This window comes from Octopus sinensis, linkage group LG13 (genome assembly GCF_006345805.1).
Source record: "Octopus sinensis linkage group LG13, ASM634580v1, whole genome shotgun sequence".
Lineage (NCBI taxonomy): Eukaryota > Metazoa > Mollusca > Cephalopoda > Octopoda > Octopodidae > Octopus > Octopus sinensis.
Window position 1 is genome coordinate 16,758,161 of NC_043009.1, and position 271,077 is coordinate 17,029,237.

Consider the following 271,077-nt stretch of genomic DNA (forward strand, 5'->3'; position numbering starts at 1 on the left):
ACCAGACTGTATTGTAACTTACGATGAAAAGTGGATTCTGTACAATAAAAAAAAAGTTCTTTGCAGTGGTTGGACCAAAATGAAGCACTGAAAATCTTCCCTAAGAAACCTCAGCTCTATAAAGAAAGTTCTGGTGACTGTTAGGTGGCGTATGCTGGACTCATCCACTATAACTTCTTAAAACCCGGACAAACCATTATTGCAGAAACATATTGCCATAAAATTACCAAAATGAATGAAAAACTGCTACCCCTTTGTCCCAGACTAGTCAACAGAAGAGGGCCAATCATTCTTCATAACAATACTCGACCACATGTTTCACTACGAAGTTCTTTCCCACCCGCTTATTCCTCAGACCTTTCTCCTACCACTTTTTCAAGCACCTTAATGGTTTCCTGTGAGAGAAGGATTTCAAAAATCAAACTGATGCTGAAAGTGCGTTGAAAGAGTTCATCAGCTCCAGATTTTTATGTTACTGGAATAAACAAACTTGTAACTCGTTGGCAAAAATGTGTTGATTGTAGTGGTACTTACTTTGATGAATAAAATTCCTGCCAGTGTTGAGTTAATGCACCCATGCCAGTGGCACATAAAAAAACACCTAGCACACTCTGTTAAGTGGTTGGCATTAGGAAGGGCATCCAACTGTAGAAGCCATACCACAACAGACAGATGGGGTCTGGACAGCTCCCTGCTAGCCAACTCCATTTCAAACCATCCAACACATTCCAGCATGGAAAGCAGACATTAAATGATGATAACCTAATCAACTGTGAAAGTAATGTTAGAATAACACAGTTGCCAGAGTAAAAATAGGGTGAAAAAAGTTTCAGGAGCTATCAGCTTAATTGATAACAAAGGCCTTCCCTCTCCAAGTAATAGGCAAGCTATATAATACTAGCATATGATGGGCAATATTTCACCTCATATAGTCCAGCCATGACTAAAAGTACTGAATGTGGAGGATGTGCAAAGACTAATGTCAGCATGCATGAATGAAAGGTCATAAACGTGCTGAGACAGAAATTGGGCACTAGAGGTAACACAGTATGTCCAGAAATAACCACCATGATCTGAAGCATTTTACTTAACTACATCATCCATCTAAGATTGCCGTTGTTGTTGAGCTGACTATTCTGTCACATTAGAGTTATCAAAGATTACGTGTCCTTCCTTCCTTATTTAAGATGGTAGGGGTGTGATTTGAAGGAAACTGGCTGCTACTTCCAGCAAATAAGAGGCCACTTGGAAGTTTCCTGCAAGGGTTTTGATGATACGTATTGGATTTAACATATTTAACTTTGGACACCGTGTAAATTAGCGAAAGAAAATTGGGCTTATGTTTCGATATGACTCTGTCTCAGGAATTTAAAAACCTTATTATTCAAAAGTACAATGAAAATAATGGCTATAAAAAGATGGCAAAAACTTTAGAATTGCCCCTAAGCACTGTTAAAACTGTAGTTAAGAAGTGGTTGCTGCACAAAACCACTGCTACCCTATCAAGATCTGGGAGACCGAGCAAACTTACCAGAAGAGCAAAGTCAAAACTGGTCCAGGAGGCAACCTCCAACCCTAGTGCAACACTGGAAGACTTGAAAGCTTCAGTTTCCAGTACTGAGACAGATGTCCATGCATCTACAATTTCCAGAGTATTGCACCGGTATGGCCTGCAATGGAGGGTAGCTAGAAAAAAGCCCCTTCTGAAGCCTATGCACAAGCAAGCTAGGCTAAACTTTGCAAAAATTCACATTAATGATTCCATGACTATGTGGCGAAAGACTTTGTGGTCAGATGAGACCAAAGGCAAGTTATTTTGGAAAAATACAAAACGCTACGTTTGGTGGAAAAAGGCACTGCTCACCAACCTCGTTACACCATCCCCACTGTAAAGCACGGCGGTGGCTCGATCATGCTTTGGGGCTGTTTTTCGGCTGCAGGGCCTGGAGAGTTGGTAACCATCCAAGGTATCATGGACAGTGTCAAGTACCAAGAAATATTGGAGGCAAATCTGCTAAAGTCTGCAAGAGCTCTGCGCTTGGGTCGCAATTTCAAGTTTCAACAAGATAACGACCCACAAGCATGTGTCAAAAAGCACTAAAGCTTGGTTTGCTAGCAAGAAAATCACAGTTTTTGAGTGACCCAGCCAGTCTCCAGACCTTAATCCTATAGAAAATCTATGGCGAGATCTAAAGCTGGCAATGCACCAACGTTCCCCATCCACTCTGACACAGCTCGAGAAGTTCTGCCATGAAGAATGGCGAAAACTGTCAGATGACCACTGCAGCAAGCTCCTGGAACCCGAGGCGTCTGCAGGCTGTAATTGACGCAGCAGGATCATCTACAAAGTAATAACTGAAGATATTCCAAAGGGGGTGTAGACTTGAAAAGACATTTTTCAAAATTATCTTTGTTTAAGAACCAGTTTAAAAGTTTTCAAATGTATTTTATGTATTAAATAAAAGTGTGATAGATCTGCTTATTAAAACAAATCATTGGAGTTTAAAATATTAATTGTTCCTATCAAAACAAACAAAACACATTCAGTTTCCGAGCGGGGCGTAGACTTTTGCAAGGCACTGTAACAGCTGAGCAGCACGCACAGGCCTTCGAGTCAAAACGAAGAATAGCCCAAAATTATTTACTTAATTTCTTCGTATTTAATTCGGTAAATGCCCACCAGAATATTAAGACATAAAAATTGACACACTGAAATATGTTTGTATTACGTGAACACGCCAATGCTTGTGTTTGTCTACACATGAACAGAAATCTTCACCACGAGTAATACACTGCAGGTGAACACCGGAAAACACACCAATCTTCACACAGTCCTTCGTTATGATACAATACTAAATACACGTGTAAGCAGTACCAAAACACGGTACCTGTCACGAGACACTAAAATAAACTATTCACACTAGAACATTCCGTAATTGCACCCAGTTACAAACAAGAGAAGTGTTCTCGGCGAAGGTAAAGACTACGTACACCCGGTGGCTAGGTTAGGGTTTACGATTACGGTTTTTGTTACGCTGAAAAGAGGAGGTGTGCGTATTCTTTACCTCCGCCGTTTTCTCTTTAAAGAACATGAGAATGTTTCAATACAAGAAGTCTTTATGGTGAGTTTTTCTCAAAGTGCACACGACGCGTAATGAAACAACAAAACTAAAAGGCGTCATTATGGTATTAAAAAAAAGATTAGTTACCGTTTTGAGCAGAGGTAATTTCGCCTTTACAACTAGATTCCATACGGCAGGATCGCGATGTTGTGGTACGTCAGCCATTTTGACAACAACGAATCACGTGACAGTAATTAGAGTACCAAGTGGGAGGGGGGGGGGCTTAATTGCTTTATTTTCTTCACTCGGTAATCGAGTTTGACTTACCATTTCATGTGTCCGCGACCAGTTAGAACTATCCTATATATATATATATATATATATATATATATATATATATATATATATATAACCAGCACTTCCCACTTTATTTATCTATTTGTCCTGTGTTGTCCCATTCTGTATAAGATCGTCCTGATCATAATAAAGATTCCACTTTATCTATTTATTTATTTATTTATTTTATCAATGCCGGTATTACTGTCACAGTCAATTATTATTTGCGAAGGATTGTGCTGTTATTTCTAGCTAGCTGTACGAGCATATAGAGCAGATATTTCCAACCACTGTCTTACGTATGATTTACAGGTGCCACGAATCGGAAAATTCTAAGATATTGAGAAAACTCAAATGTTTTTAAAACACCACACTTTCGAAGCATGCGTATTTATTTTCGGCAAATTGCAATGCATACGCCCATCTATTTGGGAACGATTTTATATTCATTTCTATAATAAAAATTTTTTTAAAAAAGGTTTAAAAGAGCTAATGATGCGATATAACACGTAGCACCTTATTCAGTGTGTCGTGGATGAAAAGTTAAAATTGCTGATACGAAAGTTGGTTTGTAGTTGTGAGTGTATGAGCATGTGTACAGGTAGTGTAGATGGTTTCTTTGTCTGGCTATGTGACAGAGAATATGCATGTACTGGGGGCGTTTCTTTGTATATGTTTGAGCCTTGTTGCTGTTTTTTTTTCTGCCAGTATAATGCATATAGAAACAACGCACTCATAGCTATTAGTTTATGTATGAACTTAAAGCACCCTTAAGCCAAGAATACTTACTCGTGAACATTTAGATATGTATTAAAGCATAGTTACAAACACCGTACACTCAATTATGATATAATATAAACACACATATATAATGTACATATATGCTCATATGGGACGATAAACGACCGGAAAGCCTTTAATTATGTTTACTCCATCAGGGTTAACCAGGGATGGCAGAAACGTTAGCACGCCGGGCAAAATGCTTAGTGATATTTCGTCAGTCTTTACGTTCTGAGTTCAAATTCCGCCGCGGTCGACTTTGCCTTTCATCCTTTCGGGGTCGATAAATTAAGTACCAATTGCTTACTGGAGTCGATCTGATCGACTGGCCCCTACCTCAAAAATTTCGGGCCTTGTAGGCCCCTAGCAAATCACTACACCGGTCCCAATAGTACTTACTGGGCACAATAGCACTAACTGGGACTAACAGCGGACTACAACGTACATAGGTCAGAATTGGGCCCCTGGGCAACTACCGAGTATGCCCATGCCTTAAGACGGCTTTACGTGTAGTTTTTAGTTGTGGCCACTCACATTCGAAGTTCAAATCTCGCTGAGATAAAAAAAAAAAAAACCAACAAAACTGCATACCAGTCAATAACTGAACATATTTCTATAATCAATATATCAACGACTTGAATGAAATTATAGTAGAAGACTACACTTGAGTCTTCCGAACATCTCTCCTTCTTTCGTTCTCTCCAATATACACTTTAGATGATTGGCTAAACTCTATACCAATGAAATCACTTTACTATAGTTTTTCTTTTCCTGTCTTTCACACCGTTCCACGTTTGTTATTGTTTTTTTTTCTTTTATATTCTCACTCAATTTCCTCTTTTTCTGTCCTGCCGTCGCCGTTTCTATCTCTATTTTCTCACTCATTCATTGCTCTCATTATTCCGCTTTTTGTTCCATTCTCTTCTTTCTGCCACTTATAGTTATCCTCCCCACCTTCCTCTCTCACAACTTTACTGCTTCACTCCCCCCCTACTTTAGCTGAGACACGTCATGACATGTAGAACAACAACAACAACTACTTGGCAGCGGTACTTCCTACTGCTGTGTGTGAGGAGATCGATCGTAGCTACTAACGCTGCAAAGGCACTGTTGTGATTTCTGGGACTCTGGGATAAACAAAAGGAAAACTAGCCAAGTATTGAACTATAATCGGCACATGTTCCAGCAGTTCGTTGTTGGAAAACAGGGAAGTCGAATTGTCACGAGAAACTTTCTCCTTCGTCCTTCTTATACATATATATATATATAAAAGAGTGAAGAGTATGTGTTCCAGTTATTGAAGTACGGCCGTGCTGGAGCTCTACACTAATTTATCTGTTCTTCGTTAACGAGCGTTTTGATATAAATGCTGAAAAGAAAATTACAACATAAATGAAAATGATGAATTTTTTTTAAACAATAAGAAATTTGTTTTCATCTTGGTGAACAGTCAATATAAATAGCAACAACATCATCGAAAAAAGTCCATTAAAAACTATTTGAGCTGGCTAAGAAGAGGAAACTAAAGCAGAAGTAGGAAGCCAGGAAGTGGAATGTTTCACTTCGCACAACTTTTTGTTGTTCAATGATGAAAATATGCTGAAGTGTGCAGTTAGAGATTATGAATCTAATGAGCTGTGTGACATCTATTCTTTACACGAGCTAACTGCAGAAATGGATTGGAAGTGACCACAGCGGACAATGTATGCTGTCTGTCGATCCGTTCGAAATGAAGAACTGTAGAACCGCTAATTTCAAAGGAAGGATTTCCAAATGTTCGGAGTATCAGAGATGACAAGATGGTCAGGTTGGAAATTACCTAAATACTAAAGAGTAAAAAGAATACGCACGCTTTAAGTGCGAAAATCTTACACGAACTCGAAAACCTGTTTGTCTTTCATTGTTACCCACTTAACGCCATCCACTGCTACTTAGGTAATAAGTTTCGTGTTATTCGGATACTTGCTAAAAACATCTGCCAGTAGTGAAAGCTTAAGCCATCCAAGTGTATTTGTATTAATATTATCTTTGGAATCCTAAGAAATCTGTTGCCGAATAGTTAATTCCAGCACAAATACTAAATTTATCACTGTAAATGCAATTAACTTGTTGATCTGATCCAATCTTCGATTATAGCAGGTGCTTTATATATATATATGGTTTTACACTCCACAATTATTTTTACATACCTTTCTCTTATTAATTATCAATAGTCATATCATTGTGTAACATATTATAACTATTACTACTATAAATTAAAGAAAACGTTAAGGCTAATCCCATGTGTATTCCTTCTTTACTTGCGGATTAGTTTGTCAAGGTATTTATTACTTGTTAGAAGCAGCACGTTGACAGCCCTTTAAATACTTTATAATTATTATGGGTTTAATGTAATTACTTTTCGAATATGATTATGCTTCACGTTTAATGTATATTTAACGTATCAACAATGCTTGAGAATTTATTTAGTTGATTGTATATATATAACTGTGCTCGTCATATATATATATATTACCAATATGTGTTTAATGGACTTTTTCTCGCGTCTTCTTCAAAGCTCATCTCCTCGACGCACCAGTCGCCGTATTGTCCCCAATCACACTATAAACAAACGACTTTCCGATAAAGACCACCCAAATCATGCTTATAAAACCAACAGAATAAAAACTACCAAATATAGCATTTTAACGTTTATACCTAAAAATCTTTTTGAACAGTTCCACCGTTTAGCTAACATTTTTTTCATACTTGTGGTGATTCTAAATTGGATTCCACAGGTACAGGCTTTCGGTAAAGAAATAGCCATGGTACCTGTGATATTTGTTCTTGGAGTAACTGCTGTTAAAGATATATTTGAAGATTTCCGGAGAGGATTATCAGACAGACAGATCAACCAGAAAACGTGTCGAGTTTTGCGGTATGTAATTAATTTGCTCTTTAATTTATTATATTTTTTAAAGTGTTTACAAGTGTCGTTGCATTATTACTGAAATTTTCTTTACTGTATCTCACCAAAGATTTTACCACATGCTAAAATAACAAATATTGGGTAAATTTCTTTCTCTATTGTCGACGCCGTGCCTTCACCGACACCTTGGTCACCTGTGATAATTGGTTACCACTGGCTACCAGTGACTGTTTATCAGTGACAATTAGCTCGCTGCACAAGTCGGAATTCTGTAAATCCAGTGAGAAGTGTGTATGTGGTGGGACTTTCAGCCAACTTGAAAACTTAGAGGAGTACGAGAAATTGTATGAATGCCAAAAAGGAAAATAAATAAATAAATAAGGATTTTAAAATTAAAACAAATGAAGAAAATAATCAATAGCATTGCCTTATCACAGAACTATTTAGTTTCTTTTGTTCCACATTCTTGGCAATGAATTACCTACCTATGATAGGCAATGAATTATCTATGATACTTATGAATTTTCTTCTAAAGGGTAAAAACAATTTTTATGCTATATAATATTAAGAAACTGCAAATGTCACACTTTTTAACCGACCGATCTCTTTTGTATACTTTAATATATGCCTTATAAATGAAATATTTCATTCTGGGATAAGGTATTCCAGGCGTGTTATATTTATATAACATTTTACCGGCAAATAGCTGATTCATCATCGTTTAATTAGGACAGCAGATTATTTATTTCACGTTAACTTTTCTGCCTTATTTCTCAGCTGAGTCAATATGACAAGCGATCAAGTATCAAGTAGGCTCAAGCGTTCAACGTATCAAGTAGGCTCAAGCATGGCTGTGGTAAAATGTTCGCTTCATAACCTCGTGGTTCTAGGTTCGATGTGTCATCTATTATAGTTTATTGTTGGAATTTGGTAGACGCCTTTGTGTGTATATGAGTGTTTTTGCATCGTGCCCCTATATTCCTTAACCTAGCAACTGGACAATTAACGATCAATAAAATAAATGCCTGACTGAAATAAGTAGCTGGATCTCGATGTGATCGATCATTGATTGGAGACGGATTCGCAGTAGCCTTGAATCATTGGACGATAGTTCAATGAATGAAACCAGCAAAAACCAGAAATGAAATTTGTGATATCATGTACCGAGTTTTCTTAGTACAAACTCTGGATCTTTTCGGTTTGAACGGCAGTTTTTAACATAATTTCTAGGTAACTAAAAAACTTTAAACTTCGTATACTGGTAGAATGTGTTTATAAAACATCTTTTTCTCTTGGCTTTATTGAGAAAATTCTATGGTTTGTAAGATATTTGTTGTTTTTTTTCTGCAATTTCAACCAATCACTGACGTCTATTGAGGTAAAAAACATTTTGTGCCGTATGAATATGTCCCTCGTTTAAGAAACAGATTGGGTTTATTTACATTTGTGAAGAAAAAAAAGATACCCGTCACCCCACCCTAACCCTAAAACAGATTGAAATTCAATAGATCGATACTAGGGTCATAATTATGGGTGACAATTTCATATGACACCACTAGAAAAAACTGCCGTTCAAACCGAAAAGATCCCAAACTCTTATTCTGAACCTAGTCTATATACTTCTCTGCTTGTCAATTTAAAAGACTCTGAATTGTTATATTATTCAATCCCTACATTTATTACTCTTGAATAAACTCATTTAAAATGTCAAACACTGTTGTACGGAATATACACTGTACATGTCTAAATTTCATTAACCAGAAAATATCTTATGAAACTCTAAGAGCCATTTTCTTTCCTTGGAGTCAACCCCGATTCCTTGATTTGTAGCTTCGTTATATATATAGATATTGGTTTCAAATTTTGGCATAAGGCCAGCAATTTTGAGGGACGAAGTCGATTGCAACAACCCCAGTACTCAACTGATACTTATTTTTATTGACCCCGAAAGAATGAAAAGTAACGCTGACCTTCATAGTATTTGAACTCATAACGCAAAGACAGGTGAAATGGTGCAAAATATTTTACCCAGCGTGCTAACAATTCTGCCAGTTTGCCACAATGTGTGCATATGTGTGTATATATATATGTGTGTGTGTGTGTATACACACACACATTCCTGACGTATAGTTCGAAGGTCGTGCTTCACCACCTAAAGTACGAAGGTGGTTAAGCATGACCTTCAAACTTTAGGTCTCACCGAGGAAATGACTAGAGACCGAGACCTTTGGAAGTATTCTGTGCGTGAGAAGACCCGGCAAGACAAGTGAGACCATAACCCGTGGCCTCTACCTGGGATGTAGCCAGTCCACTTATGCATACCTTTCCTTCTTGGAACACAAAACTCTACTTGTGAAGACCTGTTGCGGCAAGTAAAAATCAAAATCAAAATATATACATGATATACTCTTTTACTCTTTTACTTGTTTCAGTCATTTGACTGTGGCCATGCTGGAGCACCACCTTTAGTCGAGCAAATTGACCCCGGGACTTATTCTTTGTAAGCCCAGTACTTATTCTATCGGTCTCTTTTGCTGAACCACTAAGTGATGGAGACGTAAACACACCAGCATCGGTTGTCATGCAATGCTAGGGGTACAAACACAGACACACAAACACACACACATATATATATATATATATACATATATATGACAGGCTTCTTTCAGTTTCCGTCTACCAAATCCACTCACAAGGCATTGGTCGGCCTGGGGCTATAGCAGAAGACACTTGCCCAAGATGCCACGCAGTGGGACTGAACCCAGAACCATGTGGTTGGTTAGCAAGCTACTTACCACACAGCCACTCCTGCGCCTATATGTATATATATATGACATATGTATATATATATGATATATGTATATATAATATATATATATATATATATATATTATATATATATGATATTTATAATACAAAGTAAGATAGGGGTTATGGGTGTAACCCACTATGGGATAGTATTTATCCAATATACTGCTGGTGAAGTACCCAGATGGAAGTTATGCTGTGCGTGAGAAGATCCGGCAGGACAAGTGGCCTCTACCTGGGATGTAGCCAGTCCACTTATTCATATCTTTCCTTCTTGGGACACAAAACTCTACTTGTGAAGACCTGTTGAAGCAAGTGAAAATCAAAATCAAAATATATACATGATATATGTATATATATATGATATATGTATATATATATGATATATATATATGACATATGTATATATATATGATATATATATATATGATATGGGTGTAACCCACTATGGGATATCAATATCCAATATACTGTTGGTAAGTACCCAGATTCTTAATACATAAATGTTTTTAATTGCAATGCAATTAACTCACTTATTGTATTAAATGGGTGAAGGTAAAGAAATACTTTTACTGTAAATTTATAATACAAATAAGAAAATGGAGAAACAAGTTTAGTTTGTTCATCAACTTTCGGATATTAGAATGTTGGATTATTTATTCATTCAATAAAATGAGAACCTCAATATTATACATATATATCATATAATTCAATACATATAAGATAATAATACAAGTTATAAAAATCAATATAAATTATTGAAATCATTAAAATCACTTCTTACAGCTGTTTCAGCCTATGGCTAAAAGTAGTTATTTTTATTGCCTATATTTGTCAACATAATGATGTTGCAGGCATTTAATATGGTACTTATATAACCATAGGCCCCATACATATATATATTATATATATATATATATGATATTTATAATACAAAGTAAGATAGGGGTTATGGGTGTAACCCACTATGGGATAGTATTTATCCAATATACTGCTGGTGAAGTACCCAGATGGAAGTTATGCTGTGCGTGAGAAGATCCGGCAGGACAAGTGGCCTCTACCTGGGATGTAGCCAGTCCACTTATTCATATCTTTCCTTCTTGGGACACAAAACTCTACTTGTGAAGACCTGTTGAAGCAAGTGAAAATCAAAATCAAAATATATACATGATATATGTATATATATATATGATATATGTATATATATATGATATATATATATATGACATATGTATATATATATATATATATATATATATGATATGGGTGTAACCCACTATGGGATATCAATTATCCAATATACTGTTGGTAAAGTACCCAGATTCTTAATACATAAATGTTTTTAATTGCAATGCAATTAACTCACTTATTGTATTAAATGGGTGAAGGTAAAGAAATACTTTTACTGTAAATTTATAATACAAATAAGAAAATGGAGAAACAAGTTTAGTTTGTTCATCAACTTTCGGATATTAGAATGTTGGATTATTTATTCATTCAATAAAATGAGAACCTCAATATTATACATATATATCATATAATTCAATACATATAAGATAATAATACAAGTTATAAAAATCAATATAAATTATTGAAATCATTAAAATCACTTCTTACAGCTGTTTCAGCCTATGGCTAAAAGTAGTTATTTTTATTGCCTATATTTGTCAACATAATGATGTTGCAGGCATTTAATATGGTACTTATATAACCATAGGCCCCATACATATATATATATAATATATATATATATATATATATACGTATATTGGAGCATATAAACACATCTATGCTTATGACCAGATAAATAATAGTCAATTATTAATAATAATAATATTAATATTATTATTATTATTATTATTATTATTATTATTATTATTATTAATTATTATTGTTATTATTACTATTATGTATATCAATAATAACAATATTATAACATGTCTATGCTTATGACCAGATGAATAACAATCAACTATTAATAATAATGCTGTTATTATCAATATATATGTATGTGTGTGTGTGTGTGTATATATATGTATATTATATAGATGATATGTGTATGACATATATACGTGTATATATATATATATATGTATATATGTACATGACATGTATGTGTGTGTACACTGACATTACACATCTAGCGTATTATGCTAGCTTCATTTCTTTCAAGCCTACGCATGTCTTCAGCAGTAATGGCCCATGTTTCACTGCCATGTAGCATGGCAGTTCGCACACATAATTCATTCAGATTGCCAGAAGGGATGCTATGAAACAAGTACATCTAGCCAAGGGAGAAGCAGAAAAGAAGTTTGCCTATTTTCAGCGATGTGAGGACCAAAGAACTGAAGTGTTTTGGATTGCAAGACAGTGTGCGAGAGAGAATCGTGATGTCATAGGAGAGAAATGTGTCTGTATGGATGATAGTGTACTTGCATGTAGTGATTCTGCAAAGAAAGAGGCTTGGAAATGACATTATGAAAGACCACTGAATGTTATGAACGAATGGGAGAAAGAGAGGCTGCCAAATGTAGACCCAACTGAGAGACCAGCTATCCAAATCGACAGTAGCCTGGTAGATAAAGCAATTAAAGATATGAAGACAGGAATCACTGTTGAGATGCTTAAAATATCTGGCAGTGTGGGTTATGGTCTAGTCACCCATATTGTAAATCAGGTGGTTCACAAAGGAGTTATACCCAATGACTGGTGTAGCAGCACTATAGTCAAAAGGTAAAAAGAGGTGCCTTAGGCTGAAATAATTACAGAGATATCAAATTGCTGGATCAGGTGATGACAGTTATGGAGAGAGTCAAAGCCCAACTAATTAGGGAGAGAGTTAGCTTAGATGTGATGGAGTTTGATTTTGCTTCAGGTAGAAGGACCACTAATGCTATATTTCTTGGAAGGCAGCCGCAGGAGAAATGCATAGCCGAAAATAACCTCTGTACTTGACCTTTGTTGACTTGGAAAAAGCCTTTTTCAGGGTCTCCAATTCCCTTATCTGGTGGTCAATGTGGAAACTAGGGAAAGATGAGTGGTTGGTGAGAGCTGTACAAGCTATGTATGGGGATGCTGCCAGTAAAGTGAGGGTTGGCATTGAGTACAGCAAAGAATTCAGGGTACAAGTAGGAGTTCACCAAGGATCAGTCCTCAGCCACCTCTTGTTCATTATAGTCCTCCAGGCAATAGCTGAGAAATTCAAAACAGGCTGCCCCTGGGAGCTCCTCTATGCTAATGACCTTACTCTTATAGCTGAATCACTATCTGAAAAAGAGAAGTTCCAGGTATGGAAGCAAGGTCAAGAATAAAAGGACCTTAGAGTTAACCTAGTAAAAACCAAATACTTAGTGAGTAGAAAGGCAGACAAATCACAAATCCCTTCAGCTAGATGGCCCTGCTCAATCTGTAGTAAAAGTGTAGGTAGAAACTCCATAAGATGCACCTGGTGTAAGCTTTGGACAAAATAAAAGGTGCAGCAATATCAGAGGAAGGTTAACAAAGAAAGTAGCTTTTGTATGTGGAAGACGCACTGGTACAATAAATGCTGAAAATGTGCAGAAAATAGACTCCATCAGCTGCCAATGGGGTAAGGTAGAGGTGGTAGACAGCTTCCATTATCTAGGTGACCAAGTTAGTAGTGGAGGTGGTTGCTCCAAGAGCATTGCTGCGAGAACAAGATTAGGCTGGGCAAAGTTCAGAGAGCTCCTACCACTGTGAAAGGCAGATTGTTTGATGTTTGTGTGCAAACAGCTATGCTGTATGGTAGTGAAACGTGGGCTATGACAGCTAAAGACATGCATTGGCTTGAAAGAAATGAAGCCAGTATGCTTTGCTGGACGTACAATGTCAGTGTGCATGTTCAACAGAGTGTAAGCATCTTGAGAGAAAAGTTAGGCATAAGAAATATCAGATGTGGTGTGCAAGAGAGATAACTTTGCTGGTATAGTCATGTGATGCATATGGATGAGGCCAGCTGTGTAAAGAAGTGCTGATCTCTAACTGTGGAGGGAAACTGTGGTAGAGGTAGACCCAGGAAGATGTGGGATGAGGTGGTGAAGCATGATCCTTGAACTTTGAATCTCACAGAGGCAATGACTAGTGATCAAGATCTTTGGTGATGTGCTGTGCTTGAGAGGACCCATCAAGCCAAGGGAAATCATAGCTGTGGTAACTGGCACCGTGCTGGTGGCACATAAAGAACACCTTTTGAGCGTTGGGCCTCACGGAGGCAAAGTGGCTGAGTTCCTTTCGACTGTTGGGATTATGTTGTGCTTGAGAAGAAGACGCATCAAGCCAAGCAAAATTGCAGTCATGGCTGATACTGGTGTCATGCGAATTGCATCTGTGCCAGTAGAATGTAAAAGCACCCTGGTGTCATGCAAATAGCACCCCTGTTAGTGGCATGAAAAAGCACCCATTGCACTCTCAAGAGTGGTTGGTGGTAGGAAGGGCATCCAGCCATAGAAAACCATGCCAAATCAGACTGGAGTTTGGTGTAGCCTTCCAGCTTGCCAGCCCAGTCAGACCGTCCAACCCATGCCAGCATAGACAATGGACGTTAAATGATGATGATGAAAGTGCAATAGACAGGGGAAAGCAACTGATTAGAAAGCTAATTAATTTGCAATAATTATGTGAATACTGTAGTATTTTGGAGCAAAATGCTGTCATAGTATATTGTAAAAGATTGGGAGTAAAATATTCTTTTGTTTGTTTCTCTGAACCATTTTCTGAACTGCTAAGTTGTAGTAATTCCAGGTGTATCAGTTTTCTCAGACTGGTTTGTCAGCATCTTTGTTAAGTGGTTAGTGTTATGAAGGTCATGCAGCCATAGAAATCACTACGTCAAAAAGGGAATGAATAAGCAAGACGTGGTCCTCCATTTCCTGTAGAAGGCAATGACTTGGACTATCAACTGACTCAGAGCTTTTACTCAGACACTAACTCCAAATATGACTTGACTCAGCAGGGCAAGTGGACATAAAATCTTAGTAATGAACGAGGCTCTTCTACTCTGAGAGCTTTTCTTTTTTTTTTTACTTCCTCCTGAGATGTTTATTAGTATTCATAGGTTTAAACTTCTGCTTTTGATTATTCTCTCTCAGTCATTTGTCTTGGGTCTTTTTGTGAATGTGGACAAACATGCTCCAGTTTATGATAGCCATGACTGTATTTCATGAAAAAAAAAGGGGGGGGGGTGAACCAGTAACTTTCATATTTCATGTCACAGCTTAGTTATTATGGTTGAATGTTTCTTTCTGTTAATTGCTTGTTATTTTGTGATTGTATTTTGTTAAATTTCTTTTGGATTGGTATTGTTATTTGTACAGTTAACATAAAACCTAACGTTTTGCTTTTGCTCTACCAGGTTTTTTTATTGCTTACTTCCTTGCTGTTGAGTTTTGCAGGATATTGATCATAGCCTGTGTTATCTCTCTACCTTTACTAGATTTTTTGGTTTATCTTTTTACGACATTTTCTATTGTTATGCTTTTTTATCTAAACCATTTTTCTCCAATGCAATTAGCTCCTAGTGTATACTTCATTGCATATAAAGGTTGTTTTCCGTGTGTCTTTTCAGTTTATCCTTCCTTGTTTCTGAATATTTTTCTAGAAATTGTTTAATTGTAACATACTCTATATTTTGGCAGAACTTTTTCCTTCTTGTGCACACAATGTTATACTATATCAACTACAGTTTGGGATACAAACAAGTAAATCATTAACTTTCCTTTCTCAGCTGTTACAATCCATTTTTCTTCCTATATATTATATTGAATCTATAATTTATAAATGGGATGACCAGTGTATTTGTGCTGATTATTTGTTTTTTAAAATTAAACTGAAATTTTTAGTGTTTTATTCTGACTTTGCAGTTGTACTTTTTATAATTGTTCCCTTCATTGATTTTATCTCCTCCTCCATATGGACAATTCTGATCTAATTCTATGACTTTACTGTCTAGATCTAACTCAAGAGTAGTTTCGGCATAGTTGTCAAAATTCCTGTTACTGTTGAATTTATTCAGTTTCTAGCAGGTTCTAAATTCTCACTGTATTTTATAGTTTGACCCTTAGGATTGATGGGGCAGACTTATGATCCAGTCGTAATCATCATATATTTTATTCAGACAGTGCTTATCCTTTCAGGTTGGGAGCGTGTGGTTTGTGAGAGATTTAGCTGCTATTTTTAGCAAATTCCACTGCCAAAATTGGAGCACTTTTGTTAAATTACCCTTGTTATAGTAGCCATTAGTAGTTTGATTGCATAGATTTGTTAATGGAATCAAAGTTAGACAGAAAATGAGGATAAAGAAAATTCTTACAGGGATATGGCTGGTTTTTATTCTTTCCTTATCATGCAGTGTTAACTTTTTCATTTTGGGATGATGTGCTTATAATATTGGGGGCTGCTTAGTTTGTGTATAGTTTTGTTTAACCACAAGTATGTTGTGATGTAGGGGGCTTTTATCCTCAGTCCACACCATATCTAGATTTTTTTTTTTTTTTTTTTTTTTCTCATTTTGTTCCCTTAAAATTCTAGCTTTATTTACAAATAGCTGTTTCATAGATTCATAAAAACATCTCCAAAACCATTTCTGTTTCTATAGTAAGATATCAATTTCCAGATAATCTACCAACTTTGTCGGAGATTATAAATGACAGGGTTTTGTATTGTTGGTAAAAAGGTTATTAGGCTTTCGGTTTCAAGTTCTTGATGTTTTTATTTTGAGGAGAATAGTATTAACTCTTTAGCATTTAAACTGGCCATATCTGGCCCAAATATTTTATGTTTATCATTCAAACTGATTAGATCTGACTTCTCACACCAACCCTACCATGTCATTCTAAAAATAAACAATCACTTCATTGAAATGTTGAAGCTACAAGATAACGCATGATAAATTCAAAACAGTGTGAATAATTAAGTATTACATTTGATAGACTAATTTGAATGCTAAACGGTTGATATTGGTTCATGTACACAGGTTAAATGTCTAACTGGAATTGATGACTTTATCAATTCTGAAAGGTTATGATTCTTGAGGTTGGTAAATTACCTTCTAGTTTTATTATGTTTGTGGTTACTTTAGTTCTCTGCCATTCTTTTCTAATTCCTTATGCATCCCTATTATGAAGTACTTTATTTTATTCCTTTTCCCAGTGTGTTTGTATTTATGTTGTCATTAGTGTACACTGCAGTGTAATGTAGTTTTATTAACGAGTCTTTTAATGTGTCTTTTGTTACTAATCCTAATTTTATCCTTGGTTCTTTTATGGTTGGTAAAATGAGTACCAGTCAAGAACTGAGGTCAGCTTGACCCTTTTGTTACCATATTTCTGTTGAAAATACTCTACCTTTGTTTCAATTAATTTAGAATATAATGAAGAATTTAGCAAAGTAACTTTGTTATTATTAATTTGGTGTTTACAACATAAATTAACCAGAAATTTTGGTTGATGGTCCTAATTTAGATCTTTTTAAAACATGAGTTTTCTATCATACAACTGGGGGCAGTCTCAGGCAGGTTGGTGTAAGAAGGGTTAATAGACTATGTCCTGCAAAATGTGTGGCCCTATGCCTGTTTTGAAATCATTATAAGTACTAATACAGAGCCTATTGTTTTACAAATGGAATTAATAATATTCTGCTTCATTGGAATATAATTTTTTTTTTTTTAATGACAATAAAATGCATATCTTATTTTTTTACTTTTGAAAGCTTAGTTAATAGAATAAGAACAGGTTGGGAAAACTTCAGAGAGCCTTTGTTGGTAAGAAAGGGTTTTTCCCTCAGAGTGAAAGGCTGATTGTATGATGCCTGTGTATGCTGCATGGTTATGAAACTTGGGCTCTGACTGCAGAGGATATGTGAAGGCTTGAAAGAAATGAAGTCAGCATGGGTGTGCAATGTCGGTGTGCATATACAACAGAGTGTTAATGTTTCAAGTAAGAAATTGGATATAAAAGGCATCAGATGTAGTGTTCATGAGAAAAGACTGCATTCATATGCTCATGTGATGCATATAAGTAAGGACAGTTGCATAAGGAATTGCCAATCTCTAATTGTGGAGGGAATCTGTGGAAGAGGTAGACCTATGATGTGAGACGAAGTGGTGAGAAATGATCCTCAGATGTTGTGTCTCACAGAGGAGATGACAAGAGACTGAGACTTCTGGTGATTTGCAGTGCTTGAGGAGTCATGTCAAGCTAAGTAAAGTCGTAGCCATCCATACATACAGATATGTCCTTTACAGCCATCTCCACCTCCACACACACATAATCTGCCCTCTCTCAAAACTCACCTACAACCCTATCTTCACAACCACCTCCATTCCACTACTCGGGATCACCAACTACTGCAGGCTCCTCCACTCTTACACATCCAGCCACTCCAATTTCTCTGACCACCACTTGCTACAGTCACCTCTTTCCCCGTCTCTGAACATTTCCTGTCACACTCTCATCTCATGAAATATCCCCTTCTATCCCCCTTATACTCCCCCCCACACTGTTCCCTGTGGGTAGGTCCTGATGCACCTCCAACACCATCTCTTTCTCTCTCCCCCCCTCTCTCTCTCTGACTGCCTTTCTATCTTTTTCTTTGTTTCTCCTTCCTCTGGTAGCCGAGTATTTGCTCTTCAGTAAGATACCTATCTCTCGAGACCCCCTTTGGTCACGGCACTGACCATGGGATTGCACCTAGAAAGTTACCCTCCTAGTCACAAGTCTGGGCAAGGTGGTTTATGGAAGACCAGCAGTCGCCCATGCATACCGGCCTCCCCTCTCCATGCCACCAGTGTTATCCAAGGGAAAGGCAGCAGCCGATACAGCTTGGCACCTGTGACATCGCAACTCATTTCTACAGCTGAGTGAACTGGAGCAACGTGAAATAAAGTGTCTTGCTCAAGAACACAACACACAGCCCGGTCCGGGATTCGAGCTCACAACCTCACGATCATAAGCTTGACACTCTAACCGCTGAGCCATGCGCCTTCACTATCTCTATCCTTCTATTATACTCTCACCTCTCACCTGGCACAAAGCCACTACCCTCAGTTCCCCTCCATCTCCAAATTGAGATGTCTTCATCTTGCAAGTCACTTGGTGACCCCACTGGTGTTGGTGCCATGTAAAAAAGCACCCAGTACACTCTGTTAAGGGGTTGGAATTAGAAAGGGCATCCAGCCATTAAAACAATGCCAAAGCAGACATTGGGGCCTGATGCAGCTCTTTGGCTTACCAACTCCTATCAAACTATCCAATCCATATCAGCATGGAAAATGGATGTTACATGATGATAATGATGAGGATGGTTTTTATATATATGCCTCTAAGTCCAGGTGCAGAAGGGAAAAAGTGGGCCCTACCCCTATTGATACATAACACCTACCTTAATGTAATACTGATCCCATGTATTGTATCTTGGGCATCTAAATGTGGCAGAGTTCGTTACTTTCCAAGTATCATAGCTGATTTCTTCTAGTGAGAGAAAGTAAAGGAGAAGTAACAGCTAGTATTTATCGACCCAAAAGGAATGCAGAGTACACACACGCACACGCACACATGCACGCACACACACACACACACGCACACACTCACACACATACATATAGAGAGTGAGATTTGTATAGTTGTGTTAAGAAATAGAATGGTCAGTGAAATACGACATCAAATATTTTATAGAAACATTTGTGTGCTTGGGGTATACCTGTGTCTGCGTACGTGACAGGCTAACACACCTGTAATCATTATTATAATAGACTGACAAGGTAGTGAGCTGACAGAACTTTTAGCACACTGGCCAAAATGCTTTGTAGCTTTTAATTGATCTTTACGTTGTGAGTTCAAATTGTTGCTAAGGTTGACTTTGCCTTTAATCTTTTCAGGATTGATAAAATAAGTACCAGTTGCACACTGGGGGGTCAATGTAATCGACTATCCCCTTCCCCCAAATTTCAGGCCTTGTGCCTACAGCAGAAAGGATTGTTATAGTAGATTGACACCATTACTGATCTTTATATTTTGTCTTGTTGGAACTATTGTTATTATTATTCGGTGAGACCTATTAAGCTGTTAGTTTAGTTATAGCATTTAGAACATCTGATACAAAATGTGAATCTGATTGATTGCTGATGACATTGTAACACAATTTCTTGCCTCTATCTCCTTCGTACAATGTTTTCTTTTATAGCGCAGAACACGTGTATGTTTAATGAATCAGAATTTTTTCTAAACCCTGCCAGCTCTATTGTGGTCTTGGATATTGATGTAGATATCAAGCAACAATTATTTGTGCGTCCATGAGTGTGGGTGTGTATGAGAGAGATAGAGAGAGTGTCAGCAAAGTAGAGAGCGCATATCTATATATACATATACACACACACACATACTTATACACATATACATACATACACATGCAACATTCAAGTGGTACTTGTTTGGCAAGTGACTTGATCTGAGAACTTATGTTGAAAGTGAAACAATTATAAAGAAGTATTATTTCAGTTATTTCTGAAGACACAAAAGACATGTTTATTTACCATTTGTTAACAGTAAAGTCTGATAAAAAGCATTAAAAATGTCCATTGCACTGTTGTGACCTGGTCTCTGAAACAATTCAGATGTCATGTTACCATATGAGTGACCAGATCAGAAAAGTACAATGAAGTGTTATCGATCCTTTCAAACAGACTGCACTACAACTCTGCACTACAACTCACAGTGTGATTCAACCCTTTGGCATTCAGATTCTTCTGTAAACTTTAATATTTATTTATTCACAGTGTTTTCAATTAATTATGCATTATCTCATAGCTGTGAGACTTTGATGATGTGATTGCTTATTTTTATTATGCCACTGTAGGGTAGGTGTGAGTGGTTTGATCAGGCTGGTTAGAACATAAAACAAATCAAATATTCAGGCCGGGTATGGCTTGTTTAAATGCTAAAGGGTTAAGTATTGAATAGAATAAATCTATAACATATGATGAGATCAATGTTGCTTTTCATCGTTTTGAGATTGATGAAAATATATCAGTGTTGGGTGGTGGATTAGCGGAATTGAAAGAGTGATGGTTGAGATTGCCTTGTGGTTTAGCAAAGTATTGCAGGTTCAAATTCAACTTACTTTCATGAAAAAAAAAAAAAAAAGTTGCCCCATTGAGGAATGGCAAAAGTGGTTGTATGCTGAGGAAGTCTTCAAGCAAGTGTCTAAACATTTTTGGTTTTCACTCTCAATACCAGTACTCCAGCTTGCACAAAGGAATGCACGTGGCCTTTCGAGCTTTGTGCAATTGACTGAAAATAGAGGAATAAATGAGAGGCACACACAGAGATGTATTGTTAAAAATTTTAATTTGTGACCACATGGTTTCAGGTTCAGTCCTACCATGTGGAATCTTGAGCAGGTGCATTCTACATTAACCAGCCTTGTAAGTGAAGTTTAAGAGATGAAGACTGTACTACTGCATAATGTTTGTGTGTATATACTGATATATGTTGTATATTGTTTACATTATTTACATTCAATGGATATTTGTCCTCATCTTGTTTGTTGTTAACATATTCCGGCTGATATACCTTCCAGCTTTCTTCAGGTGTCTTGGGGAAATTTCAAACCTGGGTTCTCATCCCTAAGGTATTTGTCGATGTTATTATTATTATTATTATTATTATTGTTCAGGTCACTGCTCAGAATCTTGGGGTTAGTAGCCTGCACTCTTAACCACTATGCCATATGCCCATGGGTAATTATGGAGTGAATTTTAGGGCTTATAAATCTAATATTTTTCTATCTTTCCTTAATATTGGTTCCCATATGCTGCTCATATCTGCACTCGGTCTGCTTAGGAGGGTGTTGTGTCCTAGCATATGTACTGCTTCTTTTAGTTTTCGTATTTTCCAGTGGTGTTTTCTGTCTATTATGCATCGGTAATAGCCAATATATACATGAAATACTTTGCCTATTATTCACCGGTAATAGCCAATATATTACATGGAATACTTTGAGAATTTGTCTTAAGGATCATCACCACTAAAACCAACACTATGGCTACGATATGTTGATGACACCTTTATTCTCTGGCCCCACCAGGAAGATGTCCAAGTGCTGTTAGATCATGTGAACTCAATACAGCCATCTATACAGTTCACAATGGAAAAAGAAAAAGACAATCAGCTGGCATTCCTGGACGTATTAATAACACGTACCAAGTATGGATTCAGGACATCCATATACTGCAAGCCAACCTTCACTGGAGGATACCTCAGCTTCAATTCCCACCATCCATAGAGTGTAAAGAGAGGGATTGCTCAGTGCCTAAAACATCATGCAAAGAATATATGTAACGATCGTGATACACCCCACGAAGAAATGATCAAGCTCAATAACAATCTGTTAAGCAACAACTATCCCAAAAGTATACTATCCACTCCAATTATGAAAAGGAGAGAAGATGAGGCCAAAAAACTGTCCACAGTCTGTCTACTCTATGTGAAAGGCCTCTCCAAAAAGATACAAAAGATATGCAGCCCATATGACATCAGGACAGTATTCAAGAGTAATACAACACTTCGCAAACGTTACAACTAATGAAGTTGATAACCAGACTCCATTTCACCTGACCATGTAGCAAATTCCATGAGCGAATTCAAATATGATCCTGAAGAAGGAGTAACCTTCGAGGCTTACTTTCAAAGATTTGAACAAATTTTTTAAAAAGAATGTCAAGATTGCACAGATGGAATGAAAACACATCTAGTTTTTTAAAAACTAGTGACAGCAGAGCATGAGAAGTATAGTAGCTTCATATTGCCCAAAAAAGCGTCCGGCATAAATTTCACCTACGCACTTGGCATTCTGTGCAAAATGTTTAGTGAAAAGAGCTCACTGTTTTATACTAGATAGGGATGTTTAAACATAGAAAAGAGCAAAGATGAAGACTTCACTACTTACACAGACAGAGTCAACAAAGAATCTGAGTGATTTAGGCTGGATATGCTTACTCCAGATTCTTTCAAGTGTTTGGTTTTTGAACAAGGATTGACAAATGAAAGGGATGCAGAAATCCAAATGAAGATTCTAGCAAAACTGGAAATGAACCAGGATTTGACATTACAGAAACTGTTGGAAGAATGTGACATGATATGGAAATTAATGCATGACGGGGAAGAAATTCAACGGAAAGAGTGTTTTCACATAAGACCAGTGCAGAAAAGTTGTAAGCCAAATAAAGTGTTACAGGAAAACTCGAAAAGATATTGGGATGTAGACCCATGTACAGCATGTGGTAGGATGCACCTGAAAAAGATTGTCCGTATAAATAAGCAAAGTGTTTTTGCTGCAGGTTTACAGGACATAAATTCATACTGCAAGACTAGAATGATAGGAAAATGGAACAAACAAAAAAAAATAATAATTTGTTAGCAGGAAACGTTGTGACTGCAACAAACAGAATATACGTGAATGTGAGAATTGAAACCACAAGTTTCAGAATTCAATTAGACATGGGAAGTGACATCACAATCATAAATGAGAAAACATGGGAACGGGCAAAATAGCGTATGGTGTTATAGTAAGAAAATTATATTTCATGAGGGAGCAAGTTTGTAATGTTTAAAGGTCGAACCAAAAACGTGAATGTTTATATGTTGAAAAAATTCATGAATTTATTTGGCACTGAATGTATGGAGAAATGTGATTTATGGGATACACCCATAAGCGCTTTGTGCAATAATGGAAATGGAGTAGTCAGACAATTGAATGAGGTTGATAAACTGAGACAAAAATGAAAAAATTTCCTAAAAGATTTTTCAGAAGGTTTAGGCTGTTGCACAAAAACAAAAGCAAGGATTGCTATCAAAGAAAATTCAAAACCTATTTGCAGGCCCTAATGGAACATGCTGTTTGTGTCGGTAGACCAGGTCAGTAAAGAGCTAGAAAAGTTAGAATACCTGAATATGATTGAAAAGATTGACCATGCAGAATGGGCAGTACTGGTGGTCTATGTAAAAAATAATGATAATAAGCTAAGAGTGTGCGCAGACTTCTCAACTAGGTTAAACAACTGTTTGCTTGCACACAGTTACCCACTACAAAACCCAGGAGAAGTACTTGCTAAACTAAACAGAGGGAAAATTTTCTCAAAGTTGGGCCTCCCAGAGGCATAGCTTCAAATTCAGTTAGAGGAAGATTGAACACATCTTACTAACAATCAAGATGCACCATGGATTGTACAAACTCAAACAACTGCCATTCGGAGTAAAAGTGGCACCCATCATATTCCAACAAATAATAGAGTGATGTTAAGTGACTGCAACTTTGCCATCACATACATCGATGACATTTTGATAAAAAGTGAGTTTTGGGTGTAACACATAAAAGAAAGTATTCAAAGAACTAAGTGAATATGGACTGAAACTGACTGAAGGAAAATGTGAATTTTTGTTGGAACAATTAAAATACCTAGGTCAGGTAACTGACGAAAGTGGATGCAGACCAGACCCATCAAGGGTAACAGCAATACAAAATATGCCACCTTTGACAGATGTGACAATGCTACAAGCATTTCTAGGCTTGGTAAATTATTACCAAATGTACATCCCAAATATACATAAGGTAAGGGCACCACTAAATGAATTATTTAAAAAAACAAATACCAAATGGGTTCTGATAGAGAAATGCCAGAAAGCATTTGAGTTAAAAATTGTGTTAACTTCAGACTTGTATCTTACACATTTCAACCCAAAGTTAGAAATAATACTAGCTACAGATGCTAGTGAGTATGGGATAAGAGCCGTACTCCTACATAAAGACAACAATGGCAAGTGAAATGCTGTACCTCACACATCAAGGACATTATTGCAGGCAGAAAAGAGCTATAGTCAGACTGAAAAGCAGCATTGGTTATTATATTTGGCATAAAAAAGTTCAACAGGTTCATTCATGGCAGAGGTTTTTGGTTGCAAACTGATCATAGACTTCTTATTCCCAACACATACGGCAAACAGACAGTAGTGGTAGGGTACCATTCTGTTAAACTACAATTATAGAATGGAATATCTGCCTTCAAAAAAGTTGGGACATGCCGATGGTCTGTTTTGGTTAATTCGGAAAAATGATGAACCACTGGAGAACACTGCAATAGCAGCTCTAAGAGTGGAAGCGGAAACAAAAGAAGTGATGTGGAACATTGTATGTGAACTATGAGTAACTTTGGAAGAAATAAAAAGAAATGCAACAAATGGCAAATTTACTAATGAGACAAAAAGAAAACTGTGGTCGACAAAAGTAAATAAAGAAAGGTCTGATGCAGAGATACGCCAAGATGTGAGCTTGTACTGTATATGTAATGGCGTACTAATGTACGCTTAGAGGGTGGTCATACCACAGACATAACAGAAGAGAATACTAAAAGAGTTCCATGTGGGACATCCAGGCATCTCTAGAAGGAAAGTGCTGATGCGAAGTTTCATATACTGGCTAAGCATGGACAAGGAAGTTGAAAACCTGGTAAAAGGCTGCAGAGGATGTGTGCAGGCAGTGAAACTACCTACTACAAAATGTGAACTTTAGCCAGAAGTGAAAATACCATGGTCCCAATTGCATATCAATTCTGCAAGCCTGGTAAATGGATATTGTTACTTAATAGTATTGGATCACTACACAAAATGACCTCAGGTTGCAAGGTGTAAACGACCAACCTCATATATGGTAATAAACTTCTTACATGAGCTGTTCACAAGATTTGGTGTACCAGATATAATTGTCTCTAATAATGGAACACAGTTTGTATCCTGTGAGTTTAAAAGATTCTTCGAAATGTTTGTTAGAACATAAAATTATATCACCTTAAATCGAATGGAAGGTCTGAACAGGTCATGGACACTTTTAAGAGAGCTTTAAAGATAGCTAATAAGGAAGCCATGGACAAGGTCATGATCCAACAATTCTTAAGGGTATACAGGATAACTCCGAACCCAAATGCACCAGAAGGAAATTCACCCACAGAATTAATGTTTGCCAGAAAGGTGAAGTCACTTACTATTGAAGAAACAAATATGTTCTAGTAAAGACATGTTGAAATTCTTTAGAATTGGTGATAAGGTATTTGTAAGAATGTACAAAAGTGGCAACTAATACTGGGAAGAAGGGGAAATCGTAACATACATAGGAAGAATGATGTATGGTGTAAGAAGCAGAAATGGAGTGGAATGGATACATAAAAATCAGCTTAAGGAAAGAGTCATAGAAAAGGAACCAACAAGAGTAGAAATACCTATGGATTGGCTCTATGACACTTTTCAGGTCCCAACACCATTACAAGAAGTCAAAACCCCATGTACAAGGAAAAGAAAGAACATTGAATTCTTGAAAGTAGACCCTAAGAAGCTAAGATATTGTATAGATAAAAAAAAAGTCGGAGGTGGGGGTGAATAAAAGAAATTGATTGTTAAATAGAATAATTAAAATGGGAGATGTATTGTGAAACTGCATACCCCTCCTGGTAAAAAGTGGTAGAAGTCAGCTATTATAAATAGATCAATGGTTGGTCGTCAAGAGTAGGTCAAGAGTCAACAGCTCTAGTCGGTGGGTTGTGGAGCTATCAGCGTTAGTAAGACAGAAGACTTTAGTGTATTAATATTCTAGTACAAAGAGATACAATGGTATCCGATGACTAGTAACTATTGTGACTAATAGCATAAAACAGTAACTACGGTACAACGGCAGTCACACATCACACCAGTGGGAGGAACCCACTTTACAACAATATATATGTATAAACACACTTCTCCATAGCCACCTGCTGGCAACTTTTTTCCATCTTCTAAGGGTAAAAACCCAATCATTCTCAGCTGTTTTCATAGCTATACAGTGTTCGAAATTTACTTTTTTGTCTGTAAAATACCAACATATTCAAAGCTTCCAAAGTTTGTTTATATATAAGCACAAAGTGTGTAGTATGAAGTTTACTTCCCAACTAAATGGTTTTGTATTCAATCCCACTGCACGGCAACAGTTTTCTGTTATAGCCCCTGTCAACTTACACATTATCAGTGGATTTGTTTGAAGGTAACTGAAAGAAGAGCCTGTTTTGTGTGTGTGTGTGTGTCTGTCTGTCTGTTCGTCCTTGTCTTGACTTCACGTGATCGTTGTAAGTGAGTGTCACCATCATGCAAGTAGTGTCCTTCATTTTCAGTCTTCCACGGAATAATTTTTTGGTGATGGGGAAATATTACATTATTTGGAAACAGATGAGGATTGGCAACATGAAGGGCATGTGGCCATAGAAAATCCACCTCGACAAATTCTGAGTGACCCAATTGACCATGGAAAAGTGGACAATAAAATAATGTTGATGATGATGATAACAAATGTCTTACAAACAGGATAACAAATATTTACTTGCTTCAGTTATTAGACTGTGACCATGCTGGGGCATTGAAGAATTTTTAATCAAATGATTCGATCTTAGGACTTATTGCTGTTTTCTTTAAGTCTAGTACTTGTTCTATCAGTTCTCTTTTACAGGGATGTCAACACAACAACACCACCTGTTAAGCAGCAGTGGGAGACATCCTCATGCACACACACACACACAACAGGCTTCTTTCAGTTTTCCTCTTCCAAACCCACTCACAAGGCTTTGGTCAGCCTGAAGATATAGACACTTGCCCAAGGTGCTATGCAATGGGACTGAACCCAGAACCATGTGCTTGGGAAGCAAACTTCTTACCACAGAGCTACACGTGGGGCCTGTATCTCTAAACCTATGTATAATTTAGTACATGTCTACCTTCCTATAGAAATAGATCCTATGGTTAATCTGCCTGCTCCTCTGTTTAGTGTGTTTGTGTGTGGGTTCAAACCCATTGCATGGCACCTTGGGCAAGCGTTTATATCTTCTAAAATTTTACTCCATCCATGAATGAACTCAGTGGTCTTGATAATGAGTTACCAAGCAATATGGCCATTAGCTCCTGGGTGGATTACTTGAATAATTGGTTAGCATTTAGTATACTTGGTGTTATTGATATGCTACAGGATGTTACAGATGTTTTGCTGTCATCATTCCTTCATTTAAATATAAGCACAAACAACTGACTCAACACCAGCCAACTTCATTGTTAGCATGTATAAATATGTGTATATTTGAGAACTGTGTGTGTGAGATAGATAGATAGATAGAGAGAGAGAGGGAGAGAGAGAGATAGAGAGAGAGAGAGAGATAGAGATAGGTATCATATGTACTACTATGAGTAATGAAAAGGGTGAAAGTGTCTTGCTTGACTAAATGTTCTTCTACCTTGAATGAAGTTTGTTCCTTCTTCTTTCTCTCTTGCCCCTCCTGTCCTGCTGCTGTTACTGGGGTGAACTATTTATATTTCTTTTATCTTTTACTTTTTTTCAGTCCTTTGACTGCACCAAGAACATTTTTCTTTTAGACTAGTGCTTATTCTATCTGTGTCTTTTGCCAAACTACTAAGTCATGGAGATGTAAAAACATCAACACCAGTTATCAAGTGGTGGTGAGGGACAGACACAGACACAAAGAAACACACACACACACACACACACACACACACACATACACACACGCACACACACACATACATAAAAGTGAATTTGGAGGAATATATTACTCAGATGTATTAGCTTCAGTTAAGTCCCAGTCAACTGCTAACCACTTCAATCAGTATTTAATGTCTGGGACTAGAATTTGTTGCTAGTCAAAAGTTTAAAATAAAACACTACATACTTGTTAATATATCACCACTACAAGCTATAATACTAAATTACCAGTAACTAATATAAACATTAAATTTCATTAAATAAAAACTAATAAAAGTACTTATAATTAACTATTATTATAAACCTTGCTAAGTTTAAAGACAATTAAAACTATTTAAAAGGTAAAACTACAAGTGTACGCTGTGTACGCTTCACTGGATGGAAAAAATTGTCTGGAGTATATATTATTATTAATAGTAAAGAGTATGGAGAGTTGTACATCCACAAAATTTATTTTATAATCTTATACAGCATCTCATAATGGCCTACACTGAGTTCACTTCGAGGATGACCAAATGGATGGACCCTGATGAAACTACACTGGCAGTAATGCAAGGTTGCATTTTCCACAGTGAGTAGTAGCTTCAGCAGAAACACATGTGTAGGTCATTATAATGTGTGGCATAAGATTATTGAATAAATTTTGTGCATGTACAAGTTTCCATACTCTTTAATAATAATAATTATAATAATATATATATATTCTTTTATTCTTTTGTTTCAGTCATTTGACTGTGGCTATGCTGGAGCACCACCTTTAGTTGAACAAATTGACCCCAGGACTTATTCTTTGTAAGCGTAGTGCTTATTTTATCAGTCTCTTTTGCTGAACTGTTAAGTTACGGAGATGTAAACATACCAACATCGCTTGTCAAGCGATGGCGGGGGAACAGACACACAAACATTATATATATACACACACACACATACGACAGGCTTCTTCAAATTTCTGTCTACCAAAGCTATTGTAGAAGACACTTATCCAAGGTGCCATGCAATGGGACTGAACCCAGGACTGTGTGGTTGGTAAGGAAGCTACTTACCACACAGCAACTCCTTATATATATATATATATATATATATATATATATATATAAACTGAGTATAGGTGCAAAGTAGTGTTTAGGTATGAGCAGAATTTAGTACCAGTAAAGAGATTTTTTCTCTGTGACAACTGCAGTGTATTTGCCTTTAGCAGCTGAAATATATGACAAACATATTTCAACTATCCTAAAGTCTGCATATATATATATATATATATATATATATATATATATTGGTAGACTTTTATCTTTCTTCATGTGAGTTCCTTAAAGACCTATGTGCTAGGAAAAAGATGGGTTTGCTTAAACAACTTGATGGATGCTGCAGATATATAGATGATATATTTATACCTAATCATGGTTTCTTTGAATTTTTACTCAGAAAAATATACCCGAGTGAGCTTATAGCCACCAGAAATGGTAACAATATCAGAAATATTAATTATTTAGATGTCAATCTAGTAATTAAGGATAATAATGAAATATGTCCTGACATTTATAATCAAAACAGAAGATTTTGGTTTCTAAGTAGCTTCAATGTTCGGTAGTAAAATCCCTTCTTTTGTTGGTTATGATGTTTTTGAAGGGCAAATTGTTAGATATAGTACTATTATTAATAATTTTTTGAAAAGAATAAATAAGCTGTTAAGACATTTAGTAAAACAAGGGTATAAATATGGTAAATTGGTTCAAACTTTTAATTGCTGTTTATAATAATAATAATAATAATAATGAAATTATTGTATACAGTGCTCAGGTGCACCACAACTTGTCAGAAAGTGTGTATAAAGTATATACAGTAATGTACAAATGTCTGGAAAGTGAACAATGTATGAGTCAGATACATGCTTGTGTGTGTATGGAGGGGAGAAAATCAGGTGTAGTGTTGGCAAATCTCAAAAAGCATGGAAGTCTTGAAGGATGCAGTGCTCCGACGACTAACAACTGATGCCGGCAGTTTGTTCCATGCTTCAGCAACTCTCAGCGTGAAAAAATGTTTCCTGAAGTCATGGGAGCTGTGCTGTTTTCTGACTTTGTAAATATGTCCACGGGTGTTAGACGGGTGGAGTTTGAAAAGGTGCTCAGAGTTATTGTTTGTAAGATGGTTAATAATTTTATGGGTGTCTGCCAAGTCAGCTGCCAGACGTTGGAGTTTAGGTGGGAAACTTGAAATTCTAAATAAATATGGAGTAATATCTAGTCTTCAGCTTAGCAAATATTTATTAGGATTTGGAAGGTTTATGATTCGAGTTATTTGCTTACTTTGTCACCAATATTGAAACAATTGAGCAAGTAGTAATTACACACTACGTCGTTAATATTTTGTTGGCCCTTTAAATTCTTGGTGATGGAACCATATGTCTGATTAAACATGTTAAGTGTTTATACTTGTAGTTTTATCTTTTAACCCTTTAGTGTTCACATTATTCTGCCAAAATTAATGCTTCTTCATCCACATTGTTTTGAACTAATCATTCATTAATCTTGTAGCTATGAGATTTTGATGAGGTAGCTGTTAATTTTTAAGACAATATTGTAGGGTTGGTGTGAGAGACCAGATCTGGCAAGTTTGAACATAAAACAGGCAGAAAACTTTTGGCCGAATATGGCCGGTTTAAATGCTAAAGGGTTAAACAGTTTTAATTATCTTTAAACATAGCAAGGTTCATAATAATAGTTAATTATAAGTATTTTTATTAGTTTTTATTTAATGAAATTTAATGTTTATATTAGTTACTGGTAATTTAGTATTATAGCTTGTAGTGGTGATATATTAACGAGTATGTAGTCTTTTAATTTTAACTTTTGAATGACAAAATGATGCATTTCACTCCTAAAAATATTAGCTTTCATTATAGTAGTATCTATGGAAGACTGGTGGGATTATTATTTGTATGGACAATTTAGCATATAATTTAGTTATTGCTGTTCACTATTAATACCGATACATTGTACGTTGGTTTATATGTTTCTTTGTTGTAGTTTTATCAAAGTTACTGTTTAATCCTGCCTATATATTGATTGACTGAAATAATGTGGTTGTTAAGACTTTCTTTTACATTATACTACAGAAGAATGAAGGGATTATAATTTTTATATGACTTAATAGATTTGTCACTTTAGTGATGTATTCAGGAGTGTTTGTAATTTACTTATTAAATTTATTTCTTGATAAGGTTGTACATAGGGTAAATGTGTGTGAAAGTTGCAGTTATTTTAGTGCTGTTGCACTTATTTTAGTGCTGTTGACACTGCCAGATTGAATGGTACTGACCAGGTGTTGAAACCATAATGATATCTGTGGGGCAGCTGATGATGGAGGGATGTTGGATTGTTGGTATGGCTGTTTTTGTATCTGTGGAATAATATTATAACACATCCTTTTGATATATATATATATGTGTATATTTATGTTTATGATGGGTTTCTTTCAGTTTCCATCAACCAAATCCACTCACAAGGCTTTGGTCAGCCTGAGGGTATAGTAGAAGACACTTGCCCAAGGTGTCACACAATGTGGTTGAGAAGCAAGCTTCTTACCACACAACCATGCCTATACCTATAATGGTACCAGCTATATATTACTTATATATTTGTTTCTTTCTTTGAAGCGGAGATACATTGTTCCTAAGTATTTAAGGTTATACTAGAATGGAGGTATGGTTAGTTTAGTTAGTTTTTTGAGTCTGAGGGTAAAATATTCCTTTTGGTCCATTCCCGTTGAAGACCTAAAGGTGCACAAGACACACAAAACAGTGAAGGAGATGAAATATATCTCCTCTGCTATTCTGTAGTTTACACCATAAAGTACTGCAAGTTATAAAATTGAACAATGTGGTCCTAATTTTCAATTCGTATTTATTTACTTTTTTAGTGCACCTTGCTTCATCTCACAGTGCATCAATGTGAAAACCACATATGTCCTCATTATTCATATATTACAACAGATGTCATAATATCACAGTCCTGTGTTATAATCTTTTCCATCATCACTGCCTTATATTAGTCTATATCAACATCATCAACCTTTATTTCTGGGGAGACATTGTTTATATGTGTTTTGTTTTCATGTTAGTCATGAATGTGTGGGTCTTAAGATAACAGTTATGTATAATATATGAATTATTTAAGACCTGGGATGCCATTCTTAATAACCAGAACAATTTATTTATAAACTGCAACCAGATCCTTTTTCATATTCTCTGTTGTGTTCAAGTTCTCTTACAACCTTGGAGTAAGCAAGGAAAATCCATTTCAATGTTATCCTCCTAGGGTTAACAGGATAGTCAAGGGTTTGCTCTTTAATTAATTATATAAAGGAATTGAGAAGGACAAAAGCAATTAGGAAAATATGCATTAGCATAGCCTCCAAATGATGCTTTGATCAAATCTAGAAAGTCTTTGGTCATAGATCTGCTTGGTCTGAGTTAACCTGGGGCTAAACAATAATAACAACAAATCAGAGAGACTATTGAGTGAGAAATCAATGGCCAAGCTGACTGGAAGGAGACTTCGGAGAAGACCAAAAAGAAAATAGTTAGAAAATATCTATAGGCTCAGTTGTTTATGTTAAGGAATCCAGCAGGAAAGTGTGATGACAATTACTTTTGATAGGACCCTATGGAGGAGGTACCTGGGGACTCTACACTCATAACCTTACCAAGAATAGGTGGCAGAAAAACAGATGGATGGGTAGGTGGATGGAATCCCTGAATATAACTGGTCTGGATTATAAGCATTATAAGTTACTGTAAATCTACAAACTTGTTTAAAACCAAAAATCTGCTTAAATATCCTTCGTTAGTTGAAGTTTGATTATTTTAGTGCTGTTGTTGGTATGCATATATTTTCACTGCACTGAAAAATATTCTGCACATTTAGTCATACAGAAAGTTTTTCCATGCAATTCATATGATACAACTTTTCATAGAAAATATAAAAGGAATTTAAAAAATAAATTAATCAAAAGAATTTATTTCCTTCTTGGCAATTATATTATATAAATATGGCTGATGTGCATTGTTTTTGTTATCCATGAAAATACTAAATGTAGCTTATACAACAGCTGTGTTGAAAGGGTAATAAGCAATGCAATAGTTTTGTGCTACTCACAAGTTATTACATAACAGCTGTGCTTCTATTGCACCCTTATAAACTATCTTATTAGCAGAAGCAGTATAGAAATATTCTGTACACCTTCTGATCCTTTTACTTTCTGAATTCATATTTTACCAATATTTTGCTTTACAATCTTGTGACCCATGTTTACTGTACATCAGTTGTGTTATTAATTTGTTAATTAATAACAGTTTTCTTCTGTATCATTAGTCAGGGGAAGAGAAGTATTAGTCTGAAAAATAGAAGAGAGCTGTTACCAATAGTTTTTCTTAGATCTTCTACACTAAGATTTTAGAGTGGCAGTGAGTAGTTCATGAGGTGGTAAAAGAATAAAAGTTAAAGAATATCTATTCTTTTATTCTTTTACTTGTTTCAGTTCTTTGACTGTAACCATGCTGGAACATCACATTAAGGGTTTTTTTTAGTCAAAGAAATCAACCCCAGGACTTATTCTTTGTAAGTCTAGTACTTATTTTATCAGTTTCTTTTGCCAAACTGCTAAGTTACGGAGATGTAAACACACTGACATTGGTTGTCAAGCAATGGTAGTGGGACAAACACAGATACATTGATATATATGTGTGTGTGTGTGCAATGGGCTTCTTTCAGTTTCCATTTACCAAATCCACTCAAAGCTTTGTTCAGTCCGAGGCTATGGTAGAAGATACTTGCCCAAGGTGCCACGTGGGGGGACTGAACCCGGAACCATATGGTTGGGAAGCAGGTTTCTTACCACACAGCCATGCCTGTACCTATCACAGCCACACCTGCGCCTATCTGATAAAATTTATACTAATATTTGTGGTGTTACTATATAGTTAAGGTAGCCAGCTGGAAAAAACATTAGCATGCCAGGCAAAATGCTTTGCCCCATTTCCACCAAGGTTGACTTTGCCTTTCATCCTCCCAGGGTCAATAAAAGAAGTACCAACTGAGCATTGAGGTTAATGTAACTGACTTACTCCCTCCTCCGAAATTGTTGCCCAGGTTCCAAAATTTGAAACCAATATTTGTGTTGCTGAGGTGACAAGCTGACAGACTCGTTAGCCTGTTAGGCAAAATGCTTGGTGGCATTTTGGCTGTCTTTATGTTCTGAGTTCAAATTCTACCAAGGTCAACTTAGTTTTACGTTCTTTAGGGTCAATAAAATAATTACCAGTTGAGCACTAGGATTGATTTTATCAACTTAGCTCCTACTCCAAAATTGTTGGCCTTGCACCAAAATTCGAAACCAATATCTAGTTAGATATGTGCCTATGTGGATAAAATTTATTCTAATATTACATTTGTGTTGAAAATCTAATCTGTAAAGTCAATAAAACGAGTATAATGAATTTGCAACGGAGTGTGGAATACCCAACATATCAGAAAGAGTCCTTCTTCCAGGAAAGGCTGACAGGAGAAAAATTAATGAGACATTGAAGCTTTACATCCTGTAACTTCGATGTACTCTTTTTATTGGTTTTAATAAATAATACAAATATTGCCAATGCAGACCAATACCAGTCTCTTAGGAATCTGTTTAATCAATTCTTCGTTTTATTTATTTCAGTCATTAGACGGTGGCTATGCTGGAGCACCACTCTAAAGACATTTTAATCAAATGAATTAACCTCAGTACTTAATTTTTTTTTTTTCCTTTAAGCCTGGTACTTATTTTATTGGGCTTTTTGCCTGACTTCTAAGTTACAGAGATGTAAACGTACCAACACTGCTTGTCAAGTGGTGGTGGGGGGGGGGACAAACACTGGCACACACACACACACACACCACACACACACATCATCTACCAAATCCTCTCACAAGGCTTTGATCAGCCTGGGACCATGCAGTTGGAAAGCAAGCTTCTTATCACACAGCCATGCCTATAGTTAGATATGTAATGTCTTTGTTGAATAAATTTATTCCTCTGCTTTATTATCTATGATACTAATAACTGTTAGGCAATATTTCTTATTGTTAACATATTATGATAAATTGGTTTTATCTTATGTCACCAATTGTTAGTGTATAGTATTTCATTGATGTGCGATTTTTCTCTTAAGTGTTTCCAATGCCTGTTGCTACTTAATCTCTTGATATTGTTGATGTTTAGCCTTACACCAATGGTTCTCAACCAATTTTTGCCTATAGACCCCTTTGATTCCTATTTTATTTGGGTTGACCCTCGTAGCTATCCAATGTTTAAAAAATCCTAGGCACAGGCATGGCTCTATGGTCCAAAGTTTGCTACCCAACCACATTTCCAGGTTCAATCCCATAGTGTGGCACCTTGGGCTAATGCCTTCTGCTATACATTTCTTTACTACCCACAAGGGGCTAAACACAGAGAGGACAAACAAGGATAGACAAACGGATCAAGTCGATTACATCAACCCCAGTGCGTAACTGGTACTTATTTAATCAACCCTGAAAGGATGAAAGGCAAAGTCGACCTCGGCGGAATTTGAACTCAGAACGTAGCGGCAGACGAAATACGGCTAAGCATTTCGCCCAGCGTGCTAACGTTTCTGCCAGCTCGCCGCCCTAATGCCTTCTGCTATAGCCTCAGGTTGACCAAAGCCTTGTGAGTGGATTTGCTTGATGGAAATTAAAAGAAGCCTTGTTCGAAAATAAAAGGACACAGATCGGGTCATATAGCCAGATGATGTCTCCTGGGGCTAAATTACAGCAACATTCGTCCTAAACTAGGACTGCCATGTTATGTTGGCAAACAATCTTTACTCCAAAGTACTGTTGCTGAATATCTCTCATTGTGAGATTTAAAAATAGTAATTTTCTAATTTATAGATCAGTAACTTTGAAAACAATTATTCTGTGCTGATGAAGAGAAATAACCCAGAAATCGCGATACACAGATATTGTTTTGAGCTGAGTGGGGGTACTAGATTCCCTTGTTCGAAAATATAAGGACACAGATCGTGTCGTATAGCCAGCTGGAGACGATGTCTCCTGGGGCTAAATTACAGCAACATTCGTCCTAAACCAGGACTGCCATGTTATGTTGGCAAAAAATCTTAGGACTTACTTTAAAGGGTTTACTTGATCAAATCAACTCTGTAGTTATTCTGTCTCATTTTGCCAAACTGCTAAGTTACAGAGATGTAAAGAAATAACCAATGCATGACAAACAAATACACACACATGCACACACATGCACACACATTTACACATACATGTGCACATACACATAAATAACAGGTTTGGTTTTACAGATGGGAGAAAAATCCCTATACATGCATACTTACAAGTATATGTATAGATGTGTGTATTAATTATTAGTTATGAAATTAGCGCAATTAGCTGGTAGAACTGTTAGCATGCTGGGCAAAATACTTAGCAGCATTTCATTTGTCTTTATGTTCTGAGTTCAAATTCTGTTAAGGTCAACTTTGCCTTTCATCCTTTCAGATCAATAAAATAAATACTTGCTGAGTACAGTGAGTTGATGCAATTGACTTACCTCTCTTCCGGAATTTGCTGGCCTTGTGCCAAAATTTGAATCTATTATTAGCTATGAAGCTTTATATGTAACTTTAGGTTTTTGAATCACTTTATGTAGCTTCACACCTAATGATTAATATTTGGGGCAGTGTTAGTCAATTACATCAACCCCAAATGCTCAGCTGGTACTTATTTTATTGACTCCAAAAGGACAAGAGGCAAAATCAACTCAGTTGATTTGAACTCAAAGCATGAAGACAGACAAAATGCTGCTAAGTTTTTCACCCAGCATTCTATGGATTCTGCCAGTTTGCCACCTTCATCATGATAATAATATTCCTTTGTACCATGGGAACAAGGCCTAAAGTTTTGAAGGAGGGGAGCTAGTTGATTCTATTGACCCCAGTACTCAACTGGTACCTATTTTATCAACCCCCAAAAGGATAAAAGGCAACGTCAACCTCAGCAGGATTTGAACTCAGAATGTAAAGCTAGATGAAATGCCACTATGCTTTTTGCTCAGTATGCTAATGATTCTGCCAGCTTGCCATCTTCATGATGATGATAATATTAACAACAGTGACGATAATAATAATTTCTCATATAAACACAAAGCCGGAAATTTAGTGGAAGGGAAACAATCAATTATATTAATTCCATGACTTGACTGGTAATTTATTTTATCAACCCCAGAATGACGAGGTTAAATTTGACTAGATTTTGAACTTGTTTTTTTTTTTTGTTATAGGGAACTCGTGTCCATATTACCGTCTATCTCCTTTTCTATGAGTGTAGAGTGTGATATGAGGGAAATTTAGCTGTTATTTCTAGCTAGGTAAATGACCACGTAAAGGGTCCATCTGTGTGTGTGTATGTAAGAGGGAAAGAATGAAACTGCATATATAAGAAAGAGAGAGAGAGAAGTATAGCAAAAAATGTAGTGTGTGAGTTGGTGCAGAATAATTAAGTTTGTTCAAAGTTGTTTAAATTGTTTAATGAATCTCTTTTCTTGTCAGTGTCACTGATTAGGTTTCACTCCAGTTCTTGTGTGAGTAGTGTTGGTGGTGGTGGTGGTGGCGGTTGTGGTTTAGTTTTGCTTGGGCTGACTGGTCATCAAAAGCATTTAACCCGTGACAACTTCAATTAGTTTTGGGGAATAGTGTATCTAGTGCTACATTATTCAACATGTTCTTCCATTTTTTTAAAGCTAGCAGAGTGTGATTTGAGAGAAGTTTGTTTGCTATTTCTATCAAGTCAAATCTTGAAGCTTCCTCGTTGACTCTTGCATGTGGCATTTCTAATTTTGGGATGTGGTGGATCCTCCAGCCTTTGTACCTGGTTACCTTTCACCTGATTCTCTGACATCTGCTTGTTATATTAAGTCTCCCATATACTGATTAATCACAACATCCCATCCTCTCTTATGCTTATCTTCTCATCTACCTCCTATTTTAATTTCTTCTCTTTACTCTATATAGGTCACTTTCTTCTCTCACCTTTCTACATCTTTTCCTCTATTTTACTGCTCTGTGTTGTTGTTATTGTTGTTGGATGCAACAACTACATCCAAGAACAATGCCACATCTGAAGGAAGAGCACTGGAAGACTACTACACTGACTTTTCTGCTGGTGGCAACCCATGCACTAGATTCCAGTGCAGTACTCCAAAGAAGACTTGGGTAAAACACATTGAGGAAGACCTGAAGTTACAGAGTCTCAACCTCAAGCATGCTAAGGCCAGCACCATGGACTGAAAGCATGGAATAACATCATCACTAGAGTCCATCATCCAGAAGCACTCACAGCAGTGTATTGGTTGAGAGTCAGCCTCCCCGTACAGTTGTCAGTTAGAGATTAAAGCAGACGACTACACCCAATCCTTCCTTGTAATCCTTATTCTTCATCACTTCACCCTCACAGGTTTAAATAGAAATGGTTTTGTGGCAAACCATATTATCCCATTTCCTTTTTCTGATATCCATAAATAATTGTGAATTTATAAAAAGAAATTTAAATAATAAAACTTATATATTGTGTAGTTAGTGATACTCAGGTAGAGCACATGACAAAATTCACTAATGCCTATTTAGTTACTTTGTGGTTGAAATACTACAGGTGTGGTGTTTTCTGTCAACCTTATAAGATCACTTCGACATTAGGTTCTATTCAAGTGAATTTTTCATCTCACTGAACTTCATTGCTTTGCACCAAAGGTAGAAATTGTAAATGTTATATGAACATTTTTACTTTAGTGCTGATAATGAAGTGTTATGTCTAGAGACCACACCTTATTCTTTTCCTGAAAGTAACCATATATTACCACACATTCTCTTCTCATTGGCTCATACCTATTCTTGCAGAATATTAGTGTACTGGAATCATGTCTTAACATCCTCTACTAAACAGTGATACACAAATATTAAAGTACTGGTGACTTGCTAATGAGGATTGTTTTCTAATCAATCATTAATAATGACACTAATTATAGCACACAATATTCTTTTGATTTTTCTTTAATTGGCTATTAGCAGGGTTTGAGTTTCTGTGTTAGAAGAGTGACAATCCCTTGGTTTTAAGAGTATGTTCCTGCGAAGAAGATAAATCATATTCTGTTTCAATCTATTCTCCATGAAATTAGCTGCTGAGGGCAACAACTGAATGAAAATATTTATTAGAATATATTTGAAATGATACAAGATGAGAGTTTGTGTGATTACAGTGATTTTGGGATAATGAGACATGTTTCCAATGTAACCTTCCTGTCGTCCACCACAACTAGTTAGCACTACTGAGGATACATTGGTACTGAGCCAAAACTGGTCTAAGCAGCCTAATGGTAACAAGTTTAATGCTCAGCGAAGTATAGTCTTCTTGTTGTCCACCACTGCTGAGTAGTATGGTAGTGGTACATTAATACTTGGCCACATTATGCTGGTGGCCTGATATTGATGAATATGTATATTCAACCATGAATCTTTCTAAAAAGTAAACCAGTTTTAATAAGAATTACTGAGGCACAAGATGTCTTATTTATTTATATATATAACATCCTCCTCATCATCATTTAACATTTGGCTTCTATGCTGGCATGGTTTGGATAGTTTGACCAGAGCTGGTAAGGCCAGGAGCCACACTAGGCTCTGTTGTCAGTTCTGGCATGGTTTCTATGACTGGATGCCCTTCCTAGTGCCAACCACTGCACAGAGTGTGGTGGGTGTTTTTTCATGTGGCACCAACACCAGTATCAATTCTGCTATGGCAGACAGGTTTTCTTGAGTACAGCCAGGTATCAGATATCTCAGTCCCCTGCCATCTCCTTTGTAAGGCTCAGTGTCTTGAGATAGGTCTTCAGTACATCATCCCATGTCTTCCTGGGTCTCCCTCTTCTGCAAGGTTCATCCCCTTTAGTGATCAGCACTTTTGTATGCAACTGTGTGCATGCGCGTGCACACACACCTGACATTACTAATCAAATGATAACTGAAGGAAAGATAGCAAATGATGTACACTAGGTGATGGGGAAACTAAAATGTTCTATTTAAGAATGAAGATTTACATTTAATTTTATGGAGGTGTATCTGCCATACAAGTTAAATTTTAATATAGCCTTAATTGTATGATCTTGGAGGATTCAATGATAAATCTTTATCTTTGATGTCTTCTAATTATGAAACAAATAAACGTGACAAGTTGAGTGAAAGTGATTTGAAAATGTGACAAGTTATCAAGAGCATTGACAATCACATTGAAAAGAAAGTGTTATTTAATTCCAGGTGACTATACCTGATAAACCTATGATCAAAAACATTTCTTTCATCCTTAACCTTCTCATTTTTGTTTCAAGCAAAATATATCTCTGTGACTGAGCTATCTAATATATTCTGATATACAGAAATCTGGCTGCTATTTGTAGTACATTGAGAAGCATCATACATGCTTGCTTGTCAACTCAGACATTACTGTTTCTGTTGGTATTGTTGATGATGATAATGGATAGCCTTGATCACTTCTGTGCAGGCCAACAGTCATAGCAATAACCAGTCAAATTGGTTTATAGCTATTTTTATTATATTACCTGCAGTCAGTCATTGCAACTATGATGGCTGTTCATGGCTGTGGCATGACTGGATAAGCTTTCTCCATACCAGTCAGTCTTTCTGCATGGGTTTGCCATTTATGTTCAGTTCCTTTCCACTTTGTGTTCCTTTTTGCAATATCTTTGAATCTTGGTCTAGGTCTTCCATGGTTTCTTTTCCCCTTGCATAGTTGAGAGTGAAGTATTTGTCGGGGGAGTCTGTTGTTGTCTATCATGTGTAAGTGACTCAACCAATGTAAAATTCTATCAATGAGGATTTTCATCATAAGAAGAAGCAGACCAGCACACTGGAGAATCTGTTTGCTTCTGATCTTGTCAAAGAGAGTAATCTATATAAATAATTTGTCATAGCTGTCTCATCATATCACTATGCTTAGAACCATTCTCATAAAGACAGGTTGGCAGGGTAGACAAGATTATAACTTGGAATCCAGCAGTTGGATATACTGAATTCTTCTACAATCTATCCTTGTTGTGAAGGTGTGTGGCTTAGTTGTTAGGGGTATTCGGCTCATGATTGTAGTTGTGAGTTTGATTCTCAACAACATGTTGCATCCTTGAACAAGACACTTTATTTCATGTTTCTCCAATCCACTCACCTGGCAAAAATGAGTTGTACCTGTATTTCAAAGGGCCAGCCTTGTCACATTCTGTGTCACGCTGAATCTCCCTGAGAACTACATTAAGGGTACACGTGTTTGCAGAGTGCTCAGCCACTTGCACATTAATTTCATGAGCTGGCTGTTCTGTTGATTGGATCAACTGGAACCTTTGTCATCATAACCAACAGAGTTCCCAGTTTTTTACAATCTTCCCTGTGTGGATAACATAGTGATTCATCATTCATGGTTTATAAGTTCAGATTCTGTGTCGCTGGAAGTCTTATGAGGTATTTACAGTACATTTTACCATTTAATGTTGGGCATGTTGATGTAACATGCAGCACTTTGGTGATTAGATTAGAACTCGTGTTTTCAGCATGATATGATTGTAAACCTTGTATCCCTCATTTTCTTAACATAGTTTGCCTCAGTCTATAGGCTAAATCATCATCATCATCATTTAACATCCATTTTCCATTGGTTGGATGGTTATACTAAGTCTGATGAGTCACATCTGTCTCAGGCCCCAGTTTTAGATCTGTCATGGTTTTTACAGCTAGATGCCCTTCCTAACACCAGCCACTTTGCAGTGTGTACCAGGTGCTTTTTTACATGACACCAGCATAAGTCAAGTCACTGAATAAATTGCAAAACAAAGAAGAAAGGAAAATGCTGAGTGGGAGTATATTTAAGAGAGGTGGAGGTAGCTTTATACCAAGTGTTGAAGGCTAAAGCAGGATAGTGGAACAATCACAGGTGTGTTGCTATAGAAGTGAGTCATGCTCCCTCCCTGCCCCACAGTATATAAAGGTGGTGGTGGTGGGAGCTGGAAGATAGATAAAGAGAGTGGTTATGGGGTGCGAATATATTCACAAAGTACAAAAAGGCAAGTATAAGGGAAAATATAGATTTTGAATCAGGAGGGAAGGAAGGTATGAGAGGAGAGTGACAGATAGATTGATATTGGGTGAGAGTTGGCTGTAGTGAGTGATGGATAAAAGGTAGGAGGTGTGGCTGATGGTAAATATCAGGCTGCAGGATGAGGGGAGAGAGGAAGAGACAGAGGTGGCTCAGGAACAAGGAATTGACTTGCACCAGAACAAGAGGTGTAGGAAGTGGCAGTGTCGTATATCTGTGGATGAGAGCAGGGAGATGTGCTGGGTGCGAGGGGCGGGGGGAGGGAGAGAATAATGAACTGTGATGGAGAAGGCCAAGATCACGTGATCTGGGGTTCTCAGCGCTGGAGATGGTGGGGATTTATCTCCTTGCTAGTGATATAAAGAAGAGCACATTTTGCACCAAAAGCCAGTATGAAAGTTTCTCTCGTGATATCTACCACAGTATAGTTTGTTCTAACAGAACATCCATGTTTGAGTGGGGGTAAATATTACCTCATGGTATTAATACAGCCTCTGTCACTAAATATATATTTCATGTGATGGAGATGGTGGTCAAAGGTACATGAACATGGTAATAAGGAACAGGGCAACAAAGGTGGAGGAGGTGTTGATAGCAAATAAGTGAGGAGGAGGTTGAGAGGATGATAATAGACTGATGTGTAGCAAACTATGATGTAGCTTTGAGAAAATAGTGATATTACTGAAATGCACAAAAAGTGGGTGATCAGTAGAAAGCAGTCTTGGCTGGGGTGATTATGGAATGGAATGGAAGCACTCCGTCAGTTACGACGACGAGGGTTCCGGTTGATCCGAATCAACGGAACAGCCTGCTCGTGAAATTAACGTGTAAGTGGCTGAGCACTCCACAGACACGTGTACCCTTAACGTAGTTCTCGGGGATATTCAGCATGACACAGAGAGCGACAAGGCCGGCCCTTTGAAATACAGGTACAACAGAAACAGGAAGTAAGAGTGAGAGAAAGTTGTGGTGAAAGAGTACAGCAGGGATCACCACCATCCCCTGCCAGAGCCTCGTGGAGCTTTAGGTGTTTTCGCTCAATAAACACTCACAATGCCCGGTCTGGGAATCGAAACCGCGATCCTATGACTGCGAGTCTGCTGCCCTAACCACTGGGCCATTGCGCCTCCACATTATAAGAGTGAGATAAATGGTAGTGCCAATGGGTGGAAAAGTAATTGCAGACTCCTGCTCTCAAATGATTGCGGCTGGTGAATTGTACCATTGTTAGAAGAATAATGCGGGATGGGTAGTTGGAAAATAAGATGTGGTGTCAAGTATGCTTGACATGGACAAACTATTTGTAGAATCTATCATGGACAAGAATAAGCATGATACTTTTAGGACCTCACTTTCGCTGTGACAGACAGGTCTTCTGTGCATGGAAAGTTACCAGTCATTTCAGTCTTTTGTCATCTTCTCCATGATGTTCAATATTTTGAGATCAGTTCTCACTACCTCATCCCATGTCTCCCTGGGTCACCCTCGGCCATAAGTCTCATCCACTCTAAGTGATTGGCACTTCTTTAAGTAGCTGTCTTCATTCATATGCATCACACGACCAAATCAATGTCGTCAACTCTTTTGTGAGCTACGTCTGATGCCTCTTGTACCTAATTTTTCTCTCAACACTGAGTGAGTTGGTTAAATAACTTGACAAAACCTCCTTTATTTACTTCAAGACAAAAGCAAAAAACAACTGGTTCATTGATATTATGTGAATGGGTGACATGTACAGAAATAGCCCTCTCTCTCTCTCTCTCCGCACACACACACACTAATTAATGTATTTAATTGTAATCATTCAACTACTTATCATTTTTATTTTTTATATAATTTTCAGGAAAAGCGAGGCATATGTGAAGACACCTTGGCATGCAGTCTGTGTTGGAGACTTAGTACATTTGTCATGCAATGAAGTCATTCCTGCTGACATTTTGTTGTTAAGGTCCAGTGATTCATCTGGCCTTTGTCACATAGAAACAAGCAACGTTGATGGAGAAAACAACCTTAAACAAAGATTCTGTGTACAAGTCAATAAAGAACAGGTTAGTATTGAATGATACTTTACAACCTCATGGCTTCTCAATTTCCAGTCTAACCTTGCAGTTGTCTGTCCTGCAATTGAGATTACATGAATTAGGTAATCCAACACCTCAAACATGCATGAGTAACTTAAACTTATTGCTGATCAAGTGTTTGATATTGTTTTCTCTTGTATAAACTAATGCATTTTATATTGTTTTATGCTTACAAACTACTATGGTGAAATATATTTTTTATCAAGTAACACCTTTGATAATCAAATAAAATATCTACTTACTTGCTATATGTTTACTTTACTCTTATCTAACTTTATTTATTAATTTTTTTAATTTTTAATATTTGCCTTTACTTAATCTGAAAATAGATTACAACAATTGTAACTGGGAGAATATACCTCAGGTGAACATATGGCATACTAAGTATAAATATGTTACTATCTCAGGTACATAATATAGTGAGTTGAAAAGCTCCAGTTAACTGCAAAATTAAAAATCTAAAACATTGCCAGGAGTATTGGGAATTTAAAAACGACAAAAAGATAACACCAAGAAAATAATTTCCTTGCAATTTGGGAAACAATAGATGATGGACTGCAGGAATGGAACAGTCTTTAAAGCAACAGGCATGTTTTAGTCATGTTTCAGACCCAAGGAATTATATATCATCATATTATCATCATCGTTTAACATCCGCTTTCCATGCAAGCATGGGTTGGACGATTTTGACTGAGGGCTGGAGAACCAGACGGCTGCACCAGGCTCCAATCTTGATCAGGCAGAGTTTCTACAGCTGGATGCCCTTCCTAATGCCAACCACTCCGAGAGTGTAGTAGCTGCTTTTTACGTGCCACTAGCACGGGGCCAGTCTGGCAGTACTGGCAATGACCTCACTCAAAACTTTTTACACATGCCACCGGCACAGGTGCCAGTAAGGCGATGTTGGTAACGATCACGCTCGAATGGTGCCCTTTTACATGCCACTGGTATGGAGCCAGTTGGCTGCTCTGGCAACGATCACACTCAGATGGTGCTCTTGGCACCCTACTAGCACGGGCACAAGTGCCAGTAAGGCGGCTCTGGTAACGATCACACTCGAATGGTGCCCTTTTATGTGCCACTGGCATGGAAGCCGGTTAGCCGCTCTATCAACAATCACCCTCGTATGGTGCTCTTTGCACCCCGCTATCACGGATGCCAGTCGTCGAATTTGATTTTGATTTTGATATATATATATATCAGAAATACTAAATTTCTAAATCTCTCGTAGAGACATGTACAGTGGTGGGGCGATAGAATGGTTGTATACTGTCAATCTAACATGAACGTGACAGTAGGGGAGTACACCATGCTGTTTAGCCCTAGGAAGCATCGACGCCTCCTGATGGCTTTGACACATTTTTCCTGTGTCCTTATATACATTTACGAAGGGGAGACAAATACCCTTCCTAGGGCTAAACAGCGGTGGTGTACCCCCCTACTGTCATGTTCATGTTAGATTGACAGTATACAACTATTCTATATATATATATATATATATATATATAATTAGTATAGACAGTCATGTGCAATGTGTTACCAAAAAAGAAAACTATAGTGTCACTAAATATGACGAGGGTGTTACAACACCTACGTTGCTGTGAATAAGAGCTAAAAATCTTCATTCCTGTAGTTAAAGCACATTATCATATACATATGTATTGACAGGGGCTGTAATCACCCGAAAACACCAGTTCAGAAATTCCTGATACTGATGAGTTGGTTTGGGCTAAATCCATAGCCTCATCAGTATTTATACATATTAATCATCATCATCATTGTTTCATGTCCATTTTTCATACTGGCATGGGGTGGACAGTTTGATTGGGGACTGGCAAGCCAGGAGGCTGCATCCGGCTCTAATCTGATCTGGCAAAGTTTCTACAAGTGGATGCACTTCCTAACACCAACCACTCCGAGAGTGTAGTGGGTGCTTTTTACATGCCAATGGCACAGTAGCCAGTCAGGCAGTACTGGCATTGGCCATGTTCAGATGGTGCTTTGTACGTGCCACCGGCACAGAGAGACAATCGCATGGCACACACACATATATACATGCACACACATATTTCTATATATATATATATATATATATATATATAGGGTGAGAGAGTTGGTATGTAAACACACATGGTTGGTTGTATAAAAGACAAATTAGAATGGTTAAAGAATATATTTCAATCGTCGTGTTAAAAAATGTTATAAAATTTCATGTTAGTGACATTGCTTTTGGAGAAATAACCAGTTTGGTATTTCTTTTCAAATTTCTCAAATTTCTTTACCGATATTCTGTCATCTCTTTGCTATGGTGGGGAGATGTCCAAACAGGGAGAGGTAAGCAGGGTTTTTTTTTTTTTTTGGTATATGACAGATAATCAAAAATGTACAGAAGGATTAGGTTCTAATGATTTAGCATGATTTGAATTTGATAGAATAGAATGGTAGGAGTGGTTAAGTTTTGCTTTATATTTTTCAATGAGGTAAGTTTCCTTACTTATATGTGTGTGTATATATATATATATATATATACACACACAAACATATATACATACATATATATATATACATACATATATATATACATATATATGTATATATATATATATAAAATTAGAAAAAACCCACCTTTTATCAATTCAAAATGAAAAATTAAATTATACCATCTAGAAAATTACATATAATAGAAAAATTAAAATTAAAATAACAATAAAATGTCAGAGATAAAGTAAATTGCAAAAAATAATAATAAAAATGTATATAATAGGTAGAAAAATGACACGTGTTTCGTGGTTATTATTTAAGAAATGATTATAGTAGTAGAGAAATCACTTCGATATAAATATAGTCGCTCATCAGGTATATATATACACATATATACACTATATATATATATATATATATAATATATATATATATACATACATGTATACACTATATATACATACATGCATACGTATATATATATATATACACACACACATATATATACACATATATATACACACAAATATATATATACATATATATATATCTATACACACAAATATATATATATATATATACACACTTGTACTTGTGGCAACATTCACCCTGGGTGGGTTGAGTTGGCTTCTTCTAGCACCCTCGAGGCATCTTGGACCATGGCAGCTCATACACAACGGTCCTGCACCAGTTCACTGGAATTAGTGAGCCAGTCACGGTTCCATCGGCACAGGCCAACCACCTGCAGTCCCGTGAGCATGGAGAGGTCCTCCTTGATTGTCATAACCCAGGTCTTCAGCTGCCCACCCACGTGTTTCCGCCAGTTGGGAAGTGGAGTTGGGAGAAGGACATCACGGTTCAGTTCACCCACTGGATGCCTACATGCATGGCCAAACCACCACAAACACCATTGCAGAAGGACAGATGATCAACCTCAGCTGCACCCCAAGGTCCATCCCCTCCTCACTGTGGTGGGGACACTGGCAACAGGTAGTGTCAGAGCTATGCCGTCGGGAACTTCGGTTCCTGGTAGGGCCACCCAAGGCGGATTGGTCTGACACCGAGTAGTATTAGGGCCACAACCCGACAGACGGGGCTCTGGTAAAAATCCTCGGAGTGTCTGTTTTGGCAACCGGTGGCTCCTCGGTCATTCTGTCCCTGTGTCTGCAGGCAATCTGCGGCAAACAGGATGTCTCTACATGCAGGATTGTTGGGGACCACTTGTGAAATCCACATATTTCCACGAAACTTCTTCCATGAATTCTCCATGGTGAATACAATGTTGAATTCTCGCTCGACTACTACTACTACTGCTACTGCCACTTCAAGTACTACACAAATCTACCCAAGCCCTGCTATTGCTCTACCACTATTTCGCGTAGAAAGGACCTGAGGGTAGCATGCTGGAACGTCAGAACACATCGTGACGACAGTGTCCAGGCATTTACGATGAAGGCTCTGCACAGGTACCACATGGCCGTTGCTTGTCTTTCAGAAGTGTGGCTTGCGGACGTCGGCCATCTTCCGATTAAAGTCCCCACCGAAGAATTCATCTACCAGCTATATCACAGTGGTGTGACTGATAACAGTGGCCTCCATGGGGTGGCTATAGTGCTCAGCCCTGACGCACAAGCGGCTTTCCTAGCGTGGCAGCCAATCTCGCATCGACTCACACTAGTTCAATTGAAGGGTCAAATCTCCAATGTCCACACATACGCACACACGCCCATATATGTACATACCCGCACATGTTTATATGCGCATACACAAAAAAAGATTATACATACGCCCCCCCCCCAAAAAAAAACGGAAAAAATTGATTACTTATATGAACTAAAGGCGTGTTTTGCCAATGTTTACATCGGTATGCACGCTCTGTAACTGTGTTTACTAGGGGATTTTTAGAAAAAATAATGAAAAATAGTTCAGAATTAGATAGAAGACAGAATTCCTTGCCTTTGTCATAAGGTATTGAGATTGAGAGAATCAACGATTCTAAATTAAATTGTTCATTGTGGTCTTTTAGATCCCAAATTAATTTACTGAGCCCTGTACTGTTACGTTTATTCCTATCCCTAAATGCTGAGTAATGGATAGAAGTTCTTTGAGATAACTGTAACGACATACTTCCAATGTAAAATCATACTTTATTACGAGTACTGATTATACACTGGTATATAGAATTTTTGATTTTAGAATTACTTAACATAAACTTAATTCTGTTGGAATTCACTTCAGATACAATAACCTTGTTATCAATATTTCTAGAGGGATGGAGGTATTTAGCTAAATTAATGATAGTATTAGTAAATGTATTAATATTTAACAGTTTGTTATTATGTGAAGAGATAATTTGTAAGATTTTTTGTGTTTGAAAAACCAATCCTAACCGTATGTCAATTGATAATAGAGTAATACCTAGAATATTACTCATGTATGTATATATATACACATGTGTATATGTGTGTATATATATATATATATATGTGTGTGTGTGTGTGTATATGTATATATATATATGTGTGTATATGTATATATATATATGTGTGTATATGTATATATATATAATATATGTGTGTATATGTATATATATGTGTGTATATGTATATATATATATGTGTGTATATGTATATATATATGTGTGTGTGTGTATATGTATATATATATATACACGTATATATGTGTATATGTATATATACACGTGTATGTGTATATATATATATATGTATATACACGTGTATATGTATATATACACATATATACACATATATACATATACACGTGTATATATATATATATATATATATGTATATACACATATATGTATATGTATATATATATATATATGTATATATATATACACGTATATATTGTATATTTATATGTATACACATATATGTATGTATATATAAACACATACAGTTATATATATATTTATACACAGAGACATGTGCACATGAATGGTAGTAGTGTGTGATGAAGTGATGCCAGTTATGACTAGAAATAATATAACCAAAGGAATATATCTCAGAAAAGCACTCAGATAATCCAAGTTAATTGAGATTTTCATCTTAGTAGATTGCAGACGTGGGAGCCTACCATATTAGTATTACAGTAATTAACTTGTATTTGAGTGTATAGTTCCTTTGTTTAAAAGGTTTCAGACTCTGGAATTGTAGTCATTCTATAGCTCTGAAGGTGTGCTCACGAGAAAGACAATACCTGGAAAAAAGAGAATTTTTTTTATTGTATACATTATAGATTAATTTTTATGAGAATGTGCTCTATAGGCAGATGTTAGCTTTTTTTTTTCTAACACAAAAGATTCAACAGTGAAGGGTGGTAGCAAGAATTATGTTTTTTCACTTGGCTATGATCCACTTCTTAGCAAAAATATGTGCCAATCAAAACAAAAGGTTTCCATAAAACTCTTTTCATTTTGCTCCTAGGGGAAAGAAATATTTTCATGCAGCTTGTTGAATAGAAATGAGCAAACTGAATTAGGAAGCCTGATGAATCATGCATGGTTGGGGCACATTAAAAAAACGTGTCAGTTTACTGAGCACCTGTCCCCAAAATATCAATGACTGTTCTTAAAATATTACTATTGACTGGAGCATGTATTCTCTGTCCTAGAGTTTTTTTAAAATACTAAATGAATTTAATTTCTTTTACCTCAATTGTTTCAGAATGTGTTGTAGGATTTGTTAGAAATAAGTCTGTGTTAGCTTTATGTTGTTAATTTATCTTTGGAATTTTTGGTGTGTATATATATATATATATATATATATATAATATATATATATATATGTATGTATGTATGTATGTATGACAGGCTTCTTTCAGTTTCTGCCTACCAAAGCCACTCACAAGGCTTTGGTTGGCCCATAGCTATATTGGAAGACACTTGCCCAAGGTGACATGCAGTGGGACCGAACCTGGAACTGTGTGGTTGGTAAGTAAACTTATTACCACACACCCACTCCTGCATCTATCTATCTATCTATCTATATATATATATATATATATGTATATTATTCCTGGTTATGACATTAAACTGCATCCGATGGTAAGGCTCCATTTCAGGAGTTGTGAGGAGCATGGTGTCGCCCCTTATTTACTATTACACTCGGCTCCATTCTGATCTGAAAGGGTAGTACCTATCAGGATCCCATCTATAAGTTAAATAAATTTCTCTGGGTTAGAGAAGGCCCCTGTTATTTTTGACGAAACCCAAGGAGGCAGCTTTTCTAAGAGAATGATATTCTGACATAAAACTTGCAGTCAAAATAGTACCAGTTATATTGGGATGTTTGTGACTGGAACCTACTCTGTTGATCAAGAGAGCGACAACAGTGGTGTCCAAGCTTTTGTTGCTTAAATCCAATGATGTACAGATGTCTCACTATCATTTCATTCCTTGATCCATCTGGTATTTTATAAAGTCTTATGGCAATGGATGTATAACAGTAAGTTATATCCATGCACATGCAGGGATGAAAGTAAATGAGGACATTGACATTCAGTGTGGCATGGCTTTCATCTGACAAGATGAGACAGTCATCATATATATATATGTGTGTATGTATGTATGTATATATATATATATATATATATATATATATACAGTGTATATATAATCTTTGTGTGTGTATAAATATACACAGGCTTGCACCTAAATATGCTAACCTAGTTATAGGATACTTCAAAGAAATACTTTATGGGGAGGTAGAGAGAGGTTTTAATTGTGATTGTAGGAAATACATCATTAAAAAGTGGAAACTCCTCCTCAGTTACTGCTTCATTTTTTGGGACAGATCAGATAAGGACCTACAAATATTTAATAATATGCTCAATACACTTCACTTATCCATCAAATTCATAATAGAAACCACTTGCATTCTTAGATATCCACATAAAAATATACAACTCCAGTCACAACAGACATATTTTACTAAAAAATGGACACACACTTATATTAGTACTATAGTGATTGACCCAAACAGATGTCAAATCCAACTCAATGAGCTCAAAAGCTTCCTAACAAAATAGAATTAGTAGATGATGGAATTAAAAAGGCGATGAAACTGAACATCACACAACTAAGGACACTAAAGGAAAAAAATTAATGAACACACGATTCCATTTATCACACTCCTGGGGTAGCCAACATCTTTCACGCCATAAAATCAAACCTACCTATACTTCTACAATGCCCCATTTACCCTTGATTACATGTATATAGAGAATATATTGAATTATAAACAGTACGAAATTCAAATTATTTTCTTATATTTCGACTTTATTTTCCTAATTTATGATTGTTGTACTAATATTTAATGTTTGTTCATGCAAAACATGGAATTACACAGAATGTGGGATTTGACTATACAAGTGTAAAGGAATATAGATTTTCATAGGACTTTGACCACACCCTCCCTTCTTTCCTTATCTTTCCTATCCTACTTCCTAAAATTGACATCTTGAAATGTCACCTGCCCTTGTGAAGAAATGTGTTTATCTACTACATATGTGGAAAATTCTGTCTGTGAGTGTGTTTGTTTGTGGGTTTGTTATCTAACTCCTCCTACATCGTTTTATCGATTTTTATGAAACTTGACACATGAGTAGAACTCATGTCTAGAAACCTCGTGACATACTTAGATTGTTGAAAAAAAATTCATGATAGGTCCCCTGGAAGGGATCCTTATATCTACTGTATATAACAAGTATATTTTATTTAAACATCCAAGGGAAATAACCCATTCACTTCTAGAAGGGATCCTTAATATAGCCAAGGAAAATAACCCATACATCTTCGTAAGTTATTTGGTATAAATCAAGAGTATGCTTATTTCTTAGTACTCGAAGTATTAAAGTTATTTTCGCAATTTGTCCAGTACAATGCTTAAAGAAGTAAATAGTAGTAGATCCATTTATTTCAGTTAGTGACTTATTCACAAATATACCAACACTAGTGCCGCTGAGGGTATTATTCTCTGGGAACGCACAAAAGCCCTTTTCAGAGTTATTTACTTTGAATTGTTATTATCTCATTTCTGATTAGCCTGTTATTATGAAACGTACCTCATGATTTTAGTATACATACCTTATTAGTATTTCCTCCTAAGTTCTATATACTCTGGGAATGCATTATTTGAATTCTTACTACCAGGTAACTAATTTCATGTTATTACATAACTGACTTCACAATTTCAGTATTCATAACTTATTAGGAATTCCTAAAAACAAGATCCTGTGTAAGACAGTTTTGTATTCTATGTAAATGCACAAAAACCATTTTAAGGGCTACATACTTTGTATTGTTGTTACTGGATTAGTGAAATAATTCTGAGAACGGAACTAAGGGATAAACCCCACTTTCCCAGGAATTACTGGGTGTGTCAGCTAGTTTACAAACTTGTTGATAGGTATACAAGAAAGGAAAGAGGAGGATAAGAAAAAAGAAGAAAAAAGAAAAATGCTTTGTATAGAATTTCAGTGGGTTGACCACATCAAATTGAAAAGAAACTTCTCTCTTGCTCTCTCTCTCTCTCTCTCTCTCTCTCTCTCTCTCTCTATCTATCTATATATCTGTTTGTCTGTCTATCTTTCTATCTATCTTTTCCCCATCCTTTATTATTTTTTTCCCTCTTTCTTGATTGTCCTGAAACCTCGCTTTCTGTCTATTTTTTCTCCTCCTCTTTGTTTTTTTTCTTTCTTTCCTCCTTTTTCCAAAACAACAAAAATATTTTTCTCTTCTTCTAAACAAAATAAGAAAGAAACCATCTGATTCATAATAAATGAACAATGGAACCTTCTGTTCCATTTTGGTTTTGTCTTGATAAGTTTGATAAACAAACAAAAGTGCTAATAAAGAATTATCCAAAATTCTAACTGCCTCCTTTTTCTCAATATATGTCTATATATATATATATCTATATAAATATAATATATATAACAAAGCAGGAAAATGGAAGTTTTTGTATTATTCATTCTCCATTACATGTGTTTCATTTGCTAATAAAAAGAACGAAACTCTGTAATGGAGAACAAATGATACCAAAGTATTTCTGTTTTCCTGTTTTGTTGTTCAGCAACTGTGCAAATAATATTTCCATGATTCTCAATTTTAATGTGTTTCAACTCACATACTACAGTAACTATGGGTACCTATTGGTTATGGTAATGGAATAAGCAGGTGTGCATTAAGAAGAAACAGCTGGGATTTACACTAGCTACATATATATGTGTGTGTGTATAGATATACTAGCATTATGACCTGGTGTTGCTGGGTCATAGTGCTAGTGCATGTATATATGTGTATATATATGTGTACATCTATATATATACATTTACACATAAAATACAAAATATAAAGTTATATCTTGATATCGCTAGTGATAACAATACTCAAAATATATAACAGACTGGAATTGTCGGCCCGTCTCCTGCAATTTCGATCAATTGTATCTTGTCCTCTCTCTTGTATAGAAGTGTGGCTACAATCCAGCCTACCTCTACTTCTGGGGGGACATTTTAAATTTTTATCTGGGACTTAGGACGTCCCAGATATAAAGGTAAAAATAAAATATTTCCACTTTGCAAGGTTCGAGTCAAGTACTCCCTTGCACACTCCGTTGACTCGAACCTTGCTTCTATTGTGGCAAATTTACCGCCTCTGGTTAGATATCTTTCATAGTCACACCAAGACACTTTTCGATGGTGCTTTCCTCCAGGTGTTCAAATCTTTTTTTTTCTCTACATTGTATACTTTATGGATAATAGTCTTTTCTTTAATGTAATTTTTTATTTCGTTTGGTGGTATTATCCTAGATTCACCGTCTTTGTCGGTGATCAATCCGAAATAGGTTTATATTTCTTCCATTTTAATTTTAATGAGTTCGCGCCCACCAACGGCTGCAGGGAAATTCATTTTTGGACTTTCTTCTATTGAAGGCATTTTAACAAAAGTGCTTCCGTATAAACGGTGAAAATATTGTCAATTTCCCCCAACAAGGACACAATTCAATTTTTAAACAGTAACCAAAGCTCCTCCCAAAGGGGGAGGGTTACGGTTTACAATTATTTAACAAATGCAACACAACAACGCTTCCCTTACGAGGAACCAACAAACGTGATAACAATAGTTAAACAGTGATAATAATAACAACAAACTTTACGGTGAATCAAATAGCAGTATGCAGTAGAAGCTTATAGTCCTTTATGTATAAGAAATAAACCAACAGCAGTACTCTGTAGAAGCGGCTGTTCGAGAAAACAGACATTACATACAGCCAAACTTCATATAGATACTTAATGCTAGCTAATTAGCAGATAATCTAATGTAAAAGCTGTGGTAAAAGGTATGTGCACAGCTCCATCTGGACTATTCCATTTCTGCACACTAATTCTATTTTTAATTTATTCCCATTCCTGTGAAACCACTTATTCAAGTTCATGTCATTGATGCAATTTTATACCAATTGCTATTTTTACTTTTAATTATGTTACGATTTAATTATTATATTATACTTTAGTTTGATTTTAATTATTACTTACTACATATAATTCAATTGTTATTATTATCTTTAATTTTTATTGTTAAAGTGAAAGTATCTGACATAAAATAGAGAAATGTTTTTGTTTCACTTTTAACACGTAATACTGAAATAGTGGAGAAGATATGATATTGCTGTGGGCTCGCCCTAGGCAAAAAGTAAAAAAGTTTTTTTGCTAATGACACTCCCCGGACCCTAAGTAAGGCATGTGTAAAATTTGAATGAAATTGGTTGTGTAGTTCTCAGGTTTTAGGGAAACGCACAGACAGACAGACAGACACACATTCTCAGTTTTATATATATAGAGATGTAGGTATATATATATATATATATATATATTATATATATATATATAATGTTTGTATATATGTTTTATGTGATGTGCTGCATAAGATAGGAAACTGCATTCAGTGGTGAGGCTCCTACTCAAGAGTTTAGGAGCTTTAAGGAGTATAGAATTATCTCTGAGTCCCCACTACTGCCAAGTTTGCTATCATCTGGGGTGGTAGTAGCTTCAAAACCGCAGTTGTGGGTCAATAACAGAAGATAGTCCTGTGGCTAATAGCATACAGAATCCAAAGGAGGAACCAACCCCTGCACAGCAGACTAGCACATTAAACTGGTAGAAAGTAACAAGACTCTTAATGCCATATCATTCTTAGAAAAGTCTTGAATCTTCAGACTTTTGTATGGAGGTTAATGATTGTTGATGCTCTGCAGGCATGGCATGAAGAGAGTGGTGAGTGTGTGGGTTGTTAGGCTGATAAAATAGCTATAAGAAAATTGGATAACAAGTAAATAAAATAAATAGAAATCCTCCCTAATACTGCTCTGGCTTAAAATAAGTTAAAGGTCATCACATAAACTTCCTTGTAACGAGTACACATGCATCGGAGGTTGAGGGAACTTTCCTGAAAAGTTGATCTCATTTCCCAGTCGATTTTATTTAACTTCTATTGCCAATTTACAAAGGGAAAATATTTATGTTAAATCATTTTCTTTTATTGTTATTTTTGGGGATGGTCATATTTTGCCAATTAGACACATGGTTGATATGTTTGGTCTTTGGTACAGTTTTATTTTTATTATTATTGTTATTGTTATTATTATTATCATTATTATTATTATTATTATTATTATACTTGGGGATGGTCATATTTTGCCAATTAGACACATGGTCGATATGTTTGGTCTTTGGTACAGTTTTATTTTTATTAATTTTGTTTCTTTGCCAAAACCCTTTCATCACACATCTTGTAACGCCTTCGGAAACTCTTTATCGTACATGTTTCCTCCTGTTTTGCTTTGTCCATTTTCCTTACATGTGTTTAACTGGCAAAAAAAAAAGACCATCGCTAAGTATAAGAATATCTGTTTCAACACATGATTCCACATCAAGAATGTTGCAAAACAAATACATAAACGTAACTTTTTTCTATAATCCTAACACCTGTCATTCTTGCGACCTAGTTTCATTTCTCATTTATGCCAATTTCACTTCAACAACATGACTATTCTTCAGCAAAAAAAAAAAAAGAGAATTCATGACTGTTTCATTTTATATTTAAAATAATTTCACTTGATTTATCAAGTTAAAAGATAAGGAAAAAGGATGAATGCTTTGCCGTTTCATTGTGTGTACAAATGAGTGATCCACAACCTATTTAAGAATTTCATAATCACTGAAATTATTTTGCTTGAAATAAATGTCACCTACTTTCAATGTCATTTCATTGCAGAGGAAATATAACCCAACAGAGTTTAAAGGAACAGTGATATGTGATTCACCAAATGTAGATATTTACAGATTTAATGGATTCATGTATGTATTGAAGTTTTCATTTTTGTTTATTATACAAATGACATCAATGATAACACTGGGCAACAAAAGAAATTTTTTGTCATGTTATTTAAACTTTTTCAGCTGATTTAGGGTAATTTTAGGGTGCTGAATCCGAATCTGACATCAGTTTTCAGACAGGACATGTAGTTTTTTAGTTATTCACAGCATCAGATTTTCCAACCAATTGAAAATATTTACTTGGCTACTTGCTTTTGATTTTCATTCATACACGCATCACTGAAACAAAAAATAAGTGCTGATAGAGGGAAATGTAGGCTACCTGTTAAATTGCCACATGAGATGAGAATTTATTTTACTTTATCGCTATAATTATAGTAAAGTTCTCCTCACTGTACACTATTGATATTAGGTTATAGTAAGCCACTCAGACTCCATTTTCTTGATTACTGCTAGTGCTGTTAAAACAAAGTACATAAAATAAGAGGGCCAAGTTATATGAAAAGTAGTTTAGTAATAAGTTTAGTTATTTATTAAAGTGATCACTGTTTGAAATTTAAGATGGAAAAAATTGTTTCGTGATAGCCATAGCTTCAGTACATTCTATGTTAATTTCAATGATTTTTTTGGAGAAATATATTTTGATGTTTTACAGTAACATTTACAACTGATTAATTTTATATTTTGGTTAACTGACAGGCTTCCTTGAGTGTTGATTTAGGTTATTATTGTATGTATTTATGATGAGCAGAAAAGTTTGTGTCAGTCACCCGAATAGCATTTGTTACATGTATGGAAAATTTACACCAAAAGATCAAAGAAATAAGCTTACAAAGAAATTTTTAAATGCTTATAAGCTCTGCTTTTGGATGCAAAGTTGGGGACCAAGATAAACTGGGGGCACCTCATGTTTATTGCAAAAACTGCTACATAGCACTAACCCAATGGCTGAATGGTATGCCATTTGCAGTACCAACAAACCACTATACTGATTATTATTTCTGCTTAACTAACATTACAAGCTTCTCTAAGAAGAACAAATCCAAGATTGTTTATCCAGATTGCCCTTCAGCTTTAAAACCAGTTGTTCATAATGCTGAAAATATTCCAGTTCCAGAACCTCCTTCATCTTTTGACAAAGGTAGTTTAAGAGAAGAAAGTACTACATCTACTTCAGTTGAAAGCATGCTGAGTGATACAGAAGATCACTGTGATGAACCAGGATCTTCAAAAAAGTTTCTCATTTATTATTCAACTTGAGTTAAATGATTTAGTTAGAGACTTGGATTTAACAAAAGAAAAGTCAGAACTACTGGGCTCCAGGTTGAAACACTGGAATCTTTTACACAATGGTGTAAAATGCTCGTATTCTCAAAAACAGCATACAGAATTGCATGAATTTTTTACGGAGAAAGACGGTATTTGTTTTTGTTATAATGTTGAAGGACTCCTGCACGAGATGGGGTATGGCCATAATCCTGAAGAATGGAGACTCTTCATAGATTCCAGCAAATCAAGCCCCAAAGCTGTTTTGCTGCATAATGGCAATCAAAAACCTTCAATACTACCAGCACATGCTGTAGGATTAAGGGAAATTTATGAACCAATGGATAAAATTTTGCACTTGATTGGATAACAAGTAAATAAAATAAATAGAAATCCTCCCTGATACTGCTCTGGCATGAAGAGATTGGTGAGTGTGGGTTGTTAGGCTTCTTGGGTTGCAAATGGAGTATACAACGCATCAGTGCTTTTTGTGCCTTTGGAACAGCAGAGATAACAAGCATCAATATGATCAAAAAGAGTGACCAAAGGGAAGTGATTTCACTCCAGGGAGATACAACGTTAAATACATCCCATTAGTTGACCTTCAGAAAATTTACCTTCCTCCCTTACACATTAAACTTGGGGTGTTTAAGAATTTTGTTAAGGCCATGAATGAAGACAGTGAAGGATCCAAATATCTCAGTGAAAATTTTGTTTCTAGCAAGAGTGAAGCTAAGATCAAAGCTGGTGTTTTTAATGGACCAGAAATTCGCACACTAATTTGTGATGATATTTTTCAAGAAAAATGAAGCCCTGTAGAGAAAAACTGTTGGGGAAAAGTTTGTTTCTCTTGTGAAAAATGTTTTGGGAAATGAGAAATCATCTATGTTGCAATTGTGAATGATTTTTTTGAAAGCTTATAAGTAACTTGGGGCAAGAATGTCTCTAAAAATTCATTTTCTCCACTCATCGTTTTTTTTTCCAACCCAATATGGGTGATGTAAGCAATGAGCATGGTGAATGATTTCATCAAAAAAATCAAAGCACTACAGTGGCAGACTTACACCAAACATGCTGACAGACTACTGCTGGTTTTTAAAACAAAAAACAGACATGCAACAAAAGAAGATGCTGAAACTATTTTTGAAAAACATAAAATTAATAATATTCACTTTACACTTTTGTTTTGTGTTTTGTTGGTTTTAGAGCTACTTGTACATGTAGTTGCTATTCTTCATATACCAAACTAGCAGTATCGCCCAGCGTTGCTCAGGTTTGTAAGGGAAATAACTATATAAGCATTTTTAGAGATGTAAAGTATAATAGCCATCTCAATATGTCTAACCACAAGGGGGGGTGGTGGTGTTACTGTAGCTTTTTATGTTCTGAGATTTAATAATACATTTTGAGAGAGTTACTTCTCAAAAATGAGTTACTGCCAAAAATGCATTAAAAATGGGAAAAATTGATGGTAATTTTTATTTTAAATCGTAGACTCATCATAAACATGCGCTAATACCCAGAAGGGCTCGATATGAATCACGACTATAAGATACCCGGTTTTGGTTAAACTGCACCGCAAAATGTGGGAGTAGTTAGGAATCTAAATCGTAGGAGACAGACAGCACACAACCTCTCTTTTATATATAAAGATAACATTAATTTATGCTTAACATAACATTCATTTTATTTGTCATGAATTTTCACATTATTGTAATTTTGATAGCACAAAAACGTGATGTGCTAGAGCAAAAATGATTGCAGATTTGGATTCAGCACTCCCAAATTACCTATGAGCACCATTTTGTCTAATTGTAGCAAAAATTTTGTTGTTGCCTGGTGTAATCATTTCTAAATGGTTTCATCATTATTGTTAATGTTATTTCCAGCATCCTTCCTCTCTTAATCATGTACTCTTGTTAACGGAAGAGATTTAACAGAAATTTGTTCAGTACATCTCAGCATTTTAAGTCCAGATCCTGCTAGAAGTGATTTTACTCTTTATAAGTTCCTGTTATATGCTTGGATTGATTCAATTTCCCTAATATATATATATATATAATATATATATATATTCCCTAATATATATATACTTTTACTCGTTTTCAGTCCTGTGACTGTGACCATGCTGGAGCACCACCTTGTTTTAGTCACACAAACCAACTCCAGGACTTATTTTTTTAAGCCTGGTACTTTATCAATCTCTTTTGCTGAACTGCTAAGTTATATGGACATAAACACACCAACACTGGTTGTCAAGCAGTGATGAGTGGAGAAATAAAGACACATACACACACACACTCACACACACACACATATATATATATATATATATATACACATATATACACATGATGGGCTTCTTTTAGTTTCCATCTACCAAATCTACTCACAAGGCTTTGGTTGCCCCAAGGCTATAGTAGAAGACATCTGCCCAAGGTGCTACACAGTGGGACTGAACCTGGAACCATGTGGTTGGGAAGCAAGCTTCTTACCACACAGCCATGCCTGTAAATATCTATCTATCTGTCTGTCTATCTATTCATATACATACTCTCAATACGGCTAGCATAGATGAAAAATTTGGGCTTAGTTTTGGCTTCTGCTTTTGAAATATGGCAAGGTTTCAATTTTGACCCACATATCTGTGTTGATCTTTCTCTGGTAATCCTCCACCAATTCTAAAGCAATCTTTGCCCTTCATAACTTTCTGGTTGCATTTCTTTCCCACTTCATCAATGCTTCTATTACACCATTTCCTCTGCATCATACTCCCTCAGTACTATGGTCCTCTCTTTTTCACTTTCTCCAGATATTACTTGTAGCACTTTAATATGCAGGCCAACACCATTATGCAACTGGTTCGCCCTCCTTTATATTATTTGCATGACATAACTCTCAGTTGTTTATATTACACACCTTGAACTTGCCTTTCCTACTCTCTTCATCTTTTACTTATTGTTTGTCAACGATGTTCTATATACCCACTAGATACAGCAGTTTCCATTCTTTTATATACTCCACAATTTAGTGATAAGGTCCATCTCCAAATTAAGGCAAAGATACTTGCTATAATATCTAATATAAATGTCAGAGCTTGTATCACCACCCAACAGGGTGTGCAGCTGTGAGATGAAAGGGGTGTGTGTTAAAAAGAGAAAATAGGGAAAAATATTAGATTATGTTACATTAACTTAAAGTTTAAATAAAATGGACTCTTCTTTCCACATGTGTGTGTGTGTGTGTGTGTGTTGTTTGTTCATTTATTTCTTTTCTCTTTTGTCTTAATTTAACCTTGACATCTAAAATTGTATTTCTTGTTTTCCATCATGATTAATCTAAATGTTGGAAAGGGAAATATTAAACTCATAGCAAAGTTAACATTTTCCAGTCTGTGTTTTTGTACTTATTTCATCATTACTACATAGCGACAAACACAGAAAAGAGATTTTGTTCCTATAATTCTTGAGTTTTTTTGGGGGTTTTTTTATAACTGTTTTATAATTTTTCTCCTAACTGTTGTGTTGTGCAGAGTTAAGTCAAATGCAATTGTAGTTGCATGTTATTGTTTACATTCAGAAGCTTTACTCAACAGACAAACCAAGCTGTTACCTTGAAATGGTAACCCAGACCCAAACCTCTGCAAACTTGCAATACTATTAAATAAAACAACAGTGTATCACTTAAAAACAAATTGATTTTTTTTGTTTAGTCTTGATATTTGTGTCGTTGTTTATTTGATCTGCATGTGCTGATGTACTCTGTTCACCCTTAACTCTTTTGATACCAACCTGCCCAAGACTATCCTGGTTCTATGATACAAACCCCCTGTTTTAAAATTATCCAAATTAAAAACTTGAATCAAAATTTCATATTAACCCTTTTAAAATGGTTGACGTAAATTTACACACACAATGTACATACTTTAAATCGGTCAACATAATTATAGGCTGTTCTATATTTAAGAGATGAGGAATTATGTACATTATTTACATTCAATGGATATTTGTCCTCATCTTGTTTGTTAACACGTTTCAGCTGATATACCCTCCAGCCTTCTTCACTGGTCTTGGGGAAATTTCGAACCTGGGTTCTCATTCCTAAGGTATTTTTCGATGTTATTATTATTATTATTGTTCAGGTCACTGCTTGGAATCGAACTTGGAATCTTGGTGTTAGTAGCCCGCACTCTTAACCCCAAGATTCAGAGTTTGATTCCAAGCAGTGACCTGAACAATAGCAATAACAATAATAATAATAATAACAACAACAACCAGTTGTTTCTTCCAGATAACTCGGAGAGTGAGTATTTTCCTTGTTCACAATCCAATGATTCTGATAGCACTGATGATAGTCTAATGAATCGAAGGTACAGGTGGGTTGCAGTGAATGGCCGTAGACAACAGAATGTCATGTGGCAAGCTAAACACAATTTTGTCCAATGGCGTGAGTTTACTAGTATGCTTGGCATAAAGGCAAACCTTGAACATGGAAGTTTGCCATTGGAAATCTTCCACGAGTTTTTGACGGACGAAATGTTTCAGTATATAGCAGACAAAACAAATGACTATACTGAAAACCATCCCCAGCATGTCAGACCTCAGTATGGTGGGAGTTGGTTTCCAACCACAGGGGACAAAATCAAAGTTCTGCTTCCCCTGCTGATACTGATAGGCATTGTGACGAACTGAGCCTAATGTCATATTAGAATTGGGATCCTGCCACGTCGACACCTTTCTTTTTGTAAATGATGCCATGCGATCAATATTTTGGTGTTTCTTTGAAATCTACATTTCAACTCAGATGAGAACCAAGACAACAGGCTGCACAAAATACAGCTGAAATTTTCAAAACGGTGTATGTCTTCACACAGGACATTTGTGCAGACAAGAGTTTGTGGAAATTCAAGGGAAGGCTCTGATTCAAACATTACAACCTGACCCAAAGTGCCTGCCTTGGAGTCAAGGTTTATAAAGTATGCCAGTCAACTATCAGAGCCTGTGGCTACACGAGGAATTACAAAATCTACACTGGTTAGGATAGATTGGATCTTCCAGCATCTACTCATACATCAACTGATGTCATGTTGTCACTGAATGAAATCTTCTTTGACAAAGGCTACAGTATTTATTTGGACAACTGGTTTTCTAATCCAGACCTCTTCCTGCAGCTGTAGGCGATGAGGACTAATGCCTATGGGACAGTGAGGATGCACAGGAAAAATATGCTGCCTGATCTTTACAAGATAAAACTTCAAAAGAGGGAAACACTGTACTGATGCACCAATAGTGACAGTTTCACTCTAGTGTGGCGTGGCAAGAAAAACAACTGCATGTTATCCACAATGCATTCTGCAAGCATGAAGGACACTAGGGAACAAGATGCAGATGGTAATGCCATAATGAAATTGAATGTAGTTGTTTCATACAATGAAGGGATGGGCAGGGTTGATTGCTCAGCTCAGCTGGCGATGATACACAAGTCAGTGAGAAATTTTGTGAAATGGTGCAAAAAGATTTTCTTGCATATAGTTGACATGTGTTTTGAGAACTCGCATTTGATTTGGCAGATACTTGGCAGTGTGGGGGACGGATTGACATTCAGGAATCTATTGTTCTGTGAAACATCAGACCTATCAAAGTACAGAATGCATGGACGTCTCCAGGCTGGACTCTCTCTTCACCACATGGTGAAGGGACGTGGACATTTTCCATGACTGTTTCTACCCACTGCCAAGTAGACAAATACTTCAAAGAGTATGTAAAGCAAAAGGGAAACGTAAGGAAACTAGATACCATTGTTCACAATATGGTATGCCACTGTGTATGATACCTTGTTTTGAACTTTACCACACTAAAGTCAGTTTTTGAATTCATGTGATTGTAGCTACATGAAGTTGATCTGACTTGTGCTGTCGAGTGAACTTATTCAGGAATAATACTGCATGAGCGACTTGCACAGGGATATAGTTTAGGTAAATAAACAGTACTTGCACTAAAGCGATTGATGTAAATATACGCCGAACGTTATCTCGCACTGAGTGCTGATCTCAATCGACGCGATTACCGGTGCCGCGCACAGGCAACCGAATGAATCACCACCGTAAACTGGTTAAAGCGGTTGATGTAAATATACACCACACCATTGTCATGCACTAATTGCTGATCTAAGCCAAGATGATTAGCATCAATGCAACCTAGTTGCTTGATTAAAAAAAACAAAAACGTTGCATGGGGTTAATTTCTGTACCAAACACCAGCGATGACAAATGACTGAGATCTTCAGCAGTATGCACCCATTACACCCTCAGAGTGGCTGGCATTAGGAAGGGCATCCAGCCATAGAAACTATGCAAAATCAGACTGGAGTCTGGTGCAGCCCCTCAGTTTGCCAGCCCTGGTCAAACCAACCAACCCTTGCCAGCCAGCATAGACAATGGACATTAGATGATGATGATGCAGACAGAAAAATGGCAACAAAGGGATTTTAAGGATCATGGGTGTGTTATTATCTACTTAAGTTTCTACAGTTCTATATTTAAGAGACGAGGAATTATGTACATTATTTACATTTGACAGATATTTGTCCTAATCTTTGTTAACACAATGTTTCAGCTGATACCCCCCCCCCCCCCAGCCTTCTTCACGTGTCTTGGGGAAATTTCGGACCTGGGTTCTCATTCCTAAGGTATTTTTTATGTTATCATTATTGTCTCTTTTGCCGAACTGCTAAGTTACGGGGACGAAAATATACCAGCATCAATTGTCAAGCGATGTCGGGGAGACAAACACAGACACACAACATACACACACACACACACACACACACATATATGCATATACATATATACAACAGGCTTCTTTCAGTTTCCGTCTTCCAAATCCACTCAAGGCTTTGGTCGGCCCAAAGCTATAGTAGAAGACATTTGCCCAAGGTGCCACGCAATGTTTTTGTCATGTTGTAATGAATTTATCGAAACAGAATTGTAATTACATGTAATCCATTATACAGAGACATTTCATTTAATCTTAGGGCCAGGCTACTGCATCAAAATCCTAACCATTCCAAATAGACCCAATCACATGCAATCATATCAACATGACATTAGCATCGCAATAAGAAGCAATTATTATTTTTCTTTATTTTATTTTTTGTTTTTATTGATTTTTAAATTAAGAAACAGAGATTCAGTAGATTTCGTTTTAATTCAGAATAACTATTTAATGTCCTGACATTCACTCAACGTCCCATTAACCTTAGTCATACCATCTTCACACTATATTTTATGGGTAACTGGGTTAAATGTAGTTTGACAACACTAATTTAATATGTCTGAATTTAGATTCTGGCATCGTTGAATAGGTTATTACATTATTTAAAAAAACAATTTTTTTTGTGGACTGGCATTGTATGAAGGGAGAGATGCTTCTTCATCTGCTTAATGTTCCAGATAAAATGAAAGCAGTAGCTTTGTAAGTCACTCTGGCTTGTTCTGACATTTTGTTTTAATTTACTTTTACTCAAAGAAGTAGGAGGAATATGATGAAAGACAGTTCTTATGACCTTTGAAACAGTCCCATTCTAGTAACATTGATATAGATGGTGTTCACTTTCAACCTCTATAAGTTGACATCTACAGAGAAAATATCATTCAAGATGACTCTGTAGGTGATGTTCCTTAATTGGAAGTCCAGTGCAGAAAGCTCCTTTCCAAAGCGTGAGATGTCAAGAAGCTATGCTTCCTAATCAGTGGAGCATTTATCAATATTGTGTTGGGTTCTTTGGAGATTTAAAACAATAAAGCTTCAACTATAATGAATGTTAAATGTATCTTACACAAGATAATAGACATAAAAATTGTTATATTATAGAATTATTCATGTCTATTCAATTTAATTATTTCATTGAATAATATTTACAGTTAAAAGATAGTATTTAAATGAATCAAAAAAAAAGAAAGAAAGAAAGGGAAAGAAGATTAAGGAAAAAGAGAATTAAGCAATGAAGGAAAGGGAGATGGGGCATAAGTTTTATTTAATTTCTGATATTTCTAATTGTTGTAACTCTCTAACTGATAGTTCTAACATTTCTGTTTGATTTTCTGATTGTTTGTAGCCCTCTAGATGATGGTAACAAGATTCCTCTCAGCTACAGCAACATCCTTCTTCGAGGTTGTGTTTTACAGAATACAGATTTTGTGGAAGGATTAGTAATATATGCAGGTCAGTGGATCTTTTTTTCGTTCTTAAGTTGTATTTAATTACAGGCAAAATCTTGGCTTCAAATTCTGGCACAAAACCAGCAATACCAGAGGAGGGGCAAAGTCAATTAAATCGACCCCAGTGCTCAATTGTTACTTATTTTATCACCCCTAAAATAATGAAAGGTAAAGTGAACTCTGGTGGCATTTGAACCCGAAACCTAAAGACATACATTGCTGCCAAATCTTCCTTAAATCCTATTGACCCATTTTAAATATAGACAGATTCTAAGACTGCTATCAAGAGATTGCCATTATATCTGTATGCTCCCACCTAGGCACGGTTTAATTTTATGGAAGACCGGCAGTTGCCTATACAGGCAGGTCTCTTCTCAACACTATCAATGTTGTCCAAGGAAAAGCAAATCCAGCCAAAACAGCTTGGCATCAGTGGTGCTGCAAGTGTTGCTGCTAAAATGCAAAGTTCTGGACAGTTCTGCTCATTTACGGCCCTTGGTGGTCACTTAAATAGAAGAATAAATGAGACAATATAATCCCTGATTTTTAAATAGATGGAATGGCCATGGCTGAAATGCTTAAGCAGTATCATTTCCCATTGTGTCATCAGTTAAGAAGTTTGCATCTTAGCCATTCTAAAAATAAAGAGTCACATCTTTGAAATCTCAGTATCACAGAATAATGCATAATTAATCCAAAACAGTGTGAATAAATAAGGATTACATTTGACAGAGTAATATAACTGCTAAAGAGTTAAAGGGGCCTGAGTCAGGCAAAGTTGACCTCAATATGATTTGAACAGAGTGTGCAAAGTTTTCCCAATCAAAAAGTGAAGTGTTTTCTTTGAAAATTAAGCAAACAAGGAAGCAAAGTAAATAGCTGAGTGTCAAATGCCAGCCAGTTACTATAAAATGTCTAGTGTGATTTTATCATTATTGAAGTTGGATTCAATAAATATCTTAATTAAATTCTGTTTTTGCAGCAAAGCATGGCTGTTATCTACACTGATGTATTGAATGTTAATAGATGAGAGTTAGAATGACTAACAGTACAGGGTGTTTGGGCTAAATTTGACAGTTTGCTTAAAAAGAAAAGAATATCCCATCTATAAATAAAAGTATTTTTAAAAAATCATAAAATATCAAATAGATTTTGGTTGGGTGATAACAATTTACTCAAGGAAGCTGCACCCAGCTTCTACCACAGCCTCAAGACAGCTCCAGAGCCTGGTGTGTATGTTCCTCACTATGTCCCTAGGAAGATCTTCAAACAGCTCTTTTATCTTGGCCTCCAGCTCAGTCTTGGTGTCACAGCCAGGGTTTTACCACAGTCTGTGGGAACTTCACATAGCCATCTGAATTGAGCCTATGGCCCTGTTCAAAGATGTGACGTAGCATGATGTCACCCTCCTGCTGACCATGGCTTTGTAGTCTCCCTTGCTGCTGTCCATAACATGTTTTACAGTCTTTCCAGTGTTCATAGAGCATTGAACAGCAGTCATGATGCCAGCATTTTCATACATAGAAGAAATCATCATGATACAAGAAGGAGGAATTTATTCACAGTTTAAAGAATTTGGTCTTAGTTGGATGTGTAGTGTCAATGTACATATGCAACAGAGCACTAGTAGCTCACTTTTTCAGGTGACAATGGCCATGAATTCATCTCCATCATTGCTTGAAAGCAAAGAACACTTTCAATATATTTATATACCTGTTGATGATGCCACATAAAAAACACCTGTCTTGTGCCATGTTAAAGGCACTGGTGATGGTGCCATGCAAGAAGCACCCAGCACACTTAGTAGAGTGGTTGGCATTAGGAAGGACATCCAGCCATCGAAACCATGCCAGAACAGATAATGGAACTGCTTTGTGCTGACTCCAGTCTTACCAGCTCCAGTCAAACTGTCCAACCCATACCAGCGTGGAAAATGGACATTAAATGATGATGATGACGAAGATGATAATGATGATGATCTATGAATCTTGAAATACACACACGAATCTGTGTGTATGTATCTATGCATATATCAGCATATTGATATCCACTTTTTTTAAGCCTGCATGGGTTGTATGGAGTTCATGACATGTGTGTGTTTGTGTGTGTGTCTCTTTGTCTTGACATTGTGTGATGGTTGTAAACAAGTTTCACCTCCATACAGGTGGTGTGCTTTTTTTCCAGTCTTCATTACAAACGTGGCTAGAGACAGGGAAATATTACTTTGGTTGAAAACGAATGAATTTTGACAACGGAAAAGACATCAGACCATAGAAAATCTGTCAACAAATTCAACCTGATACATGCAAGCATGGAAATTTGATCATTTATATGATGATAAATGCATACATACATACATACATACACACACACAAACACACACACACACACACACACACATACACACACACACATACACACACACACACACACACACACACACGTGTATGTGTATTTCAGGAATTTAAAAATTTCAACAGTTATCTGTATGTATATTGAATATGTATATTTTGGGTATAGTGTTTTTCTTTTTTTTTGTTATTGGATCAAACTGTTCTGTATTGTAGGTCATGAAACAAAAGCGATGCTAAATAACAGAGGACCCAGATACAAGAGAAGCAAACTGGAATGTAAAATAAACCGGGATATTATTTGGTGTGCCCTGTTGTTGATTTTTCTCTGTGTCTTTTGTGCAGCTGGTAAGTGTTGCATTATGCAGTTCTACAAAGTCATTCTTTAAACCAGCACTGAACAACTCCTGTTTAAAAGTCATTCCAACCATGACTGTTCTATTTTTTTTTATTTTGTTAGGCTTAGTTTATTCCAAACTAGATTATCCTTTGTGTCCTTGATTAAGATGTAGAGTGTGGTTCAAGTCTCATTTGACCTGCTATTTCTAGTTGGTTAACCAACGGCATACACGTATTTTTTGTTGTCTCGGATCAGTGTTTTTTACGAATTATGATTATTAAAAATTTTGGCTATTATTAAAAATTTGTAATAATGACCCTAAAATCTTTTTTAGGGTCAGTGGGTGTAGTCAGTTTAATTGTCCCCAGTATTTAACAGGTACTTATTTAAGCTAAGGATTGGATGATAAATCAAATTCCCACGCTATTTGACCTCAAAATGTAGAAGTTGTAACATAGTTTCTCTGTCTCATTACTGATTCTGTCTTCCACAATAAGGAAATGGTTAAAGATTTTTATCAAATAATATTAATAATAATAACTGGCAGATCTCATGGAAATTCCACTTTTTCTTTCTTGAAGCATTAACTTATAGATCTCCATTGCATTATTTATTCTGTTAAAGATTTTCATTATGTCTGCTTTTGTTCCATAGCTAATTAAGCTTCTTAAAAATATAACACTTGAATTTATGTTAAGCTGAATAATAATAATATAAAATAAACACAATATTTTTTGTTATTCAGGCTTAAAGTCTAGGGCATTTGTGGGGAGAGAATATAGGAACTGATGAATGTAATCGTTTTTGGAACTGATTTTACGAGAACTGAACATGGCACCATTGAAGTTTCACTAGAAGAAATTAAACAAAAACATAGTCAATGAAAGAAAATAGAATATGAAATAAGAAGTTAATAACATTAATTTAATTAAAAAATTAATACAATACAAAATGAAACTAAACATTTATCAATTGAAACTTCAGTAGATTTTTATTGATTAAGGAATATGGTCATGTGGTTAAGAAGTTCACTTCTCAGTCATGTGATTGCAGTTCAATCCCACTGCACAGCCCTTTGAGTGTCTTCTGCTGTAGCCCTGAACTGACAAATACCTTTTTGGTGGACAGGAACTGCAGGAAATCCATTGTGTGTGAATGCTGATATTCCTCACTTGTCATTGCTTGAGTGAAACAATGATGCTGTTGACTTTGTTGATGTTATGAGTGATTTTCCTCTACTTTCAAAGATATCTGGAATAAAAAAATATGTTCTTGAAATACTTTACTTGGTGACAGGAAAAGCATCTAGCTGTCAAATCCTTCTTCAAATAATTGCCTAACTTTATAAATGTGTTTGTTAAACAAATGAAAGATTTATTATCTTTACATAATTATATTAGTTTAATAGGAAGTTGTTTTCACAATGTCTCTTTAATTAATTAAAAAAATGTAAAAAGAGAATGAAATATTGATAAAATAATTGTAAGTTGAAGTACAATAATCATTCTCATATTGCAGTATACTAACAACACTGTAGGGTAGGTTTACAAGTTAATTGAATTGTCATCTAGAATATGATTAGTATTCTGTCAACTTGGAATGGGGCAAAGCTGACTTCTACTGGATTTGAACTCAGAATGCAAAAGGGCACTGCAAGTAATGTAACTTGGTACACTGTAGTTTCTGGCTATGTACTATCACAATTTGAACTATAATAATGGGCTAGCCCACACATAGCAGGGGAGAAAGGATATAGTCAGTCACATGTAACAAGATGTAAGACAAAATCAAACTTCCTCAGAATATGAACACAAGAAAGAGACAGGTTAATCTAAATATAATTCTTGTTTAACTCCCTGTCACAGCTGACTGAATAGACCTATGACCAAATTCGTTCCATCTATGACCATCCTTTCTTTTTAGAATATATCTACGACTACATTTGCAATATATACTTTCATTTCTTGAGAGAAAGAGATAATGGCTGTTATTTATAGCAGATTTAGTGATGATATAAAGGCTTTTTCAGCTTGACCTAAATATAGTAAAGTATTGAGGTGTATTTTTTGCAGCTTTGAATGACCTCATTATGAGTTTAAATTTATGTGTGAGTTTTGTGATAGAAATGTCTTAAATAGATATTTCTTATTTTGTGTAGAGTTGTTGCATTTCATGACAATATACGTTTTTCTGTCATCTCATTGCAGCTTTGATCATCCCAATTTTTCTTTCATATCACGAACTGTAATATGATAAGTACCCTTCTTTTAAGATAGCAGGATGTAGTTTGAAAGAGATTTGGTTGTTCAGTCAACTAGAAGTTTAACTGAAACTATTCATTGGCTCATATTTGAAGGTTATTGCAATAATAATTTATTACATGTTGGAGTAAGGTGCAAGCATTAGAGTATAGCTAGTTGAATTTCTCCACAATATCCCCAAGAAGAAAAGCAAAGTGATCTGGACTCAGAACTCTATCAAAAGAGACAATTAAGACTAAATATTGTGAGTGAATTAGTCATCCTTTACTTTAGGGTTCATTAATCTGTGTCATTAAGAAATCAATTGTAAGGTGCATGGGTTTTGTCACTGGACTAATTGAAATTACCTAACTGAATACTTGTATTGTCACTTTATCTTATCATTCAGTGTTCATTTTCTCTCTCTCTCTCTCCCAAACTCACTTATGTACCTTTTTAAAGCTTCTTCTTTTCACTCTCTGTGTGAGAGCATGTATGTAACAGGGAAAAGAGGTAAATTTTGCAAGATTTGTGTGTCAGATTTTGATAGAAGTAGGTTTGAAACTGAAGACATGACTGGTTAAGGGCTCACGCTCAGCCAAGTAATAGTCCAGTCAACACTTAAGTGAAGCAAATAGTTTAATAAGTTTTTCCCTAAATAGCTAGTACTACCTCTTTAGTATCTTTGAACTTTGGTGGTACAGGTACAACATCAATTTTCTGAGACCTTTAGTTCCAAAACCTTTCTAGATTCCTGATTTTCCAAACCAGTGTCAATCATTTCTAAATTAAGCAAATATTAAATTTACTTCAATAATTACATGAAGTATATTAGTATGAATGATAGTTTATTTATACTGTGCTGTGCAAAGTACCAGTAAACTTGTCTGGTGACCATGAGAGTTTAAAGTTCCTGTTTGTAAATTAGTAGCGATTATAAGTGGTGCCAGGCCATCAGTATTTGAAAAGTTGGTATTGTATATGTAAACATAATCCACTGCCTAACAGCACCACCTGGCTTGGCCAAGTGCCTGATCTGAGGACAACTTCCTCCCGTCAATCATGGAGGCCCTGGAAAATGTCATCAGTGTTATTCTTCCTCTTTTGACCAAGTCATAAAAACAAAATAAAAAAAAATTAATTTCCTGTGCATTTCATTCACCAATACAACCAATTTCTGTTTACATAGCAGAAATTTCTTGTTCGGCACAAATCCAAATATTTAATGGGTGAAGTTTAGTTGACCCAATCAACCCAAGTATACCACTAGTATTATTTTATTGACTCTAGAAGTAATAAATGAAGTTACCTTGAACAGAACTTGAAAGTAGGTTGTACAAGTATAAAACTAAATAATCAAATACATTTAGTTTGATCTTATGTGATTTCTGCCAATTTAACAAACATTGTCTTAATTCAATAATAATGAGGTTTATTAAAAAAGTCCAAGCTTTGTAAGGAGTTATATAACTGCTTAAATCTACCTATGTCAATAGTCTTGCCAAAAAGAACCACCGAAGAAAGTATTAAAGTTTGATCTACTAGCAAGAATTTATTGGCATTTGAATGTAATTGTGCAAGTTTACAAACTCCCTGTTCGTTAATGATCTGGATTTACTAAGTGTATGATCCAGCAAGTGTTTAGGATCTTGGTTATGGACATTACATAGTGACAGTGGTAGAAAACTATCAGTTGATGCTCCTGGTATTTAATGTGTCAACTATGTAGGAGTGTAATAAAATGTTGGACTTCATAAAATTTAAAGCCAGAGGGATAGGGAACTAGCTATAGTAAAGCTCCGAGTCTGATGTTACAAATTACATTAGCAATATCAGAAAAGGGAAATGATTAAAACCAAGCTTTAAAAGTTAGGAGTATTGGCTATTATTAGCGATGACACACTGTTAAATATTGGGTTTCAAGATTCATTTGTATCATATAATGAAGCCAGTGTCTGCTGACTACCTTCAAATAGTCTTGTAATGGCAATTAGGTCTTATTAGGAAAATAAAAATGCTTGTTTCTTCAAAATATTAAATAAACATTATTAATAAGTGACATCCAAATTAGCTAACACTAAACAATGAGAACAAATCCCATAATAACCCTCATTACTTGCAAAATGTTGCCCTTAAAATTATTCTTTTGCATGGGTTTTTGTTCCAGCTTCTGTGATTTGGTTGAATAAATATGACAACCCTGAACTTATACCATTTGTACCATATGGAGACAGCGCGCAATATAACTTGGGCCTCAGAGCTTTAATTGAGTTTTCCAAATACATTATTATTTTCCAGGTAATGTCTTTTAATTATTGTTCCAAATTTAACAATTTTCTGCATATCTTTTTCAGTAATCAAACACTTTGTGTAACCAAACACCCTTTGTGTGTGTGTGTGTGTGTGTGTGTGTGTGAGCGAGAGAGAGAGAGAGAGATGAGCGGACATAAATACCCTTTCACCATCCCCACTTCGGCCCTGCAGCACATCCAGTATGTGACAGCTGGAGGGAGAAAGAGCTGCACCATCATCTGGCCAACAGAAAGCTGAGTTAACTCAAGCAATGTGATATGAAAGGCCTTGCTCAAGGACACAACATGTTAAACAGTCTAAGAATTGAGCCCACAACCTCATAAGCCAAACATTTTCACATCTTGAGACAGTTAATTTATCTAAATATATATATATATATATACAGTTTAAAGACATGAGAGAAATGATTATGTATGAAGCTTAATTAACTCCAACCAGCTACACTCACTCCCCAGCCAGACTACTGACAAATTTATCAATTAAATCAATCATGATGTAAGTTGCGTTACTCATGTCTTTTATAAACATTACCCGAGCCTGGAGACACCCTCAATTGAGCTAGCCCTTTTAAGTGACATATAATGAAAAAGGGAAGAAATTTTCATTGGAGAGGAAAATACTGGTCCTTTCAACTGCCACCATAAACGCTTATTTAATTATTGTAGCCAAAAAGCAAACTGAAATACTCACACTCCCTGCAAAAAAAGAAGTCATGGGACTATAATCTGTATTGTAACAGATGGCTAAAACAACCAACCCATACTACATATTATTGATGAGAAGTGATAATATAAGACAAGCCAGTGAAACTATTCAGTTAGAAGTGGAGTGAAGTAAATAAAACTGTTTTTAAACTTGGCATTTCTTTGTAGCCATCACAGTTGATAATGAAATACAGTTTAAAGGTCTACACCATAAAAACAACAACAGAGAGCAACAACAAGCTCACTGTGTTCATAGTTCAGCTTCTATATGATCTGATGTATATATTAAAAAAAAAAGCTACTATCTGCAGATTAGCAGGTTATATGTCAACCTTTTTCAAATCTCTTCACACACCCCAAGTGTTTTTATAATTCTTGCTATTACTCATCTTTAGCTAATAAACTAGGCCACCAAACCACCACCACCACCACCACCAATATTACCATGACTATTTTGCTGCTACTTCTAGCAAGTCAAAAGATCCTATAGATATAACCTCATTGGTGATTTCTCCTCATGATTTCATTTATAAAACAATGAACAAATTCTGGGGCCCCATGAAATACTTTCAAACAACACACACACATTGACTCTTCACTAGTTTATTCTTCGCTCAGAATACACACATACAAATGAATCCTCACAAACACAAACACATATACATATACATCGCATGCACCATTAAAACAACATACACAGATGCTTGGCAACACTCCTAGCAACTTTCGACACAGAAAATTCAAACCAGTTTCAATAAAACTCATTGCAAACACAGCAGAAGTGCAACGAACTTGTTTTGAGAAATGAAATTTTTAAAAAAACCAAGAAATCAGTAAATGTATTATTTTTGACTGTACTTTAATATACCACAGAATTTCTTCCTTATTTTAACTGTTTCAATAAACAAAATTAGAGAAACCTATACAAATAAATAAGGTGGAATTTCACGTTAGCGAAAAACAACAGGACGCTACAAAAGTAAATTTGATTTATTCTATCACATGTGGACAAGAGATGACTAATAGCTGAGTGAAGTTGGTGTACGTGTGAGTCAGAAAGATTTATTACTAGCTTTTGCATTAAAACCATTTGGGCATATAACTAACCAGGTGATATATGAAGGGGTCATACCCAATGACTGGTGTAACAGCACCATAGTCAACTGCTACAAAAGTAAAGGTGAAGCCACAGATAGACAGGGGTATCACATTGTTGGATCAGGTGATGAAAGTCACTGAGAGTGTCATAGACCAACTAATTAGGGAGAGAATTTAGATGAGATGCAGTTTGTATTTGTGCCAAGGAGAAGCACCACTGATGCTGTATTTCTTGTAAGACAGCTGCAGGAGAAATACCTAGCCAAAGATAAACCTCTGTACTTGGCTTTTGTTGATTTGGAAGAAAACCTTTGACAGGGTACCCCGATCTCTTATTTGGTGGTCATTGCGGAAACTAAGGATAGATGAGTGGTTGGTGAGAGATGTGCAAGCCATGCACATGGATGCTACCAGTAAGGTGAAGGTTGGCAATTAGTACAGTGAAGAATTCAGGGTACAAGTAGGGGTTCACCAAGGATCAGTTTCAGATGTGGAACCAAGGTCTAGAATCGAAGAGCCTTAGAGTTAACCTAGCAAAAACCAAAGTCTTAGTAAGTAGGAAGGTGGACAAATCACAAATCTCTTCAGGTAGATAGCCCTGCTCAATCTGTAGAAAAGGCATAGGTAGAAACTCCATAAGATGTACCCAGAGAAGATAGTTTTTGTGTGTGGAAGGTGCACAGGTATAATAAACACCAAAAATGTACAGAAAATAGATTCCATCACATACCAGGGAATAAAATCTGGAAGTAGTCTATAACTTCCATTATTTAGGTGACCAAGTCAGTAGAGGGGGTGGATGCTCTGAGAGCATAGCTGCTAGAATAAGAATAGCCTGGGCAAAGTTCAGAGAGCTCCTACCTCTACTGGTAACAAAGGGCCTTTCGCTCTGAGTGAAAGGCAGTGTATGATGCCTGTGTGCGAACAGCCATGCCACATGGCAGTGAAACATGAGCTGTGACTGCCGAGGACATACGTAGGCTTGTAAGAAATGAGACTAGTATACTCCACTGGATATGTAATGTCAGTGTGCATGCACAATAGAGTATAAGCATCATGAGAGAAAAGTTGGACATAAGAAGCATCAGATGTGGTGTGGAAGAGAGACGACTGTGCTGCTATGGTAACATGATGCATATGGATGAGGACAGCTGTGTGAAGGAGGGCACCTGTGGAAGAGGTAGACCCCCAGGAAGACATGAGATGAGGTGGTGAAGCATGATCTTCAAATGTTGGGCCTCCCAGAGGCAATGACAAACAACCAAGACCTTTGGAGATATGCTGTGCTTAGAAGACCCATCAAGCCAAGTGAGGTCGTAGTCTTGGCTGATGCCAGTGTCACATGACTGGCCCATTAAAAGCACCCTTCAATCATTGGGCAATATACTGTGCTTGTAAAGACCTGTCGAGTGAAATTGCAGTTGAGGCAGATGCTGGTGTTGTATGACTGGCATCTATGCTGGTGGTATGTAAAAAGCACCATTTGAGCATTAGGCTTCAAGGAGGCACTAATGGCAAGCCAAATGAGATCATAGTTGTGGTTGATGCTAGTGTCACATAACTGGACTGTTGAAAGCAACCTTCAATCATTGGGCAATATGCTGTGCTTTTGAAGACCTGTCGACCCGAAGAAAAATTGTAGTCGTGGCCAACGCCAGTGCCATCTTACTGGCACCCATGCCAGTGGCATGTAACAAGCATAGTTTGAGCATTGGGCCTCATGGAGGCAGTGACAGGTGACCAAAACCTTTGGTAATATACTGTGCATGTGTAGACCTGTTAAGCCAAGTGAGACCCTAGTCATAGTTGATGCTGCCGTCAGGTCATTTTTTATGGGCCCACTACACTCACAGAGTGGTTGGCATTAGGAAGGGCATCTAACTGTAGAAATCTTGCCAGATCAGATCAGAACCTGATGCAGATCCTTGGCTTACCAGTTTTCAGTCAAACCTTCCAATCCACACCAGCATGGAAAGCGGACATCAAGTGATGATGTTGATATAAGTTACACAAAGGCCTTTCGTGCTGATTTTTGTGAAAGAGGATAATGGTTAGCTCTTCTCGCTTGAGATTGCTGTTGGCCACATGTCGTGTTTGTTGGAAGAAATAAACATTGACATTTCTCAATTTAGCTGCAGGTGGTGAGATATGTTAACAGGTTGCCAGTTGGTCACTAACTCTCTAAAGACAAAACTTTGTTCTCGGTTAAACTGAGAACTGGTTTATTGACATTGCTGCACCTTAACTCTGATTGACTGGCAGCTGTAGCACTATGCTACTACACCGTATTGCACTAGCTTATCTGACTCACTACACACCATCCAAAACATTCCTCTTCAGTTCTGCAGCCCACTAAAATTTCCTCCCAATACACATTTTCCTTATGGACCTGGATATATTATAATTCCAACTGAACACCAGGTAAATCAATCTCAACAGTCTGCAAAAGCACCTAAAGACCATGAGCACTTCTCTTCCCTGCATAAATATTAAGTTCTGCTATGTAACTCTCAGTGTATGTATCTTTGTTGACTATCACATAAAGGTGTATCTATATATTTATATATATATATATATATATATATATATATATACACATACATGCTGAGTGCAATGGGTAAATTGTTGCCATTTTATATTTTTCATTTCATGCATGCGCATTGTTTGTTTTTGATTTTGTTGACTACACAGTATGGTAGGGTCAGTTGGGCACCATCTGTGAGAAAAACAGCACCAAGATGCAATTCACTCTGCCAGAAATTTGGAAACGACATGCTGTCCTGCTTGGCATTTGCACTGGTAACTCCAATACGAACATTTCAGAGTTTTTGGGTGTCAATCTGAGGACAGTGCAGAGGATTCAGAAAGAGTTGGATGAGTCTAATGATGATTACGAAGTATGGCAGCTTGGAAAACTTACTCTGATCATTCTGATTAGAAAAGAACTCCTGAATTTGTTGGTGAGATCCAGGCCAGGATTGATAACAATCCCTCCAAGTCAATCGGGTCCATTGCCAGGAACATAGAAGTGTCTGAGTTTCTTATCAGGCATGTAGTGCATGAAGACATGAGGTATTCCTCATACAAGAAAAGAATGGCAAATTTATATCCTAAGCCATCAAGGACAAGAGGAAAGACTGTGCTACGAAGCTTTTGAACAAACTCAAGCATCCCTTCCAACTGAACATGCTTTGGTTTTTCTCAGACGAGAAAAATTTCTGCCAGTTGGCTTGCTGTGTCCCTAAAATATGTACCAAGAGTGATAAAAATCAAACATCCAGCCAACAGCATGATGTTTGGAGCAATCACTTAGTGATGATAACGTGCCTCCATTCGTCTTCCCACACAGCCTCACACTCAACACGGAGGCCTATGTCAAGTGCCTGGAGGAGGTAGTGTTGCCCTGGGTCAAGAGGGTGGCTGCTGAAAGACCCTATGTCTGGCAACAGGACTCGGCACCATGCCAAGCAGGGGACCCCAGTCATGGCTATCAGACAATTTCTGCAACCACATTACCTGGCCACCTAACTCCCCAGACTGTAACTCCCTTGATTATTATGTGTGGGGCACAGTTGAGCGAGAGACCAACAAAACTCCTTGTAACACCAAAAATGAACAGAAGGCAAGGATTATGACAGCATTCACCAACTTAAACAAGGAGACTGTCCAGAAGAGTTGCAGGAGATTCTGAAGTCATCTGGAGGCCATAATTGAAGCCAATGGCGATTTTATTGAATAAATTTACTGTTTAGTATTTCAAGATATTTTGATGCAATTTTGGTAAATATATCTTTTAAAATGAGATGTCAGGTACAGGTTTTAATTAAAGCACTCCTTGAATTTACCTGAGATTTTAACTAAAATCCTGTACCTTCATAGAAGTACCAATCAACATCCATATCCTCCAGATAAAAGATGAGTCGTAAACATTATTCTCCTGCCTGTATTCTTCCAACTACTTTTACTCTTTATTATTGTATTTTACTCCCTAGAAACTGTAAATTTTCCCTGTCTAAAATAGTCATACCTTGTTTCTGATGATGGAATACCCAGTGCATGGATATGCTAACCTGCTACTTGGGTTATCCCATAAATGGCTGTAAGACTTCAAATTTACCTTACCCTAATTAAATTATTTAAAATGACTTGGGACACTCATTCTGCCTTGGTTTTGATTTTTCCTCTAAAGTAAGATATATATATATATATATATATATATATATATATATATATATATATTTCTGTGCACTCTAGTATAATATGCTACTGTGTATATAATTCCTTTCTAGTCTTTTACACAACTATCATTGTATGTTCTGTATCTTTTTAAGCTTTTATGCAGCTACTCTTTGTATGTACAATATATTCCTTTGCAGTCTGTTATACAGCTGCCAGTGATTATATATCTTTCTTGGTAGTCTGTCACACCACTGTCAACTACTCACTGTGCATTCCTTTGTAACTAGCGCTATCAATGTCTTTGTATGTCTCTTCTTTTCCAGGCTGTTATACCACTTCCACTTTATGTGTCAATAGAGATTGTGAAGCTGGGTCATGTGTTCTTCATCAATCAGGACTTGAATTTGTACCATGAAGGAACAGGAAAACCATTTGAATGCCGAGCACTGAATATTGCTGAGGATTTGGGACAAGTAGACTACATATTTTCTGATAAGACTGGAACTCTGACCGAGAATAAAATGGTATTTATGTGCTGCTCAATCAGAGGAACTGATTTCCCCCACAAACCCAGTAAGTAAACTATTTTGCATGAAGGTTTTGTGATAAGGTTGCTTTACAATTTAAGGGTGAATTCCTGTTATAAGTGGCTCCTTAAATGAGATTGGTACTAAATAAAATATTTTTGTTTTCACTTTCTCAGTTGAAGAAAACCTGGATATTGTAGAGAATGCTAGACAATCTTTTTCAAATATGAGTCGCACCAGCTCAGTAAGTATTTATCGATTCATATATATTGCAAACTGAAAAATAGCATCATTGGTCCAGGTTTCCTATGGACCAATATTATACTGAAGTGTAATATAGTTGAATAAATCTCTACCTTTCAACAATTGCCTTTGCTGAATTTGAAAAATCATTATATTATATAGTTTTTAACTTTTTGTTGCTTTTTGGATTATTATTACCTCTGTCTTAGCGAAGGCAGGGGTACTGTTTTCAGTTGTGTTTGTTTGTTTGTCCATGGACAAAATATCTCAAGAGCCGCTGGATGGATTCAGATGAAACTTTCAGGGTTGTTTGGCCTCATGACTGGCACAAACTGATTAGATTTTGGGATCAATTCTGGACAAGGATTCTGGGTTATTTGTTATATTTACTTTACATGAAGTATTACAATCTTATGTTCACTTTCAAGTCTTTCTCTGATTATCTCCCTTGAAAGCACACTCTTGATTTCCACATAAGCTATAGTAGCATTGCTGTTAACTCGCGTCTCTATCTCAGTAGAAACTGATGGATAAAGAAATCAAACTGCAAAAACAAACGGCAGTGAAACTGTCCAGAAATTAAATAACACTAACATATTCAGTAATAATAATAAATTTAATTTATCCTCAACAATTTTTAGCTTTACCAATTTTGAATATATCGCTCCTGTTTAAAACCTCTTACCTCCTTGACAATTGCATTTCTAGCTCTGCCTTGAAGGAAGCTTTACCTCTTGGACTCACATTTTTGTGTGCAATGATGTTGTTAAACCTCTCTTAACAGCACTGTATGCAGGTCCTTTCTATTTTCTTTCATGCACAGAAACATTTTTCACTATAGACCTTAATGGTCGTAAAGACACTATATCAGTGGATAGATGAGAAAAGGCCTTCATAGAGAAAACTGCCCCTGTTCCCACTGCAGATGACACACACACACACACAGCATTACAAACATGGCCTGCACACCCACCTTTACATTCCATGACTACTATTGGGATCGATCAAGTACCGGCCAAGGATTCTGGACTATTTTTCCAGTTTTTTCACTTAATTTTTCAGAGTGGTCAGGTTCATTTTAGTATTCTCACTTGTGAGAGCAGTCGAGTTTATTTCAGATATTCTCATTTTAAAAATCATCTCTGGCTAATCGTTGAGAGGACGTTGGTGTTGCCTTGGTGGAGGTTTGCGCTCTCTGAGTGCTCTTGTTATTTTCTTTTTTTTATATAGTTTTTGATTTTATTGAATAAATCCGATCTCTTCCATTTTAATTTGTCTGATTTATTTTGAATTCTTGGCAGGTCCTCACAGAAAGTGGTCTTGAACACCAACTGCTATATATGCTGGCTTCTCAACATAGCAGCAGCTTTGGTACCCAGCGAGACATCCCTGCAGACATACAATGTGTACATGAGTTCTTCTTACTGCTAGCCATCTGCAATACTGTTGTTGTCTCAAACCACCCTCATGAAGATAAGGTAAATTTCTGCTATGTTACAGCAGTGCTGAGTATTTATCAAAACCGAATCCAGTTTTGTATAATGAATGGTAATGCTGTAGTTTGATGGTAGAACACAGATGATATTATAATAGTAATACGGTGTTATAATAATAGTATTATATAGCATGATAGTTTTTTTTGTCCACTATAACTTAGACTTGCATCAGATATGATGGTGGGTGTTCCACATAGTCTATACCAATCTCAGTTTCTTGAACTGATCAGCATAACTATTCTTCACGAGTTTTTGAGGATACCCTCAGGTCACCCTCCTGGGGCTCAGGTCTTAGATGATGACATAGTTGCAGAGCAACTCTCAGTTTTACAGTGCTCAACAAATTGCAATCATTTTCTGGCAATCTGATACATCAAAGTCATAGATTAGTAGACTTTTTAGTGTATCAGGCAGGATGCCTTGCAGTATTTGTCATAGCTCTTTGCTTTCTGATGCCTGTGATAATACTGGTGCCAAGCAGTATCAGCCCATACTTGGACAATATCAGTAACATAGAGAAGAGAGGCTTTATTTGTGGCCAACTGTTATTCTTTCATTAAAAATAAAAACAAACAAACTTATCTTGACCTACATTTTGAAGAGAATCTTTCCACATGCAGCTTTGTAGCTTTACATGAGAAACAATTATCTTGGGGGAAGTCGCTGTAAAGTTGCTCATGAGTCACTTTCTGAAGTTAGATGACCATCTGGAGAATCCAGGTCTAGTGGTCATTGAAGAATTTGGCCTTGGACTTAGTGATCATGAACACATCTTCCCAGAAATCCTAACAATACAATCATCATCATCATCATCATTTACTGTTTGTTTTCCATGCTGGCATGGGTTGGATGGTTTGGCAGGAGCTGGCAAGGCTGGGAGCTGTACCAGATTCCATTGTCTGTTTTGGCATGGTTCCTACAGCTGGATGCCCTTCCTAATGCCAACCACTTTACAGAGTGTACTGGGTGCTTTTTACGTGACACCAGCACTGGTGATTTTTTCATAGCATAAATAACAGTGCTTTTTATATGGCAACATAAAAAACAGGGTCACCAAGTACCTTGCAAGACAAAAAAAGATGAAAAAGGTAAACACCTCTCAAATGAGAAGGAGGGAGTAGTATTGAGGTGGGGTGGATTTGTGCCAGTTGAAAGTTTAAAAGTATAGAGGGACAGAAATAGGGATCTTGTTGTACCTACATTGATACCCCAGTTGGAAAGTAAGGGAGAATAAGTAAGAAAGCAATATAAGACAAGATGATGGTGAAGATGAGTCAAGAATGCTCTCAAGGTTCGTTGGGGGTGGTAAGAATAAGTGAGGTGATACAAAGGTTTGGAGTGGGTGAGTGGGCAGGATAGCCGTGACTCACAAATGACAGAGAAATTGAGGAGAGGTTTTGGGGCAGGGTTGCAATAGATATGTGAGGGCATTGAGGATAATAGCAGATAAGCAAGATGTTAACGATGAAGAACACAGTATAACAGGGAGAAGGCACAGAAAGGAAGTGAGACAGTAGGTGAGGGAAGATTTTGGGAAATGGAAGTGGGTTCGGGGTGGGAAGAAAGGCAACTGAGAGAGTTGGGGGATGTAGTATGTACCTATTCTGCTCTCAGGTGATAGAGCAGTGATGAATGTTAGGGCATGAAATGTTAAGGAAAAGGCTGACAGGTCAGAGAGGGTCCCTTGAGAGCATTCCTGACTCATCTTCACCATCATCTCTTCTTATATTGCTTTCTAACTTATTCTCCCTTACTATCCAACTGGGGTATCAATGTAGGTACAACAAGATGAGAATTTCCAAGGTGCTTTTAGGATATCAATTCTGCTGTGGGTGGTACCAGTTATCTCAGATTTTATCATGACCTTTTGTAAGACCCAGTGAGATCAGCTTTTAGCACTTTGTCCCTTATCTTTCTGGGTCTCCCTCTTGCAAAATTCCCTCCACTTTCTGGGTCTCCCTCTTGCAAAATTCCCTCCACTTTAACTAATCAGTACTTCTTTATACAACTGTTTTCAACCATCACAGATCCAAATCAGTGCAGCCTCGTCTTTTGCACACTGCACTGATTTCTTCTCAATTTAACTCTTCTCTCAATACACCAGCACTCAGTGGTACATGTACACTGACATTGCACATCTAGTGGAGCGTACTAGCTTCATTCCTCTCTAGTCTTTGCATGTCCTCTACATTCAGGGTACAACATAAATAAAAAGATGTCCGTAATGAAGAATCAAACTGAAGTTCCTCTCTCCATGGTCTTACTTCATGTTCCCTCATTCTTTTATTTTTAAAGTTGAATGATGCAGGTTTCATGCCTGCTTCTTACTATGATGCCTCATTGAATGGCAGTCAACCAAATTCTCCAACATTCAAGAAATCCGAAAGCCAAAAGACAATGTCCAGCATCATTGACCTTCAGAGCTCCTCAAGATCACGAGAAGCAAGTGTGGCTGGCTCTGAGTATTCTTTTGATAGAATAATGCGTTATGAAGCAGAGAGTCCTGATGAACTAGCTCTTGTGAGAGCTGCCAAGAGCTATGGGTGTCAACTTCGAAAGAGATCCAAGGATTTTGTTAAGGTTTTTCTACCAGGTAAGATTGAAGTTTTTCTGAGTACATGTAGTTAGAATTAAGTCTTATTTATTAGTATTAATGCTAATTAGTCATAATTTATTATAGGAATTTACCACGTACTTAAGTTCACATCAATACGAGATAATCTCATATTAACAATGCAAGCTAATGAAACCTCTCATTAGTTATATAGTATCTCTACTATTTAAAAGGTTGAACTTTACAGTTGGGTAGACTTTTATACTGGCTTACTGAGACTCAAGCATCTTTAAGGGAGACTCAGAACAACACAAGTGATGTTTCAATCTGTTGAACTTGAAGGGTTAGATTGATTTGCAAATTCAATCATTTGTCCTCAACCAGGAAAACAAATGCTGCTTTTTTTCATATCTATGCGAAATTACTACCACTGCCACCTCGACCACTACAATGACACTGCAAGCACACTAGATCACTCCCATACTATATGTACACTAAATTAGCTCCAGCAGCACACTACCTATTGTACATTCCCTTCACCAACTACATTTTTTGGTCTTTTATCTGCAGCACAACTACATCAAATCTACATTACCATGTCTACCATCAAAACACACCCACACTGTGACCACCACGGCAGTATACTTCAGCATTACTTCAAATACCACTCACTTGTCACTCCTCACCATGCTAATCTCTACCAACAGCCACAACATTTCCTAAGAACCACTACCACAATCCATTAATGCCTACCACCACAGCCCACTAATAGATGTTTGCTTTCAATTAAATCTCCCTCCTTCCTCATCTCACCAATGATAACAAGTCTCTGGACACTTGTAAACCTGACAGTATTACATGTTTTGTCTCATGTTAGGCTGGTGATGTAGTGGTGCGGTGTGGTGTGGTGTGGTGGTGGTACAATGATGCAAAACATTGCTTAGTGAAGTCAGTGGTTAAGATAAGACTTTTATTCTATTTTATTTTCAAAAGCTGTGGAGGATTGACGATTACATGTCTATAGATTGGATAGAGATTCAAAATGGAATACTGAAAGTTGTATATTGTCAGGTGCTTTGTAGCTGAAAAGACTTTTCATTCAAGCGATATTGTTAACATGGAATATAAATGGTTTCAGCCTTTGGCATTTAGATTGCTCTGTCAAATGCAATTTCTTATATTATTTACATTGTTTTGAATTAATCATGCATTATCTTGTAACCTCAATATTTAAATGATATGGCTGTATATCTTTTGAATGACATTGTAGGGAAGGTATGAGAGGCCTGATCCGGCTGGTTTGAACATAAAACAGGTAGAATATTTCAGCCAGATTATTGCCAGCTTAAATGCTAAGGGGCTAAAGTTTGATTTGTATTACACATGTCACAGGTTCTATTCTATCTGTTGCTTGATATCATCTGAAGTTTTCAACCTTCTTCATCTTTATCTGTGGCAATTATGTTTTTGTTAGCCTTACAACTACTGCCACCAAAGTTACTCTCCTCACTATCACCACAATTACCATCATCATCATTATATATAGCTTAACATGACTATGGATGATCAGGATGCTACAGTATAACTACAGTATTATCAGAACACTGTAATTTAAACATGACGTTAACCATTCTGTTTTATTTAGTAACCATATTTCCAGATCTTCTTTGAAATTCATTTGCTTCCAATTGCCTATCTATACCTATCTCTTAGTTGTTCTGTACCACATGTTCTCACTAAGTATTTTCTTTGAGCTATTGACTTGTAACTGTTCAAAAGGAACATTACTGATATTGATTTCATCTTCTATGGAAGGGCTGCAAAGGCCATGGACACAATTTCCTTTTGCCAGAGGAATTTCTTTTAAAAAAAACTGTTAGATTTAGGGAATCAAAGCTCTAGATTAGGGTGTTGATATTTATGGATATGTTATTATGTGTTTTGTGTGTGTGTGTATACAAAGGAGAAAAAGAGATTAAAAATCCAGGCAAATACTTTCTTAGCACACCTTTGAGATCAAACTCGGTCAACTAAATTGTTGAGTGAAAGCCATTGTAATCCATGAGTTACTTTCCATTTGTCTATCTAGTTTGTAAATTTGAGATTCAGACACCAAATAAATTTTGTAATATGGTCACATGGTATTGTAGAAAAATTACAAAAGAACAGAGAATTATACATTCTTTAATCAGCTTATGCACATTTTGAATAGATTGTTATATTCCAAATTCTGCAACTCAGAAATCACACATATTGATTAATCCCATATTTGGTCAACTATGATTCTGGAGAAGGACATCATGCTCGGAATGGTCAGTGGCAAGAGAGGAAGAGGCTGACCAAGAACCCGCTGGCTTGACACCATCAAGAGTGATACCGGAATGGACATAGCCAATCTGAAAGAAGCGGCCCAGGATAGAACTGACTGGAGGACACTGATCCAACGAGTGACCGAGAGTCAACTTCGACTGAGTGGATAGAGAGATTGGGAGATGATTCTACAGAGATAGAGAAATTTAACACCATCCATTTCTTAGCAAAGCTATACCACACTGCTAAGAATGGAGAACATTTTAAAGGCGATAGATAATTACTAAAAGTAGCAATATTTGGCCAGTATTAAGGGTAGGTAACTTTTCAGCAGACCTACTTGGGGATTGTATTTATCAGATCAAGATAAAATTCTAATATGATATTTAGTTTCTTTATTCCCACTCAGCAACTTGAAGAATATTTAGGGTAAAATTCCTACCCCATTTAAAATATTACTGACCAGTTCAAATACTAAAATAATTTACAATTATTTTAATTTTCAAAATATGACTAAGGTAAATCAAGATGATGAAATAAAATGGAAAAAATAAGTTAAAAAATAAATTATATGTATATAGAGAATAGTTTTTCTTTTAACCCTTTAGTATTTAAACCGGCCATATCTGGCCAAAATAGTTAATCTGTTTTATGTTCAAACTGACCAGATCCAGGCTCTCGCACCTACCCTACAATGTTATTCTACATTAAGTAATTACACCATCAAGATCTTGAAGATATGAGATAATGCATGATTAATTCAAATCAATGGGAATCAATAGGCATTATGTTTGATTGAATAATCTGAACACTAAAGGGTTAAAGATGTTCTATTCAGGACATGGTTGTGTTCAAGGTTAATCTTCTTTATTAACAATTCATTGAGTGTCTTTATTAATCCTTTTTATTTATTCATTTTTTATACATTTGAAATAAAAACATTCCTAAACCCATTAGCATTTCAGAACATTCTTGCTACATATTCTGCATGTCATCTTCTTTATTTGATGTTCCCTTTTCCATGCTGGCATGGAAAAGGACTAAATGACCCAAGAGAGAAGGCGTGGTAGTTAGAAGGATAGAAGAAAGAAAGAGAGAGAGAGAGAAAGAAACTACACTTTGTTTCAATATACCAACCTTACAATGGTCTCTAAACTTAGAAGTTTAGAGACATCTAACATAAGTTTCTAGACATACAATATTTGGTTTAAGGCTATGCAACTATGTGAGTGTGGATATGGAAAAGTTACTTGTCTCTTAGGCAAATAACTTTTCCATATCCACACTCACATAGGTATTCAAGTATTCTTCCCATTCACTATAAACTATTCTCAAACATTAGCCATTCTCATTTATTTTCTCCTCCCCCCTCACTCTGTATTCCTTCCACCACTCCCACAACAATTTTCGATTCTTTAAACTTCTTGACTGTGTGCTGCTTATCTGTTTAAATAACTCAATAGTTCAAACTGAACAATAAACATATTTACCTCCCCCTCTCTATGTCACATGTTATCACAACCTGAGAAGGCTGTAGAAACTTCCTCCACTTCATAGTCTAACTCATAGCAAAAATGTACATAAATGACCATAGGTACAACTGTATGGTTAACTAGTTCTCTTAGTAAAATACATGGTTTGAGTTTCTTTCTCAGTGTGTGGCACTTTTGGCAAGTCTTTTCTCTCATAGTCTGGGCATAGCAATTTGGTACATAGGAACTATACAAGGGGTTCTGAAAAGTTCCTGGTTTAAAGTGTACCCTGAAAGCCTGGTTGGAAGCCCAACCTTCTTGAGTTCTTTTACAGGGCTTAGAAAAACTGAAGAATTGCTGCAATAAGTGTGTGAATCTGAGAGGGGAATATGTTGAATAAAATCACAATTAACTGATCCTCCTGTATTTTCTTTTAGCTAAAGTCAGGAACTTTTCAACACCCCCTGTATGGAATTTTACCAGAGGGACTTTTTCTGTTGTTTAGACTTAAATATCATTCAGTTTAGCACCATCATCTCTGATCCTTAGGCATTTTTAGCATTGTACAGACTCATGCAAGCACATATTGGCAACTCAACAAATCTTTAAAATTAATAACAATCTTTTATCAAATTAAAATCCTCACAACACCTAAAGCCTTTGCTAAATTCCGAAAAACTGCAATTCTTGTGTTCTGGTTAGGTCAGGGTGATGTCACATTGAAGATCCTACATGTTTTACCATTTGATTCCTGCCGCAAGAGAATGTCTGTGATAGTGGAACATCCAATCAGTGGTGAGATTATCTTATACAGTAAGGGAGCTGATTGTTCAATCCTGGAGCGTTTAAATTCTACCTATTATGGTTAGTTCATTTTACTTTACTTCGTTATTATTTTGTTGTCTTCTGTGTTGGTGTTGTTGTTGTATCTGCGTGTGCATATTATGAACACAAGTCTCTATATTTAATTGCGACCATATGTTTATGCTAGTGCTGTCATTTATATGTTATTCCAAATACTTATAAATATTCACGTTGCTAAATATTTATATCTAGAACATCTTCAGTTCTAATCTGCTTATTGGTAATATCTGTTGGAAATTACATGGGTCCTATGCACAACAGGAATATCTGCAATCTTAAATGTACACAATGGCAATATTTATGGTACAGTTGAATGTTGGTACCCTTAAATATGTATTCAGAATATTTGTTTCTTTAAACATGTTCATTCACAGTGTTGTTCTAAATATATGTAAAACCCTTTGTGTCTTCATCACATGATTTAAGCAATACACTGTAAGTTCCTAATGATTAACAAATATCATCATCTCAGCTACAGAGGAGTCTGAAGCCGTGAAGATTCTACGGAACACTTCCGACCACATCATCCAGTATGCTCTTCAGGGTCTGAGGACATTGTGTATGGCAAAACGGGTAAGTTCTATCTTTTTCTTCAACATATTTTTCAGTCTTTTCTAATCCATCCTGCACTGCTTGTATTTGGGAAATAAGTGAGCTAGCCATGCCTGGAATGTCTTTGATGAGAAGTCTGCTGAAGTGGTTAAAATACTTCTATCCTTCCTTGTACTATAATTGTTCTCATCAGATCAGTACTTTATACTGAGCTATACTGGTTAAAATATTCCTATCCCAGTACTGTATCATAACAGAATTGATGAAAATGGCTCCTTCAAAGGACCGCATGATCATTCATACATTATTAAACTGTCAATTGTCTAGTTTTTTAAGTGTTCCTTGCAACTGGTAAATTATATATTGCTCCACATTTTCCTCTTAAATGAAGAAGGGCAGTGTCCAAGACTCTTTACAAGAACTCTGAGATTGATGGGTGGAAGTTATCCTCAGGCAGAAGACCTGGTCAAATGCTGTCAACTGGGTGAACTCTGCTAAGGGCATTCAAGAGCAAGGTGTTGGTGTTTGATTGGGCTGTGAGATAAGTCTATCACCCAAGAATATGAACATCTACCAAATTTCTCTCCAAAGCTTTTGTTGATCATTATCTATGCTAGAAGATACTTATCTGGAATGCTGCATATTGAGATAGAGCCCAAACGATGTGATTGCAGAGCAAACTTCTTAACAACACAGTACACCCATTTCTTTTACAATGTTTAAACTTCATGATTTCCTGCTAAACAGTTGACTTTATCATTATCTTGAAAACTGAACATTAATCCAACTAACTTCACCCAGATGTTTCTGTCCACTTTTTCTAGAACTTCCTTTGAAAGCAGTGGACACTGCCCCACTTCCTCCTCAGACAGCAATATCAATATTATTTCCATATGTATCCTTATTTTCCTCATGACTTATTCAGTGTCTGTCTTTATACAATGTTCCAGGTTATTGGTAGAGCAGAGTATGAAACATGGCAACAGTCACATAATGTTGCACAGGCAGCTCTTGAAAACAAGGATGAGCTTTTGAAGAACTCAGCAGATGATATTGAAAAAGATTTTGAGCTTCTAGGTATGTAGCAATTTATTCAGGTTTGAAAAAGAAGTTGAACCTGGCCTAACTTAAAACATGCAACACAAACATTTAAAGCAAAGAACTGTTGCTCAGAAGATGACATCACACAAGTATCCAGGACATTTTTCAAAAAGAGACAACCTCTCGCCCAAATACTTTATATCCCTTCTCTTTATTACTATTACTTTTTAGTTCTGGTTGACCTCATGCCACTTTCACTCAAACACTTCCGATTCATTGTCTCTCTTCTAATTCCATGTATTACATTCAACATCTCTTATTTTCAGTCATTTTCATCAGAATGCAAACTCTCTGGATTCCCTTCACTGCACATGTGTTTTTCTTTCTTCTTTTTTCTTTGTGAGTGTCACCTTGCAACTGTTTAAAACAAACATTAACTACATCAATCTTACTTGTTCCTTTCTCCAGACCAAACCAATAACAATTTTTCAAAATTTATTATAATTTTTGTTTTGGCTTATAGAACACAAGTTCAGACTAATTCTAAGTCTTTTAATGTGTCTCTTTATTCCATGAGTTTCAGTTTACCTCACTATCAAAATTAGGTACCAGTACTTAAGTAAACATTTATTTTTTATTAACTTACAATCTAGCCAAAAAATTCTGATGTCTCTGCTTAGGACTCCACAGAAACTAAAAAGATGCAGTTGTTTAGTGGCTCATGAGGCTCTTGAAAGATTTAGTTTCCCTTTCATGGTCAAATAGCAGAAGAATAATTTGCAAAAACTGAATAATAATGATAAATTCAGTTTGGAATAAGATATTTTAATAGTAATTTGAGTCTTAGTAATGAAAACATGAGCTCTTGAAGTTCAATGATCGAATCACTGACCATACATATCCTTGATGATTTCATAGTTTGAGAAGACACTCTATCAGATTCCTTGTGGGAAAAGAGGTACCAGTTTGATTGAAAGATATTAGCTCACACTTGTAATCAGTCATCTGTAATGAAACATTTTTTTCAACATTGCAGGTGCAACTGGCATTGAAGATACACTGCAAGATGGAGTTCCTGACACAGTTGCCACTCTTCGAAAAGCAGGGATCAAAATTTGGGTGCTCACTGGTGATAAACAGGTTTGTTTTGTTTCTACTTAAATTCCCAGTCATGGAACTGAATAAAATCAAATTAGTACTTTTAGAGATTGTATTTGTTGTTGCATAACCTCAAATTAGCCTTAACATGGTCAATGTTGTTCGATGCTGGACGATGTAAACCTTTGCAGTGATTGAGAGTTATGCCTAATTCAGATACCTTAATGTGCTGCATACATAGTCTAAGACTATAATGAAAAGGAAAGGAGCTAAGCTGACCCCTTGGAGAGCTCCTGTGTTGACTGCAAATGTGTTAGTGTCTTTCCATCAGGGATGAATACAAAACTTTTGTTGCCTGCATAGAGAGAGTAAATAGTATTTACAATTTCATTTGGTATGTCATAGGCAGAGATAGTCTAAAACATTCGCTCACAATGAACAAAGTCGAATGTTTTGGTGAAATCCACAAATATGGCACACAAAGACGTATCTTTCTTTGCTAAGATGGTTTCAATGAGTTGGTGATATGTTCAAATAGGTTTATGGTGGAGCAGCCTTTGTGAAAGCCATTGTAGTTTGCTTCAAGTTGTGTTTTGATAGGGTCTAAGATACTATTGAACTTGATATGGTTGAAGAGTTTTGGTTGAGCATAACATCAGGCTAATTGTATGATACAAGCCATGTGCTGACAGATCTCTCTTTTCCATGTTATTTGGCATCATACCTCACTGACCTTGACTTTGCAGATGACATTGCACTCATCTCAAGCACAATCACAAATGTTCAAACTCTCCTCACAAACTTGGTGTTGGTTGCCATTGAAGTTGGTCTCTCAATAAATCACTTGAAGACAAAGACCATAATCATTATGTGGGTGATTTTTCATTGGGTCCCCTTAAATCAGTTGCCAGTTTCTGTTACTTGGGCTCTCATATTCACTCTGCAAGCAGAGATATTAAAATTTGTTAAGTGATGACATGGTCAGCTTTTAGCAAGCTCTGGAAAATTTGGATAACACCACAACAGTCATGTGACCTAAATCTACGAGGTTAACTATGAAGGAGTGATGCTAGAGCTGTGAAATCTTGCATACATTAATTTCAACCCTTCTTATTATGTAAACTGACATCTGACTATTCAAAGAAGACAAAGACTTCAAAAGTAACTAGTTGCAACTTCTCTTGAAAATCAACAAGATTTGGCATCATGGTGTCATCAAGTATCTCTAGAAAGATGGTCTAGCCTCCAAAGACATTTGTGCTCATGTGGTTGCTACATTAGGGGATGATACTCCAGCTTTATCAAGGGCATTTGAATTTAGGAGGGGAAGGGAAAGTGTTGAAGATAACCCAAAGTTTGGATATCTTGCAATTGTTACCTCTGAGGAAAACGTTGATTGTGCTCACCACATGATGATAGATCACAGGCGATTGACTATAAATCAAAGAGCCAATGCTATTAGCATATTCCATGAGAGAGTTGAGAATATTATGCACAATGAATGTGGCACGATGAAGGTTTCTGCTCAGTAAATACAATGTCTTCTGACACTTGATCAAAAGTGCACCAGGCTGATCAGATCACGGGGAAATCAGCTGGGGTTTTTTAATGTTACCTAATCATAGAGGAGTGTTGTCTTTATCATTTTGAACCAGAGACAATCCATTGCAGTGGAAACACCACTCTTTACTTACTCCAAAAATGGTCAAGGCCATTTCATTTATAGAGTAAGTGATGGCCTCAGTCTTTTGGGATGCAAAAGACATTGTGTTTATTGACTATTTTCAAAGGGGCCACACCATCACTGGAGAGAATTATGCCAACTTGCTGGGGCAGGTATGAAAAGCTATCAAAATCAAATGCCCAGGAAAACTGATGAAAGGGGTTCTGTTTCATCAGAACTCCAGCACAATGGTTGCTGTGCAGGACTGGCTTTGAACTGGTTGATAGCTGTCCCTATTCTTCTGATTTGGGCTCCCATCTGACTATCATCTGTTCCCCAACATGTAAAAGCACTTGGCTGGGAACCAGTATCACAGTGATGATGTCATCGTATCTGCTGTTGATGACTATTTTTGACCAACAGATGAAAGCTTCTTCACCAATGGAATCCGAGAACTGCAATACCATTGGAAGAAGGGTGTGGACTGCAGCTCACTTCTTCCATTGGTATTGAAAAATAAACCTCATGAGAATAGTTTGGTCAGTCTATGAAGTTTTCAGCCAACCTTCATACACCTGTGTCATGTATCAGTAGAATCTATTCTGCTCTACAGCCCTGAATGCTCATCTCTTACAGTAGCCCAACAGTGATCACTAGATGGCACATACACTCAGTCACTATGCAAGGCCTTTCACATCTCTTTTGCCAACCATATATCAAACAAGTCACTACATGAATCTTTACTCTCTGTCAGCCAGACAACCAAACAATGACAGCTAAAATTTGCTGGCTACTCTTTACATTAACCCTTTCGTTACCAACCCAGATGAAACTGGCTCTGACTCTGTAATACAAATGTCTTGTTTTCATAGGTTTTGAATTAGAATCTTCCACCAAACCTTAGTCACAATATATGTTCCTAACACTAGCTTAATGATAACTAAGTTAGTTTACTAAATTCTTTGTTATATTTATAATAACTGAAGGAAATACAGAGCATCTCAAAATAAATATGGTAATGAAAGGGTTAAATAGATCAACTTTATCACTACACTTTTTTCTATAATTCCAAGGGGATGTTCAAGCTTGGTGATCAGGTGTGATCTCCTGCCGGACAAAGCACTGTGCACTGTCTCACAGCTGGCATGTGCAATGTCGCTTATACAGCCTGGAAGGAAATTTGCTCATGAGTCGGAGTCGACATCCACAAATGATGTGGTTTAGATCTAAAGAAATCAGCCTTTATTGAGCAGGCTTGTGATCAAAGGTAATCTAACTGTGATTACCCTATCTTATTTTAAAGGTGTACAAGATTGCATTGTATAATGTGTTCTTTCCTTATCTAAGACAAAAGGGTATGATTTGAGGAGTTTTGACTACTATTTCTAACAAATCAAGTGACTATAGAAGCTCTCGCTGTGGCATGGAGTTCAGACAGAGTTCTAAAGCAGTGAAGAACACATGACATTAAGTGTACATCTACCAATTATTCTCCCTATTACCATTATGTTCACCCTCCTCCTTACACTTATATGTGACAGTTCTGTAATTTGTTAAGTAGGCCTGCACAACCCTCTCCGCAATAGCATTAGGATCTGCTAATGAAACTACTATCAGAGATGGTACCATCCTAATCTATACAGTTGATCTACTCCTCTAAAGTAGGGACTGGGTACAGAAAAAAAGTCATCAAGTTCTTTCTGTATAGGCAGCTGATCTCTATAGTAGAGGTTATTTCTATACAGGTTACTGATAAACCTTTGATAATCATAATTTTGTTATTTATATTCAACCCAACTTCTTATTCTTTTGCTTCAGGAAACAGCAGTGCAGGTTGCTTATTCTACAAAACTGTTCTCAACCAATCAGGAGGTTCTCTATTTGACTTGTTCTGACACGGTATGTTGACTAGTCTTTATGTTGTTATCTTTTATTTGTTTCACTCATTACTCTGTGGCCATGCTGGGGCACCGCCTTCAAAAACTTTTGGTCGAATGAATTGACCCTAGCACTTACTTTTTGATAACCCTGGTCGTTATTCTATCAGTCTCTTTTGGCTGAAAAACTACATTACAGGAACGTGAACACACGTTGACAAGTGGTGATAGAGAACAAACACTGACACACACACACACATACACACATTTATATATATATATATATATATCATTGTTTAACATCCTCCTTCCATGCTGGCATGGGTTAGATGGTTTAACAGGTGCTGGTCCATATATATATATATATATATACACACACACACATATCTGTGTGTGTGTATGTCTTTGTGTCTTAAACTAACCTCATAGACCAGCCATAATTATCGTTATCTAATTACTCTACTCATTCTATAACTTAGAGTGTGCTTCACTTTCGGATTTATGATTTACTGATGATATATATATGACAGGCTTCTTTCAGTTTCCTTCTCCCAAATCCACCAACAAAGCTTTGACCCGAGGCTATAGTTGAAGACACTTGCCCAAAGTGCCACACAGTGGGACTGAACTTGGAACCATGCAGTTGGAAAGCAAGCATCTTACCACACTGCCACACCTCTACCCGTTATTAGATATGTTATTTATGTTGTTGCTTTTCCATTATTCTATGAAGATAGTTCCCTAGACTGTATAATGTTTGGCTTTATGTCTTCTGTTAGACTCTTTATAGACACATGGGGTAACACGGAAGACACTACTGTGGGTGTTAGTAATCTCATTTTGTTATAAACACACAAATTACTGAGAAAGGTGACATTGTTTACTTAGGATATTCTGACAGATGGACAAATATATTTTTACAAATGTTAACATTTAAATAAAAAGTAAATGACAAAATTAATTATCAAATTAAATCTGATTAACATTTTTTAAGAATATATGTATAAAAGTACGTACACACACATACACATGTATCTATGTATGTATGTGTACACATGCACATGTGTATGAGTGTATGTATATATGCATGTATGTGTATGTATATATGTATGTATTTACTTATGTATAAATGTATATGTATATATAAATGTGTGTGTGTGTGTGTGTGTGTATATATATAAACAGGCATGGCTGCATGGGAAGAAGCTTGCTTCCCAACCACATGGTTCCAGGTTCAGTTCATCTGCATGGCACCTTGGGCAAGTGTTTTCTACTATATCCTCAGGCTGACCAAAGTCTTGTGAGTGGATTTGGTAGACAGAAACTGAAAGAAGCCCGTTATATATGTGTGTGTGTCTGAAGCATATTTGAAGCATTTCTCATGCAGGAAGTTGTTGAGATGCTTGAAAAAATGGTAAGTGGTCGGCACTCCTTTATGCAGCTGTCCTCATTCATATGCGTCACGTGTCCAAACCAACGCAGTCTTGTCTCTTGCCTGCTACATTAGGTTCCCCTTATGCCCAACTTTTCTCTCAATACATTTTCACTTTGCCGTACATGTGCACTGATGTTGCTCATCCAATGAGGTATACTGCCTTTGTTTCTCTCCAGTCTACACATGTCCTCTGCATTCAGAGCCCGTGTATCACTACCATGGAGTATAGCTGGTCATACAGAAGCATCTTATAGTCTACCTTTCACTCTGAGAGAGAGTCCTTTTGTTGCCAACTGAGGTTATAGCTCTCTGAACTTCCTCTTATAGTAGAAACAATACTTTCAGAGCATCCTCCACCATTGCTAATTTGGTCACCTAGGTAACAGAATCTATCTACAACCTTAAGAGAGCTTCCTGGGCATTTGAGAGAATCTAAGTCCCATGTGGCCTTAGTTACATTGTTTCTGCACATCTGCCACATACAAAGACTACTTTTTCTATTATATATATATATGCGTGTGTATATAGATACACACTCACACACATATATGTATGTATAAGTAGAGAGTAATGTAAAAACAATACAAAGGATATATTATAAATTAAGATTATTTATGAATATATCAATGGCCAAACATATTATCATAAAGTAAAAAGAAGAAAAACGTTTATAATTATGAACAAGTCACAATTATAACTAAGAAGGTTAAAAAAACCCTTACATGTTAAAAATAGCAACCAGAACTGCTATAAAGCCATTATATCACTCATATCATTTCTCTTCATGATAAAAACTGTCTTCGGGCATAGAATCCAGAACTCGAAAATGACAGGTTAATCCCCTATTGCAGTTTGCAGATGTATGTATATACATGTGTGTGTGTGTCTATATATATGTGTGTGTGTGTGTATATGTATGTATATATATGTGTGTGTGTGTGTGTTTGTATGTATATATGTGTGTGTGTATATATATATATGTATATGTGTGTGTGTGTGTATATATATATGTATATGTGTGTGTATATATATGTATGTTTATGTGTGTATATATATATGTATATGTGTGTGTATATATGTATGTGTATGTGTGTGTATATATATATATGTATGTGTATGTGTGTATGTATATATATATATATGTGTGTGTGTGTGTGTGTATTTATGTATATATGTATCTATAAATAAGATAGAATGGAATATTGATTTTTGTGTGTTTGAAATGACATGAAATAAAAAGTAAATGTTGCCTCAAATCTATTGGTTTATAATATTCACCTGTCTTGATCCAGTTCAATTGTCTTTTTTAAATGAATATGTTTAAAAGGAGTTATTTATACTTTACTATTATCCATATTAAACAGGAAACTATCTATAAGTGTCTCAAATTCAGAAAGTCTATTCAAATTTCATACTATAAGATTAAGTAATCAGCTAAATATTTTTGCACAAGTTTTTCATATACTTTTATCACAAAGTATTAATAAATTTTTATATATTGGCTCTATCTTGGTTACCATTGCTGTTCCAAATTTTTGTCTGTATACTGTTTGGTCAAAATTTAAAATGTTTTACTAAATAGATTGAAATTTTGCAATTATAAATTCTTTCCCTATTTTGTCTGATAAATCACGAGGAAATTAATTATACCAAAAACATATTGCTTCAGTTCCATACTCATGTAGTGTATATGTATTCAAGTTAACCACATCAAATGAAACCATTGAGGCTTCTTCATTTGCTATTGGAATGTAATTCAACATCATCTGCCTGGAATAATCATAAGCATAGACAGACATATGGCTATTCAGTCTTGGACTGTGAACATGTTGGAGGAATTGCTTTCAGCTGATTGCATTGACCTCAGTATTTTCATAATCTACTGTTTTGTTTATTGTTCTCTATTTTGCTTAACTGCCAAGTAATGGGACATAAAAGGATACAACATAAAGAACACTGGATTTTAAACTTGAGTAAACATGAATACACACACACACATACACACACACTCACATGTACACAATGAGTCTGTAAACAGTTTCCATCCACCAAATCTCATTCATAAATGATTGGTCAACAAGAGGGTATAGTAAAAGACAGTTTCTCCAGGTGCCATTTGGTTGCAAAGCAAACATCTTAACTACACAGCCATTTCTGTTAAAACTGAATTTTTTTTTGTTTTTCTTAATTTCTTTTTGTATGATTTTTTTTTATCTCATTATGTTTGTTTTTTCTTCAAAGAAAAGCACCCTAGAACATATTACCGAATACCTAAAGCAAATACATTGTGACCAGTCCAAGGAAGTTGGTTTAATAATTGATGGCAGCACTTTGTCTTTTGCGCTGGAGAAATCATGCCAAGAATGTTTCCTCAAGCTTGTGGTTTGCTGTAACTCTGTAGTTTGTTGTAGAGTGACGCCACTTCAAAAGGTAAATCATCTTTTAATTATGCCTTCTGTATTTGTGTGTGTTAGTAATGTTTTCATTTGTCGTATGAATGAGTGTGTGTGTGTAAAAGTTTATGCCTTTGATTGTGGATCTGTCCAATCAAGGTTGGTTGAACATAATAATGTCCTGAAAAACTGTAGAATTAAAAATTTAATATATACTGAGATCTGTTGTGCAAATTCTAGAATTAACACCGGATACTATGATATAAATGAATGCAGCCTTCATTTGCTATAGTTTTATAATGGTGATATTGTATATTACTTTATGACTAGCAGTATAGCCTGGCTTTGCTTGGGATTAAGTTAGGATTATTAAGCTAATCAAGCTCTTTATTTCAAAGCAAACTAAGTAACGTCGACGTCAAATTTGTGTGAAATCCATTGAAATTGGTAAACTTTTGGCTGAAATTTTGCAGACAATTTGATTGGGAAATCCCATAAGGAATCGGTTTATTGATGAACAGTTTCCAAACATTGTTTATAAAATAATAGCTGATCATTTGTGAAGGAGCATGTCTACAATCAACACGTAGGTCTTTTGCTCTGGTAACCTCTGCTCTCTCTCTCATGTTCACGCATAACCAGCTATATATCGCTATGAGTAGAACAACGGATTCAGCTAATTTGGAAATTAGCTGTGGAGAAACAGAGAATATTGTTTATATTGTGTGTGTATATATATATATATATATATATATATATACGGGCAACACACACACATACACATTGCGGCACTGTCATGCCTTTGGTTGTCAGAATTGAAAGTAATCAACTTCGTGTACTTCCGTCAGGTTTATACCTTCGTTAATTTACGCCGTTTATTTATGTACCACCACGCTGTTAGGTTTATAAAACAATTGAAGTTCAGTTTAAAGTTTATAAATAAATACATTTCATGTGTAATGTATACACATGTGTATATATATATATATATGTATACACACACACATATATATATATATATTATATATATATATATATATATATACGGGCAACACACACACATACACATTGCGGCACTGTCATGCCTTTGGTTGTCAGAATTGAAAGTAATCAACTTCGTGTACTTCCGTCAGGTTTATACCTTCGTTAATTTACGCCGTTTATTTATGTACCACCACGCTGTTAGGTTTATAAAACAATTGAAGTTCAGTTTAAAGTTTATAAATAAATACATTTCATGTGTAATGTATACACATGTGTATATATATATATGTATACACATGTGTATATATATATGTATACACATGTATATATATATATATGTATACACACACACATATATATATATATATATATATATATATATATATATACATGTGTATATATACATGTGTATACATATATATATACACATGTGTATACATTACACATGAAATGTATTTATTTATAAAGTTTAAATTGAACTTCAATTGTTTTATAAACCTAACAGCGTGGTGGTACATAAATAAACGGCGTAAATTAACGAAGGTATAAACCTGACGGAAATACACGAAGTTGACTACTTTCACTTCTGACAACCAAAGGCATGACAGTGCCAACGCATACATGCTCGTGTGTGTGTGTGTGTGTGACTGAAGCCATTCACACATACATGCATACATACATAACAACACCTGTCTGTTTGTTTTTGCCTGTCAATCACTCTCTAAAAAGATGAAATTTTAAAAATCTTTTATCTCTCTCTCTTTCTCTCTCCCTCTCCCTCCCTCTCTTTACACCGTCGCTAGAAAGTAAACAATGGTGGATTTCTCTGCCGTGAAAATTGTTAAGTTATGGTCAAAAATTTATTTTTACCGCTATTTGCTGGTGCCTCAGAGGAAAATAATTTAACGAAAATACAGCTAAGGTCATGATGAATGTCCTCCTAAAATTGAAGTGACATGCATGCTAATTTGTGGACATGCATAAATTACATTCACGTATACACACACATACTCACGCACTCACACACACACACACACACACACACAACACACACACACATCCTGCCTTTTATATATATATATACAGATAATACTTGACTATTATTAAATATTATATTTCAACAACAATGGATATTATTACATTGTGGCATTTTGAATATTACACTACAATGTCATTGGATACTACATTATGATATCGCATCACATAACACTGGACTATCATTTCCTCACAGCATTTCATTATATGACATCACATGATTGGGTAATACTGTGTCACCTCATTAGGTATCTATCTGTGATAGCAATGTTTACCACTCCTCTAGTTGTAACTGGATACATCATGAAATGTTTAATCCTCTTATGACCAAATTTCTAATGGCATCATACAGAGCCGATTCTTACTTTGGTCTCACTGCTTTCATGGATTCCCATGACTCTCTGTCGCCATCCAATTCTCTTATGAATTTGAATTGGGACCTTGAGCCATAGTGAATCTTTCATTAGCTGATCATGCAACCATGGATGCCACCCTTATGAATGCATTGCAATTACTCTCTTGATGGAGCTTGGTGATTCTCCTCACATCGATGTTGGCTCAGTTGAGCTTTTCTGCTACTAATTCACAATCCACCATGCTGCTATCCCCTGGCTTCCCCATATCCCTTGCAGAGTGGCTTAATAGGTGTATGCTCAGAAGGCAGCAAGCTGGCAGAAACGTTAGCACGCCAGGCGAAATGCTTAGCGGGATTTCATCTGCCATTACGTTGTGAGTTCAAATTCCGCCGAGGTCGACTTTGCCTGTCATCCTTTCGGGGTCGATAAATTAAGTACCAGTTACGCACTGGGGTCGATGTAATCGTCTTAATCCGTTTGTCTGTCCTTGTTTGTCCACTCTATGTTTAGCCCCTTGTGGGTAGTAAAGAAATAGGTATTATGTCTTGCCAAAGAGCATCCCATAACTATGCAGGGCATGGTTGTCACCCTGTGAAGTATTTTCAAAATGCCCATATACCCTGCACAGTACCTACACATCTTTTTTCATCCTTGACTTGTTTCAGTCATTTTACTGCAGCTATGCTGGGGCACCACCTTCACGGACTTAGTCGAATGAATTGACCCTAGTGCTTATATTTTAAAGCCTAGTACTTATTCTATCAGTCTCTTTTGCTGAACCACTAAGTTATGGGGACATAAACACATCAACACTAGTTGTCAAGTGATGGTGGGGGAACAAACACAGACACAAAGACACACACACACACACACACACACATATATATATATATACATACACAGTAGGTTTCTTTCAGTTTCTGTCTACCAAATCCACTGACACGGCTTTGGTCAGCTTGAGGCTATAGTAGAAGACACTTACCCACAGTATCACCCAGTGGGACTGAACCCTGATTGAGAAGCATTCTTCTTACCACATAACCTCACCTGTGTCTATATATACCACATAACCACACCTGTGTCTATATATCCCTACTAATTTTGAAAATAATCACCTGTTTGGAGAATATAAATAAAATAATCCACTTTTTCCCTAGTTAGCTAATGTTTCAAATGTAATTTAAGAAAAGGTTCTTACATAAAATTATGATGAGAAGTTTTCAATTAAATGTGAACTTTTTTAAAATGGAAGGTTTTTGTGTGATAGAATTAGATGCAGTTTCAAGAGGGTTAATGTCAAAGCATTAAAGAATGTATTTCATTTTTTCTTTCTTAATTGAATGTTCTGATAATGTATCTAATATGTCTAGGGTGCAGTTGTGCGTGTTGTCAGAGACAACCTCAAGAAATTGACTCTTGCTGTTGGTAAGTAGTGTTTTTCTCTGATTCCAATTTTCACCTCTCTCTATCTTTCTAGCTGTCTCTCTGTTTGTCTACCTCTCTCTCTCTCTCTCTCTCTCTCTCTCTCTCTCTCTCTAACACATCTCCATCCACCCACTTTCACTCATCCAGCCACAAACCTACACCCTCCCTAATAACAACCAAAACAAGCCAACATAGGAAACAATACTATACACAGTTGCTCACCCTGCTAAAAATAACAGCTAAATTTCCCTCAAATCACCCTACCACTTAAAAAAAAATGAGAAACACATTTACTAATGTAATTCTAGAATACTCATCCTGAATACAAGACAAAGTGGTTACTGTTGAAAAACCTTTGATCATAATTCTAGTCAATCAGGACTGACCTGGAGTTAAACACCAACGACATAACCATGCTAACCAATATTCTATGTACTCTTCCTTCTGCACAGGTGATGGTGCCAATGATGTGAATATGATTCAAACTGCTGACATTGGTATTGGTATTTCTGGTCAAGAAGGCATGCAAGCAGTAATGTCATCAGACTTTTCTATTGCAAGGTTCCGATTTCTGAAACGTCTCCTCCTTGTCCATGGACATTGGTGCTATCATCGCTTTGCTCATTTCCTTTCTTTTATGTTCTATAAAAATCTGGTAAATAAATTTTTTTTTTGTTTTACTCTTAAAATTGTTTTCTTTTGCAAAAGATTAGACAACTTGTCCTTTGGTAAGATTTGTTACCTTTTGGATGATTGACAAAATTGAGATATTTATTTAAATAAAAATCTGTCATTCAGCATAATACAGTAGAAATTGTGATAAAATAAATACCTTTTTGCCACTCTGTAAAAATCATGTGACTTTCAAAGTGAAAATATTCTTTCATTATAAAAAATCTATTACATTGAATATGGAGATTAATACATCTGCATGTTTTATATTTTTGCAGTCAATTATACAACATATTTGATTTAAATGTGTCCAACGCATGTTTCTGTCGCATAGATATATCACAATTGCATTTGAACCCAGTGTCTTTTGACTGTTATTTGTCTATGCAACTTTATTCAAGGTCTGTGCACTGATGTGGTCTTAATTGAACTAAATGTCTGTAGATTTAGCTAGCATTATATTTGGCCTGTGACTATAGTTTTTGAGTGCAAAGAGTATGAGAGGAAGATTTGGAAACCTGATATGACTATAAAAACTGCTATATGGTTGATCCTCTAACGACCCTAGGTTTTTTATTTTTTCAAATAAACAATACTAAACCTTAAATTAGGTCAGAGAATATTTTTTTAAACCACTGGCCTTAGTTGGATTACGAATTCTTTGTGGTTCAAAAAATATTCTTTTCTCACTGTAAACTTTCGCCTGCGGTATGTATATTTGCCACACTCTCTCTGACTCTCTGTATATGTATATCACTCATGCTGCATGTATGTGTGTGTGTCAGTGTCTGGGCGCGTGTGTGTAAGGAATTTTATTACGGTAAAAGAGTCCCCATCAGCAAGCTAAGAAAAATTTTTATACTTATGCACCAAATAGTAAAACAAAAACTTAGTTTATTGGTTCATTATAAATTGCCCCAAACAATGCAGAAATCTATCCTGATCAAGAGACCTATTTGTTAAAGTAGACATGGTCTCACATGGAACAAAAATCATTGAAATAAAAGCATTCAGCTATGAAAATTGCCCCCAGCAACAACATGATACTTAGCTACTATATATGTTCCACGTCCTCTCGTTGTTGTGTTTTCTCTTTGTGTTTTCATGTTTGGATTAACTATATATATATATATATATTTATATATATATACCCATGCTAGCATGGAAAGCGGACGTTAAACGATGATGATGATGATGATGATGATATATATATATTTATATATATATTTAAATAATGAGGGAGATAAATTAATATTAATTTTAATATCAATTTAAAACCAGTAGTCTAGCATACAAAAAATCTGAGAAATCAGAGAAAATTCTAATATATGTGTATATTGGCAGGGCAATATATATACATACATACACACATACATACATATATATACATACATACATGTATATATATATATGTATGTATGTATGTTCTGGTTTTGGTGTTGGCACTGGCCTCTCATTACATCATAACCATTGTCTTTTTTGTTTTCTGTTGTGATGCAAAATCCATTTTTCATTACCTGTAACAATGCACTGTAGAAATGACAGATTGTTATTCCTGTTAATAGAAGACTGCTGCAGATGGTGGAACATTGTGTTCAATTCTCAAGAATAAGCTCATTGGAACCCAAATTCCCTCTTTGCATGCTTTCCCATTTTGCTCTTGAGATGTTCGTAGATAGTTGAATGTGACACAGAAAATCTCTGGTATTTTGATGTGGATCCAATACAATATTACGGAGATGTACCTGCATAGCAAGTGATTTGATCTGAGATCGTGTGCTGGAACGAAAACAATTGCAGCGTGGAAGGTGTTTGTAAGCCATTTAAGAAACACACAAAAGCCGTTTGATTCACTTCAACATTTAAGTTTAATTTGTCAAAATATTTTCGTCCCTATAAGGCCGCGACCTGTTCACTGCAGCACGGATTTTTGTCACTGAACAGGTCGCGGCCTTATAGCGACGAAAATATTTTGACAAATTAAACTTAAATGTTGAAGTGAATCGAACGGCTTTTGTGTGTTTCTTAATTGGCTTACAAACATCTTCCAATACAATAGTTTCATTCAAAGGTTGCCATAGAGAGTGGCTTGTCTTCCAGAGCGAGGCTTGTTAGACATGTCACAATCGCCATCTTTAAACCTTTTAAACCACAGCTAATATATACGAGCTTTCGCTGTCTCCAGATACACTTCACAGTAAGTATTGGTAACTATGCTGTTTCATAAAGTTCATATCCTCCATGGGCTTAATTACTGAAATACCTATGAATGGCACACTGCTGGATAGAAGAGATGATATACCTTTTGTAGACAGTTCCCACCCATTCAACCTTGGCTCTGATGTGATTGGTTGATTCATATTTCATAGTGGTGAAAAAACACAATTACTTTCTGAACACCCAAGTATATATATGTACGTATATATATATATATATATATATATATATTATATATATATATATATATATATATATATGTATGTATATACAGGTAATATGTGTGTGTGTGTGTGTGTGAATACATATACATGTGTAGATATGAGTGTGTGTGTATACATTTATGTATATATATTCTTTTATCCTTTTGTTTCAATCATTTGACTGTAGCCATGCTGGAGCACTCCCTTGAAGGGTTTTAGTCAAAGAAAGCAGCCCCAGAACTTTTTTTTTAAGACTTGTACTTATTCCATAGATCTCTTTTGCCAAACCACTAAGTTACAGGAACTGGTCTCAAGCAATGATGAGAGACAACTACAGATACAAAGACACTCACACATAAATATATTCATATGGTTATGATTAATCAAATAATTTAATTTGCTATGAGAAATTAGTCAACTTTTGAATCCACAAATCCACCACTCTTGTCTATCTCCATCAGACTCGGTCTCTTTTATGCCTTTCCTCTCTCTATATACATTTACCACACTCTTTATCACTCTCTGTTTGTGTATGTATATCTCTTGTGCATGCTGCTCCCCACTTTCTCTCTTGATATGACGTACTTGCATTCATTTTGTTATTGTAATGTTTGCTTTCATTTTATGATGGACAGCTCTCTTGTAAAACATTCTAGCTTCCAAATCCTGTTTTTTCGGTTGGGTAAAAATGATCAAACTTTAAACCTTTGTATTGTTTATGAATTTGTTTTGCAAGATTCCTGAGGTGAAATTGTGTTGTGAAATAGACGTTGCTATATTTTGGGACGGTCATTTTTTTTTTCCTACCAAATAAACACCTGCACTATATATTCACACTTCACTCATTTATTATTGTTAATTTATCTTATGTCCATTGTCTGGAAATCTTTATGTCTAGAAAGACAGAATGGATTAAACAGAACGGGAGGACACACATAGGATGGAAGAGTCACTGAAGAGGTCACAGGTGTGTGATAAAAGATTTCTAGACAATGCACGTAAGATAAAATAAGAACAATAATAAATGAATGAAGAACAAATATATAGTGTATTTGTTTATTTAGCAAGAAAAATAATCGACCATTCCCGAAATATAACAAAACTTGTTTTTCCTAAGATTTTTCTGAAATACATCACTGAATTGGATTTAGCATATATATATGTGTATACCTATATATATATAGGCACATGCACACACACACACACACACACACACACACACACACACACACATGCAGAGAGACAGACAGACGCATCACTTATCATTATCTCTTCAGATTTTCTGTAGCAATTAAAGCCTGCACTAATTTTGTTTATGATGTTTCAAATCTGAGACACTTAATGGACACAACAACGAGATTGAAGAGGAAATATGGGAAATGGGCATATATGACATATTTCAGGATCTTTTGCTCCTTCGTGAGTGCCACATTTAACCCATTAATCATCCATGAACTCATTGCTTAAACAGCAACTAAATATAGAGGTGTAACATCATTGGAAACTGTTGCTCTGTGGTGGGGGTTCAAACTTCTTACCACACAACCATCCCTTTGTATGTATGTGTGTATGTATTTTTTTTAGTCATTCAAGGAATGCCATAAATATATATTTCTACACTATCTCCACTAGTTTTACTGAATTTTTGGAATTCTATGTTAGAGGTATTACAAGATTATGACAATAAATCAAGAAAACATTCATATTTCAAGTGTTTACATTTTGATGTTTTTCTTTTTCTTTCTTTCACAGATTTCCACATTTGTTCTCTTCTGGTTCCAAATTTTCAGTGGTTATTCTGGCTCCATGCAACTTGGTGATATATTTCTAATGCTAGAACATGTCTTGTTTACATCACTTCCACCACTTCTTAATGGAATTCTTGACAAGGATCTGTCTGCTGAAACTCTGTCTGAAAATCCTGATCTTTACAAACAGGGGCCAAGTGGGGAAGTAAGCAAGAACAAGTTTGCTTTCTATATTTCCGGTGCTGAAGATGTAACAAATCTGAAAGTGTCTGTTGTTGTTGTGTATGAACTGACAATGTCTGTTGTGACAGTGTGTCTTTCGCAACAGAATCTGTGGGACAGTGTCTGGTGTAACAGCATCTGTTGTGAGAGTGTTTTTTTTATGACAGTGTCTGTTGTGTCATTTGTGACAGTATTCATGAGACAGTATTTGTTGTGACTGTGTGTGCTACGATAGCATCTGTCATGTCATTTGTAACAGTGTTTGTGTGACAGTGCTTGTTGTGTCAGTATCTCTGAGATGGTATCTGTTGTGACAGTGCCTGTGTGATAGAATCTGTGTGGCAGCATTTGTTGTGACAATATCTGTTTTGATAGTATATGTTACAACAGTGTCTGTTACAGTATCTGTGTGACAGTATGTAGTCTGCAAAGTGTCTGTTTTGTCAGTATCATTATAACAATTGTCTACTAATACAGCATCACTAGTACAACCAATATTACTTTGATTAAAGTAATTGTGTTACATACTATTTGATTTTCTCCTGACTACCATTAAAAGTGATGTATACAAAAATATGTTAATATATATATATATATATAGGTTGAAATGTTTGACAGGATCTGATGGGTTTAAGGATTGTCTAATTTGGTGTAGGTTCTATGGCTGGATATCCTTCCTAATACCAACCGCTTTATTGTGTGTACTGGGTGCTTTTTCTGTGCCACCAGCACAAGTGAGGTCACCATACAAGACTATGAACCTCAAGAGAGGTGTCTTTATGTTGTGAGATAAGGCATTGGAGTATGAGAAAAGGGTCACAGCAGAAGAATTTTGTTGCTGTCGAAGATCTACATGGTTACTCATGTTTTAGAAACGAAGGTTGGTATGATTGAGGTGGAGCTGGGAAGAGCTAGAAATAGTGGTGATGAGGTGTCTGGGTGAGTAGAGTTGAGTGGGGACAGAAGAATCAGGAGGGTGGGTGTGTATTGGAGAGTGAGAGATGAGCAATGGGTGATGGAGTAAATATAATTGATGAACGAGTGTTGAGGGGTGAAAATAGTGAATGGTAGATAAGAAACAGGGGTGACCAATGATACACAGGGGTGAAGAACAGCAGAGTAGTAATGAAGTTATAGTAGACAGGGAAGGGTGAAATACTGATTTAAGCGCCCCCTGTAATCTCCAATAACATTTTTAGGTTTTTTGAAATTTCAGAAAATTTTTGTGAATTTGTGTTCTGCATATGAGAATTCATACAATTATGCAAAAAAACTTTATTGAGTGTGTAATTTAAGGGCGATTTTTTAGCTATTGTTTTTAGCACATCTCATGACCACCTGATACCTTCCTCGGTTCTTTGTCACTCTGACATGTATTGATGTTTTCCAGTATTTTTCTCTCCATAGACACACTTTATGGATTGATGATGCACTGAAGGGTGGTCTAAACCATTTGAATTGTCCATATTTTAAACTCTGATTTTAAAAAGAAATTTGAAAACGAGTGGAACTTTAGGATTTGGTGGGGGCGGAGTGTTAAAAATTTTTATAAAAATTAATTTTTTCATTATCATATAAATTCCAAATGTGTAGAACACAAATTAGCAAAATTTTTCTGGAAATTCCAAACAATAGAAAAGTTTTGAAGGGTTTTATGGGTGCTTAAACCAGAATTCCACTCAGGGAAGGATGACAGAGAGAGAAAGAGAGAGAGAGAGAGAGAGATGATGTGAGGATGGGTCGGTTACCATAGTGTGGGTGGAAGAGAGACAGGTATAGTGCATGTGGAAGGTGGGAAATGTATGGAGGTAGAGGAAGGGAAATAATTTGGTGGCTCAGGCAAGACGATTAGCGTAAAATATGGATGGAGAGGACAGTGTAACGATGAAGGATGAATATGTAGTGAAATGGTTCTGGGCAGTTAATGGTATCAAGGAAAACCGCAGTTGATAGGTGTTTGCGGTGAGGGTGAAGGGCCCATTTTTGGATATCATTCTATACCTCTGTGTTTAGACATGTCAGTCGTACTGTTTAAATAAGTATACATACATCATCATTAGTTAATCAAATTATAATTTGTAAAAACTTTTGATGTAAGCAATCACATCAAAATGAGAATCATGCTGTACATCATGATGTACTTTTAAGTATCTCAGATTTTGTTCCATTTCTGTGACCTGCTCGCTGACACAATTCCACTAAGTCTATTGAAAACCAGTTAGTGAGCAGATTTTGAAACCTCACAAATTTTCTGTTTTTTCTTTTATTATTTTGATTCAAAAGCTTCAGTCAGAGTCACTATTACCTGTTGCCTATCAAAAATAACAGCTTCAAAACAACTTTACTTTAAATAAGAAAATCAAATATCATATCAGCTCTACACATTTTATGACAGGTTACTGAATAGTCTGTATATAACATTGCAAACCTAATCTTAATGATTAGTCCAAACAGACATGCATTGACTGAGTTTTAAAGAGTCAGGTAGACTGCCTTGCAGTATTTGTTCTGATGCTCTGCATTATAAGTTCAATTCCCACCAAGGTCACTTTTGCCATTCAACCTTTAAGGATCAATAAAAATGTTCCAACCCAGGAAAGTGGACTGGCAGAACTGTGAAAATGTGTGACAGATGCCTTGTGGTATTTGTTCCAGCTTTTTGTCTTCCATGTTTAATTTCTGCCATGTTGCTATACACTTAAATTTTACCCCAAATCCTGATAAGGACCTGACTGCTGTTAGAACTTCCAACTGCAACTTGTACATAGACATAACACATGTACAAAACGCCCAGACACAAATATATGCACACACACAGATATCAAAAGCAAAATCCCAATTTGAATGACAATCGGTAATTAAAGTCACTCTTTTTCAGCTCTACACAAAATGGTCATTTTTTGGCATCCTGCTTGACGCCCTTTTCCAGAGTATTGCATTATATTTCATTCCACATTTGGTAAGTTAGATCACCATTTTATTCCTCTCTACAATGCTTAAGAGATTAGGATCATAAATTAGTAAAAAGGGAGTACGTTTAACTAAAATACCTCACAGAAATTAATCATGACCCCCTGAATTCTGTCCTCAAATTTAATCAATGATGGCCTCTCATCTCTACAGTATCAGTAAATTGAGTTATAGTTGTGTGCTTGAGCCAATATCCTTGACAATACTCATCACTTTAATGCTTATCATCATCATCATCCTAATCCTCATCATCACCATCATTTAGCATCTGTTTTCCATGCTGGCTTGGCTCAAGATTTCTCAGGAGCTGGCCAGCTGGAGAGCTGTTTAGGCTTCAATTGTCTCTTTTGACAAGGTTTCTATGGCTGGATGCCCTTCCTAATACCAACCACTTTATGTGCTGGGTGCCTTTCACATGCTAGTGGCACAAGTGCATTTCGTGTGGCATTGGCATGAGTGCATTAGTCAACATTAGTCAACATTAATAAATCTATTCTGAATAAAGTAACTAATGCAATGTAAAAACGAGCTTGCTCGTTTCTTCACTAATTTATGTCTGAAGTCCTAAAGTAGATGCTTGCATACTTTCACACTGCCACACACCACATTAATTTAGATAGAGGTGGGTAGTAATGCTATTTGTACCAAGTAGCTCATTATTTCAAGAATAGTAGACAGATAGCTTATCCCCAGTAGAGCCTAACTCTAACTATTAAATATATTTCCTCTCGTTATTGTACACCAACACATCTCAATGAACTCTGCTAATTCTTTGTTATACCAACAACTCCTAGTTTTTTTTTTATTTTGTAGTTCTGCACATTGAGTTCCACTATCATTTGTATGCAGTTGAGTAAAAATAATATCTACCTTCAGATAGAGTGACTGAAATTATCAGAATATTGTGCCTAAGGGCAGGACACAATGTCTGTTAAGAGTATTTCACAAATACTTTTATTGCTCCAGCTATTCTCCTCAGGGCAAATTTTACCTCAATTAGCCATGCGCTAAACTGTTGGAGTGGTAGAGAGCAACATCCTGATATAAAACCTCATACCTTTAGGTAGAGAGGATATATCTCACACTCTACTTTCATTTTCACCCCAGCCTGGGATTGACTACAAAAACATGCATGCACACACACACACAGACAGAGAGAGAGGGGGGGGGACAAGGTAAACAATTTTGAGGGAAATAGCTCAGTTGATTATATGAACTGCAGTATTTTGCTGGTTCTTTATTTTACTGACCCCTTAAAAATGACTGCAAAGTTGATTTCTGCAGGATTTGAACTCAGAATATAAAGAGCCAGAACAAACACCATAAAGCACTTTGTCTATTGCTTTAGTGATTCAACCAATTCCCATTCTCTAACGTGGACTAATAATCTACAATAATACAGAATATTTCAAGGAAGACTATATTAATTCAAACGCTTCTTCAGGTAAACTTTTACTTATAATTCTCTCTAAATTAACTCCTGTTTAAGAACTACTGGCCAATAGCCAAGCTTATGGCTGTACTTCTTAGGGTAAGCTCCAAACAATCTAACATAGTTATGGTTCTCTGTTAAATCCTGTGTCACTTTATTTATATTACAGATACCACTTAGGAAACTACAGGTGTTAGAACTTGCTGTATTTAGGATCTCAAACTTTGAGTTCTACTGTCTATATTTTAAAGTCATTACAAACACCATATCTTATTCTTGTTTATTTGTTTTGTTTTTAAGGCTTACCTTGACAGCAATACAGGAATTTGGGAGTTTGGTACAACGATGATGGTCATCCTCATTTTAATCATCTATCTACATCTTGGCATTGAGACATATTCATGGGTAAGTTTCATTGATTTTACTCTTCACCATAGAATATATTCAATATTTGTTTACCTTATAAACCATTGTCGATAAGCTTCACAAGATCTGATTTCTTTATCATAGTTGACTGCATATCTATGACTTTTCTAAAACAACATCCTAAAGTCTTAGCGTCTTAAGGGCAAGAAAATATTTCACTTCCAAAACACTATATCTCTATATACTTCTTCTTTATAGACGTCAGCATCTAAAACTTCAAACAGGATCCTAACCAGATCGATGTAAATAGTGCAGGGGAACAGCCCTCCACACTTTCCTAGATTATTTTACTCTTTTATTATATTAAAAGAAATCACTAAAGAATTATAATTAATTTATTTGGGGGACAAACACACACACACACACATATACATGCAGTAGGAGTCTACACAGTGGGACTGGACCTGTAGCTATGTAGCTGCAAAGTGGAGCACACTATCATATCTGTATCAATAATGATGATGGTCGCTTCCATCTGTTTCAACATATGAGTGTTTGAAGGAGAGGATTTAAGGTTAAAAAAAAAAGGTGGGAAAAAGTAAAAAATATCTTTTGAAAAGAATAGAAACAAAGAGGTTGCATCTATTTGTGATGGATGCGTGAATGTAATTTGTGTCCAGGGATGGATTTTGCTATGAAGTCACAATGGAGACACTGATGATTTTGATTTTGCCTAGGATTGGGCAGATGTGTCTATTGATTGCAGGATATTATTCTGTTATTGTTCTTTTCTTCAATTCAAATTGTTTTGATGCATCATCACACATTCTGCACCATGCAGATTGATCTAGGCAATGACCTTCCCAAGAGGTCATGTGAAGCTGTAGAGGTTTTAGTGATTGCTTCAAATTACACGTAAGGACAGGTCTTCTGTTATCATGACATCCCTCCATTGGCCTTACAAAAGAATTTTTAGAATGTGGTCATTTTGCATTCAAATAACAGCAATATTACCTATAATTATAATAAAACAGGGAAAATATTGATAGTATACAAAGCATTCCATCCCAAGAGTGACACTGATAGATTGTACTACTTGTCCAGAAGAAAGGGTGGGAAAGGTTTGATCAGTTGCTGAGATTGTGTAGAAGCAGTGGAAAACAGAATAGGGTGTTTATGTAAAAGATGCCGTGGAATCATTGTTGAAATATGTGAAGAAGTCCAGCAATATCAAAATTGATAATTGTGTAAAGAAAGACAAACTTAAAGAGGAAAATAACATGTAAAAAGAAATAGCATGGAAAGAAAAAAATATGTACAGTCAGTTTGCAAGAGGTACGGATACCAAGACAGATGCAGGAGACCAGTGGTTATGGATGCAGAGGAGTGATTTGAAAATGGAAACAGAAGCACTTATATGCACACCACAAGAACAGGCATTAAGGACTAACTATGTGAACAGCAGAATTGACGACACCACTGAGAGTGACAAATGCAGAATGTGTAGTGAGAGGGGTGAAATGGTATGGCACATTGTTAGTGAATGCCCAAAATTGGTACAACACAAATACAAAAGAGAACATGACGTGGCAAAAATAATCCAAGGCCTTCAAAGACATGGCATGACCAAAACCCAGGAAGTACTGAGAATAAAGACTGCAAAATCCTGATGCAATGATTCTGTGTGACCATCAGATCAGAAATTTAAAGTATTGCTTTGTTACAATGGTAGAACATCTGTCATGTGTACAAGATATGTGGCTTCATGTCTCATGAGCAGCATTTGACCCTTTTTTTTTCTATCTAAAAGGGTTTTTTCAATCCAATATTTGCAAGATATCATTTCATATTCTCTTGAAAGTTTATAAATTCTTCTGGCATCAGCAAAATTAATAAAAAAGCTCCAAGTGCTAGATATCTATAATCAACCATTTTCAGAAACCTCTGAAACCAGAGTACCACACAATTACAAAGACATTATTGATAAATTCATCAGCATGATTGGCAAACCCAGGAGATTAATCCCCTTCTCTGTTTATCTGATTTCGAACATCTTGTATATTTGATTGCAATCATTGCTTTATAACTAATTGATCCTAGCATCTTGATTAATATCTATTGGGAATCACTGAGTGATTTTTTTTTTTGTTTTCTTTTTTTCCAGACATGGATCCAATGGTTTCTAATGGTGATAAACTTTCTCTTCTTTTGGTGCTGTATGATTGTGGTGCATGCTTTCTGTTTAGATTGCGAACACCCTGGTAATCCTTATTGGGTCATGGAAAACACGTTGGCCAAACCAACTCATGTCTTAATTGTTGTGATTACCTCAGTTATTGCTTTAATTCCCAGGTAAGCAGTAATGATTCTGCATCACTCTCCTAATTTTGTTGATTTTCCAAAGTTTTTATTTCCCATTCCTCCTCAGATGGAGGGGATACCAGTAATCTTTTCTATTATTTATATAAACTTAATTTGTTTACTCTGAGACTTGTTTTTCCAGGATTACATGGGATAGATGAATATTAACCCTTTAGTGTTCAGATTACTCTGTTAAATGTAAAACTTTTTTCACTCAAATTATTTTAAATTAATCACGCATTATCTTACAGCTTTGAGGTTTCAATGATGCAATTGTTTACTTTTAGAATGACATTGTAGGTTAGGTGTGAGAGGCTAGATATGGCTAGTTCAAATATAAAACAAGTAGACTATCTGGGCCAGATGTGGCCGGTTTAAACACTAAAGGGTTAATGTGATTTAGTTTTCACCTATTTGCTTTCCCTGTCACTAACCTTTAACTGTTTTTCAAATAAGTGATCTCTAATTCCACACACCTTCAAAGGTGCAAAGCCAACAGATCATCTGTTGATAACAGTTCAAATGACAATGTCGTTGCATGTAGTTTAATGATTTTCACAAAAGCACAAATATAAGTATACCCACGTGCATGTAAACAGATATTTATTTACGACGGGCTTCTCTCATTTTCTGTTTACGGTATCACAAGGCTTCATTCAGTTTGGGTCCATATAGGAAACACTTGCTCGAGGTACCTTGCTATGGGACTGAATCTAAAGTCATTTGCTTGTGAAGTAAACTTTTGATCCATACAGTCATGTCTGCACCTAGCCTTGTGTGTGCGTGTGTGTGTGATGCTAAAAATAATCCAGATCACATGATATGAAGCATCACAGAGATATGCCATATATTTCCTGTGAGTGTTGTAAGTCTTTTGAAGCCACTTGGATTTGTGAATCTCTTGTGTTTGGATAACCCACTGTTTAACTGACAAAATTTTAACGGCCCACATTTCCATTTGCAATTTTTTGCTCAAACATGGAAAAATCACCATATTTTTGAAAAGAATGATTAAAGAACAGCAGTTATGTAACCACTATCATTAGGTTATGGCTGGTTCAGCTATAAGAAGCTGTGCTCTCTGAGCTGAGTGCTTGTGCAACATCTTGTACCTCGTGAAGAAGCTGCGTGTGTATACTTATCTGTGAAATATGTATGCATGTATAGATAGAGAAATGTATGTAAGTCTTCAGTAAGACTGATGGTTTTCACTTTTCAATGAGACATCCATCCACTCAGAGCAACAGTGCTCTGTGATAACAAAACTAGGATAAATGGGTAAACAAAGTATGTTTGTAGAAACAGAATGATTGTGGGGGAAAGAAAGTAAAACACACGGGCAGTGGTGAGAGAAAGTGATGTATGCCAGTAAAGAGCTTTTTTTATTTTATTACATATATAACACGTATGTATATGACACATGTATAACATAAAACCACATTAAAATACAAACCCCCAAACCAAAGAAAATGCAAGCATGAGTGAAGAAAGAAAATAATGGAAAACAAAAAGAGGAAGAAAGAAAGTAAAAACATCAATTCAGCACCAAAATTGGTCTCACACCACAAGGCTCAATGGAACCTACTGAAGCAAGCCAGCACACTTGCAGTATTACCACAGGTGATGACAAGGCTAAGGTGTTGGAATAGCCAAGCACCTTCATAGGCATCACCTGACACCTTGGTAAGGCAAGCCGCCAACAATGACAAGAACTTTGCTGTTAGCGGCCCAGCCACTCCAAATGTCTAAAACACTATCTGATACGTAAGGATTTTGTTCCGTTTGGCTATGGAGGCAGTGACTCTCGTTATCTGAGGGGAGAAGTGGTGATGACTGGCAATACAGATCTGATACGATCCTTTACACACAAGCCCCATGATGAGCAAGAGAGGTTGCATGGCAAAAGTAGGAAGGATATAGATAAGGCATAAAACTAGTGTGATTCCTTGTTGCATAGGAGACATTTTATAGTGAACAGGAAATGGTAAATGATATATCAGCATTGTTCTAACATCCACTTTTCAATGCTCGTATACTTTGAATGGGATTTGTTGAGGCAGATTATCTCCGGCTGGAAACCCTCCCAGTCACCAACACTCACCTGTTTCTGAGTAAGGTAATATTTCCTCGTGATCAAACTTGTTTCCACAAAAGATTAGAAGTGAAGCACACCATTTGCATGATGGTGTCATTCATTTACAACTGTCACACAGTGCCAAGGCAAGAAGACAGTAACACACACACACTCTCACACGATAGGCTTCTTTCAGTTTCTGTCTATCAAATCCACTTACCAAAGTTTGGCAAATCTGGAGCTATAGTAGAAGACACTGGTCCATACTGTGGGACTGAACCTGGAACCACATGGCTGAAAAGCAAACTTCTTACCACACAGCCATGCCTCTGTGCGTGTGTGTGTGTGTGTGTAAACATATAAAGGAGAGAAAGAAAAGAAACAGGAAAATTATTTAGTATTTGCAGTTATTTGTATATCTTAATGAAATATTTTACTCAGTGAAGAGGAAGTTGAAGAAGTTTAAAGATGAGGAAAATGGAATGAAAGTATTTTTAAGTCGAATATGTAGATTAGAAAGGATTTAAACATTAAAATATGGCGTAGGAGTGGCTGTGTGGTAAGTAGCTTGTTTACCAACCACATGGTTCTGGGTTCAGTCCCACTGCGTGGCACCTTGGGCAAGTGTCTTCTACTATAGCCTCGGGCCGACCAAAGCCTTGTGAGTGGATTTGGTAGACGGAAACTGAAAGAAGCCACCCGTATATATGTATACATATATATATATATATATATATATATGTGCGTGTGTGTATTTGTGTGTCTGTGTTTGTCCCCCTAGCATTGCTTGACAACTGATGCTGGTGTGTTTATGTCCCCGTTACTTAGCGGTTCGGCAAAAGGGACCGATAGAATAAGTACTGGGCTTACAAAAGAATAAGTCCCAGGGTCGAGTTGCTCGACTAAAGGTGGTGCTCCAGCATGGCCGCAGTCAAATGACTGAAACAAGTAAAAGAGTAAAAGAGTAAAGAGTAAAAGAGATATTCTACATAAGGGTTAAAATCCTTCAGTTTATTGACATTGACATTTGAAGAAATTTCTAAATTGGAATGGTTGTGGCAACTAACAAACTAACAACACTCTGCAATGACTATAGGTTGGCTGGAATCTTGGCAAACCTAAATATTTGTGTAATTCAATCTGATTGGTTAGCTCTTTTAATAAACTTATACCTGAAACATTTTAAAGTGTGTCAGTCTACATGTGTTCCAGTTATGTAAAGATTATGCTCTTTTAATAATTATTTAATATTTTAGGTATTACAAAACAAATATAACTTTCTTGAAGGGAATGTGATCTATATTGACCGTAAAAACAAATTCCTGTTAGCTGATATTTTTGTTTGTGTGGTGTATGAGTGTTTTGTTTTTCTTAAATGGTTGATTTTCCTCCTTTTTCTCATTTTAGGTTCTTATACCGAGTCTTTCAGTGGACGTTTTGGCCTAATGATGTGATGAGTATGACGAAAAAGATAAAACTTCGAAACCAAGAAATGACATCAGAAGATAGTTTAGATATGACAGAAACCACTCCACAGACCGGTTTCAAGCGGAATATCCGGATTTGGACAACAAATACTACGGAACCACACCAAGTATATCGGCGTCAGACAAGCAGTGACCACATATCACAAACATCGATTTTTAGCTGACATCTTCATGTTTATGTTTTCTGTAGAGTTGTTCATTTTTTTTTTTTATACGTTCATACTCAATGGTTAGGCCGGACGTAAAGAGAAGAGGAGTGAGATTGATTGTGTGTGTGTATATGAATGCTGACCTCTTCTTTTGTAGAGGCATTCAAATTCTTTTACAACCTTTCATTTCATGAAACTTTTACCTTCAGTATAATTTTTATAAGTCCAATGTCCTGAAGAATCACAGAGAAGTGAAAGACGATGTAAAAGGTTTTGAAATATACACACAAACACACATAATGGTATAATTATTGCAACAGAAAATGCATGAACAATTTTAAGGGTCAAAATATTGACCCCACCCTCAGTAAAATATTTTTACATATCATGACTTGGTTACTGCAATTAATGTCATCTACATCAACAATGCTGTGACAAGAAAAGACAATTTCCTTTTTCTGTGTTGTTATTACTCAGAGAGTCAATGACAACGCCACTGTCCAAATGTTTACAATGTTCTGTGTACAATTTTATGAACTTTAAATAAGCTGAGTCTTTCCTTTAAATGTCATGTCTGCTTTGAAAATTGTCTGGAACCAAGTGACATCATGAGGAAATTGTCTTTTTCTTCTTTTTTTTTTTTTCTGAATGTGAATGGGTGAGTGGGTGATTATTAGATATACTAAGTGACTGTAAATGTTTTTTGATGTGTTTTATTTTTTTATTTCCAATGTGAATCTTTAAATAAAACAATTATTTTTGTAACTCATTACATTTTTAAAAGACAAAAAATATTAAAGCATAAAAAAAACAAAAAAAAAACTAACAACGTCCAAAATTTTTCTCTTCTTGAAATTAGCATCAAACTCATAAGTATATATTAAGCGTAAGATTATAAATCAGGCCTGATTGGGGTACAACTGGAAACCAAGGAAATTTAAACATTTAAATTCAAATATATATTCACATGAGTGTATATATATATATACACACATGTGACAGATCTTCATCTGTGTGATTCTACTCACAAAGCGCTGGCTGGAAACTTTGCCCAAGTGTGTTACAGTAGATTTAATGAATATGGGAGGCAGACCCTACACACCAAAGTTTCATCCCACCATAATCTTGATATGGTACTGTGCCTATACTTGTAACCCCTGAAGGAAGTACATAGAGTTTGTAAATCTCCACTTTGACATAGGTAATTATATTTTGTGGATATCATCCATGTATCCTGTCACACTTTTTAGGTGGTGGGATTGCTCTGATATTTGCCTGTAAACTGTTGAAGCAAATATTCTTTTGTTGGATGGATGCCCTAATCCTAATTACTCAATTCACTGCCATTGATAGGGTTTCAACTACTTGAGTGGTCAGTCACTGAACTAACTTTTTTTTCATTTTCTTTTTGACCAAGTTAGAAGCAGATGTCATACAGTAAAGAAATCAGTGCATGTTGAAGCCAATGTACCACATACACATACATGTGTATATATATATATATATATGGAGGTGCAATGGCCCAGTGGTTAGGGCAGCGAACTCGCGGTTGTAGAATCGCGGTTTCGATTCCCAGACCGGGCGTTGTGAGTGTTTATTGAGCGAAAACACCTAAAGCTCCATGAGGCTCCGGCAGGGGATGGTGGCGATCTCTGCTGTACTCTTTCACCACAACTTTCTCTCACTCGGCCTGCTTGCTTAGCCAGCAGGGTGGCATCATTTGAAGGCTAAAACAATGTGAAGCGCATTGTGACCAGCGATGTGTAGCAACATCTGATAGCCTGGTCGGTCACGGTGATATATATATATATAAGCATTACTTATGAGGAGGCAGTGCTAAGCAGTGATGTGTATAAATACAAGCTTATTACCAGTAAAAATATGTTTGGGGCATATTCAAACCTGTAAGAAAGCCAGTCTAAGTAAGTGGTGCTGTGAGCTGATTTTGGTATATTTAAACCATTTGTCTACGGCAAGAATTTTCTCCATGACAAAATACATTGAATGGCTTTCTTATGGGTTTGAATATCTCCCAAGCATTTTTGAACTGGAAATAACCTTGTATAAGCATTAATATGTGTTAATTTGTATATGTTTTGATATGATATACGTGAGCATGCTAGTGCCCCCTCCTCAAATCATCTGACACCTTCCTTGGATTTAAGTCTAACATGTATCATATTATATGAAGGGACCACTACACACAGTCAAATAAACTCATTATAGACGTTTTGCTCCTGTTTTATCAAACATATATACACCATCTTTTACGTATCCACCAACTACATAGATTCTAAGTTTATAATGGAAACAACTGATGAGGAAAAAGAATGTTTATTGTAAAACTGCAGCCAAATTTGGTCATGGGGATAATATTCCATTCACACTGAACTATTGAAAATCATCCATCAGGAGTGTGTATGTGCACACATACACACACAATATTAGCCACAAAAGCAGTAAAAATAGTGAATGACAATTTTTATATCCTACTTAATGTGAATGTATTGGTAGAACACCCTAATGCTGCAGTATTTGCCCTGATAAACCTTCTCGTATAGACATTTAAAGCTTCTTAGCACTAGACATCAGTATGAGATTTCTCAAGATTATGGCATTCTAACTGTACATCCATGTGAAGTAGGGTCCATACATACACACACAAAAGACAAATGGATGCTTCCAGGTATCTGTTTACCTTATTTACACCCTCGCTTTCTCATGGAAAATACTATTTTCTTTTAACCAATGAAACTCTAATATAACTTTGTAAATCTCCACTCCCCCTCCCCTCAGCATTTTTTTTCTTCTTCAAAATTTTAGAGTTTGTCAGTTCTTCATTTCTAACAAGTGACAGAAAATAGATAAATAAATAAAAGAGCATTGGTATGAATTGAACTCAAACCACCTAATTTCTACCACCAATAACAACCACCCGCACGTCCTATATGACATTAAATCAAAGAGCTTGGGGTAGATTATGGGAGCAGTTTGCTAGAGATAAAAAAAAAAATAGTAATACCGGAAACAGAATAGCAGTGGTGTGCACGCAGTAATGGAACAATTCACTTCTGATTAAAATAAGATAATTGGACCATCCTTTCATTACTGATAGCAACCATGCAGGGTTTTTAGTTGATTATATTGACCCTAGTAATTTGTTTAGTACTTGTTTTATTGTTCTCGTTAGAAACAAGAGCCAAGTCATTCTTTTCATCAAGGGACTTGTTCACCACATACACTAATATAAACATATATATGCGTGTATATATATTTACTCACACATGATGAGTTTCCATGTACACAGTGATGGTTGAAAACTTTCCCTGAATGCCATTGTGGATGTGTGCTGGAGCATTGTCCTCATGAAACAAGATCCCTTTCATCAGTTTTCCTGGGTGTTTGGGTGGTTATATCTACACACAATTTTTTTTAAAGAGTACACTATGTTCATGAATAGTGTCAAAATAAACATACATGCCCATAGGCATAGAAACAAAATTATTTAAACATTTTTAAATACTTATAGATTTGTGCTCTAGCTAAGAAATTATTTTTTTATTCTTTTACCAAAGTTATACACATTGTGGTTTACAAAATGGACAAGTCTATCTGAGACTTAGCTTTTGTTTGTTCTTCTTACAACCTAGCCATGTTACTGTTTAACACTAGGTCAGCCCTGCTGGAAACAGTAATTCCAGCTATGATCACTTTATCTTTTACTTGTTTCACTCATTTTACTGTGGCCATGCTGGGGCACCATCTTGAAGGATTTTTAGTCAAACAAATCGACCCTAGAACTTATTCTATTAGTCCTTTTGTCAAAATGCTAGATTACAAGGACTTTAGCACACATATAAGCGGTGGTGGAGGACAAACAGATGCAAGGACATGGACACACACACACATATATACCCTCATCCATACCAGGCCTCTTTCAGTTTCTGTCTACCCAATACTCTCACAAGGCTTTGGTCAGTCGGTCTGGAATCATCTCATTGGGAACCAAGTTTCTTATCCCACAGTCACCCCTGTACTCACATCTTTTTCCTAGATACAGTGTGTCAAAGAACACATCCAGTTAGTCACTCTTTTGAGATGTTTACTTTTGTTTCTAGCTGCTCAGCCGACCATAAAGAGGCTTCTTCATTGGCTTATTTAACCTAGCGATGTTGAGTGGAGAATTTTTTTGCTCATAACTGACCTACTCAAGTACTCGGGAAAAATGGATATTTTAAAATGTTTTAACCCATCGATTAGCTACATTTCTCATACAGAAACTGTTAAAAACATCAATTTCATTGGTCAATGCTATTTCAGTTTTATGATAATATTTGGTTTAAGGCAGCAAGCTGACAGAATTGTTACCATGATGGGCAAAATGCTTAGCAGCATTTCGTCTGTCTTTACATTCTGAGTTCAAATGCTGCCAAGGTCAACTTTGCCTTTCGTCCTTTTGGTGTCGATAAAATAAGCACCAGTTGAGCTCTGGGGCTGATGTAATTGACTTAGCCCCACTTTTGAACTTGTTGGCCTTGTGCCAAAATTTGAAATCAATTCACTTAATTTCTTGAGCAAAATAAAAAAAAAATATACAACCCTTTGCATTGTAGATCTAAAAGATATTCTAAGAAATTAACATCAAGCTCACTATGCAACTTCGTTTTAGAAAAGAAAACACATTCGTATGGAATTGATTTGTTATTGTCTAACATTGTTATACTCAACTGCCATAACTGTATCTTCTGTGTCGATATCATTGTCAGATGATGTGAATAATTTCAATTCTCATCTTTTTCAACATTTTTTTTTTTCATAAAAATGTTTATTTTTTTTATTTCACAATTTAAAACATTGTATACATATTTTTATTGTAAATGAAGTAATTTATATAAAGTGAAATTATTAAAAATTGCTATTTAAAGATAAAACATCTGAAAGTTGTTTTTGTTTTTCTTCTTCATTAAACTTTTCCGAAATAATCGTTGACTTCTCTTCTTTGCAAAGTTTTCTTCATACATGAGTCACTAATGCAAAGCATGAACATCATAAACTCTCATAAAACTATTGGGTTGGCAACTAAGTTCCCGCCGTTTTTTTAATTTTTGGAATCTATTTTTTTTTTTTGAGAATTCTAATTTTGAATCATTTTGGAACCTATTTTGTTTTTTTTCTAGTTAATTTTAGTTAAATTTGTTTATTTTCAGAACATTAAAATGGAATGTCAAGATCAGAAAAATGAGCATTTTTGATGCCTTCTTTTTGCTCGCGACATTTGTGCAGTGTATGGAGAGGGTGCCGTAGCTGAAAGAACCACTCGTGATTGGTATGCCATCAGACATCTCAGTCCATTAGTCTGTGAGGCTCAGCATCCTGAGATCGGTCCTCATTAATTTATCTTGTGTCTTCCTCTGCCACAGGTGCCACCTTCTTCAATATGTATTTCTTTACTGCCCACAAGGGGCTAAACATAGAGGGGACAAACAAGGACAGACGAAGGGATTGAGTTGGTTATATCGCCCCCAGTGCGAAACTGGTACTTTATTTATCGACCCCGAAAAGATGAAAGGCAAAGTTGACCTCGGCGGAATTTGAACTCAGAACGTAACGACAGACGAAATACCACTAAGCATTTCACCCGGCGCGCTAACGTGTCTGCCAGGACTTCATTCATACACATTGCATGTCCAAACCAATGCAGTCTTCTCTCTTTGCATGCTGCACAATTTTTCTCTTAGCACATTTGCATTTTGTCATACATGTACATCGATGCAGTATATCTGCTGGAGCATACTAGCTTCATTCCTCTCTAGTCTATGCATGCCTTCTGCAGTCAGAGCGCACATCTTTCTACCATGGAGTATAGCCATTCCTACACAAGTCCTTTTGTTGCTAACAGAGGTAACAGCTCTTTGAACTGCCGCCATCCTGTTCTTATTCCAGCAACAATACTTTCAGAACATCCTCCTCCATTGCTAATTTGGTCACCTAGGTAACAAAAACAATCTACAAACTCAAGAGAGCCTCCTGGGTATTTAAGAGTCTAATTCCCATGTGTCCTTAGTGCATATTGTTCCTGCACATCTGCCATATATGAGGACAACTTTTTTTGTTAATCTACCTGTGATTCCACTGCACCTCTGATATGTCCATAGCTTAAATTGGTTGCAGCAAATGGAAATACTTCCAACTCCTTTCCTATGTACTGTGCAGAAAGAGAGTCTTATCTACTTTCTTGCTAACAGCAACTTTGGTCTTCGCCAAGTTAACTTAAGGCCCTTTGATTCCAGATTTTGCTTCTATACCTGGAATTTCTTCTCCAGTTCTGCAACATCTGTGAGGTCATCAGCACAGTCTGGAGGACTGTGACGAATGAGTGAACTGAGAACTGAGCCTGGTGAACTCATTACTTGTATGCTAAATTTATCACTGACAGCACCACTGTACATGGCTTATACAGCTCTAACAAGCTACTCATCTACTCTTAAGTTCCTTAGAGACCACCAAACAACAGAGCAAGGGACTCTATCAAAAGCTTTCTCCAGATTGACTAAATCCATGTACAATGGCTTGCTTTTGGCCAAATGCTTCTGCTGCTGTCTCACTTGGAAGATGGCATTGGCAGTACGCTTCCTGCATCTCATCTAATTCAATTCTATTCCTAATCAACTGAGCCATAATTCTTTCTGTATATATACGTTGGAGGTTTCTATGGGACAACCTGCTGAGAGCCACTGACCAGATCTGTGGATGATGCAAAGTCCCCTCTCAACCCAAGTGGTGGCACAATGTTGTTGACAGGGCTATTAGACAAAAGAAACAGGCTTGGAACGTCTGGAAGAACGGTGGTGGCAGGGAAGTGTATCAGACTGCCAGAAGGGAAGCTAGGAGACAGGTCTATCTAGCCAGAGGGGAGGCAGATAAGGAAAAATTTGCCAATGTTCTGCACTGTGAGGACCAAAGACTTGAGGTATTTCATGTTGCAAGACAGTGTGTGAGAGAATCGTGATGTTGTAGGAGAGAAATGTGTCCACATGGATGATGGGTCGCTTGAACTAAATGAGGCTGCAAAGAGAGAAGTTTGGAGACGCCACTATGAAAGGCTACTCAATAAAGAATGAATGGGAGAAAGAGAGTCTGCCGAATGTCAACCCAACAGAGGGACCAGCTATCCGAATTGACAGTACCTTGGTAGATAAAGCAATTAAGAATATGAAGACAGGGAAAGCCCATCAGGAATCATTGCAGAGATGCTCAAAATATCCAGTGGTATTGGCTATAGCATTGTCACCTGTATAGTTAATCAAGTGATACATGAAGGAGTCATACCCAATGACTGGTGTAGCAGCACCATAGTCAACTGCTACAAAGGTAAAGGTGACGCCCTAAATACAAATAATTGCAGAGGTATCAAGTTGCTGGATCAAGTAATGAAGGTCATGGAGAGGGTCATAGCCTAACTAATTAGGGACAGTCAGTCTAGCTGAGATGCAGTTTGGGTTTGTGTCAGGGAAAAGCACCTCTGATGCTACATTTCTGGTAAGACAGCTGCAGGAGAAATACTTTGCCAAGGATAAACCTCTGTACCTGGCTTTATTTGACATGGAGAAAGCCTTTGACAGGGTCCCCCGATCCCTTATCTGGTGGTCAATGAGGAGACTAGGGATAGATGAATGGTTAGTGAGAGATGTGCAAGCCATGTACAGGGACGCTGTCACTAAGGTGAGGGTTGGCAACGGGTACAGTGAAGAATTCCGAGTAAAGGTAGGGCTCCACCAAGGTTCAGTCCTCAGCCCCTTCCTATTTATCATAGTCCTCCAGGCAATAAGAGGAATTCAAGACAGGATGCCCCTGGGAGCTCCTCTATGCTGATGACCTTGCTCTAATTCCTGAGTCACTCTCAGAGAAGTTTCAGATGTGGAAGCAAGGATTAGAATCGAAGGGCCTTAGAGTCAACCTAGCTAAAACCAAAGTCCTAAGTAGGAAGGCAGACAAACCACAAATCCCATCTGTTAAGATGGCCCTGCTCGATCTGTAGAAAATGCATAGGTAGAAAATCCATAAGATGTACCCAGTGTAAGCTATATCAAAGGAAGGCTAACTAGGAAGATAGTTTTTGTATGTGGCAAATGCTCTGGAGCAATAAACACTGAAAATGTGCAGAGAACAACTTCTGCCACATTCCAGGGAGAAAAACTAGTAGTTGATAGCTTCCATTACCTAGATGACCAAGTGAGTTGCGGGGGTGGGTGCTCTGAAAGTTTAGCTGCTAGAATAAGAATAGCCTGCTGGTGACAAAGGGCCTCTCGCTCAGAGTTAAAGGTAGACATTATGACGCATGTGTACGAACAACCATGCTACATGGCAGTTAAACCTGGGCTGTGACTGCTGAGGATATGTATAAGCTTGCAAGGAATGAAGCCAGTATGTTCCGATGGATGGGTAATGTCAGTGTGCATACTTGACAGAGTGTAAGTGCTTTGAGAGAAGAGTTGGACCTAAGAAGCATCAGATGTGGTGTGCAAGAGAGACGACTGGGCTAGTATGGTCATGTGTTGAGAATGGATGAGGATAGCTGTGTGAAAGTGTCCCACCCTAGTGGTTGAGGGAACCTGTGGAAGAGGTAAACCCAGAAAGACCTGGGATGAAGTGGTGAAGCATGACCATTGAACATTAGGCCTCACTGAGGCTAGTGACCGAGACCTTTGTAAATAAGCTGTGCTTGAGAAGACCCGGCAAGCCAAGTGAAACCATAATCTTTGGCCTATGCCAGTGTCCCTTCTTATCATATCATCATCATTGTTTAACGTCCGCTTTCCATGCTGGCATGGGTTGGACGATCTGACTGAGGATTGGCGAGCCAGATGGCTGCACAAGACTCCAATCTTGATCTGGCAGAGTTTCTACAGCTGGATGACCTTCCTAACGCCAACCACTCTGAGAGTATAGAGGGTGCTTTTATGTGCCACAGGCACAAGAGCCAATCAGGCAGTACTGGCAACGACAACGCTCAATGCTAAACAGTAAAAAAGGAGCATAATAAACAGTAAAACCAGCCCACTTGTGCATATCTTTCCTTCATTGGACACTGTCGAGGCAAGTGAAATTGAAATCAAATTCGATGACAGCACTGCATGATTGGTATCTATGCTAGTGGAGCGCTAAGAGCACCATCCAAGCATGCTCATTGCCAGGGTTGCTGACTGGCTCCCATGCCAGTGGCACGTAAAAAGCACCATTCGAGTGTGATCGTTACCAGTGTTGCCTTACTGGCACGTGAAAAACAATATTCGAGCGAGGTTGTTGCCAGTGTCGCTGGACTGGCTGCTGTGCAGGTGGCATGTAAAAAGCATCTTTTGAGCGTTGTCGTTGCCAGTGGCACATAAAAGCACCCTCTATACTCTCAGAGTGGTCGGCGTTAGGAAGGACATCCAGCTGTAGAAACTCTGCCAGATCAAGATTGGAGTCTTGTGCAGCCATCTGGCTCGCCAATCCTCAGTCAGATCGTCCAACCCATGCCAGCATGGAAAGCGGACGTTAAACAATGATGATGATATGTGATGGATGAGCAAAAACAAGAAAAAATACAAGAGGGACAAGTTTTCACAAAAGTGTTATTAGTCTCATACTTGAAAAGAAAAAGGAAATGAGAAAAACAGAAATGGTTAGCATAAAGATGGGATGAAGGCAGAAAGGATGTGTGTGTCTCCTTATCTTGGCATATCATGTGATAGTTGCAAATGAGTGTCACCATAAAACAAGCAGATGAAGTATTGTTTATGTTTGAAAACAGTTGACTACTGGCAATAGGAAGGGCATCCAATTGTAGAAAGTTTGCCTGTAACAAGTGTACATTAAAACGATGATGAAGACGACCATGATAGCTATTAAAAGAATGTTCCATATTTTGGGAACCAGTTATATAGCATTGCATGTTAATTTGGTAATATGTAGTAATAGTAACGTAGGTGTGTTTACGTCCCCGTAACTTAGCGGTTCGGCAAAAGACACTGATAGAATAAGTACTAGGCTTACAAAGAATAATTCCTGGGGTCGATTTGCTCGACTAAAGGCGGTGCTCCAGCATGGCCGCAGTCAAATGACTGAAACAAGTAAAGAGAGTAGGTGTTGCAAAGCAATGGTTGATATAAGGGAGGTAATAAATAATTGTTACCATATTACAAGTTGTACTTATTTTATTTGGTCTCTGTACTTATTTTGAACGTATACTCACAATTTGTGCATAGAAGGATCTTTTGGGGTCTATAAAATAAGTACCCATTGAGTACCGAGGTCAATACAATTGACTTACCCACTCCCCTGAAGTTGCTGGCCTTGTGCCGAAATTTGAACCCATTATTATTCATTTTGTTCATCATGTATAAGTACGTGTTCATTATCTTATTCAATTTTAGAAAAAATTGAAGCATGTCTTAAACAACTAAGGGGGGGGGGGTATTGAGCTTATTTTATGTGACTTTTGGCCACACCCTGTATATAAACAGGTTTTGTTTCATTTTCACGTAAAAAGCACCCACTACACTCACGGAGTGGTTGGCGTTAGGAAGGGCATCCAGCTGTAGAAACATTGCCAGATTAGACTGGAGCCTGGTGCAGCCTTCTGGCTTCCCAGAACCCCGGTCGAACCGTCCAACCCATGCTAGCATGGAGAACGGACGTTAAACGACGATGATGATGATGATGTTACACATTTTAGGCTGATCATCATCATTTTTTTTCTTTCTTCAAGAGTATTTATGAATTTATGATAAAACATTTTTGCTACTACTATAGTATGACATCTACCAACTGTTGGTGGTATGAAATATGTCAAAAATCATAAAACATTCATTCAAAAGGAGCATAATAAACAGTAAAATTTACTAAAAATCATAAACACCTGCTATTGATCTTCCCATTTAAATTGGTAGTGGAAAAACTGATTTCCTTCCCGAACTGAGTAATATGCATGGCACCATTTTTTTCGGACATCTCAATATTGGCTAGATTTCTCCCATTCTATTCCTCTTTCTTTTTTTCTTGTATTTATGACAAGGAGGTAAATTTCCTACCTGGTCAATAAGATTGTGCTCTCCCAAAAGGGACACCGCTTCATCTTCACTTGAGATTATTTTGTAAAAGTCTCTCGCCAGCATGGTGCTAGTGTGAACAACTAAATGGGCTAGAATTAATTGAAGGCCATAAGTGGGTTGTTTGGTAGAGTGCATTGTCATTTACGGTAGGTTGCAAATAGCATGGTCAATATCATACGATAGTAGCACCACATTTTCTAACCTTCAGTGTTAGTAAAGCTGAGTTTTTACACACATCCCTGATAAACATTCAGCGATAAGCGTATCTTTGATATATAATAAAATAAAAACAGAAATTAATAAATGATCACCAAATATTGGAATATATAAATTTCTTATATTGGTGCAAACTTGCAATTTTGTAAGGGAAGACTGCAAGCAACATAATTGCATCACATACCCCACTCCACCAACAAAAAAAAAAAAAAAAAAAAAAAAACTGTGATTTTAAGCAATGATAGTCATTCTGGATCACATCAGTACTTTGTGATAAACGTCAGCATAGAATACTTAAAGTAAATTGATGGGACAAATGAATAATGAGATCCCCCAACCCATCTAGGAAGACAATTACTCCTAACAAGAACTGATGCAAACCATGACAATCCGTCCAGTCTATGCAAGAATGAAATGGGATATAAAATAATAATGAAATGAAACCTGATGCTGATTGGTTGGTTCAGAAAAGATTTAACCAATAACCAGTTTAAAGGGATGCTGAGAGATTACAGAGGATATGTATTTTATTTCATAACACTAGTTATATTAACATGACAGGTAAAATCTTGTAAACGCGTACAGTAATTCAAAATGATTTCAACGCACAATTCAGACGAGCATTATTTTACAATTTATTTCATTTATAGACAGACTTGTTTTAGTACATTTGAACATTTTCATTGTTGGAACGATAGCTTCTTTTCAGCCTTTGTAAAGGATTCTTCTTTCTGCAATTGACCACTCAACCATAACTGAGTGCACATCCATAACACTATTATAGCTATAGCAACCTTTGATCATCAAAGCTAATATTCAATGCAATTCCTTAAGACATTTCAAACCAAAAAGTGACTGATCAGAATTTTGCATCCATTTCAATTATCAAATGTAGACACATATAACATCAAAGTACACCTAGTATAAAACTAGAATCCACCAAATAAATAATAATTAGTTGCTGGAATAGTAGCTTTGAGGTCACATTGTTATATATTATGTTGTAACCCTAGATAGGGCACAAAGCGTTTTTTGACTCATTCAGCTTGGCTGAGGACAAGTACAAAAACATACTTGAATGATTAGTAATAAGAAAGGACACAACTATCCTTGTCTGGTTATTAAACACCTTTTTCATGTGATGTCCTGCTAAGGAAGAAACTAAGAAATGAAGAATAAGACATCACATGAAAAAGGAGTCTAATATTCAGACAATAATAGTTGAGTCCTTTCTTATTGCTAATCATTCAAGTATGGTCTTGTACCTGTTTTCAGCCATATATATATATATGTATGTATGTAAGAATATGTATATATATATATATACACACATTTGTATGTATAAAACAGGATAAGTGACATGGTAGAGTGATAAGAACATTGAAACACTGCATTAGAAAAAAAAAAAAATTTGAGTTGAGCCTAGAAATGACTGTCTGAAGAGTGTTGTTGGATGAATAAACTCAAACTCAGTGCAGGACAAAGATACACAAAATGAAGTTCATAGAACATAAACTTTAAATTACTTCATCAATAAGCCATAAAAGAAAATTGTAACATTCAGCTGTAAAAGTATTTGCTTTAATAATATACAATTTCATAAAACGTATCTCACCCCTGCTATCTTGAAATAATAGATACAACCCATTAAAAAAATATGTCTATCAGTACCAATTAGTTGACTTTTTTTAAGTAATCAGGTCATTTGAAGACCTGATGAAACTCATAAGAATACTGATAACTTGATGCTATAATGGAATAAAATAGAAATAGAGGTAAATTTGTGAAAGAAAAAAATAAAGAAACCACCTGCAATGTTTCATGTCCAATTAATGTTAAACCCAGCTGAGAGAACAGTCAAATGAATGAGGACAAGATGGAAAGGGATTCTTGTTCCAGACACACCAAGGAATTACTTCTCTTTCATCAGTTAATTAAAAAATGTTTTAATAACGGTATTTAGTAGAATAATCCTTTGGTGAGACAACAAGACCACGTCCCTTTCTTGCCCCTCGATACACAGTCTCAACAATATCAATGAATTCCTGACAATCTTCTAAGGCCCAGTTTATCTTATTGTTGTTACCAGTCCCTAAATCAATCATGATATGCTTATTACGATAGAAAAACATGACCGTGCAGGGGTCGTATAACTCATACATCTTGTTGAAGTCAGGAACTTCAGTAATGTCTACAAGATAGATTACAACAAAGTTTTTGATTTTTTCAGCACATTTATAAAGTACTTCATCCATAACCATGCAGGTGGGATCCCAGTCATGACCAAACCGGATGACAACAACACGATCTTCCTCTGAGAGAATGGCCTGGTCCACTTGCCAGCCATTGTGGAGATGAGGTAACATATACGACATTCTGGCTGGATTATTTTGTTTTACTTCTTGAAAGCTGACATAGAACACTGCAAAAAAAGAGAAAAAAAAGGTAATAATAATAATAAATACAGAATCAAAGAACTATATTGAATTTCTAAATGTCTCAGAGAGACATGAGTGGTGGTGGAGCGATAGAGTGGTTGTATACTGTCAACTTAACATGACAGTCCCGTAAAGGGAATTACACCTCTGCCATTTAGCCCTAGGAAGCACAGGAAATTGTCAAAGCTGACAAGAAGCGTCAATGCTTCCTAGGGGTAAATAGCAGTGGTGTAATTCCCTTTACGGGACTGTCACATTATGTTGACAGTATACAATCAAAGAACTATAGTTGTTATTTTAATGTCCATATGCAGCCATGGTTATGGGTTGTAAGGAAAATTGTTGGACCAAAATGAATGTTACAATGCTTGAAGTTCATAAAACCAGGAGATGGGTTTTTTGTATGTTAAAATAGGTTGGATATGTTCCTCTTTCTTATAAATTACTGGTTTTAAACACAATCCCATGCCGACAATGCCAGACAATAATAAAACATAACATCAACTTACATTTGCAGGGTTAAAAATCAAAGCATTTCTTTGCGATTGTTACAGTGGAACAAGATTTTTGTTCTTGGATAGCAACTGTCGTTTCCTGTTTGCTTACCTTCAGAAAGTATGAAAAATAGCAAAGAGTTTCTTCAAACTTTGCTTTTGCTACATATTTTGGCTATATTTTAACTTCATCTGCAAAGTATAGTCCAGAGTATCCTTGCCAAAGTAAAGCAAAAAATATCTGAAAGTGGAATATCATACATTGATTTTTTTTTCTTCTGCTGGTTGTGAGAAACTGGCAGATAGAACTGAGACTGCATCAAAGCAGATAATGGTTTAAAATTTTGGCACCGGGTCAGTAGTTTTTTGAGGGGAAGTCGATTTACTGGTACTTATTCTATCAACCCTGAAAGAAAAATCGCAGAATTGTAGGTCACAGCGAAAAGACGGATGAAATACCCCAAAGCATTTCGTCCGTCAAGCTAACGGTTCTGTCAGCCCATTCGAGGCAAATAAAGATTTCTAACTTCAGTATTTATCTTATTATACACTGCACAAAGGATGTAACTAAGCACTAAAAAGCATGTTTACCAACACATTTATGGATCCCACCAACAAGGGAACTTCTAAAATTTAGAGTCTAAATCAGTGATTCTTAACTGGGGTCCAGATAAGATGGGGGGGGGATCAACAGTCATATTTTAGCAGCCTGTGAAAAAATTTTACTTTAGAGGTATTTATTGCAAGAAACAACTAGATTTAGGTTTCTTTCTATAATGCCTTACATACTCCAACATGTTTCCGACCTCTAAAACATGTTCTCTTTGAGGGTGCTATTGCAAATCTACACAAGCGAACGTGAGAAAAAACAAAACAGGAATGGTGAAAGAAGTCTATAAATAGCTTTTAAACGTGGAATGGTTATGGGAGTCCACCAGAATAAAATAGTAATCAAAGGGGTCCATAGGTACTACCCCCACCTCATTTTCCCCTTTTTCCAAAAATTTTTATTTATTTATTTGCGAAATACGTAGAAAAATATGAAGATTACGATTCTGAAAAAATTAAATTTAAATTTGTTTATTTTTTTCCATATTCTTAATCTCTGTATTTTCCCACGTAGATTGATGAAAAAAATCGAAAAAAAGTTTTAAAACAACTACAAAAATAAACCCTTTAATTTCACATGAATTATTTTGTCATATTACAACGGGAAATTACTCTGAAAGAAATCTTTGCAGAACGGTTAGTAGACTGATTACATTATGTTATCGCAGTTTTGTGAGATTTAGCTGTTATTTCTAGCATGTGGATAACCTGCTTGAAGGCCTGAGGGTATATATTCTTTTGTTTTTTTCTTTTTTTTGTTGAAAAATTGAAATTTTACAAACAAATTTTTTTCAGAATCGTAATCTTCGTATTTCGCAAAAAAACCCAAATAAACAATATATATATATATCCATTTTACCGGAAGTTATGACGGAAAAATCGGATCTTGTGAATTTTCCGAAAGTCCTCTCCCCACCCCCAGGGTCATCAGCGCGCATTTTTTTTTTGTTCCCGGGTGAAGATCTTTATATTGATCAATTTTTATACTTTCACCCCACGATTTTCACTAAGGAAAAAAAAAACAAACCTCGGACTGTTTGCGTGGAATCAAGTACCATGGCTTCCTATCGAACGGGTGAAAGCATCAAAATTTACCGGTAAAAGATGGTTGACAACCACAAGTCTAAAGAGCTATCCGGTTTGCTAGAAACAGCAGTCAAATCTCCCTCAAACCTGAGTCGGATAATGTGCTACGACTAGACATACTCAAATGATAATAATAATAAGGTACTACTAGCGAACAGTTAGTCGTAAGTAGTCGATCCTACAATGACTTGCGCGTATGTTTGCATTTCAAGGCTGAATACACATCAAAGAAAATTAAATAATATTTTTCGAACAAAGTAAATAAAACGCAAAGTAAATAATTTTTTTAAACTAAGTAAATAAATTATTTTTGTAAACAAAGGTTAGGGCTAAAAAGTCGTAGGATCGACTACTTACGACTAGCTAGCGCGGATACGCGAGTGCGCGCACCGGGACCACTGTTCGCGAGTAGTAACTAATAATAATGAAATTATTGTATACAGTGCTCAGGTGCAGCACAACTTGTCAAAAGTGCTTATAAAGTATATGCAGTAATGTACAAATGTCTGGGAAGTGAACAGTGTGTGAGTCAGGTACCTGTTTGTGTGTGTATGGAGGGGAAGGAAGACTGGAAGTTTTGAAAGGATCCTTGGAGCAACAAACAAGTGGATTTTAAGTGGGGAAGAGATGAGAAATAGTGGCAACCATGCCTTTTTCAGGAGCACTTGTAAGACTAAACAAGATGAAATCAAACTGACAATCAAAATCAGAATCGAGAGGAAACTGAGCCCCACGAATACTTCGCTGCCAGAATAGTTTCAACATATACTGTACATAATCCCTAATACCTTGTATATTATTTTAACTGTTATACTATTATTTTGCTTCGAGGCAACCCTGAACCTACAAGGCTCCTGAGGAAAAATATACTTCAGCCGTGACCATCACGTTTACATTATCCAATGGGTCTTGTTATTTCTAGCAGGTCCAGCGGTGGCCTTTGGTTTGAAAATTGCCCCAATGGTTATTTAGTTATACGTATATATGTTTATGTAAAGAGAAACATTGGTTGAAAAGGTTTATGGCAACAAAACGTAAACATTATTGAGGAAGCGCAAACAAAGCGAAATTCCTTACCTTTTCAATCAAGAACATGACACTACAACCGGAAGTCGCTATAATCGTTACTAATACCGACGCAAATATATTCACAGTGTTAAAAGATTATATTTTATTGTACATATATATGTATTACTTTTCACTCAACACTATAAAATATAGCAAAATCAATTTGAGTGTTTATTTTTTTCTACTTTTAATTTAAATATTTTTCGGTTTCCTTTTAATATATATTTCTTTCCATTTCTGCATTCACTTCTGACTCGACAACATGGCAGCCATCTCGAGGGCAACTGTTGTCCAGCTCGGACAAATCGGTCAGTAATTTTGTTCTGTAGACATATATATTTATTTTAATGTGTTCTGAATGTTTATAGAATATCTAGTATTCTCTCTTGCTATATCCCATTTAACTACGATCAATGACAAGGGCAATCTACACCGTCTCCATCGCAGCTCGTCCTCCAATAACTTTGTTATTACTCTTGTCCTTTTCACTCGCCGATTATCATTCAACTATTTTCGGCAACTTACTTCTTTTATCTTCCAATTGTAAATACCTCTCGGGCTCTAAAATGATTATTTCTAAACAGAAACCTCATTATTAGCGAATATATTTAATTCTAATTTATTTTTGCTCTATTTCAACCGAGAATCTTCCCAAATTTGAAGGTCATTCCAGGTGTACAGAGAGCAGGGTTTACACATATTCCATATTTATTCTTTTATATTCCTCAGTCCTCAGCTCATATTTCTTTTCAGTCCGTATGTCACAAACCTATCTTTTCGTATTGAATTTTTGATCATACTTAACACAATTGACAGCTAATATCTTCTAACTAATCGGTCGAGACAATCAGTTTTTCCACCACTCTATTTATCTCTGACGTGATTCATTCATTGGACTGCGATTATACTGAAGGGTTTAGTCGACCAAATCAACCCAAGTACTTGCTTTTAAGCTTGGTCCTCATTCTATTGATCTAGTTACGGGGACGTAGACAAACACCAGTTGTTCGGCGTTGGTGGGTCACAAACACACACCAGTGTGTATATGTATGCAAGTGTCTTTTACTATAGCCTCGAGCCGACCAAAGCCTCATGAGTGGATTTGGTAGAAGGAAACTGAAGGAAGCGTGTCATATATATATATATATACATACATACATATATGTGTGTGTAGTTGTGTGTCTGCGATGCCAGTACCATCTGACTGGCACCCATGCTGGTGGCACGTAAAAAGCACCATTTGAGTGTGACTGATGCCAGTGCCCCTTGACTGGCTCCTGTGCCGGTGGCGCATAAAAAGCACCATTCAAGCATGGTTGACGCCAGTGCTGCCTGACTGACTCCCATGCCAGCGGCATGTAAAAAGTATCCACTACTCTCAGAGTGTTTGACATTAGGAAGGGCATCCAGTGGTAGAAATCTTACTAAATCAGATTGGAGCCTGGTGCAGCCTTCCGGCTTGCCAGTTCTCAGTCAAACTGTGTCTAACCCATGCCAGCATGGAAAGTGGGCGTTAAACGATGATGATCATGATATATTATGACTAGCTTCCATGTTTCTCTCTTCCAAATTGGAACTGAATCTGAAACCAAGTCAATTAAAAAAAAAAATATGTATTATAAATAATAAAAAGCAAAAAATAAACATTTATGTTCCAGCTGAAAATATTTCCACACCAATCTACTACACATTATTGGAGAATCAGTTATTGCAAACCAATATCACAATCTATTAAATTGTCCCAAAATATTTCATTATCAATTTTTAAAATTGTTTTCCTTCTTTTTTCAATTCCAGGGCAACACATTCCGCCAGTATTTGGCTGTGTGTATGTTAATAAGAGAAATGCTGGCAGTGGTACAATGGCTGCAATGAAAAGAGGGCGTGGTGGACGTTCCTCATTTAGTGGAATTGTCGCAACAGTGTTTGGAGCGACTGGCTCTTTAGGGACACATGTTGTGAATAAACTTGGTAAGTGTTGATCTCCATTTAAAAGGCAACTTTCTAATCTGTGTTTGTCTTGGAACTAGCTTCTCTATACTTTCTTACATTTTATTTTACCTCACCACTTTTTATTTATCTAATCAGAATCTAATTAAATTTCATTTATGAAATTAAATATTTGGTTAAAATAATCAGAGCTGAGTATGACTTGATAAATAAAACCAACGAAGACTTAAGAGACATTGTTAATAGAACAGCTTCTACTCTGAAATAAGAAACATTTTATATAGTAATTCCATTATTTTAGTAAAAACCATAAAGTGTAGAAACTTAACTGGCATTGTGTGTATAAGTATTTACTGTATTTGCTTTGCTTTAGATGCAAAGTATATGGTTACATCCATCAGAAAAACATTTACACTTATGTAGTTATAATGATGAGATTAACTATTCTGTTAGAAAAATACCTCCTTCACAGCACCTAACCCTTTTGGTCTCATCAATAGAATCTCTACTAACTCTGAGGAAGTGTCCTTTCCTCCATTTCTTAGCAATGATGATTTTGTGAACAGTGCTATCACAGAGAAAGCCTTAATTTTTGCTACTTGCATCCAACTCTTCACAGCATATACTTAATAAATCTGTTGTAAAACTATCTCATTCCACTCTACCAAGCTCACCACTGTGTACACATATGCACCAAAAGTGACAGTACCTCAAGTTACTTCAAATCAACATCACCAGCCCAAATAATGTCCTTTCCACTATTCTCTAACAATATACCCCAGAGCTAGTCCCCATATTTGCCAATGTCTTTAATTTTTGTCTATAAGGATATATCCATGTTTGGAAACAAGTGTCCCATTCTTATGAAGGTCAACTTCACCTTCTCTGTCAACTACTTACTGCACTCACTTTCAGAATCTCTGACATGGTGACAGTTATGTTATTACCCTCAACATCAGCAAAATTTTCAACTGTGCCTGGCACACAAATCCCCTGTCAAAACTGCACACCTATGGACTCCAGAGTTCTGTGATGCAAATGACCTTACCATTTGCAATATTAACTTCAGGAAAACTGATCAATCTTGTTATCACACATCACTCATGTCAGGTGATCATGCTGGCCAGATAGATTTCAAATTCACTAGCAATGGACTAGACAGATTGTTGTGTCTTTCGCTGGTGTAAAATGTACACGGCAAGCAATTGATGACATCAAAGTAAGAGCTAGATGGAGCTTGAGGCAATCTGGAGAAGGAAGATATGGCAGCTAAAAGATCCTTCAAGATCAAAACTTCCAGGTTAATTATAAGAGGAGATAGAGACTTACCACACAGATGACAACTTTGAGAGTCTGAGACACAGACTAGATCTGTGGATGGAGCTCGATTCTAGTTAAGTAGGAGGTGACACAGGAATGAAATAGGATGGTAGGTTGAGCCAGTAAAGCTAAGTGATAAGCTTAGAAAGAAAAAGAGGGGTTAGAAATATCTGGAAGCAAGGAGTGCAGCAGAACATAAGAAACTGATCAATGTTCTGTGATGTGAGGATGAGGATCAGATGTGTGAGATGTTCTGGACATCGTCATCAAAGTGTGTGCTTGTAATGGTAGTGGTCTACTTAGCCTACATTGTCGCTGAGAAGAACGGGACAGTAATATTACTATCGCTGAATGAGAAGGAAAACAGAAAAAGATAACTGAATAAATCCAACAGTGGGACCAGCTGTTGACAGTGACAGCTCTGTGACTGAAAAAGCTGTAAAAAGGATCTGAAAAATAAGGGAAGTAACTGGGTCATGGAGAATAATCACAGAGACGAGACTTGTACTCGTCATGTACTACAAAAAGAAGTGATTCTCAGAGGAGATGACTGGTGCACCAAGTGGCTCTTGCTTTGCTAGAGAAGACTTGACCAATTAATATCAAGTATGAAAAATGAATGATGATAAAAAGAAGAATAACATTGTCTTTAGTCAATGGATCAGAAAATTGTTATGAATAAAACTGAGTGTTAATGTGTAGTTTGAAAAATTCAGAGATCAGGAAATTGTTGGAACACAATGATGAGAAAACATACTGGAAAATTAAAGTAAAGTCATAGATGTGTGGTAAAAAGCTTGCTTCCCAATCACATGGTTCTGGGTTCAGTTACACTGCTAGGCACCCTGGGCAAAATGTTCTGGTTAATGATAGTGCAGCTTATGATTGTATTGTTTCTGATTATGGAAGATGGAAATTTTCTGTACTGCTAACAGTGGATATAATATTTTGTAGGTAAGATTGGCTCTCAAGTCATTGTGCCATACAGGGGCGAGGCATCTGAAGTGTTACGACTCAAACTATGTGGTGACCTTGGACAGATTCTCTTCTTTGTATGTATCTTTTATGTCTTTATAAAATTCTATTGTTTCATAATTGTCAGATCTGAATATTTATATTTAAATAGTTTGAGTTAGATTTTGTTTTTTCTTTAATATTTCTTTGTGTTTTTATTCAGTTTTATTTTATTTTTACCGTAACATCTTAATTCAAAAATAAAATTCTTAACTACATTTTTTACTGAAGTGTGACAAAATTCTCTTGGAGTTTTACCACATCACTACTGTTTCAATCACATGTAACCTAGTCAAAAATATATTTTATTATTGTTGTATAAGTTTTATGATAGATATACAATAGTTCTAACTTCTTTCTGAATCTAGTATAACTCTTGTGATTTCTCTCATGCTTGGTAGCCATACAACTTGAGGGATGATGAGTCTATCCAAAAAGTCATGAAGTATTCTAATGTTGTCATCAATATGGTCGGTCGTGACTGGGAAACAAGGTATGTATCTAAACTAATGTTTCTAATATAATTTGTGTTCTGTAAGGGTATAAGCTTCTACACTTCAGCTGTTTTAGTGTTGTCTGTCATCTTTCTCAATATCTCTTTCTATCATTTCTACTTTCAACTTCCCTGCTTTCTTTTCATCGTCATGTTAAAAAATAGCCATTGTCTACAGTATAATGGCTGAGTGGTTAAAACATCAGGTTTACCATCATGAGGTTGTGAGTCTGAATCCCGGACCTGGAAGTATGTTGTGTTCTTGAGCAAGACACTTTATTTTATGTTCCAGTTCAACATTACTGGTGCCAAGTTGTATCACCTTTGCCTTTTCCTTGGACAATATCAGTGGATGACCAAAGGGGGTCTTTTTACTATACAATGCTGTGTTTTAGTCATCTTGAAACAGGGGGTAAAGATAGTAGGGTGAGGATAATATGATTAATGTTTACTTTATACCATTGCTAATTAGTTGGACAGAAATGTAGGAATTTTGTAAATGAGATTGTTCGAAAATCATTGATACCTCTCTTGTAGGCACTTGTGATATTATCTTTTACATGTTTCAGTTATTAGAGTGCTGCCATGCTGGGGCATGAGGTTTTCAGGGAAATAAATCAACCCCAGGACTCATTTCTTGTTAAGCCTGGTACCTATTCTATTGGCTCTTTTTGCTGAACCACTAAGTTACAGCGACATAAACACACCAACGCCAATTCTCAAGCCGTACTGGGGGACAAACACAGACACACACACACTTCATACACAACAAGCTTCTTTCAGTTTCCGTCTACCAAATACTCTCACAAGGCTATGGTCAGCCTGAGGCTGTAGTTGAAGACTCTTGCCCAAGGTGCCTTGCAGTGTAACTGAACCCAGAACCATGTGATTGGGAAGCAAGCTTTTTACCACACAGCCACATCTATGACTTTACTATAATTTTCCAGTATGTTTCTCATCATTGTTGCCTGTATCAATTCCAGGTGGATATATTTTCTTACATTTGATAAAATAAGAAAGAGGAGAGGTTTTCTTGACTGAAGAGTTATAAGAAGATGACAAGCCAAGTACAAATCTGTATTGCCATTATGCTGGGTCTTATAATGGTTCGATCTTTGAACCATTTTAGAATTCAGCATATGCTATGATTCTGTTACCAATGCAAAATATTGAAATGCTTACAACTGGCTGGTACCCACTATAAGTGATATTAAGTTAAGAGAAATATTTGTTGGGATGTGAGGAGACCAAAATAAAACAATTGACAACACAAAGCCAACTTTAAACAGAGATATTGTGTAATGTCATGTGTGTAGGAAGCTATGTTGTTGCTTCTAGTAATAACCATGAGGTACTTGTTAGATTACCAAGGCCTGTAGTAAACATCAGTGAAACAAAGTAGTGGTAACCTTGACCATGAAATATACTGTAATGGTAATCAGAGTGGTGAAAAACATGTAGGCAAAAACAGAGATAATAGTAGTAACCATGCCAATGAACATCTCCGTTCATAATAGTACCCACGACCATAATAGTGTTAATCATGATTGTTACCGCAGCAGTGAATGTTATAACAGTTGTAGCCATTGCAATCAAAAATATAAGATATAACGATGCCATTGTCTCACTGGCTGTTATTCACCTTTGTGCTTTCAGGAACTTTAAATTCAATGATGTCCATGTTGATGGTGCTCGCAGAATTGCTCGTCTTGCCAGGGAGTGTGGTGTAGAAAGACTCATCCATTTCTCCTCTCTTAATGCTAGCCCAGATCCTCAAAAAATTTTTATGAAGACAGGATCCGAGTTCTTAAAATCCAAGGTTAGTATTTCTGACTGCTGTATACTGTTTATGACAATTGCTTTATCCATTTTCCATTATTTGCTTCAGTCAAGGAATTCAGCAAAATCAGATAATTCCATGAACTCTTGTGTAAGAAAAGAGTTCGATATTGACATGGTCCACCACTAACCTACTCATCACTGGTCACTTTGGACTCTGCTCTATTGTGATAGTGTTTTTGCTTACTGATGAAGGAGACAAGCATCATATTGATCTCAATGGAAGATGTCCTTGGAATCTTTGTTCAAGGAGTCGATACAGATTTGGCTTCATGATGTCTAGGTTGTATGTAGATAACACTCTAGTGAGACAGGTTAGCCAAATATGGGAGGTGCTACCATCTGTACCGAAGTGTACCTTTGTTGGAGGTAACAGCATGTGGATCATTGAGGAAGAGTGTGAGGGACAAAGCCCAACCCAGGAGCACACCAGAGTTAACATTGTGTAGGCCAGAGAGTGCTCCATGAGTACACATTGTCATAACAGGGACTGAACACGTGTCTTTATTTACTTAATCCTTCGGTTACCTCTTCAGGGTTACTGCAAGTTTTTATTTGGTCTCTTTTTACCTAATGGTTTAGAACAGTGGTTCCCAACCTTTTCAATACCAAGGACCCCTTTTAATGGGCTTATCCTTTTGTGTGTGTGTTTGTGTATATATATGTATAAAATTTTGACTTTAGTTCATGGACCACCAGTACTACTTTTGTGGACCACAGGTGGGGAACCACTGGTTTAGAAGATGTTTATTACCCAAGTAAGATACTGAATTCTAGGTGTTTGGATGTTATCACCTTTATCCTGCAAAACAATTATAATTTGCTTCAAATACCACTCTTGTAGCAATTCTTCACAGTCTTCATGATTGATTCTTATTTTTCATTCAGCATGAAGGGGAGTTAGCAGTACGTGAAGAATTTCCTGATGCAACCATCTTCCGTCCTTCGGATATATATGGCTCTGAAGATCGATTCTTACGTTATTACGCTAGTGGGTGTAAGTAAGATGTTTTATTTTGATTCAGAAATAATGTTTCTTTATACCTGATGACACTGTTTTTACACCTTCTGTATGTCTTCTCCTTTGTTCCTTAATATTATTTACTAAATCTCAAGTACTTTGCTCCCCTCCTCACACCTATTGTTACTTTGTCGTCTTCTAATTTTATGATTACTATCAATGAAGTAATGCTATGTTTTTTGTTTGTTCATGTAGGGCGTCGTGGTAGGGGGCATCTCCCGTTATGGAAGAAAGGCACTGAAACAATCAAAGCACCTGTGTTTGTAAGTTTTGCATTCACTTTGATGATGTTGGAAATATTTTACACAATATCTGTATTTAATAATATTTTGAAGAGTTTTGGAATCTTTTTTTGTGTGTGCAGCATATCTATACTACAATATTTGTTGTTACACAACAGAATAGGTCTACACAGTATCTCCCATGAATTTTTACTGTTATTTGCTTTGTGCAGAAAACCTAAAACCTCTTAATTCAAAATTAAAATTCTTAAATTCATTGCCCTTGTTCAATGTAAGATATGGGTATTTGATTCTGCGCAAAGACCACAAATACATTTTGCTTCTGTCATACATTCAGGTGTAATGCTGCCACTTAAATTTTAATTATATATACATACACACACACACACACACACACATAGATTGTACTGTGATATCTTGTAGAAACCTTTTATATAGATTTACTTCTGCACGATATTAATCTTTTGAGACCTGATGTGGTTTTCCAAATATTGCATGCAATATAAATAATATAATGCTGTTACATTTCACATCTACATACAAAATGATCTTGTATATAAGTATATGAATTTATTACTAAATACACTTGCATACATGTCTTGTTTTACATAGCAACCAGTTTCATATCTGTTATAAACAGTCTGTCTAATAGTGATATATCTATTGCATGGCATCTGATAGAAACCATTGTCCATACAGTACACATGTTTATTCTCATGAAATATGATTTTTTTAGTTTTTGTAAAGAATAGCTTATCTGGAGTTACGAACACATTTGATAACTGTAAATGGTAAGCGGATGAAGATGCAGAGAATTTGGATATAGGGTCCACAATAAACAAAGAAAGATTCAAGACCAAAAGATATTTCATTGAGTATAAAAAGTCTGGCTATAAAGTGTAACTGGAAGGCAAATGCATATTTTGTTTCAGAAATATACATTTACCGTCCAGTATATCTGAGCATTCTGCATGGTTGGGAAATATGATGACAGTAACAGATGAAAGATTGCTAATTCCATCCAGAACTAGAATGTCAGGAATGTCTTGAGGATAAGTTGTATCAAAAGTAGTAGATGATGCCCCTTATATCAATGGAATAAGGACACAAACCCAAAAGGTTAAGTCTTATGGTTTTGTGTTGACAAGAAGTCTGAAGACAGCCTAGTGACATAGTTGAGGAGGAAGGACCAGTTTCTGATGGAACCAAGTAATTCAGAACAGAGCCAGATATGAAATTCTTATGGCTCTCTTTGTGACTTGTTGTTCAGAGTGAATTAAGTCTAAACTAGGAGACAGGTATATCTAGCCAAAGGAGAAGCAGAAAAAAAGTTTTCCCATGTTCAGTGACTTGAGGACTAAAGATTTGAAGTGTTTCGGATTGCAAGAAACTGTGTGAGAGAAAATTGTAATGTCATAGGAGAGAAATGTGTCCACATGGATGATGGTGCACTTGCATTTAATGATTCTGCAAAGAAAGAGGCTTGGAGAAGCCATTATGAAAGACTGTTGAATGTGGAGAATGAATGGGAGAGAAGAGTCTACTAAATGGTAACCCAACTGAGGGACCAGCTATCCAAATTAACAGTAACTTGGTAGATAAAGCAATTAAGGATAAGAAGACAAGGAAAATCCCCAGCCCATCAGGAATCACCACTGAAATGCTTAAAATATCTGGCAGTGTGTGTTATGGTCTAGTCATCTGTTTTGTAAATCAGATGGTTCACGAAGGAGTCATACCCATAGTCAACTGCTACAAAGATAAAGGTGATACCTTAGAAATAATTACAGAGGTATCAAATTGTTGGATCAGGTGATGAAAGTTATGGAGAGGGTCATAGCCCAACTAATCAAGGAGAGAGTTAGCCTAGATGAGATGCAGTTTGGTTTTGTGCCAGGGAGAAGCACCACTGATGCTATATTTCTGGTAATTCAGCTGCATGAGAAATACATAGCCAAAGATAAACCTCTGTACTTGGCTTTTATTGACTTGGAGAAAGCCCTTGACAGAGTTACCTGATCCCTTATTTAGTAGTCAATGTAGAAACTACTAATAGACAAGTGGTTGGTGAGAGCTGTACAAGCCATTGTACAGGGATGCTACCAGTAAGGTGAGGGCTGGCAACAAGTATAGCAAAGAATTCAGGGTACAAGTAGGGCTTCATCAAGGATTGATCCTCAGCCCCGACTTGTTCATCATAGTCCTTCAGGCAATAACAGAGAAATTTAAGACAGGTTGCCCCTGGGAGCTCCTCTGTACTGATAACATTGTTCTTATAGCAGGATCATTACCAAAACTAAAGAAGTTCCAGGTATGGAAGCAAGGTCTAGAATCGAAGGGCCTTAGTTGACAAGAAAAAACCAAAGTCTTTGTAAGTAGGAAGGCAGACAAATTACAAATCCTTTCAGGCAGATGGCCCTGCTCGATCTGTAGAAAAGGCGTAGTTAGAAACTCCATAAGATGTACCTGCTGTAAGCTTTGGACACATAAGAGGTGCAGCAATATCAGAGGAAGGTTAACAGGGAAAATAGCTTTTGAGTTTGGCAGATACACAGGTACAATAAACACAGAAAATGTACAGAAAATAGACTCCATCAACTGCCAGGGGTTTAAGCTAGCAGTAGTAGATTGCTTCTGTTATCTAGGTGACCAAATTAGTAGTGGAGGTGAATGCTCAGAGAGCATAGCTGTAAGAATAAGAATAGGCTGGGCAAAGTTCAGAGAGCTCCTAGCTCTGCTGGCAGCAAAAGGCCTCTCGCTCAAAGTGAAAAATTGTATGATGTCTGTGTGCTAACAGCTATGCTACACAGCAGTGAAACATAGTCTATGACAGCTGAGGATGTGTGTAGGCTTGAAAGAAACGAAGCCAGTATGCTTTGCTGGATGTACAGTATCAGTGTGTCTGTTCAATAGAGTGTAAGCATCTTGAGAGAGAAAAGTTGGGCATAAGAGGCATCAGGTGTGGTGTGCAAGAAAGATGACTGCTGCTATGGTCATGTGATGCATATGGACAAGGATAGCTGTGTAAAGATCTCTAACTGTGGGGGGAACTTGTGTCTGATGCTGGTGTCATATAACTGGCACCCGTGCTAGTGGCACACAAAGAGCACTTTTCAAGCATTGGGCCTCATGGAGTCAAAATGGCTAATGCCGGTGGCATGTGAAAAGTTCCTTTCGAGTGTTGGGCCCTACGGAGGCAATGACAAATGACCAAGACCTTTGGCATTATGTCCTGCTTGAGAAGACCCATCAAGCCAAGTCGAATTGCAGTCGAGGCAGATACTGATTTCATGCAAATGAAATTTGCTAGTGGCATGTGCTAGTGGCATGTAAAAACACCCATTACTCTTTTGGAGTGGTTAGCATTAGGAAGGGCATCCAGCTGTAGAAGCCATGCCAAATCAGACACTTGGGTCTGCTACAGCTTTCCAGCTTGCTAGCACTGGTCAAACCGTCCAACTCATGCTAAGATGTGCAATGGACATTAAATGATGATGATGATTCATTGCCTAAATATACATTTGATTCATATTTGTTGGTTTGTTAAAGCAGAAACTGATGGATAAAGAGTATATTCCAAGATGATGAAGCAAAATTTTTAAAATGACTGTAGAATGAATGAATTTTAAAGATAGGAATAAGAATAATTTATTACGTTGGGCTGGATAGTTCTAAAATTTCAGACATTCCATTTACCTTTTACTTTTTTTAGTCATTTGATTGTGGCCATGCTGGGGTCACTGCCTTGAAGGGTTTTAGTTGAATGATCAACCCCAGAACTTCCTTTTTTTTTAAGCCTAGTACTTATTCTATTGGCCTCTTTTGCTGAACTGCTAAGTTATGGGGACATAAACACAAACACATACACACACACACACACACAAATACATATATATGAGCTTCTTTCAGTTTCCATCTACCATATCCACTCACAAGGCTTTGGTCAGCCTGAGGCTTTAGTAGAAGACACTTGCCCAAGGTGCCAAGTAGTGGAATTGAACCTGAACCATGTGTTTGAGAAGCAAGCTTCTTACCACAGCCACACCTGCACCTTTGCATAAATTCTTGATTCAGATCTTTGTATATAACTAAATGTGCCTTTCCTATTTGTATAAATATTGTCCTAATTATTTTCCTACATGTTTTGTCTCTCTCTTTACAGGTATCTGATGTAGCTGAAGGTATCATGAATGCCATAAAAGATCCAGCTTCAATTGGACAGACCTATGAAGCCATTGGGTGTGTTGCTCACACTTTACGTTATTATTCAAATTATTTGCCTCCTTTCTCTGCTCAGATTCTTTGTATTATATTTTGTAAATTTACCTGTAACCAGTTAGACAAATATTTTACCTTTCTGCTAAGCACTTGACTGAAATGCAGACTAAAGCAAGCCAACAATGTCTTAACTAGGAACACACCTCAATGGTTATGGCTGAATTTTTGATCCCTTGTCCAGTATTTTAACTGTCTCCCCACTTCATCATGTTTGAAATTTCTGTCTTTGACAGAAGAAAGAAATATTCATAATTTTTTATCACAATTCCAGTATATGAACTCCGTAACATTTTCTGCACTATTGTATCACATTTCCCTTCACTCCATCACATTCTCCTCATCTTGTACATCATATCTTCTCCACTGCTATACTTCTTCCCACCACTCCTACTACATCACATCTTCCTACCACCAATTCTGTCCTGCATCACTGAGGTGTTGTGTTCTGTTTATGTAGTTTATACTTCTAGATAAGCAAATTCTATAATATATTATAAGGACATGCAAAAGGCACCTGTACCAGTGACACAAAAAAGGGCTCCCATGCCAGTGTCATGTAAAAGACACCCAGTGCACTTTGTAAGGTGGCTGGCATTAGAAAAGGCATCCAGCCACAGAAACCAAGGGAAAACAGATGACTGGAGCTTGGTGCAGCTCTCTAGCTTACCAGCCTTGGTTAAGCTGGATAACCCATGCCTGTATGGAAAACAGGCATTAAATGATAATGATGTTGATAAAAGCTTTCTCGCAATAACCTTCAAGTCCTAAACAGATTATAAATTGAATTTCATCTTTCTTCAGGAATCATAAACCATTGCTAGATTTTGTTAAAAGATATCTTTTGGCATTCTCACTCATCAGATACTGTATCTATTTATTAATAAATTCTATTTTCACATTTTTTTCTTTTCAGTCCCAATCGTTATTATCTTTCTGATTTAATGGATTATTTTTATAATATTCTACGATGGAGAGGATACAAGAGAATTCCAATATCTCCAGTCTTCTTGTAAGTTGTATTCCTCTTTCTCTGTCTAGTATGAGTGCACAGTTTTTACAGCCTTAATGTTCTGCCGTCCAATATAAGCCATTCCACACCCGCAAATTCTTGAGACCACAGATAGTTGCAAGCTGTCACATTGTTGCTAAGCCTACAGTGGATTGCAAGTGTAAGTTAGGGCACTCTCAGTAAGTGGGAAAAAGAGTTGATGATAATGTAGATGACAATAACAGCCAAGATGCTGGTGAAAATGATGATGTCACATTTTATTTTAGAAAAGTTGACCAAACTGGAATGTTAGCATTTTTGTTTCTGGTTTAAAAGCCAACTTTGTTTAATTAGAAAGTTCATCTGTTGTCTGTCAACTATCTGAGAGTCTTTGAATATCGTAGCTACTGTTTTTTTATATGAATAAGGGATTTGAATTGCCCACCTCTTTAACTGAGCAGCTTTGGGTTATATGTAAGTCAATTACGAGCCCCTGGCGACTGAGGCTTATTCACTGTAACTTTCATACAGGTGTAGCTAAGTTCACTTCTTAACCATGTGATGGTACCTTGGGCAAATGTCTTCTACTATAGCCCAAAGATGACCATAGCCTTGTGAATGGATTCAGTTGATGAAAACTGAAGGAGCTCGCGTGTATGTGTGAATTTGTGTAAGTGAGCTTGTATTTCCCTCATGTTCACTGGTATGTAAATAATGTCATTGTCATGCAGACTACTGCAAAAGGATGTAAACAAAAGGCTCCTTAAACAATGTTATTTCCAGTTTCCTACGTAAATATGCTTGGGATTTTGTTAGACTGTGAGATTATTACCTCTCTGGGAAATCGGTGGGCTTTTAGCAACAGGATGAGTATCTGGGCACAGAAAACCACTGCCTCAATGTTCTCTTGATCCATGCAAGCATGGAAAAGTGTACATTAAAGCAATGATGATGATGCTGAAAATTTTCTAAATCAAAGGCTTAGTCTTGTCTGTAATGATTGAGCAGAAAATACCTTAAAAAGTATTTGTTTATTCAGTTGCTTATAGTGCTTTATTTGTGGTCAGATTTTTGTGAAAATTAGTGATAGTGTGGGAGAAAAACTTTTGATGTAAGCTATCATTTGTGTTAAAAATAACATGCATGTGTGATTGTTCATTAATCTCATAATAATTAAAAATATGCACTAAAAAGGATGATGGTGATTAACGCATTTAGTAATAGACATGGAAATACAAACAGCACAAACAAAATTTGTTTTTTCCTGAGGTTTAGTAGATTATTCATTATTGCACCTAAAGGTAAGCTGTAACTCTTATTGAAAACAACATACCCAGGTATGCATAAATTTTATCATTTGTAGGAACAAAGTTGTTGGCTTCTGTTTATTCCACATATATAAATCACTTTGTTGGGTGATAGTACTGTTGAAAACTCAATGGAAAGTCTAGAAAAAATATTCAACGAGCTGTTTTATTTCTAGATCACCAGCACCTGTAAGGTGTTCAGGTAATATTTCATTGAAGTGCACTTGATATAAAAAAACAAAAAAATCAAACAAGTCAGACATGATCATGCATGGGGAAAAAATAAATATATTGCTCTTGTCGTTGTCTCCAAAGCCTTGTCTGTCATTGATTCATTGATTAAACCATTGTCTAAGTTGTCTCTCGAAAATGATTAGAAGCTATTTTTGAAAGCAAATTTTGATAAAATGAAAAAGACCCCCCCCCCCCCAAAAAAAAATATGGTAAAATTTCAGTAATACTTAGTTGATGTTCATTGTTTACATTATTTACATTTGACAGATATTTGTCCTCATCTTGTTTGTTGTTAACATAATGTTTTGGCTGATACACCCTCCAGCCTTCATCAGGTGTCTTGGGGAAATTTCGAACCTAAGGTATTTTTCAATGTTATTATTATTACAGGTCACTGCATGGAATTGAACTTGGAATCTTGGGGTTAGTAGCCCGTACTCTTAACCACTATGCCATATGCCCCTGGAAAATTATGGAGTGAATTTTAGGGCTTATAAATCTAACATTTTCCTGTCCTTCCTTAATACTAATTCCCATTTGCTACTAGTGTTCTCTATTATTTTAACTTCATCCCACAGGGGGAGTTGATCTCCATTTTCCTATACATGATCAGCTATACCCGATTTATTAATATCTCCTTGAGTCTACCCTTATTTTGAGGGGGCCGCATGTTTCGCCTTTGTATAACCTACCACAACTGCATGGGATGGAGTATGCGCAGTGTTTGATCATGTTCTCTTCTATTGGTGGTTTTACTCGAAGGAGATATTCGCGAAGTGTTGTATTACTCTTGAATACTGTCCTGATGTCATATGGGCTGCATATCTTTTGTATCTTTTTGGAGAGGCCTTTCACATAGAGTAGACAGACTGTGGACAGTTTTTTGGCCTCATCTTCTCTCCTTTTCATAATTAGAGTGGATATTATACTTTTGGGGTAGTTGTTGCTTAACAGATTGTTATTGAGCTTGATCATTTCCTCGTGGTGTGTATCACGATCACTACTTACATTCTTTGCACAATGTTTTAGGCACTGAGCAATCCCTCTCTTTACACTCTATGGATGGTGGGAATTGAAGCTGAGGTATCGTCCAGTAAAGGTCAGCTTGCAGTATATGGATGTCCTGAATCCATACTTGGTGCATGTTATTAATACATCCAGGAATGCCAGCTGATTGTCTTTTTCCTTTTCCATTGTGAACTGTATGGATGGTTGTATTGAGTTCACATGATTTATCAGCACTTGGACATCTTCCTGGTGGGGTATCACAGCCATAGGGTTGGTTTTAGTGGTGTTGATCCTAAAGCCAAATTCTCAAAGTATTCCATATAAATCCTTACTACTTTCCATGGTACTCCTGTTTCATTATATCTTCTTTTGCCTTATTGTATCCAATCTCCATTCACTCATATCTAGGAGTGTTATAAAACACATCCTGCATTGGCTCCTTGTATGCATCAGTGGGAATGCAATAAGTGAAGGGAATGAAAAATGAGAATGTGTGGCTGTGAAGGAACTTTTAGTATTTATATTACTCTATTAAATGTAATGATTATTCATTCAGTTTTGAATTGATCTTACATTGTCTTGTAAGTTCAAGATTTTGGTGATGTGATTATTTAGTCTTAGAATGGCATTGTAAGGTAGGTGTGAGAGGCCAGATTCCGTCAGTTTGGATATAAAACAGGATATTTGTGCCAGATATGGTTGGTGTAAATGCTAAAGGGTTAAGGAAACTCACTAATAATGTCGTTCCCTTTAATAATCCAATTCTTAACTCACTTTCATTATACCTATACTAGAGTTATCCCCCTTACTCCGTATTTATCACACCAACACACGTTTTCTGTTATTCAATCAGATAATTTTTCTGTCCATCTTATTTGTTGTTTGCCCCCAGTTAAAATGGTTAGTAGTTAACTAAATGTTAACTAATTTTGGTTCTGGCTAACCAAATTGAATATGCTCTGTATCCAATACTGAGTGCTTTTTGTTTGTTCATGAGCATTAAAAGCCAACATCATTATTTAACGTCCGCTTTCAATGCTAAGCATGGGTTGAACAGTTTGACTGAGGACTGGCAAGCCAGAAGGCTGCACCAGGCGCCAGTCCGATTTGGCGAAGTTTCTACAGCTGGATGCCCTTTCTAAAGCCAACCACTCCGAGAGTGTAGAGGGTGCTTTTTACATGCCACAAGCATGAGGGCTAGTCAGGCGGTACTGGCATTGACCACACTTGAATAATGCTTTTTACGTGCCACTGGCATGGGAGCCAGTCAGGCGGCACTGACAATGATCACACTCAAATGGTGCTTTTTATGTGCCACAAGCATGGGGCCAGTCAGACAGCATTGGCATCGACCACACTCAAATGGTGCTTTTTACATGCCTTCAGCACGGGTGCCACTCAGGCAGTACTGTCATCGGCCATGATTTCACTTGCCTCAACAGGTCTTCGCAAGTGCAGTTTATTGCCCAATAATTGAAGGGTACTCTTAAATGGGCTAGTTATGCTGCACTGGCATTGGCCATGGTTACAGTCTCACTTGGCTTGCCAGGTCTTCTCAAGCACAGCATATCTCCAAAGGTCTCAGTCACTTGTCATTGCCTCAGTGAGGCCCACCATTTGAAGGTCATGCTTCATCACCTCATCCCAGGTCTTCCTGGGTCTACCTCTTCCACAGGTTCTCTCTACTGCTAGGGTGTGACACTTTTTCACACAGCTGTCCTCATCCATACGCAACACATGACCATACCAGCGCAGTCATCTCTCTTGCACACCACATCTAATGCTTCTTATGTCCAAGTTTTCTCTCAGGGTGCTTACACTCTATTGTGTATGCACACTGACATTACACATCCAGTGGAGCATACTAGCTTCATTCCTTGCAAGCTTACGCATGGCTGTTTGCTCACATGCATCAAACAGTCTACTTTTTACTCTGAGCAAGAGGCCATTTGTCATTAGCAGGGGTAGGGGCTCTCTGAACTTTGCCCAGGTTATTCTTATTCTTTGCAGCTACACTCTCAGAGTATCCATCCCTGCTACTGACTTGGTCATCTAGGTAATGGAAGCTATCAACTACTTCTAGTTTTTCCCCCTCGAATGTGACGGAAGTTGTTTTCTGCACATTTTCAGTATTTATTGCCCCTGAGCATTTGCTACACACAAAAACTATCTTCCCAGGTAGCCTTCCTTTGATATTGTTGTACATCTTATGTGACCATAGCTTACACCAGGTTCATCTTATGGAGTTTCTACCTACGCCTTTTCTACAGATTGAGCAGGGCTATCTACCTGAAGGGATTTGTGGTTTGTCTGCCTTCCTTCTTATTAAGACTTTGGCTTTTGCTAAATTGACTCTAAGGCCCTTTGATTGTAATCCTTGCTTACACACCTGAAACGTCTCTAGTTCTGATAGTGATTCAGCTACTAGAGCAAGGTCATCAGCATAGAGAAGCTCCTAGGGGCATCCTGTCTTGAATTCCTCTGTTATTACCTGGAGGATTATGATGAATGAGAGGGGGCTGAGGATTGATCCTTGGTGGACCCCTACCCAGAATTCTTCACTGTACTCGTCAACCCTCACCTTACTAACAGTATCCCTGTACATGGCTTGTACAACTCTTACTAACCACTCATCTATCCCTAGTTTCTGCATTGACCACCAGATAAGGGATTGGGGGACCCTGTCAAAGGCTTTCTCCAAGTCAAAGGTATATATTTAAATATTTATATTATTATGTAACACTGTTTACATGTTCTTTTATACCATATTTCAGTATAAGAACTCTTGTTTATTTATTCAACACTCTTCTGAATTTTATTACAGAGCCAAAGTTTGGGCTTTTTCTTACATGCCCAGTTACCCTCTTTTGAACTTTGAGAAGCTTGAGCGGGTAAGTTTGATATTTTCTTATTCAATTCCATCATTCTGGTGTTAGGCCTTTGTAGTCATCAAAACAGTTTCAAAGTAACTTCACTCGAATGAATACAGTTTAAATACAGTCCTAAAATAATTACATCATACAATCTACTTTTCATTCTTTACTAACAGATGTAGTAGTTCTCTGAACTTTGCCCAGCCTATTTTTATTCTAGTGATGTGAACTTATAATTCTTATGATAAGATGTTAATATTGTTTCATTAACTGTTGTTATGACTAGATGTCTTTCATAAAAGAATGTTATATATTATATTGTTATGACAGTAGTTTTTGACTAAAAGCAAAATACTGAAAATATTGGTGTATTTTTTAGGAGCACATCACAGATGTCATTACAGGCTGCCCCACATTAGAAGACCTTGGGGTGAAACTGACTCATATTGAAGAACGTGCCGTGTTTGAACTGAAGCCTTTCCGAATGTATTCTTACTACTATGACCAGATTGGTGAATTTAGTGAACCTCAGCCACCACCAATTGTAGCATAAGGCTGCACAGTGCTAGCTTATATTCAGTTTGTGGAAAATTAGATAATTGGAAATTTCTTTATCTGTAAATAAAAAGGAAAATAACATTCTTTCGTAAGTTATTTCATTTTACAAATCTATTCTGTGCTGTTGTTGTTGTTATTTAGCTCAGGTCAGCTTTGATCAAAGATTTATTCAGTCAATACTGCACAGCTCTGTCTTGCAAAAACAAAAAAAAAGGATATTACTAGAAGTCTCTTGTTGGCTCTCTACACAGTTGGCAACCATTGAGTGATTAGATGCACTTAATGAGCTGGATATTAAAGAATACTTAATTAATACAGGAGAACAATTCTGAACATAATTTCTGTTGAGTTTGCTTTTACACTAAAATTGACTGATTTGCTGATTTCAAAACTTCAGTCCGTTTTCTTCTATCAGGTCAAGTTTTTTGTTTCTGCAGCTTACTCGCTGAATAAGCACAATTGTATTGGTTGTCCATAGGTAATAGGGCTGGTACCACCAGCATGTAAAAAGCAGCCGGCACACTCTGTAAAGTGTTGGCATTAAGAAGAGCCTCCAGCTGTCGAAATCCTGCCACAGCAGACAATTAGAGTCTGGACAGCTCCTGTCAATCTGTCCAACCCATGCCAGCATGGAAAACAGACATTAAATGATGACGAACACTGGGGAACGTTTTGAAAACATTTTTAGTTGGGTTGCCTTTTTAAGATTAGTTCTACCTTATCAGGTGGTGCTGGTTTCAGAAATACCATCAGAAATAATTTTCTATCACATCAAAGTTTTTTGATAAACAAGAATTCATTTTTTACCAAAAAAATGTCAATTTTGCCACTAAATGCAAAACTGAAATTAAACTAACAGAAACCAAATAGTTCTTTTTATTCTTTAACAAATATATTACACAAAATGTTTAATAACAGACTTTTGGAAATACAAAACCAATGCCAATGTCTTCTGCTATATTTGTGCAGCAAAACAAAGTTACAAATTTTATGAAGAAAACTTATCTTTCTTGCTTTGGCATAAAATTGGTTGACCAAGACAAAGCCTAGACACTCCGTATGTTGTGTAAAATGTGTTGAAACACTGGAATGGTGAGTGTCTGCAATGCTTAAGCAGAAAATTTCTAGCTTTGCCTGGTGAGGAAAAAGTGATGAGCAAAGAGAAAGATTTCACTAAGACATTGAAACCCTTGAGATTAAGCATCAAGTTGGGTGGAATACAAACATGATGGCTGACTACTGGTGGACATTGGGGTTGTTTTTGTATTTTCTTCTCTTGCAACTGGACATATTTTTGAAATACAAGACATACCACGGGAAAAGTATTTTCAGAATTGTCAACAGTATTAAAGTAAGCAAATGTAGATTTGTGATGGCAAAGAGCATACATGCCATGAAGTTCTTTGACAATGCTTGACAAAAAGTAACCTTGACCTATGTGACCTCACATTAAGAGTGTATTCAAAATACTGATTCTCATACGAAATAGTTATGGTTCAACAAAACATGTCTCACCCAGTAGTCACACTACATCAAGCACAGTGTGGGCATATCTGCAGACAGATGTCACAAATATGAGACATGATGCCAAGGACTACAGAAATGTATTGTTTATTAACATCTAATCATATAAAGAACATTTCTGTAATGGTCATGGCATTTAAAACTGGTCAGATTGAAAATAGTGAAAGTTGCTTGAGTTTTATTTGCCTTTTATTTACTGAAGATACTTAAATCGTGACTTTTGTAGTTGCATTTGCTTTAAGTGATACTGAAAAGGTATGTTTTCAAAGTTATATTAAGATCCATACATGGGTCAGCATCTAATGAAACCAAATCTCTCCTTAGAAATGGTGACAATACTAGAAATGTTGGAAAATGGACTTTTGAGTTTGTAAAAAATCTTCATGTGATAGAGCAAATTGGATTTCATTTTTGAAATCAGCACCTCAAAATTACTAGGAAACATGTCTCCAACACCGGACAACAGAAACCTCGTTCCCCAGTGTAATTAGCCATTAAACAAGAAACGGTCATCTTTTCAAACCACAACTGAAAGAGAAAGGAAGCATCACACCATTCCATTTTCACAAAATTAAATCTGTATATTATTTTTTGGGGTTTTATTGCATCTATAATATTGATCTGTTTAACATTTCAAATCATTAGCTGGTCAATGTTATGAATATGTTAACACTCTTGCTGCAGTAAGCATATGTTCCACACAGTCCCTAAACTCTGGTGATGTTTTCTTCAAGCGTTCAACAGCTTCCTCTGATCCACTTCCCTTGACCATGTGGTAAAAATTGGAGAAATACTAAGAATAGAGAAAATTATTTAGAAATTTAGACTTTTCCCAACATTGAATAAAAGGAAACAATAAAATTAGTGAACGTTAATTGGGGTGAGAAAAATTTATAAGAAGAATACAAAAAATACTTGTCACGACCGGTCATTCTCAATTATTAACCAACCTTAATTTGAAATAAAATTATCTTTCCACAGATCCAAGTTTTCTACATTTGGCTATTTTGATCATGAAAAGTCTTTTTTTTTTTCTTTGTAAACTGGTTCATTTCAACTTCTGAGGTTAGCAGAAATACAATTATCTTTTGTTTTTTACTTGTTTCAGTCTTTGGACTCCAACCATGTTGGGGCAACTTCTCAGAGGGTTTTAGTCAAATGAATCAAAGTTACAGAAACATAAACAAACCAACACTGGTTGTCAACCCTCACACACAACAGGCGTCTTTCAGTTTCTGTCCACTAAATCCACTCACTAAGCTTTGGTCACCTCAGGACTTTGCAGGAGAAACTTGCTCAAGGTACCATGCAGTGGGACTGAAACTGGAACCATGTGGTTGGGAAGCAGACTTTTTACCAATATCAATATTTTCATGCAGTTTTACGGAGTGTGTACTAATTATCATTCAGCATTTTTGTTTTTTTTTAGAAAAACAAAGAATAGAAAACTCTTGTTAGCTTTTTGATGCTCCATGCATGAAATATTTTAACTTTAACTTTATGTAGAGTAGTTATACTTAACAATGAAGTACAAACTATTAACAAACCATAAGATAAAGCTATTACACCAATAGGACAGGATTTAAAATTTATTTCTACTCAGCCCTATCTTTCTGGTGATTATATCAAAAGTTGCTTTCATTGCCACTGTTTTATATATTCACCCAAACATACTTTTTACATGTTACTTATTTCTTTTTAATGGATCTGATGATTTTCATATTCAGCTGAAATTGCTAATTGGTTTCGATCATTGGTCAGAGCTATTTTGCTTCTGTATCTAACTCCATAAAGAAAGCATACAAATTGCAGTTTTGCAGTTAATAATAATAATAATAATCATCATCATCATCGTTTAAGGTCTGCTTTCCATGCTAGCATGGATTGGACGATTTTGACTGAGGGCTGGCGAACCAGATGGCTGCACCAGGCTTCAATCTTGATCTGGCAGTGTTTCTACAGCTGGATGCCCTTCCTAATGCCAACCACTCTGAGAGTGTAGTGGGTGCTTTTATGTGCCACCAGCACGGGGCCGGTCAGGCGGTACTGGCAACGACCTTGCTCGAATCTTTTACACATGCCACCGGCACAGGTGCCAGGAAGGCAATGCTGGTAAAGATCACACTCGAATGGTGCCTTTTATGTGCCACTAGCCGCTCTGTCAACGATCACACTCGTATGGTGCTCTTTGTACCCCGCTAGCACGAATGCCAGTCATCGAATTTGATTTTGATTTCACTTGCCTCAACAGGTCTTCGCAAGCAGAGTTTTAGTGTTCCAAGAAGGTAAAGGTACGTATAAGTGGGCTGGTTACGCCCCTGGCATAGGCCACAAAGTTATGGTCTCATTTGGCTTGCCGGGTCTTCTCAAGCACAGCATATTTCCAAAAGTCTCGGTCACTAGTCATTTCCTTGGTGAAGCCTAAAGTTCAAAGGTCGTGCTTCACCACTTCATCCCAGGTCTTCCTGGGTCTACCTCTTCCACAGGTTCCCTCAATTGCTAGGGTGTGGCACTTTTTCACACAGCTATCCTCATCCATACGCAACACGACCATACCAGCGCAGTCATCTCTCTTGCACACCACATCTGATGCTTCTTAGGTCCAACTTTTCTCTCAAGGCACTTACACTCTGTCGAGTATGCACACTGACATTATACATCCATTGGATCATGCTGGCTTCATTCCTTGTGAGCTTACGCATGTCCTCAGCAGTCACAGCCCATGTTTCACTGCAATGTAGCATGACTGTTCACACACATGCATCATACAGTCTACCTTTTACTCTGAGTGAGAGGCTATTTGTCACCAGCAGAGGTAAGAGGTCTCTGAACTTTGCCCAGGCTATTCTTATTCTAGCAGCTACACTTTCAGCACACCCACCCCAACTACTGACTTGGTCACCTAGGTAATGGAAGCTATCAACTACTTCTAGTTTTTCTCCCTGGAATGTGGGGGAAGTTGTTCTCTGCTCATTTTCAGTGTTTATTGCACCCGAGCATCCGCCACATACAAAAACTATCTTCCCAGTTAGCCTTCCTTTGATATTGCTGTACCTCCTATGTGTCCATAGCTTACACTGGGTACATCTTATAAGAGTTTCTACCAACGCCTTTTCTACAGATCAAACAGGGCCAACTACCTGAAGGGATTTGTGGTTTGCCTGCCTTACTACTTATTAGGACTTTGGTTTTGGTTAGGTTGACTCTATGGCCCTTCGATTCTAATCCTTGTTTCCACACTTGAAACTTCTCCTCTAGTTCTGATCGATACATTTTAATAGTTGTCCAAAATTAGACTTGTCAGGATCAATTTAAGCTGTGTGTTCTGACATGACTGGATCTATTTAAAGAGACCTTTTGCTTTTTTTTACCTTGTTTCAGTCATTAGACTGCTGCCATGCTGGAGCACCACCTCAAAGAATTTTTAGTCAAATGAATCAACCTCAGTACATTCTTGTTTTAAACCTGGTATTAATTCTATCAGTCTTTTGCCAAACAGCTGTTACAGGGATGTAAACATACCAACACTGGTTGTCAAGTGGTGGAAGACGGATAAATGCTGGCACAAGGACACACACACACACACACACACACCATGTTTCCTTTTGTTATGCAGGTCAATCATTCCTCAATAAAATCAATATCTCTCATCTGATTTTCTTAAAATTTTTAGAGGATTTGTAGGTTTATGTGTCCCATGTCTCATCTAAATCAGTGAACACTTAAAGCAGAAATGAAGGAAAATACGTTTACATGGTGTTTCCTTTTATTCTGCAAGTTACGATACTGCTTTCCCCCCATGTGATGTGTGATTTTGAAATGGTTTTTCTTAATTTCAAATACAGGAAATATAGAAATGGGCCAAAGTAAAGATTTAACATCAAAGGAGAAGAAAGAAATTGTGAAACTACTGGGAGAAGGGGATACAACAGCTGTGATTTCTAAAACGCTAAACAGGGATTGAAAAAACAGGTACGAAACACTGAGAGAGTAAGAATAAGGAAGAAAATGGGATTCAAGAACATCACAAATAGAGATAAGAGGAAACTCAAAATAATTATGTGCAAGAAAAGTGGGTTAATCAGCAAAGAAATCTTTGAAGAAGCAAGAACCTCTAACAAAGGGAAAAAACATTGCAGAATATTAAAAGAAATAGGCAAAGTCTTAAATTTTGCCAAATTGCCTCGTTTAAAGAAAAGTACACAAAGAAAAAAAGAGTGATGTGGGAAAAAAGATACCTGAAGACAGACTTTTACTGACAAGTGCAGAGCAACATTAGATGGAGCTTGATGGATGGACAAGAGGCTGGGTGTTACATGGGAAAAGTCAACCAACACGATTAAGAAGAGAGCAAGGTGGTGGAGGAATCATGTTTTGGGCTGGTATAGTTGGAGGAGACATTATAGGTCCATGTAAGGTTGCTGATGGAATCAAAATAAATGCTGGAAATTATCGCAAGTTTCTAGATGACAATGTCTTCCATTGGTACAAGTCAACATCATGAGGTTTCAAGTTAAAGAGCATATTTATGCATGATAATGCCCCTTCATACTCTGCCAAACTCACTATTAACCATTTAACTAAGAAAGGCTTCAAAGAACATAAGATAATGGAATCCCCCACACTCACAATCTCCAGATCTATACCTAATAGAGAATTTGTGGTCAATTATTAAAAAAGATGTATATTCAATGGTAAACAATATCCAAACAAGGATTTACTATGGGAAGCAATAAAAACAGCTGCAAGTAATATTAAAAGTGAGATTGTTGAGAAATTGATAAAATCAGTTGATGAGAGAATATTTAAAGTTACAGATGGTAAAGGAGGCGTATATAAAGGTGTAAAATATATACATAATTGTTTATAAATATAATTATATGGTGGAAGATTTACATATATATGAATGGTCTGGTTATGTATTGTTCTAGATGTGAATCACATTACATGTAGTTTATATAATATTTGTTAACTTGCATAATAAAAAGAAACATCCTATAAACGTGGTTTTCTTCAGTTCTGCTTTAAATGTACGCGAGACATGGAATACATAATCCTAAACATCCTGTAAAAATTTCAAGAAAATCAGACAAGGGGTTTTGATTTTATTGAGGAAAGGAAACATAGTGTATATATAGTATATGTCCATGGATACAATGGACATCCATGGATTATTATTATTACTATTACATGCAATGGGACTTCTTGCCACACAGCCATGTCGGCATCTTGTTCAATATGAAGTACTAGGTAGCAAAACTTTGAGGAACATCGTTCAACATGCCTCTTGACATGAAATTCAATTGTTTATCTTAACATTCCAAAATTATGCAGGAGTATAAATTAAAATGACAAGAATTCAAAGCTGGCTGACATAGGTTTATGATGCACAGATAGTGTAGAATAAAAGCTATCATATCATTACAAATCTGTACTCTTTGAGGCATAGAACAGATTTTGGTTTGGGCATAACACAGTGACATTTTTGCTACTTGTCAACTGCAAGAAAAAGTTATTGGTTTATTTGTTTTTTTTTTTCTTTTTTCCAGTTTGACCATAAAATACTTCAGATCCTTGGCATTCTAGCAAAATTATTTGCCATGATCTGATCCTCTCATGACAACATGGAGTGTTTAGTGTTATCATACAGATCAACATCACCATCAAAGTCAAAACTGGTTGAAGCAACAATTCTCTTCTTACTCAACCTCTGTATTGTTCATCCATTAAGCTATAGTTGAAAATAAGACTTCTTCACAAACAGAACTAGAATCCAGGTAGTATATTGGTGAACTCTTCAAAGTCTGATTCTCGTTAAAAACATATGAAAAATGCTATTTGTGAATGATAAAGCTGCATCTAATCATAATGTATCCCACAGTCAACAAATGAGTAACTCTTGGATCTCAGCTTATGAAGATGACAACCAGACAGTTAACATCAGCAAGATTCACAACCTGTACCAATCTCCTCCAAGGTCCAACCAAGAAAACATTGGAACAACTATCAACAACAAACTGATAGAATAGATCTTCTACTTCCTATATTTTGGCTCTATCTTCAAATGTAACCATAAATAATGTGATCAACTATGGATATATGCAGTCCATACGGTCTGCGGAAAGCTTTATCAAAGAGTCTCCAAGAACTTCAGACTCATAACTGCGACTGACCAGTCCATGTACTGAGCAGTGGTTATCAATACAGTTCGTTATGCTTATGGGACATGGACTCATTATCGATGTCACATCAAACAGCATGGATGGTTTCATTACTCATAGCTTCACTCACCTCTAGGTATTAACTGGAGCAATAGAAGGCTAATACCAATCTTCTAGAATCAGCAGAAAGGACTAGCACCAAGGTCTTGATCATCAAATATCAACCTGGGTTGGCTTTGATCAAAAAGTGAACCAATGACTCCCACAATCAACAACTGAGGGTCAGGAACATCTTGAAGTGAAACTTCACATTTTGTAATATCCAACAAAAGGAGTTCAAAATTGTGCCAAGGAACAGAAAACAAGAAATCTCTTTCTCAGCTGCAAATCCTTTGAGCAAGACAAATGATAAGGAGTACCAAATATATCAAATGAGAAAGAGATGACAAATCGCCATCAGTGAAAAACTCTAATGGTACTGTGGTGAAAATGTTAGTTATTTTCATTAAATCTAGTCACAGAGAGGCCATGTTAGAAGCTGAAATGAAAGCAATTAAAGTAAGCAGGATAACTTCTTGGATCAAGAAAGTTTATGATGACAATAATCATTCCAAAATATCTTAAATGCAACAATATTCAAGAATGAACTAAGACTACAAGTATCCAGTTCTTTTAAATAATCTTACCACGTAGTCTTCCTCTTGTTCCGCTGAAAATACGTCATCAAATTCATCAAGCTTCAGTTTCATTACATGTGTTTTGGACACTAAATACAACTCCCAATCCTGCATAAGACAAAAATGATAAAACTGAGTTTATGTTTTCAGATCAGAGACGTTTAAAACAACATCTTCACTCAAAAGAGAGATGAACAATTATAGAATTCAAATTATTTGTTTAAAAATGATTCTAGAGAGCAGCAATATAATAATAGGTGCCTTTTTGCAAACTCAGATGCTACAACATTAAGAAACGCATGACATGAGGTCTCCCCTCAAAAGAAATTGGACATTTAAAAGTGAGCCAACAAGCTAGCATATTCTTTTCTACTCTAAGCACAAGCCCCAAAAATGTTGGGGAAGGAGCCAATTGATTAGATCAACCCCAGTATGCAACTAGTACTTGATTTATAGACCCCGAAAGAATGAAAGGCAAAGTCGATCTTGGTGAAATTTGAACTCAGAATGTAAAGACAGACGAAATACTGCTAAGCATTTCACCTGGTGTGCTAACGTTTCTGCCAGCTCACCGCCTCAAGCTAGCATATTGCGCTCACAATTATAGTGCTATAAATCAATGACCTTGTTCTTCATTCTATGTAACAACCTCTCATTAATTGATCTACACATGCTAAAGTGAATGTATAATGACAAAACAATATACTACCATGTGTACTGAACAGATTTGGTATTTTTCAGCAGCCAGTCATGGAATTTCATTGCAAGCTAACTGGAAAAATGGGAATATATTCTATGACTATCTACTTCCACATCTCAGAGAGTTCACCCTATAACAATTATTAGATTTATCAAACCAATTCAGGTACTTGCTTCAAAAACTGGATACATGCCCTCCCTGCTACTATAATGTTTTGCACAGAAATTTAATTTGTAATATTAATAATGGTGATGGCGTCATTGATTACTAAAACCATTGAGAAGAAACTGAAAACATTTCATATTGGTTTATAAAGCTACTTACATCACATACTTCTTCATCTTCAAGTAATTCAATACCTTGTAAAACTAACTGGTCTCTCTCAGCAGAATAATTCCAACGTGACCATGTAAAAGCCATGCATGATGCTACCAGTGCCATCTGGTGGTAACAACGTTCTTCATTAACAAAACTCTGTAATTCAAGCATTATAAATATATATACATGTGTGTGTGTGTGCACGTGCATGTGTGTGTATGTACACACACACACAATACTCTATATCTAAATAGGATTTTTTTAGTGAACAAAATTGTTAGATGACATAAGACAGAGTTAAAAATGAGGTATGGGTGTCATTAAGTAGAGGCAAGGAGACCTAACTGGCAGCACATGAAGTGGATGAAATATGTAGTTCTGCTCTCATTTAATTACTGCCGTGGAACAATATATTAACTAGAAGAGTGATGGAGGGATGATAAGGAGATGAGATGGTAGAGAAAGCTTGATGGAGACACTTTGGATGCAAGGCTTTTCTTTACCAAAGTGTGTTGCCGGTCATCTGTCTTATTTGTTCTGAGAGGATCAGTATCTTAGGATCAGCCTTCACTACTTTGTTCCACATCTTCCTGAGTTTCCCTCTTCCACAGGTTCCATCCACATTAAGCAATCAGTAGTCCTTTATACAGCTCCCCTCATCCATACACATCACATACCCCCATACCACCACAGTTTTCTCGTTTGCACACACTACATCTAATTTCTCTTATTCCCACTTTTTGTCTCAATATCCTGTACAGTCAGGATAAAAAAATCATTATGAAAAGAATGTGTGGCCAAAACGATCTCTGACTTCTGCACAGAAGAATGTCATCAAACCTCCCCTTGCTGCTTCTGAGAAAATTTACCCGCCTTCCTTGCATATTAATCTAGGGTTGATGAAGAGTTTCATCAAAGGTATGGATAGAACTGGCAATGGATTGATGTATTTGGAAAAAAAAAAATCTCCAAGAGTAAGTGACACAAAAATCAAGGACGGTATTTTTGTTGGGCTGCAGATTAGGGAGCTGAAAAGAGACCAAGAGTGTGGTGAAGAGCTCAATGATATTGTAAAAGTTTCATGGCTGTCAGTTAAGAAAGTTTGCAGTGAGTTTTGGGGGAACCACAGAGGAGAGAACTATTCTGACATTGTGAAAGAGCTACTGACATCATACAAGATCTTGGGATGCAACATGAGCCTAAAAATCCACTTTTTGAACTCTCACTTGGACTTTTTCACTGCAAATTTTGGGGCTGTCAGTGACAAGCATGGCGAGAGGTTTCACCAGGACATTCTGAACATGGAAACCCAGTATTAAGGAAAGTGGAAGTCTTCTATATTGGCTGATTATTGTTGATCACTAAAAAGGGACACTCCAGACGCTAAATACATTTGAAAATCATACACCTCTACATTTTAAAGGTAATTTTCCTAGTAATATCATACTGAATTTTGAATTCATGAAATACAGTTTTTCAACAATTTACATATGCTATCACAGAAACATGATGACTTATAGAAAATATTCTAAAAACACACTTGAATTCTGCAGATAAAATGTTATTAAGTTCACCTACTTTTGTTTGTGGGACAGAATTTTTCATTAATTCTGTTGATCAATTATAATTGTCAGCCTTATTTCTGTATTAATATAGTACATTTATTGTATAATTTAATTATTCTGTCACATAAAAACCATGCCTGATAGAAAAATCCTAAAAATAGATTCGAAATCTGCATTAAAAGTACTATAAAGTTCACTTTCTTTAGTTCATGGGACAGCAAAAAGTTTGAATTTTGTTGACCATTGTAATACTTGAATGGAACGTATAAACATCTGAATGCATTGCTATGTGTGTTTCCACAGATCACACGTTTCTTAAGATCATAATCCGTATTCCTGGGATGATTACAGTGCACTCCATAGCATTCATGATCATGCTGTAGCCAGCATAATAGGATAAGAGCTTTTATATGCATATTCAAAAGGTTTCCTGTAAACGAACTTAAAGGATGTTGAACAACGATGATGATGATATATAATAAACAAAAATACAGGTAGAGAAAATCACATCTTTAATTCACCATACAAAGCTAACAATTGTTTCTATTGCATTGATATATTTAGATATAGAAAATATAATTTAAATTAATATTGTTAACACAACATTTTCAAGGTAATCCAGAATTACTTAAAGAGGAGGGAAGGACAGTAACCATGACAACCATGACTTTTTTCCGAGGTGACAGAGGAAGAGGCAGAAATAAACAACTCAGTGGTTGTTATTGTAGTATATTAGAATGTTGAATTATTCTCAGAATGGAAACTTAGTTCATATATTTGCAGTTGTGAGCTATTCCAAAGGTACCTAATAGTTTAGTGGTGCTAAACTTAAGAAAAGGTTTCCATGCGATTTCCATTTCGAATTTCACTCGCTGCAGAGACATGCCCAAACTACTGCTCAGTAGGATTGAACCTGGAGCCTCTTTAATGCAAAGTGAACATGATCACATGTTTATGCTTTGCCATTTGTACTTATTTTATCAACTCAAGAGGGATGAAAGGCAAAAGTGGCTCAAATAGAACTTTGAAACTTGGAAAAGTGAAGGCAGGTTATTAAATAACTTGTATTTAATACAGAAATTTATGATATATCCAACTATTTTTTTTTTTTTCATTAAGAACACAGATTTTTTTTCCATTAGAATGTGTAGAATCATTTGAAATGATTCTAGTTTCTTTAATTTTGAAAAGAGGAATGGCAACATGGATTTTGGTGGATTTTGGATGAGATGGAACAACACTATATGTAAGTGATCTGCAATTTAATTTCTTCCAAAACACTTCCAAGCTAACAAGGAAGATTCTACACTTGACCTAGTCAAATTACCCCTTACAAATGGAAGGATTTTCTGGATAGTATAGTTCAAAGTTCATCAGCCTGATAAAAATAGACTAGATGATCATGTCTGAAATATTTTAGATTGTAGATATGTTTGATAATCACAGATGACCTGGAGCTAAACAACAACTCATTGTCTTTCTTCATAATTATTAAAGAATGTAAGAAATGCAGAGAGCTGGAAGAATCATTTGCAAGACGAGAAAAATGCTGAGCAGTATTTCGTCTGTCTTTAAGCTTTGAGTTGAAATTTTGCTGAGGTTGATTTTGCATTTCATCCTTCTGAGATTGATAAAATAAGTACCAGTTAAGCACTGGGGGTTGATGTAATTGACTGATCCCCTCCCACAAAATTTCAGGCCTTGTGACCATAGTAGAAAGGAATATCAAAGAATGTTTTAAAATCGTTAGAAAAGAAGTAAAACTCTTTTTTGAATTACCTTTTCCTGTATACTAACGTAGTTTGTTGAATCTTCAGCAGGGAATATGGTTACTCCACACACTGTAAGTCTCTGGAAAAGAAAAATTCTACATTAAAATCTTAAACAGTAGGTTATTAGTTGAGCAATTTTAGAGCTGTACAAATCATATATTTCTGTTACATTTGACCTGTCCTCCACAGCAGAAGTATTAATGCAGCTCTCCTCAATGAAGAGGATTGGCTTGCAAAATTCCTGTGCCAGTAGCACATAAAAAGCACTTTTAATGGCTGTGGATGCATATTCTAAGTTGGGTCACTAATTTGTAAGGGCTGTGCAATGTGAGGTGACAGGAATGGCACTTTTGTACAACATCACACAGCCGTTACAATAATGAGAGATTAAATAGTACAAATATATGCCAGGTGGAAAGAGACACAACTGCATAAGAATGATTAAGAGATCTATTGATGTGATAACATGTGTCTGTGTATGCGTCATATATACAGAATAATTGACAGGCCGTCATGAGAACAAAATGTATGTGCGTGTATAGGCATAGATGTGTGCATGTGTTAAATACATTTAAGGATGCCAATGAAGAAGGAAACAGTGAAAGACAAGTACTTAGATAAAGAAGTGGAAATATATGTATTGAGACAGCAGTATTCTATCATTGTTTTAGGGATAGATAGTCTTCTTTAAAGATATGTATATAATATTACATAAGTATTGGATAGCAAGCTGGTGGAACTGTTAGCATGCTGGGCAAAATGCCTAGCAGCATTTCATCTGTCTCTATGTTCTGAGTTCAAATTCTGCTGAGGGCGACTTTGCTTTTCATCCTTTTGGGGTCAATAAAATAAGTAACAGCTGAACACTGGGATCAATGTAATCAACTTACTCCCTCCTCCAGAATTGCTGGCCTTGTGCCAAAATTTGAAACCAATATTACTTAATCCTTTTTGACAAGAAAGAATATTACTCATCAACGTGTTTGAAAGGAGCAATGTAAAGGAAGCACTATGAAGTATGGGCAAACAAAACTTGAATGTGGCACCTTGGCAATGTTCCTCTTCATGTGCCATTCTTCATCCAAGATTTTTATAGCAAAATACATGACAGCTCTCATTCTCTAGCCACCCTACTTTTCTAATATAGCTCGCACAGATATTTTTTCATGCTCCTGAAGTTGAAATTCACCATGAGAGGCTGCTAATTTCAGATAATAGAAATGATTGAAGAAAATATTCTATGACAGCTGTGTGCTGCCACTGAAAACACATTCCAGAACACATTTCAAAACTGGAGAAAACATTAGGAATAGTGTATGAACAGTATAAGGGAAATCGTTTGAAGAAAAGAAGCAAAGAGATTCTCTGCTTTTACGATGTTCAGTTTTTATGTTAATTTTAACAGACACACCTCATAGTGGTGTAGAATATACAATGGTAGTATTGTTTTGATACCCAACCTTATTTAATGTGACTGAATATTTTTATAGAGGCTGTGGTAAAGACAAGACAGAGAATAGTTTTGTTCAATTCATGTTGTGACAGTCTGAATTCATTAGGATTTATTACACACGGTCAGTTAATGAGCAAATTTTGAGTTTATATCTGCTGGGGTTTCACAGCTTTAATCAACAATCTCTGTAATCAAGGCCTGCTCAAGCAGGACAGACTAAAGTTATTTAATAACAACTAATATTTGTTGTATTAACCGAAACAGTAAATTGACCAATGTTAACTTTAGACATAAAGCAATGCTCATCAATTAAACAGTTTGATTTGATGCTCTACTATCGGGTTTGATCAAACCTGATGATTTAATTATTTCTAGATTTCACTGAACTAAGAACTAAGCCAGAGTACAAGCAGTCCCAGTGCTTAACCCTTTAGCATTCACATTACTCTGTCAAATGTAATTCTTATTTATCCACATTATTTTGAATTAATCAGGTATCATTTTGTAGCTTTGAGATTTCAATGAAGTGATTGCTTATTTTAGAATGACATTGTAAGGTTGGTGTGAGAGGTTGGATCTAGCCAGTTTGAACATAAAATAGGTTGAATATTTTGGCTTGATCTGTCCGTTTTAAATGCTAAATGATTAAAACAAAAGGGATTTGGCAGTTCTATTGTGCAATCATGTAACAATGGAACTCTATTAAGAAGTTGTTAAATCACAATAAAATAGCGGTAACTTGTTTTTAGTTCGTCTCAAAAAACAAAAAAAATACAACCAAAAAAAACTGGGATATTTGAAATATTTTACCTACTCTAATTAATTCTTTTGGTTTGTACCACTTTTCAAATAGTTGAGAAAGTCCTTCTTCAGGATGTTTCAGAATACAACACATTCCATCCTATCATAAGTGGAAAACAACACAAATTACAGCTGAAAACTAATACAGTTCAACAACAACAACAACAACAATAACAACCACCACCACTGCTGCTGCTTCAGCTGGCACCACCACCACCACCACCACCACCACCACTACCACTACTATCATCACCACCTCCTCTTCTAATGCATCTAAATATAAATTCTATTGTTAAAGAGTTAATTCTTTGATACCTTGCAGCAGCCCCTACTGGAGTACTGCCCAGTTGTTACGTAGAAATATTCTATATATGTGTTGTTGTTTGTTTAATGTTAGAAATGCTCTCGACTCTGTTAGTCATTTCATAGTGTTGTAAACAGTTGTAACTGCAACCGGTCATATAGTTTCTATACAATTATTCTACCTACTCAAAGAATAAAAAAACAAAACAAAAGAATTACCTCGGTTCCTTACATCATATACAAAAGGGACAGCCACAGCAAAAATACTGACAACTTTGTAAGGGGGATATTTATAGTTAAAGAAACTGACAAAACCTTTCTAATATTTATTTTACTTATATTTAAGAATAAATAACAAAATGAACTGATGGATAGTTTGATCTCAAAATAATGTGTGACAGTCTCCTGTTCCAACAACATGCTATGGTGTTGATATCTTACATAAGATAGGCATAGGCTGTGTGGTAAGAAGTTTGCTTTCCAACCACATGGTTCCTGGTTCACTCCCATTGCATGGCACCTTGGGCAAGTGTCTTCTACTATAGCCTCGCGTCAACCAAAGCCTTCTGTATGGATTTGGTAGACAGAAACTGAAAGCAACCTGTAATGTGTATGTGTGTGTGTTTGTTTCTGTGTTTATCCTCCACCACTGCTTCACAACCAATGTTGGTGTGTTTATGTCCTCGAAACTTAGCAGTTCAGCAAAAGAGACTGCTAGAATAAGTACCAGGTTTAAAAAGAAAAATAGGTACTGGGGTTGATTAGCTTGACTAAAATTCCTCAAGGCGGTGCCCCAACATGGCCACAGTCTAATGACTGAGGTAAAAGATAAAAGATAAAGATGAAAGAAATGCAATGTCTCAGAATTATACAGAAGGAGAATTTATATCTTAAGATGTTTAGCTCAAAGTAAAATGAAATGACAACAAACAAGATTTAAAGCCCTGGGTGAACTGAATTTGCTGGGAGTTTATATCTATTCTGCAACACTTGTTTTCTCCTGTTTTTTGGTAGTCATTTCTCACTTTAAAAGAAAGCTACAAATGTAGGTAAGGAGCAAAGTTAGTTGAATCAGCTGCAGTCAGTATCGAAAGGCAGAAAATGAAGTAGTTTGGCCGTGTGACATGACACAATGGTACTCTACTGGACACTGGTACTGGAAAACCAACAAAAGGTGTTGTTGAGTAATACCAAACATTGAACAGAGAGGAAGGTGGTGAAGGTCTTGAAGTTTGCTGATGTCAAGGTAAAATGACACAGTGCTTCTCGAGACTTTGGTAGATTGAAATGTTCATTATAATTCATTATGTACTACAGAAGCAGTATTAGATTAAAATAGCTATCTGTGTATCATACTTAATGCAAATACGTCACAGGAAGCCATATTAACTGTAGTATTCATTTGGAGACATTATCTCTCATGGACACACTGTTAAGTGAGATAGATATATCTGTAGCAGACGAAAATTGTTATGAAGTGATGATAGATTTTATTTTAGCATCTACTTGCTAAGGAGAATGAACTGCTAAGAAAAGGCAGAAATGTGCAATTAGCATTCTCACCACCATTGTTGGACAATTTTTGCCAGCTTCAGACATATTTGTGTTATTTAACCTTTTAGCATTCAGATTACTCAGTCAAATATAATGGTTATTTATTCACATTGTTTTGAATTAATCATGCATTATCTCATACCTTTAAGATTTCAATGATGTGATTGTTTATTTTGAGAATGACATTGATGGGTAGCTGTGAGAGGCGTGGTCTGGCCAGTTTGATCATAAAACAGTCAGAATATTTGGGTTAGCACTGTATGCTAGGAGATACTATCACCTGATGAATACAGCAGTTAATTTGTTTTTGTGATGTGACAGCATTACGTATGATTATACAGAGGCAATTTAATACATATTTTATAAACACTGAAAGGAAAAAAAGATGAAGTTAACACTGTCAAGATTTAAACTCAGAGCATTAAAAAATGAAACTAAAAGCTATGAAGTCAATTAGTCCCACACTCCATTCTATCTTTTCATCTGTCACCTTTCTAACTTAAATGTTGATTTTTTATGACAACACATTGTCAGTATTTGTAGATTTCAGTAAAACAGTGTATTATTGGAACTTGTCTTATCATCAAGTATAGCTAGCATTATTTTATTCCTTTACTAGTTCCAACTGTTTAATTGGTATATAATATAAATTCATATCAATATATGTTAGCAATATAATTTCCCAAAACCAGAAGAACAAAAAACAGGCAAGATTTGAACCATTAACTAATATTGTTATAATATTGATTTCAAATTTTGGCGTGAGGCCAGCAATTTTAGGGCAGTGGGTAAGTCAATTACATTGAACCCAGCACTCAACTGGTACTTATTTTATCAACCCCAAAAGAATGAAAGGCAAAGCTGACAGTGGCAGAATTTGAACTCAAAACATAAAGATGGACAAAATACTGCTAAGCATTTTAGCCAGTGTGCTAAGGATTCTGGCAGCTCATTGCTTTAACATTGTAATGATATTGATTGTTATCAATTAATTAAGTATCTATTACGAGAGTTCAAATTTAGGCGTGGGAGTGACTGTATGGTAAGTAGCTTGCTTGTGAACCACACGGTTTCAGGTTTAGTCCCACTGCATGGCACCTTGGGCAAGTGTCTTCTACTATAGCCTTGGGCCGACTAAAGCCTTGTGAGTGGATTTGGTAGATGGAAACTGAAAGAAGCCTGTCATATATATGTATATATATATATATATATATATATATATGTATATATATGTATGTGTGAGTGTATATGTTTGTGTGTCTGTGTTTGTCCCCCCAACATCGCTTGACAACCGATGCTGGTGTGGTTACGTCCCCGTAACTTAGCAGTTCAGCAAAAGAGACTGATAGAATAAGTACTAGGCTGCTAACAAAGCATGCGGAGTTCTGTTCTTGATTCGACGGTCATTCGGAATGCTCACAGCAGCCATATTTCTACCGCTCTATATCACGCTGGTGAGACCCATATTGGAGTACGGGATTCAAGCCTCTTCTCCTTATCTCCTCAAAGACACACAGCATCTCGAAAGAGTCCAGAAGCTGGCTACCCGCATGGTTCTTGGTCTCAAGAATTCGTCTTATGAAGAAAGGCTGAAGACACTCGACCATTATTCTCTAGAAAAACGACGACGTCGTGGTGATCTCATCCTTGCTCACAACATCATAAGCGGAAAGTGTAACCTCTCGAAAGAGCTGTTCTTCACTCCTGCTCCAGAGTGTTGGCTGCGGGGTCATTCCAAAAAGCTCTATCTGCGACGATTTCATCTCAATCGAAGGAGAGGGGCTTTCTCCGTCCGGGTTGCGGATCCGTGGAATAAGCTGCCGGACGAGATGGTGAAGATGCCGACGACCGCTCGGTTCAAAGTCTCCCTTGACCACAAGTGGCCTGAACTCTTTACCTGAACACCACCCTGTACATAACTCCATGTCCCCCTACATGGCCTTGCTTTTTGCTTTTTGAGCCAAAGAACTAACTAACTAACTAAATTTGCTCGACTAAAGGCGGTGCTCCAGCATGGCCACAGTCAAATGACTGAAACAAGTAAAAGAGTAAAAGAGTAATTGTTTTTAAGCCTCACCTTGATTTCAATAACAATTTCCAATACAGCAGCTGTAATGGTGAAAACTGCCCAGTTGGTAGCCCTTGGCCTTATCTCCCAAGATTGAAATGGCATGTTAATATAAGAATCTTGTATCAAGGCAAATTTTCCAAATGAATTTGTTTTAAACTGAACACTTTTGGTTTCTGTCAAAATCATAAAATTAAGATACATCATCATCATCGTCATCATCATCACCACCACCACCACCACTGCCACCACCACCACCACTTATTTATAACCAGCTGTGATTTCAAGATAGGGTAACATCCAAATACACACATAAACATACACACACACACACACACACCACACACACACACACACACACACACACATATATATATATATATATATATATATATATATACACATATATTCTTATGCACATATACTCTTGTTCACTTAAAATTACTACAGAAGGGCTTAATGCTTGATAAGTGCTTTAGCACGAAACTGTTGTTTGTACCTTGAGTTATGGCAGTAGTAATATGTGTGCATGTGTGAGAGAGAGAGAGAGAGAGAGAGAGAGAGAGAGAGAGGGAAATTAATAGTGGAACACAAAGCAGTCAAACAAAGCTACATGAAGAAGATATCCTTAATGTAGCAAATTTGCTCCTGGGAAAGCATCAAGAAGTTAAGACTTTACTCTCTGGAATGAAGGCAGGAAAGATATTCTGCAATATAAATCAGAAAGATCCTGGAAGGACTAGTCAGTGCCTAAAATCCCATCCCCTGCTATCAAAATACAAGGCCAGATACTACAATGGCTTGGGACTCTTCCAAACTAAATTGGATTTCCTACTATCAATAGTGCTAGATGAGCCAACTTCATGGCAGGAAGGGGAAATGCAGGCAGCAACATCAAACTCCCTCATTCACCAAATGCCAACTAGTAAAGGAGGATTAATGAAGATGTAGCAACACCAGTTGGTGGCACTCCAGTATGGCCACAGCTCTCGAGCTGAAACTAATAAAAGAGTAAAAGATATATGTATGTATGTATGTACAGATATGAATCTGTATGTAAGCATAACTCTCTCATTGTCTCTCTCTCTCTCTCTCCACTCTTTCTCTCTCTCTCTCTGTCTCACACACATATAGAAGAAACTGACTAGTTGGTATAATTCTAAACTATCAGGAAACTGATGAGTAGTTTTATGAATTTGTTCAACCTCAGGTAACAATACAATGTGTAACACAATTTTTATCCTTGGGTAGCAACTGTTATTTCCTATTTATTTACCCCTATAAAGTATTAAAAAATGGCTAATATTTCCTTCAATTACATTTATTCAAACCCTAAAGAATCCCTCTCAACACATGGCTAGGATGCTCCACCATTCCTGTTCATCATCAGAGATGTACATATTGTCAGCCACTGAAGGACATGCTCAAGTGGCTAAGATCAAATCTGTGGTATTGAGCAGAATATTCGCTATAATGATATTTCTGCTTCAACAACTCAGATCTGAATCTGTCTGAAATGTAATGGAAAATAGGTCATTTCCAAAACACTGATGCCCAGGTCACAAAAACAAATTTTGAAGAGAAGAGTGGTCATTTCCTTTGATTTCTAGAAAGAAGCAAATAGAAAATAACACTTACTGACTAAAAAAAAAAATTTTTTTAAATAAATGAATAAAATTTTGTTGCACATAATTAAACAGACCTATGATGAAAGGCATTGCAGCTGAGATCATTCTCCCTTTAGGGGTGTCTAAGACAACATTATCTAATTTATCATTATCAATTTAAATTCAAAAGGGAAAGTTAGTTGTTATTTCTAGCAGATCAAGTGAGCAGATAAAGGCTACCTGAAGATTTACAGAGCTGAGAAGGAATTTTCATGAAAGAGAATGAGAATAGATAATCTATTGTTTGAATATTGGCAACAAAATCACTTTAATGACAACTTATAACTCCTTGATAGGTTGTTAAGCTATTATAGTTTAATTTCCCAAGAACTTTAGAGATGTATTTGGTAGCAAAGAAACAGATAGTTGTATAAACTCCCAAAGGTTACAAGACAAAGCTTGTCATAAATTCTGAATCCAAAGCATGAAACATTTATGCTAGAAACTCACACAATTATTAAACATCCTGGGATATTAAATTTAAAACATACAGGATGGAAGAAAGCATTGGTAACACCTTCACGCATAAAAGTTGAAAGGGAAAACTCAAAGAAATTAGCCAAAGTGAAGAAATAGAAGTTGTGATTTATCTTACCATCATTATATTTGTAGTCAGAAATGTCTTTTACACTCCATACTTTCCTGCTGCTATCCCATTTCACAGGGCGTGGACATTCTGAAAGTACTACATGTGGAGGAATTCTGTTTGTATGGAAATAAATGTTTAAATATGCCATTAGTAAATATAGATACATAACTCTTAATGTGTGTATGTATACACACACACACACACATACGTACGTACATATACAGGGTGTCCCAAAAGTCACTGATGGGTTTCAATTGTTAATAACTTCCTTAACTTTACAAATAAATGCATGAAATTTTGATACAATATAAAGGACATAATGGAAATTAATTATTTAACCTTTTCCCTCTCTTTTCAGATTTTATGTGTTCACGGATCTGAGAAATTCATTATGGAAAAATACAGCACTCAGCAACGCATCCAAATAGTAAAATTGTTCTACCAAAATCAGGGGTCGATAATTCAGACCTAGAGAGCATACTCTTGACACTTCCAAGTGAGAGATGAACCAAGTGAGGATGTGATTAAAAATTTGATTTGTCATTTCAAAAAGCAAGGAACAGTAGCTGATCTTCCATGATCTGGGAGGCGTCGCAATGTCAGAAGTGATGAGACATGCGAACAAGTTCGAGAGAGAGAGTCTACGAAAATCCATGCACATCGATTTGGAGGTGATCACAACAGTTACAGATTTCACAGACTTCCCTGCAAAGGGTTCTCATCAGCCTTCGTCTTTATCCATATAAGGTGCAGTTGGTTTAACAGCTAAAGCCCCAAGACTATGAACAGAGGATCCAATATGCTGTCAAAATCCAGGAGTTGGCAATGTATTTTTATGTGTGCATGTATATATATGTATATATTATATATATATATATATTATATATATATATATATATACACGTACATATATATATATATGTATATATATATATATATATATATGTGTGTGTGTGTGTGTGTGTGTGTGTGTATGTATATATATATATATATATATATATATATATACACATACATATATACATATATATATACATACATATATATTTATGTGTATATATATGTGTGTGTGTATGTATATGTACGTGCATATGCATATACAAATATATGTGAGTGAGTGTGTGTATATGTGTATATGCATACATATGTACCTGAATGCACATGCATTTGCATGCACGAATACATATATGGATGTATATGCATATATACGTGTGTGTGTATATGTATGTAGTCATATGTGCACATGTATATGTACATGTGTGCGCATGTCATACCTTTTTTCCTCCTCCCTGATTCCTACCTATTACACTAACCTATCACATACATCTATTTATAGAAATTTGACATCCTTGTATTCTTCCTTTCGCTTTAAATTTTACTACTAAAATTACTACTTACTTTGGTATCACATCACCCATAGGTTTTCTCTACCCATCTCTTAATGCAGCCCTATCATATCACCCCTATTCACATATCTCACACTTATTCACTCCTTACCTTCTCATCTCTTCCTATTCACCTCTCAACGACTCCTCTCCCATCCTCCCCTCACATTATCTTGACCACCAGCTAACACTTCTTTTCTCACTTCTTTCCCCCCTTTCTTCATTTTTTCAGTCCTTCAACTCTTTTTCCTTGCTCTCTTTTTATTTATTTTGTTTAGAAAAATTTTTTTCTTCTTTTCTCTCTTTTTTCCTCTCATTTAGTCTTTCTGTTTTCATTTTGACCTATCTCCACATTCTAATCATACACATCTCCGCCCCACCCATCTATCCACAAATATTACCCATACATTCTCAAATTTTCATTCACACCACAAAACCCCTTCAAATAAGCAACAAAGAATCCATAGCTCCATACTTTGAAATGACTAAACATGAAATACTATTGGAACTTACATACCATGTACAGGAAACGTTTTTTTACCACTTCTATACACCACTTTACTCGAATAAAGTAACTGCAACTACAGTATTTTATATTTTATTTCTACTTTCATTCTCTTATTTCCCTCTATATTCCCCATCTCCCTCTTTTTCATAATACTTCCTTCTTTCGAACTCAAATATTTACCTCTATTTAACCATCTCACATCGTCTCTAATAAAGGGATATCCATACTATCCCAGAAACAGCTCTAAGGCTATATCTATATCCCTTTCCTTATAAATGTCCTGGAAACTTCTCACAGTCTTAGCTTTGTTATTTCATTTTGTCTAATATATATATATATATATATATATATATATATATAGATATAGATATATATATACACACAATAGGCCAATAGGCTTTTTTCAGTTTCCATCCACGAAATCCACTCACAAGGCTTTGGTTGGCTTGAAGCTATAGCAGGAGACCCTTGCCCAAAGTACCATGTAGTGGGACTGAATCCAGAACCATGTGGCTGAGAAGAAAACCTCTTTACTATATAGCCACACTTGTGCCTATACGTACATATATAAACATACACATATATATAAACATACATATATATATATAAACTACAGCTGCCACTCAAATTTTAGTCTGGCTTGGTAGCATGTACCATGTTTTTGCTAATAGTTTAACGTGTCCATTTAGTCATGTGTAGACATAGACACCCTCACATTCCTCCCGCGCTTGACCCAACAGAACATCTGTGATTTGATGATTGGAAGGAGCAAGGACTGCCCCAGCACTCAACTTGTATATTCTTTATCAACCTCAAAAGAATTAAAGGTAAAGTTGACTGTAGATACGAAATTATAAGTGTAAACAACTGAAACAGATGACAAGTTTTATATGAAGTTTTAGTAACTCTGCCGATTAACCACCAGCAAGGGCAGTCTTGCTATGTACAGAGATACGGTCATCAAGGTGAATGTCAGCAAGAGTACAAGAGAGAGTGAGAGAGATGGGACCAGCACTTCTTCTTTATACAGCAGTCTTCATTCAAATGCATCACATGTCCAAACCATCGTAGTCTCCTCTCTTGCAAGCTGCATCTGATTCCACTTATACCCAAATTTTCTCTCAGCACATTAGCACTTTGTCATACATGCATACTGGTGTTGCACAACCATTGGAAAATACTAACTTCACTTCTCTCTGGTCTATGCATGTTGTCTGCATTCAGGGCCCACATCTCATTACAAAGGAGCATAGCTGTTCATGCACAAGTATCATACAATCTGCTTTTCACTCTGAGAGAGAGGTCTTCTGTTGCCAATAATAGCTCTCTAAATATCCTCCATCCTATTCTTGCAACAATACTTTCAGAACATCTTTCATCACTGATAATTAGGTCACCTAGGTCCATAGAAACCATCTACGAATTCAATGGAGCCTCCAGGGCATTTGAAAGATCTAATTTCTGTGTGCCCTGAATGCTTATTGTTCCTGCACTTCTGCAATATATGACAAGTTTTCTTTGTCCCTGTGATTCCATTCTACCTTTTATGTGTCCATAGCTTGCACCTTTCTTAAATATTGAGTCATTCACCTGATGGAAAGATAGTCTTATTCTGTTTTCTCACTAACAATAAATTTGATCTTCACTAGATTAACTTTAAGGCCATTTGATTCCAGGATTTACTTCCATACCAGGAATTTATTCTCCAATTCTGTTACAGATTCTACAAGAAGAGCAAGGTCATCAGTATGAAGTACTCCCCATGGACAGCTAGTTTTAAGCTGTTATGGCCTGGAGGACTATGATGAAGAGAGAGGATTGAGAATTGAACCCTGGTGAAGCCTTACATGTTCACTAAATTCATCACTGTACTCTTGGCCAACTCTCACCTTACTGGTAGCACCACTATACATAGCTTGTACAGTTCTAACAAGCCACTCATCTGCTTCTAACTTCCTTAGAGACCACTTGATAACAGAGTAAGGGACTCTGTCAAAAGCTTTCTCCAAGTTCTTGAAAGTCAAGTACAATGATTTACTTTTCGCCAGATACTTCTACAGCCATCTCACTAGGAAGATGGCATCTGTGATACTCTTCCCAGGCACAAAACCAAACTGCATTTTGTATAGTTTAACTCTATTACTAATCAACTGGGCTATAACTCTCTCTGTAACTTTCGCGTCTGGGTCCAGTAGTTTGGTACCTCTGTAGTTGTTTCTATCTAAGGCATCACCTTCACTCTCATAGCAGCTAACTCTATTACTATCACATCAGTCATTGAGGGTGACACCTTCCTAGATAACCTGACGAACTATTCAAGTGGCTAGGCTGTCTCCTACCCCACCAGATATTTTAAACATCTCTGTGGTGATTCCTAGTGGTCCAGGAGCTTTCCTTGTTTTCGTATCCTTAATTGCCTTAAATCATTTATAAAATAATATAAAATAAATTATTAGTATATATTAGTAACTGCAAAACAACTGTAGTTGGATATTGACATCCAATGGTAAAATAAATTTTACTTATCATATACTTCCTCTCTTTATCTATAATTTACACACACACACACGATTAAAAACATAATCAACATAGTTTAACGCTAGTGATACAGAGTTAGTTTAAAGTTGTCTAGGACAACAACATTAACAACAGTAACCATTTTATTACTAAGGATACGAAATTACCTTAACGTCATACCAATTAGAGGTCTCTCATCCCGTTTCTGTTCAAGACTGGCTTCCTTTTCTTTCCTCAGTTCCCCTTCCTCTCCTGATTCTTTAGATTCTGTTGGCAGTGGAGGGTCAGCTACATAGTCCATGTAGACCAACTCAGTTGGGACAACTGAAAATATAGAGGAGCCATAACATTGCAGATTAAGACAGTGCTTCAGAAGTGATGAGGGTTTCAATGAAGAAAAACTAAGGGGTGCTTTGAACCTTATGTAACTTGGTATGCAGGTATGAATGAAAGGAAGAAAGAAAAGAAAAAAGAAGAAAGGTTGTAGCTGTTGAATGCTTGCAAGAGTCATCTTTGATGGTGTAATACTATGCCACCAGAACAAACAATCAATGTTGCCTAGTAACACAAATTTAACGAGCAAGACATGGTATGATGTATCATTTGAACATTTATCCCATTGTATTATTTGTACTCAGTTCTATGATATCAAAGTAAAAGTGATAACCCGAGATAGTATTAGATTGATTTTCATATCACAACTGATAATAGCAAAAACACCCAATTACCTAAGATAATGAAAAAGAATTACATTGGGTTATGTTAAGGTGATTTAAAAAACAGGTTATGCAAATCACCTATCTTCTTTCCAGCACATTGATAAAGGTAATGCAACTAGCCACATACGGAATTTGAAGACCAGCTCCACACCACAAACAATCAATTGGAGAATTGAGTTAAAATCCAAGCCATATGTTAATGGATCTAAGAAATGCAACTTATGTGTAACAGAAAGATCTCACATTCTTCTTAGATCCAAGAATTTCAATACATTCCATAATTTCAAATCTGAAATTTTTAGCAGGTGTAGATACATGGGCAAGTTTCTTTTGTCATATCACCCACTGTGGATTGAGTTGTTGCTGTCTCACAGACTTTGACATATTTTCTGTTATTTTCTTCTATACCAGATGTATTAATTGTGGCTTCTACAATCAGAGAGGAAAGGGATTTGAATTTCCTAGCTTTTGTTTCTTCTCATTCCATTTTTTTGCATCAACCTTCTCTACACTTTTCTTTTGTTTTTTCATGTTTTTTTCTTATTTTCTCGCTGTCCAGTGTCCTTGCTTTTAAAATATATGTAACACATAAACAAAGCCTGAAAGATTACTTGGAGACACATGGTGCATTTGATAAATATGCTTAAGTAGAGTATCATAAAAGCATGAAACTATAAGTAGCTCTTTTAGTTATGTTTCAAATTGATATCTATCTCCCACTGGATGGAGCACTTTTTTTGTTGATTCTATCTAAAATTGTATATAAATATTTATATATACACACACATATATCATCATCATCATCATCATCATCATCATCATTTAACATCTGTTTTCCATGCAGGCATGGATTGGGCAATTTGACTGTAAACTGGTAATCTACACCAGGTTTCAGTCTGATTTGAGAACTGGATGCCCATCCTAATGCCAACTACTCCAACACACACACTCACTCACTCACTCACTCACACACACACACACACACACACACACACACACACACACATTATTAATAAGTTTGAAAATGGAGAGATTCAATGGATATAAATGAATTTATTAATTAATTAACATTGCCTACAATTGTTTCACTTCGCACCCAATTTAAATTACAAAATATATGTAATAATATAAGTTTGCATTTTGAGTATCCTGAGTGAAAGATCTTTAGGGCAAAATGGACATTGCAGTTTACATTTTGATCAGTTGAAAAACTCCAGCAGACTAAGCAGATGAAAACGTGTTTATTGTGTGTGTGTGTGTGTGCCTGCATTGATATTTTTATTTTTATTTAAATACAATAATAATGATAATAATGACTTAACATATATAAGAAGAAAAATAAAGGATAAAAATAAAGATTAGTAATAAATAATGAAAATAATGAAATATATTAATAATAAAAAATAAATAGAATAAAAATGAGATGAAAGATTTTTACAAGACATGGAAGTTCATTGTCCATTTTGGTTTGTGTGTGAGTGTATGTTCATGTGTTTATATGTGTATATATATGTATATATATATATATGCATGTTTACTGCCTAAGTTAATTTATATGTGTGTATGTGTGTCAGCATAAGGTTATTGAATACAAGTATGGATGTCATAATTTATGCACGAGTGTGTGTGCGTTTACAGATCCTTACTGCTTAAGTTGTTTCATTAGTGCATAAGTGTGTATGTATATTAGTAAAAGGTTATCAAATATTTCTATAACCAAATATGTATTTATAGGTATGGGATATTCATAGCCTATTTTAGTTTATGTATGACTGTTTATGTGTGTGTGTGTGTATATATATATATATATATATATATATTAATTTATATATAGAGGGCATTATTACACATACATGCCACACGCTAAGAGGGACATTAGTCATTTCTACCAAAAAATTTTACTAATCATACCCAGAACAGATAGCTGTTCAGCTTTGACGGTGCAGGTTCGTTTATTTATGATATGTTCAGAATCAGTCTTGCTGATGAGTACGGTCGAAACTGCGATAAGTACGAAATCACAGGTGATACAAGACTAAATTCATTTTTTTAAATGTCTAGCTTTGGAAAAATTGCATTGGGTAGGATTAGTAAAATTTTTTGGTAGAAATGACTAATGTCCCTCTTAGCGTGTGGCATGTATGTGTAATAATGCCCTCTATATATAAATTGATATGTTCAATAAGAAAGAATTATTTTCGAAATTTTTCTCTTATGAGGTTTTTCACGCTATCTACCTGATAATTTCTTGTTAAGATTCCTTATTAAGAAGTTATCCTTAATTGTTAAATAATTTTATTCCGAAAAAACTTTTCCTACCCGAAATGCAATTCGAAGAAGCCTGCCATTTACCGGATGTATTATATGTAAACTTCCCCATGTGCGTCGTTAAGGTTGAACAGATAGCTGTTCGGCTTTGACGGTGCAGGTTCGTTTATTTATGATATGTTCAGAATCTGTCTTGCTGATGAGTACGGTCGAAACTGCGATAAGTACGAAATCACAGGTGATACAAGACTAAATTCATTTTTTAAATGTCTAGCTTTGAAAAATTGCATTGGGTATGATTAGTAAAATTTTTTGGTAGAAATGACTAATGTCCCTCTTAGCGTGTGGCATGTATGTGTAATAATGCCCTCTATATATAAATTAATATGTTCAATAAGAAAGAATTATTTTCGAAATTTTTCTCTTATGAGGTTTTTCACGCTATCTACCTGATAATTTCTTGTTAAGATTCCTTATTAAGAAGTTATCCTTAATTGTTATATATATATATAGATGTTTACTGTCTAAGTTGGTTTATGTGTGTGTAAGTGTGTATGTATGTTAGTAACATGTTGTGAAGTCATATCAGTTTGTTAATATATATATATATATATATTCCCTTATATTCTTTTATCTAATTCATGAAAAAATCAATCATAAAAGTAAACATATACACACATACAAGCACACATGTAAACACATGAACATACACTCACACATAAGCCAAAATGGGCTGTGGACATCCATATTTTGTAAAACAACGTTTAATCCATTTTTATTTTATTTATGTTTTATTATTAATATAATATTTCATTATTTTCATTATTTATTATTAATCCTTATTTTTATCCTTTATTTTAATTCTTATATATGCTAATTCATTATTATTATTGTTATTATTATAACTGTATTTAAATAAAAGCATTAATGCACGCACACACACACACAATAAACACGTTTTCATCTGCATAGTCTGTTAGAGTATTTCAACTGATCAAAATGTAAACTCTGTAATGTCCATTTTGCCCTAAAGATCTTCCACCCTGGATACTCAAAATGCAAACTTTTATTTTATATGTTTTGTAATTTAAATTGGGTGTGAAGTGAAACAATTGTAGGAAATGTTAATTAATAAATTCATTTATATCCATTGAATCTCTTCATTTTCAAACTTAATAATATTTAATGTTTTATAATATATTCATAGAAGAAATATTCCTTCAAAGTACAATATATTAAACCAGTGTATCTTGGATCTATAAGATCACAAGAGGTTTAAATATGTATGTATACATGTGTGTGTGTGGGGGGGGGGTGGAATACATATGCTTATTTGTGAATTTTTTATATCTTAGTCTTGTCATTCTGAATTGTCCTTCATTCTAGTAAAGTGAAAAGTGTTTGTGGATTCATGATTTATGGCGATTACTTACACTGATATTGGTTGTTCTCCTTCATAAATAATCTTGTCAAGCTTAGATAACACTTTGATATCGGTGTCTAGTTTTGGGAGGCTCTGTGGCATAACAATAACAACAACAACAAAAATAACCATCCACAAAAAATAGCCATCCCTATGAGCATGCGTATGTGCATGTGTGTGTGTGTGTGTGTGAGTGTGTGTATGTGTATCTAAATAATTATATATATTCTGTATAAAGTCATTAGAGGACAGTTGAACAATATATACTCAATACAGAAATATTTCTCACGTATATAAATGCTATCATAGGATAACAGTAGTTACAGATCTGCATAAATTTGTAACAGTTGTTATAAATCTAAAACATTATAAAGGTATCTTACAATGTCTACAAAATAATCCTGTAAATATGACCAAACACCAAAACTTAAATCTAATCTAACAACGGCAACAACAAAAATAATAATAAAGAAACAGAAAGTACCATTGTTACTTCTTGTCTCAACATCACCAGTGTGCACAGAATACATAGGAAAATAAACATTTCACACAACACACACATGCTCTCAGTCTCTCTCTCTCTCACACACACACTTGCACACACACACGCATGAATACACAGACTCTTACTCACACACACAAATACATACACACACATACACGCACACACACTGTTGCAAATAGAGCACAAAATATTTTAAAATCCTGTAGTAACACTAATGCTTTTAAAGACGTCTTTATGGAATAAAGAAGATTTCATCATGAACGCATAATTTGGTAAATTTTCTTACTACTGGAACACAGAATACTTACTATTCTAAATTATATTTCAATCAGACCAGACAGATCATTTCACAATGGGAATGTCTAATAAGCAAGCATAAAAACGTGCATTCAATACACAGAAAACACAAAGGACATTTGTAAATTAATAGGAAATGTCAATAAACTGGAAATGACGGATTTTAAAAGTACATGTTTAAGAACACAGCACATTACCATTCTTTGAGGGTATTCTAGATAGATTGAATACATTACCCCCAGTGTTCAACTGGTACTTATTTTATCGACCCTGAAAGGATGGAAGGTAAAGCTAACCTTGACAGCATTTGAACTCAGAACATAAAGAGCTGGAAGACACACCACTAAGCAGTTTGTCTTATGTGGTAACAATTCTACTGGCTCACCACCCTTAAGTAGCACATTAATTATATTAAATATATAGGCCCTACCATTCTATAAGGCTACACACCACCCAACTACAACACTTTTAGCACTCTCACAAGCCTTCAATGCCCTTAACACCTCCTGCTTTTCAAATAGTACCAATAACAAAAGAAGTAGTATAACACAACTGACACTTCATTGGTTATGACAATGAGGGTCCCAGTTAATCCGATCAATGGAACAGCCTGCTCATGAAATTAACATGCAAGTGGCTATGCACTCCACAGACATGTGTACCCTCAATGTAGTTCTCAAGGAGATTCAGCATGACACAGGTATTTCTCATTTTTGCTGGCTGAGACGACTGGAGCAACATGAAATAAAGTGTCTTGCTCAAGGACATAAAGCATCACTGGGAATTGAACTCACGGTCTTATGATCATAACCACTGAGCCACACACCATCACACACAACAACCAGCCTTCCTTTATATCCTAAACAATCATCACAAATATGCACACATCTCTTAACAAGCCAACTACAACAACAATAATTCTGGTTTAAGCAACCCATGTAAGCCCTCATAATTTTTCTATCTTTTGAAATTTTCAGAAATTTTTTGTGAATTTGTGTTCTACGTCGATATATCAGCAGCTAACACATAACTTTGTATTTAAAAAAATTTTTCAAATTTGCTGTAGACAAAGATAACTACGAAGATTTTATAAGTGTTTCTAGAATATTTATATTAAACCAATAGATAAGATTTTCATACGGCATCAACTTAGAACACACAAGTCACAGTCAAGAAAATCCATTCATCAATTTATAAAAGTCTTAAATCTCTCTCTCTTTTTCTCTTTTACTTGTTTCAGTCATTTGACTGTGGCCATGCTGGAGCACTGCCTTTAGTCGAAGAAATCGACCCCACGACTTATTCGTTGTAAGCCTAGTACTTATTCTATCGGTATCTTTTGCTGAACCACTAAGTTACGGGAACATAAACACACCAGCATCAGTTGTCAAGTGATGTTGGGGGGACAAACACAGACACACAAACATATACACACACATACATATATAGATATACATATATATGACGGGCTTCTTTCAGTTTCTGTCTACCAAATCCACTTACAAGACTTTGGTCAGCCCGAGGCTATAGTAGAAGACACTTGCCCAAGATGCCACGCAGTGGGACTGAACCCAGAACTATGTGGTTGGTAAGCAAGCTACTTACCACACAGCCACTCTAGATAAAAAAAAAAAGTGCCTTCAGTATATGAAGCAAATAATCAATAATGGATACTTTTACTTCAAGAATCCTGTCATCAGGTACAAGGCTCCAATGACTTGGAAATAAAACTGGTCAAGGACACAGCAATATTACAAGCAAGAATAATGGACTTAACTCAAAAGAACTCAACTACTTAAAACCATGATATTTCAGTAAATGTTATGATTATTACAAAACAGGATATCAAACAAGAAATTAATCCACGAGCTGTCTCTCAAAAGCTCATAAGTGTTTTCCATTTTCTGAGGAATAGATTGACATGGTTGCAGAGGATGTACAGCAAGATGTCATGTCAGAAGATAAAAAAAAAAAAAAGCCAATTTTACTAAGGTGTGCAAATCAAGAAATAAACTCATCTCTCTTGCATTAACTGTTTCAGCATTACTGAGCTGATATCACAAAGTAGAATCATTTAGAGAGTGATTCATTCCAGAAGTTGATATTCCATTAAGCTTTACAGTTACACAAATGACAGTTATTTATGGTTATGCATAGTCTTTGCTTAGATGTAACACCTTGTCAGAGTTCCATGCCTCATTATTCTTTAACTGGATTTAAATTTAATGGACATTGACAAATTTTTTTCTTGCTTAAAGAGCCAGTCTGTAACATCACACCATGCTCTAGTTTAATAAGAATGCCAAACTTATTACTTCCCCAATTCAGATGAAAAGTAGTAGAAAATATAATCTGAGGCACTTTAACATTAACCCTTAAACATTCAGATTACTGTGTCAAATGTAATTCTTATTTATTTACATCATTTTGAATTAATCTTGCATTATCTCATAGCTTTGAGATTTCAATGATGTGGTTGTTTATTTTTAGGATGACATTGTAGGGTAGGTGTGAAAGGTCAGATCTGACTGGTTTGACCATAAGAAAGGGAAAATATTTGGGCTGGATACAGCCAGCTTAAATGCTAAAGGTTAAAACACACACACACACACACACAATCATCATCATCATCATCATCGTTTAACGTCCGTTTTCCATGCTATCATGGGTTGGACGGTTCGACCAGGGTCTGGGAAGCCAGGAGGCTGCACCAGGCTCCAGTCTGATCTGGCAGTGTTTCTACAGCTGGATAGGCTTCCTAACGCCAACCACTCCGTGAGTGTAGTGGGTGCTTTTTACGTGCCAGGCGAGGCTGGCAACGGCCACAATTGGTTGGTGCTTTTTACGTGCCACCGGCACGGATCGCAACTACAATTTCCATTGATTTTTGATGATGATGTACTTGACTCAATAGGTCTCCTCAAGCACAGGGTCGAAACGGTGTTTACATATAAATGCATATATATATATGTTTGTAGGTATATATATGCATGCATGTATATATAAAGAGAGGGTTCTATCTGCCCATTCACACTAGCCATATCACATAGTAAACACTAGCTGTGGTGCTAAACACAAATTTTCTAGTGCTAATACGCAACAACCGCATTCCTTACTTTCAATATGGAAGTCGATCACAGTGTTAATACTAAATGAGGATTAACACTGTGATTGACTTCAATAATCTTTTATTTTCAACATACTATCAGAAAGCAGGCTTCTGCCAGCCCAAATGGTACACTTACTCAGTGTACTCATTTGTAAATGTATGGGTTTGAATGAAAAAGGAATTCACATATATAAAATGAATACATTTCAATGACAACATAAATGACTGAAGTATTGTTGTGCAAATGAATATATTTGGAAAAGCAGCAGTATAATTTATACCTGTGTGGAAAACATGTTCTCAGCACTAGAAAAATAATGCAAACAAGAAATGTTGCTGAGAAAAGAATACAGCAGATTGATGTCTTGTTCAACTGAAATGTGTCTTGTACTAAAACTAACTAAAATGAGACAATGACCGTTTCTTTGCTCTGGCTGTTTCTGTATGAAGAGAGAGAGAAAGAGGAAGTTCTTTTTAAACAGGTTAGCCAAGTATTTATGGACACAACTTTAGTGGGCCGTAAATGGAAAATGACCTAATATAAAGCAACGTGAAATGCAGTAAATCTTAATTTTCACATTTTTCTTCCAGATGTATTGGTAAATCACTATGGTAGATTCCAATTTGATATGGGAAATAAAATGGCAGTTGTAGTTGCCAGCCAAAGCAACTGGAAGGTTGCTAGCTTCTTGAATGTGATTAGGTCCCTTGCGTTCAGAGATGGGAAAGTGCAGAAGGCTTCATGTCAACCATATTCATCAAAAACCAACATTCTCAGCAATCAGATGTCATAAGAACAGTTGAGTTCATTCAGCAGGTTGAGGGTCAGTGACAATGCTAGAAAGTCGATGAGGGCTATCATAGTCCAGTATCAGATATCTGATGCATGAGGACATGAGATACAAGTGATAAGGAGAGGGCATCCTGAGTAACTTGACATGCTTCAATTTTGACAAGGAGAATAATCAGAATCAGAAGATGAACAAGAGAAGTGATGAGTTGATCTGGACAAGCTCCACAGCTATCATACATGATCCTTTCTGATTTCACATTCGAATAGAAAAAGAGTCAGCTATACAAAAAAATGTGCTTTCAAAAATTCACAAATGCCTTGAATTTAGAAAAATGATCCGTCTATGCTAGTTGACCCATCTGTGCTAATGTGGATGTAAAAGCAGTAAAAAGAAATGCATATAAATTCTTTACTGGGCTCACTCAGTATGCTTTATAATTTAAACTTCACTGACCTTGAGTAATTGTCCAATTTCCACAGACTTTAGGCTGAGGAGGTAGATGTAACAGACTTATAGTGAAGATTCCACTAACCACTTGGTAGCTACGCAGGTCAACAACGTCTGGGTCATCATCAAACTCATCAAATTCAGGAGGTGCTAGTTAACAAAATAAATTTATTTACTAAGTACATGTAAGGGAAACAATGTAGTCTTAATATCAAATTCAGATAGGTAGAGATAGGGGTAGTCAAAGCATACAATTATGCATATAAGGGGACAATTAAGTAAACTAGCACACATTTATCTTAGAACATAATATGTGTAATGGAGCATGAAGCTCTGCGACCTAGGTTGGTGGGCAGTTTTCATAACTATTTTCCCCTCTTTTTTCCCTGTAACATTTTTAGTTTTAGATGTAATATCTCTCAACATTGAAACGATATTTTGTTGATTTCTCTACAAAAACATAATACTAAAAGTAAGGGAAAAGAAGAATTCCATATTTCAAATTTGCTGTCCTTTCCTGAGATACTGAAAAATAAGTGAAATGAAAAGATTACAAGCAGGAATTGAAACTAGATTCTAGCTCAGCCTATCACTCCACTTCTATAGCATATGTTTATAAAAGTACTATCTTTATCACCTTTTGTACAATCTCTTTGAGAAGATTTTAGTTTAGCATGGCAGGATGATGAAATATCATAAACTTCCTACATTGGAGAACTGCATGTCACTATTTATTAACTACTAGCAGTATCGCCCGGCGTTGCTCGGGTTTGTAAGGGAAATAATTATATAAGCATTTTTAGAGATGTAAAGTATAATAGACATCTCAATATGGCTAACCACAAAGGGGGAGGGGTGTTAATGTAGCTTTTTACGTTCTGAGATTTAATAATAAATTTTAGAGAGTTACTTCCCTTATATATGTCAAAAATGGATTAAAAATGGGAAAAATTGATGGTAAATTTTTTTTTAAATCGTAGACTCATCGTAGATGCGCGCTAATACCCAGACGGTCTCGATATGAATCACGACTATAAGATACCCGGTTTTGGTTAAACTGCACCGCAAAATGTGGGAGTAGTTAGGAATCTAAATCGTAGGCGACAGACACACAACCTCACTTTTATATATAAAGATTTCCTCTATTTACATAATATTGAGGTCTCTTTCTTTCTTTTGTTATCTTACTGTTTTTACCAATATACATATATATATATATATATAAATATATATATAGTTACAGAGATGTACTTGCATAGTAAGTGACTTGATCTGAGATCGTGTGCTGGAAAGAAAACAGTTGCAGCGTTGAAGGTGTTTATAAGCCATTTAAGAAACACACAAAAACCGTTAGATTCACTTCAACATTTAAATTTAATTTGTGAAAATATTTTCGTCGCTTTGAGACCGTGACCTGTTAGCACGATATTTTTGTCAGTGAACAGGTCGCGGTCTGAAAGCGACGAAAATATTTTGGCAAATTAAATTTAAATGTTGAAGTGAATGTAACGGTTTTTGTGTGTTTCTTAAATGGCTTACAAACACCTTCCACGCTGCAATATATATATACACACATATATATATATGTATGTATGTATGTATGTGTGTATATGTGTATGCATGTATGTGTGTGTGTGTGCGTGTCTGTGCTTGTGATTGTCCTCCACCACTGCTTGACAACGAATGTTGGTTTGTTTACATCCCTGTCACCTAGTGGTTTGACAAAGGAAACAGATAGAATAAGTACAATGCTTACAAAAATAAAACTGGAGTTGATTCATTAAACTACAATTCTTCAAGGCATTGCCCCAGCATGGCCACAGACCAATGGCTGGAAAAAGCAGAAGAATAAAAGAATACATTCTCTGCTTTGGTCATATGTTGAAGGCATGAGAAAGCTTGAGTTTACATGAGAAGGCCTAACAGACCTGGTAGAAACAGCAGCCAAATCTCCCTCAAATCACACCTTACTGTCTTATGTATGTATATATATATGAGCCAATGAGGGGGACCTCTACATGGTAGCTAGACCTGGTAGAAATAGCAGCCAAATTTCCCCCAAATCACACCTTACTGTCTTATCTATGTATATATGTATGTATGAGCCTATGAGGGAGACCCCTACATGGCAGCTAGACCTGGTAGAAATAGCAGCCAAATTTCCCCCAAATCACACCTTACTGTCTTATCTATGTATATATGTATGTATGAGCTATGAGGGAGACCCCTACATGGCAGCTAGACATGGTAGAAATAGCAGCCAAATCTCCCTCAAATCACACCTTACTGTCTTATCTTTCTGCTACTTGGATATAGGTGTTATATTCGTCGTAAAAAACTTTCCTGTCACACACTCACGCACACGCACACACACACACACGCACCCTCACACACACACACACGCGCACACCCACACACACCCACTCACACACACGCACGTTAGCTTACAATTTTATTTATATATTTGCGTGTCTGTGTGGAAAGAGGAAGTGGGAGGCAGAGTGAAAGAATCACTCACTACAGTAAGTCAATTACTTTCATTTTATTCGTTGCCCACTGTGTGTGTGCGTTTGCGTGTGCTGTAAACCAGACTAAGAAAAGCATTTGACACACACACCAGAATGTGAGTTTTCTGTAAATTTTGCTTAACTGGAGTTTAAATTTTAAAAACTGGACCTGGCATGACGCGATGCATTGTACTCTTAAAAATGCAAGGTAAATTGTAATTGAAGAAATCCTATATTGTAGATTTGTATAACTCCCAAAGGGAGGCAGATAAAATCTGCCTTTTATAATAAGAGATTTCCAGGTAAATGAGCTGAGTCATTAACAGTTATGTTATTGCTTAGCACTGGTGGCAAAATATGTGCTGACAACCTCTCAACAATAGACCCAACTGTCTACAATCCTCTTTTGACCATTAGACTGTCTTTTGAGGTTCTCTGCTCACCTGAAAATTTATCAGGTATGAATACTTCAAAGAATGCATTTCTGTGTACTGATCTGTAAGTGATGAGTTATGAAAACAGTTTCCACGAACCATGAATTTGAAATGTGATCTGTTTGGATAGAGCACCTAAGAAATGAAATTCTTGAACCTATAAGAAAGAACAAATAAGTAATGATACTGATGCCACATCTTACTATTGCTTACCTGGAGATTGAGGGAATGGATATTCTGCCACTTCTTCATCTTCAAGTTTCTTCACTTCAACACGCTTAGGTTCTTCTGGAGCTGGTTCACCAAACAAATTAATGCTTTGTAGAGCAGCACTGATATCCTACAAGACAAACTGTAAACTGTTGGTGATGAACAAATCTGAGAAGATATAATAATCAAGGAATACTTTTTCCAGACTTCAACTTGTTGTTTCTTCAACACATTATATGGACAATATACACCTATGAGCAGGACCGATTCCATGAATGCAAGACCTTTTAGGCCACACATTCATGATCCTATTCACTGCACCATTGAAGTTTATTAAAATCTTCTCAATATTTTCAGGATAGATAGAAACTCATCATCGTCATCATCATCATTATAATCACCATCATTTAATGTCCTCTTTTCCATGCAGGTGTGGGTTGGATGGTTTGACATGAACAAACAAGCCATAGGGCTGTACTGAGCCTCAGTGTCTGCTTTGGCATGGTTTCTAAAGCTTTGATGTTCTCCCAAGTACCAACCACTTTGCAGAGTGTACAGGGTACTTGAGGTCATCAAGTACTCACAAAACAAGGCTCTTGGTATTAAGAGATATGGAAGTATGAGAGAGGTGTTTTGTTGAAGAGATGAATGCATGGCTTCCCTATTTGGAAAGAGAGAGAGAGAGAGAGAGAGAGAGAGGAGAGAGAGAGAGAGAGAAACGTGAGTTCAAGGTACAAGATCAATAAGAGAGAAAACAGGATAGAGGAACAGATGATTAGAGACAGGGATTGAGTGGGGCATAGTGAATATCAATTTGGGGGAGAGAAAGTGAAGGAAGGAAAATAAGAGTGGGTCAGGAAGGAGGAGATAAGGAGAGTAGTAGGGATACAATGTGAAGTGCAAAGAGGGAGGAGGAAGAGATAAAGGACAATAGGGATACAATGTGAAGTGCAGGGTGGGAGGGGAAATAAGGAAGAGGAGTAGGAATACAATGGGAAGTGTAGGGGGAGGAAGAGGTGATAAGGGAGAGTAGTAGGGATCCAATGTGAAGTGCAGGGAGATAAATGGTATCATCTACAGCACCTTAATGAATCTTCAAATAAAAATTTGTTTTAAAAAATCTAATAAAATGACAATCCCAACAGAAACTATAATCTTTTAAGGATTGGCTGACTCTGTTGAGAGTTAAGAGTTCTTAGCAGAATGACTTCAATATCGCTAGCAATTTTGTTACATTTTTTGAACTTGACCATTCAGCTGAACACATCAAATAAGCATTCAGGGACGGAATTATTGTACGTAACTGACATTAAAAATATTACCATCAGTTTGATAAGTTAACATACAGCATAACTAAACAAGATACTTAACTATAATTTTAAAATAGTTACTCCATTCACTTCATTATTAAATGATTAGTGCCTTAAAAGACTTACAACTACAAGTAAAGATGGGATCTGGTGTTCCCAAGGCTCACTGTTTTGCCTAAACTTTTCTCCAGTACATTAATAAAATGTTGTCATTTACTTCAATTTTAACACCAATCCAAATGATACTATCCTTCACATCTTGACCTTTTGATCATAAGTGTCAACCATATCCAATCTAGATGCCACAAGTCAAACCTGTACAGGCTCCACACTCAAAGACAATATTATTCAATAGCAAAAATGAACAGCAATGGCACAAAAGAGAAACAATCTTCCACTTAACTCAGTCATACACGACATACAACTGAAATCCTCAGAGTTATTACATATGTGAGAGTTCATAATAATTGAATGTCTTTCTTGCAAATTTTACTTATATAATATAGCAAAACCCATCCTAAAGACAAGGCTCTCTCTTTGAGAAAATATTACTTCAGCTTCACAGTTACTGATGCTCTACAAAACTCAAGTGAAAGCCACATTTGGAGTGGCTCTACTGCCACACACAAAAATATCCTGCTTCACATCTTTCAGCAAACGAAAGCCATCCAACTAATTGATAAACACCAACAGACTCCAGCCTCTGACCAACAGATGTGCTCTCTCCTCATCTATCTCTCAAATGCTGTGTATTCTTGCTGCTGTCCTCAGATGACAGCATGCAATGTAGTTGAATACAGAATAGTCAGTAAATATTTACTTTCTTTAGCTTATCAACAACAAAACTCTCTTTTGTGACTGTAAAAGTGAAGGAGAGATAGTTTGGTATGGAGATATAGGATAAGTGAAAACCAAACAACTGACACCTTGCAAGGAACTCATCAGAGGAAAAGCAAAGGAGAAATGAGAATATACAAACAGATTGGACTAGAGAACGTCATCATAATCATCAATATTTAATGTCTGTTTTCCATGCTGGCATGGGTTGGATGGCTTGACAAGAACTGGCAAAGCCATGGGCTAAACCAGGTTCCATTGTCTGTTTTGGCTTGGTTTTTACAGCTGGATGCTCTTCCTAGCACTAACCACATTACAGAGAATACTGGGTGCTTTTTTACATGGCACTGGTATGGGCGCTTTTTATGTGGCACCATGGTTTTAGGATATCATAGCGATTAAATAAAATATCTGAAAAGATGGTATGCTAGTGGGAGTGTAAGGGAAATATTATTGTGATACTGGTCCTACCCATGCATGCATGGAAGACAGATGTTAAATGATGATGATGAGGAGGATGACAATGATGATTCTGGTGATGTTGATGAAAACAATAATGGTGACAGAACTGACTGAACAGTTTTATAAACTTACCCCTGAGATATGCTGTGACTGTGAAGACCCGACAAATGAAGTGAGTTCATGGCTCGCAGGATGGCCTGCTGTGCTAACCTTGGATCACAGAGTGACCCGCTGTTCTTGAGGAGACCTATTTAGTCAAGTACGTCAACACCAACATCAAAATAAAAATCAAATGGAAATTGTAGTTAAGACGCCTGTGCCAGTGACACATAAAAAGCACCGTCCGAATGTGGCAGATGCCAGCGCCCGCCTGACTGGCATCTGTGTCGGTGACATGTAAAAGCACCAACAGATCATGGCCGTTTGCCAGCCTCCTCTGGCCCCTGTGCTGGTGGCACATAAAAAAACACCCACTACACTCATGGAATGGTTGGCATTAGGAAGGGCATCCAGCTGTAGAAACACTGCCAAACCAGACTGGAGCCTGGTACAGCCTCCATGGCTTACCAGACCCCAGTCGAACCGTCTGACCCATGCTAGCATGGAAAACGGACGTTAACCGATGATGATGATTGATGATGATATATTTGTTTAAGCATTTGTTAATGGTTTTCTTTCATTTAATTAGTGAACTCTCTTCATTTCTTTCTGCTCTCAGCTATTCATCCACTCATTCATGGAGATAAACTGCAGTCATTTATTGGTAAATTGCCAATGCTGGCAAGTCCTTGGCAATCTGACCAATATAGAAAACTTAGGAGTGACTCAACAGAATTATGTATTCAACATTAGAGCAACAGTCATTCAAACTGAAGTCACAACTACTTGCCAATTACATCAAGTATAATTTCACACTAACTGCTATTAAAGGTGATTATTTCTAACCTCAGTAAAATGCATCTTGTGCAAAGCTAGAACATAATGTCCATGATACAACACAGCTGGTTCTACCAATTGTCTCACTCAAATTATAGTCCCATTCCACTTGCCTTTTTGGCAACTAGCTTTAATACTTCTGAACTAATAGAAAACATTGTTTATTACATGACAAGGTCAATATTTCTGTAGTAATGATAAAGCCAATAAAAGTCATTCCTAAAGACACACACCACACACACACACACACACACACACACACAAAACAGAAAGTTAATGCTTATGGAATGTGAAGTCAAGATAGAGAGAAATGTAACTGAATGTCCCATGGTTCTTCGTCTACTGCTCAACCAATTCTACCAAAATAACTTCAAGAAAGGAGTAAAAATAACCTCAAGGGGATCAGGTGCTGCTTCCTCTTCAGGTGGGGCTTCTGCTACAGGTTCTTCTTCCGGTTTCTCCTCTTTGGTTTCAACAACAGGTTCTAGAACAATCAAAGATATTATTTAACAGTTTATGTATTTCCAAGCCCAGTAAGATCTTTAACTTGTTTCTGTCATTAGACTGCGGCCATGCTGGGGCACTGCCTCGAAGAATGTTTAGTCGAATGAAATCAACCACCCTACTTGTTTCTTTTTTAAAGCCGGGTACTTAATCTGTTGGCCTCTTTCACCTAACCACGAAACCATGGCAACATAAACACACCACCACCAGTTGTCAAACAGTCATGGGGGGGGGGGGGACAAATACAGACACAAAGACAGACAGACACACACACACACACACACACACACACACACACACACATACACACACACCACAGGCTATCAATACATCTTGGCTGTGTTCCTTGTATATATATGTGTGTGTGTGTGTGTATGTATATATATACATATTAGAGGGAAACCACTATGTGGACACCCTTATGCTAGAAATAGATCCGCTATGGTCTTAGCAGATCTATTTCTAGCATAAGGGTATCCAAATAGTAGTTTTCCTCTAATATGTATATAATACAATTTTACTGAACCTTCATTTTTTTTTATATGCTAGACCACTGGTGTGAAATCGATGTTAATTAAATTAATATCTAATTTCTCACCCTCATTTTAAATATATGTATATATATATATATAAACACTTTATTAAAAAGCAGCAAGAAAATCACAAAAGCTGTTACTCAGAGTTTCACATTCCCGTTTGTTGGACAGTTTTGTTTAGAATAGAACAAAATAAGGTTACATGCATATATATATATATATATATATGCAGTTGCTTTGATAGATACACATTTGAAAATAGCTTTGTTTCATTGGTCCTTTCAAGTAACGGTCTTTTCAATAACTGGTTGCATGAAGTTACAATTGCAGTTTGAAATCATATTATTATAAAAATCGAAGAAAGCTTCAAATCAAAAATAGCTTATGGAGAAGGAAAAAAGACCTGAATGCCCAGATAACCGAAGAGATGGTGGTGTGGATTTCCACCTCGGCATCTGAAACTCAGAGTTTTATCTTGGCTACCGAATAATTGTCACATATTATTTTACAGATAAATTTCCTCTATTTACATAATATTGAGGTCTCTTTCTTTCTTTTGTTATCTTACCGTTTTTACCAATATGTATATATATATATAAATACAGACATGCATAACAAGCTACCAATACATCTCTTGGTTAGTCCAGGGCTACTATAATAGAAGGCAGTCCTCCAAAGTGATGCACTGTGGTACTGAACCCCAAATCTCATGGTTTTGAAGGCAAACCCCTTTACCACTATATCAGATAATAAAATCAGTTGTATGATACGCCATTAGTAAAACTGCTTCATCCCCAGTGAATCATAAGGCAGCAATTATCTGCCTGCATCAGGTTTGCATTTGTTGCAGGACTTGCCTTGAATGCTTTCTGGATACATCACACCTAGCAAGGCGGTGAGCTGGCAGAATCATTAGGACCCCTGGCAAAATGCTTAGTGGCATTTCATCCATCTTTACAGTCTGAGTTCAAATAGTGTTGAGGTTGACTTTGCCTCTTATCCTTTCAGGATCAATAAAATACAAGTACCAGCTGAGCATTGGGATCAGTCTAACTGACATAACACCTTCCCCCAAATTTCTGGCTTTGAATCAAAATTTGAAACCAGTGATGGCAATTTTCTCATACACAATCTGAAACATTGGCAATGTTTGATTTTTTTGATCCTTGCACTTCATAGTTATGGTTGCATAAACTTTGTGATACATACACTCACATACACATACCAAAATATACACACTGACTTAATATATTTGTTTGTAAATATGTATAAATGTGTGTTTATCAATATTCATACAAATTCCATTTTTTAACTCCCTCTACCTGTTATTTCTATGAGGATGGAGTCTATGTGTATATGATATGTATGTATATTATGTGTGAGCGTGTGTGTGTGGGGGGGGGTGCATGCATGTGTGCATGCATATATGCATTTATATACTACACATAGAGATATGTCCAAACCACAAATCCCTTCAGGGAGATGACCCTGCTCAGTATGCAGAGAAGGTGTGTGTAGAAATTTCCTAAGGTGTACTGTGCAAGCTATGGACACACAAGAGGTACAGCAGAACCAAAGGAAGGTTATCTCAGAAAGTCTTTTTGTGTGTGGCAGATGCGGAGATACAATAAACACTAGGAATGTACAGAAAATAAAACTTTGCCCTCAAGGATACTTAGAAGTAGTAGCTAGCGACCAGGTCAGCAGTAGAGGAAGATGCTCTGAGAGCACAGCTGCTAGGATAACACTGAACTGGGCAAAGTTCAGGGAGCTGTTACCTTTGTTGGTTACAAAGGGCCTCTTCCTCAGAGGGAAAAACAGATTGTATGATCCTTGTATGTAAACAGCCATGCTACATGGCAGTGAAACATGGACTGTGACTGCAGAGTACATGCAAAGGCTTGAAAGAAAAGAAGCCAAGCTGCTTCATTGGGTATGCATATATAACAGAGTGTAAGTGTCTTAAGAGAAAAACTGGGAATAAGAAGCTTTAGACATAATGTGCAAAAAGAGAAGACTGCACTGGTATGGTCATGTGATATGTATGGATGAGGATGGCTGCATAAAGAAGTGCTGATCTCTAGTGGAGGGAACATGTGGAAGAGGCAGACCCAGGAAGATGTTGGACGAGATGGTGAAATATGATCCTCAGCTATTGAGTCTCACAAAGGCAAAGACAAGTGATCAAGAGTTCTGGTGATTTGTTGTGCTTGAGAAGACGTGTCCAGCTAAGGGAAACTATGGTCGTGGCCAGTGCCAGGGACACATGAAAAGCACCTGTTCCAGTGATACACAAAAGGCACCTGTGCTAGTGACATGTAAAAGGCATCTGTGCTGGTGACTTGCTTCTGATTGGAGATACACATGTCATCAGCCCCTAAGGGACATGCTCAACTGATTAAGGTCAAACAAGAATATCTGAATATTTCAGTGGCACATCTTTTACATCAAGACAAAACATGTATATATTAACACTTCCAATCAATTAATATCAAAAGCCATGAGACTCACTGGCTGGTATTGCATCAGAGCATTTATTATTATTATTATTATTATTATTATTATTATTATTATTATTATTATTACTACTACTACTACTACTACTATCAAAGCAGTGGGCTGGCGGAATCATTAGCATGCCAGGCAAAATGCCTAACGGCATTTCATCCGTCCTTATGTTCTGAGTTCAAATTCTGTCAAAGTCAACTTTGCCATTCATCCTTTTGGGGTTGATAAAATAAGTACGAGTTGAGTGTTGGGATTGACATAGTCATCTCATCCCCTGCCCTGAAATTGCTGGTTTTGTACGTATAGTAGAAAAGATTATTATTATTATTATTATTGATATCATTCATTGATTGAATAATTTCAATTAATTTTAGAATGTAACTTTAGTGTGGTTGCCCAATCTAGAAATCACAGCCAAACACCCTGTCTTAAAAACAACAATTAACAACATTACAACCTCCCTTATGCAGCTGCAGCAGCAACAACAACAGCAGCAGTAATACAAAAAGTCGCATTTTTATGAAAATTTACTAAAGTAGCAGTTATTAAGATTTTACAATTCATTTCAAAATGAACAAGATGCTTGCTAGAATAAAAATTACATGATTACAGCCTAATGCCTGATTGCCTTGTTCTTAATTATTATAAAGCGACTCCTGCTCTTATATATTGATGATGCAGAGATGAGAAATGTAGAGTTATGTACTTTGTCTTATAAAAGTTATATAGATGTTTTGAAACCATTGATGCGGTTATGAAGTACAAAATAAAGCTTGGAAGATGCGCATGGAGAAATATGTTCAACTGAATCAGTTTGTCCTAAAGCAGTTGATTCAGTTAGATGTATTTCTTTTGAAAACTGTACCAATTTTCCATGAGTTTTCAGCACCTGGTAATGGTTATATCAGAAGGAAAGCAAATGTGTGTAATATCATGATACTTTATTAGTGACATTTGTAGAGTGTGTTGATGGTATTGTGTACAGGTGATGCAATGTGTATTTTAAGCTTGGTGACATAAAGCATATACTAGCTTGCAACTTACCATCAGATGCCTTCTTATTTGCTTTGTAGGATGTACACTGTTCAGACAAGTGATCATATGTGGTGTAAAGGAGAGCAACAGCACAGTCAGTCAGGGCCAACACTTTAGGGATATCAAAACTAAATCCAAATTCTTTAAACTCATATGATTTGATCCTAAGGAAATATAAAGAAATAACATAGATTTAAGATAACATTAAAGATTGTGATGATGAGAAGTAAAAGAATGTCAATATGAAAATGGTGGACAACAAACGTTATGGAAAGCAAATGTACTAATGTATAAGTCATGCAATACTGACTACAATTATTTAAACTACTGAAAAATATCAAATCAGAGAAGGTATTTAAATGAGCTTGATGAAACAGTTAAATAGAGAACTGAAATGAAAAGCCAGCAAATTGTACAATACTAAAAGAGAGTAAAATTTTTCAGTCAAGATATTCTTAGTAAATCCAAAATAATTTTATAGAGAACTGAGTCACAGAAAGACATTGCTATACAACTGCATGAAAGAATTTCTCAAGGAAATTATGAAAGGAACACCTGTAGAACAATTGTATACTGAAAGAAGACCTTAGCACTTCTGCAAATCAGGACTGGTAAATATATTTTCCAAAAGGTAATCAAATAATTTACACTTCTCTTCAATAATGTTATGAATCACTGAATCAAACAGCAAGGTGTTTCATTAAGGATATCCAATGCATTCACTAATAAAGTTCCTAAGTAAATAAAAATCCTCAGAATTACAAAGCAACCAATAAGCTGTCTAATAACCATGCAAATTTAGTGAGGATCACATTTTTATATGAGGCAAACTGGTGACACAGACTCAACAGAACCAAGATATTTATCTACAATAAGCTTTCATTACGATCATATTTCACTTCGATATGAGTACAGTCTCAAGGCAGCAAGCTGGCAGAGTCATTAGCAAAATACTTAGCAGTATTTTTTCTATTATGTTCTGCATCCAAATTCTGCAGAGGTTAATTTTGCCTTTTATCTTTTTGGGGTTGATAAAAATAAGTACCCGTTGGACACTGGGGAATCGATGTAACTGAGTAGCCCCTTCCCCCATAATTGCTGGCTTTGTGCCAAAAACTGAAATCAATATGAGGAAAGACTCAGTTATCAAACTTACCACATTAAATTAATACATTCTTCATTATTTATCATCCACATAGATACTATTTTCATGTTTCTGCCTAAGTCTGTGGAGAATTTTCTCTCTTTTGTTCCATTTATCAGGTCTACTTATTTGGGGTTTGATCTCATTTTCATTTCAAGCCTACTTCTAATTACCATTTCCTCAGCCCAGATTTTCTTCCCAGCATGCATCACTTATTCTTATACCATTCTTGCTTTTGCTTAAACCAATGCTTCAATAGCTTCACTAGAATCTCTTACCCAAGTTTAAATACAACACATTTGACACATCTAACACAGTTGATTCTTCTTCAGTCACAGATCAGATGAAAATACTTCATTAGATGGCTGATATACATATGGAATTATACATATGTGTGTGTGTGTGCTAGTATATATATATATATATGTAATGTGACCAAATATGGTCTATTTTCCAACATAGTCCCCCTTACAGTCCACACACTTCTTCCATCGGTGTTGCAGTGCTTGGATCCCCATTGATGTAAAGGCTTTCATCCTGTTGCTTGAAAAAGTCATTGACAGCAGACATGACATCATCATCATCATCACTGCAATACTAGTTCTCAGCCAACTGTTTCTACATGCTGGGAAACTGATGATGGTCAGATGGGGCCATATCAAGAGAATAGGGGAGGTGGTCAACCAGTTCAAAGCCAAAGTCATGGACAGCAACCATTGAAGCCAAGGACTCGTGTGCTGAACCTTTGTTCTGATAAAACAACACCCCTTTTGTCAGTTTTCCTAAGTGTTTGACATTGAAAGGCTTTCATAACTGCCTCAGTAATTTCGCATAGTTCTCTCCATTGATGGTGTGGCCCTTTAGAAGATCGTCAATAAACTCAATGCCTTTTGCATCCTCAAAATTTGAGACCATCACCTTCTCTGCAGATGAAACAACTTTGTCCTTCTTTGAAGCAGGAGAGAAGGGATGTTTCCATTGCATGGATTGTCTCTTTGTCTCTGACTCAAAGTGATGAAGCCAACACTCATCCTGGATTCGGAAACATTCAAGGAAACCAGCTGGAGCTGCCTCAAACAATGTCAGATTTTCCCGTGATGCGATCAGCCAGTGTACTTTTGATCAGGTGTCAGAAGACGTAGCACCGACTGAGCAGAAACCTTTATCATACCAAGTTCATTGTGCAGAATATTCTCAACTCTCTCACAGGATATGACAACAGCATTGGTTATTTCATTTACAGTCAATTGCCTGCCATCCATCAACATGTGGTGAACACGATCAATGTTTTCCTTGGTGGTGGTAATTTCAGGATGAAGGACCTTAGATCACTTCCAAGACTCTCTAGCATCACTCCTTTATAGTCAGCCTATGAACTTTACAGCCCACTTTCATACATGTGTGTGTATGTGTGTGTGTGTGTGTACACACAGATCTGTAATATATAATATATGAATTTACATTTATACTCTGAATCAACATATTCTTACAAAATGAAATAAAATTGGTGCAGGTACTGTTGTTGTAGTTTAGCTTCAGATCAACCTTGATCAAGCATACATAAGAGGAAGACATTCCAACCATGATCATCCTGACTTACTTTTTTCTAAGATTTTAATTTGAATGTAGTGAATAGGAAAAGGCATGCCTGTGTGGTAAAAAGTTTGCTTCTGAACCACATGGTTTCAGGTTCAGTCCCACTGTGTAGTGCCTTGGAAGGTGTCTTCTATTATAGCCTAAGGCCAACCAAAACCTTGTGAGACAATTTGATAAATGGAAACTGAAAGAAGTTCACCATGTGTGTGTGTGTGAGAGAGAGAGAGAGAGAGAGAGAGAGAGAGAGAGCGCATGTGTAAGTGTATATGTGACTTTGTATCTGTGTTTGTCCCCAACCACTGCTGGACAACTGGTGTTGCTGTGTTTACATTCCAGTAACTTAGTGGTTCAGCAAAAAAGACTGACAGAATAAGTACCCAACTTAAAAACAAAAAAAAGTATTGGGGTTGAATTGTTCAAAAATAATTCTTTGAGGCCATACCCCAGCATGGCCACAGTCTAATGACTGAAACAAGTAAAAGAAAAACAGGAAAAGATAAAAGATCTCATGGTGTGCTAGTGATGTAAGTTTAAATACATAGATTTACAGTTGAACTCTGTCTTTTCAGACTAACTGGCATCACCGCCAATCCAGGCACACAACTCCCCAAAGGTGACCTGCCCACCTGATCTGTGCTCTCCTCAGCAGTGTGTAATTGCTTAGCAGATCAGCTCAAGAGAGAACCTCTATGCCTAGGACCTTGTCTTGCTAGGTGATTTTCAGCAGCTTTCTCACTCGCAGGTACACCTTCATCTTTGTGGTCAGCCTAATGCTTCATCTCCCACACTGATCCATGTAGCTGCCCAAATGTGAGCTTTCCTCGGTAATGTGTGTATCAACCTCATTGTCAATGTTCACATCCCTGGAGAGTGTACAAGAGAAAGGAAAACAAGCAGTCCTGTGACAATCCATGCGAAATTTCTCTCCTTATTATCACTGGCAAGATATTTGCAAGAGTCCTCCTTAACCAACACACTCAGCACATGGATGGCTCAGTGTAGCTTCAGAAAGGGCTATGGAATAGTCAACATGATCTTTGCAGCAACCAACGTCAGAAGTTTTAAGAACAGAGCAGGAACTTATATATGACATTTGTAGACCTAACCAAGGCCTTTGACACGTTAAGTCATGAGGGACTCTGGAAAATCATGGGAAAGTTTGGCTGCTTGGACAAATTAATCAATATGGTGCAACAGTTTTATGACAGAATGCTCATTCAGGAACTGAACAAGACAGGTCTTTCTGATGCATCCCCCAGCCACAAACAGAGTTAAGCAGGACTATGTCCCCACAGCAATGCTGTTCAGCATGAAGTTCTCAGCCATACAGTTGGATACCTTCTGCAGCAACAAAGAAACTAGCATCGAGATCAGAGCCATACATGCATACATACATACACACACACACACACACAATCATACATATGTACAATGATACATCATACACATACATACATACATACATACATACATACATACATACATACATACGTACATACATACATGCATGCATGCATGCATACATACATACATACATGCATACACACACACACACAATCATACATATGTACAATGATACATCATACACATACATACATACATACATACATACATACATACGTACATACATACATAAATGCATGCATGCATACATACATACATACATGCATGCACACACACACAATCATACATATGTACAATGATACATACATACATACATACATACATATATACAAACAAACAAGCAAACAAACTTTGTCGAGTGTTGCATTCATATTTTAGTAAATGTGTAGCCTTTTCCTGTTCTGTGTATTTATCCTTGATGTTGAAATCAAAGAGCCTATCATACGTACATTTTAGTGTGGTCTGTCATAGTTTGTTACAACTAAATTGATGTATTGATTTGTAGAAAATATATTTCCCTGTCTTGCAAATGAAACAAGAAAAGTCATTTTTGATCTGTTATTTCCTATTTTCATTATTTTATATAGAAGTTATGTTTCTCTACAAGAATACAAAGAAATAAAATGTTCAATATTTTAGTATTGTGTGCTTTGAAGTAGATTTGGCTGTTAGCTCTAGCATGCCTAGAGACCATGTAGACATTCCCTTCTTAGTTTGTGGATATAGAGGTAGCTCAAGAACAAGCTAAGAATAATTAGAACAAACAAAATAAGGCAAAGCCAAAGTAGACCCCTCAACAATATAGACAGTTTCTTGCAGTTAATAATGCATTGTTTGAATGGGAACAGAAGAGCAATATTTCAGACAGACGTAAACAACTGAAATGTAAACCTAACTTTACAATAAATAACTTTTCAGACTAATCTCAGAATTTATGACTGAAGACAAATATATTGCAAAGCCACTTATAACGTTGACCACCACTGCTTCTGTGTTTAGCAGTAATTACTGAGTGCTATTTAATAAAAGAGAATAACCTAGGCAAACTAATACCACTGGGACCATTTTCAAAAGGCATATTCTTTACATACATACACACAAATGTGCATATATGTGCACACACATACCACACACACGCACATATGCATGCGGTTGCATAGTTATCAAGTTTGCTTCTCAAAAGCTAGGTTTCAGGTCAGAATCACAGCATGAAACCTTGAGCAAGTGTCATCTTGTACCTCTGGGCTGACCAAAGCCCTGTCAGTGGATTTGGTGGACAGAAACTGAAATATATATATATACATATATATAAATATATATATATATATAAAATATATATATATATAAATATATATATATATAATATATATATATATAAATATATTATATATAATATATATATAACATTATTGGTGAATTGAAGAAATGGAGCTGAACGCAGATTGAACAGAAATCGTTTTATTTCATTCTACACGTGTTTCGAAAGGCACAATTGCCAAAATCCGATTGAATAATGGGACCATATTGTGTCTTTCTCTTCAGGAAGAAAAAGGAAATCCGTTGGAAAAACAAAACAAAAACAGAACAGAGGCGGAGCAAAAAACAAATCGAACTGTGCTCCTAAGAGCCCATGGCGAAGAGTTTCGCCATGGGCTCTTAGGAGCACAGTTCGATTTGTTTTTTGCTCCGACTCTGTTCTGTTTTTGTTTTTCCAACGGATTTCCTTTTTTCTTCCTGAAGAGAAAGACACAATATGGTCCCATTATTCAATCGGATTTTGGTAATTTGTGCCTTTCGAAACACGTGTAGAATGAAATAAAACGATTTCTGTTCAATCTGCGTTCAGCTCCATTTCTTCAATTCACCAATAATGTTTTAATTTCAATTATCCGCACCAATGCACGGTTGCAACGCCAGATGGTTGTACCTCCAACCGTGCTGTTTACTGCTGTGATTTTTGCTACTAAGGTATCGGTTAAACTGTTGATTAATCTACTACAAGATTATTCATCTTTCTATTTCACATAAATATATATATATATATATATATATATTATATATATATATATAATATATATATATATAATATAAAATATATATATATATATATATACATAGGTGCAGGAGAGGTTGTGTGGTAAATATCTTGCTTACTAACCACATGGTTCCGGGTTCAGTCGCATTGCATGGCACCTTGGGCAAGTGTCTTCTAATATAGCCCTAGGCCAACCAAAGGCTTGTGAGTGGATTTAATAGATGGAAACTGAAAAAAGCCTATTGTGTATATATATGTGTGTGTGTGTGTGTGTGTGTGTGTGTGTGTGTGTGTGTGTGTGTGTGTGTGTGTGTGTACGTGTGTGCATGCCTGTGCTTGTCCCCCCACCCATGCTTGACAACTGATGTTGGTGTGTTTACATCCCCATAACTTAGCAGTTTGGCAAAAGAGACCCAAAGAATAAATACTGGGCTTACAAAGAATAAGTCCCGGGGTTGATTTCTTCGACTAAAGGCAGTGCTCCAGCATGGCAGCAGTCAAATGACTGAAACAAATAAAAGAATAAAAGAATATATATACTCTTTTTTTTACTCTTTTTACTTGTTTCAGTCATTTGACTGCGGCCATGCTGGAGCACTGCCTTTAATCGAGCAAATCGACCCCAGGACTTATTCTTTGTAAGCCCAGTACTTATTTAATCGGTCTCTTTTGCCGAACCGCTAAGTGACGGGGACGTAAACACACCAGCATCGGTTGTCAAACAATGCTTGGGGGACAAACACAGATACACACACATATATATATACATATATACGACGGGCTTCTTTCAGTTTCTGTCTACCAAATCCACTCACAAGGCATTGGTCGGCCCAAGGCTATAGCAGAAGACACTTGCCCAAGATGCCACGTAGTGGGACTGAACCCGGAACCATGTGGTTGGTTAGCAAGCTACTTACCACACAGCCACTCCTGCGCCTATATACATATATATATATTATTTAAAGGTTCAGCATAGGGTGAGATTTACACAGTTTGATATTTGTTTTCACCCTTTATCTTCTCATTCGACTTTTTGCATCAACCTTCTTCTCATTTTTTTCTCATGGTTTCTCATGTACCAGTGTCCTGATTTTCAAACAGAACAAACCCTATTATCAGAGCTTAACTATTGCTTGGAGACACAAGGCATGTTATAAATACCTGCCTAACTACATGTCTTAATGACAAGAAAGTAAATGATATTTGTCTCTCGCTGTGTGGAGTACTTTTTTGTTGATATAACCTTAAATGAACAGTAAACTATACTTTATATACACACACACATATATATAAATGTGGTGCCCCAGCAAGGCCACAGTTAAATGGCTGAAACATGTAAAAGAATAAATAATAAAAGAATATATATATATTATGTCTTTTAACTTTTACTTGATCCAGTCATTAGACTGTGGCCATGCTGGAGCATCACCTTGAAGAATTTTTAGCTGAATGAATTGACCCCAGTATTTGTGTTCTGGTAACCCCGGTACTTATTCTATCAGTCTTTTTTTGCCGAACTGCTAAGTTACAGGGATGTAAACACACCAACACTTGTTGTCAAGCAGCAGTGGAAGACAAACAGACACAAACATATACACACCACCACCACCACTACCATCTTCATCACCATCATCATCATCATTTAATATCCATGTTCCATTGTGGCATGGGTTAGCTGGTTTGACAGAATCCATTGGATCCAAGGACTGTGTCAAGCTCCAGTGCTTGGCATTGTGTCTATTTGTTGGATGCCCTTCTTCATACCAACCACTTTGTAGCTTGTGCTGGGTGCCTTTTTTTCATGCCAGTAACACCATGCAACTTACAGGTATACAAACTGTGTGGAAAGTGGGAGGTCAGCTTCATGCAAGAGGAGAAGGAGGTTAAACTGAGAAGAGGAAGTCAGAGCAGGTTCTTGAAGAGAATTTGCATGGCTACTCATATTTTGTTGAGGGGGAGAGAGAGAGAGAGAGGGTGGGGAGAAGGAGAGAGAAAGAGAGAGGGGGAGAGGGAGAGAGAGAGAGAAAATGATTTATCTGTGTGTGTGTGTGTGTGTGTGTTTGAAAGTTTATGGCTCTTTGTCTTGAGATTAGATGATAGTTGTAAATGAGTGTCACTGTTATACAAGCAGTGTTCATTCATTTCCAGTATTCTGCTAAAACATGTCTGGCCATGAAACAGGTGAAGGTTGGTGATAGGAAATTGCAAATCTGCCTCAATAAACTCCATCTGATGCATGCATGAAAAAGTATGTTAAAAATGGGGACCCATGCCTGCATGGAAGGCAGACGTTAAATGATGATGATGATGATGAGACATACATATATATATATATATAATATATATATATATATTATATATATATATATATATATATATATGTATAGAGTGTTAGGTGTGATGTACAGGAATTGAATATTGAGAAAAAAATGTCGTCAGAATTTTTTTTTATTTCTTCATTGTTATTAGCGCTTCCTTTCTTAAACTTGTCAAATAAAATTTTGTGAATGTACAAACAACTTGTTCATTTATATAAAACAGATGTTTTTTTGGGGGGGATTTTGTTTAGAAGAGAACATTGTTTTTGTTTTTTTGGGTGAGGTTCCATGACAATGGAAATGGATGGATGGATGGATAGATGGATGTGGGTGGCTATGTAGGTAGGTAGTCCGACGGATAGACAGATAGTTAGAGGGAGAGAGAGAGAGAAGGGGTATCCCCACTTCCTATTCATTTATTTATTTATTTAGTCCTTTACCATTGCAATGGAATGGGTTTAAGGATGGTGACCTCTTCAAAAAAAAATAATAATTCCCTCTGCCAATGTGCAAGAATCCACAGGCAACATATCCGACAAGAGGAATTAAGCAAGATTCCATTAAGTAAGCATCTGGAAATATGCAGCGACAGAAAATTCAAAATTTTTCCCTTTTACAAATGTGCACAGGATGATCCGCAATACCGAAAAGCAACGGAACTACATTTCATCAAAAGATTCTCTCCAAAACTGAATGTTTGAACGAAAAGTGAAGACAGTACATTTGGTAAGTGTTATACTAATGTTCTTTAATGCAAATTCATTAATTTGAAAGAGGCATGATCGAAGTTACACAGTATAAACATGGACATGTTCCAAAACGCGCGCACACACACACACACACACCACACACACACACACACACACACATGCACAGGAACATGAAAGGAACGAAAGCGCTAATAATAATAATGAAGAAATAAAAAGATTTTTTTCCAAAATTTTGACAACTTTTTTCTTTCTCTCTCTCTTTCTCTCTCTCTCCATATATATATATATACAAAATATGGGGTTTAGTTCACAGGTGATCTAAACGATCAGGTACACTAGGTAAGTGCTGTAATGGATTATTAGGGCTCCAAGGTTATAGCCGAGACGGTAGTTATGGAGCCATTGCAGATTTCCAATGCAGCGGAGATATAATTGTTAAAGAGGACAACACACATTAAGGCAAGGTAAACATCTCAAGTCATATACGTTATTATTATTGGAAAAAATTCAAAGTCTTATAGCTGTTTCTGGGACACCCCAGAGTATGGGATATTCTGTCATCAGAGACAAATAGGGAAAATGAGAATGGTATATATTAATGAGATGATGACGTAGAGGAAGGAAGTAAAGGAATAAGATGGAGAGAGAGAAGAAAAAAGAAGCATAAAAGTTCATAGTTCAACTTTCCGATGTTGTAGAAAGAAGTGCATAAGTCCTTAGGTGCAATCCTGTGTAGAGCCATGTGGGTTAAAATCCTGATATTGTAAACATCCAGAGAAAAAAGACCTGAACATATCATGTTCAACAACAGAATTTGGATGGGTGATCATGGTCTGAATCCTTTATTACCGAGAGCTTCTCCTACAGATTTGGTGGTCATGTCATGTTGGCTTTGTTTCTATGAGTGAGTGTCCTTCCAATTGCCAACCCTTTTACCAAGTGTACAGGGTGCATTTTATCATGGTACGAACATTAGAGAACTAGAATATTCCTCAGTGAGTCATAACTAAAGGAACATCACAAGAACTGCATAAATTAAGCACATTGAACATTTTGGAACAATAACCGTGTGTTGACGAGAGCCCTCTCTAGAGTCTACTTTGTCAGCTGACATGTCTTTCAGTACCTTTATCAAGATGAAAATGTAGTTATTCTCACTATTTCATTGTTAAATGCATGGAATTAGGAAGATACACAGCCCCAAATTTGTAGAACTTTCAAATTACAGTTAATGTGAAATTATGAGAAAAAACAAAATGTTTTTATAATTATAAAAATTATGCAAATATTTGTAATTTACCTGAGGTTCTTGCTAAGGTTTCCCCAAATACACACTGATATACATTCATTATAGTGGTAATCTTGGTAATTAGAAGTTTCTGGATCAATATTTTGTAAGGCACCCAGTAAACAGTCGTGGATGGAAGCATTTAATTTGATTTCCATCAACTTTTGCAAATCTTTGATTATCTGAGACACAAGCAAGAATATTTACATATATATAAATTCTCAATAAGCAATGCAATGTTCACATTCATATACCCTGATGCTATAGTTTCAGTTGCAACCTCTTTTAAACTCTACAACTTAATCCAATAGACCTGAATATTACATTTATTCATTTTTATAAAACTGATTTTTCCATCATATTCCTGTGCTGTTACTAGTGAGCCATGTAGTTGTTTAACTAGATGTTCTTACACTTGCATCTATGAAGAGAGTCTGAGATCAATTATGTAGACTGGAGCGGCCAAAATTACATGCCTTGCTCAGGACCACGAATTTTATTTTTACTTGCCGAGTCCAGAAGAAGGATCAGAGCTTCAGAGACTAATGAGCTTGATGCAGCTAAGGTTGTTTAAACTATTGCAGGTCAATAGTTGCAGGTAAGACATGAGAAGGGAGAAGGTTCTAGACAGCCAATATTCTGGGAATGAAGAAGCAGGCATAATGGTTAGTATGAGGTTGGAAAAAAAGGGGATGCTTAAATGCAAGGGTGACAAAAGATGGAGAGATGAGTCGGACGGGTGTGCCTGAGACTTGAGTCCAGCTAGTTCTGAGGAACAGAGGTCATTATAGTTGTGATAGAAAAGACTGAGAAGAGAGAGCACACATGTGAGCCAGAGGCTGGAGTCAGGTGGGTACCTCATCTCTGGATGTGGTCCAGGATATCTTCATGCATAGCAGCACATCTGAGATGATGCTATGCACCGTCCTGCATATGGAAGCAGTACATCATTGTGGATTTCATTTGAGCCATGTATAGTGTCAGCAATGCTGGGGGTTGAAATATTTTCTGGCTCTGCAGAAAAGAAACAGTCTTTGGGATGCTATCCTAGCTATGACAAGGATGTGCTTTCACAAGGGGATCCTCAGTGATAATGAGGCCAAGCATCTGAAGTGATTGCAAGGGCTCTAGCTGGGTGCTTAGGAGGGGTGCAATAATAGTTTCAAGATGTGAATGTGTCTGAGTTATTTGGCCGTCAAAAGAAATAAAATTGGTCCCACTGGTGGATGCTCCAAAAGTCTCCATTCATGGAATCAATTCAGGTTTGGTATGTAATATCTAGATTACATGCAGATGATGCATGGTCGAAGAAGGTTTATGGAAGAATGAAAGGTTGTATCATCTGCTTTAGAGTGAGCATTGCAGGATATGACAGCAAATAAGTCGTTAATAAGTAAGTGATCTGGTTCTGTAGAAGCTGTACAAGTTATCACAGAGAAAAGAGATGCGTTCAAAGTATTGGGAAATGTCATTGTTTATGGCTGCTTCCATTATATTGAAGATGTTAGAAGTACATTGAGACAATACTAGGAATGTTAAAAATAAAAACTGCCTTTCTTTGGAGTGGGGGACATACTAAGGAGTGCATCCAAATATCAGGGTGTATCCCCATAGGAAATGGAGATTAAGAATTTAGTGAGTATAGAAACAAGTTCTGGAGTGCAATGGAAGGGATATGGCTGGGATTGGCGATCTTGGTGGTCTTAAGCAACCAAAAGTATTTCTGCACTTGCAAGGTGGGGAGCCAGGTGAGGTGGAAGGGGTTGAAAGAAATTGGCCAAGGGTATGGAGTTGGATGCAAAGTGGACTGCAAAGGACAAGGCTTTATCTGCAGTTATGGAAGCATAGTTGTTTAGAAAAGGAGGAAAAGAGAATACTACAAAGATAGTTGAGATTCTTTTGGCAGATGACTAGGATAGGCTCCAGTTTTCAGCAGGTGTAGAAAAGATCAAGACGCAGAGGTGTCATACTTGAAACTTTCCTTTACCTGTGGGATATGTATAAGAGTTACTCTGTTAGGTGAATGCCACTCAATTTTGTGGAGTAGCTGAAATTTTCCAGGTATTGTTGGCATTTTTCTGTCTGAACAGCTGCAGTACAGCTATGAGTAAACCACTTAGGGGTCTTGGCAGCGGTGAACCATGAAGTCTGGTGTAACAGTAAATTCCATTGTCTCGACCATGGTCGAACAATGATGATGATAGGGGTCTTAGAACATCAAGGTTTTTTGCTTTTTTTTTGTTGTGTGCGTATGGTATGTTGGAAGGAATACCTAGTCAGATGCGTAACTGTTTCTAATGAGTCAGTAGGGAATTAGCCCCAAAATAAAATAAATCAAAACTTGTGGACCTCTGACCTGAAATGCCATAGGGTTCAGGAGGAGGTTGGGGTGTTACAGAGAGACAGTGACCAGAGGATCTCTGGTTAAGTTTTAAAGTGAGAAAATGACCAAGAGTGTTTGGGGCGTCGGTGTGTGTGGGTTGGAGGTGAAATGATTTGATGGAAACAGCTGATAATAGCAAAACATTCAGCTTCTGCCCTGGCAGTCACAGTATGGGATAAATGTAATAGCCATGAGGACAATGAAATGAGAAAGGTAAAATAGATGTTCTCAGTGCAGGAGAAGATATGGTAAAAAAGATGCAAGTGTTTTGATATTTCTGAGAAGGGTACCGAGGCACATGTATTTGGGGGGGGGGTACTTTGAGTTAGAGAAACTGGAAAAAACCACAAACTTACAAAGGAAATTAAGTTGTTACACAAAAGAGATTTGTTGCAAAAGAAATATGTTTGAAGCTGTTACATAAAAGAAAATTGCATTGAAAGTGTTAAATATTATTGACCAGAATATATTCAGTAACATTTACCAATTTATGTTCTCAAAATTGAGAAAAAAAAAAAGAAAAGAAAGAGTGATTTTATGACTCCATGTAATACAGACAAAATCATTTTTAATGTTTCAGGCTTACATACACTCAAGAATCTATTATTCACTCATATTTCTACACAGAAATTTAGTATTCTTTGTGCACAATTTTTTTTTAATATTTGAGAGCACAAGACAGTGAGCTGGCAGAATTCTAAGGACACCAGGCAAAATGCTTAGTGGCATTTCATCCGTCTTAATGTTCTGAGTTCTAATTATACCAAGGCCAACTTTGCCTTTTGTTCTTTTAGGGCTGATAAAAGAAGTACCAGTGGGACTCTGGGGTTGATGTAATCAACTTATGCTCTCTCCTGAAATTGCTGGCCTGATACCAAGATTTGAAACCAATATTTGAGAGCACACTTAGTGAAGTGAACAGTGGCTGCATTTAATCCAAGCATTCCATTTTTTCTTTCATACACTGGCTATAAATGATTTCATTAATGAGAATGTCATTTTAAATTAATTAATGGGATATTTATTTGAGAGAGATTTGGTGGCAATTTCTATCCGGTTGAGCAACCAGCTGTTGGCTTGTGAAGCTTCTGAAGCAAAACTTTTGTTTGGTGAGGAGAGAAAACTTGGTAAAGACTGACAGAAGAGTGACATTTTGAAATATTAGATTCTTTTGACAAAAGACCAGAAATTTCAGTTGTAATTAGTGAATCACAGAAATGTGCAGGCTGTGTGATGGACAGAAACAACTTTTTTCTCTTAAAAGTCATTTTCTAAATATAATGATGGATGAATTCTTCTAAGCTATGATGAAGGATGATTTCTTCAAGGTGTTTTTGCCAATGCATTTCATTTATACAGCTGGCTTAGGCAGTATAAAGAATGTGGAAAGGTATTGCATGGCAGATAATTTAGTATGGATAATTTTAAGAGAGATTAGTGCCTTAGTAGAGGTTTTTTGGATTGAAGTCTATAGATAATCCATTTTAACCCTTTTCCCATTTATCACACCAGAAGAAAAATCTAAATAGAAATACATTATAATCACAAGATAATTCATAAATCTCAATAAGAGGTGATACTAACATTTTGGTATATAATGTTCTCCTGTTCTGTACATGGTTCTGTCTGTGCAGTTAAATCAACAAAATTGTTTAGTTCCTCTATCAACTGTAAATAGAAAATATTGAGACATGTTTGAAATGTAAAATTTGTAGACCATTACACTTATTTAAAATCATGTCTAGAAAAACTGAACAGTGTCACCACAAGGAAACAAGAACTTATAGTTTCATTTGGATCAAAGATTTGCTATGACTGATGTGACTGTGTGTGATGCAAGAAGGCAAAATGCCATAAAATACTACATGCCATTTTAAATCTTTTATCTTTTAATTGTTTTAGTCATTAGACTGTGGCCATGCTGGAGCACCATCTTGAAGAGTTTTAATGAAACAAATCAACTCCAGGACTTATTATTTTAAGCTTAGTACTTATTATATTGGTCTCTTTTGCCAAAATGCTAAGTTGCAAGTACATAAATAGACCAACACTGATTGTTAAGCAGGGGTGGGGGACAAAGTCTGCACTATAACACATAACACTACTATTGTTGAAGAATGCTGCAATATACAGTGCAACAACAGTTTAAATTCAAAAATAGTCTGACTGGATGTTAGCCCAATTTAGAACAAGGAATTATGATTGTTAATATCTTGCTGTGATTGATTCCAGGAGATTACAAATGTTTGGTGTAGTATTTGACTACATCAAATGAGTTTGAAAGCCAAACATGAAACTGAAGAACATTCTAATAAAGTAATGATTGTAATAAGAGAAATGTCTCATCGCTGCATCTGTTGTTAGGAAATCTTATGATGTTCACTGCGGTGTTGATGAGTTTTGCTATGAAGAAAGTTAGAAATAGCAACAGAAACAAAAATCTAAAGACATTTATAGATCATTAGTACAATTTTAAATATTGATTTCTCTTTTTACTAGGAACAACACAAATTTCTGCAAGTGAGTTAGTATAATCAATTGAACCAATTATATTGGTCTGATTCAATCAATTCAATTGATTATACTGGGTTGATTTAATAGAATTGATTATACCGAGCTGATTCAATCAAAACCAAATGATGCAAATAATACAGTCTGTGACTGCACTGTTTCTGCCAGCTCACTGCCATTTAGAATTTTTAATATTATCATATTATCATCTCATAGCAATCTTTGACACACTCACAGCTGCACATATTGATTATAAAACAGATTGCAGCATCCTGAATACATAATTTATTGATACTTGATGTGCTGAAGCCATATTCAGTAAAGTGCTAATTAAAACATGATCAAGTGTTTGAGTCAATAATCTACCAATACTTGACATGGTTTTAGAAATAGAAATAGTAACAGCATCAAATAGTATTGACACGATCAAAGAAATTAAGGAGAAAATCTAAGAGAATATCAAGACACTTTGCTAAATTAACAAATTTTAAGATTTAATAAAAGCACAATTATACTGTGATGAATTTTGGAAAAGTTTACAGAAGATACTTTCTGATTTGACTTTGCAGAATTTCAGAAAACAGAAAGGATGATTATTCTTCAGTCAGTCTGTTTCATTGTAAAGCATATCACAATACATACATACATGCATATACATACATGTATGTGTGTACACACACACACACACACATACACATATACACATGTGTGTGAGTGTGTGTATGTATAGGTAGATACTTAGTTATAGACAATGACACACTAAATGTGAAGACATTTAAAATATATTCCGTTTTCTTTTAATAATTAAATTGTTCTGTTGACAATTCAACCATCTTCATCTAAGCTAGCTACATGAAGGAAGGTGAATCAGTGAGTTAATTCTGCAAGATGTTAAGAATATGGTGACATCCCATCTCTATACTATGACACTCTTAGACAGAACTAAGTGCAAATATAAAAACCAACCAAAACTTCCTAAATTTCAAGTTTCAAAGAACAAACCACAAAGTCATTTCCATTTTTTTGGTGTGTCATCAATAGCAGAGCATAGACTCACAAACTAGTTTCATTAACAGTTAGTCATGGATTCACAAACCAACCCCATTAACAGCTAGCCATGGGCTTACAAAAAGACCTCATTAACAGTCAACCATTGACCTAAGGAAAAAAAGCCCACTTGAAATGAGCATCTGACATATATACCCTGTTTGATGATGTCTTGCTTCAACAATGCATGCGTGAAATATTTCTCTACAATATTATGATTCTGGCAGGATTGTTAGTACGCAAGGAAAAATGCTTAGCAGAATTCCGTCTGCCTTCACGGTCTGAGCTCAAACACAGCTGAGGTTGACTTTGTCTTTCATCCTTTCAGGGCCAATAAAATAAGTACAAGTTGAGTACTGGACTCCATGAAATCAACTATTCCACTTCTCGAAACTTGCTGGCCTTGTGCCAAAAATTTGAAATCTGTATTCTTCTTCTGTGTCTTTGTAGATTAAAACATGCATCAATTGTGTCTCATTACCCCCAAAACACACCTGCAGTATATCTGTATCAATAAAACAGTCATTGATCACTACATACTAACATGCACATACATCTCTATACACAAAACACATCTATTTAACAGCTCTACACACCAACATTCACATCTAGCATTTGTCTACAAACTAACATACAAACTAAAGTGAACAAAACTGTCCCAGATCTCTACACAACAACACATGATTGTTGTAATCCTGACAGAGTATAAATTAACAAGGAAGCCTCTACATCAGTGCTTCTCAACCATTTCTTTCCTGTAGAACCTTTTCCTTCCTATTTTATTCAGGTGGACCACCATAGCCATTCAATGCTTAAAAATATCTCATATTTTTAACATTAAATATTATTAAGAACTGTATAAAAAAAAATATTTTGTGTATTATAAGGAATATAACCAATTTATTATACATGAATTTTAACTACAAAATCATATATGGACCCTTAAGGGTCACCTGGACCCGGGTTGAAAATCACTGCACTACTTAGTCACTTGGGCTGCTAGAAATAGTAACCAGATTCCCTCAAATCTTACTTAAAAAAAGGAGAAACATACTGAGTAATGTAGTCCTAGACGTACAATGCTGGAACACCTTTGACCATAAATCTACTCAGTAAGAGCAAACCTGAGGTTGAACAGAATGACAAATAATAAACATAATTATAAAGGTAGTGAAAAAAAAGGCATTGAAAGGGTGATGCATAGCCTCCATGCAGAGAAATTTTTTCACAAATTATAGTGTGGCTTACAATGTGTTACTTAGCCAAGCTTTTTAATTAAACTGAATTAATCTTTTTTTTTAAAGTTTTACCATTACAGGTATTTATATTCAGGTGAAATTAAGAAACCAACTCATATCTAAATGAAAGCCTCAAATCCATCAGTGTATACACACCCGTGCGAATGCACACACACACACACACACACACACACACATTCAGTCGCATATCTACGTACATATGTATGTATGTATGTATGTATGTATGTATGTATGTATGTATGTATGTATGTATGTGTGTGTGTGTGTATGTACCCACATGTGTCTATGCGCATAGGTACAACATGATTTATACACATATGGAAAAGAAAGAGAACAAAATACTATGACCATTTGCTTATTGGGAAATTTGTAAATGAGATTTCTTTTTAATTAAAATTTTTTTTTTAAAGGATAATCAAACCAAATGTTCATCATTTTGAGCCACTTACCCAATGAGTATTTCTGCCAAATTTGGTAAAAATCCGTTCAACCATTTTCCAGTAATTTTGCAAACACACAGACAAGCAAACAAAGAGGAGTGATTACAATACCCTGATTTCGCTTATGCATGCAGGCTAATGAAATGAGCACTTACTGCCAAATTCAGGAGACTGTTTTCTAACACTGTTTCAATATCATTGTTTTCATCATCTTCAAGAGCCAGGCTCATATATGTATTGATTTCTTTTTGTATCGTGGGATCAGGAGTTCCATCACATCTCATAAAACGCTCCCACTATAAACAAACAAAATTTAGTATACACAATTAGTAAGGATTACATATCTAAAAAAAGAAAACTTATTATTAGAGAAGTATCAAAAGGAAATTTGATAAATTGGAAATATATCAAGTTGAAATGATAAAAGCAAAATTTCAAACCAAAAATCAGAGAATAACCCATTTAGTTATCACACAAATTTGGGGGTAGTTCCTCCCTCTCTTAAACATTCTCCTCATTCAGCAAGAAGTTGCTGAACAAGGAGAATGTATAAGAGAGGGAGAAACTACCCCCAAATAGAGTTAATAAAGGGACAGCTGTTGAAGCTGATACCTTAAAGATTGGAGAAACATATGTTTGGGAAAGAAATGTCAAGCATTTCAAGAGGCAGGAACCTGTCAAAAAGGAACACCAAGGAAAATATTGGAAGAAGTGCTGAAGCCTGATTTTATGAAAGAGATAACAAAGGTACTGAGCTGGACAAGACTGGTCCAACACACACAAGCAGGGGAAAATGGACATAAAATGATGATGATGATAAAAAAAAAAAATTATAAATGTGTGTTTGTGTGTGTTTAAGGAGGTGGCTAAGTGGTTAGGGTGTTACATTCATGATTGTAAGATTGAAGTTTCAATTCCTGGAGTGAGCAGTGCATTGTGTTTTTGAGCAAAACACATCATTTCATAGCCCCAGCCCACTCAGCTGGCAAAATTCCTGTGATGGGAGAAATGACATCAATATGAAGGTGTTGCTGAGTGCTGTTGCTTCATCAGCTACAAACAGCCCAATAAGAATGAAATTATTCTTATCAAAATAGTATACAGTAAATTTGCCGATCTGTGTAAAGCTTGGTCAAGCTAGAATTAAATAATGTTGGACAAAGCAGCAGTGAATAAAAAATATTTGAGCATTTGGACATAAGAAGTGTAAAGATATGTGTTCATAGCTGATGAAGTGAGAAGATGCAGGAATGCAAATGTCCCACATTCCAATAACATCATTCACAGCTCAGAAAAGGATTTTCAGCTGGGACTACCGCTAGAGCAGGTCTTTTCACATCTGAATACACTCAAGTTAAAAATGACTTTACACACATATAAAATTTATAAGCTGCTGTAGGTATAACTGCAATGAAAACTGTCTGAAAATTATGATGGTTGTGCATGTGATTGAAATATCTAAACAGATTCAGTAAGGGATTTAGAAGTAGTTGTGCTGTTATTAGACAAAAATGTTGATAATCACTGCAGAAATATACATTACTGGGCTGATTGTACAAACTTGGTTTGTAGCTTTTGTAGAATTTGAACTCAGAACGTAACAGCAGACGAAATACCGCTAAGCATTTCGCCTGGCACGCTAATGTGTCTGCCGGCTCGCCTTATATATATCAAATGTGAGGATAAAATTCTTTTCGAAAAAAATATTTTCTCGAAAAAAATCTTATCAATGGCCAGCATATTAAAAAATACCTTTAACGGTTAAATTTATAAACAATTCATAAATGAGGGCAAAGGAAAAAATTTCTAATGCCAAATATGCCGAAAAATTGGACATATTGTCCATTAACCATATAATTTTTTCACAATACGCATGCTACTCGAAAAAAGGTCGACAGAATTTTCTAAAAAAGTCCATTATTACCATATCGGACCGATTTCAGAGTTAGCTACTAAGAGCCCTCTCTTCATCAGTGATACATGTGGCAAAAGAAATAAATGAGATACTTACTCATACCCATGGAAGAAGCAAACACTAAGTCATGAGCACAATTAAGTACCCCAAATACTTCCAAAATAGAAATACTCCAGCCCACATATACACACACCCATCTTCGTGTTTTGTTTTTTTTTGTAAATTCTCACTACATATATATATACATATATATACATATATATATCATCTGTGCACTTGTGTGTATGTGCATGTCTTGACATCATCGGACAGCTGAATGAGCATACGTCACTGACCATCAGACAGACAATGTTGTTCGTTTCCAGTCTTCTGCCTGACCCATGCAAGCATGGAAGAGTGGAAAGGAGAATACTAAAACAATCACAATGATAATGATACACACACACACACACACACACACACACATATATACAGTGTACTACATGTCAATAAATTTTAGATGAGTTATAGCTAGCTTAGTATATTCATTCTATTATGTTTTGTGAGTCATTATCAGTTCAGAACAGACAATTGGATTTGTGATGAAGGTTAGTTCTCCAGCAGCATCAACTGATGTGGCAGTGAGATAATAAAGCAAAATATAATTTTACAAAACAATAAAGAAAACTACTCACCCTTTCTTCCTTATGCCTTTGCCAAAGCACATCTTTGAAATATCTTTCCTGTTCAATCGCCATTTCATCAATTTCCCGAAGTTCCACCACTCGTTGTTTCCTTTCCTTTAGGAGAAAATTTAGTAAACATACATGTGTACACACACATATACATATACATATATACATATATATATATATATAAATATATACATATATATATATATATAAAAATAGGAAAAATGTTTTGGTATTTATTTTCCATTTTTCTCTTTTGTTTCTTTAATTCTCAATTTTAATATGTATTTTGATTAACATACAACAATAACTATGGATATGTATTGAATGTAATAATGGAATAAGCAAATGTGTTTAGAGGAAAAAGGTGCAATTTATATATATATATATATATATATATATATATATATATATATATATATATATATGTATATATATAAATGTATGAATGAATTATCCTTTGTTTCCAGTTAACACAGAAAATTCAATAAGCAGTTACCAGGGTAGCAAAATTCACGCAAGTAACAAGGATGTAGCGACCTATTCAAAAGTAGAAACACTGGGTTAAGGTGCAGTAATTTGTATAGTATAAGTAAATAAATGGAGTTGAACGCAGGTGTTATTCAAATTCTTTTACTTTCGACATATGTTTCGAACACAACATTGGTTTTATTCCAAAGGAATAAATGGTTTAAAATAATGTAATCTTCTCATCATGAAAGAAAGAGAACCCATCTCAACAACAAGACATTATAACAATTTTGATGACTGCATAAATGATAAGGGTATATCTATACTAGGTGTGGTGAAAAAATTGTCATCTAAATTACGCAAAAATGAAAAGAACACTGACATCGTATTTTAACAGATATATTTACCAATATTACATAAAAATATCTTGAAATTTGTTCAATAAAATTGCCATTGGTATCAATCATGGCTTCCACACAACTTCAGAACCTCCTGCTTCTCTTCTGGATGGTCTCCTTATTTAAGTTGGTGAATGCTGCCATAATCTTTGCCTTCAGTTCATCTTTGGTGTTACAAATTTTGTTTGTCTCTTGCTCAACTGTGCCCCACACATAATAATCAAGGGGGTTGCAGCCTGGGGAGTTAGGTGGCCAAATGTTTGGGGTGATGTGGTCACAGAAATTGTCTGACAACCATGATTGGGTTCTCCTGCTTGTGTGGCATGGTGCAGAGTCCTGTTGCCAAACATAGAGTCTTCCAACAACCAACTTCTTGACCCAGGGCAGCACTACCTCCTCCTGGCACTTGATGTAGGCCTCTGCATTGAGTCTGAGACAGTGTGGGAAGATGAATGGAAACATAACATCGCCATCACTAGTGATCACTCCAAATGCCATGATGTTGACTGAATGTTTGATTTTTATCACTCTTGGTACATGTTTTGGGGACTCAGATTGACACCCAACACTTCGAAATGTTTGTATAGGAGCTTTCGGCATGAATGCCAAGCAGTACAACATGTCATTTCCAAATTTCTGGTAGAGTGAATTGTGTCATGGCACTGTTTTTCTCACAGACAATGCTCAACTGACCCTACTATACTGTGTAGTTGATAAAATGAAAAACAAACAATGTGCATGCATGAAATTAAAAATATAAAATGGCGACAATTTACCCAACTGCATCCTGTATATATGATATATATATATATATCATTGGCTTCATGTTAAGAAAAGTGTCTTATATCATCATCATCATCATTGTATAATGTCTGCTTTCCATGCTGGCATGGGTTGGACAGTTTGACAGGAGCTGGCTGGGCAGAAGACTACACCTGACTTCTGCATCTGTTTTGGCATGGTTTTTACAGATGGATGCCTTTCCTAACACCAACCGACCCGCAGAGTGGATTGGATACTTTTTACATGTCACCAGCACCATGAGGGTCACCAAGTAATTTGCAAGACAAGGGGAGGGGCATTGGAGGAGTTGATTGCATGTCAAATGATGAAAGGTTAGAATATGACAGAGAGACAGAGGCAGAAACAGGTGACTTGCTATAGAAGAGGTACATAGTTACCCAGACAGAGAGAAAGGCAGAGAAAACAATGAGAAGCGAGAGAGAGAGAGAGAGAAAGAGAGAGAGACTGACAGAGAGAAGGAGAGAGAGCTAACAAGAAAGAGGACAGAAACAGGTGCAAAGGAGATACTTGGGTTACCTAGCCAGAGGGTGAGTCTTCTCTCCGGAAACTCATGTCGCCAGACATCTCAGTCCATTGTCATTTCCTCCATGAGCCCCAACATCCTGAGGCTGGTCCTCACCACTTCATCCCATGTCTTCCTGGATCTTCCTCTTCCACAGGTACCATTCATTTTCAGTGACCAGCACTTCTTTATACAGCTGTCTTCATTCATACACATCACATATCCAAACCAATGTAGTCTTCTCTCTTGTATGCTGCATTTGATTCCTCTCATGCCCAACTTTTCTCTCACAACATTCATGCTTTGTTATTCATGCACATCCAATGGAGTATACTGCCTTCATTCCTCTCTAGTCTACACATTTCCTCTGCATTCAGAGCCCATGTTTTACTACTATGGAGTATAGCCATTGGTACACAAGCATCATACAATCTACCTTTTGCACAGAGAGAATTCTTTTGTTGCCAACAAGTAGAAGCCCTCTGAACTTCCTCCACCCTATTCTTATTCTAGAAACAATACTTTCAGAGCATCCACCACCGTTGCTAATTTGTTAACTTAAGTAACAGAAACTACATCAAGAGAGCCTCCTCAGTATTTAAGAGAGCCTAAGTCCTGTGTGCTCTTAGTGCTTATTGTTCCTGCACATCTGAAGCAACCTTATCTGTTAATCTACCTCTGATTCTACCGCATCTCTTATGTATCCATAGTTTACACTGGGTGTAGCAAATGGAATTACTTCCAACTCCCTTCCTACATATTGAGTAGGACCATTTAGCTGATGGAAAAATAGTCTTATCTGTTTTCTTGCTAACAATAACTTTGGTCTTTGCTAGGTTAACCTTAGAACACTTTGATTCTAGATTTTGCTTCCATACCTCGAATTTCTTCTCTTATTCTGCTTCAGATGCTGCAATAAGAGCAAGGTCATCTGTGTATAGTAGTTCCCACAGGTATCCTGTCTCCATTCCTATGATGAATAGGAGTGGATTAAGAACTGAGCCCAGGTAAACCCCTACTTGTATACTAAATTCATCAATGTATTCATAGCCAACTCTCACCTTACTGACAGTACTACTGTACATGGCATGTATGGCTCAAACAAGATTCTAGCTTCCTTATAGACCACCAGATAACAGAGCAAGGAACTCTGTCAAAAGCTTTCTCCATGTCAATGAAAGCTAAGTACACTGGTTTACTTTTGGCCAAATACTTTTCTTGCAACTGTCTCACTAGGAAGATGGTATCTGTGGTGCTCCTCCCAGGAACAAAACCAAACTGCATCTCATCTAGTTTAATTCTATTCCTAATCAATTGAGCTCTATACATACACACACATTATCATCATCATTTAATGTCCATGTTTCATGCTAGCATGGGTGGGACAGTACCACAAGCGCTGGCCAGGCCGAAGCCTGCACCAGATTTCGTGACTGTTTTGGCAGGATGTTACAGCTGGATGCCCCTCCTAACACCAACCAATCAGCAGAGTGGACTTAGTGTTTTTTATGTGGCACAAGCACAGGCGAGGTCTTTACAGCTGCATGCCCTTCCAAACACCAACCACTTTACAGTGTGGACTGGGTGCTTTTCAGTGACACGTGCAGTGACAGGGTCACCAAGTACTTGAAAGACAAAATCTTTTGAGAGGGGAGGAGACATTGGAGGAGGTGATGATGAAAAGGTTATAGCGAGACAGATACAGGTGTCTTGCTGTAGAGGAAGTACAAGGTTTCCCAGTCAGAGAGAGAGAGGAAGATCAGGAATAAAGACAGAAACAGGTGTGCTACCACAAAGAAAATACACAGTTGCCCAACCTGAGGGAAGTGCAGGAGGAGAGAGAGAGAGAGTGGGAGACCACAGGATGGAGATGGTGGCAAAATGCCGGGCATACTCACAAGGAATAGGGATCAAAGTATAAATGAGATGGTTGAGTAAAGGAAGAGAGAGATAGAGCTATTGGCAAATATATATACATGTGTGTGTGTGTGTGTGTGTGTGTGTGTGTGTGTGTGTGTGTGTGTGTGTGTATGTATGTATGTATATGTATGCATGTATGTTTACATATATATTATACAACACAGTGTGAATGAGATATACTGAAATAAATTTAAATATTAGAAAGCCTTCACTTACAACAGAGAACTATATAATAATATAAACACATTCTTTCAATGCTTTTGATGTGCAGTAAAATGAGGGCTTGGAGTCACCCATTTGCTAATCACTGTTCTGAAGATGTACCTATTCTCTTTCACCAATCAATAGCATACATAGAGTGTTTGGCTTATATATATATATATATATATATAACTTCTATTCTTCTTCCACCTCACAATGGACTTACTGAACTGTGACCCTAACTATAATGCAAGACTTTCGAACCTTTGGTCATTTTCTCTTCTCTTCTGATCGTGGTCGTTGCCAGCCTCAGCTGGACCCCGTGCCAGTGGCACGTAAAAAGAACCATCCGACCGTGGCCATTTGCCAGCCCCGTCTGGCAGCTGTGCCGGTGGCATGTAAAAAGCACCCACTACACTCATGAAGTGGTTGGCATTAGGAAGGGCATCCAGCCGTCGAAACATTGCCAGATCAGACTGGGCCTGGTGCAGCCTTCTGGCTTCCCAGACCCCAGTTGAACCATCCAACCCATGCTAGCATGGAAAGCTGATGCTAAATGATGATGATGATGATGTGCATCCCTCTATTTTTTGCTCTTTTATCTACCTCTGACTTCTTTGTTCTGATGATGTCTGCCATTGGTAACAAGGCAAAAATATAAATATATATTTTCCTCACCATGGTACACAGAAATTATCGTAAACTCACTCTTACTCTCACCTTTCTTAACTAATTAAATAATGGCTTCTTAGCACAAAAGACACACTTCTTATTGTTATTTTGCCTCCATTTTCTTTTTGTCAATATATATATATATATATATATATTATATATATATATATATATATATTTTCCAAGAAAGTTAGAGGCTGTGAATCCAACCAACTAAGGGATAATATCTATCCAATCTACTGCTGGTAGAATACCCAATTATTAATACACAAGTGTTTTTTATTGCATTGCAATTACATTACCGAGTGTACTAAATGGGTGAAGGTAAAGAGATATTTTACATTTAATTTATAGAGCAATAAGAAAATGGAGGGGGTCAATAGGTGGTTCATCTACTTTTAGACATTATATTATGTCAACTTATTTATTTACTAAAATGACAATTACAAGAATATACATACATGCATAACATATTATGCTTTACATATAAAAGTATATTAATATATAAAGATACCAGTAAATATTAAAATGTAACAGACAGGAATATAAATTGGGAAACAATTTATTTTCCCAATTTATATTCCTGTCTGTTATATTTTAATATTTACTGGTATCTTTATATATTAATATACTTTTATATGTAAAGCATAATATGTTATGCATGTATGTATATTCTTGTAATTGTCATTTTAGTAAATAAATAAGTTGACATAATATAATGTCTAAAAGTAGATGAACCACCTATTGATCCCCTCCATTCTCTTATTGCTCTATATGTATGTATGTATAAGGAAAATAAGAGAAGGCAGAAAATGCTAAAATAATTTTATCCTAAAGAACATTTTATTACTGGTTTCAGTCATTACGACTTTTTCAACTTAGAGTAAAGTATGAAAAACAATTAAATTGTGGGAAAATTAAATGAAATGTTTTTTTAAAAAATATATTTCCATAGTTTTCAAATGGAAGGGACACTTTCCATTTTTCTGCCTGTCTCTGTTTCTCTTTTTTTACTCTTGTGGGTTGTAGGTAGTTAGCAGCAGCTAGTTTGATATAAATTCTTGTCTTTGATTGTTTAAGCAGCAGTAGTAGAGAAAGGAGGCAGCAGCGGAGAAGGAGGAGGAGGAGAGAATTTGGGTGTGGTATGACAGTAGCAGGATGTTGATGGAATCCACTTAAATGGTCCAGTGACCTAAAAGTGACACGTTGTGGATGATAGTAGTGATTGAAATCGTTCTGAATAAATTCTTGAGGTGACTGTTTTGAATATATCTTTTTTAATATTTGCATGGGTGTTATTCTAAGGCCCTGGTGACAGTGTCATTTGTTGTGGATGTATTCAAAAGGGGGTTGGTACTATGTGATAAAGAATGATTCTTTACTAATATGCTGACTACAGGTTGTATCGTCCCTGAATTGATAGAGAGGAAAGATTCTTAAGCTTGGTTGTTTGTTATTGGCGCAAATGTTGATGTGTTCGCTGAATGCTACTTTTCTGCTTTTTTGAATTTTGATCTGGGATCTGTGCAGAGCCAACCTTTGGTGTAGACTGGTTTTTGTTTGGCCTATGTATTGCTTTAGACACCTAGAGCAGGTTACTATGTATATCAGGTTCTCTGAAGCACATGTGAAGTTGCTCTTCACAGTGAAACGTTGACCCTGTCTGAAAGAGAACTCTGATCCCTCAATTAGATTGATGCCTATACCACAGTTAGGTCTTCTGCATTTTTTTACTGACAGCTTCTGTGTTGTTGTTGAGTGTATTCAGGCTTGTGTTGGGAAACTTTTCATAGATTTGGGCAATCTTTTGCTCTTTATGATGATGTGGGTTTTGAGAATTAAATTCATTCTGTGGTCCCTTTTTAGTAGGGGAATGTTTTGGAGGATGGTGTCGAAGGCTTCATTGTTAAGAGGGTTTTGTGTGGAGATGTATAGTAGGGCTTTGGGTTGTAAATCTTTCTTTAATTTGGGATGTCTGTGTTCGTGGATGTTGAGTTGTAGGTCACGTTGAAAGCATATGTCAATTAGTGATGGTGGGTAGTTCTTGGGGATGAGTGTATCCTTTAGTTCATGTAGTCGTGTGTCCCTGGTGCATGTATTAGAAACTATAGTACAAATCCTTTTTGATAGATTGAAAGGGATATTCATTCTAGTGTGTCTGGGGTGGCATGAATATAAATTACCTATAATTTTTTTATTTTATGCTGACTACCTGATAAAATCATTAATATGATTTTATCCTTCTATTCTAGTATGTGTGTGTGTATATACATACATATATATATACATATACATATATATATATGTACATATATATATATATTATATATATATATATATATATATATATAAGCAGTGAGTAACAAAAGTATTACCAAACAAAGAGGAGAGCATATTTGCATATTTGTGCTTTAAAGTAAACATGTATTTTGTGTACAGCATAGCATAAATCAGAAGTAGTAACTAAACACTCCATGCTTTGATAGGCGAAGGAGATTGGGTGTCTTTTTTGAGGATTGATCAACAAACTGTGAAGTGGTCAGTCATGAAATTCTCATTCCAGTTGTAAAACATTTGCCACAACAAATTCCATCTGACCCATGCAAGTATGGAAAAGTGGACATTAAATGATGATGCAGTTGATATAGATACACACACACACATGCACGCGTGCGCTTGTGTGTGTGTGTATGTGTGTTTATGTGTGTGCATATGTGCATGTGTGTGTTAACATACCAGAGCCCTGCTGTTAAAAGAGGTACTTATCATAAAAAAGAACCAATGATAATTTCTTAAACAGACACAAAACCTTAAAGTAAGAAGAGATATTCAAGTAAAAAAAAACATTCGCAACAACAACAATATGATCTTACAACGTAGGCAGACCAGTATTTTCACAACTCATTCCATTCTCTTTAAGCAGAATACAAAATTCCTCATATTCATTCTCTCCATTGTAACATACCCTGGTTTCTTGTCGCTTCAGTTCCAACAACCTAATTTTTTCATACTTCCTTCGTTCTGCTTCTTCTTTTTCTGCTTGGGCTCTTAAGGTTTCTTCTATTAAAAATGAACAAAAATTAAATAAATAAACAAATCTTATAATAATTCTGCTTGTCATTGCATTACTTAGTCCATTGGTAACACTTTCACATGATTAGAGAAAAAGAGGGAGAAAGAAAAAGAGGATAAGGTGAAGAGTGAGACAAAAAGAATGAGAATGAGAAAGAAAAAGAGAGGGAAAGATGGAGTGAGAGAGGAAAAGTGGGAGGGAGAAGAATCCATGACATGAGGTAGGGGAAGGTAATAATTTTAGCAGAGGGGTGATGTTCTGATGGTGAAGCTAAAGAAAGGCAGAGAGAGAGAGAGGGAAGAGAGAGGAAGGAGAAAGAGAGAGAGAGATGATGATGGTGGTGGTTGTAGTGGTAGTGACTGGATAGTGAAAAGTGCATATTTTTAATTAAACTAAGTTTTTTTTTATATCCCCTATCACTTAACGCATGCACATATGTGCAATTCCGTGAAATATTTGTGCCTATTTACATGGCAGATATATGCAATTTAACTAAAGATTGTTTCATATGTACAGGATATTTGTTTTTGTTTAAGGGAAAAGAAGAGTAAATATTTATTTTATGAGTGCTGCGTATTAAGTCTATTAAATTGTGCATTAAGTATATAAAGTGTATATATAAAGTGCATTAAGTAAACATCATGTTCCAATTTCTTTCACTTTTCAATGAATAGCTGATGAGTGACTCTCTTTCCATACAGACACAACACAGGCTATTCTTTCAGGTTTTTTAGGATAAAGCTTTCAGAAATAATCCACGAAGTTCACCATTAATTCCGTATCAATAAATAAATAAGGAGATGTGATAGTGGTTATTGTGGTCATGTGCATGTGGTTTGGTGGTTGTTGGTTGTTTTGTCCTAGAGGAAGTGATACCTGTTGGTGCTGCTTTGCTTAAGCAGGTGTAAACATGCAGATAGTTAGCTGAAGTGACAAAGCATAATCCAGAGATCTGATTTCCCAGCTATATCATGCTAGTGCTACGTTAAAAGCTCTGGCACCAGCACCACTTAAAAAGCACCCAGTACACTCTGCGGAGGGGTTGGCATTAGGAAGGGCATCCAGTCATAGAAACCATGCCAAAAAAAAAAAATAGTCTTGTGCAACCCCTGGCCTTACCAGCTCCAGTCAAACCATCCAACCCATGCCATGGAAAACATACATTAAATCATCATTATCATCCTCATCATTATCATAGTCGTCATCATCATTGTCATCATCATCGTCATCATCGTCATTATCATCATTCCTCTGCGAAGCTATGTAAACTACGTAACACAGTCTGAAATGCAACAGTGCAACGCAATGTGGATAGTCTGGACAGATTGCATTCTCTCTAGTGATAACCATGATGGATGTAAGTATGGTGGACTTAGTCAGAGTGCAGTAATTGCTGTTCATCACAGGGCAGTGTTTGCAGCCAGTGAGCCTGTTGGTATTTCTGTTATTTCTGTGTGTGTGTTCCCCATTCTTGTCAGGACTGAGTGAAATAGTGCTTGTTAGATGTTGTTATAGTTGTGTCCTAGGGTTATTCTATGTTTGTCTGGATGCTTGGAAGTGCTTTTTCATTTAATAGCGGGGACTGTGATGGTTGAAAATTACTGAGCAAAAAAGCCAAGTCCTTCATGTATTCAAGTGATCATCCCTTTTTTTTAGTATTTTTGTCTTGTTGTGTAAGTGTACAACCTGTTCTGATGCATAGTATACAGCTTTGTGTATTTCATGGTTTTGCTGTGGAGATCCCAGGCAGTACAAAGTATACTTCAGCATAGATCTTTATGTACTTCTTCTAAGCTATTGTTTTATTGTTTGAGTTGACCAAAGGCTCTATCTGTGTGTGCGCTAAATAGGTTTCTGCATTCTTTCGCTCCATTTACTGTGTCTTCTTTGCATGGTGTGGATGTGTTGTAAGTAAGTAAGTAGTTTTGTCATCTTTTTTTTTTAATCTTTTTACTTATTTCAGTCATTAGATTGTGGCCATGCTGGGGCACTACCTTGGAGAATCTTTTAGTTGAATCTATCGACCCCAGAACTTTTTTTTGAGCCTGCCGAACCACTAAGTTATAAACACACCAGCACAAGATGTCAAGTGATGGTGGGGGACAAACACAAACACAAGGACACACACATGTACAACAGGCTTCATTCAGTTTCCTTCAACCAGATCTACTCATAAGAAAACACTTGCTCAAAGTGCCGCACGCTGGACTGAACCCAGAACCATGTAGCTGAGAAGCAAGCTTCTTACCAGTCCTACATGCACCAACTGTGTATATATAAGTTACACATGTATTGCTGACTGTGATGATTGCTTGTGTTTAGTGTTCTCTGGTACTGCTTTAAGCCTGTTATTTTGGAACTAGTTTTCCAAGTGACTGGTGTAAGAGTTGTGCAACTACAGGTGGAAAATAAAGGGGAGGATGTGAGTGCAATCTCACCTGCATATTAGTGGTGAGTATGTTTCAAGAAAGTGTACAAAGGTTATATATATGTATATAGATTGAAAAGAATGGGTGAGACACTACATCCCTGTGGTACACCGATAAACAAAAACCATAAGCAGTTGAAGGGTTGTTCCCTTATATTTCATAGGCTTGACAACCTGACAGGTATTTTACCAGTTGATGCTTTGTGTTGTTCCTTTAGGTGATATAGATATTTCTTTCTTGTTTAAGGGATAGCGAGTAAAGGAGTTGAAAGTTTGCTAATGTCAGTGATAGTTAAAACTACCATCAGCAAACTTTCAACTATATTTGTAATATGCAATTTTGGTTGCTGTAGCTGTTATGTGTTCCTTGTTTATTAGTTGTGTGAAGGTTGAATATTGTAGTCTGAAACCATGTTTATGGTTTACAGAGGAAGATGTCTGCAGTGTTGATGTCAAGATTATCATTTCTAAATTTTCGATGATACATATACAAGAGTGATGTGTCTGTGTGATATAACTTTAGCTTCATTTCAGAATTTTGTTGGATTTTAGAATTATTATGATTTTGCCCATCTTCGAGATTCTATTGCTATTATGGTGTTGATGTAAGTAGTCATAGAAGATGGTGAGTGCTGGGATACTAAGTTGTAATTCTTTTGTGCACTTGTGTATTGTGTTTGAGACCCTGTGAGGCCTTTGACAACAGGCTGCTGTCTACTCTTATAGAATTAACCCAACCAAGTAAAATCAAGAGGTCCATCATCATCATCATTTAACGTCCGTTTTCCGTGCTAGCACGGGATGATGATCATGATAATTAGACACATGACTATTGTGTCTAGCTGAACTCAATTTTACCGTTCATCCCCTTGGGGTTGATGAAACAAATTATCAGTCAAGAACTGACTTGCCCTTTCCCTTCACAATTGCAAGCCTAGAACCCTTCAAGGGACAGGCAGCATCCTGTTCAGGGAGAATGTTGTGAGATCAATTGCTCATACGCCATGGAAACTGGGTAACCAGCATTAATATTCCTAGATCTCAAGGGCAAAAGAAAAAAAAGGGAAAATCAGGATAACAATTAATTTGAACTTTGAACCTTCTTCATTGGTTTTCCTCTCAAGTTCTTCTTTTTCTTTGGATTCAGTGTCTTTTGCCATCAACACCTTCTTCGGTACATTCTTTGGTTCCTTCTTTTTCTTCTTCTTGGGACCCTGTCAAGAAAAATGGACACATTACTAGATAGGTCAACTGAAATTAACCCTTTATAGCCAGCACTGATTGTAATTGCTATAGAAAATCTGTAGAGATAACCTTAACACGTGATTTAATAGCACTGCTAACACAGGTAGGACACAGTATTGACTTATAAAGCATTTAATATACTATTTAATATATATACTAGCAGAGATACCCGGCATTGCCCGTGTTACATGCAATTGAAGAATTAGACTTTTCTGTTATATTTTCTGTAATGAACTGGAATACCTATGTTTCGAATTTCATCAAAATTGCAGATGAGGGTTATTTCCCTCTTTACACACCCTAAAAAGGTTGTAATCGTGCCACATGTATCCCATACTACTGATTTTTATGTGCATATTCCAAAATTTCAATCTTATTGAACCTGTTAAAAGGATTTTACTCCTGAAAAATGGAGGTCATGGAGCTCTAAAATGTGAGAGTTGAGGCCCCTGTTGGGGGTGGGCATCTTAATGTCAAGCAGAGAAGTTGAATTGTTGAGAATCATTTTACCTTGGGTCCTATATCTATTGTTTGAATTTCTTTGAAATAGGAAATATATGTTCACTGGGATTGTAAAAGAGAGCAAAGCTACAGGAAACTAAAAGACGAATGATCCCAATAAGCAGTCAGTTACCCTACCCTGGTTGTTACCACTCCCAATGTAGAATTCTTCACCATCCAGGTGACAGGCACAGCCGTAAGATGCATTATGGATCTATAGCAATTGGAAGGGCGTGACCCAAATGAAATAAACATTAACAACTGTGTGACGTGAGGGCTAAAGAGAAATGAAAGTGTTACATCTGGAGTTTGCAAATGACCACTATACCGATAGGTAACTGGACAGAATATATTTACAATCTATAAATGTCTTTGAATAACCAGTCACTCATCTGGGAAGGCCTTGAAATTAATGTTACCATCAAGGGACTAAGTGTGACCCAGTGACAATAAGAAGACTCAAAGGCAGTCTGCAACCAAATAACTTTACTGAACACTTTGCAACTGAATCAGTGGAGGTGAAGATGCCTCTCGTTTACTTAGAATCCTCATGAGAAGTGGAAACTTTGAGAATACTTCATCAACATTGAAAATTTATGAATTTCCATGGAGGTTCTTCCCCCTTTAAGCCATCTCAAATTCAAACCAAATGTACTGCATTATACCCACCCTTATGCATTGAATCTAAGTTCCAAATATTATAAAGATCCATTCAGTAATTTTGGTCCATAAAATTGTATGAAAGACACAGCATTGCCCTTCTTCCTAGGCTTGGATTTTGTGTTCCAAATTTCACTAGGATCGGTGCAGTAGTTTTCGAATGTATAAGTAACACATGAACACATAAAGACATTGACTTTGATATAATAGATATGAATATGCACATATACATTCATGTATGTGTGTGTGTGTGTGTATAGGTGTATATATGTATGCATGTATATATGTGTATATATATGTGTACATATTACATATACATCTACATATATACATCTACACATATACATGTATACATATACATCTATATCTATATATATACATCTACACATATACATGTATACATATACATCTCTATATATATACATCTATACATATATATCTATACATATACATCTATATATATATATACATTTGTGCAGATGTATACATATAAATATATATATATATATATATATATGTATACACACACATAATATATATATTATATATATATATATATGTATGTATATATGTATGCTTATATATATACTCTCTTTACTCTTTTACTTGTTTCAGTCATTTGACTGTGGCCATGCTGGAATATCACCTTTAGTCGAGCAAATCGACCCCAGGACTTATTCTTTGTAAGCCTAGTACTTATTCTATCGGTCTCTTTTACCGAACCGCTAAGTTACAGGGACATAAACACACCAGCATCAGTTGTCAAGTGATGTTGGGGGGAGGGGCAAACACAGACACACAAACATACACACACAAATACATATATATATATATACGACAGGCTTCTTTCAGTTTCCGTCTATGAAATCCACTCACAAGGCTTTGCTCGGCCCGAGGCTATAGTAGAAGACACTTGCTCAAGGTGCCACGCAGTGGGACTGAACCCAGAACCATGTGGTTCGTAAGCAAGCTACTTACCACACAGCCACTCCTACGCCTATGTGAGATAATAGTTTCGGTATTAAAGTGAAACTATTAAAGTAAAAATACCTGACACTACAATAGAGAGATGTTATTGTTTCACTTTTGACAGGTAATACTGAAATAGTGGAGGAGATATGATTTTGCTCTGGGCTCGCACTAGGCAAGAAGTTAAAAATTATTTCGGCCTATGACACTACATGGACCCTAAGTAAGGCATGTGTAAAATTTGAATGAAATTGGTTGTGTAGTTCTCAAGTGTTAGGGATTCACACAGACGCACAGACACACATTCTCATCTTTATATATATAGATGGTTGCATAACGAAATGCCATGTACCTACAAATCATTACTTCAACATAGTTTACCTGGGGCTGCAGGCTAATATAATGAATGTTTACAGCAATAATATTGCTCCAGAAACCAATGCATCACCAGGCCTGGGAATCGAAATCACAATCTTGCAATCAGGAGTGCAACACTCTAACCACAAGGTCTTGTGCCCCCACACATACAAACATATAACATACATACATACATGCATCCCATGTTCTGCAACTTCATGTTATGCAATTCCTGCTTATAGAAATGGTAAATTATGACTGCTAATTTCAGGATACAGTCTATAATTACACTTCCACAGAAACTTGGATAAATTTGAAGAATTTAACGACTACACTTTTTTCTAAAACAAAAGGCCATTTCTCAGCATTTTAGCCAAGATCAAAGTAGCTAGCAGTTTGAAAAACTATAATCACAATACACACACAATCTCTCACACATACACACACTCCATACATCCCCTCCACACACACATAGACAGTGGTGGGTGAGCTCGTAAGTGTTTATGCACGCATTACTATAAACATTTATGGTGTAAAGGGGAGTTTTTCACTATGAATATTTGCGTGTGGATATGTATATTTTCTTGGGTCACCATGAATATCTATCTATCTATCTGTCAGTCTGTTTGCCTGTGTCTATCTATCTATCTATCTATCTATTTATCTATATAGATGATAGAGAGACAGACAGACAAACAGACAGATAGACAGATAGATAGACTGACAGATACATACATATATATATATATATATATATATATATAGAGAGAGAGAGAGAGAGAGATAGATAGATAGATAGACAGATAGATAGAGAGATATAAAGACACATAGATAAAAAGACAGGTAGACAGATAGAAAGACAGACAGATAGATAGATAGATAGATAGATAGATAGATAGATAGAAGATAGATAGATAGATAGATAAATAGATAGATAGATAGATAGATAAATAGATAGATAGATAGATGACAGACAGACAGATAGATACATAAAAAAAACATCACCATTCACCACCACAACCACTATGTATCAACAAGACTAATGCAACTAGCATCAACACCAAATCCAATACCACCATTCCCATCACCACCAACTCCTTAATGACAAACAACAACAACAACAACAACAATAGTATGAACAAGATAAGCAACTCCATCTAAAATATAAAACAATCACACGAAGTAATGTGGTACCCTGGTGTATTTTCAATGTTGAATGGAATTTCTTTGATCTTAAGTCAATGAGGATTGACTTGAGATTAAATAGCAACAACAATACTATTAACAAGAACAATATGACCACTGCTACCAACTACCATTACTATCACCACCACCAATACAATCACCACCAGTGTCAGTATCAGTATGACAGCAACGGCTGGAGCTAGGTATGTGGTACAGCAACCCAACAATGTGTGTGTGTGTGTGTGCATGTGTGTGTGTGTGTGTGTGCATGAGAGAGAGGGAGAGATAAAGAAAGGGAAAGAGAGTAGAGTGTAGGAGTTTTATGACTCAAGTTAGAGGTGCAAGGGTGATGTGTCCATGAACCTGGTAACCCTTCAACCAACTGTAATCATATAGTATTTCTCCACCACCACCACCACCACTACCACTGCACTCCTTCACGTTTCATCTCATTTCAATTCTTATATCCACAAGGAATAAGACAACCATTTTTGGCTCTCAAAAACAGTTCTTTCCTGATTATATGTATTTTACTATTCATTTCGTGTGGATAATGTTTTGATTACAGCCACAGTTGAATTTGCTCACAATTCAAAGTGTCTGGAAAGAAGCCATCAAGTAGAACTGAAAGAAACACTGCAAAAAAAAAAAAATCACCAAAGTTTTGTACTGGAATACAAAAAGGTTCGATGCAAGAGAAAATTTAGCCAAAACATTTTACATTTGCAAACATCTACAGTGGAACCAAACATGCTAAAAGAGAGAAAATTAAATCAAAAGCTCAAGAAGTTATTCTTATTTCTTTATTGCCCACAAGGGGCTAACAAGGATAGATAAAGGGATTAAGTCGATTACATCGACCCCCAATGTGTAATTGGTACTTAATTTATCGACCCCGAAAGGATGAAAGGCAAAGTCGACCTCAAGAAGTTATTCTGTTAACTCCTAGACCTTATTTTGTCATACATCTAATTTAATGCAATGTTTAAAATCGGACGGCCCTTTGGCGTATGGGTTGAGGATTGAACTCAGTGCATTGTGCACAATGGTAATTAAAAAAAGGCAAAAAAACAGAGGTGTGTATGACAATTTGCAGAAAAAGGAAAATTGAAACTTAGAATGTAAAAACTTTTTTGGTTAGTATACACTGGTTTTAAGGATTTACGAAGTGCTTCATTTTACAGAACATAGAAATAACTGGTGAAGCTACCAGTTCCTATACAAAAAGTTTGCTTCTAATTATCCTGAACAGCTGACAACAATTTTTAGTATATGTCTTGCCCAAGGCAACAATGACTGCTAATGAGGGCTACACACAAGAGAAAGTACACAATGTTGATGAAAGTACACTTTTCTGGAAACTCATGCCAGTTAGAATTATTATTTCTCGAGAAGAGAAGTCAACACCTGGATTTAAAGATTCCAAAAATTCATCTGATGTTTCTTCCAGGAAAAAATGTCTGCAGTCACCTTATTCACTACATCCCCAACCTTACCCAATCACCACATCCATCACCTGTATATACTTCCCTGTCTTCCCTCCAATGTATATTTACCACCCCTCAGCACTTGCTCTTCATTCGTTGTATTCACTCCTCACCAATTCCCAATCTTTAACCATTCCTTACTCTCCCCATACATTCTTGCAAACTCAACTCACCCACACCACCTGTTCAATTGTCCCTATTCACTTCCACTCACCTCATACCTCGAGGATCCACTCTGATACTTCAACTCTGCTATTTTCTTTTTCCCAACTTTTCCCTTAGATACTCCCACCCTCTCTCCTATGTGTGTAGCCATGTAGCTCCTCTCCAGCAAGATTCCTGGTCTGTTCTGGCTCTTTTCCATACTTTAAACTCCCATTCCCTAGAATAAAACTCCGCCCCTCTCGACTGTAGCCCTGTCAATCAGACGAAGGGAATCTTAGTCTTGCAGGCTTCAGGGCGATCTTCACAAACAAATCAGCTGGTACACTCCGTACGATGACGTTAGGAATGAGATCTAGCAGTACAAACCATATCAAAGTAGACATCTGAGCACACAATGCATTCTTCAGACCTTTTAGATACTATCAAACCATTCAACCCATGCCAACATGTATGAACATGTATGAGTGTTCGTGTGTATGAACTTGTCTGATAAAAATGGTTTACTTTATAGTTATTCCTATTTCTTTGTCTACACACACACACACACATGGTATTGATATATACGAAGAAGGCCTAATAATCTCTTAGGTACAAAGCCACAGAGGCTAGTCGATTAAACCGACCTCAGTACTAGGCCGAAACTTTATTTTATTGGCACGAGAAGGATTTGAACTCTTAATAATAGTGGAATGGAAGGTTTATGATACCTGTGGAGTATCTCCGGAGTATCTGCTTTTCCCATTATAATTATTTTTGTAGTTTCAAGGAGCTGGAACGGGTCACCAATTTGTAACGCCTGTGCAAGCGAGGTGGTGAGACTGGCTCCTTAGAACATCACACGGTCGATACAATAACAATAACTAAATACGAGGAGTTTTGTGTTACTGCATTCTAATGCGACTATATATATATATAATATATATATATATATATATATAATATATATATATATATATATGTATGTATGTATGTGTGTGTGTGTGTGGTGTGTGTGTGTGTGTGTGTGTGTGTGTGTGTGTATGTATGTATGTATATATATATATATATATATATATTTAATATGCTATATAAGATACTTATTTTCTTAGGGCCGAAACTTTTTCGATAAGAATACCAGGTTGATATAACATTAACCAGTTAGAGAACTTGGAAGCCGATATATATATATATATATATATATATATATATATATATATATATATATATATATATATATAAAACAATTATCCGTTGATTATTGTTATCGTAATTATATTAAGTAACTTCCACTGCATAAACACTGAAGAGATTTTAAGCTCCGAAATGAAATAATAACCACAACATGCGTATTATGTTAAATATATTGTATTGAAATTAAGAATGAAGCTGGCGAAATGAATTCAGAATTAATGTTTATAACAATAAACGAGTAGATTTGACGGAAACTCACCATTTTGCGGAAAGTTAAGCTTGTTACTGTCTCTTAAGCTTGTTTGGTTACCTTGGAAACGATACACAGGTGAGGTGAGCGAGGAGGTGGCGAGAGGGAAAGAATTCGGTGGATGTGTGTGTAGATGCGTGTAGTGTTAGTGCTAAGTGACTGAATATAACAGGATATATCGTTAATGCTTAGTTTAATGGTGTCTTTGTTTTTAGAAAAGTTGAAATTAACTTTAGCATGATCTAATGTCAGGAATACGAGTCTATACGCAGACCAAAAGTACCTGTTTTCGGTAATTTCCTATTTGACGTTCGTAAAAGCCTAGTGATCGAAAAAGTTTGTTCCAATTAAACATTTCATTATTGGAAGTTTTACTACTACGAACAGTGAATAAAATGGGAATGAAAATGTTAAACTTATTTTGAACAGAGTTTCGCCAAAGGGCATTTGTGAGAATTCTTCAACAATCCAAGTCGGGTACAGCAAGCGATACAAATTGAATCCGACAAAGATCGATCGAGCCAGTGTCGTAATTGTAGGCCTTTCATTGATTATCTGCTGATCTGTATGTATTTCGTTGGGATTTACAATAAAATAAGGAACAGCTGGGTGTTCATGAGACATGCTAATCGAGATGAAATAGAATTTAAATTAAAACAAATTCGATTTTAGGAACGTCGAATAGGAAATTGCTCCTGTTCTGTCTGCTCACTGGTGTGAGGTAAGTTAATGGTTTAATAATATGACTCATCTGAAGTTCTAATATCACCCCAAATGGGATCATCTTCAATGTAAATATTGACAGAAAGGACCCCGCAAACAAATCACCTCAGATTTGTTAATTTTATTACAACAGACGTCTTTGTATTTGTATGAGCTATATAAATTTTATTGGAAAAGAATACTAAGTTTTACAATGAGTTTGCCAATTAGAATCGAGGTACTTCTGTACAAACACAATTTGTTCTCATTATAGGAATATACTTGATTCTTGATTGAATCTCTTTTCTTATAGATGCGCTCTTGACTCAAATAAAAATCTAACACGAGTCAACGTTGGAACTTGTTCATCGTCGCTGTTTATTTGGTTAAAACCACTATCGTCTTAAGTCCAACCTTTTTTGATAGCTGTTTTACTTTTGTTAATGGAGACGACTATTGTGAATTCCGCTAAAAGATATAGGATCAATAAACGTGAGCCTTGTTATTTAAAGAATGAACGCATGAGGCAAAGCAAGGATTCAGCTAAGGATTCGTGTACAAAGAGTGAAGATAATTCCAACGTTTGGATGATTAATTTCTGATTTCCTCTCTTCTGAAACGTTAAAATTATCTTCTCAAGATCTCTAGCTACTCTCATATGATGACCAAAAAGAAGAAAAAGAAACACAATTTGAACACTTACACTTTGATCCGACATGACTCCTTCAAATTACTTTTTCTCTACTGTTGACACACTGGTTCCAACACTTTTCTTCCAGTTTTACAGTGCAAACCAGGACATGTTCTCAAGAGACACGCTCTGTTTTCAGCAATGGTTTTTTTTTTTTTTACTAATTACATCTTTCATTTGAATCAATTTGGTAACCTTTCAGGGTGGATTTCAACTTTGGATAGAAAGAAAAAAAGGATGCTGGTAGTTAAATCTGGAAGGATAAGCCAGCTGCAGATTGAGAGTCAACTTGCATTAAACCCCAAAAGTCATGGATAAGAATGACATGTAAGTCAATGCGTTGTTGCAGTACAGCATCTAACTTTTGTTTGTCCTTGTCCCAGATGGCTTCCACTGCACTGCTTCTCTTAAACACCTCAGCGCATCCAAGTAAAACTCATTATTGATTGTGTGACTGTACAGAACAAACTCATGTGATCAACATTAGCATCATAGTTGAGTAACTTTGCTATACCTTTTTCGGCTGCATCGATGCGGATCCCACCCACAGGAACAACTGCCTATTGGTTTGACAGCATAGCCATATACCTCCCTAGGCTTGCTAAAACATCAGAAAAGTCTCCATAAAGGATCATTCAAATTTGAAATATAATTTCATGCAAACCCGCTGTTTTTCTGAGTACTTCACGGCTTTAACTTGCTACGTATGATCAAACGGAGTTAATATGCAGTCCCACTAGCACAATGTCTAAATCAATAACTAACTGACATGGCTTGGTGTGGCTAATATTAGACTGGAGGTCAAGGCCATTCTTGTAGCACTACTGTTTCAAACAGGTTTTTTGGATACACATTGCACATACATATAAGTATAGAAGCATAAATACAAACACAAACACACATACATATGTGCATATGTACATGCACAAACATACTTACATGCATCAAAAGGATCAAGGGCCCTTTCTCAAGCCATAGGTTCATAAGGTTGGTTCCCTGGATTCTGTGGAATACATATTCCCCCTGAACTGGACACTGGTCCACCACAGGATTACTCATTTTTGCCAGCTGAGTGAACTGGGGCAACCTGAAATGAAGTGTTTCGCTCAAGAACACAACCCATCACCCGGTCCAGGGATTGAAACCACAATCTTACAATTATGAGTGCAACATCTTAACCTCTAAGCCATGTGCTTACACACACACACAAGTATGTACATACATGCATGCATGCATGCATACATACATACATACATACATACATACATACATACATAATAAAAAGGAGTACTGGTGGAATGTTCCGGTGAAGACCTCAATAAAATGTAAGCACAACAGACCTGATATGATTTGGGATAGAGAAGAGAAACTGTGCCCAGTTGTGGAAATTAGCTGCCCAGCGGATATTAACATAGAGCTGAAGATAAGTGAAAAAGAGAACACCTTTGCTGAACTACTGAGGAATCTGCACTTACTCTATCCAGATTACAAGCTCAGGTTTATACCTGTAATTATTGGGGCCCTGGGATATGTAACGCACTACCTAAATATCAATCTTGAGAAATTAGGCTTCTCAAAACCAGAAAGGAGATTATTGGGGCACTGAGTTACTTAACTAGCTACCTCAGTACCAATTTGAAGAAGTTGGCCTTCCTGAAACCAAAAAGGATACAGCTAAATGGGAAATTGCTAATCATTAATTGGACCGTGAAAATATATAACATTCTGCATGTATATGTACCAATACATAAAAGTTGTTCAGGTTAAATTTGAAGATCCTTTTTTTTTCTTTTTCAAGAAAAGCTTGATGTATTGATGAACAGTCAATGGTTTTGGAAAGCATAGTGATTAAAATTGTAGTTGAGAAAAAGTCAGCTGACGTGGAGGACTGGAAAATTGGAAAAGAGTTACCTGTATCATGATGATTCATGCAAGGTATCAAAATGCAGGCACCATTTGCTCAGTGCTCTGTGAACACTGAAAAGGCTGTAAGACAAGGCATAGACAGATGCAATGGAGACTACATGGCCATAGCCAGCAGGAAGGGACACAGCAGATGTTCATCCAACAATTCATATGCCTGAGTGAGACGGTTGGAGACTGTTGTCAAATCTTGGATGGAAAAGGTTGCTGAACACTCACTGCTTACCCTGTATACTCAGTATTATATCAAGTAAAACTACTCCCTGAATGTCACAAGAATGTTGTATTGTATGATTTTGTCTTTGTTGTTTCACATTTAGACCATTCTTCCAGAAGTGGAACACTGAGAAACTCTGCTATTGGAAGGTTGTGGATTATTTTTCTTTACTGGAGAATGATGAGCAGAAAAAAGTTCTTTTCATATTCCATGGTAGGCAACCAGAGTCACTGAACTTGCAAAAAAGAATACAAGAGTTATGGAATGGAGTAGGAAAAATCCGGGCTACATATGTTTCATAGTTAGTGGAACCTTAGAAGTGGTAAACTCTAAGTGAGGTGTATGCCACCAGCTACTCTTCAGGCCAAGGATATCTTGATTAGGTTAAAGGCTATGTTGTCACAAGGAGGTACATATTGATGCAAAGACAATTCAATCAGAATGTCATATATATATATAATTTATATTAAGATTTTTATTTTTGTATTCTCATCTTATATGTATTGAATTATAATGTATATATGTATGTTATTAAGGTTTTCGTTTTTGTTAAATAAATAAGTCAACATTCTAATATCCTAAAGCTGATGAACCAACTAAATTATTTCTCCATTTTCTTATTTGTATTACATATGTGTGTGTGTGTGTGTGTGTGTGCATATTATTTATTTAAAGGACACAATACATGTCTTTCATATCTCAAACATATTCTTCAGGCACAAACCTATACTGAGACAATGGTTTGGATATTTCCCATGGGTGTGGTGGTCACACTCTTGATAGATTTAGAAAGGAACTTATTTCTATCTTTAGCCTTAAAATCACAGTAGCTATTAATCTATTTGATTATTTAGATGTTTCCGTAGATCTGAACTCCTCGTCATATAAACCTTTCCATAAGCTTAATGAGAAACTGGCATATATACATAAACAGTCTTGTCACCCTCCAGTAATATTTAAAAACCTGATAGCTAATATTAGTAATAAAGTGTCTAACCTCTTCCTCTAAAAACTTTTTCAAGAAAGCTGCCCCTATTCTAACAATGCCATTGCCAATAGTGGCTTCAAAGACAAATTAATATATAATCCTTCTAATGGTAATCAAAATATTAATAATAGATTTAGTGTCATCAAAAATAAAGTTATGCATAACTCCTCTAGTATTAATCAGAAGAATAATAAGAAAAATAATAAGCCAAGGAAAATCATTTGGTTCGTTGCTCTTTTTTTCCCTTAATATAAAAACTAACATTGCTAAAAGATTCCTGTCACTCCTAGACAAACACTTTCCAGCCATTCACAGATACAGGAAAATATTTAATAGGTGTTCTGTGAAATTGTCATATAGCTGCTGCTCCACTATGAAGAGTTTCATTACACGTGGTCAATACTAAGAGCCTAAATCCAGTTGCAACTGTCACAGTCCAGGATCCTGTCCACTTGACCAACGATGTATGATTAAATCCATCATATATGAGACAGATGTTACTGAAACTCTAAATAATAATACAACAGATAAAATCTCTATTGGATTATATGAAGGAGAATTTAAAAATCGCTATGCCAATTACACAACCTCCTTCTGATATAAGGACAAAAGCAAAGCTACTAAGTTGGCTATCATACATATGAAGTTTGAAAGATAACGTAACACCACATGTGACTAGATGATTTCCTTGGTCATATTGGCGATATGAGGGCGGGCGTTGTCGTGCAGCAGAAGAACTCTATGCTGCCGATTAGTTCTTTTCTCTTGAATAGCCGTGTTGAATCGTTCCATCTGTTGAGCATAGAGTTCCGCGTCGACCATTTGGTTCTGTTCAAGCAATTCGGAATGGATAATCTCTTCCCAGTCCCACCATACTCACAACATCGTTTTACGCGGATGAAGATCTTGTTTCACTTGCAGTGTCGCTTGTTTACCGGGGCTAAGCCATTCCTTACATTCTTTATATTGATGTACAGGCACCATTTATCACTGCCAGTAACGATTCAGTAAAGAAATTGTTGCTTGTGTCCATAAGTTGGGCGGTGATGAGCAAGCAAGCCAGCGGAGATTGTGGCTCGTTGATTTTTGTTGTTGTCACTTAAAGCATGCGGAACTCATGCTTCACACTTCTGAACCTTTCCCATCGAGTGAAGATGCTTCTGTATAGCTGTGTGGGAGCTTTCCATTTTCTCTGCCAGTTCTCTTGTCGTGTGACGAGAATTTTCGTGCAAAAGTTGGTTTAATCGCTCTTCATCGAACTCAACTGGACGGCCAGAACGAGATGCGTCTTTGAGGTAAAAATTTCCATTTTTGAACTTGGCATACCAATCACGAGCGGTTCTTCCAGCTATGGCACCCTCTCCATATACAGCTTTTGTGGCCTTAGAACCTTGATTAAAAGCAAAAGGAAGGAGGTGTCGAAAATGCTCGTTTTTCTTAACTTAACATTCCATTTTAATGATCTGAAAATAAACAAAAATTAACTAGAAAAACAAACAAACAAAATATATTCCAAAATGATTCAAAAATAGAATTCGCGAAAAAAATAGATTCCAAAATTTAAAGCTGCAATAAATTCCAAAATTTAAAAAAGCTGCGGGAACTTAGTTGCCAACCCAATACATATTTGCTCAGTCTGTTTGAAATGGTAGACAAGTCTCCCTGAGCCCGCAGCCTATCATCTTGAGAATGGAAATGACTCATTATATAATGTTGTTCTAGCTCAGCTTAATGCGAAACTCTGAGTAGACAATCACCTTTTTATATATTAAAGATATCCATCGCCTCTGCGCAATGTAACGAATTCTATATCAAAAATTTTTATATTTCATAGAATATAATTTTGATGTATTTTTTCACCTTCTATATTGCCACACATACGCACGCACACGCGCGAACAAACAAACACGCAAGTACAGCTGTTTTATTTAAATTACGATATGAATACCCTGGCTCAGTGCTTACTGAAAGCCAGACTTTATGTGATCAAGAAAGAAAACTCTTTAGAACTTTATGAAAGTTACTTCCCTTGCCTGAGTTTTCACAAGACGAACATGGCGCTAGGTTGGCAGGTCTTCAATTCTTCTAATATTATAATACAAGAGGAAATATGATTTTTCTGAAAGCAAAATCTAGAATGTACCCACTTTCCGACAGAAAACTGATGTTCAAAAGGTCTTCTTAGTATGTTAGGGGCCCAATGAAAATGAAGAGTGACGGGAGGTGCTTTAGATATGTCTACCATTACCACAGTTGTGGGAGGGAGATCGATAAAGCTGACGTAATCGACTGATTTACACTAAAATTGCTGGTCTTGTATTGAAATTAGAAAGTATTATAACTGTATCTTTTATCTTTTTTTTTTATTTGTTGCAGTCATTAGAGCGCGGTCATGCTGGGGCACTGCCTCGAAGAATTTTAGTCGAGTGAATCAATCCCAGTTCTTTCTTTTAAGCCTGGCACTTATTTTGCTGAACTGCTAAGTTACAGGGATGTAAACACACCAACACCAACTGTCAAATAGTAGTGGGGATAACCCCCCCCCCACACACACCATGTTGTTGGGAAGCAGACTTATCACCACGCAGCCATGCCAATGCTTACAGTTGACTTCTTTTATATTTTTATTGATATCTTGGTTACCTTAAAGGTAACTTTAATTGATCTCAGTACTTGAATGGTATTTTATTTTACTGACCCAGGAAAGATAGAAAACGAAGGGAACATCAGCAGGATTTTAACTCAGAACATGGAGACTTATTACTAAATACTGACAATAATTTAGTCTGATGCTCCACCTTACTAAAGGTGGGCCTCGGTACTAAAGGTGAAAAAAAAGAAGAAAGTCAGAGGTCTATTTGACTGATGTATTCGAGAGTGTCTATACTATTAATAAAATATTGTAGATATGGAACTTTCAACAGAAATATCACAGAATACTGGTGAAGCGAGTTTAAATCAAATGAAAATTGACTTTGCTTCAGAATAAGTTCAATTATATCTTTACTATAAGTCATCACACTGTTTTGACATTGTAAATACCTATAGTAGTAAAGTTGGTAGTATATATTAGTTGTAGTCGTGTATAGTAATGCAGTGCATATAGTTGTGATAGAGATGTACATTAGTACTGTATAATAACGTAGTATGTACTATGGTTGTGATGATGGTGTATGCTAGTCGTGTAACTAAGATCATTACTCTCCACTCACTGCTTTTGTATGTCAACTACTATAGGTGCAAGCATGACTGTGTGGTAAGAAGCTTGCTTCCCAACCACATGGTTTCAGGTTCAGTCCCACTGCATGGCAACATGGGTAAGTGTTTTCTACTATAGGTTCAGGCTGACCAAAGTCTTGTGAGCGGATTTGGTAGACGGAAACTGAAAGAAGACCGTTGTGTGTGTGTACGTGTGTGTGTATGTTTGTTGGAGAATTTACATCCTCATAACTTAGTGGTTTGGCAAAGAGACCAATAGAATAAGTTCTCGGCTTAAAGAAGCAGCAAAAGATTAAGTACCCAGGGGTGTCGATTCATTGCACTAAAAACATTCTCGAACGCAGTGTGCCCCAGCATAAAACAAGCAAAAGATGAAAAGTGGTGGTGGTGGTAGATATTAGCCTTGGTAGTGTATGATACTGCAGTGTGTACTAATTGTGATGTGCTATATTAGATATAATGTTGATGTATGTTAGTTGTGTAGAGTAATATAGTGTGTGCAAGTTGAGATTGATGATGATGGTATGTAATGGTTCCAAATTTTGGCACCAGGCCAGTAATATTGGGGGCAGGACTAAGTTGATTAAATCGACTCCAGTGCTCAACTGGTGCTTCTTTTATCAACCCTGAAAGGATGAAAAGCAAAGTCGACCTCAGTGGAATTTGAACTCAGACTGTAAAGATGGATAAAATGCCCCTAAGCATTTTGCCCAGCATGCTAACAAATTTAGTCTGATGCTTCACCTTACTGAAGGTGGGCCTCTGTACTAAAGGTGAAAAAAAAAGAAGAAAGTCAAAGGTCTGAAATTCTTAGCGGTATTTCGTCTGCGTTATGTTGTGAGTTCAAATTCCACCGAGGTCGACTTTGCCTTTCATCCTTTCAGGGTCGATAAATTAAGTATCAGTTACGCACTGGGGTCGATGTAATCGACTTAATACCTATGTCTGTCCTTGTTTGTCCCCTCTGTGTTTAGCCCCTTGTGGGTAATAAAGAAATAGGTATATACTAACTGTAGTTGTGTACAGTGTTAGCGAGTGTAGTGTGTTCTAGCTGCGATGGTCTATAATGGAAGAAATGATATACAGAGTATAGAGGAAGTGTTTCAGAGTACAAGGTGAACATTATGAGGGATGAAATGGTACTCTAACACCACCTCTTATATAAGGTGTGTTAGTGGTCTGTTTATTGTGGTATATCAGAATTGGCACCTCTTCAACTCTTTGCCACTTCATTAGTATTGCCATGCTACAATAACCAGCACTGCCGCTACCATCACTTAGCGCACTCTAACACAATTACAGCTGCTACTATTCAATCAAAGCCCTGCTACTCCTTGATACTCCTACATAACAACTACTATAACCAACATCATTACATTCCTCTTTTTACTTTTGTACATCAACTACTATGATTGCTACCACTACTTACCTATGCTCCTATGTATTAATTACTTTAGCTTATACTCCCCTATACTCTTACATACTCCTAAATACTACAATAATTACCACTGCTATTTTTCTATAGTCTTGCCAACTTATTATTCCATCTTCTCTAAAAATGACTACATTCGTTATTCAGCTTCTATAACTACCTGCATACTGCTCATATGCTCTGCTTCCAGGTAATCAGGGCAGGGTGAGTTCAGTACCTTGTATCAATCAGTGAATACCAACTTTTCTCTCGTCAGTTTCGAAACTGATGCTACTAGTAATTCCACATTGTAAACAAACTATCGGGACTCTTGCAATAAAAATTTCACTGTTAACCATAAAGTGAGAGAGAGAGAGAGGGAGAAACAGAGAGAGAGAGAGAGAGGGGGAAACAGAGAGAGAGAGAGAGCATATACTAGACGCATTATACATGTCCTTATTTCACAAAAGAGACTATTCTACAAGAACTGGAGACCAAATGATGACCAATAAGTAAATAAAAAATACTGCAATAAGATTAGACAGCTGTGTGCTTTTTTTAAAGAGCCATGTAGTGCAGAATAGCACTAGGAAGATAGAAAATACTGATAGAAGGCATTAAAAAAAGATATGGGTAGGGTGTTTAAGTAAGGTTATAATAAAAAGACAAAAGTATACAGCAGTGTCCATGGGCCTCATAAGCTTTTCAGGACAAAGTGATGCTGGTAATGCTTTGTGCAAGCTTGTGAGTTGACATCTTCAGAAAAAAGTTGACCAAAGAAGGAATTTCAGAAGGCTGACATTCTAGGTGGGGAAGAGCTGGTAATAGGCATCAGTATGGGCCTGGTGATGTTGAACATAACCTGGATGATGAGAGGTAAAATAAGTGAGTCAGGTGTACTTGAGTGGAGATAGCATGAGACCAATCAACTCTGAGGAGCAGAGGCCATTGTAATTTCAGAGAGGCATCATGTCTCTGGAACAGAGAGAGAAAGTATCTTTATAAGTGACTTTAAATTGATCACTGGAGTGGTTTTGCCCTAGATATAGTCTAGAATACCAAGAATACCAAAGTTATCAGGTGAAAATTACACAATCAACTTGATGGTATTAATAATTTTATCACCAAGATTATTAGTGTGAATTATTCATGTGGTCAGTTTTAGCATTAGACTACAGGACGGTTAATTTTAAAACATATTCATTTATACTGAATTTACTGTAATGGAGTCAAAAAAGAATTGAATGTAGAACATGGAGTAAATAATTCTGTTATACATCAGCTCGACCAGTCATCATCATTATTTAATGTCCACTTTTCATGCTGGTATGGGTAAGATAGTTTGACTGGAGCTGTTAAGCTGGGGGCTACACCAGGCCCCATGTGTCTGTTTTGGCTTGGTTTCTATGGCTGAATGCCCTTCCCTAACACCATCCATTCCACAGTGTGTACTGGGTGTCTTTACATGTCACCAGCATGGGTGCCTTTTATGTATCCCTGTCAAAGGTGCATTTTATGTGTCACCAGTAGGGAACTCTTTCACATGTCACCAGCACTGGTCAAACTTATTCTCAAAGCTTTTATGCCACACCTATGTTCCCTATGGCAAGGAATTTTTATAACCTATATTTATATTTATGTGAACTGAACCTATGATCCACTCTCACCTCAGTTTACCAGGTATTCGATGGTTCCACTCTTTCTCTCTGTTTTACCTTGTGCACTCTAAATACTTTTACTCCCAGCTCATCTTTTGCATACAGCCACTCACCTATAATATCTCAAACTGAATTACCCACATTCGGATTTTCTCGTTAACCTATGGAGATTCTACGTACACACATTTTAATCATATACTGTAAATATATGCATACATTAGATAGACATAATTGTTCTAGGTTTTATGAGGTGGAGGTAATTCATTACAGAATGCTAATCCTCTCAAAGGATTAAGTTGACCCATCCAACCCATGCCAGCATAGAAATACAGATATAAAGATGACGACGACGACAACGACGACGATGATGATGATGATGATGTTGATGATGATGATGACAACAATGATAATGGTGGTGGTGATTATGATGATGGTGATAATGATATGATTATTCTTTATATATGTATTTGTAATAATTCAAAATTAACTCATTTATCCCGATGGCTTTGGAAAGTTCATGTGCATGGCCTTACATTCACAGAGTTAAGAAAAACATTAAACAACACACACACACACACACACACACACATATAAACACACACATATACACACACATAAACACGCACACACACACCAAACTATACATACATACACACACACATGCACACCACATACACAAACACAGGTACACACACAAATCAATAAAAAAAAACAGCCTCTCCAGTGTGTGCAGCCAATTGGAAACATCAGGTTGACTCAGGGAATGTTCTCTGTAATCTTACTAAACTCTGGCACCCATTAATGCTGTAGGGACTCCTTAGATTCAAAAGTTTTTGCATTGAAAGAACCAACATTAAAACAACAGATAAAAGTTTCAGTTGTAATGAAACGAAACTTTGGTGGTGACCTTGCTTGCAACCCAACTCAAACATGACCAACACACCAGAACATGACTACAGTATGATCTAGTTTAGTCAAACAAATATGAAAGCACACATACACATTCTCATTCACGCACACACACGCACACACACACACACACACACGCACGCACACACACACACGCACACGCACACACACACACACGCACACACACAAATACATGCATGCATATATATGCACACATGTAGTTGTAATGTTACTATTCACTGTAGGTTTAAACTTTTGTTTGTTTTTAACCATCTTTGATAAATCTTGGAGAATGCAGGCAGCCATTCCTTGGTTACTTTGCCCATCATAACTTCTCCCTCTTTGAGAGACTTTAATCACAAGCGAGACACAAAGCAGAACAAGATCGACACATTGTGGCCTCACCAATTCACTGCAACAGCCAATTAACAAACATCTACTGTGTGAAAAATTTCACCAGTGATTCAGCGCCAGATGTTAGCATATCCTTTAACGTCCTTCACTTTTCTTTGATTGGCCACTTCTGTAGCCTGTATTTATTGAAGTAGATTTAGCTATGGAAACCTAACAGTAACATAACAACATTAGATATGTGGTGCAGTTTTGGACATTATTCTTCTTAACTCAATTCCTTTTCACTTTTGCAGGCAGAGATCCATTTGTAAAACGTAGGCAAGGAATAAACAGGATTTCTGAAAGAATGAAGAATGTTGATTGTTCTGAACATATTTCTATTAACGAGATTTCATGACTGTGTTATGGAAATAGTATTATGTTGAAAATTTGTACGAAGATCAATAAGCGACTGATAGATGAAGGAAATTTTCTGGTAGACTTTCTCAATTACAGACAGGATTGTCTAATTTCAATTCAATGTGTCAATTGTACCATAACTAGGAAACTGAAGATTTCAGCAAAGATCCAAGATGTTCAAAAAGAACAGTTGCATTGATGTTGTTACTGTTATTTCTGTTTGTGTTATGTGTGTGTATTTTATTTATTTATCCTCAAATACTTTTATTGATAAAGATAAGTTCAAAGAATTTACTGAAAGTAGTGTTCAGAGATGGAGAGAAGCCGACTTGGTCAGGGAAAAGGAGGAGGTTGTTTATCTTTGCAGATTAAGAGATTAATGAGAAAAATTTTTATTGTCAGGAGATCTTTGGAACTGGAAGCTAAAAGACAATCAAAGTTATCTTGAATGTTCCACAAGATGGTAAAGAAAACAAAAGAGAAACCAATATTAGTTTCTCTTTCCAACTCTACAGTGGATTGATTGGAACAGATCAAAACTACTTGGTAACCACAACAATAGCTACAACAACCTTATCAGTGAGAGAACATAGTTGCTTGACCTGCTAGAGGTATCAACCAAATTTTCCTTAAATCACACTCACTTATCTTGGAAAAGAGGATGCATTGGCTAATGTATTCCTAGAAACTTCTAAAAATACCCGATGGTTCTGGTTGAAATGTTTTTATGATAGAGAAGCTTGATCAGGGCTGATTTGGAACTGAATAACAACAACAACAACACGATGAAGGAAGTACTTGAACTCACTTAGTGTAGCTGCCAACTCTAAAATGGAGAAAATTCATTTAAGTCTTCAAAATTCAGGACATTATCCTTTACAATTAGACAGAATGACTGTGGTTAGAATGGTTGAACCACCTTATGTCTATACGTCCATTGAAATGGACAGTTCGATGGTTGACAAACTGTGAGTGGAAAATTATTAACTATGTTGAACTAACTAAAGTTATTCAACAACTACTACTATACTGGTTTGGTATTTTGGCACAAGGCCAGCCATTTCGGGGAGAAATAAGTTGATTGCATCGAGCCCAGTGCTCAACTGGAACTTATTTTATCAGCCCTGAAAGGATAAAAGGTAAAGTTGACCTCAGTGGAGTTTGAACTCAGAACATAAAGACGGATGAGATGTTACTAAGCATTTTGCCTTGTGTGCTAATGGTTCTGCCAGTGAACAACAATAACCTTTGTGAAAGAGCTGCTACCATGACCACAGCTACCACCATCACCACTATGACCATGACCACAACCAAGACGATGACAAACCCTCCCCCCCCCCCACCACCACTCGCACAATCAATACTTAAAAATAGTAGCCAGGAGTGGCTGTGTGGTAAGTAGCTTGCTTACCAACCACATGGTTCCGGGTTCAGTCCCACTGCGTGGCACCTTAGGCAAGTGTCTTCTACTATAGCCTCGGGCCGACCAAAGCCTTCTGAGTGGATTTGGTAGGCAGAAACTGAAAGAAGCCCATCGTATATATGTATATATATGTATACATGTGTGTATATATTTGTGTGTCTGTGTTTGTCCTCCCAACATCGCTTGACAACCGATGTTGGTGTGTTTACATCCCTGTAACTTAGCGATTCAGCAAAAGAGACCGATAGAATAAGTACTAGGCTTACAAAGAATAAATCCTGGGGTTCGATTTCCTTGATTAAAGGTGGTGCTCCAGCATGGCCGCAGTCAAATGACTGAAACAAGTAAAAGAGTAAAAGAGAGTGCTCCTTCAAACTGGACTCTACTTAAAAATAGAAGATATTAGATAATGTGAGGAATTGAAGACCAGTGGTTCTCAGCCATTTTTCGCTTTCCACCATATTCTAGAATATCATTCACTGTTTTTTTAATATTGAATCAAAAGAGGCATTTCAAATAATATACATTCAAAACTGAAAACAGATTGTTTTAAATACTGGGATGCCTCCCTAAAAATTGTGGATAGCTTCTGTTACTTAGGGAGCATAATTAGCAGGGCTGGTTATTGCTCTAAAATTATAATAGCTGAGACAAGAACATACTGGAAGAAGTTCAGGCAACTGTTTCCACTGTTAACAACAAAGGTCTTTTTCCTGAAAGTCAAAAGCAGATTGTGTTGAAATCAAGAAGACTTGCAAAGACTAAAAAGAAAAGAAACGAATATGCTCTGAGTGGTGTATAACTGAGTATTCAGATAAGCTGAGTAAAGAATGATGCATAAGGGGAATAGAGTGTGTAGTGTGCAAAGAGGAGGTTGCCCTTATAAGGACATGAGATGCATAAGGAAGAGGATTCCTAGGCAAGGAAGTGTTGAGCATTCCAAGATAGGGAAACCTGTGGTAGAGGAAGAGCAAAATAGACTTGGAACCAAATCGAGAAGACTGACTTGAAGATGTTGCATCTCACAGAAAACAAATGACAAAGAAACATTTTACTACTATGGTCGGATTCCAACATGGTCCACAGCAACAAAGTCCACCCACCACAGTTCTCTGTCCAACATCATTGATTTGAGGTCCTGTTTGCATTCTAGCCCAGTGTCTGAGATCAAGTTGTCGATGTGTGACAATGTTTTCCTCTTCTTGTGGGTTCCTCAAGACTGATTTTGGTGCTTCCCATTCAGGGTGGCAAAATGCAATGACCAGACAGTCACAACCATCTGAACCATACTGATTGGCAAAATGCAGTATGACAGATGACCTATCCACAGGCACATAAGGGCAGTGTTTAAAAAGCTGGAAATCTACCTATCTATTTGTCTATCTGTCTATCTGTCTGTCTCTCTGTCTCTGTCTGTCTGTCTGTCTGTCTGTCTCTGTCTCTGTCTCTCTCTCTCTCTCTCTCTTTCTCTCTCTTTCTCTCTCTATCTATCTATCTATCTAGCTATATATATTAAATATCTATGTGTACGGAATACAGTGAGGATTGAAACTATGATGTCCATATCTGTCTTTGATATGTTCCAGCCGAATCAGACGTGAATATGCTAATTGCTGATGTATTTTGTCTTTGAAGAACAACTTCATTCAGAGACTGTATGCCCACAGCACACTTGATTCATTCAGGTGAGGGGACTTTGAGGCAATGTAATTTCTCAAACCTGGTTGTGTCTCTTCAAAGCTGCCCTCCGGATCAATGAATTGAATCTGTTTGAACACAGATTTGAACAGAGAAATAAATACAAAAAAAGAATAGCATGTTTATGTTGGATTCTGCTGGAACACATGTATGAAGGTGCATGTCTTAGAAGTATTTGGCTCACGATTGTAAGGTTGAGAGTTCAATTCCTGGTGGCATGTTGGCCCATGAGCAAGACACTTTATTTCATGTTGCTCCAGTCCACTCAGCTGGCAAAAATGAGTGGTACCTGTATTTCAAAGGGCCACCCTCATCACACTCTGTGCCATGCTGAATCTCCCTGCTGGATTTTGAAACTAGTATACAAGTAGCTTTTTTTTTCTCACGTATATATCATCATCATCATCGTCTAACGTCCGTTTTCCATGCTAGTATGGGTTGGACGGTTCGACCGGGGATCTGGGAAGCCAGAAGGCTGCACCAGGCTCCAGTCTTATCTGGCAATGTTTCTACACCAACCACTCCGTGAGTGTAGTGGGTGCTTTTTACGTGCCACTATATATATATATATATATATATATATATGTATATATATTCGTAACATAGTAGGCATAGGCATGGCTGTGTGTTAAGAAGCTCGCTTCCAAACAACATTGTTCCGGGTTCAGTCCCACTGCAAGGTACTTTGGGCAAGTACCTTCTAATATAGCTTCAGGCTGACCAAAGCTTTGTGAGTGGATTTGGCAGATGGAAACTGAAAGAAGCCCGTCATATATATATTTATATATGTGTGTTTATCTTTGTGTCTATGATTGTTTTCCACTATCACTTGACAACTGGTGTTGGTTTATTTACCTCCCTGTAACTTAGCAGTTCAGCAAAAAGTACAACAAAATAAGTATTAGGCTTTAAAAAAGAAATGTACAAGGGGGGTTGATTTGTTTGACTAAAAGTTCTTCAAGGTGGTGCCCAACATGTCCTCAGTCTAAGGACTGGAACAAGTAAAAGATAAAAGATAGAAGATAACTAATTATTTGATGTACCAAAGATACTGAAGCTAGGAGTGGCTGTGTGGTAAGTAGCTTGCTAACCAACCACATGGTTCCGGGTTCAGTCCCACTGCGTGGCATCTTGGGCAAGTGTCTTCTGCTATAGCCCCGGGCCGACCAATGCCTTGTGTGTGGATTTGGTAGACGGAAACTGAAAGAAGCCTGTCGTATATATGTATATATATATATGTATGTGTGTTTGTGTGTGTGTGTGTTTGTCCCCCTAGCATTGCTTGACAACCGATGCTGGTGTGTTTACGTCCCCGTGACTTAGCGGTTCGGCAAAAGAGACCGATAGAATAAGTACTGGGCTTACAAAGAATAAGTCCCGGGGTTGATTTGATCGACTAAAGGTGGTGCTTCAGCATGGCCACAGTCAAATGACTGAAACAAGTAAAAGAGTAAAAGAGAGTAAAAGAGTACTTAAAAAAAAACAAAGAAAAAAAACAAGAAGTTCTCTAAAATTCCTGGTTAATTCAAGTTATTATATTCTGAAGAATGTGCAGTCAATGGGAAGCCTGTAGTTGCATTTTCTTTGTCATTTCTTGAATACAAGGAAGAGTATTTTGTTTCCATTTGCAACACAATTGAAAAAAACCTGAACCATAAAGATACGTTGGCACAAATGAAGCAATGCTTGTACAGCTCTTTCTTCCACTTTTAGGAAGGAATTGCACATTAAAACAAAAATTCTGTCAATGATTCTTCGTCAAGAATCTCTGACTCCTGAGATCCTTTTTCAGCTCCATCAGAAAATATTTTTCAGCTGATAATCTTAAAGATTTAGCACCATATCCACAGGACATCACTGAAATAAGGAAAAATCATTATCGTTGTTGTTGTCGTCATCATGGTCACCATTGCTGCCACCACTGCCTTCATTGTTATTTAATGTCTATTTTCCATGCTGGTATGGGTTGGCCAGCTTGACAGGAACTGACCGGCCACTGGCTGCACTAGGTTCCACGGTCTGTTTTGGCTTGCTTTCTACAGCTCAATGCCCTTCCTAATACTAACCACTTTACAAAGTGGACTGGGTGCTTTTTACATGGCACCAGCACCCACATCACACCAATGCTTTTTACATGGCACCTTGGTTTTAGGATATCATGATTGTTGAGGATTAGGACTATATCCACTGTACATCACTGAAATAAGGGAAAATATGAATTGAATTCATTTTCTGGTTCTGTGAAATGCTGCAAAATTTTGTTTTTGGCAAATTTTAGAAGTATTTGGTCTTCTTTGCAACAAAACTTGATGACAGTTTCCAGTTTGTTTATGACAGGTTTCAAAGAATCAATGAATTCTATGATGTTTGTATTTCTTTCTTGCATTTAAACCTCCACTTTATTCAGCTGATAATAATCCATTCATAATTCCAGCCAAGCAAAATATCTCATCTCTCTCTATATAAACGGCAGTTTGTCTGTGCGTGTTTCTGTGTGTCTGTTTTCTCGTACCCTCACCCTGACCACGGCTTTCAACCGATTCTGATGAAACTTGACACACACATAGCCCAATGTCATAATTCAAAACTAACGCAGCGAAAATTTTGAAAAGTTCCCCCAGTTCTGAAAAAAATCGATAAATTCGACATGGGGTCGAGAATAAAAAATAACAAACCACAGACTGTCTAGGGGACGCAACTCAACCTTTTATTACTCTCAAAAAAAAATTTACATCATTTTTTTCCCATTTTTTTGCTATTTTTTGGCTATAACTCTCTAAAAATGCTTTATAGTTATTTCCCTTACAAACCTGAGCAACGCCGGGCGATACTGCTAGTCTTAATCTAAATTTCAAAAGTAATTTGGAGCCATCATCAAGCTCAAATAACCATTCACTTATATTTCTTGTTGAAAGCTATGAAACATTCCGGTAGAAAAAGGATTGTCAGTATATAAATTGCATGAAAAGTTAAGAGTTGACTGCCCATCTTCCCTTTTTTTTACAAAATTCACAATTTGAATTGTTTACCTCAAATGTTCTTTGTAGAACTTGAAGTGTTTCCGAGAGCAGCTCTTCACAACAGCTCATGCAATGAATAGCTTTCACTTTTGGAGCTTACTGTTTCACACAAACTTCAAACCCAGATCTTGTTCACAAACTACAATTCTACAGATTGAAGATAATCTACAGGAAATCACACTTTATTAAAAAATGTCTCAAATTCCCCCCTACTCTCAAATCCTTGAAATTCCTAAAGGGGATTCAGAGAGGTATGGCTGTGTAGTAAGAAACATGCAGCTCAACCACATGACTCTAGGTTCATCCCACTTTGGGGTGCCTTGGTCAAGTGTCTTCAACTGTCAAATCCACTCAGGCCAACCAAAGTTTTGTGAGTGGATTTGGTAGATAGAAACTGAAAGAAGCCCGTCATGTGCATGTGTGTGTGTGTGTGTGTGTGTGTGTGTGTACTTGTCCTTCACTACCACTTCACAACCAATGCTGGTTTGTTATATCCCCATAACTTATCATTTTGGCTAAAGAGACTGATAGAATAAGTATCAGGCTTAAAAAAACTACTGGGCTCGATTTGTACAACTAAAAATTCTTCAAGGTGATGCTCCAGCATGCCCACAGTCTAATGACTGGATCAAGTAAAAGAATTTTAAGAATAAAGGAATACTAATATGTTTGAAAATATTGGTTTCAAATTTTGGCACAAGGCTAGTAATTTCAGGAGATCGGGTAAGTTGATTACATCAGCCCCAATACTCAACTGGTATTTATTTTATCAACATCAAAAGGATGAAAGGCAAAATTGACCTCAGCAGGAAATTGAACTCAGAACATAAAGATGGATGAAATAGCACTAAGCATTTTGCCCAGCATGCTAACAATTCTGCTAGGTTGCTGCTTTTGGGTATATTTGGAAATATTATGGAATGATTGTAGATGGAATTTCTTTGTTTATACTTTTCTTGACCTAACTTCAACAACATCACAACAGCAAAATGATGAAGAAAGAAGCCCCTACAAAGTCACATAGTCTGCTAATAATAGCAGCCAAACAAAGGATTAATACAAATGCTAAGTCTGGAAAAAGTGTGAGTTGTCATTAATGGAACTTTTGAAATCATAGATCAGAGCTGTCCTGGGATAAAAAACTCCATCACAACCATGATGATGATGATCATCATCAGTTAGTGTCTGCTTTCCAAGTTGGCATGGGTTAGATGGTTTGACTGGAACTGGTAAGCTGGAGAGCTGCACCAAGTTCCAGTTTGATTTGGCATGGTTTCTATAGCTTGATGCCCTTCCTAATGCCAACCACTTCAAGAGTGTAATGGGTGCATTTTATGTGTCACCAACACAGTTGCTTTTATGTGCCATTGACACAGGTGCTAGTTACATGACACCAGCATCAGCCATAACTATGATTTCACCTGGCTTGAGGAATCTTCTCAAACACAGTACATTGCAAAAAGTCTTGGTCACTTGTCCTTGCCTCCATGAGGCCTGTTTGAAGATCATGCTTCTGCACCTCGACCCATGTCTTTCTGGGTCTACCTATTTCACAGGTTCCCTCCACAGTTAGAGATGAACACTACTTCACACAGCTGTCCTCACCCATATGCATCACATGGCCATACCAGTGCAGTCGTCTCTCTTGCACACTAAATCTGATGCCTCCTATGCCCACACCAAAACACCACCTCTACTGATCACCAGTGAATCAAACCACAGATAATATTCTTTCTCACTTAAATGGGAATGTGTCTGTTAGAACAAACTATATTGTGGTAGATACCATGACAGAAACTCTCATATTGGTTTTTGGTGCAAAATGCATTCTTGTTTATCTCACTTGTGGGGAGATAAATCCCTGCTCCCTCCCGCACCAAGAGCACCAGATCATGTGATTTTGGCCTTCCTTGGTCTTGTCAATGATGGATGCTTGACTACATGAGATAACAGTGACTCATCTCCCTGCTAGTGATGTATAGAATAATAGTGCCAGAACAGGTACTGGTGCCAAGATTAGCCAGAGAGCTTGTTAAAAAATATATATTAGCAACAGAAGCAGTATTAATATATATTTTCCAATCCATAAATATATTAGATAATAAGTTTAAACATTCCTTCATTGAAAGTATCAAAACTCCAGACCCTATCAGAAGTTTTTTTGTCTCTTTCACTGTTACCCCAATTTCTTTCTGTCAAACTCTCAGACATATTCACACCCAACTATCAACCTTACCACTACCCCTAACCTCATACACTTGTCCTGAAAGGAGCTGATGATTTGAGTGAAATTTCATCTTGTACATGGCATGTCTTTATGTGATGTTGAACTAGATATGTCATGCTTGGAAGGAAATGCAAACAGAAGCCACGAGACGGAAAGTACGCACTAATTGCTAAGCAAGGGCAGAGGCAATCCATATCCTCTCCACCACACAATTCTTTATCATTCGTTAGAAACATCATAACCATCAACAACTTGTATGTCCCTGCTTTTTCTTAATAATGATTTTGCCAAGAAGCCAAGGGTGAGTGAGGTGCTTTGTTGAACAGCAGGTGTCTCCCCTTCGTCCCCTTCACCACACAAATTGTTCTCAATATTATTTACACCATCACTAATGACATCATCACATATGTGTGAAAGTGCATATGAGTATATATGTGTGTGTGTGTGTGTGTGTGTTCACACACGTGCACCCCCACCCATGCTTTTGTTGGTTTTGCTGCAGGTACTGTTATTGTTGTTGCTGTTGATGTTATATTTCTTGCCCCATTTCTATTATATTCAAGTGAACGTCATTTTATGTCGTATCTATGCGTTTGGGTGGCAAGCTGGTAGAACCGTTAGCACACTGTGTGAAATGCTCATCAAAATTTGGTCTGTCGCTACATCCTGAGTTCAAATTCCTCCAAGGTTGATGCTGCCTTTTATCCTTACAAGCTCAATCAATAAAATTAATTAATTAATGTTCGTCCTTCGGTTCGAAGATGACCAACTGACATCATCTGATGGAACTGCCGCCATGAGACCTGAGGTGGCTGGTGAGGCCAATCCGGGCAAGGAAGCCCCTCCCACAGGTGGGGCAGAAGTGGGTAGGGGGCCGTGCTACTGGTGCAGGCGGCTCTGGCTTTACGCATCTGACGTTTCTGCTCCGCTGACCGAATCCGTCCCTCCTCAATAAAATATGAACCAGCTGGGCACCGGACTTATCCCATCCCCCAAACTTACTGGCCCCGTGCCAAAATTTGAAACCAGTTTAGTTGGTATATAAGGTGGCAAGCTGGCGGAATCATGAGGAAGCTGGGCAAAACACTTAGCAGCACTTGGTCTGTCTGTATGTTCTGAGTTCAAATTCTGCCAAGGTTGACTTTGATTTAATCCATTCGAGGTTTATAAGAGGTTTATAACATAAGTAACAGTTGATCGAAGGGTCAATGGAATTGGCATACCCACTCCCCCAAACTCGCTGGCCAAGCACCAAAATTTGAAATAGATATTATGTCGTCACACAGAAAAAAATCTGTTTATCCAAAATTCCTTTCTTTGACATCAAAATATTGAAGTACTTATTTGCCACAAGGGCAACATAGATCAGTGTAATTCATAACATATGCAAAATGCAAAAAAAAAAAAGAGTTGTGATATTTCTAACACAAATAAATAAATAAAAAATAATAATGAATTTTCAAATTATCCCAAGGCCCCACAATGTGCTTGGAATTGAAGAATGGTTGATTAAATTGACCCCAATAAATGACTGGTGCATTTTTTTTATTAATGGAGGGTGAAGAGATGAAAGGCAAAATTGAATGTGTGATTATAAACACAAGAACCATCAAGGTATATAAGCTCTTTCCAGCTCAATGATGATGGTAACAATGATAACAAAGATAAGGGGCAGGATGGAGGTGATGATGACAACGAGAGTGGTTACAATGAAGGAGATGACGATGCTGATGATGATGAGATGACAACAATGACAATGAGAAGGAGGACGAAGGAGATGATGAGAGCAATGTGAATGATGGCAGTGAAGAGGATGATGATGATGATGACAGCAATGACATTGATAAGGAGTGGGATGAAGATGCTGATGGCCACACGAATGATGACAATGTAGGGGATGATGCTGGTGATGACAGCAAAAACAATGATAATGAGGATGACTGAGATGATGATAACAGGAAAGATAACAATGAAGGGGATGATGATGATTATGATGATGATGATGCAGCTGCTGCTGCTGCTGCTGCTGCTGATGATGATGATGATGATACTCCTGAGGTTCTTAACAACAACAGCAATGATTACAAAGATGGTGGAGATGATGATGATGATGACAGCAATGACAGTGCTAAGAAGGATGATGGTGGCAACAAGAATGATGACAATGAAGGGATGAGGATGATGATGATGATGATGAGGATGGCGAAGATGATGATGATGGTGACAGTAATGACAATGATAAGTTGGATGATGGTGATGTTTGGTAACGAGAATAGCCACAAAGAAGGCAATGATGCTGCTGCTGCTGCTGATGATGATGATGATGACAGCAATGACAATGATAAGCAGGATTATGGAGACGATGATAGCAATGACAATAAAGGGGATGACAATAATGATGATGATACTGATGTTGATGAGGATGACAGCAATGGCAATGATGAGGAGGAGGATGGAGATGATGATGGCAACTGAAATGAAGACAAGGAGAAGGATGGTGATGCTGCTGTTGCTACTGCTGAAGATGATGATGATGGTGTTGGTGTTGGTGGTGGTGGTGATGATGATGATGATGATGATGATGACAATGATGGCAGATGATGCTAATGTTTACAAACTCTCTTTATTTTTTCTTTTGTTATTTGTTACAGTCATTAGTTTTGCTGCCATGGTTATTGCTGTTGTTGCTATATCAGTAATTTGGTACTCTTTATTCTTATACTGGTTTCTACCATTGCACTGTGGCCATTCTGGAGCATGGATTTCAAATGTTTTTAGTCAAACATACTGACTCCAGTGTTTACTTCACTCTGCTACTTACTTTAGTAATACAAAATGATAAGCACTAAACACTTACACACACACACACACATGCACACACATACACAAACATATGTATGTATGTGTATGTATGTATGTATGTGTGTGTGTATGTATGCATGTATGTATGTATGTATGTATGTATGTATGTATGTATGTATGTGTGTATGTATGTATGTATATGTCTGTGTGTGCATGTGTGTGTATATGTCTGTGTGTGCATGTGTGTGTATATGTATATGTGTGTGTGTGTGTGTGTGTATACATACAGGCAGACAGCCACACAGATGGATAGATAGATAGATATACATATCCATATTACATATATGTGTACATACGTATGTGTATCTGTGTATGTAAAGGAGGCTTCGGTACAATTTCCGCCTATTATTATTAGACATTGTTAACACGAGTCTGAGGCAGAAAAAAGAATTGAACCATCTATCTGTTGCTTTATGTTACCTAATATAAGCACAAGTCAGCACATTTTGGAGGAGGGTAGAGCCAGTTAACGCAAATACTAGAGCAGAAGGTTGTAAAGGACTGTAACGAAATACCGTTTCAACATTGAATCTGTTGTTCTATAATTTCTGACACCAACCCCCCCCCCCTCCTACCAGCTATAATAACAAGAATGCTTTCGAACTTAAGCTCTGGGCCACACATTTCTAAGAGGTGGTTCATCAGAGTATTCAAAATACTGTAAGATTCTTTTATTTGCTGTTTACCAATTCTGCCCCAAAAGGAACTACTACTACTACTACTACTACTACTACTACTACTACTACTACCACCACCACCACTACTACTACTACCACCACCACCACCACCACCACCACCACCACCACCACTACTACTACTACTACTATACTACTACTACTACTACAGCTGCTGCTGCTGCTGATGATGATGATGAGGGGGATGAGGATGAGGAGGATGAGGATGAGGATGAGGATGAGGATTATTATTATTATTATGATGATGATGATGATGATGATGATGAGGAGGAGGGTTTCAAATTTTGGCACAAGGTAAGCAATCAAATAGAATACATCTTTTTGAGAAAATATATGGGGAACAACATCAGGAAGTGATACCTTGTGTGGAAGAAAATTAAGTATTTTGGGGGAGAACTTTGGAACAGGTGAGTGAGACACGAAGTAAGTGCAGAGTGACTAACACAGGTGGAGAGACAACTTGTAACTGTAGCAAGACAAAAGAAAGTCAGAGATTGAAGCTAGAAAAAATAGCAAATTGGAAAGGAGCCGACCCAGCTGAAGCACAAGGTTACTTTACGTAGTTGTATGAAAGGATCCCTGCAGACCTGGATGAATGTCTACAACAGGATCAAATCCCTGGGTGACAAAGGGATGAATGTTACTATGGTTCAAGGAACCCTTGAAAGGTAAATTAGTAACAGATTTCCAACCTATCACCTGTTCACCACTTATGTGGAAGGTTATGACTGGTGTCTTGGCTTAAAAGGAGTAAAATCATCTGGAAAGTAACAATCTACTTTCAGTAGAATGGAAAGGATGCAGGAAACAAAGTAGGGCAACAACAACAAAAACACTTATTAGTTGACAAAATGACAATTAGAAATTGTAGATGCAGATTGGATTACAAAAAAAAAAATAGAAAACATATGACACGGTACCACAGCCGGCATGTTTGGAGTGGCAGGAAATAAGGAGGAAATGGTGAATGAAAGTATGAAGAATTAGAATACTGAACTGATTGGAGGAAAACAATAATTTGGGAAAGCGAACACTGAGACATGGTATGTGTCAAGGTGATAGCTTATCTCCATTCCTATTTGTTTTGGCCATGACACCACCCAGTTTGATATTATGAGAAGCTAAAGTAGCTTATGATTTGGGAAAAAAGATATGGTTGGATAAACCATCTCCTTTTTATGGCTAATATAAAGCTTTATGTGGAAAATGAGAAACAGCTTGAAAGTCTTGTACATACTACTAACATTTTCTCAAATGACATGGGTATGGAATTTGGGATTGAAAAGTGCATTATATTGATAATGAAATGAGGAATATTTAGGGAATTGAAATGCCAAATGCCGAACAATGAAAGCAGTTGAGAAAGGACAACAGTACAAATATCTGGGAATACTAGAGACAGATGAAATGAAGCATGAAGAGATGAAACAAATTACAAGTAGGGAGTATACAAGGAGTGTGAGAAAAATATTGGTCAAAGTGGAATTCACAAAATGTTATTGAAGCAATAAATGCAAGAGCAGCACCAATAATTAGATATGGAGTTGGAATTGTAGATTGGATCAAAAAGGACAAACAGAAACTTGAAAGAAAATCTAGAAAGCTATTGACAATGAATGGAGCTCAACATCTGAAAGTTAATATAAACCAGTTGTACTCAAAGGGTGACTAGGGTGGAAGAAACTTATTTGCTGTGTAGGAATGTGTACAGGTGGAAAGAAAAAATCTACAAAGCTATTTACAGAGCGGCACAGAGAAATTACTGAAGTCAGTGAATAAAGAACAGGTAGTCAAGTGTGGAACAAGAGAAATGGACAAAAATGAAATTCAAAGAGAGCATTTTAAACAGACTGAACAAAAACATTCGCATGTTTGTTTTGGAAAGCTTTTGAGGGTGTGTGGGGAACAAAAACCTGGGCTTCATTGAAAAAAGAGCAATTAAAAAAAGGTACAGCAGCTCAAGATAAAGCATTAAAAACAAACAACTTGAGAAAATATGTGTATGGGGAGAAGATTTCAGCAAATTATAGAATGTGGAATTCCAGGTGAAATAATGGCACACAACTAGGAAGATAGTTTTTGTATGTGGCAGATGCTCAGCAGCAATAAACAATGAAAGTGTGCAGAGAACAACTGCCGCCACATTCCAGGGAGAAAATCTAGAAGTAGTTGATAGCTTCTGTTACCTAGGTGACCAAGTCAGTAGTGGGTGTGGGTGTGCTGAAAGTGTAACTGCTAGAAAAAGAATAGCCTGGGCAAAGTTCAGAGAGCTTTTACCTCTGCTGGTAACAAAGGACCTCTCGTCCAGAGTAAAAGGCAGACTATATGACGCATGTGTATGAACAGCCATGTTACATGGCAGTGAAATATGGGCTGTGACTGCTGAGGACATGCGTAAGCTTGCAAGGAATGAAACCAGTATGCTCCAATGGATGTGTAATGTCAGTGTACATACTCGACAGAGTGTAAGTACCTTGAGAGAAAAGTTGAACCTAAGGAGCATCAGTTGTGGTGTGCAAGAGAGACATTTGCGCTGGTATGGTCATGTGGCAAGAATGGATGAAGATAGTTGTGTGAAAAAGTGCAACACCCTAGCGGTTAAGGGAACCTGTGGAAGAGATAGACCCAGGAAAACCTGGGACAAGGTGGTGAAGCACGACCTTCAAACATTAGGTCTCACCGAGGCAATGACCGAAACCTTTGGAAGTATGCTATGCATGAGAAGACCCTTCAGGACAAGTGAGACCATAACCCATGACCTTTACCAGGGATGTAGCCAGCCCACTTATGCGTTCCTTTCCTTCTTTGGACACAAAACTCTGCTTGCGAAGACCTGTTGAGGCAAGTGAAATTGAAATTGAATTCGAAATCGAACCAAATTCGATGACTGGCACCCATGCCAACCTCCCTTCATTGGACACTAAACTCTGCTTGCAAAGACCTGTTGGGGTAAGTGAAATCGAAATTGAACTAAATTCGATGACTGGCACCCATACCAGTGGAGTGCTAACAGCTCCATCCAAGCAGGATCACTGCCAGAGCAGCTGTCTGGCTTCTGCACTGGCATGTAAAAAGCACCATTTGAGCGTGATCATTACCAGTGTCTCCTTACTGGCACTTGTGCTGGTGGCACGTGAACAAAACATTCGAGCCAGGTCATTGACAGTGCTGTTGGACTGACTCCTGTGCAGGTGGAACGTAAAAAATACCATTTTTGAGTGTGGCCGTTGCCAGTACCTATTTCTTTATTACCCACAAGGGGCTAAACACAGAGGGGACAAACAAGGACAGACATAGGTATTAAGTCGATTACATCGACCCCAGTGCGTAACTGGTACTTAATTTATCGATCCCCGAAAGGATGAAAGGCAAAGTCAACCTCGGCGGAATTTGAACTCACAACGTAACGCAGACGAAATACCACTAAGCATTTCGCCCAGCGTGCTAACGGTTCTGCCAGCTCGCTGCAGACTGGCCCTCGTGCCAATGACATGTAAAAGCACCCACTACACTCTTGGAGTGGTTGGCGTTAGGAAGGGCATCCAGCTGTAGAAACTTTGCCAGATCAGATGGGAGCCTGGCACAGCCATCTGATTTGCCAATCCTCAGTCAAATTGTCCAACCCATGCTAGCATGGAAAGTGGACGTTAAATGATGATGATGATTGCAGAATGTCCCAAGTTGGATAGTTAGAGAATATAAGAAATAGAGGCATGACCAAGTTGCAAAAGTTTTATACTGGAAGCTTTGTCAGAAATGAAGATATGAAGTTGATCATCAAACTGAAAGAGTGCTTGAGTAGGAAAAATGGGAGATTTTATGGGATTTTCCCATTCAAACAGTTAGGGAGGTAGAAAATAATAAACCAGACATAACAGTAATAGACAAGGAAAAGTAAAATTGCTTACTAATTGATCCAGACAAATGGTTGAAGGCGATTGGAATAGAATGTCCTGTAGAGCTTCTATAGAAAGTTTGTACCTTGGGGACAGGAAAGATTATCGAAGGGTTTTTGAAAAGTTATTGAAGGCTTGTGGATAACTAAAATTAAGGTAATAACCTGCTAACCACATAAATTCTAGCAGGAATAAGAACAAACCTGAGTCAAATTGAATGATAATAACAATAATAATAATAATAATAATAATAATAATAATAATAATAATAATAATAATAAGATGCCCTGATGCAGTACCAGGCAGTGGCTCTCATGGCTTCTGATCTTAACTGATTGGAAGTGTTATCATGTACATAGTTTTGTCTTGGTATAAAAGATGGGCTACAGCAAATATTCTGCTCAATACCACAGATTTGCTTGTCAGTTGTTTGACCTTAACCAGTTGAGCATGTCCCTTAGTGGCTGACGATATGTGCATCTCTGATCACGAGCAGAAGTAGTGGGGGAGCATCATAGCCATGTGTTGAGAAGGATTCTTTGGGGTTTGAATAATTCACCTCTGGAAACATGGGTGCTTCGTTCAACGTCCTTAAACAACCCTTATTCAGAGACCTTTTGAGCGGGATGGGTTACTCGATCTGAATTAAATTCTAACTTGGCCCCACCTGCAAGGTCATGTGCTGTTTATCTTGATATGAGATCACCATGTCGCGCACATATGGTTGTGATGCATGTGCCTGCTGTACTCTTATCAGACGGGTAGTCATGATGGGTATACTGGGCTTCGTATATTTTACCCCAGTGTCACTTTGATGGCATGCTCTGCTCGCTCACTCAATAATAATAATAATAATAATAATAATAATAATAATACTTGCTTTATTGGCTGAAAACAAAACAAAAAGCATGATACACAGACGAGGGACTGTTGAGTTAAACATGTAAACAGCAAAAAAACAACAAAAAAAATTAACAAGGAGATTAAACCAACAATATACTTCCCTAATAGGGGGGAGGGGAGTTCCACTGAGAGGCGACCAAAGGAGCTTCACACATTTTGGACCCCTAACACCAAAGGCACCTCAGGTAAGCACCCCTCTCCTCCTTATTCCATTCAGTCTACAGGTGCACACTTAGAGTAAGCCCATTCACACGAGCCATTCTTGCCACGTTTACCCAACTTTCAACAAACTTACTGGGTGATAGCACCTCCCTCTCCAGCCTCACTTTTCTTTTCAGGTGGAACCTGAAAACATCAATGAGGCCTTGGCTGAAGAGGAACATAACTGTTTTCATCCCTTTCAATTGTGTCCACCATACAACTTCTTTTGCCATAGCCACCAAACAGAAAAAAAAACTGCCTGTCCTTCCTGGTCAAAGGAAGGAGTTGGGCCAATCTTCACAGTAGACTCAGACGATAGCCAGATCCATCCTACATGTGACAATAACTGTTCAAGAAAGCTCCACAAGTCAGAAATGTGTGGACACTGTACGAGAGCATGCAGAACAGTTTTATCACTC

At 36.6% G+C, this 271,077-nt stretch overlaps 5 protein-coding genes across 8 annotated transcripts in view; 2 read left to right on the forward strand and 3 right to left on the reverse strand.

The window, feature by feature from the left end:
- The window catches only part of LOC115218469 (COMM domain-containing protein 8), a 117,822-nt gene extending 114,463 nt beyond the window's left edge, over positions 1–3,359 (reverse strand). Inside the window, exon 1 of the mRNA XM_029788303.2 lies at positions 3,210–3,359. Coding sequence (XP_029644163.1) covers positions 3,210–3,287 — 78 coding nt within the window. The 5' untranslated portion in view covers positions 3,288–3,359. The remainder of the gene's footprint in view (positions 1–3,209) is intronic.
- A 1,644-nt stretch (positions 3,360–5,003) lies between these two features.
- On the forward strand, positions 5,004–120,444 carry LOC115218501 (probable phospholipid-transporting ATPase VB). Of its 2 annotated transcripts, none has more exons than XM_029788359.2 (23): positions 5,004–7,095; positions 44,536–44,740; positions 57,555–57,637; positions 66,998–67,104; positions 69,668–69,799; positions 74,199–74,329; positions 80,649–80,898; positions 81,029–81,096; positions 82,397–82,573; positions 84,887–85,184; positions 89,630–89,791; positions 90,264–90,364; positions 91,294–91,420; positions 92,421–92,524; positions 95,964–96,044; positions 99,699–99,887; positions 103,596–103,650; positions 104,103–104,305; positions 108,495–108,695; positions 111,591–111,671; positions 113,415–113,519; positions 115,645–115,832; positions 119,323–120,444. In XM_029788359.2, the coding sequence occupies exons 1-23, from the start codon at positions 6,698–6,700 to the stop codon at positions 119,564–119,566; spliced, it is 3,690 nt and encodes a 1,229-aa protein (XP_029644219.1). In that variant the 5' UTR covers positions 5,004–6,697; the 3' UTR covers positions 119,567–120,444. The 2 variants fall into 2 exon arrangements, with proteins under 2 accessions (XP_029644219.1, XP_036364060.1); XM_036508167.1 differs by having other exon boundaries at positions 90,270–90,364.
- An 11,027-nt stretch (positions 120,445–131,471) lies between these two features.
- Positions 131,472–136,615, reverse strand: LOC115218399 (thioredoxin-like protein 4A). The gene is made up of 2 exons (XM_029788188.2): positions 136,565–136,615; positions 131,472–133,282 (listed from the first exon to the last, which is right to left on the reverse strand). The coding sequence occupies exon 2, from the start codon at positions 133,233–133,235 to the stop codon at positions 132,807–132,809; it is 429 nt and encodes a 142-aa protein (XP_029644048.1). The 5' UTR covers positions 133,236–133,282; positions 136,565–136,615; the 3' UTR covers positions 131,472–132,806.
- Positions 136,616–136,721: 106 nt separating this feature from the next.
- On the forward strand, positions 136,722–155,764 carry LOC115218398 (NADH dehydrogenase [ubiquinone] 1 alpha subcomplex subunit 9, mitochondrial). The gene is made up of 11 exons (XM_029788187.2): positions 136,722–136,863; positions 138,353–138,526; positions 140,780–140,877; positions 141,241–141,332; positions 142,989–143,151; positions 144,060–144,168; positions 144,388–144,455; positions 148,597–148,673; positions 149,626–149,721; positions 155,074–155,140; positions 155,502–155,764. Exons 1-11 carry the CDS (start codon positions 136,818–136,820, stop codon positions 155,673–155,675), a joined length of 1,164 nt encoding a protein of 387 aa, XP_029644047.1. The 5' UTR covers positions 136,722–136,817; the 3' UTR covers positions 155,676–155,764.
- A 2,022-nt stretch (positions 155,765–157,786) lies between these two features.
- LOC115218609 (axonemal 84 kDa protein-like) lies at positions 157,787–243,369 on the reverse strand. 3 transcript variants are annotated; one of them, XM_036508168.1, is made up of 19 exons: positions 242,668–243,368; positions 234,373–234,487; positions 230,738–230,832; positions 222,808–222,912; positions 220,374–220,514; positions 216,546–216,629; positions 212,591–212,760; positions 202,093–202,247; positions 197,893–197,984; positions 193,959–194,085; positions 190,811–190,954; positions 181,410–181,566; positions 176,839–176,945; positions 174,586–174,752; positions 170,665–170,751; positions 168,405–168,476; positions 165,067–165,216; positions 164,052–164,150; positions 157,787–157,997 (listed from the first exon to the last, which is right to left on the reverse strand). In XM_036508168.1, exons 1-19 carry the CDS (start codon positions 242,680–242,682, stop codon positions 157,860–157,862), a joined length of 2,220 nt encoding a protein of 739 aa, XP_036364061.1. In that variant the 5' UTR covers positions 242,683–243,368; the 3' UTR covers positions 157,787–157,859. The 3 variants fall into 3 exon arrangements, with proteins under 3 accessions (XP_036364061.1, XP_029644370.1, XP_036364062.1); XM_029788510.2 differs by lacking the exon at positions 242,668–243,368 and adding an exon at positions 241,272–241,342; XM_036508169.1 differs by lacking the exon at positions 170,665–170,751 and having other exon boundaries at positions 242,668–243,369.
- Between the last annotated feature and the right edge of the window lie 27,708 nt (positions 243,370–271,077).

Coding starts and splice junctions, on each gene's coding strand:
- LOC115218501 (XM_029788359.2), top strand. CDS start 6,698: ATGTGTTTAATGGACTTTTTCTCGCGTCTTCTTCAAAGCTCATCTCCT. Junction 103,651..104,102: donor GAAATTGACTCTTGCTGTTG/GTAAGTAGTGTT, acceptor CCTTCTGCACAG/GTGATGGTGCCAATGATGTG. Junction 113,520..115,644: donor GCATTGAGACATATTCATGG/GTAAGTTTCATT, acceptor CTTTTTTTCCAG/ACATGGATCCAATGGTTTCT.
- LOC115218399 (XM_029788188.2), bottom strand. CDS start 133,235: ATGTCGTATATGTTACCTCATCTCCACAATGGCTGGCAAGTGGACCAG.
- LOC115218398 (XM_029788187.2), top strand. CDS start 136,818: ATGGCAGCCATCTCGAGGGCAACTGTTGTCCAGCTCGGACAAATCG. Junction 140,878..141,240: donor TTGGACAGATTCTCTTCTTT/GTATGTATCTTT, acceptor CATGCTTGGTAG/CCATACAACTTGAGGGATGA. Junction 143,152..144,059: donor CCGAGTTCTTAAAATCCAAG/GTTAGTATTTCT, acceptor TTTTTCATTCAG/CATGAAGGGGAGTTAGCAGT.
- LOC115218609 (XM_036508168.1), bottom strand. Junction 220,515..222,807: donor AAAGGCATAAGGAAGAAAGG/GTGAGTAGTTTT, acceptor GTTTGTTTATAG/TGGGAGCGTTTTATGAGATG. Junction 165,217..168,404: donor ACGTTAGTATACAGGAAAAG/GTAATTCAAAAA, acceptor CTTGAATTACAG/AGTTTTGTTAATGAAGAACG.